This window comes from Lonchura striata, chromosome 1 (assembly GCF_050655825.1).
Source record: "Lonchura striata isolate lonStrDom1 chromosome 1, ASM5065582v1, whole genome shotgun sequence".
Lineage (NCBI taxonomy): Eukaryota > Metazoa > Chordata > Aves > Passeriformes > Estrildidae > Lonchura > Lonchura striata.
In genome coordinates, this window is record NC_140703.1 from 100,764,174 (window position 1) to 101,007,966 (window position 243,793).

At 39.9% G+C, this 243,793-nt stretch overlaps 7 protein-coding genes across 40 annotated transcripts; 4 read left to right on the forward strand and 3 right to left on the reverse strand.

Annotated features, from left to right (window-relative positions):
- The first annotated feature begins 30,849 nt into the window (after window positions 1-30,849).
- On the forward strand, window positions 30,850-69,201 carry EGFL6 (EGF like domain multiple 6). Of its 4 annotated transcripts, none has more exons than XM_085584729.1 (12): window positions 30,850-31,043; window positions 34,904-35,013; window positions 37,175-37,267; window positions 40,068-40,187; window positions 40,982-41,101; window positions 41,787-41,921; window positions 43,638-43,760; window positions 50,564-50,890; window positions 56,911-56,991; window positions 58,139-58,225; window positions 59,571-59,836; window positions 67,286-69,201. In XM_085584729.1, the coding sequence occupies exons 1-12, from the start codon at window positions 30,979-30,981 to the stop codon at window positions 67,385-67,387; spliced, it is 1,629 nt and encodes a 542-aa protein (XP_085440855.1). In that variant the 5' UTR covers window positions 30,850-30,978; the 3' UTR covers window positions 67,388-69,201. The 4 variants fall into 4 exon arrangements, with proteins under 4 accessions (XP_085440855.1, XP_085440860.1, XP_085440865.1 ...); XM_085584734.1 differs by lacking the exon at window positions 67,286-69,201 and adding an exon at window positions 61,018-67,278 and having other exon boundaries at window positions 30,853-31,043; XM_085584739.1 differs by lacking the exon at window positions 56,911-56,991 and having other exon boundaries at window positions 30,855-31,043.
- Window positions 69,202-71,029: 1,828 nt separating this feature from the next.
- TCEANC (transcription elongation factor A N-terminal and central domain containing) lies at window positions 71,030-84,371 on the forward strand. Of its 6 annotated transcripts, none has more exons than XM_021535556.3 (3): window positions 71,219-71,314; window positions 81,153-81,240; window positions 82,489-84,371. In XM_021535556.3, exon 3 carries the CDS (start codon window positions 82,497-82,499, stop codon window positions 83,577-83,579), a length of 1,083 nt encoding a protein of 360 aa, XP_021391231.2. In that variant the 5' UTR covers window positions 71,219-71,314; window positions 81,153-81,240; window positions 82,489-82,496; the 3' UTR covers window positions 83,580-84,371. The 6 variants fall into 6 exon arrangements, with proteins under 6 accessions (XP_085440887.1, XP_021391230.2, XP_021391231.2 ...); XM_085584749.1 differs by lacking the exon at window positions 71,219-71,314 and adding an exon at window positions 71,587-80,127; XM_085584761.1 differs by lacking the exons at window positions 71,219-71,314; window positions 81,153-81,240 and adding an exon at window positions 71,030-71,153.
- RAB9A (RAB9A, member RAS oncogene family) lies at window positions 71,246-99,652 on the forward strand. Of its 7 annotated transcripts, none has more exons than XM_021535561.4 (3): window positions 90,465-90,626; window positions 93,807-93,894; window positions 98,575-99,652. In XM_021535561.4, exon 3 carries the CDS (start codon window positions 98,609-98,611, stop codon window positions 99,212-99,214), a length of 606 nt encoding a protein of 201 aa, XP_021391236.1. In that variant the 5' UTR covers window positions 90,465-90,626; window positions 93,807-93,894; window positions 98,575-98,608; the 3' UTR covers window positions 99,215-99,652. The 7 variants fall into 7 exon arrangements, with proteins under 7 accessions (XP_077637734.1, XP_021391236.1, XP_021391241.1 ...); XM_021535564.3 differs by lacking the exon at window positions 90,465-90,626 and adding an exon at window positions 91,155-91,399; XM_085584715.1 differs by lacking the exon at window positions 90,465-90,626 and adding an exon at window positions 91,271-91,292.
- On the reverse strand, window positions 86,124-90,471 carry LOC146768794 (uncharacterized). Its single transcript, XM_085584849.1, has 2 exons — window positions 87,830-90,471; window positions 86,124-86,593 (listed from the first exon to the last, which is right to left on the reverse strand). The coding sequence occupies exon 1, from the start codon at window positions 90,467-90,469 to the stop codon at window positions 89,555-89,557; it is 915 nt and encodes a 304-aa protein (XP_085440975.1). The 5' UTR covers window positions 90,470-90,471; the 3' UTR covers window positions 86,124-86,593; window positions 87,830-89,554.
- Window positions 99,653-103,185: 3,533 nt separating the features above from the next.
- Window positions 103,186-108,992, reverse strand: TRAPPC2 (trafficking protein particle complex subunit 2). 2 transcript variants are annotated; one of them, XM_085584866.1, is made up of 5 exons: window positions 108,248-108,992; window positions 108,030-108,140; window positions 106,272-106,416; window positions 105,446-105,531; window positions 103,186-104,597 (listed from the first exon to the last, which is right to left on the reverse strand). In XM_085584866.1, the coding sequence occupies exons 2-5, from the start codon at window positions 108,120-108,122 to the stop codon at window positions 104,499-104,501; spliced, it is 423 nt and encodes a 140-aa protein (XP_085440992.1). In that variant the 5' UTR covers window positions 108,123-108,140; window positions 108,248-108,992; the 3' UTR covers window positions 103,186-104,498. The 2 variants fall into 2 exon arrangements, with proteins under 2 accessions (XP_085440992.1, XP_077637736.1); XM_077781610.2 differs by having other exon boundaries at window positions 105,446-105,527; window positions 106,268-106,416; window positions 108,248-108,385.
- Window positions 108,993-109,158: 166 nt separating this feature from the next.
- On the forward strand, window positions 109,159-138,878 carry OFD1 (OFD1 centriole and centriolar satellite protein). Of its 8 annotated transcripts, XR_014956613.1 has the most exons (24): window positions 109,159-109,287; window positions 109,402-109,503; window positions 111,343-111,543; window positions 112,312-112,380; window positions 112,466-112,493; window positions 113,264-113,371; window positions 114,128-114,264; window positions 116,269-116,442; window positions 118,374-118,480; window positions 119,409-119,528; window positions 121,869-121,942; window positions 122,603-122,694; window positions 122,840-123,029; window positions 123,687-123,817; window positions 124,184-124,295; window positions 125,737-126,369; window positions 128,603-128,735; window positions 130,551-130,656; window positions 131,387-131,487; window positions 134,877-134,996; window positions 136,109-136,260; window positions 136,842-137,009; window positions 137,653-137,723; window positions 138,674-138,878. XR_014956613.1 is itself a non-coding variant. In XM_085584631.1 (23 exons), the coding sequence occupies exons 2-23, from the start codon at window positions 109,408-109,410 to the stop codon at window positions 138,717-138,719; spliced, it is 3,063 nt and encodes a 1,020-aa protein (XP_085440757.1). In that variant the 5' UTR covers window positions 109,159-109,287; window positions 109,402-109,407; the 3' UTR covers window positions 138,720-138,878. The 8 variants fall into 8 exon arrangements, 7 of the variants coding, with proteins under 7 accessions (XP_085440757.1, XP_085440762.1, XP_077637729.1 ...); XM_085584631.1 differs by lacking the exon at window positions 130,551-130,656; XM_085584636.1 differs by lacking the exon at window positions 130,551-130,656 and having other exon boundaries at window positions 136,112-136,260.
- Window positions 138,879-139,302: 424 nt separating this feature from the next.
- On the reverse strand, window positions 139,303-242,781 carry GPM6B (glycoprotein M6B). Of its 12 annotated transcripts, XM_085584826.1 has the most exons (9): window positions 183,599-183,635; window positions 164,130-164,249; window positions 153,390-153,576; window positions 149,815-149,971; window positions 146,542-146,713; window positions 144,573-144,646; window positions 144,192-144,257; window positions 143,797-143,834; window positions 141,684-141,820 (listed from the first exon to the last, which is right to left on the reverse strand). In XM_085584826.1, the coding sequence occupies exons 1-8, from the start codon at window positions 183,618-183,620 to the stop codon at window positions 143,826-143,828; spliced, it is 807 nt and encodes a 268-aa protein (XP_085440952.1). In that variant the 5' UTR covers window positions 183,621-183,635; the 3' UTR covers window positions 141,684-141,820; window positions 143,797-143,825. The 12 variants fall into 12 exon arrangements, with proteins under 12 accessions (XP_085440914.1, XP_085440932.1, XP_021391234.1 ...); XM_085584788.1 differs by lacking the exon at window positions 143,797-143,834 and having other exon boundaries at window positions 139,303-141,820; XM_085584806.1 differs by lacking the exon at window positions 143,797-143,834 and having other exon boundaries at window positions 139,303-143,490.
- Window positions 242,782-243,793: the final 1,012 nt, after the last annotated feature.

Genomic DNA, 243,793 nt, shown 5'->3' on the forward strand with positions numbered 1-243,793 from the left:
TTCCTTACATTTACAGATTGTTCCTGTGCAGACCACCCCACGTATGGCTATGTCTTCAAATTTCATTAGTGTCAAGCAGAATGCAGTGAAGGAAAATTACATATTCAGCAGAAATCTGTATTATACAAGTACATACATGCTCTCTTCAAAAGTTGGCAGTAGCAGTAACCATTTCTAGTGGGACACATACCAAAAGGCAGTCTCAAACAAACAGCTACTTGACTTCCATAAACAGAAAACTGTTCAGTCCTTTCCTCCAATTGTTGGGATTTACTTTGAGGATTTCTATTGAAAACAGAAACTGTATTCTCAGGTTAAGAGTGCTCTGAAGCCATTCTTCAGAAAACACTTGGAGAATGAGCAGTTAATATACACTTATCTTAGAAAGCATCTGTAAAAACATCTATGAAGGATATAATGGGTCCCTAAACATTTTTAGGTATTAGACCATCTTCTCTGAGAAGCTACAGTGCACTGAAGTACCATGCAAACATGGAATTACTCCAGCCTCACAGTTTGCCTCTTTGCCAAGTGCCAGTAAGGTTCTGGAAAGACACCAGGGTTAGATTAGATATTGGAAAAATATTCTTTACTCTGCAGGTGATGAGGCACTGGGACAGGTCGCTCAGAGAAGCTGTGCATGCCCCATCCTTGGGAGAGTTCTGGGCCAGGTTGGATGGTGTCCTGAGCAAAGTGAAGTGTCCCTGCCCATGGCAGGGAGTGGAATGAGGTTCTTTAAGGTCCCTTCCAACCCAAATCATTCTATGATCCTATGACAGCTCTACTGCAGCACTTAGCTTGACAAGCAGCAGCATCCAAAATACTTCTTTCAGGATGACAAATTATCTATATTTCTTTTACCCCGGGGGTCTATAATACAATTTCCTTTTAGTCTCTCTATGCCGTACTTCTGTTTCAATCTTTTCCCTGTGCTCTCTTACCCTTTTCACAGCTGTGAAAGTTACCTGTGGTAGGCAACTAAATTTGCAGATTTTTGGCAACTGGGAACTTTAACACAGTGCACAGCATGGCAAAACAGGATATTTAAAATATGAGGTCAAAGTGCTACCTTTTCATAAGAACACCTGTTTCATAAGAACACCCACCCTTCAAAGGAAGTCGATGAAGGGAGCAGCTGCTGTGCGTGGGATTCCCAAGAAGCTCTGAGCAGCCGTGGGATGGCGATCTCCAGTCACACAGCCAGAGCACCAGACTGCTGAGAGACCTGCACAAAATAAATACACCCAGCCACTTACTCTCCATCCAAACCTATGGCAGGTAATGCCACTACAGGCTGTGAAGTCTGAGGTTTATCCACCATGCAACAAGGAGGATTTTTCAAAAACATTTTATTAGAGACTTCAGAAGTATTCAAAGAGAATTTAATGGACTTAAATAGTTTAAGGTACATCCAGTGGCATAATGAATAATGGCACTTTTAAAAACCAGTGATAAATTTTATATTCGGATTCTCTGTGCTATTTAAATTTGAATTTGTACACCTTTTTCTATTTCAGGTTTGTTTGGGTTTTTTTCTCGAGCATCAGATTAAATCAGAGTAGCTACTGTAGAACAGATATGGTCATAGCTATTTTATCAGGGAGAGAAGCTGAGTTGCAATATTAGAACTGACAGTAAAATAAAGGAAGAAAACATTTTTTAAAAGTCAAAATCTTGTCACACAACCATGGTGATAACTTTGTAGTCCCCAAATCTGATTTAGTTGAGTTTAATAAAGAAGAAGCTGAATTTTCTTCAGGCATGTCACAATCTGAGATCTCTGTGCATAAGCAGGAGATCAGGCAAATATAAGTCACATAAGCAAAACCACAAAAAAATAAAATCCAGGCAACACATCTTAAAAAAACATTTCAAGTTGCAACTCTATGTTCTGAAACCATTCTAAATTTTTTAAGTGCTTTCCATCTTCAGACCCATTTGAATTCTAATTCCCTTTGTGGAAGACCAGAAGACATCCAAAAAAGAAATTACAGCCTACAATTGTGTGGGGACAGGCCAGCTCTCATTAACTGAGTTTAGCATTATGGTATATTATACAAACTTCCAACTGATAGCTCATTCATGAAAGCCCAAAGAACAGCCAAAGGGGTCTCTCTGAGAGCTGTGGGGCACTGATTGTTGCTGGTGCTGCATTCGGCTTCTTAGAGGACCTGCGCCTTTGAGAAATGCTCCCACAATGTGTATGCAGCTAATTCCACCAGTGGACTGTTTTTCACCTGTAGCATACTACAGTTAGAGATGATGTTGAAAAAAAAACAGAAAGGCTGAATTTCCTAGTCATGACCTGGATGTTTAATTTTGTTAAACTCACAAATTCCTAGAGAAGTGTTATTTTTTGACTTATTTGCACAATAAAGTTAACATGCAGATAAAGAAGTGTGTGCATTTACAGCCTGTTATCCATTGGAGTCTTGGAGCAGGTCTCTGTATGTTCTAAGGTAAATTGCTTCATACAACGCTCTGTAGGTGTTCAAGCAGAGAAGAATCACAAGATGTCTAGGCAGTTTTTGAGTTCACAGCTTCATTTACTGTGCACTGTCTTCCCTACACAAACAAGCTCGGCTTGAGCAAGAGCAGAAGAGAGTCTAATTACCAAGTTACCAAAGAACAGGAAAACAATGGAAAGTAGCAAAAGAGTAAGTTGCAACTAAGTTGCAGGGGAGTAACATTCATCCTGTTGCCTTCCTAAAATGTATTTTGCATGTGGCAAGTGGCTGCTGCTGGGACTTTCTGACTTCAGTGCCATAAACAAATGCAAGAAGATTCCCTGATCTAATTAGTTGAAGCTCTCTGAAATGCAAATGATCCCTAACAAGCAAGTCAAAGGCTTCTCCCTTACCCTTGGAAAGGAATAGGAAGGGGTGAAAGAGAAAGTTACAACCAATGCAAGACAGAGAAAGTTGCCCTGGTTCTCAGCACTAAGCAGCATTGGCACCAGGCACAGAAATGCTCATGCTGTTATGTTCTATGGTATCTCCTGTGTTTGTTGGGAAAGGAAAATAGCTCTGGAAATATTCAGAAAGGTTCAATACAGTTTAGGCAAGTGAAATTATGGAAGAGGCTTTCCACGTGTGGTCTGTGAAATCAGGAAATGGGTCTGCTAACATATCTGAGAAGAGTAAACTTAATAATGTTAGGAGTCTGCAGCTTATCCTCAGGTCTGAACTTCCACTGGTCAAGCTGGTGACAGGCTGCAAAGCAGCACTCCATGGCTGGGGAGAGCTTCTTACAGGCCACCTGCACACTTCAGCAGCTGCCTAAGAGTAACCTGTGAAATACCATAAACAGGACCTGCATGGATATGGTCAGCAAGGAAAAGCAGCTCTGTGTTTGCTCTGTGGGTCAAGAACACAGGCAGCAGCCAGTGCTTTACAGATAACTTCTCTCTTGTCCATTTATACCTTAACTTGCTTTCAGCCTACATCTGCCCCTTGCAGCTTCCTCTGCCTATACAGTTGCACCATTACTATAAAAATGATAGTTTTAAAACTGCTGACTTTGCAGTCTATGCAAGATCCCTCTGACCAGGCAGTTCTGTGTCAATGGATAAATGGACTCACAGCACACATGCACCCTTCAAAAAAAGCTTCAAAAAGTTTCTGGGTGAGGAAAAAAAAGCAAACTAGGGAAACCTGAATATATGATACCTCTATTCATACATCAATTTCAATTTGCCATATCAGATTATGTTGCACCTGGATGTTTGATGTTGTCAAGAATGATTTAAATTAAAGTACAGTTTATCTGTTAACACAAACCCTCACATTCCCTCAGACTCTTCAGTTCAAAGATCATATCTTTGACTTTCATGAAGTGCCTGAAAAAAGAGCCTTAAAAAGCCACGAAAATGTGTTATCTTTGGAAAGAGTGATGTGATATATTAAGTGAAAATACATTGACTATATAAGGGAAAATTCTCTATATTTGAGGACAAGATAATAAAAGCAAATAAAACCAGGATAATTCCATTTCCCCCACAATTTCAACCCATACAATGAAGCTATATTTCATCTAAGCTGATGTCATGTTCAAACCATAGGCAAAAATTTTCAGTGTCAGAAAAGTGAAACTGCAATTTTTAGACATTAGATTAAAGAACAGATACTGTAGAAAAAAACTGACACTATAGTTGATTAATCTATGATTAATGTTTTTCTTGCTGTAAAAAAAAAAAAAATCTCTTCTTTAATCTGGTGATTCTAATTATTAAAAACTCTGCTTTAGTATGCTTAAGTCATGTTGCCTGTGGAGACTAGGAGAAAAATCACACTAAATATTAATTACTCTTTACAATTGTCATGTATCAGAGCTCTGAAAGCTTAATCCTCACATTAAAAAACCTAGTCTACCCCAAAATTCTCATCCTCAAGGCCAAAAATCAGAAATAATGCAAAAACTCCTGGAATATGACATGAACATTAGCATATTTAAAATATAAAAACTTTGTCAGTTGGCCATAGCAGATGCCATCAAAAGCAGAGCAGAACAAGCTGTGTGTAGAAGTGATAGAACAAACACTTCCCTATCTGGAAGCAGTTGTGATTTGTAGAAAATCCATAACAGTTGCTTTAGAACAGGTTAATCATACTGCTAGTCCAGATCCCATTCCTACTGTATCCCCATGCTGTTATTTTTCAGTGTTTAAAACAACAAATTCTCAGCAGTCCCTTCAGAACCCGTAATGCTGGACCTTCACAAGGAAACACAAGAAATGCTAGTAGTGCTTCTCAAAGAATTCCACCACAAGAGTCCCAGGCTCCTCTTGACACCCAAAACTGCTGCTGACATCCCAAAAGACAGCTTCTTACACAAACAAGGAAAAGACAGACATGAAGTAGGGTAGTATATCATTAAAAGCTTTTTTGGCTTTTCATGCTTAATAGGAAACTTAATTGTATAAATATGCTGAGCATTAAAAATTGAATTGTAGAATATTACATTATGGGAAAGATTTTAAGTTAGGGATATTTTCCTTAAGAATATGGCCACAATATCGTATTCCAAAATGTATTCAGGTAGTCTGTAGGGTGAAAGCACATAAAGTGAGAGGAATGTACTTTGCTACCCTAGTGATGAATTAAAAATGTCTCATGTGTACTTGAACAGACTCATGCAACTTCTGGTTAAATCAGGAGCAGAAAGGAAACAGAGACCACCCAACCATTCCTGAAAACTTCATTTTCTTGGTTTTTGGTCTTTTTCTCTTTTTTAATATGAGTGAAATGTACGTCTTTATGGAAAGAACATGAAAGCATCAAGTGTCATAAAGATTCATACTGATCAAGGACTCTGTCTTGTGGCCACCTCAAAGATGAGGGCTGAGGGCAGCAGCCAAGTCATATGAGAGGTCATCATGCACTCGCATTATATCCCCCAAAATCTTCACTAAAGCTGAATTCTTCTCTTCCCACAATTCAGGAAAGAGTGCAGCACTAGGCTTGCCATGTAAAAATTGAGGCTGAACTCAAGAAGATCTAGGATTTACCACCCATGATTCTTGGTATCATTTTTCCTGAGTCATTCATGAATTCTAGAATCTCAGGCAGTAGTCATCTTCTAGCCAGGAGTATAATAATCTGGGAGAAATATCAAAGGTGTTTTTCACTTCCTACAATTACCTTCCAAGCAAACGACTGCTTGCACTCGAAGCTTGCAGTAACACAAGAGCCCTGCTCACCCCTCCATTGAGGGATTGAAAACAGGGAAAGGCAAAGCACAAATCGTGTGTGCTGCTCCTGCCTCCGAGCAGGAACCCTGGCAGGCACAGCCTGACCACAGGACCCCTGGCAGGGGGAATGTGGTGGGTTCAGGAGTGGAGGAAAAAAATTGAGCTTCTCACAAAACACTCTGCTCTCAGCAAAAGGAGAATAGGGCAGAGCAGGCAATGAGGAAGATCAGAGACGGGGCCAGACCCAGTGTCTGACACTCAGAGCATCACCCTTCACAGGGAGGCAGCGGGATGCTGCCAGGGAGCTCGTGCAGGGGGAGGCTGAAGGGATGCTCAGAGTGAAGATATGCACAGAGCAGGCTCTTAGCAAGCCAAGAAGCAGGAATGCATTTTGCTTTCTGTCAGTATGAGAAGAGGGCTGTAGCTGAGGTTATGTTGCCATGGAAGTGCAGAAATAAAAAGACCAAAGCAGCTCTCCTATGATATTGGCTGTTCTTTAATTTGAGGTGTTGGCCGACAGACACTGCTCTGTTGTACTTCCACATCAGTGCAGCTGCTAGCACTGACTTAAGGACCTCCTGGGTCCTTCTCAGTCTAGTTGACACTACTTCTAAGTGTGGGAGATGTGTTTTCAGAGCTTATTTTTTAGCTACCATCTGGAAATTAATTCATTAACTTACTGTGCCTATTTAAACTAATTGTGGCAATTGAATGAACTTTGAGAACTCTTGAAAGTTCTCACTTTTGAAAAGCCACATACAAAGCTGCTCACTGGAAGAAAGTCACATTTTGGCAGAGTTATCAATGGGTTAATGGCTTTGTATCATCATAGAAAATTGGGCCGGAGACCTGAGATATAAAGGAAGTCTTTTAACAGCAAAGCAAAATGAAAGTTGGGAATTGCTTCAACCCACTAGTGTGAGCACTACAATTTCTTTTTTTACAGTGTAATCAAATATAACAAGTTCTAGACTTCTGTTCTTCACTCTGTTTTCTTTAGTCACTGTATTTTCAGTTACTTCAAGACCCAGTAGTTTATTTTCCTCTCAGATTAATTTATTTCAGCTTCTTAGTTAGACACAGGATATTTGTAAACATCACTTTTGTGGATTGCTGTGGATGAACTCGTTTAAAGATGGACAAACAAACCACCACTAGATGAATCCTCCAAACACATTTCCACTTGTGCTATTTCTTTCACTTTCATACATATCTATGGCCCATTACTACTCCTGACAAGGGAAATGCATCCACTACCACACCAAAAGGGTACAATATGCATATCTGTAGATTATTACTTTATTTTCTTATATAAAAAAGTTACTGGAGTAACTGGTTATAGTGGAGTTAACTGTATGTTGCTATATTCATAATTCTAATATGCATGATAAATAACTGCAGCTATCATGAGGTATGTATCTGGTTGACAAATAGCCATCTTTGAATGAAATAATGCACACATTTCCTAGATAAGGCTGAGCTAGAAATAAGCATTTTATTTTTGAGGACAGAGTGACCAGAATGAAGATACAAAACAGCTCAGCTTCATTAACTTGCCTTTCATAGACCTTTTAAATCATTATTATGCTTTAATCAGTGTCAGTTTTCAGCAAATCACCATTTCATTTAAAACAAAATGAGCTGTACAAATAAAAGAAAGAAAAATTGCTTTTCTAAAAGCTGAATTGCACATCCTTGCAGATGGCAACAAGTGCTAACACTCAGGAGCTTCTTCTCTCCTACCCATTCTTTTTGATTCTTGAACAATTTTCCTCTTAAAATTGCCTCTGACATAAGCTTAACTCACTGTAATAGTTGTTGTGGTTTATGCTTTGACAAGACGCAAGATTAAGATAAATAAGTTTTTTAGATCTTGTTTTCTAATTTCCAAATTACTGGTCTTAAGATAAATTCCAAAGTCTGAAAAGCAACCAAAAGATAAGAAGTTTTTTCAGGACCCTAAGGGAGTCTAATTAACTTATTTCAAGAAATGGGATAGAAGCTTCATACTGATTTTACTGTCAGATATTTGGCTAGAAATCAAGAGCTTCAAAAGACATTAATGGGCAAAAAGGTTACATCTGACAATATAGCAGACAGTCTCATGTAAACTTTGGGCTCCTTAATTTAAGAATTCCTGAGGACATACTGAGAGCAGACAAATTATGGGCTGCAAAAAGGAATCTGAAATGAGCCCCAAAGATTAATCATACCAAACACAGATTATCAGCAATTTCCTTTCCATGTAGTAAGAGCTACCAGAAGTCTGAAAAATGAGCACTAAGGCTCAGAAAATAGGTTGCAGGGTTTGCTCTGACCTGCTGTGGATGCAGTAAGATTCAAGCTGTCAGTATTTCAGCATTACGTGTAGGTACATGAAATCATTACTGCATAGAGGCATGCTGGCTCCTCATTGCCATTTATTACTTTTTCTGCCAAAGTCATGAAAAAGTACCTGATGAATGTGCAATATTCCAGATGATGTTACAACTGGCAGAGCAGGCCACATGCAAGACTTCATTTATTATTGCTAACCGACTGATGCTCTTTTCAGGGGTGAATTTTGGTTGGTTTTAATTTCTATGATATTCTACTTTTGATTAGCAGTGTTGCCAGTGTCATCTCCTACAGCAAAAGAATGGTCCATCATCTTCAGGAATTTAACATAGGTAAGCCAGAAAACTTAAACCATGTTCTTTCTTTTTCCCACAAAAATATATCAGAAGGAGAGAAGATTGTTAATGGAACAATATGCAATTCTCCTGAGACAAAAAGCTTTCTGAAGGAATGACATTATAAATAAAATCCATGGTACTATGCTAATTAGATATAGTAAAGTACAGACCCTTTCCAAACATATATCTACATTCTCTAAGGAGAGTAGGTTTGGAGGTAGAAATTCCAAACACAAGATATTTCAGAATTTTGATAGAGATACTGTAGGTTTCAGCAATACTCTACAAAGAAGCATGGAACAAGGATCACTGAATATTTCTGGTTTCAACAGATGTAACTCTAATTTTAACATATATAATTTCTAATAGTCCTTTTGTTTCTACTATAGTTGCTATGATTCCAAATCTCTCTGTGTAAAATTTTTAGCCCTTAGGGCAACCAAATGTAGAAATTATGTAAAAGAGGATCCCTTGAGACCTACAAAGTCACCATGACTGCAAAGCAAAATTCAGAATGATACTCAAGGAGAGAACTTAATGCAAATGACCATTGTAAATATCGGAATATTTCAGTAAGTTATTATCTCTACATATCAATGTAATGACTCTAAGAGAAGAATAGGAAAGAACACCCTCAGATAAAATCACTGTGAACATAGTTTCTATTTCAGGAAAATGAGATTAAAAAATACAAATAAGTATCCCTACTGTCTTATTTAAAGTATGAAAAAAAAAAAAAAAAAAAAAAGGATAAATACCCAATGATTCTTGCTTCATTTATTCCACAACATTTCTTCAAGGCTAAGATGGTATGCAAGGTAACTGCAAGGAAACTGGCTGACTGCTCAGAAAAAATAAATCCTCTAACATCATCTGAGTGTTGCAAATGTGTAATTCCTCTCAGTCTGATTCTTCAGCACACCTACAGCATTTTTGGCAGACTCTGGAACTACAGACCAGCTGAGGAAATAGCCTTGAGCAGTGCCAATCGTAACATTTTTTTAAATTGTGAAAAATTTAAAATATTATCCAGGTCTAGTACTGAGTGAAGCCATGCAAATCCACTGCATGACTTTCCTTCTCTTTCTTATCCTGTACACAGGACACAGGTTCCAGTGACACATCCAGAGTCACAGCACATCTTTCAGCACAGTAAGAACCAAAGTCGACTTCTTCTCACCTTCCTTAAACAATGGTCAGTTCCTTTTTCCAAGGCAACAAAAGTGCAGTTTCAAAAGCACTTAGCCTTGAGCATCCCTGGACACACGGCTCTGCACCTGGAGCTGGAAGGTATTTGCTGTTCCAAAATGCATTCTTTCCAGGCTTTAAATTTCAAAATTATGTGAACAGTGATAAAAGATAAGAATGCATCTGTGAGTAACTGACAACCACTAAGCTTACAGCTGCAAGAGATAAATGAACATACATACATGAACACAGAGTTGAAATATATGCCATATAGTCCCACATGTGAAATATTTCTCAGTCCATTCTCACCCCTTTCCAGGATCTAGACATGGTTAGGCAATAGTATAAAGGAGAGACATTCACAGATTGCTGTGGTGAAATTACATTACATTTTTCTAGCTAAATTATCAATGATCTTTCTAGACATGCACAATCCCAGGACAATTTTTGGATTTAGATTATCCACTTTATGCCAGAAATTCTTCTCTGGACTCCAGTGATAATATCATAGCATCTCATGGGTATCCTGAGATTGGTATCCTTGCCTCTGAGCATGGCTCTGAATGAGCAGACTGCCAAGGTATCTGGCAAGAATAACTAAGCAGGAGATGGTTTGAGTGTCACAGAGGTCACTATTTGAAAGTTCCCAAATTGCCACATTTGTGTCTTCCAGTCCCATGACCTCCCCTCTGCAGTGCTGAAAGCCAAAGAGGAGCAGTGTGGAGGTGGCTGGGAGGACATTCACATTCTTCACATGTGCAGTTCTCCACTCAGAGCATGCACAGCAAAGCTACAGTTTCCTTATAAACTTGAATCAAAATCAACAAAATTTACAAAGGACTCATTCCTCTGGCTTTAAGGATCTTTGGGCTAGGAACAATCCTTACAAAAGTATAAAATTCCTCTTTCCAGATCTGTTGACAGTCAGTTGGTCCAATAAACAAGAAACTCAAAGTATTCAGTTTTATGCATTTGCACGGTATTCAGTCTCCATCTTGATGGGCACCACCATAATAAGAAAGATTCTAATAAAATCTCATTCAGCCCAGTTATTTCACTATGTCTGCTTTCTTATACTTGCACAGTAAGAGGACACATGTTGCAAAGTGCAGTTATCTCCAATAGTTTGTCAAGAGCCTCTAGCTGTAAAAGAGGAAAGCTGTTGGGTCCTATCAGTTAATTTGAGTGACCTATCTGAAATCAGACTGCTGCACTCAGACTGGAAAACGGCATCAAAATGCATAATTCTTGATAATATCCATATACACACTGGGAAAGGCAAATGGGAAAAGGAAGGGTGAAAGTATTTAACTTCAGAAGAGATGTGCAGTGTTTACAGATATTTCACACCAGTGAGGAAGCCTCAAAGCTAAGACTTATTTTTCAGACCACTAATTCCAGACCACCATTTTTCAGACCACCAATATTACTAGTTGTTTTATAAGCTGGACAAAAATATTTTATCAGCACTTTTTTTGCTAAAAATGCTAAGCTGGATCAAAGACATATCTCAGAGACTGATATGGTTCATAAATGAAGCACACTCCCAAATTCAGTAAGGGAAATATATTCTCCATGCTGTATGGTCACTTTTTATGATTATAGCCAGACTATTTTTTCTGGAATGCATATCATCATATTTTCTTTGTTAAAAATGCTCAGCACTACTGACATCTTCTCAAAGCATTTGATATGAACCCTGATAACGTTTCTTTGGATGTAATTCTGCACACTCAGTAGAAGTCTATATTTTAAATGTTGTAGTTATAATTATTTTTCTCTGGTAAATTCAGCTGACAGTTTCCCACTGGCCAAGCTGCTTTCAGGCAAGGACAACTAGCCAAAAAAAGTATTCCATGTGAGGTAGGTAGAATGTACATGTACAGATGTTGCTGCCATATAATTTTGTAAAAGTATTTTTAAATAATTTCAAAAGTTCTGGTTTCCAAAGCTCAGGAAAAGTCAAGGTTTGTTGATTGTATCAAGCACCTTTTCCTGACCATATTCAGTTCAAATGTCCTTTGTCTTCTTTATCCTGGTCCTAGACAAAATGATTCTTGCAGTCTTTTGGGCTTTTTGTGCTCCTTCTTTTATTTTTGATTTTCCTACTCCCCTTCCACAAGCTTTTACTTGCAAGCTAACCTGGACTCAATCACTGTCCATTAGTGTGTTATATACACATGTCTGTTTTTGCTCTTAACAATCATATTATTTCAGATTTTTTATAAATTTTCCTGCATTTACATTAAGAGACAGGGTATGTTCACATCCAATCTTTAACAAAATATTACTGCTGAAATAATCAGCTGAAGGCATACAATTGCAGGTCATCCTAAGGTTCTGGGTACTACTTTGTTCCTAAAAAGTCTATTTGTTGTTAAAATTTCATGATACAGCAGGTAGTAAAGAATAATTGGCTCTGTACAGACAGGAGGGCTTTTTATCTGGAAAACACTTCACAAATGTCTTCAGATATTATGTTGCATGATCATATATTTTTGCTCATAAAGTTACAGTGTCAAAGTACTTTTCAGCAGCATATAAATTACATGTGAAAGCTTTGGTAGAAATATTAACATTCCTTAGCTAATCAGTGAGAAGTGAGGAAATGTTAAAGCCAAGACTTGTTCTTGCAGCCACCAAAGAGCATTGCACTGACAAGACAATAATTTCTCTAGTTATAATACCATATAACACTACAATTCAAATAATTTGCTGTACACTTCCACAGCCCAGCTTAGATCCAGCAGTTCCCTCTGAGTTTTCCATCACCATCTCCTTTCACTGCAAAGGCTGCTGCACCTATTTAATGGTTCCCTAATCAATGTTCAAGCAAATTTATCTCATTCATGTCCCCCTATCCTAAGATATCTCCTTTAGGTTCACAACAGTGTAAAAAAAATGGCCTCCACAGCAGTTCAGGTGGGTGATATGGAAACAAAATTAAATATCAGGTACATGAAAAATATAAAATTTTTGTATATTTTACTATAAAAAAATCAAAACACACCAAAAACCATTTACTCATAACTGAAAACAGTGACACTAATAAAGATATTTCTTTCAGCAAAAATAAGAATATACCACTTCTGACATGCTCCCTGAGGACTATTTTGAGTAGAGTCACTTCATTTGCCACTTGTTTTAAGATTGCATAAGTTAAAAGCTGTATTTTGAGCTACTGAAAATCCTAAATAACTCTATCACAATGTAGGTGAAAATGTCTGGTGCCTGGAAAACTGCTGCTCTTTGGGGAGATAGTTCTTCATCAGTGCAAGTTTGTTGTATTTTATCAGTTAAGGTATATTTGGAAATATGTTAGAAGCCTGCTTTCTTTGGTGGACTTTGGACAGACATTGCCCAAAGGGCCAGATGAGATACTTCATTTACTAATGATCTGGATTATGATGGTTTGATTCTACCAGCAAGTTAGAGGTAACTGGTATGTGCAAGGAGGTGATTTGAACCATTTCTGTAGAACAGTGAAGGAGAGTGGCAGCTGAGAGTGGCCTGCCCAAGCTGGGGTGTCTGAAAGCCTGTGCACAAGGAAGTCATCCTTCCTTCACCTTCCAACAAGGACCTAGTCACCTTCAGAGAACCACATGTCCCAGCCTGAGACTGGTCAGATAGCATTAGATAAGGTAAATCTCACTTTTTCCAGCAATTATATGTTTCCATATAACTTCATAACAATCAAACCACCACCCATCATGCAGAAGTAGGGGCTTATTTAACAGAACATGTGTGGGAGCTCAATAACTAATGCCAGATGATTATCTGATCATTCAGCTCTTACCTCAGTCAGCAACTTCCAAATACTTGGGAAATAAATCCTCAGGAGGCCCTTTCTGAAGGCTCTTTCTTGTTGCAGTACAAGCAAAGTCAAAGTTCTTCAGACTGTGCATCTCTACTTTCAGCCTTTATTGTACAATGGACTTATGCAGTGATTTGCTTCAGCTGTGCCTTTGCTGACTGAATAATCTTGTCTTTAAGTGCATTATTTAAGTGCTTGACTCTGCATAACTAATTTGCTTAATTTAACCTCAAAGCCAAAATGATGTGACTGAAAAGCTCAATATGTGTTCTTAATTTACATTTCAAGAGAAGAAAGTAATTCCTATACTGTTCCAGGGTTTTACATAAGTGGAATTTTTCAACAACAGAATTTCAACAGGCTTTTATCACCATGACCAAGGGTAGGCCCTACATTGCCCATGGTGACTAACAAGCTTCAGCTCTTTCCTTGTCAGTAGATTTTTTTATAATACCTCACAGGCTTATTATACTTACAAACAATTACCTATTCTCTTTACCCACAGTACTAAGGTCCAAGATATATTCTGACAAAGTATTGCAGGATTTGAGATCAAAAAAGTACTTCAGGGATGCAAATAGTCACTTCTACTTATTGTCAAGAAAAGGCTTGATGAATTTAGAGCTATGATTGTAGCAGAAGGCACCCTATAGCAATCACCTTGACTGTGATTCACTTACTCCAGCTTCTTTTCTTGCCACAGCTAAATGTTGTTAGGCAGCACAAATCTAACATAGTCACACCCACTACCCAAAGCATGTGGAACCACCACCAGATAAAACCAAGTATCAGGCAGCAACTTTCAGTCACCTCTTTTCAGAAAAACTTCTACATATTACAGAATGGTCTCCTCATACAATGGCTTTGCAATGGAAATGAGCTCCCTGCCTACAAGTTCTTTCAATCAGGGTGACTGGTGTACATGATATATCTAAACCAAGTATTTTCAAGGAGAGAAGAATGGTACGCTCCTTTTAACAGCCTTTTAAGCATGCAAGTCCTGCTATGATTTATGGGATACCAAAACAAGGCCTGGCAATATATAGAAGGCAAATATTCAGGAAACCTTCAAGAGCTAAAAGAAATACAGTTTTATGCTTCAGAATAATACAGCAGAATCTAACCACTATGGAGATGAAAAAGCAATAGAAACAAAAAAGAGAAAGTGTCTCAAATCCCTTTTTACTAAGTTGGAGAAAAAATTACTTCACAGATAAGAAAAAGAGTGAGAAGCATTTTTTGGTTTGTTTTATTTTTTTCCCCAAGAAATGTAGTCTCACAGCAGACACAGTATAGTTTATGTTTTTGTCTCAAGAGGCTGGCCATGCAGCCAGGTCTGAAAAACATGTGTGTAGGGCCAAGTTTCTCCTTGAGATGCACAAACTTAATTCCCATTGAGAAGACAAGCTGTAATACATCCAGAGGAGAATCTGATCCTTTTCTGTTCTCTGTTTTCTGGTTGCTATTAATGGGTGGACTAGAACCAGAACACCATTTACTACTTGTCAAAGTTCCCTACTTTCATACCAAACTTGTGTAAAACTAATACATTTCAATGATAATACTTCATTTCTCTTTAAAATATTGCTACAAATTAACTCCTAATTTGGTGATGCAAGTGCACAAAATATACAAATACACAACATCATAACATAATATCTCAAGAAATGAGCATTGCGCAAAAACATTAATGTATTTGAACTGGTTTCCATTAATTTTTATATCCCCAGCTCAGTAATGTTATGAACACATTCCTTCCTGTTCTGGTGCTTGAGAGAGGGTAAATGCTACCTTGAGACCTGTATTTTACTACAGAGACACAGAAACAGAGACATTTGTGATATTAAACATGTGCTGAAGTGCTCAGAATTACCATGAAACATGGCAATCCGTAGCTGAGGGAAGCAGCTCTGCAAAGGCTGCACTCACAAGAGCCTGTCAGAGCTCTGACTGTGCCAGGCTGAGTGTGCCCAACAGAGCAGGGAGAAGCCCAGATTAACACAGCCATATATCCAATTTTATGTGTTTCACAGCTGATGTAGCATCCTCCTCAGGAAGCTCAGTGTGTGCAAAGCAATTCTGTCTACAGCTAATGGGCCTTGGGTCAGACTGAGCCTGAAATGTGTCACTAAGCTGATAACACACAGCCACTGTGGCCAAATAGCCACCATTCACCTGGCAGAGCACAGGGCACGGGCTCCTTGTTCAGCTCCTTGTCTCCAGGACATTCCCACTGTGCCCTGGACACACTGTCACCATGTATCCTGAAGGAAAGGTAGGGTATGTGTTTGCTTTTACTGGGGAACAAGAAGACTGACAAGCTCATAGGCTTATAACAATCATACTCCAACACATCATTTTATTGGCACATTTTTAAAAGCAAAATAGATCTACTCTGCTGTCGTTGTTCAGAATGGAAAATTAATCTAAAACTCCATTATAATCTCAGTTTTTGATATTTTTTGCATGATTCACCATTTGCTAGCTATAGTATTTTCTTACTATAAAAATAATTTAGATGCTAAGAATTGTAATCTAAAAAAGACAAGTTGATTTCAATTTTTAAAAGGCAGAGATAACCTTTTTTTAGCACCGTGAGAGGAATAAAATAATGTCAATATCAGTGTGTACAGAATTTAGACATAGTGGAACAGCACTTAAGCAACCATACCATTATCAACTCTTGGACCAAAGTATGGACTTCTGTTACCACATAATATTGGTGATTTTCTCATGTAGTGTATCTGCCACCATATAAGAAACAAATGCAACAACCAGGTTCTAAACCCAAAAAATTTCAACGTTTCAGTCCAAGAGCTTGAGAAAAATTATGTACCTTCTGTTACTAGACTAGATATGGGCCTGAACATCCCTGTGCTCTCAATTCAGATCAGATTCAATGTCCATTTTCGTAAGCTGCCTGGTCACAATTTCAAATTTTTATTTCTGTTTATAATATGATAATAGTCTCATTTCTGCTGTGGGAGGCAATTCCAATATGAAGAAAAAGTTATTTTTAAAATCTGTCTACAAATCTGGAAGTTAGCCTGCTGAGTTTAAAATCTTTTTCCACCCTTTGTTTCCTTTTTCCAGCCCTTCAGGTCTTTCTAGAAATAATCCACTCAAAGATAAGCAATAGTGTAGGAGCACATTTACAAGCACACTTTCAAAATGTGCATATATTCAACATACATAATCCAAATTTAACAGAAATATTATCTCAATTTGACAATTGTAATATTATAACTTTGATCTTATAAAAAGCCTCCAAGTTTACAATGGCAACATTTACTATACAAACTCATTTTGCAAGGAATAGCTTTGTAGTTGTAATAATCCTCTTGACAGATTTAATGGTAAATTTCAAAGCTGAAGAAACAACACTGTTTATTCTTTTTACTGTTAATATGAGCAAAGGATTTTAAAAAGGAAAAAATATATTTAGATTAGGATATCGATTTCAAGAGTATTTTGTTACCTCTGGCACCTTTAGGAAAACCCTAAATATGCATTTTTGAGAGTGATGTAGAAGAAATCAGATAATAATAATAATAATTCCCCCTTTAACAATAAAGGAAAAATGTTTGTCCACCTTTTCTCAGTCACTGTTACTACTACTACTGTTACACTGTAGTTATGGCTAATTAAGTCTTTCCATTTTTCTATACCATGAGATTTTTTTGTCCAATTTTGGTACTATGGAAACAAAGAAAGTGTAAAAGAACACAGTTTTTATTATGCTTCTGGCAGTCTTCTTTGCATCATTTAGTAATGGAGAAGTAATTTGTTTGTTTATTTCAAAATAAACAAAACAAAACTTTACATATAAACATATTGGAGCAGAAACTCATTAATCTCCCTCTCAGACCTGACTCTCTGTATCAATACCTTACAGGAAAAAGACATTCAGATTCTTGTAAAACAACAGCACAATAGAGCGGCTCTGAGGTGAAAAATGAGCAGATGGAGATGGAAAATGCTCAATCCAAAGCTGCAGACAGAAAAATGCACATCAAATTACAGTCCAAAAGTTCTCCAAAAGTTAGAAACCTCCTATAAGCCTGAAGGAGTTCTGGTTAGGATTTGGGGCATTCTTAAGTCCTACAGCATCAATGCAAGGAGGTTGAAAAGAGAATATGACCTGCCTCCAGTGTTTACCTCATTTAGTGAACTAAATCCCAATTCCAAAATCCTGCCACCTTTTGGATTTCTGTATCCTTTAAGAGTATTTGACTGACAAAATTTGGACAGGACAAATTTTTTCTAGGTTTGAGCATCTTGGATTTCTTGTGCTCTAGAAATGAACCATGCCAAGGTGTTGTCATTTGCTAAAGACAAGTGACATGGCATCTTAAATGCAAGCTCATTTGTGTTTATGTGCATTGAGTTATCTCTTCACATCCATAGGTATATGTAAATATATGTAAAGGAATGGCTGGAGTGCGTGGAGGCTTGTCTTGGAACAGGTGACAGAACAGCAGAGACTTATCACACTGAAGCAACCTGATTGTTTCCTGTGAAAAGACAATTTACCTTGGTGGCCTTTGCCACACCCCCTGATCAACAAACCAGTGGCCAGTAAGACAGGCAGGAGCTTGGACAGGGTGGTGTCTCAAGGAGTTGTGATGAGCAGTGCACTGCCCCACTGGCAGGCAGCAACCAGTGGCATCCCTCCTGTCAGTCTGTCTGTCTGTCTATCTATCTATCTATCTATCTATCCCATTAATAGAAACACACAACTTATATCCAAGGTCTGAGAAAGGATGGCATGAGAAGAGGTAGGTTTCTTCCAGAATAAACTTTGGGGATTATTATTAATACTAGTAATAAAAATTTTCTCTGAAGATATGCAAAAGCAATATTCAGTTGTTCCCTAGGTTCCCATTTTAATTTTTCCTTCTTTCTCTGAAACAAATCTACTGTAATTGGAAGGAATCATTTATGATTTACACATCTTATCAGCAGGGTGTTGTGGGAGGACAGATTAGTGAGTTTTATTGCTGTGTTTCTTATGAAAGAATGAGACAAAAAAAATAATAACTCAGAGCTTTCACAGCAATGGAGAAGGAGATAATCTTCAGGGTGACCCTGTCTGGGGATTCTGAAATACGTAGCAGAGGAGAGCCCTTCTGAGTTGTGGAGTGCCAAACATAATGCAATTTCTTTATTACAAGTTATTTACATGCACTGGGATTTATGCCAGTTTTGTTTAAGGCATTTACTCACTCACTGTTCTGTGTGCTGTGCCATCTTTTGAGGGAAATAAATTCAAAAATATAAACAAATGTTTTATTGTCCAGAGGAGATTTTTCCCAAGTTACCAAAACTTATTTCCATTTCTTCTCAAGTCACTACTAGTAAAGCCACTGTTCCAGCAGGAAAAGAATGCAAGTTTTCAGAATCATAACAAAAAATCACCAAGTTAGGTTATGTTAAATCAGAGAAGGTGGGGGAAAAAACATTAACACTAAGATATGCAATGCAAGGCAATTTCTTCATCTTTCAGCAAGGAATGGAATTTATCATTGTGAGACTGTTAAATTGTTGTTGACACCAAACAGCAGAGAGACTGTTTGGTGTCATCATGACCATAAATATTGGGTTAAGTTGCCTACTGAAGGCAATGGATCACTTCTTGTTTATCTTTGATGTGTCTGTGACCACAACCTGTAAGCCAAAATCAATACCTTTTCCAGAAACAATTAGAAGGTAGTACAGGTTGTATCTGCTGGTTTATGCTGCCATCCCTGCCCCAAGTATCTAAACATCATTATCAGGCAGTACCAACCCAAGAGAGGAATCCAGCCTATGCATAAACTAGGTATCATCATTCCCAGCTTGTGGATGTTTTTGTTATCAATTATTTCATCTTGGCACTATGGTGCTGCCACCTGTCACATTCCAGACTAGCACAAGTAGCAAACTTGAGGAATGGTCATGGGGAGATTTCTCCTGCTGGTCTGTCTGAAAAACCCTTCAAATGCTGTAATGCCACAGTAAATGATAACTTCAGGTTGCCTTCATACCTCTAACAACTTGTTCCCATCTGGTTGCCCACGCCGTGTTTGTACTCAGAACAGTTGATGACTGCTGACAGTTGATGGCACACTCCCTAAATATCAAACTTCCAAACTGAGCATGTACTACAGGTCATCAGCAATTTAATTTTGTGTTTTGTTGAACATGAAGCTTGTTAGAAGAGACAAGGAGAATTTCATATTCTCAGTCCCTGCAGAAATCATTCTCAGCCAGAAGTACAGGTCAATTTAATCCTCAAAGGGAAAATAACAACAAATAAAAATATGTGAGAAAAGATGAAAAATTATTTCTCCTGATGAGACACTTCTTCAGTAAATTACTTGTTAAAAACATCCATCATAACATTCCTGTATGATCCTGAGTCATGAAATCCATGCTCAGCCACTTGGTTCCTGCCACAGACAGGGGCTTAAAGGCTGAAGTTTCTGAGAAATGCCCCAACACACAGGAAGTGACCTACTCACTTCTAAATCAAGAGCTCCATTCTAAGCAAACAAAACACATGGAGTTATGAAAGAGAAAAAAGAATGCATTGTGTGCACGACAAAAGAGCACAGATTTTGCTGCAAGATGGCTGGGATTTCTCTACTTTGTATTTCCTGCCATTTTTCCCCACATGGGGATGTTTTAGCAATTAGCAGCACATGTGTGAAATAAAGGTTCAATTAAATGGGGACAACCAGCACAATTATGCACATTAAAACACAGAAAGATACTGGCATTTATTCAGTATTATAATCTGCCTCCAGAAAGCAATGAACACTCTGTGACCCAAAGCCATGCAATTGTTTCTGAATAAGAGATTTTCTCCAGAGACCACTATTGTTCAAGGCAGGAGATGTAACTTTGCTCTCTTAAACAGATTGCTGTGGAGAGAAGACACTGCCCATTGGATTCCACTTCCAAGAGGTGCAAACAACAGTTGCCTCTCTGTATATTATTAACTGATCAGACTTATACCATAAACAGCATTAATTTCAAGAACAGGAAAGTACATATCCTATGTACATATCCTACATAAAGGTCAACGAGAAAGACAACCCTCTTCAAACACTGAAACAAAAGGTTTTTAACACTCTAAAGCTCTTACTTGCTCCTTCCTTTTTCTCAGGAAGATGCACTGGGCAGTCAGAAGTTCTGGGACACAACTCACCTTTTTACTTTTAATCCTCCTTTTCATAGCATTCTGCAGCTTGCACAGCCCACAGTGTCTACACAGCTTCCACTGTCACCAGGGCTCAGCATTACCCCACTAATGCAATGGATGTCTCCCACAGGCCAGACTCTCTTTTTTAACAAACTGCATATTATGTGATTTATATCTAAGCTTAATAAACATGTCTATTTTACTGTAATGGGGAAGATAACTTTCTGACAGACTCAGAATTATGAAGTCACACAAGGATTCGTTAGCCACAAATGCAATTTCAAATCATGACATATCAATTTCTGCTATTTCTAGTGAGAGGACACTTTTTTCATTGTGCTGATTGAAATTAATGATAAAGGTATTCAAATCCAAGTAATTGATCAAGGTAGATGATTGATTCAACTTTCTGGAAAGGAGCAGTCCACCTGTTTAATCTCATATCAGAGCACTTCTATCAAGATATAATTAATGGACAAACTCCTACATTTGGGATTTTTTCCCAGAAAATGGTGATTATTTAAATCAAGTAGTGGTTAAGATCCAGAAATGCTGGGAACCAGTCATAAAGTGCAAAACTACTTGGAAATGTATAAATATACTTCACAGACTCACAGAACCGTAGTGCAAAAGCAGAATGGAGATTGTAAGAAGTAGGGTGGAAGCTGAAGGCTAAATAAAATTTTCCAGTCCTCGATTTCATCTTGAAAGCTTTTGGAATCCCTGTACCTCCTCTGCAAAGGTTTCTCACCATCTGCCTGCAGGAAGTGGCATTTAGAAAAACACTTGTTACAATGAGACTGACCCTACACTACACTGCACGTGGATCTACAATGTTCATAGGCAGCTGTTTGCTAAGGAGTAACCCAGTGTCCATTTTCTCATGGTGGTCATTTACACTGCACAAACACAATTACAGAGCAGTGACAGAGTCTGTCATTCCACCCAGCCTAAACTGGACTTTGTTTAGCAAGGCAGGATTAGCCATCACTCATTCTTATCAAACATCTGAAGTTACTACACATGGTCAGAATGATGATACACAAAACACATGGTGCCCAGTAAAAGCACACCATGATATCAGCAACTGCTGATATGAGTCTGGTTTTGTTACCAGCACTGTGGAGCTCTGCAGATTACATCATGCAGATGGTTTCTACACCTGGCATCCATTCAACCTGCACATATACTTATCCACCTCCACCTGTCTGCTTAGCCAAACCAGTAATGGAAAAAAAAAAAAAAAAAGAAAAAGAAAAAAACGCCAGGCAGCATAATATAAATCCATCTGCGCTGAATACAGAAAGTTAATATTAAATGCTGTACAATGGAGAAGCACTTTATATTTCAAAATGGAAACATTCCCATTTAGAATAGCAGGGAATTTGGTCCACAGTTGAAAAAGGAAAACTGAACACTCTTACATGTTCAAGCACAGCAGATACCAGCAGGATACATTTCTAAACAAAACCAGCAGGTATGCAGCTGTCTGCTCAATCCTACCATCAATCAGTGTTGTCTTGCACTGTTATCCTACAATATCTATTTTCTTTAAATCTATGTTGTGGGGTCCTTACTTCCTCAAACACAGTGGCATCAAGATCTCAGAGTTTATTGACGATGAAGATTTTGACGGTGATATAAATGAAGATACATACAAAACATGTACTCAGTTGAAAAAATAAATTTCTTTTTCCAGAATAAGAATTCTGACATGGGCCAGTGATAAATATGTTCTAAAATATCATTATACTCCAGGGGTAATGATTTCATTACTTTTCTCTTCAAAAAAAGGATAATTCTCAAGCTGAAGAGAAAAAGTTTTCACAGTGTTGGCATTATGACACATAGCCTGGCACTATTTGAATGGGACAGAGACCGGGCCTCTCCTTAACAAATTTTATGCAGCTATACATAGGAGAAGGTGTGTGGGTTTGTTACATTCTGCTTTCCTATAAGCTTTAGAGTTATGCATCTTCCTGAGTTGTGTTGTTTGCCAAATTATGTTCTTATCATGAACCACACACAGCTTGTGTCTTTTCTTGCTAGGGGGAAAGCACCATTCCCATTGCCTAAGTCCTGCACAGCTGTAATTTTAGGATTTTCCTATAACTGTAGCCAGGATGGAAAGGCTTGTAACCAAGGTTTTGGGGTTGCTAAGAATTAATTATGAATGGAAATGTGTGCAAGAAAAAGAGACAGCACTAGAAGAAAACAGCATAAAGAGGGTTAAAAAAATAATGTAATGAACAAGGCAGTTCCCAGTCAATCACACTGAGGAATGTGTCAAACCCAGACAACACACACTGTGATAAGAACTCAGCAGAAATTACTCATTAATGTAAGACATTTTGAACATAGGAGTGGATGGCAACAAGGCTGCAGAACATCATACACACCATTCCCTCCTCTTATCACAACAGGAGGATAAACACTATTCCTAAATGGACATGAAATATTTCTTTAAAAAGTAATTAATCACTGCCAACCCCAATGAAGAGCCCCAGAGCTGTGACAAGGACTCAGTAGCCAGTTTCTCTGGTCCTTTGTGTCCCACATGGTGTCAGACCACTCAGGCACATCTGGTGCTTGTGGTAAGTGCAAGTAAGAATGAGTGTGAGTAAAATCAGCTTACTCGGAGCTTTTGCAAGTAACTTTGACCTTTCCCTTTAGACCTGATCTCTTTTACTATATCATTTACCAACAAATTTCTCTGTATAACATCTATACTAACACCATACAGCCACTTCCATAAGGATGACCTGTCTTATGAGGTGTTAAAAGAGTTCAAAAGACTTTTAACCAGATAATAAAATAATCTAGAAATTAATATTCATCAATATAGTACTATTCACTTCTTTTTCCATTCAGAATTTTTTCTTATAACACATATTCCACATTTCTGGGGCAATGGGGAAAAGCAGAGCATTTCCATTTTCCTGAACTGAGCCCACAGGTAACTGTAGATTAAATGATAGAACACCTACCAATCAGACTGAAACCAAATTGCTTTTGAGCTAGTCCTGGTCTGGACTAGTTGAGAACCATACTGTGCATTCATGGGAACAAACGTTTGTTAAGGGTGTCAACAAGGAAGTTCTGAAGTATTTTATATATTTTGAAACAACAGCTATTATTTTAAGAGCAATCATTTTCCAATTACTGTAAGCACACCAGCCCATGTGATTGAAGACTGGAGAGTGTAAGAATGGGATATTTCAGGAGGTCAGGCTTCCAGGCAAGAAACTGAGTATCGTGACAAAGCTGCCAAAAACCTTCTGGAGAGTTTATGGTGAGAAAATAACAAAGCTCTTCAAGAAAAAAACTGGGAGGTCTTCTTTCTCTGAATGTTGCCATGCAAAAGTTAAACATTAAAACTTCTTAATGAGCAACTGTTATTGTTTTCTGTTGGACACAGAGGATAACAGAAAGCAGATGTTTCTGCATAGCCATAGAAGGGAAGGGAAGGGAAGGGAAGGGAAGGGAAGGGAAGGGAAGGGAAGGGAAGGGAAGGGAAGGGAAGGGAAGGGAAGGGAAGGGAAGGGAAGGGAAGGGAAGGGAAGGGAAGGGAAGGGAAGGGAAGGGAAGGGAAGGGAAGGGAAGGGAAGGGAAGGGAAGGGAAGGGAAGGGAAGGGAAGGGAAGGGAAGGGAAGGGAAGGGAAGGGAAGGGAAGGGAAGGGAAGGGAAGGGAAAAGGCTGTTGGACATAAGCACTATGGCTTACAATATGTACACAGCTGGGAAGGGAGAAGAAAAGCAGCCAAATTATTTTCCAAGAGGGACTTAAGGCATACATTTAACTTTACACTGCATATTAGCAGCAGATAGATGTTAAACAGATGTTTATTTTTTAAAATACCTGTAATAATACATTCACATATAAGCTTATATATGGTCATGCAAAATTTAAAGGAGAGGAATACAAGCTGAAGGAAAATGTTCCAAGAAAGAGTGGTTCAAAACAAAGAGACAGATGCTTACTTAGAAAGGCAAATCACTGAATCATAGAATGGCTTGGGTTGGAAGGCACTTTAAAGATCATATAGTTCAAGGCCAGTTCTGCCCTAGGTAGGAACACTTCCCACTAGACCAGGTTGCTCAGAGCTCCATCCAACCTGGCCTTGAACAGTTCCAGGAATGGGACATCCATAACTTCTCTGGGCAACATTTTCCAGTGCCTCACCACCCTCACAGCAAAGAACTTTCTCTTAATATCCAAGTTAAATCTCACCTCTCTTACTTTTAACCTGTTCCCCCTTGTCCTTTCACTATCTATCTATGTAGAGCATTGATCTATTGCTCTCCCTCTTTTTTTAGGAACCCCCTTTGAGTATTGGAAAACTGCAATGAGGCTCCTTGGGAGCCTCCTCTCAAATGCAGAAATGAGATTTAAGTGCTACCTGGAACAGAGAACAAAAGTGCTGAGTAGTGAAAGATGTCTGCATCACCCAAGGAAAATAACAGTGCTCAACTCCAAAAGCCTGCAAAGATTTCTAGCCCTTGAAAAAAAAAATAGCCAATGAGTTTCAAGAGGACAGTTCTGATTATGCAAGAAACACAGCTCAAAAATCTACCTGGATCTCAGATTGGGACCAAAACCAATGCTAAGAGTTCTAAAAGCACTAAGACAAAAAAAATTTTAAATGTGTGCACTTGTAAATATGAAACTGTATCCACCAAATGTTTATGTGAACAGTCAGTACTGAAAAATAAACTATATTCTGCATTACTTCTATTTTTTTTGTCGAATCCTCTATGGATTCTCTTAAGATTTGCATGAGGGCAAGAGTATTCATAAATGTTATGAGACAAAGAGGTAAAGGACACTGACCAAATGAATTCAGGGAAGTTGATGAAATTCAGGCAGTTCAGCTGAAGAGTAAGAACATGTCCTCCAAAACTTTCATCTGCCATTTCAGTATCATATTTGACTGAACTCCAGACTCCTCAATGATTCCTGTATGGCTGCTGTGTAGTGGAAAGAGCAGATAATCACTACAATAAAAGCCATATCTAGATTATTTTGGCCAACAAGAGAAGCAACCAAAGAACAAAATAATTTCTTGTATGGTAAAAGGTACTATTTTGTGACAAAATGTGAAAACAAATGAAAATGTTTATCTAAAAGTTATCTAGATGTGAAAAATACTTTCTACACATGTATGAGGCAAGGTGGTTCTTTTAGGAGCAGAGATATGAGGGGAATATTTTCAAAAAAATTATACAGCCCATTTTTAAGTACTGAAGATTAAGGTCTAGGGAAAAGAGCATATAAAAATAAAAATAAGTGCAGACAGTCAGATAAAAACTTTGTTTGAGTCCCTTTGGAAAGACTTTTCTCCAAAGAGCCAGTATTTATTTGTTGTAATCCTGGTAGTGTCCACAATGCAGACACAGGTGGTGTTTCTACATCTGCATTCTAGTTCAAATCAGAATTGCACTTTGGAAGTAAATCTTGTGGCTGACTGTTCAACATTCTTAGGTTCATGGACCATATGAAATGGATTTTAGCTGAAACTTTAAGATGCTCTTCAAAAGCAGACCTGACACAACAGAACCAGTAATGAATATCCATGCCAGAAAACCAAATGACAACAAAGAAAACCTTGAGTAGACATTTCCATATATTCATATATATGAATATATTACTATATATGAATATATATATATATGAATATATTCATATATATTCATATATTCACCATATATTAATCTATGGTGCCTTCAGATTTTTCATAAGTTCCATATTGTCTTCCTTTCATTTAATGACCTTTGTCTTAGCTGCTAAAATAAGCTTCATCAGATTTTGCTGAGTTCTTCATGTTCTCCTGAAGCAGTCATTAAACAGGCACATATATCCTTCAGCTCAGTTGCTTCTGCCAAATAAATTCATCACTCCTCTTGGAATTCCAGGCTGTGGAGTATAAACCCAGCATGTGAAACCTCTTACTTATATGTTTAGAAAAGTGATCTCCAGCCTGATGGTATAATTTTTACAGGCTCTTGTTCATGCTGTGTTAGGCCACCCATCATCCTGAGTGTATGATTTTTAATTATTTAACATAGTACAATACAAAGCATTTCCTAAACACTGAGCTTTTATGCTTGCAATTACTTTTGAGCAGAAATAAGGATTCCCTCATAGAAACCATAACTTGGTTAGATATACACTGAACCCTTCTTAAGGATATCTGGGATCCAGGCTGATCCTGCCAATGGATTCCTACTCGCTGCTACACAAAGGACAGCAGGCATTGCCCCACGAACCACAGGGCTGAGTTTAACCATGGCAGAAATCTGAAATATGTTATCAAATACCAAAGGAATGTAAACAGACCACTTCTGAGAGTATTTTATAATGTCAGCTAAAAAGTAGGTTGAGGTTACAATTAAATTTTCCTAGTAGCAAAGGTTTGTTAATCCTGGTGCTCTGCTTTTAACAATCTAGTCTGTCAACTTTTCTTCACATGCATAGTCTAAATGAAGCAATATTACTAGGTCTCATAAATCTCTGGGTATTTGATAGTTTTTCTAAAGCTTCAGATCATAGTTAATAATTTCAAGAATTTCAACTTTGAACTGATTTTTTTTACTCAAGATATTCTGAAGCAATACTAAGCAAACCAAAATAAAAAAAAATAAGATCAATTGATTTTATAATCATTATTCTATTCAAGAATTCTAATTCAGAAATCCTATTAATGATTTCTTACTCTTTCAAAATAGTCTGTTAAAGCTGATAAAATTATTCAAGAAAAAATAAATGGTTTGCTTTTATTTCCCTATTTATTCTACTCCATGAAAAATCTATGAAATAACTTGATCTGAAACTATTTGGCAGTATATATGCAACTTCACTAAAAAAAAGTGATATAGAAATTATTGCCATTATAGCAATATTTCAGTCCTTAATGCTCTGAGTTATTTTTTACTCTATCTATGCTTAATGTAAATATTTTAGCTGAAGTATTTCTATTTCAACTTCATCAGTCCATTGTGGTTCCTAAATAGAGATTGAATAATTCACATTTACAGCATAAGAAAAGTTAGAATCTTACATCAACAGCTACTCCAAATATCAATACACAGAAAGAACCTGAACTCATGATAGCAGACATATAATCTGGGAATTCAGGATCAAATACCTTTGTGATGTGAAGCCAAGGAGACCCTCCTACTGATTCCATAAAGTCACACCAAGTGTATGCTTCCCCACTAGGCTGTGGTTTCTGCTTTGTTACTGAGCATGCCAGCACTGAGATGCTCAAGGGGAACAAACGAGGATAGAACCTGGATCCAAACAGAATTCTACTGCCATTTTCCATACAGTAACCTTGAAAGGCAGCAGCAAATTAGCAAAAGTTGAAAAGTAGCAACTGTGGACCCATAATAAGTTTATGATAGGTCCACACTCTACCTGGTTTAATCCCTAATTTTTTTGATTCTTTTGCCACCTGCCAACTGTTATATTTTGACAATTCAAATAAAAAGGACAAACTGTCAAAGATTAAAGCTTCAAAGCACTGAATTACAGGATAGTCACTTAACATTTAACATTTATTGATATGACAAAATAAAGGTATAGATTACATGAACTTCACTTTTTTTTTAAACAAAATATGGCTGAACAAACTATAAAATCACCAAAAACTACTAAGAGGCACCATGTTATTGGGCTACTATATGGAAAGTATTATATATAAGAGGGTCAGCAGTGACTGAATTATTTTTGTTATAGGCTAATGTAGTCAAGTAATGAAAGATTTGTGTGTTAGTATGTAGAGAAATTATATGAGGGGAAAAAAAAATGTCTAAATCTTTTTGGCAGGAGACCTGAAATTAAAGAATATCACATCAAAAGCCAGGAAGCTATACTTATAAAATTCATCCCCAAAAACCACACAGTGGTCTCCTATTACATTAATTCATAAAGCTGCTGGAAATGGCAATCCCTGATGCACACGTGGATTGTATAGACATCAATCATGATAGGCCAGGTGGGAAAAAAGGGCCCATATAGGGGGAATTATGTATTGGATATTTGGTGTTGGGTTCCTCACAGGGGACTTGCAGAACGTTTCAGAGTTCAAGGCGTAATTTGAAAATGTAACCCCTTTCTTTCCATGGGAAGGGACACAAAGTGTGGAAAAGAAGGACAAACCTAGTTCTCTTCCATAGCCTTGTAGACTTCTTCCATTCCATCTTCCATTCCACCCTTCCATCCCTTTGTGTATTGGAGCTACAGCCTCAGAGGAAAAAAACATATGAAATCATGGTGCAGCCAGAGTTTGCCAGGGCCTGTACTTTGTGTACTTTCAGCAAGCTCTAGAGACTGAATCTCCTCCTCTGCATGGAAGTTCCAGGTTCCACAAGTCTATGGAGCTGTTCCACAGTAACTTTCAGAGAAAAAGTGAGACAAATAGGAAAAACCTAAGCTCAGCATTCCAGGTATTCCCTGACAAGAGATAAATGGAGAGGGCAAATTGCTTCTTCATCTTTGCTTGCTGGTGATTCTCTTGTTGATTCAATCTGGTACATCAGGCAAAGGAGGAAATGAGGGGGGGATGAGCAAGACTCCCCCACCTCCACAAATTCAGAGCTTTTATTCACCCAAAATGGGAAATGACATCTTCAGTGGACAAAGCAGTCTTATCATGGGGCCTCATTTGTTCCAGAGATGACAAAATGGAATACAAAACAGCTAAGACCCAAAAGCTAGGGACAGCATTTAATGAAACAATAACAAGAAATATGTTCAATCTAGAAATAGGATTTATAATTGTAATCCCACTAATTTTACATTTTGCATTCTAGATTATCAAGAAAATATATGAACAAGAGCAGCCATGAGGTGTGCTTTGGGATCAGGATTGTATGAAGTACAAAAAGGTTTTTCTAAAAGCTGAGGGACATTCCTGTAAGACATGTTATATATGACCCTAGAAGCCACAGATCCCTCTTATATCACCTTGGTATGAAAGGGCTCCTGTGAAAGCTCAGAGCAAGGTTGGGAGGATAGGCCAGAACTGCCCATTAGCTTTCATCTGAGAGACAGCCATGACTACAGCCTCAATAAACATTTCCCTAATATATCACAGGGACCGGGACAGTCCCATTCCAGCAGTCAATGTGAAATACTACTTAGGGACCACCAGAGCAGACAGACCTATCCACAAGTCACTGTGTGAAAAAAAAAAAAAAAAAGAAATAATTATGGCTTATAACAGGCTACATGCATCGCAGTTCAGAAATTATTTCTCTACTGACCAAATAAACTTGTCTTGAACACCAATCAACATTTTAGTGGCAAGCTCAGACTCAACTGATGAACTCATATCTATTTGTTGGAATAAATATGCAGAATAAAACCATGAGTCTTTGAATTCAGTTTTAAGTAAATAATATGCTTTCTACATGGTGCTGATTTAACTAAAATCAAAAGACTAGTCCTTCCATGCAGGAAGACAAGTCTAACAAAAGAAGTTGGAGAGCCTCAAGGTACTGAGATACTGCTGCATTTCAGAAAGACAGCAGCACAGCTGCAAACCGACAATGGCTTTTGTGTCTATCATCCAGGACAAAAATAGTCTTTACCATTCTGTGCAACACATAAACAGTAGTGTGTAAGTTTGTTTCTTTTAAATATATTTAATTTTAATCAGATGTAATTTGAATCCTGGGACTAATTTTGCCATCTTTTGGTACTTCTGACTTCACACTGCTCCTCTCTACAAGGTGACTTAAATGTACTTTGGCGGAACATCTGTACTTTCAGAAGTCCGAAGAAATCAGCAATACATGTTAACAACTTGGCAGAAGTTTTTTCTAAAGAAGATTTTTCCTAATATCCAAGTTCTTAGCATCTTGGAAAGAGTTTGTTCAGGGATGGTCCTGCAAGGCAAAGCCTGGGAAGCTTTCGATGCAAATGCATTTTCCGGTGATGGAAACCCATGGCAGCGCTGCCACGGGGGCCAGCGGGTTCCTGCGCAGGCACAGCACCGGACACGCCGGTGTGGCACTGGTGAGTCTCAGGCTGGGCTGGGGCTCGTACCGGGGCTCGTACCGGGGCTCGTACCGCCCGCCGGAGTGGCACGGCTTTCCGCAGGGGAGCATCCCGTGGCTCCGTGGCCGGCTCCAGGGCACTCTGCCCTGCTCCGGCCGGGACCACCCGCCCCTCTCCGCTGCGGTCTCTGCCCGCCCCGGCTCCAGGCGGGTCCGCCCCGCCCCGCCCGGTTATACAGCCCCGACCCGCCGCCCGCCCGCGCTCCGGCGCTGCCGCCGCGCCGCCGAGGGACGGCCAGAGGAACAGCCCGGGGGACAGCCCGGGGGACAGCCCGAGGGACAGCCCGGGGGACAGCCCGGGGGACAACCCGAGGGACAGCCCGGGGGGCAGCCCGGGGGGCAGCCAGACAGCGCCGGGGTCGGCGATGGTGCCGGCGCCCGGGAGCGCCCTGCTGGCCGCGCTGCTCGCCGCCGGGCTGGCCGCGGGCAGGTGAGCGGGGCCGCGGGCGGGTCGGGCGGGAGGGACGGGCACGGCGGCTCCGGCTGCCCGGGCTGGGTACCGCCGCTCCCCGGCGGCCCCGCGGGTGCCGGGCGCTCCGGCCGGGCGCGGGTGTGCGCGGATCCCTCCCGCGCCCGTGTCCGCGGGGCTCGCCCCGCCGGCGGCCGGGCCGGGGCCGCGGTGCTGAACGGCGCCCGCCCGGTTCGTGCGCTCCAGCGGGCATGTGAGCCGCTCCCCGAGCTACTGCACCGGAGCCGGGACGCGCGCTCTGGGAAAAGCGGCGGCTTTAGTGGCGGGAGAGCAGCTGCACCATCTGTGGGAAGGTGTGAGCACCCACGGCTCTTGGTCTGCCAGCATAAACTGCCTTCACCAGCAGCCAGTCACCACAGATGTTGGGTTTATGGAGGCAGGTATGCTTTGGAAACAGAACGAGATTTTGAGAGAGAATCAAACCACTTACTCCAGACCAAGACATTCCAGTGTTCCCTCTCCCAATTCTCCAGAAGCAGAAGTGCTGCAGCAAGGGAATAGCTCGTAAAGGGAGAATTCGCAGCAACTGCATGTGAAGCTTTCAAGATGTTTTGTGGCTTATTTCTTTAATATTACATCTGTGACTGGAAACATTTCATCAACAAGTGGCAGTGTGCTGTTCCAGCACATGTGAGGCTGTTGAGTGGTCAGCTCCTCAGGAACTGGAAGTTCATTAACTCCTGACCTGCTCTTATGTCTTAGGGAAAGCACATTTGTTATTCTATACCACCTCACACCATTGACGAGGGCAAGGGAAAAGGACTGTGCTCCAGGAAGAAGGGGTTCTTTCCAGTCAAGAAAACGTGGTGGAGGGACCCTGTCTAGTCTATTATTGGGGTATTTTTGTGTGAAATGTTTCTTCTCTTCTACCTTCCATCATCCAGTAAATTGTTCTTGCCTCAGCCTGCAATCTTTGCCTATTGTGCCTCCAATTCTCAACTCCATCCTTCTGCAAGGGGAAGGGTGAGGGGAAATTGGGGAGCAAAAGAGGGTGTTGTGTGGCTGTGGAGAGTGTTGGTGGGGGGGACTGATTTGAGGAATACCATTCCTAAACCATAATAGCAATACAGGTTACAGCAGCAATGAAACTCAGTCCCACTTAGTTTAAAATGGTGCTAATTGGTCACAGCAATCTTGTGACAGCTAATGCAGCCAGCTCTTTATTTCAGTCACCTCAGCTCAGGTGGTCCTGGGTTGTTGTGCTCACTGTTCATCCTTACTGTTCTTTGTTAAATGTCACAAAGTCCTATCAGCAATACCACAGCCACATAAAGTTAATGACTTCTCTCCTCCCTGGGCACTCTAGACTGCTAAGTAGCCACTTGTTACCTTTAGCACCAGTGCTGCTTCTCAGAGCTCTTCAGACAGCACTCTTCCACTGACCTGCACTGTGATCTGACCTGCACACTGTGCTTCCTCTTGCCTTTCTTTTTTGGTCACATTTTTTGCTGCAGATTCTTCAAGGGCAGGAGTTTTTTGCACACTCAGCAGCCTGTGATAAGTCCAGCCATCTCACTCAGGTACTTTAGGTTGTTCCTCTGAAATCCTTCAGGAGTATGAAAAAAAGGAGGGGTCAGAAGTACCCTGTGCCTCCAGTCTGCATTACTTTTTCCCCAGTATCCAGGAAGGTTCATGCAACATTCTCCCAGAAAGGGTCTGCCTGCCTGAAAAAAATCTCCTCCCACAATTTTTAAAAAATGCTGAACTCCTGATAGAAATGGTTAAGCTGATGGGTATTGATTCTTCATGGCTGAGAGGAACTAGCCTGGCAAAACTGGTTTTCCTCACAGATTTTGGGATCTAGTTGATCTTTTTCTCTGGCAAAGGTAAGTTTTATCTTGATGCTTCTTGTGAAAGTCAGAACAAGTCTTTCGACCTTGTCCAGGGAAATATGTATAGAGTTCAGCTATGTTAATTTAATTTGCAGCTCTATGGAACATTCCCCAGTTTTAAGGAAAGTTTGTTCTGAAATCTTGAGAGATCTTGTATACTTTATAATGACTATTTTTAAAAAATAAATTATTAGATAAAATACTACTGAATCCATTTTTCCTGTAAAAACGAGCACCTTTTGGAAAGGAATGAGATCCTTCTTCCTCCAGACTTTAGGCATTTTAACCTTCCAGGGGAGTCATAGCACTATCCAGATACATTCAAAGGGATGTTCTGGGATGCAGGCAGAATGTACATTTACTATCCAGGTGAATTCAAGGCCACTTTCTAGTCTGCAAGCAGAACATATTTTCTTTAACTTGTATACTTGCAAGTGATGTGAGGCAGCAGCATGTGGATAACAAAATGGAAAAAGGCTATTTTATTGTCTCTAGGGTGCAGAGGCAGGGTGCTGATTTGTCACAGGCACAGGGGAGTTAGAGCTGTTCAACTCTTCCACCTGTCTGAGGATGTTCATGCACAAGAATGTGTACTCCTGTTAACTGCATCACTGCATTGATGGCAAAGGTTGGGTGGCTTCAGAATAATTTGTTCCAGTACTGAAGCTTATCTACTTGCCAGGTGACATGAAGACCATCTCTTTGTATAGAGTATCTCAGATACATGAGCTTATGCATTTCCTGTGAACTCCTTCTATTTCCAATGGTTCAGCTACTAAAGAAAACTCTGGAGTAACATCTTGTGTCTTTGAAGTGTATGCATATATTTGTTCTAGTTTGCCTCAGTGATATTTGCAGGAACTATTTTGATGTGAGTGTGACTGTTACAGATAAGCACAGGAGGATACATGAAAAGCACTCCTGTAATGTGATAAAGTATTAACTTTTTTGTGCATCAGATTAAAAATGAAAAAGTTCATGCCCAATGGCTTTTTCCACCTTTTTTTTTTTCCCTACCATGAGATTTCTGTTGCAGTGTATTGTCCCTCCTCAGGAGCCCAAATCACTTACTACAAAGCTCTCACCACACAGGAATTTTTCTGGGTCAAAACCAACCCTTTGGACTCTCTGAAGAAAATGCATTTTAAATTATTACTTGAATAAAGCAATGGGGACAGAGCATTTTGGATAAAGGAAAGAATTTCATAAAAGGGACAGGCATGTGGTACACAATTTAAATAACAGCAAGCAGAGGGAGAAGAGAATTAAAGTCACAGCACACATAGAAACACAGGGGTGGTCTAGAAGATTTACACAGTTGTGGATTTCCATCAGATTTATAATTTTGGCAACTAATATGGCAGGTCTTCCAACTCCTGCAGCTGTTGATCTGCACAATGACTTTGAACCCCCTGGGCTTATTGACAGGTGAAATTAATATTAATTTTGTATGATCAGGGAGTCTCATTCAACCAGAATGCTTGGGACTGTCTGCACTTATGCAATCACTTTGCATGTATGCAGTAGCTATGAGCCTGCAAGTTGTGAGCTTTTATGGGGCTGTCTGATGTCCTCAACATACTTTTCTGTAGAATCAGTCTTTCATCATCTGAGGCAACAGTGCTGTCAGTTATGGCACCATATCTAGTTGTTCATGTGACACAAACTGACACAGCCCTGTTGACTTCATTGATGTTAAGATGACCCATTCTAGCAAGAGAACTGGCTGTTTTTTCTTCCTTTCCGTGTTTCTCATTAGAAAGTGTTTACCTTGCACAGTTAATTTATTGCAGGTGAAACATTCCCATCTTCCCAGTTTCTCTGCTCAAATGGAAGTCTGCATTCCTGTCTAGGAGCACTGCTCTAGGTTTAGTGAAAAGGAAATGGCTGACAGTGGATAAAACATAAGAGAATTGTACAAGGGGGTATGCAGAGGAATGGACTAGAGCATTTTCCTGCTGGAGCTAGTGTTTGTCCTTCCTTACGCAGCTCGAGAGCTCGTGGGCAGCTGGGGGCTGTGAGCCAGCCTGGGGTGTGTCACTACGGCTCCAGGTTGGATTGCTGTCCTGGCTGGAGAAAGAACAAGGGCCACTGTGAAGGTAACATTAACTTTCTGCTTGTTTCCTCTCTGCTGCTGCATACTTGGTACTAATAAGGAGGTTTCTTACACATCTGCCAGAGGTTACAGAAGGGAAACTCCTGAGGAGTGAAATCTCCTAACTCTGTGATAAAGCAAATAAAACATGCTTGAGAGACTATACCCAAAGCTTGAGAGCTTTGGGTAAATAACACCAAACCATAACTTGCGCATTCAGAAATTCTTAGATCCAGAAGGCACCATCTGTTCTAATCTCCTGCACAGCCCTGGTCAGTGGCTACACTGTTACAGCTGTTGAGTACGTGCCATAAATGCAGTGTTTTCTAATGCTATATAAGGACCCCTAAAATGATTTAGTATCACTTGGTATCCTTTATCTTCAGATTACACAGCCTCTGAGAATCAGAAGGTTTTAACTTTCTAAAAATATATATAAAAGTCAAGCAGTAAGTGCCCCTGATTTGAGCTTGGGTATCCAGCCAGCATTCTGGGGTGTGGATCATTTGCTTAGTGAAGAAGCAATGACTCTTAGGACACAGCTAATTTGTGAAAGGTCTACATATCCCAAGGAGAATACACTGTGGAATCTTACTCTCTAATTGTACTTGGGCAAAATACAACAAAATCATAAAATATATGTTTTAGATCTTTTTCAGATGTTGCACTTGCTGTCACAGAGATTTTGGCCTTTTATATCTAGTGAATTTGTATAGAGGCTTAAGATTATTCATTGCTGAAAATCCATATACTAAAAGGGAAAGATGCTAAAATGCCTCTGCTCTGTATATATGATATGCCATAAAAAAAAAAAAGAAAAAAAAAAGAAAAAGGGATTATTGTAGTATTTCTTTCATTGCTTAATCACACGTCCGTTTTGATGCAAATTAATACCTGGAGAGATAACTGGCAAATGTAACTTTTGATCAGCCAGTGGAGTAGTTTGTCTTGTTTTAAAGCAATAGGTTTTCATAAAATTTGAAGACTGTTCTTGGGCAAATCACTTTAAGCCACCTATAATGTAAATCCAGTTGTGGTGTTTTTCTCTGCTTCATTGCTAACACTGCAAGTTGGTCTTTTGCAGTCTTGCATCCCCTCAGTTATAGGAGAGAAATGTGTCCATCCCATGGGAGAACATCCCAAGCAGGTATGCTTTGGATCCCAGGGGAACAAGCTAGTCTTGCAGTGTGCCACATTGCATTCAGGGCTGGAAGAAGTGTAGAAAAATGCCTCAATCTGCAGAGTTAGTACCTTCTGAACTTGAATTCATAAAAATTAATTTTAATATTAATTTTATTATATAGTAGCTAAACTTTCCTACAGTTTGCAGATCAGCTGAACTACACAAAGAATTGAGTTTCACATCCTGGTGCACACTCTTTCACTGTTTCCTAAGAGGTTGTCCTGATACAAATGCATGTTTGGTTTGCTCTTCCTGAATAACCTCTGTGCTGACAATTTGAGTAATTTCAGGAGCCTTAAGGCTTATAAAAGTCAAAATTTAATTTCTGATTGGTGATCCAGAGGACTTAGAGTTGCTTTTCAATGCACCCAGGTTAAATGTAGCCCTCTCAAATGACTGCAAACATGATGCAAATATGCGCGCTGGGATGTGTGCTAAGGACAGTTGCCTGATGACAGATGTGCTCTGGATGTTCCTCCATGGGATAGACACGTTCCTCAGCTGTAACTGAGGAGTCCAAGACTGTACACTGCTATAGGATTATGTATCTCCTGTGTCTCTAGGAGAGTGCTGCTGCCTCTTTCCTGCTCCAGATGCCAAGCATAGCAATTCAAGCTGCTGGCCAGCTGCTTCTCACATAGGCTTCCTAAAAAAAGGAAAAAGGCAGGAGTACAAAACTAAATATGGCTTGTAAGCACTGCAAGGGAAAAAAAAAAAAACAAAAAAAACAGAGAGAGAGAGACCTTTTGTCTTCACAAACCTGGAAAAAAAACCAAATTCTTGTAATTAATGTTAGTGCCACTATTCTCAAGCCCAAATAAAGTGTTAATCAGTAGTTATTGTGCTTAGACTAGAGGGAGAGGTGTGGAGGATGCTGAACTTGTGCAAAATCTTTTAGGCAACTAAGCAGGGCAAAAGTTCTCAAATAGAATATTTCTAACTGTTTCTTTTTCTCTCTCCTTTCTGTGCCTGACTCCACCAGCTACCTGTGGACATGGTTGCAAGTATGGCGAGTGCATGGGACCAAACAAATGCAAATGTTTCCCTGGATTTACAGGGAAAACCTGTAATCAAGGTTTGTGCATATGCTCCAGAAAGAAGACTGTTGGTTTTCTGTTTTCTTATCTTGTACTATGGTTTTTGGCATCTTCCAAAGCAGTAAACCAGGATGTTTTCTTGTTTATGTAGAAGAACTTAAGAATTTAAAACTTTTGCATCTCCAGCATCCCAGGCAAGCTCTAAGCCTCCTTCAGCAGACAAAAGTTTGAACCTATATTTTTTATCTCCTATGGGCTGATGACAAGGGCAAAGTCATGTTTATAGTCAGAGGATTAAGGCATGGAGAGATTATATAGGAAGGTATCAGAAGAGATGGAAGCCAATTCCAGAACCCATGTTATTTTCTTAACTAGCAGCCCATATTTATTTTTAAATTAATCTCGTAGTCAGAAAGACTAGGAGATGTGTAATTTATCAATCTGCCTGGGCTGTTTGTATATGCTGTTGGTATTTCTGAGAACCATCACTGGGAGTCCTTAGAATTACATTTTCAGAAACTTTAAATGCACCATTTCCCCCCCATAAGTTTAGAATTCAACATGGAAATATTTCAGTGAACACATTGGTAAGAACTCAGCTTTTTTTTTTTTTTTCCATTCCAAAATATGACATCCCTGTCTTGGATCAGATGAAAGGAGCAGGTCAATGTGCATGGAGAGGCAAATGAGTGAACTGTAGGTGCTATGATGGAAACATGACATAAAGGCCATACAAATGACTAGGTCTGTCCTTGCTACCTTCCTAAGCTCCTGCAGACTTTGCTTGAAAATATTGCATTGGCACAATAAATACACATATTTTATAGTCTAAACAGCCCATTTATTACACAGTATCTTTCAAACAATATGCCCTAAAGATGTGCTATTAAGTATTTTGGGAAAATCCATCTCTTGCTGTTTCTCACAGGCAAAGAAATTAACTCCTCGGTACCACTAGAGAGAAAAGGGAAACAGCAGCTGTGGTCATATGTAACAGATATATAAGCACCACTTACAGCTTTGGCCTCTAAACACAGAAGTTTAATCTCGAAAATTCTTTGGCAGCTTAAATGTTGCTAAAAGGCAACCCTCAGCTTTTAGGTGCTTTCCATACAGTAACTCTATGTGCATTTGACATGCTCTCCATAGGCAACCTGGTCAGTTCTGTGCACTTCAGCAAATTCCAAGACTGAGGCTTGCAGGAAGCACTGCACAGATCTACACATGCAAACTCCCTTTTAGCTCCTGGGCTTTTCTACCCTCTGAAGCAGGAGCAGGATTTTTTCAGTGGGGTGGTGGCTGGTACAGACCAGAAGTGTCCAAGAGCTGTTTGTTTTAACAGTATAGCTGTAGAGGTGGTCATGTTCCATCAGCCAGGAGTGCTAATACCCACTTTTAATTTACTGGCAGATGCAGCCTTGGTCTGTCCTTACAGCAAAAGGTCCTGCTGAGCAAGCTCAACATAAGCTAACTAAAATAACAGAGATAAGGGGACTGTATTAGTCTGCCACCAAGTCTGAGCTAAATTAGCCTTATCTCCATAGGTTCTTTTTTAGAGCTGTGTATGCTATTTGTGCATTGTGAGAGATAGGTACAGATAAGCACTTTTGAAAATGTATGGTCTAAATTGAATACCTTTTGTTCTCCAGTTTGCTCTGTAGTTTCTTTGTTAAGAGAGTCTTTATTGGAGTCTTTAGTGGAGTCACAGTAGCACAAAAATCCAGTGTGATTTGCAAGCAGACAGGCTGTCCTTTTTCAAACAGACCCTGTGAATATAATAGAATACAACCCTCTCTCTTCCCTCGACTTAGCTGTAACAAACACTTGTGCACCTCCACAAAATTTATGCTTTGAATGTTCTGGAGTTTTTGTTCCTGTGGTCTGCAGGGTGTGACACAAGAACAGATGCTTCTCCCTTTGGAAGTGGAGTTGTACAAGCTCAGAGCTTGCCTGGAGAGTTGCATCTCTACTGAAATCTTATTTTCAGTCATATGTGCTGTTAAACACATACTGAATGGGCTGCATATGCTGGTGCAATCTATAAATGAGTTCCATCTATTTACTAATCACTACAAGAGGTAGAAGTGTCAGGTCATGGAAGTAAAAAACACAGATGTTGTCCCTTTGTCATAGGCCAAATATCATTGTCAGCACTGCTCAACCTGTACCACACAAATGAACGTTCTAAAATTATTTTCACCCTGTGAAGGATAGATTTTAGGAATTTGAAATTTATTTTGTTTCCAAAAAGCCTTGAAATCCTGGATTTTGAGAAGGATTTAGGATGTTTCATTCTCAGGATCTGCAGAATTTTGAGATCTTTTTAAAGTCACATAATTATTATCATAAATTGTATTTCATTTCTGCTACTGATAACCTTGGCGCTAGTGCGTAGCTCAGAAAAAATAAAGTAAAAATCTTTGTTTCACTTTATCTCAAACTGCTTTCCTGTTTTTAGCCTCATGTTTTTTGCCTTTCTAATACAGAGGTCAACTGGAGGGCTAGAACCAGAAAAAGTCCATTAAAAAAACTCCCAGAAAAAGATTAGCTATGATTCCCTCCAGCCCTCCACTTCTTCCTAACAAGCTGCCAGATGTGGCCAGAGTTTGCATTAATTTTTCCAGTGTAGAGGTCTGTGTATGTTGGATTTACTAGCAGCCTTTCAGCCAGATGGTCTGCTAAACTCTCATCTTGCAAGGGGCTGGCTTATTTTCCATCCAGACAATTTCACTCTGGGGAACTCCACACATTAGGCAATATTATCCACCTATATATATATATATGCATGAATATATGTATAAAAGCCCAACACTCACTCAGTTCCGATGACTTCTGCAGATCTGAATGAATGTGGACTGAAGCCACGTCCTTGTGAGCACAGATGTATGAACACACATGGCAGCTACAAGTGCTATTGTCTCAATGGGTACATGCTCATGCCAGATGGCACATGTGCAAGTAAGTAACAGAGCTGATGGAACAGGATCATCTAATCACATCTAATCCCAGCAGATTTTCTTCTTGTGATGAACTGATTTAGCTTATTCAGGATGGGGTCTTTGCCCCTGCTCTCTGGTACCATCACAGCTGAAAGAGGCTTCCTATTTGGTAGTTCCTGGATAAAGTAAACTAGGCCATACTTATATTTCAGTCTTCAGAGGTGTTTTTGACCTGAAAGAAGTAAAATTCTTTGCTTCAGATGAAGAACAGCTAGTATGATCTCAATGTATAGTCCTGCCAGTTCATCTGTTGAATAAGGACAACTGAATGTATTCAAGCAAAGCACCAATATAATTACTTTTTCCTGCAATGAATTTCATGTCATTATTTCTTGCTTTACTTTTCTGTGCTCCTAACCAATTTTTTTTTTATCTGTGTTAATATGCTATCGACAGTTGATGAAAACTGCTCTTACAAACATTTGCTGTATGATCTAAGGCATATGAAAATAGGTATTTCTATCTATCTTCTTTGTCTTCAAGCCAGCATGAAATGGAAAGCCTTCTGCTTTTTTAGCCAACCTGCCTTATCAGACCTGGGGAAGCTTCTAATTTTTAGGTGACAGAGCTTTGCTTGTAGAAAATATCTCATGGACTCCTGAATTTTTATATGTTAATTCATAAGCAGCTTTATTTTAATGAATGGATTTTTGATATTCTGAATAGTTGCTGTTTTTATCCATATCTAACTTAAAATTGTGTGATTTCAACCTAGAATTTTGCTCTTCTTGTTATTCTAAATGCTATTTTCAGGTTCTAGGACATGTGCCATGGTGAATTGTCAATATGGATGTGAAGAAGTCAAGGGACAGGTGCAGTGTCTCTGTCCATCAGGTGGCCTTCAGCTGGGACCAAATGGAAGGACATGCATTGGTATGGTTAGAGAGCTCACTCTCAGCTTCTTTTCTGCAGGATCCCCATAAGAAGCCATATGATTCTGGGGAAAGGTTAGGAAGTAGTTAACCCTCCTCGCTCACTTAAATAATGCTTCTTGTTACTCACAGTGTGATAAAAAGTTTTTATACTTTTTTTAAAACTTATTTTTTCTTGAACTACTGGCCATATAATTATTTGGATAACTCTTATTCCCCAGTACATAACTCAATATTTTGACATCAACAGACAGAGTCATCAACAGATTCAGTTTCTCCCTATTGGTATGAGGCCATTAATTACTGTGCTTTGCCTGCAGGAAGCTGCCCTGCTGACATAATGTATTATAGGATTTGGGCATTTTGTTTGGATGGGGCTTTCTTTTGTTGTGATGACCCACAGTACAAACTTCTCAATTTTTCTCCAGAAGCCTCAACATTCCCTGTGAGTTTCCTGTGATGAAGAAAGCATTGGTACTGTGTTCTTCCATAAAGTTAGATCACATTTTACTGCTTCACTCATACAAACACATGTGAAAGCCATCACCAAATGTGAAATTATAAGATTTATTTATTAAGGTTTTTTTGTGATAGCCAAGAACAAATAATTCTTATGCAAATCCCAGTGAGTTTTTTCCTATTTTACCTTCTCATGGATCTGACCAGCATCCCTTCTCCTGCTGTAGACATCGATGAATGCTCCACTGGCAAAGCTGTCTGCCCGTACAACCGCCGATGCGTCAACACGTTTGGAAGCTTCTACTGCAAGTGCCAGCTGGGATATGAACTAAAATACACCAGTGGCCGCTACAACTGTGTGGGTAAGAGCTAGCCCATGGATGTTCCTTCTTCATTCTTCTTATTCCCCCAGAGTGCATCTTCCCTGTGCTTGTCCCCATCACGTTGTCCTGTCCTGGGGATGCTGCCTCAGAAATGGGTAAAAGGTGTCACACTAAGAATATTCTTGATGGACTTCAAATTCTTCTCTGTTGTTGTTTTTTTTTTCCCTGTAGCCTTATGAAAAAACAAATCACTGGCACTTGCAATTTAAATTGCCTCATTGTGATGAGTCAAGATGTGCAAGAGCTTGTTCTAAGTTGACTAAAAAATGCTAATTTTGGTAAAGGTTTAAAGTACCATTTTTTTGTTGTCTTGGTTTCAAACTGTGATGAATAATCAGTCCCACTATATTTTTTTCCTTTTTTCATGTCATTATTGATGAATGTGAAGTAAGTGCCTTCATGACTGTAAAAACAGTTATTTGGATAATTTGAACAGAACTTGAGGGGAAAAAAAAGAATGAAAATAGTAGGTTTCAATTATTTTTCAGGTTTCTGTTGCATGACCAAGTTTCTCCCTGACAAAAATAAATACAGGCAAAAAGTTATCCTGACATGCTCAGGTGTTAAAACAAATGTCAAAACACACTTAACTCCTGTTTCAATCCATTAGCTGAATGCTGGAAGAACAGCAAAATATAACTTACTGCAGCAGGTGCTGCAGGAGTATTGTTCAAGCTGTTGACTACACAACGATCCAAAAGTATTTGAACTACTGAACATGCATAAAAAAGACAATTAATGGGATTTGTTTATATTTAATTGCTATTGGAAGTGAGGAATGGGAGGAAGACCATAAGGCAGGTTTGGAGACTTAAGCTTACATTTCATGTCTGCAAACCCTGAAAGACTTCAAAAGGAAAAAATATTTTCTTTTCTCATACAATATGTGTGCACGAGAGAAAAATTGTACCAGTCTCAGTAGTGAGGATTTTATTTGCAAACTTAGCTCTCACTTTCAGACACACCAGACTTTGGAGTCAGTCTTCCTGCTACTTGTTTGTTTGCTGACTTACATTATGAGAGGACCTGTCAGCTGCTATAAATGATGCAATCTGGATAAAATGTGAGTGCTGCAAAGATTTGTGTACCAACATGACTCCCTCATGTGGGAAAAATCAGAAACATCTTTGTAATGGAACAAAATCAAATACTCTTGGTGCCTGTACATTTTCCTGTGAGTTGAATGTAGTATTTTCTGTTGAATTTTCCTTATTATATTTTTTTTTCATGCAGCATCATATATATGCTGGAATGTGAGAGATATCTTAAAGATCTTGACATCTTGGCATGCTCAGGGTTACTTTCCATTGCATTCTTTCTACAGCGAATGAAAGAATGAGAATGTTTTGGTGAGCTCTTTTTTAATTGTTGTCACCCATTCTCTCGGTGTTTTGTGCATTTTGTTAATAGAAGAGCATGTGCAACCTATAGTTTGAATCCTGTTCTCAGTCAGAAAATCACTGCATTCACCTTGTCTTTACTGGGATGGATGTTTTCCATGGATGCATATGACAGCATCTGTGCGTTTGGAGCTGACACCAAGCATTCTCTCCTAGTGTGAATCCTTCTGCCTCTGATGGTCACAGCACTGTCTTGGTCTGACATTAGTTCTGGAAAGAGATGGATGGCACAAACAGGCTGTCAGGAGCCTTGGCTTTTAACAGTTTTCACTGCAGCATTTATATCTTTCCCCAGATGTAAATGAATGCGTGACAAATAGACACAGGTGCAACCTCCATGCAGAGTGCCTCAACACACAAGGATCCTTCCAGTGCAAATGCAAACAGGGCTACCAAGGAAGTGGGTTTGATTGTGCTGGTGAGTACTACTGGATGTCAGGAATAGTGCTGTGTTGTTTTTCTCCAATGATTGATCATTACAAGGCATGTTCTGAGAAAAGTCATGCTGAACAGTGCTGCAATACCAACAAAGCAAGGCCTCTCCACAAAATAATATATTAACTGCATGACTCATAGCTTAGTCAATACAAGTATGCCTCGTTCAAATTAATTTTGCCTGTAAGTCTTCAAGTCTATAGGACAGAGAGCAGAGTAGAACAGAGAAATGAATTTGTCTTGAAGAAACAGAGAAAATATTTTTTAAAAATTCTACTATGATTTCTCAATGAATTCCCAAGGTTAGCTCTTTGGAGGGATATACAGTTCCTCCCAGAAGGCTAACTTAGCAAAAATGAGAAAAGGGAGATAAGCTGTGACTTCTCTGTTAAATTGTTTTTACTTTGTTTATTGAATATGGAAGGTGTCCTATAAAGATATCATTTCTCACTTTAACTGGATATGACCCTTCAAGAAGAAAGAAAGAAAAGCTGTCCTTTCTATATATTTAAAATGAACCTTTTAATTTATACCTTTATTAATCCTGGCAGATGTTTCTCCTGCAACATCATTAAAGATATTTTCCTTAATAAGACACTTGACTTCTGCTCAAACATTTTAAAAGTTTTTGCCTGTAGGAGATGAAGTTTACATAATACATAAATATTTTCAAGTAATGCTTGATCAGATATATCTCATGATTATAATTCATGGTTACAGATATTCTCTGAGTCCTCTATTGTTCATGTTCCTACTCCCACTAAGGTAGCAATTGAAACTTACAATACATACTGATAAATTAATATTTTCACAGAATATTTTGAATTGCATGGGATCCACTAATCCAGCTCCTGGCCCTGCACAGGAGAGCACCATTTTGTTAAGTGTCAACTTTCAGTAAAAAAATGTTGACTTTTAACAAGCAAAAATAAACACACAAAAACCTAGCTGTTACTGAACGGTTTGATATGGACATAGATTACCACAGCAGAACTTGTTTAGAACATTCTTCTACTCAAATTCAATGTTGAGCCAGGTTCCTTGCTAGACCACATCTCTTGTGATATGCCACTGCAGCTCACTGAAATGGAGGGATGCATTTGACTGGATATCAAAGCAAACTGACATGACACATCTTGGTATGTGATACAAAATGTACCATAGGTGAAATGTTAAACAAATACATCTCTGAGAAAAATAGTCTGGGGGTTTTTTGTTGTTATTTTGGTTTTTTGTTTTTGTTTGTTTGTTTGTGGTTTTTGTTTGTTTTGTTTTGTTTTTTGTTTTGTTTTGTTTTTATTTATTTGCCTTTTTAATGAGAATGTAAAAAATTCCAGGGATATTTTCTTTTTGACTAACTCAATGTATAAAACATTCTTTCATCAAGCAAAACAATTCAAAAAGAATGATTACTTACATATAAATAACAGAAATATTTTCACTTGTGGAGAGAAAATTTTTGATGTCTAACCCTGTTAAAAAAAATCAGTTCTGAAGTCAGATGATTCCTTTCTTCTCATAGGTGTTTCTCTTACATAGTTTGCCCTCTGCCTTACTTCCTCCTGTCATATTTCCAATTACCAAAATCCATTTGTTGTTTAGCAGAGGAAGGATCCATGCAATTTATAAACTTAACAGAACACACTAATTGGAAAAGAGATTTATTATAAGAGAGGATAGAAGAATAACATACAGTAATGAGAGCAATCAGAGCCACGGGCAGGTCAAAAATTGAGGGTCCAGCTAGAAAGTTGTAAATAACAATAGAGGAAGATTAAAATTCAATCAGTGGTAGGTGAACCCTGAAATGTAGAGATGCTGAATAGACACTGGTTTCTCTGGTGGTAATTCTCCCACATATAGCTTCTCTTTTAAAGGAAAGTAGAGGAAATTCTTTTAGCTCTGAATGCTTCAATAGCTGCCTTTTACTGTAATCCTCAAGAACATCAGACCAGAGTAACTCATGGGGGCAGGACATGTCTTGCTACTGGGAAAAATGTTTTTTTCAAACAGTGACACAAACAATTGGATGTACCAGCCAACAGTGAAACACTAAGTGTTCTTCATGTCATATGGCAATTGTGGAAAAGCTTTGCCTTTACTGCAGCCAAAAGAAAATCTGCTGTTGGGTTTAATGGGATGAGGACACCCTCTTGGGCATTTAGGAGCTTAAGGCTGTGGCTTCACACTTCTTTTGGTGACAATGGCTACAATTCCTAAGGCCCATTTCAGTTCCCAGCAGGGCTTCTGCTGCAGCTGAACAAAAGCCTTCTTGAATAAGTCTCCAGTACTCCACATAATTATTCCCACAGAGGTGGAATTCTGTTTTCACAGGGAAGCATTAGTTCTTAATAGCAATTGTCTCTAGTGCAAAAAAACACTTGGCTATTATGGAAGTAGTATTTGCTTTCTTAAAAAAATGAAAACTATTTTAGTATATAACTTAATTTTTGGATTATGAAAGGAAAGCAATCAAGCACAATGCTTATAATTAAATTCCTGTGGCTACATCTCATGCCATCAAATAACCTAATAAGTGACGTAATATATAATGCACCTTTGCAAAGAAGGTGGTAGAAATTCTTTCATTCAATTTCTATGTCAATACACGGACCTGGAGAAAGCTGCTGAAACACCAGGCTGCAAACACTGCTGCTGGTATGGATATGACCTGTGATTATTAAGGCTCCCTTTGGCCATTTAATACTCTTATATGTATGAAACATTGGAGACCATTTCTGAACTGTCTGTAGCACACATGTTTGAGAATCCATAGAGATGGTTCAATTTAAACAATCCCTAAAAGCATCCTAGTCATTTCCACATCTGGCCTCTATCTTGCTGCAATCTGTTGCTGTTCTCAGGTTCATGTGTTTCCTGATTTCCTATTGTGCATTGAAAACCCACATTTCCCTTGCCACGTGCTTTTATGTGTATCTCAGCTTTTATTTAAGAATAGAGTCTCACAAGGTTCCATAAGCAATTAAGATTCCTGGGAAAAAAAAAGAACCTATTTTTTATTCATTTATTTGGTCCTACAAAATAACAGGAAAAATGATCACAGTCGTTAAGGAGTGATCACTTTAGGATCACTCTAAGGAGCTCAACAATGACACTCTTGTTATTGCCCAGCTAGAGGCAGAGGTTACTCTTCTTCATTATGCTTTGCTGGGTATCTAAGTGTCAATAAAAATTCATGTTGGCTCTCTCTCTTCCTCTTGTATTATTCATTCATTTTTTGCTGATAGGGTAACAGTTAGATCCTATATATAATTTTGCTTTCTTATAAACTTGCCAATCCTGAGAAAGGTTGGTTCGACATAATAAAGTTTCAAAGCCTTAGAAACAATTGTGGTTATATTGCTGGTCATATTCTTAAAATTTAATTCACTATGGAGTCAAATACTGCTGTCACTCTTCAGTGAGTAACACTTGGGCTTTTGTCACCACACATTTCCTACTAGATGCCTTGCTGGCTGGTGTAGTCATGTATTAGGCACAGTCCAGAATAACAAACTTGCCCTGATTTCTCAAAGTATCTTTCCCTAAATAAGACAGAAAAAATTTTAGAAATCAATTGGGGTAACATCACATTTTGGTAGATGATGTTCCATGGTGCTTACAAGAAAATAATAGCCCAGAATCTCTCTTTTAGCCTATCTATCTGAAAGCTTTCTGACTCTCTTAAGAATATCTAAAAGAGGTTGATAATTTTTAGAATGATTTCTGGAAGCATGTTATGCTGATCTAATCTTTACTCACATCTACAGACTCCACCAACACGTGGTAGATTGTTGTCTCTCTCCCTCAACACTTCTTCAACTCTTACATAAAGAAGTTATAAAGGGAGCTACGAAAGGATTTGTAAGCCAACCTCCTAGGCTTGTCTCTCACCAGGATTTTAAATGCTCTGTGAGGTGTGGGGGTGGAAGCAGTGGGGTGCCTGCTGGAGTGCAGAGCAAGCTGTCTCCTACTGCATCCCCTGGATGGTAAGGTGAGCACCAGCTGCAGTCACAGGGTGTGTGGAAGGAGAACAGACCCTTGTCTGTCCCCCTCCTGTAACATCCCCTGGGTACTTCCCTTTACACAATGCAGCACAGAGTCAATGGGTTGGCATATACTCTTTATGTATTTTTTTCAACTCAACTTTGACAAGTTGGTCATTAGATATCCTACACCAATCCATTTCATTGTGTGTTTATAATTTTGTACAGCAACTGATGACAAATAAGTTTAGCCCTTAGCCACTGTTTGTCTTTGTTTCTCTATTTCTTGCCTTAATTCTCTCTTATTCAAAGAAAGAAAATACCTTTGAAAACTTTGAAAACTGAGATATTTTCATATTAGGGCAATAAACAGAAACTGCATGAGCAGGAGGCATTAATCTGCATGCTTCCTGATCAAAGGTACGTAAGGAAGAACTTGAGCTGAAGTGGAATGCTCTACATTTCTTTGCACTTTCCAAAATTCTCTGCAGTCACATGGATAGATAAGTGCACAAATGTGACCAACATGTCTGCATTTATCTACATATTTTGAGGCAAAGGGTCCTGAAAAATCACTGCCTCAGGTGTAGCACCCCAGAGTGCCAGAGAAGTTGAGCTGCTCCTTCAGGCAAGTCCACAGGCCATGGATTCAAAAGAACAGACTGAGTTTGAGGTGATGTATCCTTACATTGCATTAGTCCTCCTGAAATTCATGGCTAGATACAAAAAGCCTTAAATCTACACCTCTGGCTACTCTAAAGATGAATGCAAGAAAATTGGAAGAAAACTAGTGCTGTGTCCTGAAATATGCTTAGTGTCTAGGGTCTCTGTCTCCACAAACGTGGAGATTTTCATAGTGCAGCAGCAAATTGGAGTCTGCAAGCACATGGGAATTTATACCTTTTCATCCCCCTATTTTTGTCACTCCTGTCAGTAGGTTTTCCACTCTGCTAAATTTTGTACATACAAGAGATTGGTTTTCTGACACCACATAGGTTATTATGTTGAACTGTAAGAATTTTCCATTTCATGAGGAAAACTTCAAAGCAGAAACTAAAGCAGATATTCAAGTTTGATGAGCAGTCAGTCCTGTGGCCTTGAAAATCCCCATGTTAAAAGCCTCTCTGTTAAAAGCATGAAGTTTCTTGTTACTGATAGTCAAGGAGGAAATTTGTTTGGAATTAAGCTTTCCTGTTAATTTTTATTGCTGAATTCTGAGTTTAGATCTCAGGAACATTACATCCTTCATGACATCATCCTCTAGAGGATATTCAGTACAGTATTAGTAAATAGCTTATTTGCAAGTATTTGACAAGCAAGCTTATAAGTTTTATCAAAAAGAAGGAAGAACAAATCCTCAAGTCTGATTTTCAATTCATTGGCATCTGTTTACTTCAACAGCAATCTCAAAAACACCTAAATGCTACAGTGAACCCAAGAGTCTGATTCTGTTCCTGACATACTGAATAGCATGTAGCTGCACTTGCCATAAATAAAATGTGACAAATTCACAGTGATAGAACTGTATTTTCCAGAAGTGAATATAAATCCAGGGAATTTCCCTATTTTCCTACTAGATTGCAGTTCTTTTTTATTTACTGGTGTTTTTTCTTCTGCTGTGTCTCCATGAAAAGGGCACAGAGAAAACAGTACTACCCAAGATTCCAAGTCCAGTCCATCTGTCTCAAAGTACTACTATAAAATTTTCATAAATACAAAGTGAGGAGCAAAATATGAACATATTCTTGCCCTGATAGTATAATCATTAGACAACAGAAGCAGAGGGAAATAAAAATAGCTGTCTTCCATCATAATTTTTTACCCTAAAAGACTATAGGCACTGCAGCATCAATAATGATTGAGAATCAAAGATGGGAAGCAGTATATGAGGCTATTCTGATCTACTGATGAAAATAGTTTCTCTTTATGAAAGAGCTTTTTTATAGCACACTGAAACTGCTCAGTTTTCATTGTTTCCTCAGTGGTTCACATAAAAGACTCAAACTGTCAGTAGTTTATGACATGGTTGTGCACAACATTTGATAGTAGTATCCAAAAGGATAATTCCAGAAAAATTAAAATTACACCACTTTATCCAAAACTATAAGATACAGCATTTCATGTCCAAGAGGAATCATAAAACAGTAAATTCTCAGGAAATGTTACATTTATGTTCTAGTCCATCTTGGGATTTCAAGACGGTAACAATTTATCATTCTTAGATGCTTCTCTGAATTTAGTTTTTTACCCCTTACAATTAAATAAGAGCTAAAAGAAATACGATGGAGGAGCTTGATGTATGTCTTCTTAAAATATCCTCTCTTTCAGTAGCTTTCAGCCTGACATGATAGGAAAATTAGACCAGAGAAGTTCACAAAAGATAGCCAAGAGAAATGCTCATTATTATTAGGCTGCAGTTGTTGTGGAGGGAATCCCAGCTCCATGGACAATTTTAGTCCAAAAATTGAAGAAGGATTTTTGGGTTTTTTGCCTTAGCTCCAGTGTAAAAATAATTTAAGTAAGGGTCTCTGTGGCCTGTGTTACTCCTGTTACACAGGAGTCCAAAGAGATCATTACTGAGGGTTGCTTTGGTCTTTTCACTGTAACTCAGAGCTGTCTGTAGAACAGACATGTCCATGTGTGTTTGGTTCTGTGCAGAACTGAACTTATGTCTCGTAGTAAAGAGTTTAATTCTATGGGTCTCTGGACCTTGTAAAGGACACCATGGTCCCATTTAAAGGCATTGTCACTGCTGAATGTTTCCTCAGATTAGTATTTTCTATTTTTTTCTTGGTTCTAGCTATCCCTGAAAAGTCAGTGAAGGAAATTGCAAGAAGCCCTGGAACAGCTAAAGACACAATTAAGAAACTTCTTGCACAAAAAAGCAGTGTGAAAAATCATAAAAAAATCAAGAATGCAATCCAAGAAGCAGCTGTGACCCCACCTTCTAAGATGCACTTGCAGTTGCTGGACTATGAAGTTGGTATTGATCTTGGTGGGAGCTACAGTGAGGAAGAGAAAGAAACTGCAGCTGCTGCAGAAGAGGTGGGACAAAAGTCAGATGAAGAGGAGAAGGAAGATTTTGAAAACCAAATTGATGAGCGAAGCCTTAGAGGGGATGTCTTTTGTAAGTTTTTTGTTTTTTAAAATATCTGGCTTCAATGTAAATATGTGTAAACACTAGAAAATCACAACAAAACATTACAGACACTTTATTAGAATTTACTTGTAGAAAATGAATCATAGAATCATAGGTTGGTTAGGTTCTAGTTAATGCTTTTGAAAATATGTTTGAAGACTTTGAGAAACACAGCAAGAAATTGTACAGCATATTGGAACTAGATGGACTTTAAGGTCCATTCCAACCCAAGCAATTCTATCATTATAACTAGTTTTTAGTACAGTTGTCTCAGTCAAATATTCTTCAAGGTAGTAGCAAAAATAATTATGATGAAGAACATATGCTGACAATAGTTCATTCATTACATTTTATCTTTTCAAAGTATAGAAAACTAATAAAAACTATCCCACAGCAATTAAAATTATAATAATAAAAATGAAAAAAAAAATTAAAATTCAGTTTATTGCTATTTAACCTGGAAAGAGAGATAAATATATATTTTTTAAAGGAAGGATCATTTTAAAGTCCTCTGGAAAAAAATGGTCTGTAATTGTAATTCTGTAAGACAGCCAAGAAAAAATGTAATTATTCACTTAATACAGTGGAGAATACAAGCTTCTTTGCCAAAGGCATGCTCCTAAAATTGCCTTCTTTTTTTGTTTTCAGTAATTTGCCTGTTTAAGTTAAGAATATAGACCTATATTTCTTCCTCAAATTATGCTAGGGAGTTGATAGACAGAACAAAATCAGGACTTTGCTCACCAATCTCCTCCCTTCCTGTAAATATTAACAGGGAGTACTAATGGCATGTTTCAAGTTTGCTGACAATACCAAAATGGGGAGAATGACCCATTAATTGAAGGGCAGCACTGCTATTAAAGGGATCTGGCCAGGCTGTGGAGGTAGACTGACAGGAACAATATAAAGTTCAACAAAAGCAGATGGAAAGGGAGAGAAAAGCCTCATGCAACATTATGGATTTGGGATGACTTCTTAGGAAGATGCTTTGCAATAAAAGGCAAGTTTTGCCCTTCCCATTACAAGACAAATGAGGATGATGGATGGATGGATGGATGGATGGATGGATGGATGGATGGATGGATGGATGGATGGATGGATGGATGGATCTCAGACATTTCAACAGGTGTCTTTTTTGGCCTGCTTGGACAGGTCAGAAAGGATTGCCAGGAATACTGTCCCTAGGGTAGGGTCAGCCTGGGTTTTGGTCAGAAGGACAAAGGGCTCTGCTCCCTCTGCCTGGTGATCAAAGGAGAACTCGGTTTCCTGTACCAGTCTACGTGACCTGATGCCATTGCAAGGGGAGGATTATGCAACCTTCCAGTTGAGTACTCTGTGCTATACTTGTTGGAATGCACTAATTTTCCAGATTTCAATTTGAGTGAGAGTACACAGGGAAAATCCTTTGTCCATAGGAAAATCCAAATAATATATTGTTGTTGTGATGATTGCTGAGGTTCTTTTCCAAGGAGCTTCCCAACCAAACCAGGACATTTGAACACTATATACCCAGTCTAGGCAGAGAGGCAGAGTCTACTTGTTTCTATAAAAATTACCTCTACAACTGACAGCAGTAACAATGAATATTACTGCTTGAAAATATTAAATCATTGTGGTTCACCTGTATTTTTGCCTATACTGCCTTTGTTCCAGTCACATCTGGCTAGAATTTTCCCTTATTGATCTAAGAGATTAATATGCTGAATTTGTTAGAGAAATTTTATTTTGCTAGGGGATTCTGGCAGTAAGCTGGTGCTCTGCTTCATGCAGAGATTGCAGCATGCCCAAGATGTAATTTCATTAAGTTTGTGAACTCAGTATTATTTGTGGCTTTTTTGTTTGACACCAAGTGTGATTCAAGGAGTTAAAGCATTGTGCCATTTTCATTTCAGCATACATTGCTTAACTGTGTTTTTCTCCTTTTAAATTTCCATGTGCTGTACTTGATCCTTGTTATCATAAAAACTCAGTCATGATCCAGGCACTTAATTGCTTGAACATTTGGCTTTAAAAACACTTTTAATTTTAATGATATTGAGTGATCTTTCAGAGAATATCATTATCTCAAATTTACAGCTCATAAATTTGTACATTTTTTCCTTTCTTTGCTGATGTCTATTCAGCAGATTCCTTTACTACAACATTAAATTCCTTCATATAATCCCCTCAAATATTCACATAGCATCTGCCATTTGTATTATTAATATTGGTATTGTTTGTCTTCTGGGAAGAGCAGTTAATTAGGAAAAAATAGAAAAGTCTCTTTAAATTGATGTATTATTTTATCATAGTAGTTTTACTACGTAATAAATACATAGGGAGCCACCGAAAAATATTGTAGGAAATTATTAAAATAGGCCCAACTACCAAAATACTGGACCTTCATGAGAATTGCTATTTACTAATTTTTTTAAAAAGCCCCACACAATAGTTAAAGACAGCAAAGTGAAGCCCACAACATATAAGAAATGTCAAAACTAAGGTCATCAATGAAAACTTAAAGTTTTTGCTTATATTTTTGTATCTTATGATACAGTCTGAAATTACTTCAAATTACTATTTTGCATGGTATTCTTACCTTGTCCAATATGAAGGAAGGACCTGTCCTGTTGTGAAAGGTGCAGTTTAATAAATAGGAGTATTTATTTATTGATAGGCTAATTATTTATTGATATGACTATTCATCATTATTTATTTATTCATCATTATTAAATAGTTTAATAAAAATGAGAGTAAACCATAGCATTGGAAGCTCTTTATTACATGAGAAGTATCCTTTCTGTATATGGCAGAAGACATAGATGGGCCAAAGTACTTGGTTATATAAGCAAGGATTGCAGAGATGCTACACTCAAGCTCTACTGAAATAATTAAACATGACCTTAATTCTGACAATTTCTAATGTTTTATTGCTTTTTGGCATTGGTAATTCAGGATTATATTATCAACTGCAACTAAATTCTATATTCTGTACTTCACGGATTTATGAAATTCACATTGTGCTTAGAACTCCTGTAGTATCCTGTAGCCATGTTATTACACAGAGGCACTTCCTTCAGTAGCATCAAGAATGATAAAGAGGGATTAGTATTTGGCAATACTAAAAGTGGACCACTTCCCTTATGGTTTCACAGCTCTTGATGCTGAACAAGAGGATTTCCTCAGCTAATCACTCTTTTCTAGTAATTACACCACTCTGTGAGCTATTAATGCTCAGACCACAGTTCAGTTCATAGATACACGTCAGATTTCTGGCAAATGTAATTATTTCAGAACAGGACATGGCAGCAGAGAAATGGGATATTCCTGTGAGTCCAACCTAGTGGTACAGCATATATATAGGAAGCTCATCTTAAATTTACTACATCTTATATTCTGCTTGATATTTTTTTACAGTGCCCACTCTGTTTTCTTGGGTTTTGTTTTTTTTAATGGGTTTGATGACATCAGTTGTTAAGAACATGTGGCACCATGATATGAAGGGGTTTGTATGTAGAGATTACATATCAGCTGTTGCTGCACATAAGATGATGGGAAGGCGTCCACAGTACAGAAAGAAGGATGGACCCTGCTGTGCCTAGAGTGGGACATATTGTGTGCTTTTTTTGGTGAGAGCTGGTTCTTAGGTACCATGAGGGGAGACCTGCCTTTCTACAAGACCACTTGATAGCAGAAGAGCTAAAAAGATTAATTATGACTCCTGCCTATTACTTACGAGGGAGTAAACTTTGGATCCTGGCTGTGCATGAGAATGATCTGATTAAAATATAGGCACTTTTCAAGTGGTAAGTTTTCCTTGAAACCTTTCTGTAAGCTGGAGCTTGCAGTTTCTCATAATATGCAGCTGATATCTTTCAGTGAGTGAAAGACCTGATTGGAATGCCTGACTGAAAACAAAAATAGATTTGGAAACAAAACTGGACACTTTTTCTGTCCATAACAGTTCTTCGCTTGATAGCACATGGCCACACCTGCACGTATCTCTCTCAAGTGAATTCAAGTGTAATTCAATAACTTAACAAATAAATCATTCTGGCAGCTGTTGTCTTCTGTTAAATCACTCCACTCTTTCCCAAACTGATCATATTTTAATAGCTGTCTTCATTTTGGCAAAGGTTTTCACAGTCTGAGCCTCTTTCACCAAGTACAAGGCCAATTTTATGGCATGAGAGTAAACTTAACACCTAATCTGGATGTGCCCATTCCTAATTGTGTATATGTAAACAAAAATTAATTTGGAGAAAGATGTATATTAATCCTTGCCTCAAGTATGAATATTATCCAGGTGATCTAAGCAATGGACTGGGTTAAGGGGAAGCTATGACAACAAGAGACAACATGCTTCTGGCAATTCATCAGAAAGTTCATAAGATTGCATGAACTTTCTCCAATTCAGCACTTCTGGAAGTGCCTCTGGGCCTCTTTGTTAGTGTGTGTTTTCACTGGTTTACACAGAGCAATGTTTGAGAGTTTTGAAGGAGAAGAAGGGTTAAGAGGATGGCATAGCCTTTATGGTGCTAGGAGGCTCTGGATTGCAGTCGCTTCTGAGTGCGCGTGAGCACTTAAAACTGAGTATGTGTGAGCATGTTGGAGTATTTAAATGGAAAGTCCTAGCTCAGTCAAACTCATGGGAAAAAAAAACTCCCCTCTGAGCAAATGTGCATCCATGTGAAAATAATGACTTTTAAAATATTTGGCATTTGCATATGTGATGCAATGCTGAGTAGGGAAAAGTAATTTCCATAGCTTTTCTTAACACAGCTGCCCATGGGGTGGGGCAGAAAAGTGAACTTCAGTTTCAGGCTTTCCACCAATACATTCTCTAAAAATAATCCAAAGGCTTCTCCCTCACTCCTCTAAAATGGCACTTTTAAACTCCTCCTGTTTTCATAGATGGTCATGAATATATCACAGGTATCATCTGCTTATGTGTTTGCAAAAGATAGAACACCAGTGAAAGCTAATCTTTCCCTTATCTCATGTGTGATTAGTTACTTACACAGGGTATGCATAAAGAAGTTGAGACTTATGATTATTTTTTTAGTGAGTGCACTTATCTATTAATCACTTAAAATAATACAAAACAAACTTAATAATAGAATTTTAAAAGATTTCTATTAATTTAGAGATTACTTAGCATAAACAAGAATATGTAATCTTCTATCTCACCAGACTGCAGAGGATTTCCCTTGCTCTCTGAGGCTGAGAAATAATACTTCTTGAGTAACCACCTCTCTCAGGCCAATAGTTTAGACAATGCCCCTAACATTCATTGGTACTGCTTTATTGACTCTTCCAGTTTGACACAAGACACATCAACCAATTTTTACAAAATAATTTGCTCAGGGTGGTTACCAAAACATCAGTGTGTGCTTACCAGCTGTAGCAGGGAGGGTGAAGAAGAAGCTGGAACCTTTCTTCCCAGCCAACAGCAGAACTTGTGGAAGAACTGATCAGGTATGCAGGAGATGTGCACCCTAGCAGAGAGTGTAACTTCAGAAAAATAACTTTCTGGGGCTTCTGTTACAGAAGCACCAGCTACCACTGCCCTAAATACAGGTGTTTGGGCCTTTGATGCCCTAAAGTTTATGGCTCTTACAAAGTCCATTTTTTGACATTATCCATTTTTTGAGGCTGCTGCTGGCAAGCTGCTGCCGAGTCACTGTCTCTGCTGTCTGGTAGAGTTCAGTTCCATGTGATCATTATAGCAAGACAGCAGATCAGCCCACTGAAGAAAGATCAACATTTTATGACCTCTTGAATCTGTAATTCAATGGAGCTGTAGCTCCAGTGCTTATAGGTTAGAAGGCTCAGTGCTGTGGAGAACAATTTAAGCAAATTTTTATAATTCAGAATATCTAACCGCAGTTAGGAATATGGGTTTGGTGGTGGAGTGGAAAATACATATATTGACTTATTTAAATAAAATATGTCAACTGGTATAAAGGAATAAAGTTCCATTTTCTGTTTCTGTGATTACTCTGTACTTGACAAGTTGTTTTTGCTAGTTCCCAAGGTAAAAGAAGCAGCTGCCTTTGGCCCTCATCTGGCACAGAGGAAAATTCCAGTGTCGAGACAAGAGCAAGAAGGTGGCTTATTTTTATCATACAGTATTTATTTTCCTGTGTATTGTATCTTTTTGTGACAACCTGTGTTAGCTAAGTCAGAACTAGTTTAAAAGCCTTTAACATAAACCAAAGATTTTGTGAACACATTAGAGACAGTATCTGGCCAAACTCTGCTACCAGTTCCAACGTTTCCTTTTCCAAGCATGCTTTTTATAACTGTTTATAACCCATGCACAGAAAGTTTCCCCACAGTAGAATTTGACTTGCAATTGAATTTCACTTGAATAATTTCATAGCCATTAAAAAATAAAGTAGGTTCTTTTGTCTCTAAAATGAAAACATAGCATAGCACACAATAATCTTAAACAAATAAAATAGATGTGCTGGTTGACATTTTTTCCAATTTAGAAAGCAGTAGTCTTAGAAACAATGGATTTAGAAAATAAGGTCGTCTAAATGTCATGTACTGCGTGTCTCTGTCTCATGGTAAAATACATTAAAATAACATGAAGGATGCTTCTTTCTGAGGAATTTCAGATGGCTGATGTATTACTCTTAATCTGATCCGTCATGCTTGCATTGCACAGTGTCTCTTTGTGGGTATAATGCTTTTCATCTGCACAGTCATGAAGGCTGTGGTGTGCTCTGGCTGACATCCTTTTCAGGGTGCTCTGAAGGTCAACTGATCTGGGATAGTCCCAGCTCCATACAGTTGGGCTATCAGGTGCTGATGTAAGGGATTCTTCTCCTGGGAGGCCAGTTTCTCTCAATGGATATTGAATTGGAACTTGAGCTGATTGCAACTACAGCAGTGTAAAAAATGGAGAATGGAGGACTCAAAAGCTGGCAGATCTCAATTCCTGATGCTAGAGTTCAACACTAACAGCTCCACTTCTACTTTGGGATTTGCAGGCCATCAATATACAGAAGTCACAGCATATAAACTCATGTGCAGGTGTGAGTAAAAAGACACTGAGCTAAAGAAAGAATTACTACATAAATTCTAATATTTTGATTTTTTGCAGTTTCATCTAGGTCAACACTATCTGAATTCAGATTATAATTTCAGAATGATCTGTACATTAATAACTGTATTAATAAAGAGCAGAATGTTTTAACAGTACTTAGGATATAGTGCTCCTATTATCTCTGCCAATTTTTTTTTCAGTTGATTGCAGCTTCAGTCGAGGGGTTTGTGACTGGAAACAAGATGCTGATGATGACTTTGACTGGAATCCTGCTGATCGAGATAGAGGTATTTAGATAATGCCATCTAGATAGGCTTTGATTTGATGGCTTACTCCCTCCAAAAAAAAGGGGGGGAGGTGGGGAAACATAATCCAGGATTTTCTTTTCTATCAGTGGGTTATCTTTATAAAAGAAGAAAGGAGGCAGAGGATGCTAGAAGTGGATATTGTTTCTTAGAAATGTCCAATAGAAAATAGTAATCAGCAACATATTTCAACACAAATAAATCAAAATGTAAGGAAAATTATTCAAACATAATTGTTTAGAATTTTAAACTACAAGGCTATGGAAATCTTATCAACTACATGTTGTGTCCCTCCAAGATTGGTAGGACATTTAATCACACATCTGTCATTTAGGTGGATGTGGCAATGTAGATGCCACATGGCTTAAATATCACTGGGATAACTGCTCAGAAATCCCAAACTGTGCAAGACAAACTCAGAATAAGCCAAGGGTAAGGCTTCAACAACCCATACATGAAAAGGTACCAGTGGGAGCCTGCTGCAACCTGAAAAAGAGTTCCATGAGAACAATGTAGGACTGCTGAGTGGGGGCACATAAAAAGGTGTGCCTGGATGAGTTTCTTTGAAAGGATCTTTCTCTCCCTGTGACACAGAAATGTTGCAGAAGTTGCTGCAGTAATGACCAGTGGATCCTACAGATCCTGCAGGCTGGTTACACCAGATCCCACATATGCATCTTCTTATCTCAGTCTTTCCATGCTAGTCTTTCTTCACTAATCCTTCCTCTCCTGCTCCATGTAATTCCCTAAATCCCTTCTCTGTGCTATGACTTCCAGGAAAACCTTACCCTGGCCTTATCCTGTTTTCCTGAACTTACATCTGCTGATTATGACTTCATTTATGGCCCCAGATGTCTTGTTCCTTTATGACTTTGTGTATGTCTGTCACTCCATTGGTCTTCCAGAACTTGGGAAATAAGCTGTCAGTTCCTTTGTGAATTTGTCATCAATGCAGAGAACAGTGGAGAGAATATTATGCTAGCTCAAGTACTGAAATAATCTGACCACAGAGGCACAGCAGCATGTTTCAGACTTGCATTTGAAAAACAGATGGTTTTGCCTTCACAAGATAATACAAGGAGGAATGACTGTAATTGCGAATGAAATATGAACTCATCTCCTCTATAAACTGATCTGATTTACAACAGTACAAGTTTATTCCTTCCTAAGTACACTTCCTGCTGCTTTTCTCCAATGTGATTTTAAATTATTTAAGTAAACTAGCTTAAGCTTCCCCTTATTTTCTTAGCAAACGTGTTCATATTGCTAATAAATAACACAAGTGCATTAAAGATGATTTTAAAAATATATATTTTCTTTTTACAAGGTGATGGCTTCTACATGGCAGTTCCAGCTTTTGTGGGACACAAGAATGATATGGGGCGTTTAAAACTTCTCCTCACTGACCTCAAACCAAAGAGCAGCTACTGCTTGATTTTCAGTTATCGGCTTGCTGGTGAGAAAGTGGGAAAGCTTCGAGTGTTCCTGGCAAACAAAAAATCTACTCCTGTCTGGGAAGAGAACAAAGGAAAAGATGAAAAGTGGAGAACTGGAAAAATAGAGATATTTCAGGGGGCTGAAACAACCAACAGTGTGAGTATAACACAGTTTATTAGCCAACAACGATAACTAACATGCTGGTTTTATTTCCTAATTCTCAAGTGTTCCACCAACTGTTTATAGGCGTCAGCAATCAAAAAGCTTATCTGAAATAGGAAACAGGAGCCCACATTTTAGGGGGCGTAAAGCTTATCACCTGATTGTAATTTCAGAACTGAATCACTCCAATTGATTAGAATACTGATGCCAGTAATTCTGTCATTTTGTAAAAATACTGCATCACATCATAAATTAACACAAGTAATCAAAATCTGCCCTTAATATCTCATGCAACAGAAGCTTACATACATGCCTAGAAAAATTAAAATTTTTCACTCATTTAATGGAAGAGGTTGCTCTCAAACCACACTACATCAGACCATTCAAAGCAAAAGGAGACATCATCTATAATCAAGGTGGGGGCATCACCTTAGGAGCAGGATGTACCAACAGGGTACCCTGTGCACTGATGTATGCCTGAAAACTGCCTCAATCAGGACTTCAGACAGTTTCTCCTCGAAATTCTGGGGCCTGCTTTCTATTTGTGTGATGGAACATTTTCAGTGCTGTGTAAAGGTTTCTACAGTATAATTGAATACAGTGAATGTAAAGGAAATGCAAGCCCTTTTCAAGGTCCTTTGCACAGCTGGAATGATGTAGAAAAGCCTTTAAATAAATGAGAATCAGACTATAAAATAAAAAACCCAGACATCCTAGTCATAAAAATAATCCTCCTCTTTATACATAGTATACATACTATATTCAATACATATGAGAGTGTGTAAATATATATAGAAGAGGCAAACAAAATCTGAGGATTCAAATAGATCAAAAATGAGCAGTTCTAATGTCTTGAATAAATGAAATCCATGAGCATCACATGCTGTGATAAAACTACATTCTTATAAGAGTATTTCACTCAATTTGCATTTTTTTACAATGCAAGTAAAATAATCTTATTAAAGTAATCCATCTGGTATTGTAAATCTGTGCAGTGAATTTTAAACCTAGTTAAAATAATGCAGAAAGGCTTTAAAAGTGGCAAATATTCAAGTCATTAAGTCCTGTGTTGTAAAAAAATATTCTTCATTTATAGCATTATAACTAATTTGAAGTTGCTAAATGGTTGAATAAACTACATTTTCACCCTTAATACATATCTTTTCTTATGACAGATCACATTTGAATCAGAACGTGGGAAGGGTAAAACTGGAGAAATTGGAGTGGACAATGTTATGCTAATTTCTGGTCCATGCCCAGAAGACACCTGATAATGGACATTTAACTATACCAGATTTAATCCTATTTTTCACATTTTATTAGTAGTGTATTTTTTGTATTCTTTTTTAATTAAAAAACAAAACCAAAACAAACCTATAAAATTGTGCCTTGAATTTAATTCAACAATGCAAACAGAAAAACTGATGAGCAAGATGCAGATTACACTTTTTAATGAGTTCTTCTAATTTTAATACATGCATTGAGTGTAATACTACTGTATTTTATAATTCAAGGTCAGGGTTTCTGAAGTATTATTTGTCAAGGTTTTTTACAATTCTACATGCTTTTATTTCTTAAAAATCTTGAGACTATTCATTAGTCTTCTGTTTCATTTCTTCTGTTCTAAAAGAACATAAAGCAGTCTTTAAGAGCATGTTACTACTTCTGGTAGTAACATAACTAACTTCTTAGTGGGGTATGTTGTTCCAAAAATCAGTATGCATCACCCTGTGTGCAGTAAGGCAATCACACACAGAGCCAAGGTGTTTGTTTATTTAAATACTTGTGCAAAGATGGGTGGTAGGCAAGCCCATAAAGTCAGCACACCAAGCAAAAATTATGACCACTATTTATTTGTTGCTAATCTTGATATATTCCACTTATCCAGTATATATTTAGTGTTTAATACTCCACTATTGCTGAGTTGTGCTGAGTTGGCTTCTTATCTTGGGCAGCCTGATGGCCTTCAGTGTTTACTATTGTATTATTGCTGAGCTGTGCTGAGCTGGCTTTGTTAATTTCTTCTTATCTTGGACGTCCTGCCGTAGCACACCCTTCCTCCCAAATTTTGTTACCCCTCTGGGTCTATGATCTTTGAAGCATGTCGATCCCCAAACTTTAATAAATTAATTATATTGACAAAAAATTTACCTTAGCTATGAGGTAAATATTCAATCTATTGAACAAGTAGGAAGAAAGTGAACACTTTCATTTCCTTTTTGATGGAGCTAAGCAAGTTGATTGATGTCTTTGAGGAGTATTTTCATTACTAATAAAGTATGTAAAATATCTTGATTGTCATCAGTGTCTTTAAATCATACAAATCAATGTTAAGAAATGATCCCTTTATAGTTTTATAAGCATTTAATGTTCACCATTATGCTACTAACTGGCACGGAAATATAAGAGCAAAAAGAATGACCCATTATTAATGTTTAAGAAGCTTCACATTATGTACCGAACAAAAGGCTCCTGCTGGATTGCAGGCCTACTTTACCCCATTAGAGGTGAGAAAGAATGATTTTCATTGTCCAGGAGACAGTATGACCTAGTGGCCACAAAATAAGGCTCCTCTTACACAATTGACCCTTCAAACATCAGCAAAAAGGGTGGGGATTATCTGCCATCCCCAGGAGCAGGAAGGTGAGCAGTACTTTCCCCCACAGAGTAGGAGCTGCTACCCACGGCCATGCTTGCCCATGCTCACAAGTGCACGTCAGTGTACACATAAACATTTCGGGGACCAAAATCCAGGTTACATCTTTTCTGAAAGGAAGTCAAATGGCAATGCTGGGAAAGATAAGAACATTATTTTTGTCTTGTGATCTCTGTGGAATGTACCTAATGGTCTGGATTCTGAGAGAACAGAGAAGCCTATGGAAAAGCCCTGGTTCAGCCAACATTCAGTTAAATTCATGTGCAAATAATTTCCTCTTGGTTAGTTCTGTGTATCCCCTTCCAGGCTGGCTGCTCACTGTTTATTATTAGTAACCCTCTTATTTTAGCTTTTGTATGAAGAAGGGTACATCCAAAATGATTGAAATAGAATTTTGTACTCTAACACTGAAGAATTTTGAAGAATTCAGCCTATAAGAATGTAAGCTTTTTAACAAAAACACTACACCAGTTCAAACACCTTGAATTGCACCCATGAAGCAAGTCAGGAATGCTTGAGAGATGTCTTGTTGAAACACAGTATTTTTGCACTGTGCACGCAACTGAGGAGAGGGTAGGCAAAACTGAAATATTTGGAAAGTTTACAATGGCTATGAAACAAGGAAAAGCCTCTTTTTTGTTAGAACTGGTTTGTGTTACAAAACAGATGCTCTGGGAAGTGTAAATGGACTTCAGATTTGACATGGGAACCTGTTTCCTGGTGTCTTTGGAGTTGCTGTGGAAATTGCAGAAAAAGGACTTGGATAAAGCAAACCTTCTTTATTTTAAGGGCAAAGACTCTGGTACCTTCAAAATGAGGGCAAATTTCCTTCAGTATCAAAATTATGCTGGCTGTGATTTTATCAGGAGGCCTGAATAACCTGGTCACAGTGAGGCAGAAAAGTGAAACAAGTATTTTCTGGATTCACTCCTTTGTCTGACTGAAGTTGAACTATTCTTACTGAAGATAAAAAAAATTTAAGTTCAGTTTTACTGGAGTAAAATTCCATGTCTAGCTTCAAACAGCAATAACTTATACAGCACCTATGAATACTAAGAAGCTCAAGAATCATTACAGTCTTGAGTTCTAGAGTGTTTGAAGAGCAAATGATGTATATATGTGGACCAAACTGAGCCCACCTAAAAAAGTGTGTCTGGGCATTTCTTGCATGGGCAGTTACTGGGCATAGAAAGATAAATACTGCCTGTGGAAAGCATGATATCTAAAAGATATTTTCTCAATACACAAACAACAGAGAAAAAACAAAATTAATATGGAGCTAATATTTATTTATTGTTGGATGAATCATAGCCCACCAAGAATCATCACTGGGACCAATACTTTAGTGGAAGAATTCCATCCAAAAGTCAAGTAAAAAACATTTTGTATTTCATGGAACAAGTAAGAAAATTATTTGCACAGATCAGTAATAACTTACTGCAATAGCTGCCATAAGGTTTTTTGTAGTAGAGTAGAAGTAGTTTCCCATTTTGTTTGCAATGATTTATCATACACAAGATAACTTGCATCATAGCATAATTCTAGCATAATAAGATCTGAATAGAAAAACTGAAACCTTTTTTTGTTGTGAATAAATTTAAAGATAGCTTCTGCAGAAGCAACAAAATAAATCAATTCTGTACAGCCAGTCATAAAAAGCACATCAGTGCATTAGCAAATTAACTAGTACTGTTTGCAACATTCATTCTGAAGATGGAACTGCTAAGGGTAAAACCTACATGTTTCTCCTTCAGATGAAAAGAGTAAAAGGACGTATTATGCCTACAGTCATTAATGCCTCAAAATGTTCCTGACAGTTTTCCATTACTGTGAAATCCATTATCGGCTTGATTATTTTAGACAGCAAGGAAACTGCACTGGCAGTATTTGAGCAAGTTAAAGTCATGCTGTAACCAAGTGGCTTGAACTTTGGTAATATCATTTGTAACTCTTAAGTCTGATAACACACTTTAGAGACTACCCTGCCTGAAAGTTAATGAAAAAAAAGAGCTTCTAGCTAATTGCCCAAATCTACATTGCATCCTTCAAAAGCTACTTAACAGATGTGATCACTTAATCTTGAATGTTGTAACAAAAGGTTTGAATAATTTTTCTTCAGCTGCCAAAAGAACTAACCGAGGCATTTCATTTTGACCACGATGAATACATGGAAATGCTGAGGCATGTTCCCAAAAGATGGTTATCTTTTAACCTGCAGTTGAAAGGAACTTAAAACATTTTCCAGCTATTAGATGTTATTTTATATATTAAAAAATTATTCCCAAATGCAATTTTTTCAGGATCAAAAAGATCAAGATAATGAAGAGAGGTTTTCAATGACTGCTGCTCATATTTACTTCATAACTGGTATATTGTTAATGACAGATTCATACAACTGCATATACTGGAGGTATTGTAACTCATGACAATATACTAATGAAAAGGTAAATACCAATGAAGTGTGAGTAATTTACTTGGTCATATGTGCAACTGTTACATTAAAGTTCATCACAGCAAAAGATTTTTAATATAAAAGAATTTCTAATTTTAACAGTTACTAACCTCTTAAATACCTGAGTTTAAAGTTTGATTTCAACAAAATTAGACATACAATCTCTTGGACCCTCCCCAGTTTTTCAGGAAGGGTACATTATACAATTGTTGAGAGAACTGATTATTAATTTTTGATTTGGGAAATACTAAGCTGGGGAATATTTAACCTTCTGTGATTCAGTGATTTTTTTTTAAAAGCCTGATACTCTGAAAACCTCTCAATTTCTCAATATTTCTGTAATGCCTTATACCAATTTCTATTTCAGATACTCCTGAGCAGGAACTTTTCTTTCAACAGATTTGAGAAATCATTTTAAAAGTGATCCTTTTATGTCCTTAGCAAAAAGCTAACTTCAATAACACATTTAAAGTGTTTTATTAATTAATCTAAAATGAAAGGGAAATATTTCAAAGTTAACAGTATGTGAAATAATACAACATATGATTCAAAAATTAATGTATTTAATTCTAAAGGAAATAAGATCTGGGTTAAAGGAAAGAGCATGTTCCTAGACATCCTTAAAACAGCATTTAATTATTTTCTTTCATATGCTTTCCTTTACTTCCATGAAAAGACAGTGCTTCTCCAAGGCGTAGGATGGTTTGCAGGAGCACTAAATAGCTCCTCAAGTATGTTCTGTCAGAGCCCAAGCTGCAGCTCTCCCTCTAATGATTCCCATCAAGAGCTTGGGAGTCAAAATGCTCCAAGAATCACTCCCTGGAGGCAGTTCATGTGCAGAAGTGCCACTTTTTTGTTGTGTAGAAGAAGTGACATATTTATTTTTCTGCTGTTTGATCTTGATCTTCAGAAAGACAGTAGCAAAGTTAGCAGCTCATTCAGGCACTTGAAATCTTTGTCCAGAGCTGACCGCCCTGCTCCACTGCTTTCTGCTGCTGTACAGTGCTTACATTTGATGCCCAAAATCTGCTTGCTGAACTGGACACCTCTGGGGAACACTCAGTAAATCTGATTTAGGCAGATAAAGCAATCAACCAGAGTCTGGCTTTGATTTCAGGCTGATAGCAGTTTAATGTTATATCCCAAGGGTTTGATTCACTGCAGGTTATTACAGTTAGTAATCTCTGTGCTTTGGCTCACTGAAGTATTATATTTTCTTGCTATATTTGATATCTTAATTCATGGTATTTTTGTGTAGTGCACAAGGATTTGTCTTCTCACTTGAAAAATGACTCAATTTACAATTATACAATACCATAAAAAACAGAAGTCACAAACATGATAAAATGGTACAAAATAATGAGAAAAACTTTTAGAAATACATGCCACAAGGTAGTCAGAAAAAATGTTTAAAAATCACCCGCAAAAAAACTATCATCTCCACAAGCATTAATTTTATTCTAAATAAAGTAATGTTAACTGCCAATTTTAAAAGTGCTAGAACAGATACTATACTCAAGAAAGCCACATGTTCACTTACAGTGAGTTAATCATTAGCATCATCTTCCTGCCCAGGATGTAAATATATGGGAGTCCTAAATTTCTTTGTCTTCTTTGAAATTTCCAGGATTTTAAAATAGTACCCTTTGTAGGCTGGCTTAAGTATATGCACTATTGAAAATGCATGTGAAGGTGTAAATAGCAAGATAATAATGTTTGCCTTTATGGTTCAAGAGAGTTAAATTGAAAGGTGGCTGCAAAGAATCTTGTGATACTGAGTGACTGTGCAAGCAAAAGGAATATGAAAATTAACTGCAGGTCACCACAAGTAATGGAATAAGAAAAAATAATCAATTCTCTTTACATGGATATAGTCAGTGGCTCTAAATTAGCTAATACCTCTAAGAAAAAATGATCTGAGAATGGCTGCATTTTCTTTTGGAAACTCACTTGCACTGAAAAAGATCCAATATATTTTTCTCATATTTCCTGTACTGGCATTGCAGTCCACCAAGATGTGTAGTGGTGGAACACAGGATCACTTTGTAGTTGATCTACTTGCTGGTTCCTTCAGAAGTAACTATTTCAAGAGCACTGTGTGTATATAAACAACCCCAGGCCTGCCACAACAAATTCATATTTGACTCATTAACACCAGACTGGTTCACTGCCTGTGCATAGCAGAAAAGGGGACACAGAGAGAGCTGCTTATCTCAATTTCCCTCAAATGAAGTGTTCTTCAGTGCTTAACTAAGCAAATTACTCAGATGGCTTCATAACACTCCGCTGACTCTGGCAGAATTTCTTCATAATCTTCCTGGCAATTCAATTTCAGGTCTTCCAGGTGGTATATTCCCTCCCATGTACTGGAACTCATGCCAGGAGGAAGAGACAGGAAACACATGGGATATATCTCTCATCAACACTACCTGGTTAACTTTATGTGCATCATCCTCATAATCCTAAATTCAGCACACTCCAGTGTTACAGAAAATGCACAGGAATCTCAAGACGTGGAAATAAATAGCATGGGCTGCCATATCAGGAGAGCTGAGCAGCATTACTGCCAAGCTCATCCACTGCTCAGTGCTGGAGGCTTTATCTTGTCACACAGAAGCAGCATCAGTTCAACACCAGCCTAAGGAAATCCAGGGCCTCATCCACCTCCTTCTCAGAACTGGATCAGAGCCTGAAAATGTGAAAGTGACTCTTGAAAAGAACAGCCACCCAAGAAGTCACTCTTTGCATGTATCAACAAATTTCAAATGCTGCGATTGAAAGTGTTCTCACAAAATGAAATCTGTCATAAAATACGGCCCAATTCGTGGATTTTCAGAGTCTAGGAATATGACATTTATATAGGATTCCCTTCTGCATATCATTAAGGATAGAGGGAGATGACTGTTCAAAACACTTTGTGTGGAGTTGCGTTATTTGTATGTTTTATTATCCCTGTATTATGTATTGGTTTATTCCTTTGTGGGGCGGGAGCACGGCAACTTTGGCCTCGATTTAATTTCATTTAATTATAATGCTTTGCTTCATGGTTCATATTATGTTTTTTGGGTTTTTTTTTCCTCTCTTGCTAGTAGAAGGCAGGGAGCCTTTTTAAAAAGAGAATCACATTTCCACATTTTGTCTTTTTCCTGGGAACTCTAAAATCAATACAAATCCAGACTTATGGACAAGATAACCTTTAAACAAAAAAAAAATTAAACTGAAGAAAGCTTTTCAGGAAGAATTACAGTGGTGGAGTACAAAATTAATGTCATAAATCCTATTATGCCATTAAGATAGGACACAATTTTAAAAATAAAGTAAAAATATATTAAAAATTATGAATAAATTATATCCATGTACTTGGTTTTGTTGGTTTTTCTTTAAAAGTAACAATTTTAAAAAAATCAAACAAATTACAGAGGCGTATTTGAAGCATATACTATTCTCTACAGAAACCTTATGATGGACCAATATTTTTCCAAATAGTTCTCTGGATACTCAATATTTTACCAGCTGCCAGAATATCTCCATCTTTTGAATAGAAGCCTATGTTTCTAGAAATGCAGATGCTTATCACAGCCAATACTGAAGTTTCAAGGAAGTTATCACTGGTACACTGATATTATCCTGGAAAACCATACAGAGACAAAGACATACACATATATCATTACACATGTATACATATATGTATGAATTTACTGAGTGTATAATTTTAATATTTTTTTAATTTGCTTTACTTCAAAGGTATTATTGTATCTGTTCTATAAATGGGAAACTGGAATAATGATGAATAATTTTATTCATTGGATCAAAGACAATTTAATGGAGATGCCCAAACTGTCCTCTGAGTGAGGAACCAGTCTCCAGGAGAGGCACCCTCAATTTTGATCCCATCTCAAAGGAGGGCTAATCACAAGGAAAAAGCCATGTTCTCTTTTTGCTTTCCTGCCAAGGGAGCTCTGTGACTTTGTGGTAGGCACTTTCAGCTGAGGACATAAGGAATTCGGTATGTACTGTTCTCATAATCACACAGGTACAGAAAGACTAAAGAAAACTGGCATTTAAAGCCTTGGAGCCCCAAACTGAAATGAAACTGCAAACTCCTGGATGTTGCAAAGAGAGCTGCTGCTGAATTCCTGACATATGTAGGCTACAGAAATAATTCAAAATATGTAACACAGGCCCCTGCATGACATGCCACATTTGAACCTGGAAGGTTCTGATCCTGTTCTGCTAGTATGTTACTGTGTCATTTCTGGACAGTCATACTTCAAACTCTTGATCACTGGTTTCATAAAACTCTTTGGCATAGGTTTTGTTCCACTCTTTTTTTTTTTTTTTTTTTTTTTTTCCCGTGTGAGACACAAAGACGAGGCAAAAAGGAAGCCTGATTTCAACTGTGGCATTCAGCTACTCATTGCATCACATATTCAATCGCTGGTGAATTCATGAGTCTGGCACAAACACACTGTGAGTGACGAATTGAACAGCATTAGCAATCAGTGTATAATGCAACCATTTCAGCTCTTTCAAGGGAAGGTTTGAGATCACTCAGTGATGAGCACTGATAAACTGGTTCACTACAATAATTTATCTATTTTTTTTTACATCCTCTACAACAATGCAAGGCTTTTTTTCTCTGTGTGGTTAGTAATGGTGATGTTCATTATGTCAAAATAAGGAAAAAGAGGTCTGCATTACATGATATTCTTGCCAAAACATATTTGGTGCCTTCAGGTAGGTAAAATCAGATTACTGACAGCAGAGGGCAACACAGACCTCATTAGTGAATAAAACCAAAAACATGTATTAAAAAATCATACAAACATTTTACTGTATTGGAGTATAAACCCCAGCATCATTTATAGATTTACTGTAGAGCCAAAATTCTGGAAGTAGCAATCTCTTAAAAAATAATTTTGAACACCTATGTGAAATACATGAAATAGGAAGTACATGGGAAAGAGGAAAGCATTATAACAAAGGCAATGACAAATACCTTTGACTAAACTGCATTTACTTTTAGACGTTTACTGCATAATCAGACATGTCCAGCAGACTTCATCATATCAAAAAGCTGTAACCTTACGAGACTTTATATTTTTTTTTAACTCTGTGTATACCAATAGCTCCATTTAGCTGATTATACCAAAAGCAACACAGTACTATATTGAAAACAGGAAGTTTTACAACTTTTTTGTTGTTGTTCTCCGTTAGCCTTTATCTTGTGTGTCACACTGCCTTCCCTAGCCATGTTTGCCGGAGAAGGACCATATAATGACTGAAAGTTTCAAATCACATGAATGTCATTTATTTTTCATTCATTTTAGGGCTGAGAGAAGCATGGTGGGGCTCGCAGACCAATACCACAAGAAGGTCATGCCCTGCCACAGGGCAGCATCATGGTGTCCCTTTCGCCCCACAGCCAGATCCAAGTACCAGATCCAAGCCCAAAACAGCCGGCAGCCTCAGTGGAAAGAAACTGTGCCCGCACACCTGAGGCTGCTTGGGACAGCGAGTTATTTCCAGGGCTGCCGCCCGCTCGGGAGCGTTCTCACCCTGCGGCAGCCACGGGCACAGCACAGGAGCCCACAGGGAATACACCTGCCACGGTCATCCCACGGCAGATTCACGGGATCAGTTAGCTTGGAAAAGAGATCAGTGCTGATCAGCTTGCTCCGAGATCAGCGAGTCCAGCCCCTGACACAACACCGCCCTGTCAGCCAGACCACGGCACTGAGCACCACGTCCAGACGTCCTTAAACACCTCCAGGGACAGTGACTCTGCCACCTGCTTGGGCAGTCCATTACAGCATCTAATCATTCCTTCTGTGAAGGAATTCTTCCTAATGTCCAATCTAAACCTCTCCTGGCACAGCCTGACGCTATGTCCTCTCATCCTGCCACTAGCTGCGTGGGAGAAGAGGCCGACCCACAGCTGGCTACAGCCTTATGTCAGGTGGTTGTAGGCAGTGATAAGGTCACCCCTAAGCCTCCTTTTCTCTCGGCTAAACAACCTCCGCTCCCTCGGCCGCTTCTCCTAGGACATCTGCTCCCAGCCCTTCTCTGGACACGCTCCAGCACCTCAGTGTCCTCCCTGCAGAGAGGCGCCCACAAGTGGGCACAGTACTCGAGGCGGCCTTAGCGGTGCCGAGCACAGGGAAAGAATCGCTTCCCTAATCCTGCTGGCCACGCCATTCCTGGTACAACGAGACGTGGTTTCTGTTTCCTGAGACACGCGGAGCCGCCCCACGCCCGGTGTCCGCCCGCGCCCCGGCGGCGGCGGGAGCGGCGCGCAGCCGCGGGGAGATGGCGGCGGAGCGGGGAGCGGGCGGGCGGCGCCATGGCGGGCCGCGCGGCGGAGGTGAGGGCGCCGGGGCGCGGCGTGCGGGAGCGGCGCGGCGTGCTTCGCCGGGGGCAGCGGGAGTGCGGCTTCTCCGCCTCACTAGCGTCCGGGGAGCCGCCGCCCTTGCCTTGGCGCTGGCGGTGAGGTCGGGGGAAAGTCTCAGAGGCACAAGCCGCCGGCTGCTCCGCAGCCCTGGTTTGCCCTTCAGCGCCGTGCCAGCCCCGGCTGGCCCTGGGGACCGAGGGGAACGGGGAGCAGCGCCCAGAGAAGCGGGGCTTTGGTAGGTAGGGCTGAGCTTGCTTTTCCTCCTGGCCCGGCTGTGCGGGACAGTATTTCGCCCCTGAGCAGGACAGCAGTGGGTCAGAATTAAGCTAGACGGGTCCGGGGATGTGTAGTAGGAACGGATATGAGGAGCCAGAGGAGGTTTAAGTTGGAAATAATTAGAAAGAATTTGTTCACCACGGCGATTAGGTGCTGGAATGGGCTGCCCAGGGAGGTGGTGGAGTCACCGCTCCTGCAGGCGTTTGAGGACGTGGCACTCAGTGTCATGGTCTGGTTGACAGGTGATGTTCAATCACAGGTTGGACTCCATGATCTCAGATCTTTTCCAGCCTAATTAATTCTACGATCTTGTGAAATTTTAATTAAGAATCTGGAGAAAACCCCACAGAGTTAGCATGTCCCTGGCATTCTGGGTCACAGAGTGTGTGGGCACGCCGGTGTCGTGGGAATCGAGCACAGGCAGATTTGCAGGCTGATCTCCCCCAAGCTTCATGGCCTGGTGACCGAGATGAACACTCCAGTAGCGATTCTCAGCCGCTGGTGGCATGAGCCTGACCCCAGATCTCAGCCAGACAAGCTGTCACCTGTGGCTGGCTTCGACGCCAAGCGAATGTGAGCTGCTTCCAAATGCACACGACTGGGCTGCTGCTCCCAGCTGCCGTAACTTCTGTAATTCCACTCACAGAAGAGGCTGACCTCGGAAGCTACAGGATGGATATCTGTAATGGTGCTATTATGGGAATTCTTTATGTATTTTTTATATTGGTCTCCATGCAGCATTGATGTCTTGAAATAAGATATATGTTGGTATAAATATAGAAAGGAGCTAGAGTCCATGCTTTTAAATGTAGTATTGTTTTAATAGTTAAATAGATAAAAATCCATTTCATTTAAAGTGTATTTCAACCTTTGCTTAAACCAGTGCATCATGGGTCTTTGATCAAGGCTCTAAAGTATTAAGAAATTTTGTACTTTCACTTTTAAGTGTTCATATTTTAGCATAAGAAATGTCAGCAGACACTAATAATATTTTACAAGTACCATTTGTTTAAATCATACTCTTTATCCATTCAGAATGGATGGCCTTTTCAGGAGCATATGCACTCTCCTGCACACAAAGGATTTATTTTTAAAGGAAAAAAGTTTTATAATTTTTCAGTGGAAAACCTGTAAAACAACAACAGTGATACTTAATCTAAATATGGCCCTGGCAATGGAATGACAAATAGAAATTGTGTAGAGCCAAGACTTAACTAAAAAAAAGAATGTTAAAGCAATGAAAATACAGTGTTTATCTGACAAATGATGACAAGCTTGCAGAAGTTCATAAAGCATGTCTTTATTACTTACGTGTTCCATTTTTATATTAATTTGTCAGTACAGTTTTTCATAAAAAGACATCGGAAACTTAGCATTTACCTTTACTTGTAGTGGGCTAGAATTTAATTCCTTGGTAGCTGTGTATGATTAAGAATAATCTTTAAAGCTATTTTGTCAAGGAAATGTGTTCAAAAGAAAGCATTGCTTATTTCTCTCCAAAATGATTCATATTTTCATTCTGAAGTATTAAGTTAACAAATGTACTTTAGATGGATATGTCTTAAGTACATTTTTACTTACTGATTTAGGCTTCTGTTTTCAAGACAGTCTGTTTTGTTGGACTTCTATGCCAATGCAGAGCTCAGTGAAAGCAGGAAATGTGATCCACTCCAGGAAAGCTTTGTTTAGATTGAGGTTGTCCAGGTTTCAAATAGGTACATCTGCAAGAGGATATAAACAATATTTGTGCAGACTGAAAAACAGATGGAGACGTAAGAAAATTTGATGAGATCTTTCACTTAAAAGCCAGTGTTATACCTGCAGCTCACAACATGTTCTTCTTTTCTGTAGGTTTAAAAAGTTCTAATTCTTCTTGGATAAATGAAAAAAAAATTAAGATAAAATTACAAAATAGTGGAGGAAAGCTGTAAAACCAAGAATGAGCATGGATGGTAACATCTTTGTAGGTAAACAGGGAAAGAATTTTCAGTCTTTTGTCGTTTTGTAGTAGACAATTGTTTTATACATAATTTTGTAGTTATAATAGAACATGTAAAAGTCTGGTTTTTTTTCAAGTACTGGCTGCTGGAGACATGTTTTGCATAATACTGTAACCTTTCCTTTTTAAAAAAGGTGCAAATTCCCTATCATTCTGTCTGAGGTGGAAAGATGGGAAGACAGTTCCCATTTTTTTACTTCTAAGAGCATCATAGTGTATAAACCAATCTCAATGTACCAGGAATTTTGAATTACAATTTCCCAGTCTTTGGGGGACAATGTTATGAATGCTTCTTGTGCACAGAGATTGAGTAGAGGGAGCAGAGGGATGCAATCCCAGTGGTGTTGAAACACCAATAAGACATAAAATTAACTGAAACTGTTACCTGTATAAGGCAATACAGTTAAAGGATGTTGAAAAAAATGGTTTCTACTTGGAGATATCACAGCCTTCTTGAATTATTTTGACTGGTTTGCTGTCTGAAGTGATTGGAAATATGAATATGAACATTTGCATCCATCCAGATGAACAGTTAGGAGACTGAACTATATTGCATAAAAGTAGTTATTTAATAAATGATTACACAAACCCACTTAGAACATGTTTCTATTGCCAGGAATGTTTCTTGAGTGAGGGAGAATGTTTACAATATCCTCTTGCTGTGGGAAAATAGTGCTCATGTTGTCTGTCAGATGTAACAACAATTCTTTTTTGTTATAAAATCTGTTATTGTTGAGAAAAAAGAATGTTAGGAAATGAAGTGGTAATTTGACAAAGTCCAAAAACTTTCATACAGTGAAGTTTCAGTTCAGTACTGAGGCAGGTGATGTTAAAAGATTGATAATACCATTTTCTGCTTGGCTCAGCTTAAGTTTTGCTCTTCATGATAGAGACGTGTTGGGAAAATGCTAGATGTATTTCTAACAAGCTTGGATTTTTATGCAGATAATAAACTGTACTCTTTAGCTAGCAGGAGACTGTTAATATATAATCACAAAAGTTACTGTATGGTTTAAGCTGTGTGCAGCTGCACCAAAAGCCCAAATCTCATGATAAGCATTAAGTCATGTTTGAGTCATCTGCTGAAGTTCCATTCAACACACTTCTTTTCCTATGTATTGTCACTTGAGGCCAAAATGGGAGTTCATGTTTAAAAAATGTGCACTGTGTGTCAAAAGCCTGGCTTCTGACCTGCCTGAAGCCCCAGCTAGTACTTCATACTGACAAGTAGTGGAAAGTGGCTGAGAGAAAAGGGATTCCTCTGCTAGCTTTGACATGTCTTTGTCATGAAAATTTGAAAAACCAGAGAGCTTCATGGAACATTTCTGTGACCTTGGGCCCAAACTAGGAAGTGGATTTTAGAATAAAGTCAGTTAATATTGAAAAATAATCTGGTTGTGCCTTAGAGAAACCTCACAAGTTTATATGAAATGGTACAAATTTTAAAGCAAGTAGATACCTACTTTATTTATACATAATTGCTAATAAAACTGTTGATGATAAATCTCTCAGAACTATATATACATTTTATTATTTCCCCCCTGAATCATAATGTACTAGAATGTATTGTGAGTCTGTATATCTGTCCAGTTGTGGAAGACATTAGCTAGTATCTCCAGTTGGTGCTTGTAACCTTTAACTTATTAAAAGTAAATTTCGTCATTTTTTTAACTCCATTTCTTGACAAGGTCAACAATATCAGTAAAAATAAAAGATTTCCTATCAGTGGAATAATGCATTACTTGTAACATTTTCAGTATTTCAAGTAGTTAACTACTTCATTCAGTAGAAAAATTCACATGGTTAAGCAAGACAAGATATAGGAAAAGCTAAAGTATCTTCCAGTGTGAATCAGTTTGACTGTAAATGAAGTTATTTAAAGGAGCCATTAGCAAGGTAATGTCTCTGCTGGGATGTACAGCCTCTCTAATATCAGTGGAGCATCCTAGAACTTGAAACAGCTGTAGCTGTTTAATTTGTAAAGTATTTTCTCTTTTTTTTTTTTTAATTTTTTTATTTTTTTATTTTTTTGCCATGGAACAAGTCAGGGTTTAATTTATCTGGTGTAGCTGTAATATACTGAACCTTTTCATGAGCTCTGGCTTACATACTGGTGTCAAACTAAGCCAGTGGCTAAGCAGTCTGGTAAGGAAAACAGCTTTTCCTATCTCATTAAATCCAAGCATGATGGATCTTGTTAGAAAAATTTGCTGACAGCTCTGCATTGAGATTGATCCCTGAGGCTTGAAAATTTCATTATGTGTTCTATTGATTGTTTTTGCTGTTTTGTTTTTTTTTTTTAAGAATATAAGAATGCAATTTTAATTAAAAATGGAGGGATCTAGAAGAAGCAACTCCAAATATGGATAAAAATTGGCCTTGTAAAAGAGGATACTCTATGCATCTTCATATGAATGTGATACACTCTGCCATCTCACCTCTTCAAACTTGCTAATTTGGGAGGAAAGCTATGGGAGAATATTTAACTGGGAGAAGCACAGGTCAAAGCAGTGTAGCTCCAGATTATTTGAGTGCTGTAGTTCAGGCAGTCACTGATGTAAAGCATGCAGAACAAAGCTACTTCTCTATATTAGTACTGTGTACTCCAGTGCTTCTGGATCTGTGAGTGAGAGGTGACTCTTGGTCAGTGAGGTATCAGTGGTCATGGACAACTGGAAATTATACTGTTGTATTGCCTCAGTTCTCATTGTATTCATCTAGCTTTATTCATGTGGCTATTCTTTGAAGATGAACTTCTGCCTAGTTCTGAAATTTTTAGGTGTGAGAGGCAGCCATGTGGAGAGGCAGGAAGAGCTCTGATTTTTGCCAAGATGAAATAAAAGCTCCAGTAAATGGTTTCTTGATGACATCATTGATATCTGCTCTCCCACTGTCAATAGGATGAACAAATGTTTTTGGGGTTGGAGACTGGCTGTGAGAATTCTGATTTCTGCTTAGGCTCTTGAACTTAAAATAGCATTTGGTAATTTTTATTGTTAATATGGGATTTAGGTTGCCCAAAGTAAGCTGTGTTTCCAGGACTATGCTATGCACTATCTCTGCTATAGCATTAACATTTTTTAACACAACATTTGCAAAACATTGATTCCTCTGTGTCTTGTTTAACCCCAAGCCCCATGGAGCCTCTCACTCACAGCCCCAGGAGTGGGACTGGGGAGAGAAGTGGAAGTATAAAAACCAGAAAACTCATGGGTTGAGATAAACACAGGTTAATGGGGAGAGAAGTGGAAGGATTAAAACAAGAAAACTCATGGGTTGAGATAAACACAGGTTAATAGGAAAAGCTGCAGACATAAGCAAAGCAAAACCAGGAATTCATTCACTACTTCCCCTTCCCATGGGCAGCCAGGTGTTCAGACATCTCCAGGGGAGCCTACCATGTCACAGAGACTTGGGAAGACAAACTCCATCACTCCCAATGTCCCCCCCTCCACTTCCTTCTTCTTCCCCCCACTTTATACACTGAGCACAATGTCAGATAGTCTGAAACATCCTTTGGTCAGTTGGGGTCACCTGTCCTGGCTGTGTCTCTCCTCCCAGTCTCCCATGCACCCCCAACTTCCTTGCCGGCAGTAGGAAAGGCAAGGGCTCTGTGTAAGCCCTGCTCAGCACTAACTAAAACATCTCCATATTATCAGCCTGTGTTCAGCACAAATCCAGAACACAGCCCATACCAGCCACTGTGAAGGAAATTAACACTACCCCAAGTGAAACAAGGACACACTCTTAGGAGTACTCGACTTCTGATCCTTGTCTGGGCTGTGGTCTGGATTTTTTTTCCAATTACATAGAATTTCTTGGAGAAAAGTTCACCTACAATGGAGATTGGGATGAGGGAGAAAAGGACAGGTATTCACCCTTCGAAGACATTCATATACTCTTGCTTGGATGCATTCTGAGTTTGTCTTGGTTTTTCAGGGTTAAGACAAAATGGACTATGGCTTTGTACAAAGTGTAAAGCAAAGACAAAGCATTTATCCCAAATGCTTTTGGGGAGGGCAGTGTTTTTCCTGGGTACTGAATTTTCACTTAACAGCAAGTGTCTCAGGCTGGGGTTTTGTTTTGTTTTTTTGGGGGTTTTTTTGTTTGTTTGTTGGTTAGTTTTCTCTTCCTTAGTCATTTTACTGTTTAAAAATATTCTGATTCAACTTGGCATTATTACAGGATTGCCATATTTTAAACCTGAGGTAGCCTGATGTTTTTGGGGTTTTTTTTGTTTGTTTGTTTGTTTGGTTTTTTTGTTTTGTTTTGTTTCGGTTTTTTTGGAAGCAGACTGGCTTACAAGGATTTTATTGATTGTCATCATTTATTGTATACACAAATGATGTATTATACCGTGCAGTCAGAGTGAGAGCTTGTAATGATTTGGCAAGAAAGTGCCTCATCAGCACAGCATTACAGAGTCTCATTGTAAATACAAGCCTTGTAACCTTCAGTGTACTCTTGGAATTCAAACAGATGTTCTCATGCATATTTGGAAAGTCATGGTGGTTAGGTGAAGTCCCTGCTGACTGGAAAAAGGGAAACATCACTTCCATTTTTAAAAAGGAGATAAAGAAAGATCCAGGGAACTACAGACTGGTAAGGCTCGCCTCTATGCCTCCGAAGAACCTCCTAGATGTGCTATGGCACTTAAGAGACAGGAGGGTAATTCAAGGTAGCCAGCATGGCTTTACTAATGGCAAGTCATGCCTGACCAATCTGGTGGTGTTCTGTGATGGAGTAACAGCAGGGTTGACAATGGAAGACTGACCAATGTCAGTCTTCTGTAGGCTTCTGTAAGGCCATTATTATAGTCCCACATGACATTCTTATCTCCAGATTGAAGAGACATGGTTTGATGGATGGACTCATTCATATTCAGTGGATAAGGAGTTTGCTGGATGGATGCAGCCAGGTCAGTGGCTCTGTGTCCAGGTAGAAGCTGGTGGTGAGTGGTGACGCTCATGGGACTGGCACCCTTTAATATCTTCATCAGTGACATGGGCAGCAGGATCAGTGCACCCTCAGCAAGTTTGCAGATGACACCACAGCAGGACAGGATGCCATCCAGGGGGCCCTGGACAAACTTGAGGAGTGGGCCCACGAGCACCTCCTGAGGTTCAACAAATCCAAGTGCAAGGTGCTGCACCTGAGTCAGGTTGATCCCAGACATGAGCACAGAAGACGAGGGAGGAGAAGTCACTGAGGGCAGCCCTGCAGAGAAGGACCTGGGGGTTCCTGTGGATGAAAAGCTGGACATGAGCCCACAGTGTTCGCTTGCAGCCCAGGAGGCCCAAGGCACCCTGGGCTGCATCCAAAGCAGCCCAACCAGCAGGTCCAGGGAAGGGGATTCTCCCCCTCTACTTTGCCCTCATGAGACCCTACCAGGAGTCCTGCATCCTACTGTGGGGTCCTCAGCACCATAAAAACATGGATTTGTTAGAGCAGGTGCAAAGGAGGAGCACAAAGATGCTCAGAGAGCTGAAGCACCTCTCCCATGAAGACAGGCTGAGAGAGCTGGATTTGGTCAGCCTGGAGAAGAGGAGGCTTTAGAGAGGCCTTACTGTAGTCTTCCAGTACCTTAGGGTGCTTATAAAAAGGAGGGAGAGAGACTTCTTGCATGAGCAGATCATTCCAGACCAAATGTCAATTGAAAGAGGGAAGGTTTAGATTAGATGTTAGGAAGAAATTATTTACGCAGAGTGTGGTGAGGCACTAGAACAGGTTTCCCAGAGAAGTTGTGGCTGCCCCATCCTTGGGAGTATTCAAGGCCAGGTTAGATGGGTCTCTGAGCAAAGTCTGGTAAATGGTATCCCTGCCCATTGCAGAGGGGCTAGAACTAGGTGTTCTTTAAGGTCCCTTCCAGTCCAAAACATTCTGTGATTCTGTCATTGCTAAACTGAAATGCCCAGTGCAGTTGTGGGAGGGTTGAGGATATTTGTTTTCTACTGCACAAAATTGTGACACTATCATTTGTTTATTCTTTTTCTTACAGCTCCACCTTAACAAAGATGCATTATTCATTTTGTAACTTAAGAAAAAACCTAGTCTTTCTCTGATTTCTTGTCTCTTGGAATTAGGAACATAGCTGAACAATGCTGACTGAGTTCGATTCAGTTAATTTTATAAATATTTGCTCAGCAGCATTTGTCAAATTGCATTAAATCAGGTAGAAAAGCAGTCAAATTCCAAATTTAAAAAAAATCAAAGTGCAGTGCACAGACTGGATAAGGGTTATACTCTTTCCCTCCTGTCTATATCCCAGCATCTATGGACTCTGCAGGGTTTGTTTGCCAAAATGAGACGAATATGTACCTTAAAAATTTGAAGTCTCCTAAAGTTCATAGTGTAATTATTTTATATTTTTTCTTCACAGGCTGGAGTGTCTCGGCAACTTTTAAAAACATTCCATGGGTTTTCTATGCCACAGCTCCCTCAAGTGGTAGAATAATTTTCCATTTGGAATTGCAGCTTGATTTCTGTGACACACTTGCATTCTCTTCAAAAGGTTTTGGGGCTTCTCCGAACTTATTGCTCTATCTGATTTATAACAGAAACAGAATTCAGAGAACAGGAGTCTGAGCAGGGAAGAACTTAGGCTTGCTATACTTGGGTTCCCAGTGAACTTTGGCTAGAAAGTACACTGCAGTATTACCATGGCATCAGTAATTTCAAGTTTCTCCCTACAAGAATAAGAAAATCATGTTTTCTACAGTTGTCTGACATAATCATGTTGTGCCTTGATTAGGAAAGCAGAAAAGGTGCTTGGCATTCAGACTTAATATGAAATGCAAGGCAGGGTCCCCAGTATTAATGAGCTTTGCTTCATCCTTTGAAAGAAACCATGATAGTAAAATAAAATGTTGAATTACTTTGTATGTTCCTTATAAGTTTAGGAAGCTCTGTTTAATTTCTGCTTGTGTAAAACTGTGGGGTCTGTGTCAACCTTGGTGATAAATCTGGTCCCTACTTGATTTGTAGGGCAACAAACATACAAACAACTTTTTATTATTTTCATCACACTTCCTTTTAATTTCGAAACCGAGATTAAATTTATACTTGAGTAGCTAGTGTAATATTTCAGTAGTTAGTGTAATATTTCAGAAGTATAAGTTGCTTTTCACCTTGAAAGATTTTAAAATTTATTGCAAACTAGGTATACACAACAAAGCTAGGACCATTTCAAGACCATTTTCCCTGCAGAAACCTCTCTGATATCACTGATTATTACCTTTATTCAGTGGTTTTTTAATGTTGTTTCTTATGCTTCTCGCAATTACCAGTGAATATCAGACCCAAGATCTGAAGTAAATGTGGAGTATGCTGGAAGAAGCATAACTGATTCTAAGGCATAGGGCAATCATACTGGCTTAACATACAGCTGTCACCAACTCTGCCCTGGACTGCATGGAAAGCAGCAAATTGGCAGATAATAATTTTCTAAGGTCCACTTCTTGGTATTCTGGAGACAGGGAACTGTTCTTGCTTTGTGATGGCTCTCCTACATGACAGAGCTTTTCTTTCTGTTCACAGCTTCTGTGTTCCCGTGGAAGAACAGAGGAGTTCTCAGAGGATGCACTCACATTCTTTTTAGTATGAGGATGCAGAGGGCTCAACTTAAGTATGTGAAAACTTCATCCTGAGTTTGAAATTTCTTGAGTAATAAATTGGTTTCTGAAATCGCCATTATTGAGGTTTTGCAGGACTTCAAGATGTAAGACAAGAGTGTTTAAATACAGCTTAAGGGAATGCTGTGAACATTTACTGTAGAGGATGGGTTGGTTCTGTTTCTATAGAAAAAAGTGAAGTCTTATCCTCTCTATCCTTTTCTTTTGTGGAGCTCTGAGGTCCTACCTAAAATTTGAATTTGTTTCTGTCATGTAAAAGACAAGTTAGCTGGTGGTGGTCATAGAAACAACAGGGTGCAAATTACCCAGCTGTCTTGTCCCTTCTCTACCCCTGTTCCCAGGAGTTTTCATCATGGAAACAATGATGCTGCAAGAAACCACCTTATGACTTCTTCCCATATGGGTGTGTGTAGCCAGCCTTGTCTCTGTCAGGCAGAGGAGTTTTTGTGGAGTAGAATCAGGATGGATGCAATTTCAGACAAAACACTGATTTTGTGCATAAACTTAGAAGGCTAACTGCAGAAATTAAGAACACAACACAATACACCATTCATTTCTGCATTCTACATTTAATTCTCCTTTTCAGCAAGAATAATGTTAAGAATATATTTTTTTTTTGCATGCGAATTTGCAATAACAATGCACTGAATATTTTTTGATCAAAGGGCTTAATGAAAAGGAATCAAAAGGAAATACTATTGAAACCATGAGATTCTGTATTCTGAAGACCCCCTTTGATCTTCCTTTATGCATGAGAAAATATGAGAGCATGCTTTGATAATGCTACAGCTGCAAGAAAATATAGAGGAATCTGTCTTTAACCTTTGAGAATTTTCAAAATTTGTAGATGTCAGTGTTTTGAAACACTGCAGGTGTCATTGTTTTTGAGCTGCCCCGTCTTGATAATCCATCTGTAATATGATGCCAGAGCTAGCAAGGGGAAGGGCAGCAGTGGGACCTCAGGTAAAAGTCCTGACTCTGGCTCCTCTGATAGCTGTAAGGAGAACTTCTGAAAGAGATGTAGCATGATCTCTTGTATAGCAAGTGAAAAGCTGAGGGTCATGTAGGAACCAGAATGGTGTTTTGGGCTTCTGTATACCATTTCAAGAAAATGGTGGGAAACCCAGTGACATATACAAATAAAAGAGCATAAAAGGAAAAGAAGACCTTGTGTGAATGTACAGAAGATGAATTAATGTCATAACTGCAGGAAAGATTATGATCTTTTCTTTTGTTTCTAGGTTTAAAAATGTATGATCTGGAAAATATTGTACACAGAACCCATTGTATTGAAAAACTGCTGTCTGAGAACAATTTGCAAGATATTGAGGATCATCTTAAGGAACTTGAAGATGTTGATATGACTGTAGAATATCTTCAGGGGACAGAAGTTACCAAGGCTGTATATAGAGTACTCAAAAACTGCCCTTCAGGAGAGTTGAAAAAGAAAGCAAAGCAGTTATTGTCAAGGTGGAAAACACTTTACAAGAATAACTGTGCTCAGTCAATGCCAGTTAAAAAGTCAGTTTCTATGTATGTGAAAGAAGAAATTGAGCATCTCAGTGTAGTTCCTAGAGAGCAGTTGCTGTCTGAAGGACCATGTCAGCAGGAGGCATTAGACGGTACTAGTTCCAACAGTTTGAGCCCATCACAAACTGTTCAAAATGTGGTATGTAACAATGCAAAAGGCGGTATGAATCGGCTTTCTTCTTTTGAGGAACAACACACTGTTGATGAAGATTCTAAATCTGTTGTTGGCGAAGCAAGTCTGCAGCAGGATCTAATGAGAGCTCTGAGGTGTAAATCCGTGGATCTTCTTTACAAAGCTTTGATTGATTCTGCCAAAGATGAAGAAAAAGCTGTTAAATGGCTAGAGTTAGCTAAAGAAATTGAAGAACATATTTTTGCTCTTCATGCTAAAAATGATAAAAAGTATAAAAATTGCATCAGAAGTAAAATCTCTAACCTTAAGAACCCTAAAAGCTGCCACTTAAAGCATAATCTTTTTTCAGGAACTTTGAGCCCAAAGGCTTTTGCTGAGATGACAGTGATGGAAATGGCCAGCGATGAACTGAAACAGCTCAGGGCCCTGTACACAAAATCATCTGTTCAGGAACATCAGCTTCCACAGGTTATTAATGGCACACAGACAAACAAAATAAAGTGCAGACGCTGTGAAAAATTTGATTGCACTGTCACCATGATTGCCAGAGGAACTCTCTTTCTTCCAGCTTGGGTGCGAAACGCAAATCCAGATGAACAAATGTTGACGTACGTTATTTGTAATGAATGTGGAGAACAGTGGTATCACAGCAGATGGATTTGTTTGTAAAGCTATCCTTATATAATAAGGGACTTGGAAATATGTATGAGAACTTACCTCTGTTGAAACTCTGTAATTTTAAATTCTGTGCTGATATTATGTGGGTGCTGCCACTAAAAACTGCAAAATCAGTTTTTAAAAACTGCTAATGTATTTTAAAGACGGCTTGAATTAATCTTACATGGTTTTAAGTAATGTAAATACGTAAAAATATAAAGAGTAAAAGGAAAAAATGGTTACACCATCTAAGTGGAATGTTTGCTAGTAAATCCATTAAAATTATTCCAAGTGCTGAGTTTTTTCCTGAAAGGACTGGACACTTGGAAATTTTTTTTTAACTTCAGGAAGAGTTCTTTCACGGAATATAAGTTTCATTTACATAAAACAAACTGTTTCCAAAACTGCAGTTCATGTACTTATGTGCACTGCAGAATGTTCAGCATAGATTCACTCCTTAATTAAATCACTTTTTGCCAGCAAGTATTAGATTATTAAGTTGGTTTGAGAGGTGACTTCTAACAGGGAAAAAAGAAACTAAGAATAGAGCATTAAAGGGGGTAGAAAGCAGCTAGCAAAAGAAAGCAAGAATGAGATTCTGCTTTATGTTTCTAGCTATTAGAAGGGAAACAGGACTTGTGTCAGTCTATCAGTATGCTGGCCAGATTTGCAATTTAAGCTGGTGTGTCCTGCTACTTCAAATAAATTAATGCAGGATCAGACAACGGGTTGTTTCAGAAAATGATGTAAATATATTATTGGATGTATGCTTATTTAATAAATAAAATTAATAGGAGTTAATAACTTTCTTGAGTGGTGGATATCTTCTCTGGAACTGGGACATCTGTCCTGAACTGAGAAAATGAATGCTTCTATATAGTGCACATTACACACAAACAATGAATAGAAGGAAATACAATAGCAGAAGTTTTTATACATATTTTTGTTCTAGAGTCAACAGGATTCTCACTCATTGTTCACTAGAAGTATTTATTAAAAAAAAAAAATCTCACTAAAATAAGTGACCTGTATCTTTTACAAATGCACAACAGGCATTTAGCTCTTCAAGGTTAAAATATATCAGCAGAGCAGTGAAACCTGCTGAGTATTTGCTGGAGGAATTGAGGACAGTTCTGCACCCATCTGACTGTGGCACAGCTGAGGCTGGTCAGCTCCTCTGGGCTGAGCTGCATGACCTCTCAGAGGAAGGAGTTGGGGGCATGAGCTGAGAAAATAGGTATTGGTGAACTAAATACCAGCCAGGACTGAAAGACAGGTCTTTATCTGTATATAGGGAAATATATGTGTCACCTGATGTTGCAAAGAGACACTTAAACTATTCTACTGAAAAAACAGAAGAAAAAACATTCTGTTCTGTGAAAGGTTAACAATTACCTTTCAGCAGTATTACTTAGATTTTTAACATGTAAAAATGCATGTTTTAGGGGAATTGCACTGATGTAAAATACATATTAAAGCTTTTGGCTAGACCCCCAGTGTTCAGCTGTGTAACCAAGGAGTTACTATCTGGCCTTCCTTCCCAGCCCTTTGTTGTGTGCTGGAATTGATGCTTATGAGTAGTCCTATTAAGTGGCAGTCTTTTGTGTAAAGTACTATCATTACCTTTCAGTGAAACGACAGGAAGACAAACACTTCCCTGTTAGTGGATCACAGTGAGCACAGGATTGTGTGCAGTCATTTTGAAGGTCATGGTCCTGTTGAGGAGAACTTTATGCCAGCATTGTGCTGTTACAGAACACCATGTAGCAGAAGACTTTATTTTAGCTCTGAACAACTTATAAATAATTTCTGCTTGCAGTTGGTTTTGAAGCCATTCCAGTAATGTACAGTTCATCCAAGTTTTATCTTGGCAAAGGGAAATAAATATTACAAGGCTTGAAGAGTGTTTCTGACAGAATATATTTCAAGGGTAAAATTTGTATCTGTAACACTGAACACATTTGTGACATAATATGTAACATCTTTTTTTTTAACTGCCCATCACTAAATGTTTAACTGTGTAGGCTTAAAATATTTGGCTGGCTAAGATTATATGCTATATTATATGCTTTGTCTCAAAATGTGTTTAAAAAGCCAACTTGCAACTACGAAGTGTGTACCAACAGCAGGTGGGTGTAGCACAAGAAGTAGAGTCCAGAAACAAAAGCTTTGAAAAATGAGATTATTTTATATTGTTGAAGTAATTTTTTTTTTCCTAGCTCATTCTGGGTGAGAAAAAGATCTGTGAACTTTTTAAGCAGAGATCATGATGTTTAGCATGTCTGTGCTGCTACTCCTACAAGCAGTGTGTTGGTAGAGGTGATCTCCACAAACATAGGACAAATATATGCTGAACAAGGCTAAAGTCTTTATTTATCTCCATGGGTTTTTCCAGAAATTCTGTAAATACAACTCCTTGAGTCCTATGATTTAACAGCAGCAATAAGGTCTTAAACATAAATTGCTCTCAAAGGTCAAGCAGCCTGTAGCTGCAGAACTTGTGATACATATCTTAAGAAGATGAAAGCTGAAATAAAAATTAATTTCACACAATTTTCAAAGTAAAAAGAAAAAAAAAAGACACTATCTATCAGAAGTGCTCTATTAATTGTAGCCAATGCTGCTCTCTTAACACCAGTAACAAAACTCATTCTGGTTCCTGGAGATCCCCTGCTAGATCCACTTCCATCTGTTCTGTTGAGTGCCTTTTCTATCTCTGTCATATGCCTCTTACTGTGCACTTTTTAGGGAGGTACTCAGCTGCCATTTGTTGTTTATAACTCTTCAAAACCAAAAGGAAATTTGTGCTGTTATTTTTCATTTAAAAGTGTATTCCTTTCCGTCTGCTGTGCTATCTACATTTGCTACTAAAGCAAAGAACTGCAGCTCTTTAAACAAAAAACAGCTCTTTTTTTTGTGCCAAGAAGGAAAGTTAGCTGGAAACAGGCTGTGGTTAAGGAGCAAATATGTTGAATTACAGTCCTTCAGGGAATCTTCAGGGTGTAATGATCCAATTCACTGACTGCCTGGAAGATAAGGAAAGAAACAAGAGCACTTTGATAATTTCTTGGATTGCTTGGGAGCTGGCTAGCTGCATTCTGGTATTAAGAGAGCCATAAATGACTTCATATCCCCTTATTTTGAACTGTTGTAATTCAGCCAAGAGGTGACAAAGTCATGTTTTACTGAAGCCATGTCATCTCTTGCCAGGATGGGACATAGTCTCCTTGCCAGCTACAGATGGTAAAAAGTATTATTCACAAGCTCTTATTATAAGAGAGCTTTGCTAATACAGAACTTCCTCCTATTCACAAAAAAAAAAAAAAAAAAAAAAAAAGTTGCCCTTTATTTGCCATTGGATGTTTTTTGTGCTGTTCTCTCTGACATAGCATAACAACATGAATACACCTCTGTGAACAAAATCCTTTAAAGTGCAAAGTCAGCTTTCAGATGAAGGTGCATGCAAGGGAGCAGCAAGGGTGGGTTGCTGCACAGGGGAACGTGAGCCAGGGGAGGATGGTGGGTGACAAGGCATGCAGGCATGCAGGGACAGTGGCTTCAGTTTTAAGGGTCGCTGTCCAGCAGCACCCAAACAAGAACGAGGCAGGTCCGGTGACAATGATCTGCCAAAACTCCAGTGAGAACCAGGCAAGTCTGGGAATGTGCTGTCAGATGGAAATTGGTGCACAAGGTGGGACGCAGGAACAGGTCCACCAGGCTTGTACAGTGAACCAAAATGGGGCACTTGCTGGCAGTGGGATCCTGAAGCAGCTGCCCCCACCAGCACTGCCCCAGCCCTGCTCCCCCACACTGGGATGGTCAAACAGTGGCCTCAGACAGGGGCAGCCCCACAGCAGCCTCCATAGGGACCCTGCCTGTCTGCAGAATTTAAACAGGAGTGGTTTTGGTGCACTTGTTTCAAACTGTCCTAACTGGGCATGTTCTTCTGTCTGACCTCAGGACTGCCAGATGTGCTTCATGTGACCAGCCCTGTCAGAGGCATTATTTGTTCTACAATTTGTGTTGTTCTGTAGCAACTGTTGTATTTGTTACATACATGGTATGTAACTGAGTGGACACAAGGAAAAGGGCCTTCAGTTCCTGACCCTCAAGCACTCATGCAATGTGTATTAACCATGAGAGTAATGCTACGATGCTCCAGTGTTCCTATAAAATCATGAGCATAGTAGTCATGGTTACACCATGGTTCTTTTCTATTTTTTTATGTGTTCCCATGTAAAGGAAATAAAAATACATCTTACCTGAGAGGTTCAGGAATTTTGTTTCTAAATAGAACTTGAAAAAAATGAGGTATCTGGACAAGCTGAAGAATTGAGTTCCAATGGCTCCTCATCAAGATCAATGAGGGCAAGTACAAAATGCTGTACCAGGGTCAGGGCAACCCCTGATGTCGATACAGGCTGGGAGTTGAATGGATTGAGAACAGCCCTGAGGAGGACTTGGGGGTGCTGGTGGATGAAAGGCTGGACATGAGCTGGCAATGTGAACTTGCAGCCCAGAAAGAATCAAAAGCAGTGTGGGCAGCAGGTTGAGGGAGGTTGTTCTGCTCTTGTAGTTTGTGCTCATGAGATTCCACCTGCAGTTCTGCATCCAGCTCTGGGGTCTCCAGCACACGAAGGACGTGGACCTGTTGGAGTAGGTCCAGAGGAGGCCACAAGATGATTAGAGAGCTGGAGCATCTCTTCTGTGGGGAAAGGATGAGACAGCTATAGTGGTTCAACCTGGAGAAGACTGTGAAGACCTCATTGAAGCCTTCCACGACCTAAAAAGGGGCTTATATGAAAGATGGGGACAGGCTTCTTAGCAGGGCCTGTTCCAGTAGGATGAGAAAGGAGCATAGATCCAGACTGGACAGACTGACTATATTTGGGCTAGGGATTTGTTTTTTTACAACAGTTTTTTTGTAACAGGTTCCCCAGATTGATGGTGACAGGGCTTTGAGCAATCTGATGTAGTTGAAGATGTCGCTGGTTGTTGCAGGTGATTTGATTGGATGATGTTTAAAGGTCACTTCCAAGCCAAACTCTCCTGCAATTCTAAATTTCCTCACATGTATCCAATGTGTTTCAAAACAAAATCCAGTGTTGTTTCAAAACAAAAACATGGTAGCTTCTCCCCAAAAGGTATTAACTGCAAAACAGAGTAATTATTTCTTCCACTTCTAAGTGCAGCTTTTTCTTTATAAATCATAAAATAATGATTTACAACTGATTAGAACTTCTATACCTTAAAATTATAATAATTTAAAGTCCACTTTCCTACTCCTCCAGCACTTGCTTGTATTTTATTCTAGAATTGGATGAAAGCAGATTCCAGGAAAAAAGCACTTAAATTTTTTTGAAATCCAGCTTTGTTAGATAAAAATGGATCTGGTATCATCAGATTTGCCTCTAGCATGGCCTGACTTTAATCCTGTTCCTGTCAGTAGAAGACATCTTCTTTTGATGATACTGAGATCTTGTTTTCCATTCTTTGGGCCGCGTTGATGTCTGATCCAAAACAAGGCAACTCTGCAAGTGGCAATTCCAGTCTGGTTGCATCTGCCTTATGATCAGAAGCATGTGATGACTGCTTGAGCAAATGGGTGTACTTATGCCTATCATCACTTATTCCTCCTGATGGTGTGGGAACCTCTTTAGGTTTCTGGGTTTTTTTAATTTTGCCCTCGTGAGGAGTTTGTAAGAGCACAGAGAAGATTCTTATCACTGTCTCCTTTAACTTTCCCCCTCTGATCTTGTTTTAACAGTCAAGTTGGTGTTATTCTGAATTAGTGCAGGAAAATAAGTGCCTAGCTACTTTTTGAAAACAGCGTGCTTTGTATTTTGATGAATTCCTTCATTGACACATTAAATGTTTCTACTTGTAAAGTGAAGCTGCTTTACAATTGTGAGTTGGCATACCTGGGGCCCTTAGTGGAGCACGGTGAGACTACTGCCTTTAATAAATAACTCTGACCGGCAGATACTTTATAAAGGCATTTTCGGGCTTAATAATGCAGGGCATTCTAGAGCAGGGAGAAGTGTTATTTTTTCCGGCGGAACGCTCTCAGACGGCGCACGGCAGTGATCGATGTGAGACGGCCCTCGATGGGCCTTTCCGGCCCTGGTTAGGCTGTGGGCACAGTCTTTCCCGGTGTGTTCCCGGTGTGTTCCCGTTGCTGTCCCCCCGTTCCCGCTGCTGTTCCCGTTGCTGTCCCCCCGTTCCCGCTGCTGTTCCCGTTGCTGTCCCCCCGTTCCCGCTGCTGTTCCCGCTGCTGTTCCCGTTGCTGTCCCCCCGTTCCCGCTGCTGTTCCCGCTGCTGTTCCCGTTGCTGTTCCCCCGTTCCCGCTGCTGTTCCCGCTGCTGTTCCCGTTGCTGTTCCCCCATTCCCGCTGCTGTTCCCGTTGCTGTTCCCGTTGCTGTCCCCCCGTTCCCGCTGCTGTTCCCGCTGCTGTTCCCGCTGCTGTTCCCGTTGCTGTTCCCCCATTCCCGCTGCTGTTCCCGTTGCTGTTCCCGTTGCTGTCCCCCCGTTCCCGCTGCTGTTCCCGCTGCTGTTCCCGCTGCTGTCCCCCCGTTCCCGCTGCTGTTCCCGCTGCTGTTCCCGCTGCTGTCCCCCCGTTCCCGCTGCTGTTCCCGCTGCTGTTCCCGTTGCTGTCCCCCCGTTCCCGCTGCTGTTCCCGTTGCTGTTCCCGTTGCTGTCCCCCCGTTCCCGCTGCTGTTCCCGGTGTGTTCCCGCTGCTGTCCCCCCGTTCCCGCTGCTGTTCCCGCTGCTGTTCCCATTCCCGCCCCTCCCCGCCGCCCCGGGCCCAGCGGCTCCCCCCGTTCCCGTCGGGGCGTGGTCTCTGCCCGGTGGGCGGGGCCAGGCTCACGTGGTGCCGGCCCCGCCCCCGGCCTGTCCGCCATGTTCGTTCCTTCCGCGGCGCCCGGCGGCGGTGGCGCAGCCCGGGACCGGCAGCGGCGGCAGGAGCGGCCACAGCCCCATCCTGCGGGCTGGGATCGGCCTCGCCAGCGCGCCCGGGAGCGGCGGCAGTTCCCTTCCCGCGGTCTGGAGCCGAGCCAGGTTGCGTTATTTTCCTTTCCCTTGTTGGCGCGGTCCCCGCTCGCTCCCCGCCGCTGTCCGCGATCCCTGGCGCGCTCCCGGTGTTCCCGGGCGCAGCCTCCGGAAGCGGGAGCGCAGCCCCGGCCGGGCCCGCGGGGGAAGGGGAATGTGGCGTGATCCGCGATCCCGTGACTCCGGGGCAGGCGGGGGCTCCTTTGGGAAGCGGCTCCAGCTGGCGTGTGGCGGTCGCCGACCCCGGAGCGCTTCCTCACGTCTGAGAGACATCACTGGTGTGTCAGGGGGAAACTGGGCTTCGTACCTGTGTCCTCAGCACGTTTCGGACGGGGAGCAGAGGAAGTGTTAAAGCTCCTTTCATCTCCTTTTTCTCGTTGCTGTGTGCGTGGAACGGGCTGCCCAGGCTGGAGCGCACTCGCCTGCCCTGGAGGTGTTCAAGGAAAGACTGGACGTGGCGCTCGGTGCCGTGGGCTGGTTCACGGTGTTCGGCCACGGGCTGGGCTCGGTGATCTCGGAGCTCTTCTGCAGCCCAGTGGGTTCTGTGCTGGAGCGGGCCCGCCTGCCCAGCGCGCCCTGGGTTTCAGTTCTTCTTTTTGGCAGCAGACACTCGGCTCAGCCCCTCTGCAGGGCCGGGGCAGTTCCCCGTGGCGGCAGGTGGCTCTGCGGGCTCAGGTGTGGGCAGGGGCAGCGATGGGCCGGGACTGGGAATCCCTGACGCCTGGGTGCTTCATGGGCTGCTCTCGGCGTAAGGCCGTCTTGCATATAACTTCTTCAAAACAGTGGGTAACACGACAGTGCAAGAAAAATAGCTTTTAAAACCTGCCATTAGTGCCTTTATAGCAAGGTTACGTATAACTAGATACATGGAGAGCATCTAAGTTTTATTAACTTGGGTGGGACAGTTAAGTAGGGAACTTGGCAAAGTTTTGTTCAGGAATTGAAATGCTTGTCTGGAGATAGCTGTCATGCAGCCTCCCATCCTACGTGGTGTTTTCCTTCTTGTCCATAGTAATTTACAGCTACACTAAATAAGCATGTGGGTTTTATTTGTCTTTACTTTTAACGTGTTGTGCAACACTGAAGTTGTCAGTGCTAGCTTTTTTTAGAGCAAGGGTGGCTGTGTGTGACTGGGTTTTTTTTGGTTTTTTTTTTTCTTGTTTTTTTCGGAGTGTTTTTCCAAGACTTTTAGTAGCTTTGAAGGTAACAAGCTGTAATGGTAGACTGGAGGGAGAGCACACATACCCAAAATAAATCCAAAACATTTTTTTCTTAGTGCTTTTATTTTCAGAGAAACTTAACCAAAGTATGGTACAGCTCTGTGTTTCATACCAACATCAAATTTATAATGAACTGTTACTTTTCTCTGTCTTCATTCAGGTTATATAGAGCTGTCTTTGCTGTCTTAATTTTAGTAAAGCCTTTTCTATAAAGTTAAAAAGAGACAATATGTATTAAAAAGAACCAAAAAAACAACCTGCTCTAGCAGTCCTTGTTATACTTTTGAGTGCTCAAACACCATCAGTTTCCTTAAATTGAAAATATGTGTAAAAAAAGAATTGCAGAGGGTCAAATATGATATTTAGATTTCAGTTTCATGTTTTGTTTTATTTTGTGTCTATTTGGTAATAAATTATGGGAAACGGATCTTCCAGCTCCTTAGGTTTGGAATTTTACGTAAATGTTTGACAATGAATAAAAACTTACCAGCAAAAAGGCTTGTAAGACGTCCTTAAGGTTTGTTTGTTTTGTTGTTTTTTTTTTTAATAGTGTTCTTTCTCCTCTGTGCTTTGTTTTTGTTTTCATTCTGAGCAGAGCAGACAAGTGTGTTGGCCTGGTACAGTGTAACCCACTTAATGCCTTAGGGGATGGGCTCTCATCACAAGAGTTACACTGGGAAGAGTATGAATGTACAAGGTAGCCTTGAACCAAGAGAGGCTGCTATTACTAAGATTCCCTTAAGGAAAAGGGAAACTAATGCAAGGAAGAAGGATGAGCACATTTGGGCAGAAATAATTGCTGGATAAGTTATTGAAAGAGTGGAAGCAGTAATAAAGAAGTAGGTTGTAAGGAGAATGTCAAATAGCTCAGGCATTGTTAGCAGCATTGGACCAGGAACAGCAGCACCGAAGGGTGTTTTGGAGTTGGCTGAAAGTAATAGAATATTTGAGCTGGAAGATGTTTAACTGTGAACTGCTGAGAAATGTCAACTCTGATTAAATCGGAATAAATGAGTTTGTTCGTTCTACTTGGGGAATGAGGTTGGAGGTGAAGGTTAGGCTTATGCAAGATTAAACTGGGAAAGTTACAAATGTAGGCATTTCTCCTGACAAATTTTGCTAATTGACTTTGTGTCTAGCTAGAAGTTATAATAAACAAAGGGATTCTGGCAGTAGGTACTGAAATGATTTAATGATCCAAGGGGTATGTGAACTTCAGGGTTCCTTCCCTTGGCCACTGTTTTTTTCATAGTCCTGAGTCATGCCAGGCAACTGTTTGAACTAGAATCCTGAGCTTCAAAGGAGTCAAAAACAACCTTAAAAATAAACCCCCAAATAAAACTTTTTTGGTATCTAAATGAGTAGCAACAGCTGAATGACAGTTCATTTTGGGTTGGGTTAATATAAGAAATTACAAGTAAATTCTAGTTATATTCTGGTGTTAAATCAAGGTTGCTTTAAACTAGAGGCAATTTCAAATAGTCTGTGTTTTCTTTTGGATAGGTGTTTAATAATTTGCTGAACGGGTTATCTTCATAGTGCAATGGTGAAATCACAGATACAGGAAGGAAGACTAGGGAGGAGATCAGGACTTTGGTAGGTCGAGCTGTATGACTGAAGGGCTTTGAGGCAGCTGACAAGTGCCTGTCAGTAAAGGGGTGTTCCTGGTCCACAGCTTACGTCAGTGCCCCATGGAGGGGAGGGTCAGTTTGGAGGCTGACTAATGTCTCTGCTTTGGAACACGTTCAAGAGTACAAAGCCTGTAGCATCTTGGCTTCATATCTGGTTGTTCTCCTTTGAACTGAGAAAGAAGTCTTGCGAGTTTAAGCATGTTTGTGGACTCTTAGGCACTAAAAAAGCATTCTTGTACCACTTAATTGACCAGGGTATAAACCACTTTCAAATACAAGAACAAGGATTGACTAAGGGGAGAAAAGTGAAAAAATATGCTTCTGTCCTTTCTTTTCAGATTTTTGGAAACTTGCAGATCTGCTATAGGCAACAAGTTTAATCACTGTAGTGATTGAGGTCTGAGAAATGTAAATCCTCCACAAACAGTAAGTGTTGAAAACTATGTAGTTTTGTATTCTGCCCTTTCTGCTGCAACTCTTGTAGTTCTTGGGACTTCTTTTCAGACCTTTCCGAGAGAAGCAATTAATGCCATTCTTTGATGTAACTAACAAACTAGGTTTACTATGCTAGCCTGGCAGTTATTGTCAAATGCTTTGTTTGTGTGAAAAAAACCCCAACTACTAATGAGGGAGGGAGTTTACATTGCTGAAAGGCAAGTGGTCTTTTCAGTCAAAATACTTGCAGTGGTGTGCCTTTTAAAACTTCTAATTTGATACCAGTGGCTTAACAAAATATGGGAACTTAGTGAATAAAATTGTGAATAAGCTGAAATGGATGTGCTTATATGTGTAAATTTGAGGCCAGGAAGTTGTGAAACATGGTCAGTGTTATGCTTGTGGAATTGCTAATTCTGCTTGTCCATTACTTTAGTGTTTTTTCTTAAATCAAAGATGACCCCTTTTTGGCTGATGACCTATTAGGTTGTAAGTAAACATGATTACTTACATGATGGAAACAAACTTGAGTATGTTTTACATTTAACAGCTTCACTTAAAGAACAGTGTGCTACATAGCCTCAAGAAAGCCTTTAGCTTTAGTCTTGGTTTTGTGTAGCAGGTGGTTCACCAGTGACCACTGAATGACAGTGATAACTGAAACAAATTTTCTCGCCTGTTTCCAAGTTAGAAAGTAAATACAAGTGGAGAAGCAATTGTTTGGAAATTAGAAGCGTCCCTTACATCTGTTTCTTCAAAATTGCTAAGGCAGTTCAGTGGTGATACAATAGGTCCAGGTTTTGGTGCCCTATTAAAAACAGGGAGTGGAGGTGAGATTTCAGTTGCTATGTGTGCTTTTTTGTTTGGGTTTTTAATGGTGTGCTGCAGTGGATGGTATCAGCATGGGAAAAATCAAACTGTCAATAGGTCCAATTGCCTTGATTTGCTTAATAGTTTACATGGGGTTTGCAGCTTGCTGCCATTATAGACGCAGTGCAGTTACTGTGTTTAGCACTGTTTATCCATAGAACTTGAGTTAGCATTTGTCTTCAGCCTTTGGTACACTGGTGTGAGCGGGTCCTCCTTAATCTGTGAAATTATTTTAAACAGAAAAAAAGGACAAATTCCTAGACTCGAGTTGGCATGTCACTGCAATGGTTTTCTAGACCAAGAATCTTGCTTTTCTTTGAATGCTTCCTCAGTACATAAGCAAGAGAGGTATTTACACTCAAAATAAAGACAGGTATTAAGCTGATATATGGAAGTAAGACAATTTAGATGGATAGACTCCACAAGGCAGTGGTATTTCATTAAGCTTTGCAGGATTGGATTTTGTAATACGAATTGATTTTTCTGAGGTTGCTTAACTATTTGTCTTTCATTGTGACAGCAGATATTTGGACTGATAGTGGAAATGTTTGACTTGAAATTCATTTTACTGTTTAAAAGGCAATAACTAATTTACTTTTTTGGGTTATGGTCTATGATCACACCATATTAAACTAAATATTAAATTAAATTTAGTAGAAAATGTTCCCTGCTTTTAACAGGAATATTGAAGTCAGTGATTCAAGCACTGTAATCCTTTAAAGTTAGGGGAAGCAATTCAGAAATGGTTATCAAAATGAACCAGAGTGGGCTACTTCTTATTTATTTGCTTTGACTTTCTTTGAATATTGAAATGCTTGAAGAAAATGAGGAAAATTATTCTTGTTATAGGCTCTTTGTCTACTAGATTGAGACTGCTTTTACATTAACTAATTGTGTAGCTCACTAAGAAATAACTGGAGCAAACAGTTACATGTGATTCTATACTGTCCTGTAATTCCTGATGCTGGGTAAAACAGTCAGATGCACATTAGGAATTAAGCTTTTTTTTTGTTTGTTTTCAGATGATGAATCATGATTTAGACTGAAAAATTAAGTTAGTATATCTTCAGAAACATCATATTGTATGTTAATCATCCCTTCCAAAAACACTGTCAAAACACATACAGATAAATTGTGTAATAGGAGAAATTGCATTAATTCTGGTAGTGTCTTAAGTATTTTATCATTGTATTATTTCTTGGAGTGTTAAGCTTCATAACTTTAGTAAAAACAATTACAAAAATTTAGTTCTTTAAAAATCTTATTTAAAGATGCACAATCAGAAAATAAATGCAGCAGTCTGCTGTTCTGCAAAATGCAACTCTGATTCAGCACATTACTCTAAATCACATTATCAGTGTGGCTGCAGATGAGTCCCTTATATAGTAATAAAACTGTAAATGTATAAAGTTTTAGCTGCTTTCAAACAAAAGTACTTACTAATATTTTCAGACATCCTTCTTTGGTGCTTCAGATACGGCTTGTCAGCATCTATTTAAATGACTGAACATATATTCCATTATTTTGGATTGAAAACTTTATGGAAACTTAATTCTAGCCTAGCATGGCAGCTGTGGAAACTGAATGTCCTGAAAAGCAACATTGCCTGCAACATTACAGAAGACTCTTTCTGTAGCTCTTGTGTGAAAGGACCAGTTTGGTCCACTTCTAATAGTTTGTGGTTGGTCTGTAATTGTCTGCCCAGTAAAACTAATTTTATGGTCATCAGTATCTTAGACATCACTGGAATGGCCCACATAGTTGAAATTGTGCAAATTAACTTTGCAGGTACTAGATGCACAAAGTAGTAGATACTATTAACATTACATGTATTTTGTTTAAAATGTGGTAAATGTGGACAATTTCATGATAATAACTTCCGTTGATAAAAATGCAAATGCTAAAGAAACAAGTGCATAGTACCAGTCAGAACTACTTAAGCCAGTTATTTATCCACATTGTGTCTTTCATGGAACTTCCAATTTCTGCAAGACTGGAAAAATAAATTATAACTTGTTCCCTGCACTGGTAGGGAAGAACAGGAGAACATTGAGTACCCTGTGTTCCCACAAAAGCATTATTTATTAAGAAGCAGCTCCTGTCTATTGATGTAGAAACTGGAGACATAAATAAATACACTGGACCATTTTCAGAGTTATGCATAAATGGCAACTCTTACGCAAGTAGTCCAGTGACTCTAATGAGGCTTTTCACATGCACTAAAATATATGTGTTCATAACCTGAGCCAAAGCCATTGTCCTGTAGCTCTCTGAAGGGTAAATGAAATATCTTATTGTAGCTTCTAAGAAGTTTATTATCATACGAACCTGTATGGAATTAAGGTTTTATAAATATTGCTGTAAATTATGCAGTCTGAGTGAATTAAATTAATTGCTCTAAAAAAAATTTAATGGAAGCAGTCAATCTTTTGTATTTTGACTTTTTTTTTGTGTTGAGGCTTCAAACTACTTTTGTCTTACTGTAGATTGTGTCTAGCAAGTAAATATTCAAAGATGGAAAGTACTGATAAAAAAAATTCTTTACATTTCTTGCTACTATTGTAGACCTTGACTGTAAGGCAGCACAGAGTCATATGACTCTCACACCAGCTTGTATCAGGTACTAATTCTACAGCCACAATGTGGGTGATGTATATGCCAGTAATGCTAATTACAACTAGCAAGACCACATTCCTTCCTTCAAAGAAAGAGAGGGACTAGGCAACTTATGACCCATTTCCATTTTAAATAGATGCTATTTTCAGAGAAGCCTGTTAGGGCTGAAGCCCACACTATCAGGCAGGTTTAGGAATACAGTTCTCCTTATACAGAAACTTCAGTTTGGGCTTGATAACACGAAACTTTACTCCCAAGCAATTTAAAACACCATTTTACAGTATTAGATGACACTACATTTGTTCAGGCAAAGGTTGGGTACAAAGCAGTAATGAACAAACTACTTTAATGCTAAAGGATTTTTTTTTTTTTTAATTTATTTTTAAGTCTGACAGTTAAAAAGCCTTCTTTGGCGTCACTAATTTGCCATGCTGGCAGCCAGACTATTCACTAGCACTTCCAGAATCTTTGACACTTTTACTATGGGAAGTTGACACCTCCTAACTGAACTGTCATTGTAGGCTTGGGCTTAATATATGACATTTTGAGCATCATTGAAGTAGCAACAGCAAATTTTCTTTTGTGGTAGTTTTAATAGTATTCTGTTCATCAATGCTGTTTTGCAAGGAGTAAACCATAAACTATTGAATGATCATCTAAATAAAATTACAGCATTTGCATTTGTTCCATAGATAACTGTGTTCCTAGTCCTTTGAAAGGTTTAAAAATAACTTTGGTAATAAAATACAGCACTGAAGTGACTAGTTCAAGGCACATGCTCTATAAATTCTCTCGCTCTGCTTTTTCCATGAACCTTTTCCAGTGAACATAAATGAATTATAGCACTTGTTGAATGTGATGTGGTAGCCTAGCCCTTCAGTACAAAGAGGGGGTGGTTTGAACGATTTGGGGGGTTCAAATAGTTGTAAGTGACAGACTAATAATTTATGCAGCATACTGCTTAGATGCAGACTGCAGTCTGTGGAAGAGACACCTCTTAAATTTAATATTCTTGAGTGGGTACTCTTACTGGAGTCTATCTACAGTTCGCCTGTTTAGTGGAGTCCTGTTTTTGTACATGAAATTAGATGTTGGTGGAATTTAAAATACATTCTAGATATTTATGTGTGCAGAATTTGGTGCTCACAACTATTTCCTTTTTAATGATTTCCTTAATCTTTACAGGTCTAGGAAAACAGGAGGATCTGTTCCCGTAACAATGGCAGCAAAATCATCACTCCTTAAAGTAATACTGCTAGGTGATGGTGGAGTTGGGAAGAGTTCCCTCATGAACAGATATGTCACCAACAAGTTCGATGCACAGTTGTTTCATACAATAGGTGTGGAATTCTTAAATAAAGAGTTGGAAGTCGATGGACATTTTGTTACAATGCAGATATGGGACACAGCAGGTCAGGAACGGTTTAGGAGCTTGCGGACTCCTTTCTATAGAGGTTCTGACTGTTGCCTGCTAACCTTCAGCGTGGATGACTCTCAAAGCTTCCAAAACTTAAGCAACTGGAAGAAAGAATTCATTTATTATGCAGATGTCAAGGAGCCTGAAAGTTTTCCATTTGTGATACTGGGTAACAAAGTTGATATCGATGAAAGGCAAGTATCTACAGAAGAAGCCCAAGACTGGTGCAGGAATAATGGCAACCATCCCTATTTTGAAACCAGTGCAAAAGATGCCACTAATGTTGCAGCAGCCTTTGAAGAAGCTGTTAGAAGAGTTCTAGCCTCTGAAGATAGATCAGATCACTTTATTCAAACAGATACAGTAAACCTTCATCGGAAACCGAAGCCCAGCTCATCTTGTTGTTGACTTAAATTTATTTTTGCCAAATTACTGTTGACTAGCTTGTTCTGTAAAAGAATGGAGAAGGTGTAGTAGATAGAATAACAATGGGTTTCACTCTAATATTAAAATCGTAATATTCTGCTGCTTTTATGGGGGAGAAAAAGAAAAATCTCCATTCATGAGTGACCCGTTATTGAATTAGTGATGCTTTCTGTTCAGGAAGACATCAAGGAAGAAAATAATATAAGGATGTAATTTGCCAACTTTATTCAAATGATAAATACTTTGAATATAATTAAAACTTGAAAGTTCTAGAAGCACTACTTTGGAGAAGCTGTTCTGGAATTCAGGCACAAAGATACTTTTATATGTGTATATTTTTATGAAATTGGCATTCCACTTTTGTTTCCTTAGATGTCAGTTTCTTAACAATGCTAGATATTAAACTTCAGTCTCACTACATTCCTTTTGCTGTGAGTGGTACTTCATCTCTAATGTGGTTATTATAAGTTAATATAAATTATGTCCAGGTCTTCTACAATTGCCTAATGTTGCTGTAAATTGTGTAGGTTTGTAAGTAGGAAGCAAATTTCCTACGTATTTAATGTCCATTTTTTCCCAAATACTATTCTAATGCTGCACTAATTTTTCCAGTGGTTTAATGCAAAATACTGATAATTTTCAAAATTAATGTGTATCCTCACCTTAAGTCCATGCTAGCATGTTTCTGATCAATAAGGTGAGAAATCTGAGTAACTGAAGTATAACCATTTTTTGAAAAATAAATGCTTTTTTCAGTCAGCTTTAATAGCACTTGAAAGGATCCTCATTGTGACAGTTTTTTAGGAAAACTCCTTGTGTACAGCCTTAGAAGCTCCAAACTTCTTGTTCCTGTTAACCTGAGCTATGATTGTGTTTACCAGTAATATCTCCACTGTGATATTAAGGATTGGCAATACGTAGAGAACTCAGGAAGCTCTTGACTTACAGTAGATTTGACAGCTTTCAGCCCTAATACAGGTATATAAAAATAGTGTTTGAGCTGAATTTGATAATTATTAAAATTGCTATTTTAGGATATGGACTTGTACCTTTAAGAGATAATGTCTTTTATATTACGGAATTAATTTCATAATTATGAACCAGAGCAAATTCTGTATTTGTTGGACAGTTTTTTTGCAGTCAGGCAGACAAAACTGCAGGTGTTTTTGAGGCTTTCAGGTGCAGTTTAAGTGGTAGAATACTTGTATGAGAAATTCTTCAATATTGGCTCTCAAAAGTAACCACTGTCCTTGCAGTAGCAAAATTGCAGTGCACTAGCAATTGCTTCCATCTGTAATTGACTGCTAACAGGCACACATGTATGTGTGGTCTGAGAGAGGAAGTCTGATACTGCAGGACAGGCCATGTTATTCATTAAACAACTGCTTTCTGTAGAGAAACTTTTTTGTTTCAATGGAAAAGCCTTTCTTGAGAGTACATTACCAGCAAGCACTTTATCTTAAAAGTATCTAACCAATCTGTACCTACCAGCTGTAATTATTTGGAAGTAAAGCTTGCAAAACCAAACCCTTCTTGTTCCTCTTAGTACACTTTTCTGAATGTATTTTATACTTGCTTGAACTTGTCCAGGACAACTTTAGTCTGCAGATCTGCTACTCCTGCTTAAAACTACCATCTTTTTATCTTCTCTGCATTCCTAAGTCTGATTCATTCTTGCAGCCCTGCATCTTCACCAACAGAACTGTGTTTTAAACTTAGTCCCTGAGCAGTTAAACATAGGTTGAACTGCTACTTATGTTTAATTTCTAGTCAATGAATAAAAATATCTGTGAAGAAAATCTTAGCTAAATTCCTCCTAATCTTAGGATGAGAGAGCAAAAAGCTTTATAAATGAAGATTGCTTGTGTTAGGGGCTACTAAGCTAGTGACATGAAATTTTTGTAAAACTACTACCTTGCTACTTAAAGCTTCCTTTAACATTCATTTTAGCAGAGATTAAGGTTGAAACAAAACAGGAGCTGAAGATACTGTGACTAGAGTACTATGGATACCATTCAAGTAAGATTGTTAAAAAGGAAAAATGAAGGATGAGAATCACTGTGGTCTTTCTTCTGTGTAGGCATCTGTGTTTTCCTATCTGTCCCCTTTCCATTTAACATAACAAGTAGGTTTAATAAAATTAAAACATAATGCCATAGAAGTGTATTACTCATGCCCTGGGAGCTGCTGTACCATAACTGTACACAAATCACAAAAGTGGCCAGTAAAGATAAACATGCTGTAGTAAATAAGACAGTATAGGAATTAGGTTTAGGTCAGGAATTGGTCTCGGAGAGAAACTACGGAGTGCCTACAGAACCAAATATCTTTTGACAAGCAGTTATAGGTGACAGGTATAAAATAACGCTTAATAACAAACATTAACATCCATACTTTGTAAAAGCTAGGTATCATTCCATAGGGATGTAAGGTAGGCATTTGTGGCCTATGTTTCAATTCACTGATTTGTTTCAAGAGCCAAATATTTCAGAGTCCTGTTAGCAGTAGATTGTAGTGCATACTGTGTAACATATATGCAAAGTTCCAGTGTCCTTTAAATGAGAAAAAAAACTTACTGTTGTGGCAGGTTGGTGGGACTGGTGAAAGCTGTGCTTGTTAGAGAGCAAAATGGGAAGGGGTGGAAGAAGCTACCTAGGACAGCTGACAGCTCATGTCACAACAAACTGTATCTGCTTACATAAGCTGCTTTAACAGCTGCTCCATACCTCAAATGGATCTTACTTTAACTCACCTGACAGGTTACCTAAACAGTAATAGAACCTGGTAGAAAGTGGAGTCCGAGTTGCATTTCCAGCCCAGATTTATTAAGGTCGATTCATGTTAGCTTGGTGCTAATGTTCTCATCTCCTTATGCTTGATTTTTGAATGACTTAGGGTAATTCTAGTCCCCTTAACTCATTAACTTTTTATTGCCTTTATTGCATAATGCAGATTATCTCTGTTTTCTTGTACTGCAACAGACTTTATTTTGAATTCTTAAGTCTCTAGATGGTAGGAACATAATCCTTGCAAAGGAGGTGTCTCTTCACTGAGAAACTGTTCACTGAAGCATACTGGAACTGCAGCCTTCAGGCCTAAAGCAGATTTGTGACTTTAGATGACCACAAGATGATTTTCACCCTTCACTTCAGCTGATGGTCTTTCAGCTGACCATGAAGAGTTACAAACTAAAGTATAACCAAGTGCTTGTCCATGTACAGAGAACTTGGAGCTACCTTGCCAAGGCCTTCAGAGTTCTGTCACAAGACAATGCTCCTGAACCACAAATTAGGACAAAGGTGATGAGTCAGGACATAATTCTTCCATTTCTGTGGCCAGTAACGGTCTGTTTTCATAAAGCCTAGGTGGACCTGAGTCTGCATTTCCCATCTACAATTCCTAAATGCAGAGGAAAAAGGGAAAGGTGTAGGGGAGGTGTAAGAACAGGCACCACTTGACTAATTGCCTTCAGAAATCAGTCAAGAAAGAAAATGCTTTCATTTTATTTAAAATCCTACTGCAGTAGCAAATGGAGTTATAAAAAATGTAGCTTCTAAAAGTGGTAGAAACTGTTAACACTAATCCTTCCTATTTGCCAAGCCTTTACTTCCTGCTAAGTATATGATTATTTAATTGAAGTATTTCCTCGGTGAATCTTAACCATTAGGATTTTTCTAGCTGTCATGCTACAGGGGAGAAGGTAGAAAACTGCAGCTCAGTGGCTCCTTATCACATGATCAATAATGCTTTACCTCAAGTGTGTTTGTTTTTTCTGTGTATACAGAAAAAAAAAAAAAGTTGATTTATATAAAATTACATGACATTACTAAAGTGTTGTACTGTGCAGTTTGTATGCAAAAATATTGCAAATACAGGCCTCCCCACCAGGTACTGTTACTGTGGTTATCTGGTTTTCTTCTAAATCACTTGCAAGTATATTCAACAGGCATCCATACTACAACATTTCATGTTTTATTTAAGGTAAATATTGCAACCTCTTTATCATGTCCTTTTTTCTCATGGAATATTTTACAGTGACAACTTAGCAGTAAGTGCAGAAATAATGACTGACTTACAGCACATACACACGTGGTCCCCTTAATTATACAGACTATGCAAAATACTTCTTAGAACAGCATGCCACTTCCTTTGGAAATTACTTTTCAGACAGTGAAAAAAAAAAAGTACAACAGAGCTTATACAGATTTGCTGCATAAAGACACAGAATACTTAAGATTTTAAACCCAGACAAAGCATTAGGTACATATATGCCAAATGATCTGTTTAAAAATTACTGGTTTGGAATGATGTTAAGTTTTGCAAAATGGCTCCTATAAGCTTTTACAATGGACTAGGAGCCAGGCCAAATAATGCCTTTCTGAAACCTCAACAAATACACTTTCATGGTTCAAAGATCCTCCTCTAAATTTATTTACAAAAAGAAAGTTTCAGCAGTTGCAGAAATATTGGGAAAAAACCCATGGGTTTAAACATGTAAATTTAGTTTGGGCTTTTTTTCATGTGTGAATTTGAATTAATGTCAAGGCAAATCTGGCTGTTCTGGTCTACTTCATTCATTGATGCAACACTGCAGCTAAATGTGTATTGCACTAAATGCATAGAAAATTTGAAATTACACACTTATAAACCTTAGGGGTTTTCCTCAGATTTTCTTGAAGTATGAAGACAGCTTTTCTGATCTATCAATTTTTTATTGAGTAATTTATATACATACAATTACATATGAATAAATAGAGGCTTGATTTACTACCAGAGAGTGTAATATTAGTCTGGTTAGTCTGCAGAGTGAGTTCTCTACTGAAGGAATACAACTAGGAAAGTTTGTCATAAAATTAAGCACTTAGGCCAAACAGTCAAGAATTCCCTTTTGTTCATACTAAAGCAGATGATTGGTAACATCTTTTGCATTTAGATCCAATTTCCTCCCAACCTATGTCAGAGGCTTACACTTTGCACATGCATTAATACATAATGTCCCAGTTTCTTCATTTGTACCTTTGCAGCTTCTGATAGTTTAAAACTTCATTTACATATAATATAAAAGGAAGCTTCTTGAGATATACCTTTTTAACCAGAGAAGCTTGGCTGTTCTTATCTATATCAGCAAAAGAAAAAGCTGCTTCAGCATCCAATTAGTCAGTCTTCAGAAGATGAATATAAAACATGTAGGGGACTAACCAGATGACATACAGTTCAAACAATCAGGAAAGCAGGGAAAAAGCACTCACTCAGGAGATTTATTTATTCAGCTTAAAAGGTGTTTCTTCCCAAGGAACTGGACTTTCCTTTCAAAGGCAGTGGATCGAATAGGAGTATTGAGTTCATAAAATGGATTCATTGCAAACTGGGGAAAGAACAAATATGTATCAATAAGCACAAGGCCCAGCCCTGGCAAATGTCACTTCGAATGACATCTACTACTAGCTTTCAGCCTATTTAGTGCCACTAAGAGCACAGACCCCCTGAACAGTCCTTGCTTTCCAGGCCGTTGCATTCTCTCCATACATGTGCAGAGCCATCCCATAGCACCAGCTCCCCAGAACAAACCCATCACACTGGTGGAAATTAGAATCATTTGAGTGCCGGTCGGAGGCTGAGAATGGTGATTGTTTGCCATGGCCCTGTTTAGTGGAAATACCACCAGGATTTGAGAACAAGGCCTATGTGTTCCAAGAGCGAAGCTACCTGGCTCTGTAGAACAGTCCTTTCATTATCATCATTAATGGTACCACTCTACCACAAAATGCATCACAAGAAGTTGGTCACAAGTTTTCTGTTGCCCAGAGAAGCTGTTGATGCCTCACCTCTAGAGTTGTTCAAGGCCAGATTGGGTGGGGCTTTGACCAATCTGGTCTAGTGGAAGGTGTCCCTGCCTATGGCAGGGAAATTGTAACTAGATGGTTTTTAAGGTCCTTTCCTACCCAAACCATTCTAATCTAGTCTACAAAAAACTCACTGGACTAAAGTGAAGAAGTCTAAAAGAGCACAGTTTATAACAATTTCAAAAAGTCTATTCTGTTTAATGGAAAATACAGCCTTTGTGTCACACATTACCAGCTCTGGCTGATGTGGACGGCACAGGTGCTTATACAGGCACCCAAGAGAAAAAATGCTACTACAGCTGTGCCTGAGCACAAACAGCAGAACATGCTTAAAACTAGTGCAGAAAGACCATTAAAAATGATTTCTTACCTTTATATACAACTCATACACATCAGTAAAGAAGTTCTTAATTCCATCTTCTTGCCTTACATCATGAAGCATTATAAATCTCATATGTACAGTAATTAAGGAGAATAAATTTTTTACAAAGAAGAGACATTATCCTGAGATAAGCATTTACACCTAATTCAACATATAACTAAAATGTTTAGCTGTACACGAAACAGCAGTGACTCATAGGAGGAAGCATTTAAAAAAGTAATTGAGGCAATGAAATTTGGAAAGCATTACATTTATATTTTAACATCCCCCTGTTTGAAAATAATCACCTCTGTATCAAAGGTTTCTTTTTTAAAACAATGTAATTCTGAATGTGGATTATGCCCCCTGCACTTCAACCATGTACCCCTAAAGTTAAAACGTCATTCAATGTTACTTGCTATGTGTAACAAATGTTTCTCAACAAACAGTTCTAGGATTACCTGTACATAGTATCAAGCCTCACTGCACTTTCACCATTGGAGTGACTGACACCAGGCATGTTCACTGCAACTTCTCTCCAACAAGGTCAAACGGGTGGGAACAGAGAATCATAAAAGCTTTCTCAGAGCCTCCCATAGCTCTTTACTTCATGTACCACATCTCATTATGCTATTTTGGCTCCTACAAAGGTAAAAATCCATCTTTCCAACTGTTCCCAACTGCTGTGCCTCCCAATATAGTTTCTCCTGAAGGTGATGACTCTAACAATAATAGCAAATAGCCAGAGAAATCTGTTCCAAACTCACTTTATCTAACTTACCTCTTTCTGGGAAAAGGCTTTTCTTATATAAGGAAAGAGAATTAGAAAGGATATGTCCAGCTGTGACAAAAGCAGAAACAAACCATTCATTAAACTTGTCCACAGTCTTCAAATACATGTTGTTAGAAAGCCACATGTTCTCATCCACGAGGTCAAGAGCAGCATGGGCAATGAACTGGTTGAGATGGCGATGATCATCCTAACGCATTTCCAGAGGACAGCAGATTAGTAATTCAGTGAAAGGAATAAAATATAAACAATCATTTGCTTCAGTTACATAATGTTACATATACCCCGCTTTTCTGTCACATGTGCCATCCTGTAATTAAATGAAACCAGCATTTGTTTGCATGATATTTGGTTTCAAGGGAGAAAAGAGATCATAATAAAAAGATCATCACAAAACCAACCCTGAGAGCAACTAAATCAGTAAAGCCTGTATTACACCTCAGGAATGAATTCAAGCATAAATTCTTTTGTTTACTGATGGGCAGATTCCCACTGCTAACTTATTCCACAATAGAGGCCCTCATATGTGTTTTTCTGTTCTTTCCAGCCATCTGTTTTTGTGATATTTACATAGCATACATAAAATGTAGCATTTTCTGGACTGTAACATTCCAGTCAAATTTGGCAGAAATTGACCCGTAGGTTACAAGGTGTAAAAGCTGGGGAACAGATGCGGAAAGCAGAAGTACAGACGGCAGGTATGCTGATAAAATCACCTAAAGATTCTGCTATTCTCATGTTGTTTACCTAGAAACAGATTTTTTTGGGGTCTTCTTTCTCCTAAAACCTAGTGCAGAAAAGCATTCTGCAACTAGTATTAAATATATGCCTGTAGATGTAAACTGCATTTCCTCCTATAACAAACACAAGATCACAGTGTTTGGCCTGTGTACTTTGTAGGCAACCAGAGAACATCTGCCAAGAAGAGATACAGGACAAAACCACACTGGAAGCTTTCATTAGACTGGAAGAAAAAGCAGTTTTGTACTGTTTCTCATAGTAATGGGTTGCTGTTACTGCCACTCTCACCTCTCAGGTTTTCCCTGCAATAAACTCTTACAGATCCTCAAACAAAGTCTAGCCTGAGTAGCCTAATTTATGATCATTTATGGGCCATTAGTTCAAAATACAGATGATGCCATGCAGTTCCAATCAGCGACAGCATATACTTCCATTTTTGGATACACTCGCAGATACATGCCCTTTTATTCTGAAGCCTATTTTTTCCTTTCATGTAATGCCACTTACAGATGATTCGTTCTTTTCCCACTAGAAACAATAATTATTGAGTAGTATTGCATTTATCACATTTTCAAAGTCTTTATTTATCAATATAAATTTGTAGCTTTCCTTACTTAAAAGCAAGTATGACTAATGAAGGTGATTTAAAAATTAGGTATTTTATAGCATAAAGGACTGAATAGAGCTTTCAATTTTATGCTTCTTACTTTACCTTATTACTGTATATAATTGTCTTAAAAGTGGAATCATACAATGAACAGCTATGATAAAACCTCTGTACACTAAGAGAAATTATGAAAGCAAAACTAAGATATATATTCTATAAAATACAGCAGGGAATATATAAGAAAGGTATGTTTTCTGAAGAACTAGTATAATCTGGCAAAGATTTTTTAAGAGATTTGGGAAATCCAGAGTTCTACTCCCTATGATAAAACTTCTGTTCCATAAACCCCAGAAAACAGTAGATACTTCTTTTAACAACAATGCTGGTCATGCTTCTAATACACTGTAAAATTATAAAAGAATCACAGGAGTGTCACAGGGGGCAAAAAAACACACCTTTGACTCTACTTTTCCAGGAGGCAGAAATTCCATTTCAAATATGGGATTATCATGATGACCAACTATCACGAAGTAGAAACTTCCAGACATTCTTCAAAACAATGCTCCCTACAAGAAAACAGAAAAATCCTGATGAGTCTATAAAGACACTCTTAATCCATGTAGAAGAGTTCCTAAAAATCAGCCAACATGCTGATTTGCCCATTCATATTTACCAGAGGCTGGAGAGAGATAAACATTTAGATATGCACATCAAAAGGATGGTTTTGAGCTCTTCTTGGTGCAGCCACCCACCAGGATGAGAAACAACGGGCAGAAACTGATGCCCGGGATGTCCCACCTGGACACGAGGAAGAACTTATTTGCTGTGCATGTGACTGAGCACTGGAACAGCCTGCCCAGAGAGGCTGGAGTTATTCCAGAACCGTCTGAACACAATCCTGTGTCCTGTGCTCCCTGCTTGAACAGGCTGGCCCAGATGCCTGTGTTCCCTCCCAGCCTTGACAGATCCTGGGAAAGCCGGAGAGTATCCTTGGAAAGCGGACCTGGAAGTGAACCTAAGCACCTAAAACCAACTCCTGCCCCGCTCAGCGATGATTTATCCCCCGGGAGCCCCAGTCACCCGGCGATCCCGGGCCACAGGGCGCAGCAGAGGAGGAACCTCCTCGCCCGTCTCTCCCGGGCCCTGCTCACAGGCAGCAGAAGGGGAAGGGCGGCAGGCGGCGGGCGCCTCCTCCTTGGCACACGGCGGCCGTGGGACTGCCCCACGGCTCCATCCCCGGCCACTCCAGAGCTGCCCAGAAAGGCCGACCCGTCCCACCGCCCCCGGCCTCCCGGGAGAAGGGGCTCCGCGGGGCAGGGGGAGAGGGAGGCGGGGAGGGAGAAGGGTCCCGCAGGGTCCCGCAGGGTCCCGCAGGGTCCCGCCGGTCCCGCCGCCTACCCTGCGCCGCGCCGCGCCCCGGCCCGTCCGCCGCCCGCCCGCGGCCGCCGGAAGCGCCGCGCTGCGCCCGCCCCATCCGGCGCCGCCGTGAGGCTCCGCGGCCGCGGCGGCCCTGCCCGCTCCCTGCCCGCCCCGCTCCCGGCCCCGCTCCGGGCCCTGCCCGCTCCCTGCCCGCCCCGCTCCCGGCCCCGCTCCGGGCCCTGCGCGCTCCCGGCCCGGCCCCGCTCCGGGCCCGGCCCCGCTCCCGGCCCCGCTCCCGGCCCCGCTCCCGGCCCGGCCCCGCTCCCGGCCCCGCTCCGGGCCCGGCGCTCTCCCGTGGGTACCGGGAGGCTGCCCCGGGAAGCCCGAGGCGGCGAGAGCTCTCGGCGTCCCGCTGGCTGCGGGTCGAGCTGCGAGTCAGTAACGCCCCGCTTTGTTCCGGTGTTGTAGGTCAGGATGGCATCGGTTGAGAGGGAAACACTGTCCCAGGAGGAGCTGCGGAAAAGGCTGTATCAGACCTTTAAGAGCCGAGGCGTACTGGACACACTTAAGGTGTGCTTTGTTCTCAGCAGGTGCTGCCTATGACCCTCTGTGCTGCTTTAACATAGAGAGCCCGAAAAGCCATGCCGAGTGCAAGCGTCTCACTCTCTCCACGAAGTTATTATTTTTGCCACAACTTAGCTGTTGTCTTAGCGGGGGGGGGGGGGGGGGGGGTCGTGTTGTGTTGTGTTTGGGGATTTTTCCCCCCATTTACGAGGTTCTGTCTAAACAGAATGGCTATTCATTATGCCTTGGCCTCGGTCTTTTTCAGGAAGGTTACAAGCCTGCTTTAGGTCTTTGAAAATACCCATGCTTGAAAAAAGACGTCAAGCAGGGGAGAGAACCACAAATTAGAATATAAAATAGGAAAGTATCTCTCAGGTTACAGGGTGCGTTTATTACCTATAATATGTTCATATAACATAACATGTTTATGTTATATAAATAATACTTCTAAAATACTACAACCCTGTTTTAAAACTATTTGAGCTATTTTGTCCCAGTCTTCTCATTCAGGAGAATGTATAGGAAAAAAGATCAATATTTCAAAAATATAATTGATAATTCTATAGGTTAGAATTTCCTGTTTTGGACAATTTGTTTTTGGATTACTGATTTCCATACCAAGCTTGCAATGCTAGAACCATTTCTCATTTGACTTCACTAATATTCTAGCAGATTACTTCCTGTTTAAGTCCATTTTTCTGCTTTGTTTAACTTGTCTAGACAGTTATTTCTGCCTTCCTTTTTTGTACTAGGGATAGGAATTCAGCCCTGTGCTTTCCACCTTTACTTTGCCACAAGATGTATAAGAGGTCACTGTTCTTGGTTGTTTTTGAGGCAACATGACGTGTTAAAGTTGGTTAAAACTGGACAAGTTCAGAAATTAATTGGGAAAATGGGCTTTTTCTGTTGTGTTTGAGAGTTGAACTCAATGATCCTTTCCAACTCAAAATATTCTGTAGTTCTGTAATTTTGTTGTCAGCCTAATTTCTCTTGAAAACCATGCTAAAATATCAGGCTAGTCTGATGATCTGGCTTTGTTAAGCTTTGGCAATTATTTTGTCACATTTTTGGTAGCACACCATCTTTTTATTCAGTTGTGTCACTGTTGCATACCTGCTGTTGAAAGCTTAAAACACTGCTTGTGCCATGATTTTTCCTATAAACAATTCATATTAACAATTTGAATAACTGTATAATGAAAAGAATTCTGTCTTCCTTTTATAGAAGGGAGGTCTGATTTTAGGTTACTTTCCCCCCCCATTGTAACTCACAGAATGCAAATAAATAATTTTAAAATGTCATTTAATTATTATTGGTGCCTGTAGGTCTCTTTGGTTAGTACTCTTTTGCTTCCCTACAAAATAATTGATATTTATGACATTAATTTTTTTGTTTATTTTGCCGCTTACTTTTGTGATGGCATGAGCAGCTTTTTGATATGCGACTCAAAAGAGGACCAGTGAGGGTTCCAAGAACACCTGAGACCTACATCAGGAGGGCTTTATTTAAGCCAAAGGGAGGGTAAACAGGAAAGCAGTGATGTGAAAATGATGGTACAAGAGTGGTGTTTATGTGAGCTCTTGACTGGGAACTTCTTTTTAGTCCTTGGTACATTTGATACATTTTGAGGGAAAGTCAGAGGTCATTGTATCTACCATTAGAGGGTTTTGAAGAAGGGCAGGATGTTCATAGTGCCCTTCCAGATTTTGCCAGAATTAGTCTGTCCTGTTCTGTTTGTAGGTTGTACAAGTAAAATGAGGCTCCCTGTGGATTTTGAAAACTTAAAACTCTCATTGAATCACATGTAAACTGATAATACAATGAGGTTTTCTTTATTTGTGTCAGACACAGCTCCGAAACCAGCTAATCCATGAGCTAATGCACCCAATTTTGAGTGGAGAGCTTCAGCCACAGATGGTTCCAAGTGAAGACAGTTCACTTTTGATCACTGCTTCTAACAGTTTGGTGGCAGATCATCTAGAGAGATGTGGCTATGAGTATTCACTTTCTGTGTTCTTTCCAGAAAGTGGATTAGAAAAGAAGAAGGTAAGTTCAATATTTTGCCTATTCCACGATGTCTAGGAGCTTTGGTCTCCGGAGGTTGTCATATTCTAACAATTGAAAAGATCATTTTTTGTGATAGGAAATACAAACATAAGTACAGCTTCTGATCATCTCCACAAAACATTCTGTCATTCAGGGTCATTTTCATGAATACCTGAAACTGGCAATAAGCTAGTGATGCTGTTCTGGAGAGGTGCAGCCACAGTCTGTCTGTGTGGCAGAGCACTTGGGAACTGAACCTGATAAAAGTTTGTTTGGCCATTAAATTCCCTGAAAATGTGGTTCCTGGTCAGTTCAAGCTGTTCTCTAACTACAAAGTGTGGCTGAAAAGGGTGGTCCTTGCCTTCCCTTTGCTTCTCTGTAAGTGTGATAGGGTGAAGTTGTTTTTAACTTAAAATTAATTTTTTGACCTGGTCAGTAGTTAATAATCATTTGGATTAGTGAGCTCATCTGATTTGGATGGTAAATCAAGAAAACTGAGAAGGAAAGTAGCAAGCACATATTGATGGTAGGCAAAGAACAAAACTCTTCACAGCTTCAGCTAATGATGAAGCTGCATGCTGGCTGCTGTATGTCTGAAGTAGTGAAGATAAATAAATGTAGAACAGCAGGCCTCTGAAACTTATTTTACAGGGAATAAATAGATCTTTCGCAAATGGAAAACATTTATAACTGTGAAATACTTCCATTTGCATATTTGAAATGATTTTGAATTTGTTAAGGTTTTCTAATGGATCTTTCTCCCCACAGCTGTGGACTGTGCAAGATCTTCTTCAATTAATGAGGATAAATCCAGAATCCAGTCTTTACAAATCATTGGTAAAGTTATTTTGATTTTGAAAATAAGCTTGAATTACAGTGGTGATGAAAATAGACTGGCTAAAACTTCTTTTCTTTCTTACAGACTTCAGGAACTCAGAAGGCAAATAAAGGTACAAAATTTTTGCATGCAATGCAGACAGGGATTTTTATGTTAGCTTCATTTTTATTAAGATGTGAGCAACAAAAAAGCAGATTTCTTAAATGTGTGTGGGTATGGAGTAATTTGGATATATTTGGATTTTGAAACTTGCAGTACATCAGGATGATTAATGTTATATTCAGGATTATCCAGCTCATATTTGTGGATTAACTGTTGACATTTACTTATAAAATAAATGACTTGTACATTAGAAATATGAGAAAAATCTGTAATCAGGTATTACATATAATGCTTTTTGGAGGCTTTTCATACTAACTTTGGAAAACTCAAGTTTTGGGTTGTCTTTATAACACTGAATTAGCTTTCAAAATATAGTTCAAAAACTAGTTACAGATTTAATTGATTTTCCATTGTATTATATAAGAACTAATTCTTATATCTGCAAAACAAAACCTAGCTATACTGTATAACATAAAGGAGCCTGATCTTCAAAACCCCCTGTTGCTTAAAGGCCTCATAATTAAGTATTAATAATCTATGCTCTCAACTGACCTTGGGAGTCAAGAGACATGGATGAGAGGAAAAGTTGCAAAAGGACAGGTTTTGCTGACTGAGATGGACTGGATTATGCTTATAATAAAACCATAATTGTTCACTAGTATTGATTTTTAGTGAAATACTTATTCTTTTCTTGTACATTGAAAGTTGCTTTGTCAATTACAGGCTAAAATTCCATTGAGGTATGAAATCAGAACTAATTAATCTATTGGGGCTTGCTAGGTTTCCTTATGCAAATTTTAATTGGACTTACCGAACATCATCTAAACAGGGAAACTCACAACACAGAAACTCAGACCACCTCAGTGCCTCCTTATAGAGAGTCTCTTGGTAAGTGCAGCCTGTGCAAGCAAGTCTTCCCAGATATTTTCATACTGGTATATGGTATGGCTTTATATATATTGCATGAATGGTGTTATTTTGTTACTTACTCAAATGCAACCTAAAGTTGCAATGAGTAAAGGTCATGTCTGTCACTAGAACATGGAATTTCTAAATTTTCTTATAATAAGACACAATCAGGATAGGATTTATTTTTAAATCACTTGTGTGTTTCCTTAGGCATTTAGCTAAGACCTATGACAAATGGAATTTAAATGTTATGTGTTGGAATGTGTTCTGGAGAACAGAATTGTAAATGCGTTCCCTCTTTCTGTGAGCAAGTTAGGCATAGACTGGGACTTCTTGAATGTATAATATGCATGCTATTTTTAATGTATTAATAAAAAAAATCTAAAGGTTGTACAATTAATAGATTAATAAAAAAAAGCTACAAGTTGCATACAAAAGGACATTCTTGTCCACCTGTGGTAAAGAGGAGGAATGACTATGTAATACTACAAATAGTGCCTAAACAGCCAAGTGCCACCTCCTATGTTTATGTTGTGTTTATATATATATATATATGCATATGCCTGTAAATGGCATTTCTGTGCTGCCTCTACTTTTGTGCCACACACATCTTTCTAGGATAGTGCTGCTTGAATAAGCTGAGGAATCTCCTGCAGAGTGAGGTTCCTGCAGTCTTTGGTAAGGTAACTGCAGTGAATGTTTTTAAATTATGATGGATGTGTTGCTTTTTTATAGCTGAGAAGCTTCAGCTGATTGATGAACAGTTTGCGGACTCCTATCCTCTGCATCAGAAATATGAATCTTTAGAAGTAAAACTTAATGAATATAGAAAAGAAATAGAGAAGCAGCTTCACGAAGAAATGCATCAAAAGGTATAACTGGTTTATGAATTTGAGGGAGACATTAATTTTGACTTTACACATTGTAAACTTTTCATACTTAAGGCAAAATGAAAAAAATCTAGTAGTTACAACAAGCAGAGAAGTCTAAATTAATCCACTATCTGTTGTTAATTTGATGATATAGCATGTATATTTGTCATCCCCCATTTTTGTTAATGTGCACAGAATGTTAAGCTTTTTATTGTGATGTTGATTTGTAACATTTGCTTACTCTGGTTGTCTTAATTTCGTACATTTTATCTGCTATTTGATTATTTTGTTTTATGGAGAAATGTTTATACCACAATTTTAATTTTCCTTCCCAGTTAAGATTTTGATGCTTGAATTTCAGTATGGTGCATAGCAACTGAGAGGTGTGAATTATTGTTATGTAGCTTGACAGATAATTAATTTTTAATACTGATGAGAATTTGCATTCTATTTCAAAACATTGCCCAGAAACACTAAAGTCATAAGACAGTATTATGAATAATTTCTAACCTTTTTTCTTCCTGTAATTGAAGACAGCTCTTCTAGAGAATTTTCCTTCATTTTGGAAATAAGATTAAAATTTTGTCACATAATCCTTTGATAATCCTTCTGTCTAAAAAATGGAGCAGAGGGAATTTTCTGCATTTTTTTTTTAAATACATATTTTTTCTTTTCCATAAATTTTGGTCAAGATCATCAGTTTATTTAGGTAGAAAAAAGTAAGTCAGCTGTATTTCATTTCAATATATTTTTCATTAATTTCTGTCAAGATCAACCATTCCTTGGGATATAAAAATAATAATCTAATAATCAGAATTCTTCCACACACTTTTAAAGGCACTCAGTGTAGTCATCTTGTACTTAGCCAGACAAGTAGAAAGATGGAGAGTTAAACCTCTCTTTTACCTTCATTCTGTCTTTATTCCCCAACTGGCTCTTTTTTAATGTGTAAAGCATGTCAATTTGTGTGTTATTAAGTTTTTACCAGTTTAAGCAAACCAGTTGTAAAACAGGAGATGGGAAGCTTGTCTAAATTCACTTAGCTTTACATTAATATCTTAGCAACATTATGTAAATTATTGTAAGACATTTCTAATGAAATTTGTATATATACAAGTGATGCCGTATTGTCTCACTATTTCTTTTCCACAAAATTTGTGCCCACAGACCTGAGTTGCTTGATCAGACATTCCTACTGTGCCTTTTCCACTCTTCAATCTTTTCTCACAATTTTTCTGTCATTCTCTTTTGATTCTTTTGTTCAGTTTTTCCTCACATTTTTTATCTTGTGTGCTTGCTTTCAATTTTCTTCCAAATTTTTATTGCAATTCTTCACAATCCCATTTGTTTTCATATATATTGTCCTTCACACACTTTATGGAGTCATGTTCCGAAATGATTCTTCTGTGCTGTTGCAAGATTTGTACTTTCCTGTTTATGTGCATTTCCTTTTTTTTTTTGTGCTTAGAAGTTAGTGAATTGGGACTTCTTTGTAAACCTCTTCAGATGAAGTTACGTGTTTTGCATTTTTTTACATTTCTGGCATTTCTTCTGTGTTCAGGTGAATTACTGTGGTTTCTAAGCAATTCAGGGTGGGTCTGTTTCTGACATTTCTTGAATCACTAGTCAAAACTGGTTGTTTGGGAAAGGGACAAAAATAAAGACTGTTGGAAGAGGAGTAAAAGACTGTGGCCATTCCTTAACTCCAAGGAGAGTATGACTCCTGCAGTGCATTTTTCTTCATAGGCTTCTGTTCTGCTCTTGTCTAAAGCTGACAGTTTTGTGTAAGATCTGCTTTGGGCTACCAGATAAACACATGAAAACTTTGTGAGATGTGCAGATAGTATGTGTTGGTAAGATACTTCTATCACAGTAATTATTTGTTATCAATTTATCATTTCCTAGCATGGATTTCAAAGTGAAATTTTGAATTGTCTTAGGAGGAATTGTCTTTTTTGATTTGAAGATGGCCCTATTTATCTCTGTTCCTCCTTTATGTAAAAGCTTGAACATTTTAAAGAAGTTGAAATAGCAAAGATTAAAATGGAGGAGAAAGCACAGACCCAAAAAGAAATCTCTGAGCTGCGCCATGAGTTAGAGAAGACACATCAAGCAAAGTCGGAAGCCTTGATCTCTCGTGAGAAGAATGCTATTGAGAGGCTTCAAAGGCAACAAGAGGTAAAGTTCCAAATATTTTTTTCTTAATCTATTGCAAAATGATTCAGTGAGTTGGTTAGACTGTTCTTTTATCTTTGGGAGATTTACCTTCAGATCTTGGCTGGTTAGGGAAGACTTAGAATTCACATTTCTTCTTATAAATAGGGGAATGCACTTAGCAGCTGCAAGAATGAATATAGTTAAACATCTAAGTAGACATGACTAGAAAAGGAACAGTTCTGCAAGCTGGGATGGAAATGTAATAAATACTTTTAAATCTGTTTTAATAATTTTGCTGAATTCAGATCACTGGGGTTTTTTTCACAGAAAGTTGAACATAGCTTTTAGTTACATTCTTAAGTTCTTTTAGCTGCTCAGAAGACTCTAACCTAAATTGAATAAATAGCTCATATGGTACAGATATGCTGTTTCTGTTTGTTTTTATATATTGAATGTTATGAATAACCACCATCTTTCCTGTAAGCTAGCATCTCATTTCATTTTTTTGAACACTTTTGTGTTGATGAGTTACTCCTCTAGGCTTTTTTTTGCCCGGGTAATAACTGTTACTACAGTACACAATAATTCCTGTGCAGTTCTCAGCTGCTTATCCCGATCTCAAGCTGTTACTTCTCAGCTTCTGAAAGAGTAGTTTGTTTGCTCTTCCCTTGCCTGGTTACCTTGCCACCTCCCTGCTATCTGCAGTAGACCTTCATATCCAAATAATAGGCATTCACAAATGCTAACTGTATTTTTGCTTTGGTGTGGTGGCATTATGGTTTGTTTGGTTTGGTTTTTTTCCCTGAGAACATGTGGTATTGGTTAACAAAGCAGTTGTGTAGGTCTCTATATAACTATAATATTAAACATTTTATCACCATGCCATGAATTTATTTCATGGTTATGTACTTTGAAGCTGACAAGAAAACATCTATGTTATGCTATCAGTCTTCTTCTGTGGGCATGAAATAAATTCAGTAATTTACCCTACCAATTCAGTAATTCACCCTACCAATGACTAGATCAACAATCAAGTATTGTGTATAAATATTTGATTTCTGTTGTCAGCTTCTGCACTCACTGAGAACTTTGTTTCATTTACCTGGGGATTCTTTAAACAGAGTTCAGGTATATTTACATGAAAGATGTCTGGTCACTTAACCCTTCGCTATGATGGCTTTATGTCTAGGAAATGTAGCTTGAGAAACTGGTCTATTTTGTGTACCAGGAACAGCAGCTAAATCTGTCAGCACTGTCAAATGCATGTGGCTTTCAAAGTTAATACAGGGGTCCATATGGCAAAACCATAATTTTCTTCTTAGAGTTTGTTTTTTTGTTTTTTGAGGGTTTTTTTTGGGTTTTTTTTTGAGAGAGAAATAATGCCTTTTGTGCTTAAGGGCAAAAAAAAGCCATTTTTATTAAGCGGAAGATATGTGGATTTTGGTGTTAATATGTTCAGCACTTGGACAGTCCCGGTTACACTTTTTTATGAGTTCTGTAAATTAAACTGCAAAATCTGAAAGGCTGTTGCTTTACTCAGTTTTAGTTTTAAGTCATGTTTTATCAGTGGGTTTTGGTATTTGTTTTTTCAACTACATTTTTGTGAAGAACATACAAAACTTGTTTATTTTAAAAAAGTCAAGTGTTTGAGCATGTTTATTCTGCAATTTAAAAAAAAAAATTTCCTTCGACTTCAGTTTTAATCAGTGCAATTTTTCAAAGGAAGGATGTTTATGGGTAGGCGGAAGTGACTCCATCTAAAACATTTTTACTCTGACTGAAAGTAGAAAGGGAATTAAAAAAACATACTCAAAATTGATTCCAGATGTTATTTCATATAATGACTACATAAATAGTATTTATGGGAGAAGATCCTTCAAAGTTTGAGTGTGTTAAACAGTAAATGGAATTTTACAGTGAAGTAAAACTAAGGATAATGTTTTGTGATTCAGATAGAAGCAAAGGAAGTGTATGCTCAGAGACAAAGTCTGTTGAAAGATATTGAAGCCGTAAGGACCAGAGAGGCAGAACTGAAGCAAAGGATGGAGGCATTTGAAATGTAAGTTGCTGAAGGATATGTACAATGCTAAATGATGCTTCTGCAAAACTTGCCTTAAGATGTTTCTGCTTCTGTGATGTTGAAATAGATAATATATCCCAGAATTTTACATTTTGAACAGTATTGTATACTGTCTCTATTAGCAGGGATACCCCATACAAAAAGATGATTCTGTTTTTTTTGTATTCCACCTCATCCAACCAAAACAGTTCAACATTGCTTTGCAGGCAAGGAAACAGATGTTTATTATTTTTAATTTAAGCATGTTTAAATTAAATTTAAGTGCTTAAATTAAAAGTGCTTAAATTAAAAAAACCCAACCTCCAGACAGCACAGTATGTAACCCTAACACAGATGAGATATGCGCATTAATATTTTGCCTACTAGCCCTATATTTTGGGGTTGAATTTTTTTTTTATTATTATTTGTCCTTAATAAGATCCATTTTCTTTAGTTAAATAAAAAAAGTAAGTAATCCATCTTTGGCTAAACTTTCAATACTACTTAATGTTGTTACATTGCCATCTGTTTTTTGTAGTGAAATGAGTATCCTGCTAACAAAAACTTCAGGATTTTTATCAACCCAGTAGAGGGTGCTGATAGAATAGCATGCTCAGCTATTCTAGCTATTCAGCTCTTTCTTCTGAAGTGTGTTTAGTGTGGGAAACAGAGCCAGGGTTAACCTGGGATAGCTGCATAATTGATTGGTACTGAATTTTAAATAGAGCAATTTAGTTTGTGTCACATCACCATGTTCTTAATGAACTACAATGACAGAGTCTGATTATGATTTCAAATTGCAACAGTATTCAAAACAAGCACCTTGCCCTTTGATGTCTATAAATGTTACTGTGAAAAAGAAACAGAATCCCAGTCTGAAACTTTGACTTTATAACTGGTCATTGTCTTGTATTTCTGGATGTTTCAGCACCCAGAAAGTTCAGGAGGAGAAAAATAAAGCTATAGAAGATGCACTTCGACGTCGTGAGGTTGCTGTGAAGAACATAGAGGAGACATATGACCAAAAGCTGAAGACAGAACTCTTAAAGTAATTTTTTTTCTCTTTTTGGACACATAATATTTCCTATGAAAACAGAATAATAAATTCTATAGGATTTATTTTGAAAAGCGTAGCAAAGCAAAGACTTGAAAATGTGCGTTTACATTTTTTGTTTTAGTGAGGTTGAAACTTTTGCATTACTGCTAGCTATTTGCTGGTACTATATAAAATAATTCTATTATTGTAGAAAATAATTTTATTTTGATTATAGGTTATATTATTGTTGTAGTTTAAATTCTGTGTCAGTATCTGGAAAAGACATCTGACATTAGCTTGTATATTTAGACAAGAGGATCTGAAGCAGTATTAATTACTTCCTTTGACCACAGTTAAAAGAACTGAGCATTTTATGAATGCAGAATAGGCATGAAGGGGAAATCAGCATTAAAGAGATGTTCCCTTGGAAAAGGAGTGAGAGACATACTAGTCCATTATACAGATGAACTGGCTCTTACTTTCACCCCTTCCCAGTTTTGAAGAGAGATTCTGTGATATGGATCTCCCTCTTATTGGTTACCTTCTGTTTGAAACTGGTTTTAAGGAATTGGCAGTCCTCTGTGATTTCTTTTGGAGTGTTGCTGTGGGTATATCCTAACTTTGCTATTGTACTTCCTTGTAGTACCTTGGTCACTCGAAGGGCTCCTCGATACTTCAGTGCAGACAAGAGCTCTTGGCATGTCATGAACCTGTCTCAGTTAGGCAGCTGAAGCAAGTGACTGATAAATCATTACTTTTTATTGCAAGCCAGTGAGCAGTATTATCTGTGGTTTTAGGTCTTTAAATTAAAGAGCAAAAATGTTGATAGTAGGTTCTGGTAAAAATAATCCCTCAGCATTTGATGATTTTGTTAGAGAACAGTGAAATGCAATTAATTGACTCACAGCTAGCTACAAATAATGGTTGCAACATCCTTTCAGTACAGGAGGAGAAGCAAAGTATTTTAAGGATAAACTGCTGCTTTGCTTATTTTATCAACATACAAAATATTTTAAGGCATGTTGCAGGTGCTCAGGAAGACAAAATTCATGTCCTTTTGTCCCAAATCATTAATGAAAAGTATTAAAGAACTACTGTTTCTTATGCAAAAGTAGTGATGCTTGCTAGCAAATCAGTCATTTTATTTTTGCAATAAACATTAAATGCCATTTTTGGGAGAAGGATCTGAGTGGTCTGGACCATTTGCAGAAGTATAGGAGCATGGAATTTGGCTATATCTGAAACCATGTATAATTACGTCCCAGTCATGTAGAATGCTGAGCTTTCTTAGCTCCTGTAAATTCCAGTTCAGTGGAATGGCACTGTTGGATAACTACTGGGCTGTGAATATGTGCTGGACAGTGCTCAGTGTCTGGCTGGTGACTGGTGGTGTGCAGAGAATCTCTGTGACCAGTTCTGGGGCTGTTATTGTCCAACACATTCATCTGGATATGGGCACAGGGCATCCTCAGCTTTGAACATGAGGCTTAATTAAGAGGAATAATTTCCACAGTGAATGACAGAGTTTCAGTTCAGGCAGATTTTGACAAGGTTGGGAATTGTGCCAGTGCAAATCTTAGGAATTTTAACAAGGAAAATGGCAAAGCTCAGTTTGGGGCAGAAAACCCCTATCAGGTTGTATAAATGAGAAAAAGGAGTTGACTGAGAGGCTGCCTTTCTGAAGAGGAGGTGGATGAGTTACAGTGAATGCCAGGTTGATTATAAGCCAGCAGCATGCTCTGACAAATAAGGCAAAACAGTATGATGGGTAAGATTAGAAGCAGCATGGCCAGCAGACTGAGGGAACTTACTGTCCCTTGGAAGGTACTGGGGAAAGCTATGCTGGGAATGCCATGCTCAGGTTTGGGCTCCCCAGTTCAAAGAAGTCATGAAGAAACTGGAAAGGGCTTGGTCAAGTCTGCCAGGATAGTCCATTTGAGTTGGACTCTCAAATGTGACCTTTGAGTTCATATGGAAGGGGCTGGAAGTTGTGGCTTGGGAGATTTAGCTCGGACATAAGGAGCAAATCTACTGTGAGAGTAGTGCAGCATTGGTACAGGTCATCCAGGGAGATGATGAATATATGTCCCTTGAGGTTTTCAAGACTTGGCTAGGAAGAGCCACATCTGCCCTGCTGTACAGGTGGCAATAGTCTGGCTTTTTGAGGAGGTGGTTGAATGAGATGATTCACAGAGCCCTTTCCAATCATTTTGATGGCTCTATGATAGTTAACTTTGTTAATAAATGATTGTGGGATTATAGTTTAGTTTGGCAAAGAATGGAATTAGCACAAATGTCTGTGCATGTATGCACACACATCCTTTGGGAGTACATAATCCTTTTTGTTTCTAGATATCAGCTCGAATTAAAAGAAGAATACATAGCCAGAACCAATAAAGTTACTGAAGATGAGAAAAAAAATAAAGGTAAACATCTGTCTGAGATTGATAAAGTACCTGTTTATGTCTAGAGCTTATGCTGTCATATGCCAAACCACTACTGTTCCTGAATAGTCCTGGTCTTCAGTGCTATAAGGGACAGAAGAGCCATCAGGACAGGTAACATTCAGCAGCAGTGACAGTTCAGCAACTTGTTCCTGTTCAGAATGCAGTGGGAATCATAAACTGTTGCTTTGCACAGAGGCTGCAAAGCATTCCTGGTTTTTCAGTGTCCCATTTCCTTTGGAAGTCCTACTGGTTCATTCAGGCTTTAACTGAACTCTGGTACTGTAACCTGGCACAGTTCCCAGTTTCTACATTTATTGTGCACAAAATGTTTAATTGGAGCTCATGGAAGAGAGCAGAACAGATAACATGGTTAGACTTTAAAGTTAGGGATGTTTAAGAAATGATACATCACAGGCATAGGAATTTGATTTACTTAATTCTATATGTGTATATGCATATGTATACATTTGTATATACAGCATGATTTAGTTAATTTTTAAGGTGTGTGTATGACATTGTCATGTTTATGTCTTAAATTGAATTTTGGGCTTAGCAGCTTAAAACTGTTTTCTGCTGATACAGTTTTTTTACTGTAATACTCTACTGATTTTAATTCAGCATTTGTAATCCTCCCTGCAGAGAAAGCTATGTTTTTGCAAGAAGAAGCCATTGCTGTTAATTCAAAAAAGGAGGAACTCAAGCAAGCTGTATCTCGCACCAAAGAGCTTGAGGTAATTGTAAATATGAATTTAAAGAAGCCTGTATTCTAATTGGTGCAGTTCAGGTATATTATAAATAAAAAAGAAAATGTGAAATAAAAATAATTGTTGAGTAGTACAGCAGTTCATAAGCTTCTAAACTGTTCTTTGTCTGCAGCTGGACTTGGAGTCAGTGAAGGCCCAGGTTCTGTTGGTAAATAAACAGAATCAGTTGTTGACAGAAAAGCTGAAAGAGGTATCAGACTATCCTTTGCTAAAGGAGGAGAAATTGGAGCTCCAAGTGCAGAATAAACTTCTTAGGCAACAGTTGGATGAGACTCGGAGTGAGAACCAGCATCTTCGAGACAGTCAGTGTGAATGATTTAATTATTTTATTGTTTATGTTTCTCTACAAGTATTTGTTTAGAAGTAAATTTTCATTAAAATGCTTTCTTTATATTATGTTTGCTAGTAGTTTGCATGAAGCGCAAGCTAATGTTTGCATATAATTGAGCAGTCCTTGGCATAAGTTTATTTTCTTTTATATGTCTATATGGGAGAAATCCTGAATTAAATGGTAGCTGTAATTTGGAAGGATATCCCTTTCACCCTCTGAAAAAAGCAGTGCAATATTTCTAACCATTGCTTTAGTATGGTTAATAATGTTAAAAGAACTTGGCATTATTATTGAAGCGCTTGCCTGACTACAGTAATAAATACAAAGTATTTCTAATGTGCATTTCAGATTACAGGAACATAGAGATGTGTTGCAGTTATGAAAGATAAGGATATGTATTTTTCTTCTAGTGTAGGATAGTCTGGGTCTAGGTCTTAAAGGACTACACCAACAAAGATTTTGGTCCTTTGTAAAAGGAAGAAGAAAAAGATCTCCAAGTACTTATTTAGAGAAAGCCTTGTTATGTTCCTAAAATCAAATCAGCTTTACATGTTCACAGACTATTGTGTAGAAAAGTGCACACTTGTTATTCTTCATCTGAGTGTCTGGTGTTTCCCTTTTGGGGCAGAGCTGTCCCAGCCCTCAGCGGAGTACCTGGCCTGCCAAGTGGAGCTGAGGAGAGTGGAGCATTCTAAGAAGTTGATGCGGGATGAATTTGAAAGTCATAAGCAAATGTTGGAAAAACAGCTACAAAGTGAGGTAAATTATTATTTTGAAATTATTTGAATTTTTTCTTCTTCCTGTCATCTCTTTCACAATTTCCCATCTGTCCATGTATGCCATTTGGCATGCAGTTACAAGGATTGTTTGTACTGTACTTATTTTTATGTGTACAACTCCAAAGAAAACAAAACATCACCACATCAAAAAACTACCAAAACCAGTCCAACATTACCAAGTCTTACTAAGTCATCAAACTGTCAGTGCTGACTTTCAGTAGGATACTAGGTATATATAGTCTGACTGGAACTGAACAACATTTCAAAACCAAGTATTCAGCCAGTTGAGATTATTCTTCTTGTTTGAATTTATGCTGGTTTTTGTTTTTCTCTTGATTTCCTATAGATTGAGCGTTGTGCCCAGTTAAAGGCCCAACTGTTAGACTCTGAAGCTACTGTCAGGAAGTTAAATGTGCAGGTTGAAGAACTGAAACTGCAAGTGAAGCAAACACAGGCAGGTTTGTATCTTACACGAGAGCAGTTCTTTATGAAGGACAAGTGTAAGAAGTTCCAGAAGCTTAAAAAAACTGCAGTTGTGTAGAACTAACACATCACCAGGGAGTAGATTTTAAACTTTAAAATCAAAATCTGTTTAAAACCCAGTTTAAAAAGGAGACTCCTTACAACCTTCTCTCAGAAAACAAACCTATAGGAGGAAGGAAAATACTCCTCCCTGAGCATTTGCATATATTTATTGTCTGTTTTTCCTCAACATAAGGATATTAATATTTGCTGGTAACATAAACAACATTTTCCAGCAGGCAACTTGTGTTTTATTGTGTTTTGATTCTTGAATGTTCATAATAAAAATAATCAATTTGAAATTTTATTTTGTACCTCAGAATTTAAGTCTAACTCTTAAACAGATTTAGTCAAGTCTAATAACTTTTGCCTAACTTATGCTTAACTTATCTCATATGGGCATTAGAAACAGGGGCACTTACATAAAGAAATTCAGTCTGCTGAAGAAATGTTCTTTTAAAGATGTCTGTCTGTCAGTTTGTTAATATCAAGTATTATTAATAAAAGGGTTAGTATGTGTATTTAATGTAAAAATATAGAATTCAGTTCTGCAATGGTTATACATTACATGTGTACACATACAATGTGTTGTCTCATAGTTCAGTATATGCAATATTTTACATTTTATACTATTCACTAGGCTTGCACATATATTTATGGTACACGTATTGGTACCATTTGGAATTGGAAATTTGTTATATGAAACTAGCAAATATATATTTTAATTAAATGACTGAAAATACTGTAGAAACTTTTGTTTTACATCAGAGTTAATGGAGTCATTGAAGAATATTTGTGTAGAATAAAAACAAGGTTGTAAATTTGCTGAAAGATACAGCATCATATTGGTCTTTTGGGCTTGTTGAAGCATACAAGTCCATGGAAGCAGACTGCCCCAAACCATTCAATTTAACTGACAATTTTAGAGTAGTTTTAATGAAAAACAAATCAAAACATTTTCTATGTGCTGTGTTGTTTTCCTTCAAAATTATTTTTTTATTTAAATAAAGGGAAACTGTTAAGACTTGTGGCATGCCCTGTGTTTCTTAGAGTTTACCAGCATTATTAGATATAACACGTCCAAAGTGGTAATGTTTTCATGTTTATTTATTTACTTAAACATAAGTATGTACTCTAAAATATTGTTTTTTAAATTAACAGTGGTTTTACATGAAAGAATTATATATTTTAAAAATAGAAGTGCTAATTTGTAGCTTTGAAGCTGCATTAAAAATGCATTTAAATCAATTTCAATTAAATTATTAAATTCTCACAATGTAAGCCAATTCCGTGGTAGAATGATTTTGATCAAATTGGAATTTAAATGCCATGTTTTACTATTTTTGCTTTGCTGTGGGTTTCCCTCTCTCTCTTTAGTGTCACTCACTTCCTCTTGCTACCGTTTAGCTCTGGAGAATGAGGTGTATCGGAACCCAAAGCCGTCGCTCGTCGACCGCTCCGTCCTCGACTTCCTTGGGGACAGGCTGGTGCCCCCCGACGTTTACGTGGAGGGCGCGCTCCCGAGGAAGCCGCTCCTGCCCGAGGTGGGGCCGGCCAGCGCCGTGCCAGGGCCCGGCTGGCAGCTGCGGCCGCGCAGCGCTTCCCCGGACTCTGACCTGGAGTGCATCGCGCAGGCCCGGGCCAGGGTGAAGGAGCTGGAAAAGGAGGCCGAGTACTTGGAAGAAGCCTACAGGAGTTACCAACACAGAGTCATGCTGAATGCAGCTGCAAGCAGAACACCAAGGAAGATGCAGCCTCCTGTAATTCTGCAGTGTCCTCTTAGTAGACACCCTTTGACTACCCAGCAGGAACTGCTAGAGGATAATCCCAGCTGCCCACATTCCCCTCTGAGCAGTCCAAGAGGTGAGGAACGCATCAAAAGAACTGAGCAGGTTGATATCATTAAAACTTCCTTCACGCCACCACACAGAGGAGCATCTTCCAGGCGCCTTTCTTCTACTCCCATTTCCAAACCGAAGAAAGACCTCGGTAACAAGAAAATTCCAGATGGTAAGTCACAGTTGTTAATGAGGTGTGGTCATGGGTTTTACTTACTCTTCCTCTTGAGCTCTGTGAACAAAGATGTAGCAGTGTAGTACTTGATTCGTATTTGCTAAGGTGCATGAGAAATCAGGAGATGTGGTTTTGCAGGAGACAGAATATACCAGCTGCTTGGAGTATTGCTTCTTCCTGGAAACAAGTACTGGAGAAGTATGTTGAGGGAAGTTAAACATGCTATAGGGAGCTTCAAGAGAAGACTACACAATATAAATCCCTACAGCTGTAACTTTATGATATACAGAATTTAATTCAAAACTTGTTATTAAGTATAACTACTTTGAACATTATTTGTAATTTCTTAACTCTCCTATATTTCTAGCCTGTCATTTAACTGTTGTAGTTAAAGTGTGTGGCAGAAGATGTCTTTGGCTTGTCTTAAATCAAGCTTTTCAGTCTGAAAGGGTCAGATTTCCTTTTGTTTGTTCTTTTTGCTATGACATCTTTATAAAATACTCCTCAGCAATTGTAAGGAGGAGGGACCTAGTTTGAAAAAACATAATTTGCTTTAATATCACAGTTTCTAATAATTGCTTAGTCTTTTTTTTTTTTAAGGACACTACTCAGAAAAGCAAGCAAAATAGAAACAAAATGTAAAAAAATAATTTCTTGTTTCAAATCTGCAGTACATCTGCTTCTTGAGTGACGCAATTTTTTTCACCCTGGCTCGAAGTGGATTTAATAGGATTAAAAAAAAGAGACAGTAACAAAAAAAAAAGATAATGATCAGCTGCTCCATGAGGGAAGGTTAAATACAAGGATAGCTTAGTTTGGAAGAAAGATGGCTGTGGGAAATCTGGAAAACAATGAGCCATGTGAAGAAGGTGAAACGGGATCAACTGATTACTGTTTCACAGACCCCAGAATCCCATGACATTGAAAGGAAATAAAATTAAACGCTTTTTTCATACCCTGAGTAAGTTGTGTAATTCATTGCTTCCGTGATAATAAGTATAGATGCAGGAATACAACTTCTCTGTCAGGACAATCCAAAAAAGTATTGATTTGAGGAAAGTTGGGATGGGTTTTGCCAGAAGATACAAGTATTCTCCATTTTCAGTTTTAGTTTAGTTTCGATTGGTAATGGGCACTGTTAGAAACAGGTTATAGACACTGATTGATTGTGGCTATCCCTGTGGTTCTGCATATAGAGCATCATACTGTTACTAAAAACATTTTTGAAACTTGAACTTCCAAAGCAATCTTTCATGTTGTAAGTTCTCTCTGTCAGCTTCTATGTAAAATACCCACAGACTGTTTGTTTAGCACTGCACATGGACAAAAATCTTTCGTAATACTAGGGTTTTGTTGAAAAATTAGGAAATGTTAAAACTATAGTTGTGTGCATAACTTGAATAATCCTTGCTGTCTTTGTACTTTTCAGAAGCTAGTTACAGGATGGCAGTTCTCTTTTTTTTCAGTTGGATCTGTTCTTTGCTTAATGCACAAAACTGACTGGTTCTTGAGAGGGGTAAGAATTTAATAATAAAGGAGTGCATTACCTGACTCAGGAGTTACAGAAATGGAGTGGTGTGGAGTGTAGGAAAATTGCTGCAGCTGAGTGATAGGATATAAGGTTAGCTTCAATGCTAACTGTGCTGTTAGTGGGATTTGTCAGCTCCCACTTAGATTGCTTCTCCACTGAGATGTCACTTCCCTCTCATGAGTCTTCTGAGGAGTGCTTTTATACTGGTGTAAATATATTATTCTTCTCTGCTAGAGATGGCGGAAGCATCAGGTGTAGTTTTGCTAGAAAACTCGTAAGTCATTCTGGAAGCTTCTGTGGAGCTTTTTGGTGCTGTTGGAAATACCAGCAACTGAACAACTCAGGGTAAATTTAAAGAGGTAGAAGATATCATGCATGTGAGTCTGAGATTTGGTTTTTTTCCTTTGAGTGAGGCTAAGTGCAGCTCAGTTGTCAGCACCTGTCTCTGGAGAACAAAAGGAAGAAGTATGTCCTCCTCTAAACTACTTAGAGTTGGCAGATCCAACTGCTGTTTTACTGCATAATGCGCAAGTGGAAGGATTATGCAGTTTTTGATTTTCCTTTAAATTATGCATTTGGCTGTTTTCCTTCCTAAGTCCATGCACATATAACCAATAATGCATGTGTTGTACAACCAGCCTTGTCTGACAAATAGTAGGACAAATAGCTAACACAAATTGTTGGATTTTTATTCTGCAGACATCAAGAGCTCATCCCTTACCTCTTCACAGCAGAGTGTTGACCAGGTTCTTTCTCCTATTTCAAAGCCATGTTTGCTTTCATCTTCTGAGTCTGTTCCTTCCTCACCATCCAGTCATGGCCAGAAAACCAGGTAACATTGTTTACAGTGAAACATTTTTAACCTGCTTTTTAAAGAAATATTTATCTAATTGCTCACAGTGATAGCTGCTTTTACCAGTCAAGCAAGCCATTGATTTTATAAGTGAAAACTTTTCTAAAGATGAATAAGAATTTCCATTTTAAATATCATGCCCCAAGTGGAACCTAGTTATAAAAAAACTTTGGTTTGCTCTGAGCAAAGCCATGTCTCTTTATTTTGTCTCTATTTTTCACATCTGTGACCTGACTGATGAGCTTTTGCTAATTGAAGCATTTGAATTTCTGCTTCCTGTTTGAGAATTTAAATCAAGGCAATCGTACATTCTCACTTCATTCATTAACAAGCTGTAATGCTACATTTATTACTTCCTTTCTCTCTCTGAAGAACTTGTTCATGTGCCTGTTCAAAGTAAGATTTTCCAGTCTCCTTTGCATGTGGGAATGGGATGGGTAGCACATCTCTTTTCTTGTTGTTTTTTTTAAAGATCTTTTTAAGGTAAATTAATAATGTGACAAAATTAGGCTGCATTAAAATGGCTTCTCTTTCATCTCTGTATCTCCTATTTCCATGTCTGGAGTTCTTCTGTTCTTAATGTCCAGTGTTGCCTCCACTCTCCAAAACTAAGAATCCTGAATGTGTCTTCAGAAGCAGCTCTAGGATTTAACTTTTAATATTTTTTTCCTCAGAAGACACAGATGAATTGTCCTTAACTTGCTAGCCATCATTCCTGATTTGATGGCTGAAGAAAGGCAGCTTGTGCTGAGGCAGCTCTAGCAGGCATTTGTAGGCCTTTCTTATTTTGTTGTTATCAAGGCCTCAACATACATTTAATGCAGAGAGGGTCTCTTATCTGGTTAGAATTTTGGTAGAGCCTTTATGTTTTTGTCTTCAAAATGAGCTGTTGGGATATTTAGGGACTGTGAGGTCAGTTTCCTTTAAGTATTCCCTTGAGGCTGTGTCTCCTCTCCTTACCCATTCCCATTTTCTGTGGTATGTCTCAGAATTCTTGTACTTCTCTGACAGACCTTAAAAAGTGGAGGTTGAATGTTAACCTGCATGTTAAGGTGATAGGGGAAAATGCTCTAATCCTTTGAGGGACTGGACTTCTTTGAAGGATTTTGTAGACTCCATCCTGCTTGAAGAGTGAACAGTATGAAAAAGTTATGTTGCAGAGGACAGACCTGGGTCTGGGAAGGCAGCTCTAGTTTGTTGTTGCTTTCTTGGGTCTCTTATGACAAAGGAAGGATATGAGGTCCCAAAATTGTCTTGAACTTGCTGCTTTCCCAAGACTTTCACAAAGGAAACACATTCTTTTGTTGCGTATTTTCTAATTTCATGTGCTTTGGACTGTTTTTTGTTACATGAAATATTTGAGAAATGCATGTGTGGGCTTTTCCAGTTATTTACTCGTATTATTAGGCAAATGCTACATTGCTGATGTGTATTGTGGGATTAGTTTATGACCTGTAGATTTTAAGTGGCAATGGGAACTTCTTTGAAAAGGCAAGAAAAGCGAATATGATGCTGTAACATCCATGACTAGAGTGATGAGGCAGATTATTACCTAACTTCTTGTTTGTTTGTTTAGGCCAAAAGAAACCAGTTGAGGGTTTTACTGAGGCAGTGGGTTCTCTCTCTAGCAGTGTTGAAGGACACAGTATTGAAGGAAGCAACATGTGTGTCCTTGACCTTTGCACACTTAAGAATTATTTAGCACTTAACCATTTCTGTGAAGGAAAGACTTAAAGCATGAAATGGATTTCCAAAACTTGAAATTTCATTTACACTGTCCTATTTAATTTACAGGGTATTTTTCCCCACTGACATCACTGAACTATCCTTCTGGTAATGCAGATTTATTTGTCTGTGCCCAGATTCACTTTTTGCTTATGAACAAATCTCATTGTTGAGGGTATGTTTTGTATTGTTTGTATTGTTTGTTCTCCACTTTTGCCCCATGGAAGACCTCTATTCCTTAGAAACTGTAGGCACAAACAGGCTGTGATGAAGAGCACCAGCTGGTGTGAAATAAGCTCCTTTATGAATTGCTGATGCTGAATTTCATTAGTGACCTGCATTCCTTTTGCTGTTCTGGTTCTGGTCAGAGTTTAGTAGCTGGGTCACGTGGGAAACATTGTTCTTTCACATCTTTCTGATGAGATAAATGGGGATTTAGAATGAGGGCACTAACCCCATTTTGATAGAACCCAGATTTTCACCCCTGCATCTCTTGTTGTGCCAGACATATAATCCTAATACATTTCAAACACATCTGTTAAGATGACATCAAAATGGGAATTAAACTGTAACACAAAGCTTAAAAAGGCAAATTGCTTAATTTCAGTTGACAGTTATAATTAATTGTATTTCTTGTTTTTTATGTTTTTAATTCCTCCTTTTATTTTGTTTTCATGTAATAAAACTGGTGTAGACCTTGAGGAAAGGCTGAAGGGGAATGGAGTAGACTTTTGGTAAAAGAGAACTGGATTTAAATACCTTAAATTTGAGTCAGAAAGTTTCATGGATTTTAGGTTTGGTTTAGTCTCTTGATTAGCATGTGAGTGATTTTCATATGGCTATTTGCTTACAAGTTCACCATTTATATTTATTAACTTATTTATATTCTTCCTTATTTTTTTCAGACTTCAGAGTCAACAAACAGATAAACAAGATTTCAGTGATATCCACAAACCAGAGAATCTGAGGTATGAGGATCTTGAAGAACACATTAATACTCTTGAAGGTAAGTTTTAGTACATTTCAGACAGTTTGTTTAACACCTTAGGGCTTAACAGTTATGGGACAACTGCCTTCATGATTTTAAGACTGTAGTTAGAGAGAAAAATTTCTGACTGATTTTGGAATTAGAGAAAACAAATGTCTTTGATTATGAGGTATTAATTTTCTTCATTCTTGCATCTTTAGGTAAGTGTATATAGTAATAAGCAGACATTAAATTGAGTTGGTTCTAATATTTGTAACATATATTTGTTCAAAAATCTTGCATAGCCTTGCTCTGATTAATGCTGTAGGTCTGACAGTTGCTTTGGAGTGTTTTTAAATGGTGTAGAATTTTTTTTTTAACAGAAAAGTGTATCAGTATGTGAACTAAATTGAGGCTTTATTGTATTTGCTGCATAAATCAGAACCAGATTATAAGTCTAAAAATTGGTTTCTGCAGCTATTGCATGCACTCTTAATTTTTCCTTCAGTAACTGAGGCTTAAATAGTAGTATGAATTAGAAGTTGCTTTAGGTTGCATGTAAATGTGGGAATAAAGAACTCTTGCAGTTATGCTGTCATCAGTCAGCATCTCTGAGTAGTTTTGGAGAATGTGGTTCAGTTACTGAAACCTAAATTTTATCCTAACTTTTTTTCCCTCTGAGGTCAGTATTTCATTTATTTGCATTTCTTCTCTCTGTTGATTGCAGGCTATAAAATGTTTCCTTCTCTCTGTATGCTGCAGGGTCAGTTTTCACAAAATTCTGGTGTAACTAAGGTAGTGTAGAAGGAAGAGGGTAATCAAACTTGATGTCCCTTAATGGCCATTTGTGTATTGAGTGAGAAATAGAAGTACAGTTACTGGCCTTATTTAGTTTTGAGTGACATCCTAATGTTGAACCTTAGCAGCCTTATCTCCCATGAAACTGTGAGTTTAAAGTAAATGAAGCTGTCAATGAGGAAGATGTGAACAGCCAACTAACTTTTCCTATTTCCAGATTTCACAAGGTCTGTCAAGTCCTGAGGCTCAGTGGACGTGTGGCATTGTGTGGTGTAACTAAACTCATAGGTGATGAAGAGATTGTGGCTGTTGTCTGGGAGAGTTTGGGTATTTTCCTTGGAATCAGTGATTCTATCTGGTGTGAGTGTTTTCTTGGGTCCCAGATTGGTTTATTCTTTTGGTTGTGGTTAGGTCATGTGGAAGATGGAGTAGAGCCATTGCTCACTCTCCTGACCCTGTGAGAATATGGCTTTCAGTATTCTAAAAGCAAGCAATCAAAAAAGATGTTTGTTTAAATAGCAGATGTGCTGATAGTGTTTTGTGATAACTAGCAGAAGATAATGCCTCATCTGTGTCTTCCTCTGTGAAGCTTTACTCATTACTCAGCTGGTTCTATTTATCTCATTTATTTCTTTTATAAGCTTTAAATGAATTATTTGAATGTGAACCAAGCCTATAGCCACTAATGGTTTCTACTCATTTTACATTTAAATTTGACTTATATTTATTTATTTTATTTTGTATGGGAGACCTTTGGGAATACATTACATATTTCACTTCTATTTTATTACATGTGACAGCAGACTGACATTGTCTTGGCAATTAGGGCTGAGTAGATGCTGTGGCCAAGTAAGGTACTGATGAATCATTTGGAGGTGTGTGGTGGTCAGTAATTGGAAGAGTTCACATATGCTGACCATTTCTCAATCAACAGTACTTCAGCTGGATGAGCCTGCAGCAAAAGAAAATCTCAGTATGTAGGGGGAAATCAGATTGGCTGAAAAGGGGAGGAGGTGGCTCAGGAGAAATTGCAGGGAGAGGTGGGTAAGAAAGTAAAATCTAAGAAGTAAATACAGAAAAAGATACAGAAAAAGTGAAGGATGAAGTTGATAACAGTAAAAAATACAATTACTTAAAGGAGATGCCAGAAAATATGGAAGTCTTTTAGTCCTACTGTGAGTGAGTTCCAGAAAGAAAAGATCAGCAGATTATCTTGGCAGCAAGTACTTTTGGGTGATGTTCTCATCTTAAGGGAGTAATGCATCTCTTGCTGTCCTCTCTTAAAAAGGGAGTGAAAGTCTACAGAATTACCTTTTTTCTCCTTTGCAAAGTAGTTAATTTCAGATGTTTGTTTATTGTTAATGGTGGTGGTTTGGGTTTCTTTTTTTGTTTATGTTGTTAGCAGTCATTTTGAAGTTAGAAGTAATATTTAACTGTGACAAATTTATGAAAGGAATTTTTTTATTTAAATACACATGATGCTTATTGGTGCCTCATATGGAAATAATGTTGTTGTTGACAGTTTTATAATTAAGACAGAGCAACAAAACAGAATAGATTTTCTTTTGAGTGTCACAGCCCATTATTTTTGTCTTACGAAACACCCCATATATAGAATTTATTTTCCTAGGTGAAGCTGGTAGGAATTCCTCTTGCTTTGGTAGGAAACTGAAATAATTCTCCTAACTTGGAATGACAGCTTGACAGAAATTTTTCTGTCATCTACAGTTCCTTTAAAAGTTTTAATTTAAAGAAATTCAAACTATTCAGAGAGAGGCTAATCAGTTTGGTTGACCTCTTTTTCATGTAAAATATTTCAGTTTTATTATTATGTAAAAAAGAAAAAAGCTTGAGACATTGCTAGTATATGAAGGATGAAAATTGATGTTTTCTAAAGCTTTACCCAAAACCTAGAGATACATGGAGTATCTGTGCTATGTAACACAAAAGGCTTGAGAAAATAGTCCTGTGTATTTCAGGTTGGCTATCTAGAGGTAATGGCCACATATTGTTTTATCTCTTTTTTTCTGTCTCTCATCAAATGAGATACTTGCAAATATGCAGACTGCTATTAAGTAATTTAAAAGCAGTTCAATATCACAGCAATCAAAGAAGCACAGTAATTGTGTTTTTGTGAATTCAGAGCCAACCTTACACAGGGAAAAGATAGTATAATGTAGAATACCTGAGTTAGCAGCAATCCATCCTGTGCACTGAAGTAGGCAAGGACCCCAGTGAAAGTGTGTGACCAAATAGTTAAAGATTATTTTTATACGCATAAAAATGATGAGCTGAACTTGGATGTACAATTTTTCTGTTACTTGTATCTTGATTATGTAAAGAAATGAAAACATCTTGGGTTTCTGTTGTTTATTTCTACAGTTTTGGCTTTATAAATACATGTGTTCCAATAGCTAATTTCAAAACTAACAATTCTGTAATTAAGGAAGCAAGTACAGCTTATGATAATTCTTAATTCTCAGAGAGATGATCAAGTTGAAGGGAAAATACTCAATTAGTACTGGTATTTTTGTGTTCTAATTTAGCCATTCCCACAGTCTCTGTCCATTGCTGTGCTCCACTTTTGCAATTACAAAATAATGAAGCCATTGTTCAAATTTCTTGTCCAGATCAGGGGGACATACCAGAGGAGTGTGAAAGTGATGTCTTGCATCCATCTGGGGACATTGTCGATGAAAACTGTGTCACAGCCCCTGTGCCAGCAACAGCCACTTCACTGCAGGACTTAAGTGAGTTCTCAGCTCAGACACAAAACAAAGTACCCTTTCTAAATGTCAAATGTGTAACACAGAAAGCCAAATATTTAAGAGTCTATAGGTATGAAGGCTGGTGTAGTTGAAAAATTTTCCAGAAAGTGCCATTTCTGTAATAAAGAAAAAGGAGTGTTTTCCTTTGCTTTTCTGTATGAGGATGACTTTTTTAATCCTGGTTTTAGTTGAATTTGCTTTTAATTTAAACATTCTTGTAACATATCCTACCCCTCCATCCAGCCTCTTGTGAGATGATTATTTTTTCTTTAGGATAATTATTAAATATAATTTCTGCTCTTTATAGGAATGAGACATTAAATATTTGAAGTATTTTATGTACTGCTTGTCTGGATTTTTAAAAATTTATTCTTGACTCTGTTGTTGTACTGTATTATTAAAACCTTAATTAAACATTAACATAACATTAACAATGAAAAGCATTAAAACAATACAGTTTTAATTCTTTGGCTAGATGAGAATAATATCTCATAGTCAGCATATGTTGCTATTCTAATTGTTCTAGATGGAAACATTATGATTCTTTTTATTTAGAGAAGGGCTTTCTAGCTTCTCATGATTCCCACTCCTTAGTTTGCCCATCTCATTGCTGTCTAATGCTGTTCTTTGTACACAGCTTTTTAAATACATTGGTCATATCACCAGTGTGTCCTGCAATAATTTTCCAAGGGGTTTTAAATACTTTGCTTTATAAATATAAAGAATTGTATCCAACCACATTGCAGAGGGGGAAATAATACAGTAACATGGACTTTGGGATAATAAAGGTTTGTTTTATAAGCATGTCCATGAAAGGAATGAGAAGTGCATAGATCTGTCAAATCTCTGGCCTATACTTTGGCTCTACTCCTTAACTCCTGGTGAGTCATTTATCAGACAAAAAAACGTTGAGAGGTGGGAAAACCCATTATCCCATACCCAAGAGTAAGTTTGGTGTATGTACAAACAATATATCCAGTTGGTTTTCATTTGCTGTTAACGTTTTACAGGAACCTGGTACTGATTTGTATGCTCTTGTAGCGATTACTGAACTACATAAATCTAATTACAGATGTTGAAATAATTTTTCACAGCAGTGCTGGATCAAAGGCAGATTGAAGAACAGAACAGAGAAGTTGAGAAAAACTTAGAAGAAGAAAGGAAAACAGGAGAAGAAAGGAAAGAGAAAGAACAAGAAGCTTTGGAAAGTGAGCAAAAAGAAGTGGAAAAGCTTAATGAAGAGGAGGTAATTTAATCTCAGACACCAATGCAGCTTTGTAGTGGCTTGCGTTTTAGGATTGTTTTATGTGTAACTTGGTTAAAAGTAGATTTTTATTCTGTGAAGTGAAAGTAGCAGAGGCCAAGTTATTTTATGTACTTGTGTGATTAACCAGAGTCTCACTAGGGTGTCTCCTTATGCCAAGTGACTTTTTCACTGGAAACAGATGCCTTGCCTTCCCTGCCTCATGTAACTGGAAGCTACAATTTCATGGCCACTGTCACCATGCTGTTGGAACAAGTTGAACATTTGCTGTCTCTGTGGTGTGGCCACTGCAGGTGGGGACACCACCAGAGTATGTTCATGTTCATCTGTCAGGGTTTCCAGGGTATTCAGGGAAGCAGAGGGTATAAGGAGACCTTGAGTTTGTTTAAATCCCTTTGAGCTTAGTGTTTAGTGTTCTGGATTTTTAGGTCCTGTTTAATGCTGTTTAGACTGGTGTGTTTTACTGAGTTTAACGTGAAATTCTGCATGTATTGCAGGTAGTAAGGTATAAATGTATTTTTTGAATCCGTATTTATTTTTATTTTTATTTTTGTGTCTTAAAGTATATCCAAGACTTGAAAACAGATGAAGAAATAGAAGATAAAGAGGGAGTAAAATCTGAGCATAGTAACGCTGCTGCTGAAAATAATGTAAAGGATCCTCCTTCCAACCCATTAGAAAAATATATGAGAATAATTCAGCAGAGGAGAGAGCAGGAACTGGCAAACAAGGTGATTATTCTCAAAACACAGTCCCAGAAATATTGTCGATCAAATTTGTGTCTTACTAGGCATGCTTAGAATGAAAACAATATTCACATTTAATTTTCTCTTCATTTATAAACTTTATGTAACAACCTGCAGAGCAGAGTGTTTGGATTTATGTTGGAGAAGTGTGATGATCCAAAAGAAAAAAACAGAGAAAACTTTGTTCTGTAAGGATTGCTTGTATCCTCTGGGAGGGGGGTTTGTTAGTTTGTTTTTTAAAGTACTAGGACAGTATTTAAAAGTCCTCAATTTTTAGCATAAACTGCGGTTAAATATTTTGAACCTACACATGTCAGGTTGTGTTCCTCTAACAGAACAGAATTTATTCTGGCAAAATGGAAAACTGGACTTTTAAAGAAGAGGTATGGGTGGACATTACTTCAGTGAAGGAATGTAGGATGCTTTTGTTCAGACATGATCCCAAGCTAAATTTCTGAAGTGTTACCATCCTAGATCCAGTGTAGCATTTGTAGATATAGGGTTGGTCCTTCTGAAGACTTTTATTTTCAGTTATGAGCCTTAAAAATCCAGATACTATTATTAGGTCACTTTGATATTAGAACTGGTTAGAGAAAGAGAGAAAGTGTATTTTCCTCTTGGTTACCAGGATTCAAAAAAAGAAGAAATAAGAGAAGAATCACCTTCAGAAGGACTTTTATCTACTGAAAATGATGACAGGTAAGGCTCATGTATTAATCACTTCTAGTACTCCATATTAACAAATAATAATAGTAATTACTCTAATATATAGTTGTAATAGATTTAGTATGAATGTTAAGAGACATCTGCCTCCTTAGAAACCAAAATAAATTATTAATCAAAAGCAATTATTGTACATGCAAGTTAAGCACTGTATGTACCTCACATCTAAAAGCTGCACTTTATGATCTGTATCAGTAGTTGTGGAACTCACAACTTTTTATCTGCAACTGAGCAGCATCCAACTTACTTCAGAGAGCTGGAGTTTGAGGGATTGTTCTTGGGTGATGACACCCTGGGTGAATGTTTGTCTGTGCTGCACCTCACCCATAGTCTGTTCCTAGCTTTGATTTTTCAATAGCATTGTGTACTTTTAAGATACTTTATTCAGAGATTTTGTCTGCCTGCACTGAGTTACAACAACCTAGGCATTTCCTCTGGCTCTCTCTAGGCATTGATAAATACAGATGTCTATTTAAGTTGCTTACAAGAGAAAAACTAAACAATCCTCCTCCAAATCTTTCAGTTTATTCCAAGATGTAGAATTTAAAATAAGCAAAAAATGCGGAGCAGTTAGGAAAAAAATCCCATAAAGGCTCACTAGAACCATAGTAATGATTCACTGTTATCTGTGGTGTTAAACAGACCCTACCCTGCTGCTCCTAAATTGGCACCAGTTCTATTGTTTTAACTTGGTGAGCACTTTAGAAGATAGTTCTGCTTTCTGAGTTATAGGTGATGGCTTTCAGTTAATGAAGGTCCAAATCCTCCTCCTTTAGGGTTAGATTTATTGCCAGTTCACTGAAACAGGAAGAGAATTGCAGCAAAGGCAGTCGCTTAACTTCTGTTTTAAAATGAGTATTAAGATTTAAGATAAACTACATTGGACTCATACCACTTTGTTTTCCTCCCTCCTATAATCAATATAGTGTTGCAGACATTTCTCATGAAGACATGGATGAAAGCTTCTGGTGAATAATAGCTACTGATTTTTAAATTGTTATTATTATAAATATTGTTTTTATTATGAGAGATATTTTTAAAGTATTTTTGTGCCTTTAATAAATGTTAGGCACCAACACTGCAGGCTGTGTAATTATAAATTAATAAAGCAGATTTTGATTTGTTTCATCACTTCAGTCATTCATTTCAGACAGGGAGTCCTGATGTGTTACTAATTCAGAAGGAAGCCCTTGGGTGGGGTGAGAGAAAGAACAAAGCAGGGAACAGAAACTGATTAGTAGTTTTTGGTAGATTTGTGTTGGCACTTAATTCCTCTAAACTTTGTCAACTTTGCCAACCCCCACCCCCCAACCCCTTCTCCAAATGGTTCAAAGTGTGGATGAAAGGAACAAAAAATTCCCTCATCATCACCTGCTTTTAAAGGTGTCCTGTGGAGGCACTTGGCTCACACAGCGTCAGTGCACTGAGTGTGACAGACCCAAAATAAGGTGTCCCTTCTGCTGCACAGCAGGGGCAGGAGCCACTTTCAAAAGCAGCCCCTCTCATTTATCACGTTGCTATTAACCAGCCCAAAATGGAGAGATTAAAATAAAAATGCTATTTAACTCAACTTTATTTAAGCTTTGTATTTTGTAGGTAGATTATAGGCAAGATCATTAAACTTTATTTACAGTATAAAATACAGTAGTTTTTATCAATGAAGTAATTTTTGGGTGGCAGCATATATTACAACTTGCACTGCATTTGAGGCTGCTCATCTTGACCTAACTACAAGAACATGAAGCCAAGTTTGACAGAATTTAGGGGCAAAAAACCAAAGTTCTGTCTTAAATTTGCTGGACGTTTAAACACTATGTACCAAAACTGTGACAGATAGAAACTTTGCTTTTTGAAATGGAGCTAAAATGTGATGTGGTGGTTACTCTGATTTTGCATGCTGCTTAATTTGCTGTTGCAGCCACTCTGGCCTTTACAGAATTTCTGAGTGACTGCTCCAGTTGGATGTTGGGAAGGAAGTGCTTGTTGCATTATGCTGGCCAGGAACAACTACCACTACTGCATGCTGCACACAACTGCTGCTGCAGCTGCACCTGCAGAGCAGCCCTGCCCCATGCAGGAGGGCAGGGAACTCTGGAACAGAACATGTTTCACCTCAGATAGAGACATAAAGCCTAGAGATGCACTGCCATGGAGTAGCTGTAGGTCTGGGTTCAAATAAGCATACACAAGTGTTGTCTATTATCTACAAATATTTATTTTAACACTTGGATGTAACTACAGGAAGCCCTTGGCACTGATAGAAAATATTGATTCACTGTTAGGTTACAAAAATTTATACATAGCAAAATTTAATGCTCTTTACATAAAAATATTAGACTACTTAAACAAAACTTCAAAAACTCCCAGTAATAGCTACACTGAATTAGAAAAGAATTAGGCTTTAAGACACTGCCTCCATTATTACCCTTATGCAAACACTGGGCTAGAACATCACCTGCATTGCTGTAGAAATGTCTCCTTCATGCAACAGGTAAGAACATACACTAGGCTATTTTGTCATATTTGCTCTACATCAATCAACTTTGCCCCTTTTTTGAAACTGTCAAATTAGACTTCAATAGTTAACAAAAGAAATTATATTTGAATTTAATACCCCCCAAAATTTTCTCTTAATACTGATTTGAAGGAATCTGTGCTTCCTTTGATGTATATTCAGCAAACAGTCATAACTACCAAACCACATATCAGCTTAGCAGGGGTATGACTTGAATATTTAATCTTTTCAAATGAATGATGTATTTTTACTTTCCCCCCCCCAACATTTATATATATATATATATATATATCATATAGAACAAACACCAAATATACCATCACTAATACTCAAGATATCACTGAATGCTTCTGAAAAAAAACATTAATTAGAAGGCAGACTTCTATGGGAAATGACTTTAAAATGGCACCAGTTTGTTTGTTGGTTTTTTTCTGAACACCACGTTTTCTTAGTGTGCTAATTAATTTGTAAAAAGGAAAACACATAAGCACTGACTATAAACTTGCTAAGCACCAAGATTGAGAAAGGTGGACATCCTGTATTATTTTTATGGCTGCAAATTTTATTGTTTGTGTAAAACTCTGCAAACTTTCTCATCCGCTCATTTGGAATTGTCAGATCAGTGTCATTTTAATAAGGTAACACTTTTACTTACTTAAAATGTAGGATAATGGTCTCCTGCCACTGTATAAATGCTACAACATTTATAGAAAATAAATATTAAGGCAAAGCTGACATTTATTTTCAAAGAAGGGGATCATTATCCAGATCCAGGGATCTACATTCCATTAAATAGTTAATAAAAAGATTAGAACTTGGGAGATCTGCTCAACCCTCAGGTGAGCACAGGGATGGAACAGCTTCATTGTGGCAGTGTGTGGCACAGGAGTGGAGCTGCTCTGGTGTGGGGTGTTCCCAAACTGCCCCCCTGCAACCTGGGAGGTGCTGCAGCTGTGCCATCACACACACACACACGAGCTCCTCTCAGAAATCCCAGCTGGGCACGGGTTCCTTTGGGAGCTGCTCAATCACACACCATGCACATGCCTGAGGTCTGCACAGATCTACTGCCTGCTCAGCTGGGGCACCTGCCACGTTTTGTGCAGGGCATCATGCTCAAGAGCAAGTCAAATATTAAATACCAAGTCTCAAAGATGAATAATTTGGTCACTTTTTGTAAAGTGTTGCCTTTTAAAATGCCTGGAATAAACCCTCCATTCTCTTTTAGAAAGGATGGAAGATTACCAATGGGATGATTTCCCTAAAAAAGTTTTCCAGGAGCTGGAATGTGAAGCTTTTACACTTCTCTCTAATTTTGTTTGCTAGACACACATCTGTACTGCAGAGCAGCTATTTGCTGATTTGTCAGAGCTACAGAACTCTTCTGCTGAATTATTGTGGCAAACATTTATGTGTAAGAATTGAGTTGCTCTTTTGACCGAGACTGGATATCCTGAAGCTCCTGCTCTTCTTTTGCTTTGATATCTTGGTAGGCCTGCATTTTGCTTGCATCCTTTAAGTAGGCCCAGTTAGAAGACAGTATCATGAGGAAGTGGATCTGGAAGAGAAGGGTGAGCATGATGGCCAGTGAGCATGTCAAGAGGCAAAGCAAGCTGCTAGTCAGATTAATAGACGCTCTTTAAAATAACGACCAAAAAAAATAGTTATTCTACGTTAATAAGCATTCTGTTATTAAAACAAGCACAGAGGCTATTTTTCAAAGATCTCTAGAATTTGGCATGCTAATAATTCAGTTGGTTATTCACAATTTAGAGAAAGTTAGTACAACAATATTAAAATGAGCTACAGAGTTGTACAGGTCAATTAAAATGCAGAATGGGGGGAAGCAGGAAAACAGTTTTGTACGTGGCAATATACGGAATCTGTAAACTACGAGGTGCTCAGAAGAACTGCTCTCTAAGGTCGTGGTGTTTATGCATATCCAAGCCCAGAGCCCGGCAGGTCTTTTCCCCCAACAAGCAGATGAGAATTCCACCCTCCCCCTGGAAGAAAACCTGAAACTGTGAACCGTTTTATTCACGTGAACAAGGCTACATTAACACATCAAAAACTTAAACATCAACACATGAGTCCAAAACTAAGCAAAAGCATGCAATGTCTGGGTTAAGAAGTCTTAATCCTGTAATTTTATAGCTACATTTTAAACTTCCATTGTCCAACCTCAGGTGAAGAGTTGTATATAGCAAATGGTTCTCTTTTTAAAATTATTATGTGTTTGTGTTTTTAGTTTGTGCATACATCTCTTGCCAACTTCTTTTGCCCATACTTCATGCAAAAACATCTACATCTGAAAACATTGATTCGCTTCTCCTTCTTTTTACCCCACAACACTGTGAAAAGGTCCCTGTGATCTATGCATGGTTTTGCTTCCTGTGCAGTCATACTTACATTTTTGAGATCTGGCTACTGAGAAATCAGTTACTAAAGTGCAGCCGTACAAGAGCAGAAGCTATTTATATGCTGTTTCTTACTAGTTCAGGGTCCAAAAGAAAGAATGTGATTGTTTTACGCAGAGCTAAGATAAGGATTTATTTTCTTAGAGAAAGAATATCATTTGGCATGCACTTAAGAGTAAGATAAAATAATTGATTTAATCATCCATGGAATCACTTGGAAATACAAGCAAATTAATTCATAATACCTGGGATTCTGACCTCTGCCAACATAGCCTGGCACTATTTTATTATTATTTTCTTTCACACCAACTTTATTATTCCTTTTCTTTCACACCATATATATTTTGCATCATGCTTAGGGGCATTTGTATTTGGTGTTCATGGTGAAGAATAAATTAATGCATCTGACCCTGAACTGTTCCAGTATTTGTTTGAGATGACTGTTAGAAATCAAGTGGAGACCTAAAGTGAAAACATCCCCTTTTCAGAAGGATGTTTTATAAACACCCCTACAGTAACTGAATCCTCTCAACATGAAAAAATAGCCAGATCTCATCCACATCATAGTTCATATACAAGAAGTAATTTCATTAATGTGATAAGCTAAACGATGCTTACTGAAGCTATTTACAATTACTGTAACAAAATTCAAAAAGCTAGACTTTTAGTCTAGGGTGTCAGTGGTATTTGCAAAGCTACGCAATGCAGCTTTTTACTGGGCTTATACAATTTAGAATTTAGTGCAGCAATCTTCCCGACTCTTAAACTTCAAAACAGCATAGTTATATGTAGTAGCCATCATGTAGATCAGCTGGTGGAAGAGAACAAAATACAGGAGAGTAAGATACAACAAGGTGACGGCTCAAGCCCACTTGGGCAACTCTCGATACTTTTACAACAGATGTTACTCTGAGCTCCTTCCAGGGTGAAGATGCAAATAAATAACCTGCCATTTCTCTGGGGAGGATAACCCAGTACAAGGCTTAAGGCCATTTTTCAGCCAGTTGTGAGCATTACAGCAGGGCTTGGCTGGCACAAGGTTAGAAGCTGGCCACTAAAGGAAGTGTTAGACATAGGAACAAGTAATCTTGTTAACGTCCCTCTTCCCCGCCGCTACCTGGAACGGGCACTGCAGGGTTGGACCAGTCAATCTGCCTGGCTCCAGGCAAAGGAAACCAAGAGGTTATAAGCAGCTGATCAAATAAACTACAAAAATGAAAATAAATAGTGGAAATAAAAGCAGAAATAGTGGATAGAAGTAGGAATTTGAAAGAACATGCAAATAATTTTTTCCTAAATATGGGGGAGGTGGGTTAAGATGACTTCCTAAAGCAAAAGTTGGGGACCTGCTGACTTTTGGTGACCAAACCATAGCAGCAAATAATGGTGATTACAGCTCACCCCCCTTCATGTCTAGTATCACTACCTTTAATATATAAAAAATTTAATCTAAAGCATCTTATGCCTAAAATTAACATTTTTAATTATAAAACAACAAAAAATACTACCCACCAATGCTATGACAGTGGCACCAGCTCCAGCACAAGCCACAATGAACAGGTGATAAGACATGTAGAACTAGAGAAAAAAAACCACGTTAAAAACATTGAAGTAATTAATTAGGAATAGTATTAAATTAATTTCAAGTGTTTTAGAGAATAAGGACAATAAAACCATTTTTGTAGCATGGTAGCAAAGCTTTAGAAAATAAAAATGTGAAAATAATTTTCTTTTTTCTTTTTGGATGACGCAACAATTACTTCATTGTTACAGTTAAAGCAATTTCTTTATACTACTAGAATGAGTTCTCTCCAAAAACTTTCATCTAGTATTTATTACATGGTGCCCAAGTGACTTGTAGGCAAAAGCTGCACAAAGATTACATTTCTGTACCTCATTCGTGTTGCAGATGTTCTCTAAAATTGGGCCACAGGCTTTGCCAGGTACAGCATTCCAAGGGATAATACCTGAAATACCACAGAAAAGAAACCACTAATTTTAGCAATCAACACATGCTTTCTATTCCTCTCATCTTTTTCACCCACTTGCCAGTTGTGTTCTCATTCTGGGTGTCTGTGCATTGACCAGTCCAGCTTTGGAGCTGGCAGCAGGAATTCAAACAACTCCCTCAGGTTATGCTTTCTCCTCACCCTGAGGGCTGCTGCTAAGGCATGTTCTCAGATGTGTTTTTCCCATCTGGCAGCCAAACAGTTGGCTGGGTTTTTGCACTTTGGGTCCAGTTGCACACTCTGCCTACTCCCCCATTCAGCACAGAAGAGAGAATCTGCATCTCAGAGGTACTTGGCACCTTTCAGGGTAGCACTTACTAGATGAGGTTCTACTTGAACAAGAAACTACTGTGAAAGGGTGTGAATACAGAGCTAGAGGGAAGAATTACAGGATTTTTTTCTGGTTTAGTTCCAATAGGTAAAATGCATCAAGTGAACACTGCTACAACAAAGTTCAGTGTACTGCATCTCATATACTCCCAATGACTTTTCTTACATGATTGCAAGTCTGAAAAGTCAACAGAATCTAGCAAATTTAAAATAACATAAGCTTTTAGGCCAGTAACAAATGTAAAGCTTAATCAAAATCTATTTGAATTAAGAGAAACCAAATTTGTTTTCCCATACAACTTTGCATTGCAAGCCAACTGGTTGGAATTAGCAACTCTATATGCAGCAGGTCATTGAAATGATCTCAGGATGGCATGGCTTTCAAAAAGATTTCATAGAATTTTCTTCCAAGTCAGCTTCTTCTCTGCAACTGCAATGTACAATTCCAGCCTTTTAGCTACTGCTTCCACCCAAAAATGTGAGGAAAGTTCAGTGACATGTGTTGTCTGTTAGGGAGCTGCTCTCTTCCATCACGCACTGAAACCCAAATGGTTTTACTGAGCAGGGGAACAATAGAGCCCTATACAGCACTAATACAGCTGCAAAACAACCAGGAGAAGCAGGAAGGTGGAGGAGCACATCTCCCTTCATTCCTAAGCTTTTTTGTAGAAGAAAATGTCTTCCCAGGCTCTTGCTGTGAGCTGCTAAAATAGAATGTATATGTTTAACTGATTTGAAGACTTGCTTTTAAAATTAGTGTATCTTTTCTTGTACTGCACTTACCTGGACAGGAGAGCAAAGCCATGCTTTCTTACTTTTTCAACTTTGAATCCATTTTCTCAGCTTTGAATGACTTAGTCCAAAGAAAGAAATATTCCTAGAAAATGCTAGCTAGAATGAAGCCAAAAGTAATGGTGACAAAAGATCTTCTGCACAAGGGAAGCTGAAAATATTAACTTCAGGAAAAACTCACCTTAAGAAATGAAAAGCCTGACATTATTTTAAGTTATTGTCCCAGCTCCCTCAGATTTCTGTGTGTCATCAGAAAGCAGTATTAATTCATTATTAGTTATGGCAGACTTTTAATTGCAGGTTTTTGGTTTTTTAACTGAAAGTAATTGTCAGAGCGACATTCAGACATTTACTTCATCTTTAAATGTAAAACAGCTTTCTGAAAGAGCAGAATACATGCGTATGGGTTCAAAACCCACAATCTGGTTATCTACTTCTCAGCACTGTTTCCAAACAGTTTATTTTGAGGAGGATCTATTTTCAAACCTAATATTACAGTATTGGAAACCACTACAAAATCATTTCAGATAAGTGACTTGTCAGTTCAGTTAAATTGATTGCATCTGGAAAGAGATCAGTGTAATGTGAATTAATTAGAAAAGTAATAGCACACTCAGAGATAGAAGATGCTTTTGCATTTGAGTCATCTGATAAGGCTGAGACAAAACTACCGACAGACAGACAGACCGAGGAGGATGGATAAAGCATTTAATCAGGATTAAAACAAGTACCATATTGCCTGATGTCCACGCAGATCTGGTCCCCTGGAACTGTCACATTGGTCTGAAAAGATTTGATGACTTCACAAGTTGACCAGATGTTATAGAACATAAAGACAGGCACAGCAGAGAAGCCGAAGACCCCGAGCCAGGCCACTCCAAGCACATAGGTGAGGAAAACAAACTGGGCAGAGAAAACACAAACACTTTGTGTTTATTCCTTGAAAACACTACTTAAATTTTCTTAAAAGTGCTTCAAAATAACCTTAAGCATACTTTCAGAATTCAAGTAAGAGAGCATCTGATTTTCAAGCACAAAAAAATCAGTATTCTCATTGCTTACAAATACTTTGGTAGTTAAGTGCTACAGAGAAAGTAATTCAGACATTTCCTTTTTCATCAACCTGCTTGAGTAAACAGATTGCCCTCATGAAAGAGCAGCCCGTTGATTTCTCAAGATTCTCAGCTAAGCAGGGATGTAAGGTAAAACAAATTCCAACAAAAATCAACTTAAGGTTTTTTTTTTTTTAATTAACTATAACATACTAGAATTTCTATACAACTATGCAGTGAATCAATGCTCACAGAGCTCCCCCACCCTCCCTGATGTATTGAAATAAATTTGGAATTCAACACTTGAAAATACCTATTTTTGCAAACATACCATGACTGTTAACAGCAGATCAGAAGGATTCAATTGGTCTAATACACACTGCCAAGCAGAAAATTAATTACTTCACCTTAGAAAATCATGGATTTATCCACTAAAATTTGCTGGTTTGGGTTTGCTCTTTAAAAAAATCACTATATCACATGCATTTTCTTTGGTTAAATTAAAAGACGTGGCACTGATTGCTTTGAAAATTTCCAGCTTCCTCCTCCCACTAAGCCCCTTCCTTTTTCTCTCCTCTTCAAAGTGTTATGGTGAAACAGTAACTCTGGCATCAGCTCCTAGCTCCCTCCTCCTGGTGAGACCAGGATTTGGGCTCCCCTTGGAAAGTGGGGGAATGCTGTTACATCTCCTGGGCTCTCTTTTCACCGTTAACTGTGGCTGTTCTCTCTGTAGGACTGGAAAGGTTTCACTTTCAGTAAAGCACTGGTGCCCTACTATCTTAAAATTTGTGTGCCAGAGGACAGCAGCAAGGATGGGAAAGGCTCTTCGGGAGGAGGATTCTCAGCCTGACCCAGAACAAAGGGCCTGAGCTAATGCTGCAGTTGTGGAAGTTTGCATCCCCACAGGTTTTTTCCAGAACAACCCTGCAAGTATTTGAGCAACAGCTGAACAACTGGCTAGGTTTCAGTCAAGGGAGGTGGTGTGTGGGGAGGTGGAAGTTCTTGCAAAACTATGGCCCATAAAACCCCAGATAGACTTTAATTTATAGACAACTCCACTGGAATACCCTATTTTATATTAGATAGAGCCATACACCAGACCTGTGTGTTTTGTGTGCGTATTGAAAATCCTCTCTTTGGATTTTGGGAAGGACCAAGTGGTCCAGGTTAAAGGATTTCTGTAGCTACACTACCAATAAAACACGAGTTTGCATATGTGTATGTGGAAGTGTGCATGAGAGGAAGTGCACGAAGCCTTTAAATCCTAAAATAGTCAGAAAAAAATACATTCACTCTCACAGTTAATGTGATACCTGTGGGAAATGGCTGTTCTGCATTACCAGAGCCAACACAAATAATTTAGGGAAGATGGAAGTCTGTTTTCTGTAACAACTTCTTGTAAGATGGGACTGCCTTTCAGGACTTTGCTCAGTAATGTAATGAAAGAAGTAGTACAGGAGCTCTTGATCTAAGTGGCAAAAGGTCACTGTATGTCCAGAAGCCTGTTGCCTGTACCCAGCTGCAGTCACTAGTTTGTTAAACATTTTATCTCCTCACAAACCTTGTTCTAGCCCTAAGGTTTTACACAGCAGCATGCAGGCACTTCTCCTGTCACCACCAAACATGAATGCAGCTTACCAGAGCTCCAAGCCATTCCTCAGCTGGTAAATTCTCTCCTTCATTGTGTGGACAAACATGAAAAACATTTTTCTGCCCTATTTCCATGTGTCACACTGGTATTTGTATAAGCAGTTGACAATCATGTGCCTGCAACTACTCAACTGCACAAACAATTGTCTGTACTGATGAGATGCATGGATGTGTATGTTTCTACTTTGTTTTGGATCTTTTGAAAATACTGCTTTAGATCTAAACTTGCTCCTTGGTGAAGGAGCAAATTTATGCTTGATAGAAAAAAACTGAGCAAATAGGTCTTAACTGGAAAATTATTAAATGCCTTATTTTTATTAGCTCTTGAAAAATTCAGTAAGTACCCAACAGTACAGTGGAAAATTGCTAACTCTCATGAAAATAAACATGCATCTCTTTTGTATTTAACCAGCTGAAAGTACATATTTTTTAAGTTCAGGATATAGACTGTATATTAAAATGCAACAATCACATCAAAAGCCTCTTCTCTTTTCACCCACACTTTCCCGTGGGCGATCTGTCATACTGCTTAGCTTCCTCCATAACTACGAGCTTTGAATTCAGATTTTCAGTAATAGCTTTGAAATCTTCTCTCAGAAACATAGTTATGGCTGTTCTTGCAGAGTGTGCCCTTGGGGACAATGTGGGTGAGAATCTGAAGTTTTATTTTTAGTTAAACTTTGCTTACAATTTTGTTCTAATACAGAAGTATGCTGAAGAGAATATGGCTGGTAACTTTAGGGCTTTGCGAAAAAGCCGCACTATTCTGTCTGTCTGCCTTTTGCCATCTGCAAATCAATACTTGATTCAAGTGCAAAAATGTTGTGAAGCTTCATTCATTCATTACTGTTTGTTGAAGGATCCAGACACTCAAGCACAATTGACTATGGAAGTCAGAGCCATTACAATTTGATATTTAAATAGCTCTGCAAACCACAGCCATTTTACAGTCTGCCTTTAAGCATCACTCAAGTGTTCCATGTTTAAAATCACGAATTTCATTTTAGTTCACATTAAGTGTTTTAAAATTAGCAGTCTCCTCAATTTAGTTTAGACCAGTGGGTTCAGCTTTATGACAGAGGAAGCCATGGCAGCCCCCACCCAGCCCATCTGCAGCATCTTGATTTAACCAAACACCCTTGGAAGTTCAGAGAAGAACCAAGACATGGATTGACCCTGATCACACATAAGGAGTTAAAAAAAGAAGGCAGCAACATTCGGTTATTCAAAACCCAGGAACAAACCGAGCCAGACAACTTTTAGCCAGCAAAGAGGGATGTTCCCATTTCTGATCCCACTCACCATTCCACTGATGCAGCGGCCACAGGCTGTTGTTTTGAACTCTCCATGCAGCTCCTTCACAGCACTTGTTGTATAAAACCCTTCTGCCAAAAGGATTATGCCATACAAGAAGAAAAATGATGCAATGCCATAAATTACATACTGCATTAGCTGTATTCTAAAATGGAAAAGAAAGAAATTATATAATTAGATTTCAGTCCTATAAAAACAAAGTCAATCCTCTCAAATTATAATAAATGAGAGACAACTCCTAGAAACAAAGTTCAACTCTCCCTAGCATTTTAAGCAAGCAGACTGCAGGAAAACAGTGTTACAACTGTGCCCCTTCCCAGGTAAGCAATCCTGATGTGCATTAGTCCTGCACCCACCTGAGCATCCCCTGTTGGTGCTGCAGTCCTTACACTGACTTGTGTTAGTCACCATGTTAAAGCTGCAATTTCACACCTCCACTATGGAGGTTTTCCTTTTTCCTCTTCCTGCTCCTGACGCCTAACTTGGGAATGGCTGACAGGGACAATGCAGGGCTTTGAAGTGGCACAGCCTGGAGCTGCACCCCTGACTAAACTACCAGGCTCTGTGGTCATTCCTGTGGCTTAGGGAAAGGAAGCAGTCCTTGAAATTCACAATTTCCACTGATTAAATCCAATTAACTTAAGTTTGCAAAAATTTCTGAATTCAGCAATATTAGTCTGATACAAAACTCAGCAAACATGCTGTGACTTCTCCTAAGGTTAGCTCTAGAGCCTGGAAGTGTAGTTCCAAGTGAGCTGGTAGTTTCAGTGCTTTAAGTCACAGCAGTGTTGAGTGCTTCAAAATGTTTGGGGTTTTTTTTAATGGAAGAGCTATTTAGGAAATGCTTCCGTTTTAGGTACTCTGGAACCACTCAGAGGAAGATCATCTCAGGGCACATGGTATAAGCACTTCCCTCAGATGTTATTTGAGAAAGTTCTTGATTTCTTAAAAATCTACCATCTGCAATGACACTCTAACAGTATTTTTCCTTTAGCTAGAATAGATAGATGAAAAGAATAATTTCTAAACATTATCAATCAGATTCTGTATCCAAAGCTAATTGTTTTGGAGGACCAGAATTCCAGATCTTCCATACAACACTTCTGGTCTTCAAAAGTCATATTTTGTTACTAGCACAATTTCCCTGGAACTTCTTAAAAGGAATTTGATTGTTGGGATGGTTATTTTCAATGAAGTTATTCACAGAACCAAGAGGTTAATTTCATACATCCACACTACCAGTTTTCTGAGGATAAATATGCTTTGCTCAAGATATTTTTTTTTCTGATTCTTGCCACTCTCCACCAAGCAGCTGCTGGCATAGATCTCCAAAGAGCATCTGAATGTTTTAGTTTAAAGAAAATTGACGACTACCATTTATATAGTTAAATGTTACCCTTGTATCAAAATAGGATATTGCTCATTTAAAATTTTATGTGGGAAGTGTTATCTTTGTTTTCCAAACTGATTAAAAGTAACTGGATAAATCTGTTGCATCTATGCTGTAAAGAACAACAACAACAAAAAAGAAACCAAAAAAAAAAAAAAACAAAACCACCAAAAAACTCAGGATTTGAGAGAGTATAGAAAAAATAACTTCACCATCATTAATAGCCCAGGAGAGACCAAATGCATGGTACCAGAAATTAGTAATAGGAAAACTGGTTAAAAAACTGTATTCCAAAGGGTGTGTTACTAAGATATTTTCCTTTTTCATGTTGCTGTAGCCTCAAGTTTGCCCCTTTCTAACACGCCTTCTCCCTTCTCACCCCCTTGGCTCCACAGCAGCAAGCCTTGAGCTGCTTTGGTAGGAATTATGCATTTCCCCAGCTGCTGGTGCTGACATGACAAGAAACATTGTCAACAACTCTCCAAAACATAAAACTTGCTGCCTCTGACTGCTGCTTTTGCAATTTCTTCTATTTTGCTCAAACGGAGACTGATGCAAGCACAGAGTGTTTTGTTACCCAGTTGCTGAAGAACAGCTGCTTACATTTTCTCACTGAATTTTGTGTCTAACTGCAGGGCCCTGGTGGCTCATGCCCTGGAGCTGGGGACACACTACCAGCCACAGCCAGGGACTGAGTGTGGGCAGTGCTGGAAGGGGGGAGCAGCCCCAGAGCAGGTGAGGGTACAGAGGGTCCTGTGGACAGGGGAAGCCCTGAAATGGTGCTGTGGGACTGGCACCAGTGCTCAGAGGGCATGCAGCAAACTGGCAGGTCTATGCCTGCAAGCATATACAGGGAGTCAGTGACAACAGATATTAAAAAGAAAGTAAGAATTAAGTGTGCTGCACAGGGCCCTGACACCAGAGTCTTCAAGTATCACCTGTCTGGCTTGCTGCCCTTGCACTCCTGTATGTGCCATGCCCACCGTGCCCACCACAGGGGCCCCTCATCACAGGCACACATGGCCAGGCTGGCTGCTGGACATGGGACCCGAGGCACCACTCCAGGCCTTCCTCTGACCTCACAGAGAAGCACTGGGAACATAAAAGACCCAAATATTTTGCCTGTGGTTAGTTATATCCAAAGGCTACATTTGCAGATCTTTCCATTTTTTTCTCTTTTTTTCTCAAATACCAGTCCAGATGCTTCTGAAGAGGGATGGTCAGAACCAAGCTTCTTTGTTACTCTTGTCATACCTTCCAACTGTATGTCATCAACAAAAACTAAATCTTCTCTTAAAATAAAATTGTTACCCCTTGTTCTGTTACAACAGGCCCTGCTACAAGTCACTCTTCAGCTCTCTTGTAGGTCCCTTTAGGTGTTGGAAGGCTGCTCTAAAGTCTCCCCAGAGCTTTCCCTTCTCCAGGCTAAACAGCTCCAACTCTCAGCCTGTATTCACAGAAGAGGTGCTCCAGCCCTCTGATCATTTTGGTGGCCTCCTTTGGAGTCACTCCAACAGGTTCATGGCCTTCCTGTGTGAGCACACCCAGAGCTGGATGCAGCACTCCAGGAAGGGTCTCACCAGAGTAGGAGGGCAGAAACACCTCCCTCACCCTGCTGGTCACGCTGCTTTGGATGCAGCCCAGGATATAACTGGCTTCCTGGGCTGGGAATACACATTTCCAGCTCATGTTCAGTTCTTCATCCAACAGCACCCCCAAGTCCTTCTTGGCAGGGCTGCTCTCAATCCCTTCATCTGTCACCATGTATTGGTACATTGCCCTGACCCATGTGCAGCACCTTGCACTTGCTGCTGGTGAACACTGTGAGGTTCACACAGTCCCACTCCTCAAGGCTTTCTGGGTGGCATCCTTCCTTTCAGGTAAGCAAACTGCACCACTCAGCTTGGGTGTCATCTGCAAAGCAGCTGGAGGTGTGCTCAATTCCACTGTCTGTGACCCTGATGAAGATATTAAAGAGTGCTGGTCCCAGTATAAGCAGGCATACCAGGATACACACTTTGGCTTTTTGTACGTGAACACCAGTAAATGACCGAGCGCTGTTACTAAAACAAGCAACCTAATACTCAGGGATGGGGACTGAGGATTGAGTCCATCTCTACTCATTTAGCATGAGGGTGTTATGATGAATTATGGGAACGGGAGGCATACTTACACTTCACTCAGCAAAGCATGGTCACTGGCAGTCGTGGAGAAGTGCTGCTCGAGGATAGACACGGTTCCCGTGAGTGCCACGTGGCCACAGCCACAAAACAACGCTACCCCCGAGAAGCAGAGAATGGTTGCCACGAGTGAAGCATATGGCACTCCTCCTAGGCACTTAATGCAACATTCAAAGCAACCTAAGCAGAAGAGAGAAAGCAAAAGAAATGTCATGAGCAAAAAGCAGATTATGAGGAAAAGAATATTTGTCCTCCACTTGGTAAAAGCCAGAGGGAATAAAAGGCCCAGGCATTGACATGCTAAGCAAAAAAATCTATAGGCGGTACAAGACAGCATCACTCTCTAAAGCAGTGACCTACAGATCTGTTGGTATGGATTCAAAGCCCAGAAAGTGGGCTGAGTGCTCCTGTCTTTACAGGATCAAGAGGAGATCGATGAGACAGCCTATGAAATGGAAAAAGCAAAAAAATCACTGTCTAAAGTGATCCGTTGCAATTCAGCTGCTCATCCAGAGCTCAGCATGTTTCAGCTTTACTAATGGCAGGAGCACCTATGATGGCAACACTCTGGGAGCCAGAGAAGCAACTACTCAAGACAATGAAACCTTTTGAAAAAGTAGGAGATACTTTGCACTTGCACTGGAAGATGAATACGTTTAAGTCCACAAAACTTAACTACCCCACACTCCCAGTACTCCTAAGTTATATTTTTATATAAATCCACATAAGGTTATAGGGGTACAAATACTTTTACAACAGAAAAATTGAATGGGGTCCAAAGAGTAACAGTTTTTGTCAAGGGTTGCTGTATGAAGCTATATTACACAGACAGCTTCTTACAGGATACACTGGATTTACAGTGATCCCTGAATACAGTTTGCAGTATCACGATCAACTGAAACGCATTAACTGGTCTGAGTTAACAAAACACCCCCCCAGAGCTGCCATTTGTATGAGCACTGTAATAAGGAGGTTGCAGCTGAATTGCCAGGTTCGTTCCAACTGCGTGGCCTGAAAACCCATCTGCTTACAAAGCTGGGAAATGTAAATCGGAAACAAACACAGCTTTTAACTGCGCTATAATGGTAATGGCAATCCATACCAATTCATTTCTCCAGGGCGATGGCATTAAGCTGTCTCCATTAATGTGCATTTCATACAACTGTGCAGAACACAAGCCATTAAGCCAACGCTTAATGGAGCGGCCAGCGTCGCAGGACAGCCACCGCTGCTATGGCAAGGAGCTACATGGACAAAGCTTTTGAAGGCAAGGAGACAGCTGGCAAATGAGGACATCACATCTTCCCACCCGAAAAATTCCTCACAAAGATCAGCAAATCTCTAGCCACCACATGAAGCAAGTTTATTTTTATCTCCCTTCCTTTCCCACTAATGAATGAGTTGCAGAGCAGGCACTTCTGTGATGCACTGAGGAATAATATGCATCCAATAATTGAAAGATTACCCATTTCATAAGTAAGAAACTCTTCTTTTAGAGAGTCACTAGCAAATGCCATAGTCAGGCTTAAGCAGCTAACACCATCAAAATTACTTACTTCACTAACTGCAAGACAAGATTTGATTGTATAGAAACAAGCCTGGGAAGGTTTTATAGTCTAGTCCACAGCTGGAGTCCACTCAGTAGGAACTATCTTCATGACAAAAATACTGCCAAATGAACAAACACTGCAGCTCGGCAGTGATGGGCCAAACAAAATCCAAATGCATGCTATCAGAGGAAATCATCTCTGGGTTTCATTTTATCACAGAGGTCCAGAGCTGAGTTCAGACAACAAACCTTGCAGAACAATGCTCTGCTTTGGGGAATCTGCCTGAGATCAGCTCACATGCAAGAGCAGCCACTTGTGCCTGGCTCTCCTCTGTAGCATCCGCTCCCAGGTCAGGTTCAAACCTCCCAGAGTTAATCCAAGAAATGAATACACCTGGTGCAGGATTAGCCATGAAAGATTACCCAGAAGTAACCATGTTCTGAACCAGCAGACAACACACTTGTGGTCACAGCCCAGCACAAAACAAACCACCTTTTGAGCCACACTCCTAAAGCAGGAGACCCAATGCCTGATCACTGCTTAGTGTGGAGAGGCTGATCATTAAATTGTGCTGATCCCACAGATTGCTTTGCAGAAGGATCCTATCAAAGACAGGAAATAAAAACAGCTGGAAGCAAGGCCAAGAGATTGAGAAGATCCAAATGAAAAGCTGTTGGTTTCAGAAAATGGGAGCAGCCTGACAAAGCTAAAAGCTGGTGTAGACCCAGGACTGATGTTTAATACCCCATACTGCCAAGCCAGCTTTCCAGGCCACTGGCAGGACATTTGCCCTGAGGAGTTTGTTGGATCCCTTGCCCAAACACATGACAGTATCTGCCACTAATCCACAGACCCTTGAACACAAAGCAACAGTGGCAGACCCCCTCTCACCTCTCAGCAACTGGCAGCTGCACAGATTGTCACAGTGGCCATACTCTTTGTCTTCCTCTGCAGTCCAAGTAAAAAGGCATCACAGAATTTGGGTGGCCTCCATTTTCTCAGTGCAGAACAAAGCCAAGGGACACCCTCAGAGGTGTCTAAAGCAACCACATTATTTCGAGCAGAGGAAACTGCCCAAATGTGGAACTGCAGGAGCTACTCACCTTGACCCCAAGACTAAAGCAGGAATCAGAGAGACTTTGGTACACCTGGAAACAGCACACAGCCGGCTTGCAAGCACATGAAGCATTCCAAACCAGCATGTTTCCAAGAGACAGCATCCATCCATACATAGTCATTCTGCACCCAAATTGACACCAGAGCTGCACAGCCTCCTGCCAGAGGGTAACTAACTGCAGGATGCAACCTCATCTCAGTGCTGGGACTGCCAGATCTCCCCCCCCCCCCCCCCATATCCCACTGTGAACACTATGAGCAGATTAAAGCCATGCCTAGCCTGAGCAAAACAGCTGATTTTAAAATTTTAACACAAGCCTAAAACAGTACTTTCAAAACCAGCTACGATTTGAAGCTCATCAAGAACTGAGATATGCTTACCAAGCTTCCCAAAGAAGCACTGAAGCAAAACAGAGGACTTCTGAAAACAATTAGAAAGCTTTCCAGGAAACCTTTATGTTTTCTCTCTGCAATTCTAAGTCAGCAACTATCTTCACACAGTACAACTGAAACCCCAGGAAGATGTTTGCCTAGCTCATGGTCACAAAATAACTCGCTAACACTGTGATGACAACTGCAGGCTGAAGGCCTGTGAACTCAAGCTGACAAAAATAAGTAGAATTAAAATAAGTTCAGCTCCAATTTTCTGCTAGTTTTTATTTTCCATATGGCCAAAACACTGAACCGTTCAGCTGTATATCCACTTCCAACGAAACAGTGTAAAACCATTTAAATATGAAACTGTACAGCACAAACACACATCACTGCATCTTCCCTTTCAATGGCCATTTTGTGCAAGGCATCGCTAGAACCTTTTGTGCAACTCAGCAGAATAAAAACATTTTTTGTCCTCAGGCTGGTGAGCAGCAGTTGCCATGGAGGCAGGTTAATAACAGCCCAATGATTTGCCCAGAGCTGCCTGTGATCTTGGCTACAGATTTAACACACTCTCAGAAGGAGGCCAGCTAAAACAAAGACTGAGATTATTCTCTAGGGAATGAATGCTATTAAACACACACACACACACAAATATTCTTGCTAAAGGACAAAAATAAAGAGAAGAGAAAGAAACAGGAACTGGCTATTCTTTTAATCTCCTGGCAGCTATCAGTCACAGGAAATTGGTAAAGGATGAACCTACATATGTACATAAATTGGCAATTGGTTGCTTAATGTATGATGAACAATTATACAATCTGCTCAGCAGTGTACAGCCTACTGCATTTATGCAGGGGCTTAGCCATTCAATTTCCAATGCCAAATGGTGATTGTGTGGCTAAACCTCCTTTGGTAATTTAAGTACAGCTTTAAGATTTAAAGTCAGAATGGCAAGGTAATAGAGAATTAATGGAAAATTGTCTTAAAATAAAGAGAAAAAAGAGGCAGTTCTCACCTGCTAAGTTCTAAGGTCTTAAATAAAATAAAAAGAAAAAAGAAAAAGAGACAGTTCTCAACTACCTCATCCTACTAAGGTCAGATCTGTGTTTTGGAAATTACAAAAAACAATGCAATAGGATCAGAACACACCTTAAGTGTTCCTAGGGCTTGCTCTAGGAAGACCATACATCAATTCTTGAAGCCCAGACTTGAAAAGCTGAGACAGGCTGATGTTCGCAAAGCCATCCCTCAAAGCAAAGCATGGAAAACATGCTGTAAAGAAGGAATATTCACACCTCTTGGACAGAAAATCAGGCTATTGTCTAATGTTCCAAACACCTCCTAGGCTGAACTAGTGCCTCAATGCATCTCAGGTTCTAACCACTGGCCCATAGTCAAGGTCACTATGGAACAAAAAAATCACAGAATCAAGAAAACCTGAAAGGAGCTTTGAAAAGTTTTCCATTTCAGGGAGCTAAACCTCCAGCTAAACCCGCTGTCTGTCTTTGAGTTAGTTTCCACTTTCTTTTCCTTAGAAGTTTGGTTTCTTCCCCTCCCAGGAAAGATAAAGCAATGGGCATCATTTTCTTCTTGTCACTGACTTCCTGTAATTGTGTAAAATATTTTAGGAAATGCTGGCCTGTCAGACTCCAGCCCAGTTAATACACAGCAGAAATTGCACACCATGTTCCAGCAAGGAACCACAATCTCTGCTGGCTTCAGCACCACAGCTCAGGGAGCACGTGGGGAGGAACTGTTTCAACAAAAGGAAGTTGCAAAAAATCCAAGGGAAAAAAAGCACTAGATAACACCTAAAATGAAAGCACTAGATAACATCTTAAATGCAGCCATTGAAGCTAAATCAGGCTCATTGCTACACATCCACAGTGTTGGTTGCATCACTCCCAATTCACAATTAAATGTAAGAGGACAACTCAGCACTTAACATTTACCTCCTGCTTTCCCCAGTGCTGAAGACTACCCAATACCAAGCATGAATAATACCCATGGAGGCCTAAACCACCATGGATTTCTGTCAGAAAATGAACTTTATGTCAATGAAAGGAACTGCCAATTTTACTGTCTGCCACCCACTGTATGTTTGAAAATTTCCATTCTGAATGGTTTATGCATGCTAGGATGTACATTTTCTTACCTGCTGCATGATTGGCAGCCACAGGAGAAGCTGTGAGGGATGTGGGAATAGGCTAATACCTCAAAAGCAAAACTGGAATTTACCTCTTTCTTCTCTGCATGAGAAGAAGTACCTGGCAGTAAGGTAACTCCTCACATCTATCACCCACATCTGCAGCCAAGGGTCAGTGGCAACAACACAATAAGATAAAATATTTAACCTTACGAGCGTAAGTTTAAAGCCTATGACGAATTTCTTTCTACACTTTAGTAAGGGGCTAAAATAAAAAGGGTTTACATTAAATCACATGGAAGTCTTTGTTCAAGCTCTATCCTTACTCATTCTTGTTCATCTTAAATTTTGCTGATTTACAAAACATGTCACAAAACAAAACCTACTGTTACTACTTAGAATAAATGTTCACTCACCACTGGATTAACATTAAATAAGTGATGAACTCAAATAGAGAAAATCCTTCCTTCTCCCACAGACTGCTTAAGGCTCTTCCACAGAAACTTCCTTTCAGTATTTCCTAATTTTGCCTTTTAGTCCTACACAAATAAAAAGTTGTGAAATTAACTTATACTGAAAATTAACTCATAAGAGCCAGTAAACTTAATGTAAATGCATTTTAGTCTAGCCAGATTGATAATCTCCCCAGTGTATTTGCATTCCCCTCTTCCAGCAGAGTCCCTGTGATGGAGGGGACATGACCTTTGGAGAACACTGCCATTAGGGCTGCCACAAAGGATCAGACCTGAAATGCAGCAACACCACCTCTGTTATCCTTCCAAGTGGCCAGCACAAGATATTTATTTCAATTAAAAACCTGTGAGATTTAGGGTAGCCTGATCTATTCAGTAAACCTCACCCCATCCTCTAGTATTTACGAGCTACCTGAAGAATAAGAAGCTCCTTTCTGAAGGTATTCAGCTCTAATTGTAACTTCTCCAGTTATTCTTGATACAGATACAAGATACTTGGTTTCAGCACTGTCATACAGCTACTTCCCCACTTCTGAGAAGGTATTTATTCTCTGTTATCAGTTAGATGCTTCCATAGTTTTTTGCAGAAGAGAACTAAAAGTCCTCACAACCTCCTGTGCTGGAAACCAACACAGAGAATGCAGAACAAGCATCTCACAGCCTGGAGGAACCATTAGCAGACCCTTCTTCAAATCCACAAAGCACTGAGTATCACTGTAGTACTATGTGAGTAATAGTGGCTCCTGAATTTGTCTGCAAAAATACAGTAAGCACAGGTTTAAAATCAAGCACTTTTTTCTCTTCTACCATGAGTAACAAAAAAACCCACAAACAAACTAACAAAAAAGCTCAAACAAACCAAACAGCCTTTCAGAGGATATCAATATTCATCCATAGCAAATGCTACTTTTTTTCCTCTCACTAAGGAAAAATTATGTTCAAATTGGAGAAAAGGCTGTTTCACCAAGCAAGATTTGTTTCTTCTGGATGGTGTTAAATGATGCAGAGAAGACTCTAAGAACAGATAGCAGCAATCATAACTCTCTTTTTTTTTCTCCAAGTCTCTTCTTCCCAAATCCACAGCTCTTACAGCAAAAAATTGCACTCCTGTTGCAGGAACCAAACCTGTTTCATGCAAAAATAGGTGATCTGAATGCATTTTTTACATGCCTTCTCTAGTTTACCTTCTTCAAATTTAGTGAAATACACACACTCCTCACATATATTGTTCCAACCTCTGCAAGGCTCATTAAGCTTACAGGTGTTCTGAAGTCATCTTTTTCAGACAGTAAAATCTGTGGAATAGGAATCACTATATCCATACTTATTGCAAGTGCCCATCCCAGGTGTTTGCTGTATGAGAGAAAGGAGTCAGACCTGCACAGGAAGAACACTGCTGTCCCATGAGATGGTGGGATGAGAGAATTGCTCTTGTCCAGCTTTATTGCTTTTGGACAAAGGTCAGGCAGAACTTCATTTTCCTTCATGTATTCTCTGTTTCACTTTTGGCCTACGAAACAGTGGAATCCATAGCAGAAGAAAAATACCTAATTTATACTCTGGAAAAGGCCTTACTTCAAACAGGTTTCAGTGGGAATTAGCGAGGGCTATTTCTTAGCTATAAGCTACTTCTGCAGGAAAAAGTTAAGCTGGTGATTTAAAAAAGAGACTTCTGACATAAGGGACAGATCAGGCATTATTGATAAAAGCTTTGGTGTTATTTCTCCTAGAGAGTTGCTCTGGTATTTGCTATCCAAAATAACCCTTGGGATTCAGTGCAGCCTGAGCATGTGGAAATGCTCATTGGCATACAGAGCTCAAAGTTCAAACACATTGCACCAGCAAGGGCAGCTTCTGGTCCAAACTGGGGCTGTAACTCTCAGCTGAAACATCAACAACTCACTGCTCAACAGGCTTGAAGACCCTCCTTCCTTCCTGCCCTTGCCCTGGCCTCCCTCCCCTCACTTCTCATATTTTTTCCTCCTTGAAGAAACGCTTGGGAAATTCAACATGCTGGAACTGCTGCTTCAATAGGTTCCAGCCCAGGCAATAATTTTGGACAAACTCAAGGTAAGACAGGTAAAAGAGATGAAACAATGGGCTAACTGCCAAAGATATCCAAATGCCTGAAGGTCTAGACAAGATCAGTGTGGTACTACAAAGGCATCCAAGCATTTCGGTTTCATGGGCGACTTCCATAGCTCTGTGAAAATCTGTAAGGACATTTGAGTTTCCTTGATCCAACCATCCTCCAGACCCACCTGTATCTTGGCTGATATGATTTTGAAAGCTGACTTTTAAGTTAATCAAAGGTGAATATCTTACCTGGAAGAATGGAGATGAAACTCTTAGCTCCACCTTTTTGCCAGCTGTAACTCACCTCACCCTCCATCAGCCTTCAGCACTCAGTAGGAGAGCAAGACTTTAGCCACACTGGATTTCAGGCACCACTATTGATCGCTTCCCCTGCTGGCTCCTCCCTAAGCCATAAAGAAGCAAACAAGACACACAACCTCTCTCTCCTTACAGCTGAAAACAGGGCCAAACCCTGTGTGTTTGTGTATGTGTGTGTGTATGTACTGCAGCCTGACAGATCTCAGATTCAGAAGGTAAATTCTCAATTTAAGAGATAACTGAAGATGCAAAGATCTTCCTAGACATTTACCCAACTATGGATCAAGAGGAATAATGAGAAAACTGAACTGCAACTGTAGAAGTCCTTTGCCCTGCAACAGATTTCATGCAATTATTTCCCAGCTGAATCCCTACCACATCATTTCCAAAACTTGAGCTTGTTTCAGCAAAGGAGCAGTAAGGCTGTTTCAGTGAGATACTCCACCTTCACATGCCCTTATGTGCTCACAAAGCAGCTGAAAAAAACAAAAAACAACAACAACAAAAAAAACCACCAAAAAATATTCCCATAAAGCAAACAACACCCACCCAACCTGGAATAATGCCTACAGCTAAGCTCATGTTAAACAACTATTGCAAAGTTTCTCTTTCTAGAGAAAAAGATGATACTTTGCTTTCTGGGGAAAAAAAAAAAATTGTTTTAGCATTTTGAAAGGCTCATTAAGCTTGCAGGTGTTCTGGGGATGTCTTGGCTCCAGCACTGCAGTGAATCTCCCACACTTGACTCTTCCCTAGTTGCTCAAGAGCTGGATTGAAGCTTAAATTAGGGAAGTGAGATCATGTTGTACATGGAGACCCTGGGAGAAGAGGTGGATGCCATGAGGACTGCCACAGAGGTGCCCTCATAGTGACACCCACTGGGACACTGACAGAGGAGACAAAGGCACCCAAGAAATCCTGTGGTTTGCCAAAGGAGCAGAGAGGTTATCTCAGCACAGCACCCAGTGCCACCCAGCAGTGGGGAGCTGCAGGCCAGTGGTGAAGGAAGGCATCTTATAGCAGGGATTTGTGTAGGGACTGAAGTGACATCTTCCCTGAAAGCAAAGGGACAAGAGAAAAGACCAGCATTTTCACAGTGGCTAATCCATCATTAGCAGGTTGGTTTTACTCAAGACCTGTTCAAAGAGGTTTCATTTTTGCCTCAAAGACTTTTAATTTTTTTAAGTGCAGCCATTTAAAATATCTTCCCTTGAGCTGGCATTTCTGGGCTTTGGTGGGGGGTGTTAATGCCATCAACAAGAACCCTTTCATCCTCAACTCCCTCATGACAGGCATATTTACCTACATGCTAGTTCAGAAAAATTCTCAAGGGAGACTGAAAAGGGTTCAGTTGCCTAAACAAGGGTTTCTAGCACCATTTTAGGTGCCAGACTCCCAGCTGCTGTAACAGAAGGCTGTGCATCTCTGTGTCCTGGCTCATCTTTGCCAGCACATATGGACATGTCTCATCACTGGGGACAGCTGAAGGGGCCCAAGACCCTGATAACCAGAGTCTAGTCTGCTCCTTCCATGTCCTTCACAGCCCAGGGAGGCAGCATTCATAATCTACTCCCTAAAGCATTTCTTTTGTGTGCAAAATATCCCATGTGTAATAAACGTGAAGTTTGGAAATGTCTTCTAGCAGCCTCAAACCAGGTAACTTGTCATAAAATATGGTCAAATTAATATTGATACTGAAGACAGAGATCCTAATCTGTGACCTAAGTATTTTTTGGGGAGAAAAAGCCATTTGAAATACGTAAACATCTGAATCCTAAAGCACAAGAGTAGGAAAATATAATGGAAAGGGGAATGATGAGGCAGCAAGCTTTGGTGAATACTTCCCTGTGTTGCTATTAAAGTCTCTGATGCGGAGGCAGGCCTCTCCAGCAAACAAGCTGTCAAGCAGGCTTCAGTCACTCAACTCCATAAAGAGAAGAGAATTCTGGATAGAGCTAGCTGCAAAGGCTGTCTCTGAGCATACACGTCCCTTGGTGTGCTATTCATCAGTCAGACTGGAATTTTCTAATGTGATCAGTCATAGGCTTAATTTCAGGTGCCTTTCCAAGATGTTTCAAAACTCAATTCCTCCACACACCCTCAAAATAAAGCTTCATGAAAAGTAAATAGGATCTTCTTGAGGTCTCAAGCCAGACATCGAAAGGACAGGCATGTAGAGTCCAAACCATTTTTAGAGACCAAACCATTTTTACAGCCTCACTTGAAATCCTCCTCTAGATTCTCACTCTTCTAGCAAGGGAAAAATGCAAACCAAACCACAGAATATTGTCTAGGAAGTGTATTGTAGGATACCAGTGAGTCAGATGTGCTGTCACTGCTTTAGTGTCACTTCTGCATTTGTGGCTGATTAAGTTTGATAGATTCATCCACATAAACCCCAAACAATTTCATCTCATCCGTAAACAATTTTGAAGCATTTGGGAACACAGTTAAAAGGAAGCTGTCCCTCACACCACGCATTGTTGTCTTTCAAGCATTAACAAGGAAATTCAAATTTATGTCAAGTACTCATACAAAAGAAGTAGACTCCTTAAATAAAACAAGAAAAACAGATGATCAATTATCTTAAATTGCTAGGACTACTACAAAGCATTAAGTTTATGCTACTACCATTTCTGAACTCTTCATTTCCCTTTCACCCAGCCCTTTATTTACCTTGAATCCCCAAAGGACTAATATTGCCTCTCAATGCTGGCACATGATGGTACCGGTGTGGCCTTGAACTCCTGTACATCCAGTGGTACCTGCCAATTTCCATTTCTGGTCTGGTGATCACTGCCAATTTTAGGTGGTAAAAAGTCAGTGTCACCAGCAAGTTTTAGTTCAGTACTTTCAGTCATTTTAAAAACATGAGCCGAAAAAAACACACTGTAGTTTCAGAACTGAAACAACATAACCTTACAGACTAAGGGAAGAGATTAGGAGGGATGATCAAGAAGGAAATGCTCACACAGGTGTTAAGAAAGGTTGAATAGCAGAAACTCTACCTAGGATTTGAGTTAAGACACATAAGGAAGGGCTCTCTATTCCTTACCCCCACCCACTCTCATGTCTCCCTCTCTTTGTCCATGACAAAAAAGCTCTGCTCCAGCAGAAAAGGAAGGTAAAGTCATGGGAAATCACATTACCTGTTTTTTAAAAAGACTCTAATGCTGTCAAAGAAAAAGGTTATTGCTTCATGTCAAGGTAGGGCAAACAAAAAGGTTTGCTCTGATACTTTCTTACATTAAAAAAATAAAAGTTTGTGGACTTTATTTTACCTAGGCTCTGCTCACATCCAAAAATGCAGACCAAGTATGTTAAAACTATTTGTTCCAAGTTCGTGTCCAAGAAGAGCAGTTCTGCTTCTCCTTATCTTTTCAGAGGAAGCCCAGCAACAATACCCCACATGCAGTAACTCACCTCACCCACTCACACACTCATGGCACACTCACTGGCTCAGGGTTTCTGTGGCCCTGAAGAGGTGGGAAACAGCATCAAACCACTTTTGATCCTACATGTCCCCAGTGGTACCACTATGACCTTGTCAAAGCTGTCAGGGTGAGACTGACAGACCTTTATTCAAAATGCACCAAGTCCCCCTCTGCAGTGGCTAAATGAGAAAGCAACCATCATTTCTGGCTGAAGTAAGTCCAATTCAGCAGTGTTTGGGCATGTGGAGAAAGTGAAGGTTGTGAAGATGAAAACCCCATCAACTGGAGACTAGATTAATCTCAGGGGGCAGGAGAAGTAGAAATGCCATATATTTCTAGCCTAAAAGGGGCTCAGAAGGTCCTGGACCCAGCCCCTCTCATATGGTTTTGCTGCTTGTGCAATGAGGAGTTTGGCACAGCCACATTTGCATACGTCAAGAAGAGAAAAAAATCTTGGCCTTGAATCCAAATGCTGCATCTAGAGATTTAAACCAAGAACTTGTTAGTCTTCTTTATCAGCAAACAAACTCCAATACTAAGAGTCTTTTGGGTTTTGTACATAAATTTAGCATCAATGGCTCTCTAAAGGACAATTTGTGGCTTGGTAATTTTCCCCCTCTCTGCATCTCACACACAAACCAGCAAGCAGGTATCAGTAAATCTTCCACAGAAGACATTATTCTGTATTGAATGGCTCATGCTTTCTCTTAGGAAAGACAAGTTCCACATCTTATGAGCATAACAAAATTCAAAATGTGTTGAAATGACTGTTCCAAAATGACTGCACACTCTCAGGATGATATCATCTCCTTCTGCTCCGAGAGGAACAATCCTGCTTGGGAGATCACAAGGAAAGCCATAAATTGAATTGGATACAAAATGAAAGCCAAAATTCTTCGCCAATACAGCATACCTTCCCTTCTCTGCCTCCCCAGTGTCTGCCCCCTGCCTTTTTGAGGCTACTTACTGGACACTGGTAACAGATTCAGTTTATAAAAATTAAAATTAAAAACAACCAGCTGTAAAGACTTTTTAAAAGAAAAGAATTATTCATTTGTACTACAGCAGCATCTAAGCCAAACCTTCAACATCAAGAACATTTTATCCTATTAGCTTGAACCCACAACTTGAGATTTCTCCTGCAGTGGCCACAAAAAGCACTTGTTCAGAGCAGCAGAGCAGGCAGCTCCTTTTCTCCCTTAGCCTGGGGGGATGCTGGTGAAGTCACCTGTCTGCTGCAGTACAAACATCAAACCCTTGAAACACAGAGACATCATATAAACTTTGTAGCATCATTTCTGTAAGGGAAAATATTCTATGGAGCTGGGTTCTTTAATTAGCAAATTCTGGTTTTGCAGTAACAAGGCTCCTTTCATTAGCAAGCAGTTCAAACTGCAGAAGGAATCTCAGTTTTTCCACTGCTCTGCAAAGAGCCACTCAGCAATGGCTGTTTGGTAGCCCTTGGCACGGCCTCTGAAGCTGAAGAGCATCTCCGGGTGACTTTGCTGGGACCCACCCAGGCCCACTCATGTAAAACCAACACCAGGTTAAAAGCTCCCCAGGTTTCAGTGGTGAAACTACTGCTGCACACAGTCCATATCCATTGGAATTTAACTCTGTACCCTGAACAGCTGGGAAAGGAAACAGACTTAAGGGTGTCTTTATCTTTTGCTTTTTGAATAACCAACTGCACTAATTGCATCCCCTGGTCTAGGTTACAATACCCTCCACCCACAGCCAAGCTCGAGGCCTCCTGTCAGAAGCAGGCTGTCCTCAATCCTGCACAGACACAGCAGCTACAGAACTGACAATGCTTTCATGTCACACCACACAGGCAACTGTGGTGTTCAATATTCATTGGAATGAATCATCTTGCACACCTGTAATCAAACTCACACTGCTCAACATCTTCATGCTTGCTGCCTTTATCATATGGTTTTAGAGGAAACACAGTTTTGATATTAATCTGTCTCAGCTGATGAAGCAGTCCATGGGGGCAAAGAGAGGGTGTTGTTTAGTCATTGATGGTTTGGTGATGAATACTGGACAAGGAGCAAGGCTGGACAGAAAATGGGAAGGGTCAGAGTATCTGAAGGAGACCTTCCCCCTATCTTTGTCCCCTTTGCTCCTGCTGCAAAAGCCATTGTGTGCATACAGTGCCATCTGGGTTTCCCCCACCCCCGTTACTATATCCCATGGCACATATGTCTAGGTTTTCTGCTTTCACGAGGTTGTCCAGACCAGTATGAATGTATTCTCTGAGTATTTTTCAACCCCCTCCTATTTAGAAACCAAATCCTATTCATTAAAACCTAAATCACTAAGCCTGCCAAATTATTATCCCCAGAATATCGTGTGTCCCAGATTCTCCCAGGGCTGGACCTCTCTTCCTACAGTCGTATTCTTCAGGGACTTAGAGCAGTTATTGCTGTCAGTGGATCTGAAACACCAATCAACTGCTTAAAATGGGGGGAAATATGCAGCATACTAAAAATCTTTGAATGGCTTGACAGCTCTCATACCACTGCGACAACATAGCATTAGGTGGGTACTTTTGAAATGTTGGCTGATGATCATAATACATATTCTAAAAATACTTTTTTTTCAGTTTGTTGTAATGAAAAATACATCTGTGATGCATCAAAATGTCATCAGCTCACTGTGTAAAAATAACTTTACTAAAAGTGAAATAAACTGCACAACAATCACACTAGCACATTTTTCTTTGTGAAATCTTTTCTCCCTTCTCACGTTGCATTTTACGCCTTCATTTAAACACAATTGTACAACTGTGTGCAACAGTATAAGACAAGCAAAGTATTTTCTTTCTATTTTTGACTAGTATGTACTTGTCTATTTAGAGCCTAAAAGCTGAAACATGGCTTCATATACCATAAAAATAATAAAGCTCACAGCTACTACTGAGCACAAGGTCTTCTTTTATCAAGAGAACATAAGAAGGGAAGAGCCATTTAAAAGGGACCTTTGCTACAGCTGCTCAAAGTGGTCTTCATTATTTCTCAGCAGAGCATAGGCAATTTGAACATCATATGTATTCATATAAGGAATGCAAACCCTAGTATCATGTCTTTATTCCATCCTGTGTGTAATTGTTGAATTCACCATGGTCATCCACAGTTGGGGTTTATTTTCTTTTTTTAATTGAGTTTTGTTTTTTTTTTAAATTTTGCAACTTGGTAATATTTCTCACAGTTAAATGAAAAGGGAAACTTCTTGTCTCTGTTAATATGTATCAGGATCTATATCCTTCACTGCAGATGCAAAATGGCATTTCGTTTTTCTTATTTATTCCACCTCAGTAAATCTGCCTGCCCAGTCCTCACGTTTTGATTTAATTTAATGCCTGCAAGATAAACCCTGTCATTTGTAATAATTTGTAAACCTTCATCTTTAAAATGCATCCAATCTGTCCTGCAGTCCTGCAAAGTATCTGTTAAACATTCTGCTTCAGCTTTCATGGTGTTTTCCTCTGATAAGGGCTGCTGATACACAGCATAAAGCTGACTTATTTCTTATCTCCATCAACATGAGGGTTGTTCCAATTCCAATTAAAAAAACTGGGACAGCAGCCACTCATCTGGGTGCAGAGAAACAAATGTCAGATAAACACTTGAATCCATCAGCCGGGTAGTATCACTGCCTGAATCAGGCAGGAGATTCATGAAAATTATTAAAAGATAGCACGGGAATTCTATACAGATTAGGAAATTTAAAAGTCTAAATAATTTTCAGTAATTTTCATTTATAAATCTGTAATTATTCCTAAAGCACATTAGCTTGTGCAAATTGTCTCAGCTACACTGCAGTCCAAAATAGCTGGCTGTGCAGAGATGGGAAACACAGACCAATACCTGTGTGGCACCAGTGCTCAAACTTAAAATAGACCTCGCTGTTCATGCCACGTGCTCCAGCAGCATGGCTCACCAGGGTTCTCCCAAGTACTAGGAGACCTGTACACACACAGCATGTAGTCCTAGCCCAACTTCCTCCAAGTATTTATTCCACAAAAATGCAGCACATCATCAAGAAGGTTCTTGCATTGAAAGCATACCCCAGAAATATGCACCTTAAAATTCTGGCTAAGGGAAAATACCTCTTAGCTTAAAAACATGATTTTCTATTAGTTAAATGCAGATACCTTCCCAGAACTTGGCAGTAAAAACCATTCTGAGTGTGAACTTGAGTACCCAAAGCAGAATGCTCATGATCTTCCCTTGCTCAGTCTTAGCAACAGCAGCATCTCCCAAACCCCTTCAGATGGTTTATCTCCTTAGGCTTTGTAATTAATTTCTAGAAGGAGGAGTTAAAAGACCCTGTGATAGGACTTCAATTGCCTCAAGCTGTGGCAGTTGCCTTGAAATCACTCAATCTAGAGCATCTCATAAAGGATGGCCATTACCAAGTCCAGGCAGGATCCTAGAGGAAGAAGAAAACATTGCAAGGCTGGTAAGCATGTGAGGCATAACAAGTAAGAGATGTGGTCCCGAGAGTAAATGAAGGAGTCTTCTTCTGTTCTGTACCCCAAAATAAAGCAGCAGCATTTTCCTACAATTTTCTTTGCACAGAGAAAACCCATTTTCCTCCACAGGAGCTGCTGAAAGAGCCCTGTTGAAAAATTCTCACATTTGAGAGGTACATGATGCCTGCTGAGCCCATCTGAAAACCCAACTGGACTCGACAGATTTAGCACTTTGGAAAATCTGCCCCTCAAAACCAAATATGTCTCCTCCATGACCACTTCACAACGGTAACTTTGCAGGGGGGTATGGTCTATTTGTTTTGCTATAGAAATTAGGAGTAGGACTATTTCAGCTTTCTGCATTTTAATTTGCTGTGAAGCATATTGAAAATTTAAGTGAAGAGAAATACAGAGTATAATGTGAGAGACCATGTGTTACTTTCAGGAATTGGAGAATGGGCAAGAACAAAACCTACAAGTGTTACATACATATACTTATGTAACAGATCCAAAGTATAAAATTATCATAGAAAAAAATAAGAAATTGTGGTAACATTGGGATAGGAGGCTCCCTGCTTGCATTTGATGAAAGCAACAGATCAACCTCCTTGACTTGGAAGCAGACTTACTGTTCTACATGCTGTTCTTTCATCCTTGCCAAAACAAAAGTGAAGCCATAAACTCATCATAAACACACTCAGCAACACATTTTGTTTTGCGCAGCTGCTAATGCATACGGATAACTTTCTTTAGTGCTCATTGTAACATGAATTCCATTGGCTTAAAAGAAGCTCGTCAATCAGAAGAAAGAATTGCCGTAATTTTTGGAGAATGACCTATCAATCCAAGGTGGTTTTATAGTCAATCTTTTAAAGACATTTTGTACATTAATTACTCAAAATCTGCAGTGAGGTGGGTTATTGTCCACACACACTAATGGCTTTCAGAGTTTAATCTCTCATCAGTGGACCTCCTTTTGTGAAATCCCTAAGGGATTATGTAGTACTATGTCTAATCACTTGACAAATTTCATTTACTTGAAACTGAAGCTTGTTTCATATGAAGTCTGTAGCAGAAGTCAGATTCAAAGTAGGAAAACAAAATCTGTTACTGGACACTACCGGGATTTATCATGTTTATGTCTGAACTGCTTAACAATCGATGAAAGAATTCTGCTTGGGGAAATGCATTAGTTGTTTATCAGCTGCTTAAGCCTATGAGATACTCAGATGAGATACTCAATTGCTTATAAACGATACATAACAGGTTAAAAAAATGTACTATGACTCAAGTAAAAAGACAGTAGAAATGTAAATAATTGCTGCTGTACCATTCACTAAAAAAAAACCCCAACAAACTGCTGTGATCTGTAGTCTGCTACACTGAAGAGGAACGGTTATTTGACACAAATTATACAACACAGAAAGAAAATATCCCTTGCGAGTTGAATTTATGCTCTGAAGTTCAGCACTCCAGACCAAACAGAATCAACCTGCAAAGCTGGGATGGATGGAGCACCTCTCTTTCATTGCTTCCATCTCCCTACAACAGAACCATTACCATGGAATTGTTCTCTCCATTAAGCAGCAATTCTCAGTGATTAACACATCGTGAAATCTAATGTTGCAAAACTCACTGCATTGTTCCCCCTCATCATAGTGCAGGCAGATAGCTACAAAAGTAAAATTTGCCAGATGACACCATAGAAAAGGAATTTGAAAAATAAGAGTAGCGTTTGGCATCGAGCTCACTACACGAAGGTTGTGTGACATTATGATCTATTATATGTTGTTATAACCGAGGTCTCCCACACTGCATCGCAAAGCCTTGCTACATGGCTAGTCTCGATGAAAACACCAGATTACGGCTCCGAAAACAACATGCAAACACACAGGCACACGCTACCTCTGTAAACCAAATTAACCGAAATCTGTCAGAGACGCGGCAATAACGGGACTTCTTTTGCAAGCATCATTTCGGGTAGGGTTAGGACAGATTCAGAGCAAATACAGACACAGACAGAAAGGTTGATGCTCTATTAATTTGTTGTCAAGCCATGCAGGAAAGGACGTCTGAAAGCCCGAAGACGCAGTAACGATTGTTTAAGAGCTATTTGAAAAAGTGACAAAACTGGCCTAAACCTCTTTAAGCCCCCTGAATGAAAAGATTTAAACAGGCTATTGTTAGACCCCTGGGTACCTTTTTTCTCTTGGCTTTGTTCTGCATTTTCCTCCGCTGCAGTTTCCATGGCTGGCTTCATACCATCCACCAAAAATGCCGCCCCCCCTCCCCCCCCAGCAAGCACTTTTTCTCTTCGCCTCCTTTCTCACTCCCTTCCGTCTCCTATTTACAGCGGCGGTGATTGAGCGGCTCTGTTCTCCCCTACAGTAGATTACAGTCCTTTCCAAAATGCCAGAGAAGTCTTGTCAGCTTCAATTTCGCTCCGCTGACTGGTCCAGGAGGAGCGGTGCCAGCTCGCTCAGCTATACGTCACCAGGGTCCCCAGCTATAAAATAGCCACCCTGTGCCTCCGCTTGCCACACCGTGGGGACCAGCATCGCGCCCCTTCCTCCTGCCCTCCGCTCTTCCCCTCTTTCCCCGTCTCCCAACAAATGTTAATCAATTCTCCGGGCAGTGAATGGATCGGTGACATCGGGAGGGGACATGCGAGTGAGAAAGAAAGGAGCCCCCGGCCGCCGTCTCTAAGGGGAGTGCACGCCGGCACACAATCACAAGGCTCCTTTCCCATGGGACCTCGTTATTATGCTTTGCATTTTGATTTATTCCACATGCCCTCTGCTCTTTCAAGGGGTGGGGGGTGATGGGTCTGTTCTCTCTGTTTGCTTTCTTTGCTGAGAGTTCCGCTCACCCACGGTAAAAGACTGTGTGAGAGAAGCATAAAAGCAAAAGCGGGCATATATATGTATGTACATGGAAAATTTTAATTCTTTCTTTGACTTGCGAGCACAATGGGAAAAAAAAAAAAAGAAAAAATATCCAAGCAAAGAGACAGGAAGCCCATTCAAGTAATCTAAAATGCACGTGCAACATTCTAAAGGATAAAATGTTTAAGAAAACACAACTTGGACTTTAAAAGGAGGTCTGCCACTAGAGACCAAAAGCCATGCTTGGGAGTGAGTACAGAGTTGCTGTTCAGCACGTTTGATCACTCCTTTAAATCCACACAGACTGCAGCATGATCAAATAAGCTGCACTTGGGAGCAACAAACTCAAGACATGCCAGTGTTGCATACACCAGGACTTTAGGTGTCCCCAGCCCACTCTTGTGCTGGGGAGCCACAGAGCACAGGGGTATTGTTCCCCTCCCAAAACCCAGCACAGCTGACACATTTAATGCTGTACTGAGGCTAATTAACCTTGCCTGTCACTTTGCTTGTCTCAATGCCTTACAGTGCAACACGCTGCACAAGGCACAACTGCCCAAAGGCACCTCCTTGTGCATGTAGGATGGTGGAGCAAGCATGGAGTGATGGCTTTTGTGGTCCAGCCTCTGCAGCCAGTTCTGCAGCCTGCAAAGATGCCCAGCAGATGCAGAAAATGCTGGGGATGTTAAAACCTACACCCTGCATATTCCCTATAACAGATTCAAACAGGAGAGTGGGAAGAGGCAAGCAGTCCAAAGATTTGTAGCTGCAATTCAGTCTCTTCTGATTGAATTTACTACAACCCACAATTTTGCTGCGCATTTGTATTTCTAGATGTCAAGTGAAAAGCACAAAAGCCCTCAGACCCAACCATTAGAGAAAGTTTACATCTCTTTCAAGAAATTAGTGCACAAACCCCTTCTCTCACCACAGCCAACACAGCTGTTACTTAGCTTTGGGCATTACTGCTCAGACTTCAGGCTTCAGCACAGCTGCCAGGAGGTCTTGGTCATATCCTAAGTTTTCATATCAAAACATCAAAACTTGATGTCAAGCATTTACTTAAAATGTTTCTTTGGAGCCCAGGAAAAGTCTGCAGTTGAAGCTCCCACTTCAGCAGACCTCGATGTAAGCAGGATGATGCCAATTTGTAGATGGCATGAAGTATCCTGAGGGGCCAATGTGGGGCAAGGGGTTGGGTTTCTCAAGGAAATCAAATCAGTAGGCACAGCAGAGACTTCAACCCAGGTGGCAAGGCATATTTCCCCAATCTTCCTTTCCAGTGCTAAGACAGCAATCCACACACAGATTGAAATCCCTCCCCAGCAAGACCGTGCACTGCAAACACACTCCCTGAAACAGCTGAAAGGTGAAAGCATGGGTGATGTGTTTGCTATATTATTTTAACCAGTACTAAAAGTTGTTGGTATAATGATTATACAAAGACAAGGTTCTACAAAGAGTGGGGCTTCTTCCCTGTTTAACATTAGTAAGACTGAAAATCCATACCAAATATACCCTCCTTGCTGAAACACAAATTTTAGTAATTGGTCAAAGCACTTGATTGCTTCTGACATAAAATTCTCTTCTTGGAATGCCTCATTGTGCAGTTGGTACTTCTGTCACAGTCTAGATCTCTCTTAGTGATCTTTGCTTTTAGACTGGAAGGTCTAAAACTTTAAAAGGCTGAAACCTCCCTTCACAGACTATCCTAAGTTACAAAAGGTCTGTTCATAACCTAATTCAAGTGGTGTGGTATCAATGCACTTATCAGTATAAATACACAGAAAATACAAACATAATCTGGAATTTCCTTTATTTAAACAGAAAATACATTAGGCATAACCTCTGGTTACAGACTGTCCCTGGAGGAAACCCATGACTGTAGCCCTCCCCTCTTTACCAGTGAGACCTACTCCTTTCAAACAGCTGCACGCTTAGCTACTGGTGAACAGAATTTTAGGCAGGCTCAGGACTTCAGAGTTTCTGATGCTTCAGAAACCCAAAACTAACAGGCTGGGAGACTATTTCCTCAACTGTTTCCCCAGAATAACCCCTTCCCCAAACAGGCAATGACAAATCAGTGCACAATACCAGAATCAACTTCACAAGAACTTGAACAGAACACTTCAAAAATCATCAAGCCCAACTATTAAAAAGCATTAATTCTACCAACTAAATCATCCTCTAAAAGCTTCAAGTGATATATGAGTGTAAAATTCTCTCCCCTACCTTGTTACTATTTTCTGGATTGCTGCAATGTATGATAGGTTTTAAGCACTTTTCATCCTAAGTAATTTCTTGATTTTCAAACTTTTACACCATCATTGATAAATACAGCAAATAAAACAAACTGTACTATTTCCTCCAGTGCTAATATGGGTGCTGATCTTGTGCTTCAAGTATTAATCTCAGCTAGCAAATTGTCTCATTCAATGTTCCCTCCCTTAAACAGATACATCCTTGTGATGAGACTGGGAGACATAAAGTTTATGCCTATGACAACACAGCACAAGATTAAGCCACAAAGGGAAAATTAAAAAAAAAAATCTTTTAAGACTGATATTCAGTAAAAACCTGCTGGTACACACCAAGCTGATTTAGATAACCAGCAACCAGGGCAGGCAGCTACTTACATTTGAGAAGTTCAGCCCAGAATTTTGTTTTTGCAGAGCAAGATAAAAGTGAAAATGAGGAGAGGGGCTGAGCAGCAAGGGTTTCTGCTGCTAAAGCATAGCTCTGAGCCTACTGCCAAACCTCAGGATGAATAGCAGTGGAGGAAAGTATGTGAAGGCACTGCAGACCAAGTCACATTTACTGCAAAACAATTAAAAAAAAAAAAAGCTTAAATCTATTTTATCTAGATATAAAAAAACCCCAAACCACACATTTAATAATTTTGCTCAGTCAATTAAAATAGCACAATTGCAGAAGTTAAAAAATACATTAGAATCCCTATTCTGTTCATGTGCCAGTTCCTTTTGAACATCTATCTTTAATATCACTGAATCTAGTTTACATTCCTGCAGGCTGAGAACCTCTACCATAAGCTACAGCAAATTCTTCACAAGCTTTCAGGAGATGAATACACACTTGCCATTTCTACAAAGGCTTCACAGAGCTGTAATAAAGACTGTTCTCACATAGCTGAAGAGCAATTTGAGATTATCTATGAGATCCAAGACTCAGAAGTTAAAATACAGAGACTGTCCCTCAAACAAGATTGACACATAGTCCAAACAACTAATTTTAAAGACAACTTGTAGAATACTTTACTTTTTTTAATATTTAAGAGAAAGAACAGATACACGTGAAGCCACTTGGTGCAATGTAAGCAAATTACATTACAATCGTGTTCAACTTTAAACCAGTCACCAAAGACTTGCTTATAAAATCCAATCCAAATACTTATGCAAAAGCAGGCAAACTTTCCATGTGGATAAAATCAAAGCATGACAAGTTTTCAGTTGTGCAGCAGTCATATATCTTGCAAGTACTTCACAAAAAAATATAAATTGGGGTTCATTCTTTCAGATATACTAGGTTACTAGGAAAATGGAATCCAAATTAACAAATAACAGTGGAAAATCCTTGCACTTATGCCACAGTATAAAACACAGACATGAGTCTGCACTGCACTTAGGGGTCTCAGTCTCAAATTTCTGTAAGAAAGAGAAAAAATAAAAGCTTAAGCATGGATAGTGGTTATCTTTGCAGCCAAAGAAAATCACTAAGTTAACCAATGGAGCTAAGTCCAGGAGGGTAAGCAAACCTTAACAGTGTGAAGATGCCAGTGCTGTGACTCCCTTAAAAGCCTCGTGAAGATGTCAATGACTGCAGCCAAGCTAAACGCCTGGTGAGACGCAGCAGGCAAAGGAGACGTCACTCAGTTGTTGGGGTACATACACCTCTCTGTCCAGCCTGCCTGTCTCCAGCTGGAGCACTACAGTTACAGCCACGGCTGAGAATCAAAGGTAATAAACAGCCCAGACCCAGAACATATACCAATAGCTAACCTTTGACTGGTTACACAAAAGAAAAAACCAAATCCCTTAGAAAGTGAGCAGATGGTTCTGTATGGGTTTTCCCATAGCTAGGTCTCATCAAGTTCTAGTCTTAAAGATGGCTGCAGAGATATGAAGTCTACCAAAGGAAACAACCTGAAGAACTATAATGAAAGTCAAAATGAAATAAAAAGTTGATGTCTTATTAAGCAGGTGGGAACTCCATTTCCGCTTATGAAAGGCAGTCAACAGCACAGAAGGAAATAAATAATTTTTAAAAGCAAAGGATTTTATTTATCTAATCTAATCTAAGGGCCCTAGTAACATTTTTCTGGCTATTATAAACTTGTCTTTAAAAAAGAAAAAATCTGGGGAAAATAATTCAAAACTCTTGACAGATAAAATGCAGGACTCTCAACCATTCCAAAGACTTCCAAGAAAAGGCAATAAAAACGAAAACAAAATAGGATACATTTGAAACTAAGCTGGAATCAACATCACCTCTTGCATCCCTCTCCTGTGAGGCTACCTGGAGTAGCACCATGCTTTTGGCAAGCCAGAAAGAAATATGGTGACAAACTAGAGCCCATTTAGACTACAGTAGAAAGAGCATGGAAATACAGAAAATTAAAGCAAAGACCTCCTAGCAACTCCCCTGGAAGGAACTTTCATTAGGCAAGTGTTCAAGTCTACAGTGGCTGTCCTCAGCTTCTACTCCAGCTCCACAATTTTATGGCATAGTTTTCTACAAGTGTACTGCATGGCAGGTTTCAAATGCTTTAACTTTACAATGAAGCAGCAAAACAAAGCTTTGAGTTACCCAATCTCCATACATTTTTCTCTTCATCAGTGGCAAGATCCTCACATATATGACTAGTACATGAAGCCTTCAACAGTACTTCAAATGCTCCTCCAGAATTTTAAGGGCTACGTTTTTGACTCTGGCACACATAACCACCTTTTTTTTTGCTCCCTCTGTCCATCACAACTGAAGGGAGATTCTCATCTATCCTGCCTCTGCCTTGTAGTGCAGCAGGAAAAAAATATGCTCAAGTCTTTTGTCTTTGTTGCCTTAATTCTGCACTTTGAAGACAATCCAACATACTTAGCTTTTGTTGTGAATCCTCTTCTCCAATACTGTTGTCAAAGCTTACTGCCATCTCAGAAAACTAGCTGGAGCTTCTGAATACTTGGACATACTGAAATAGCATCCTAGATATTTATGTCACACTTGCCAGCACTCAAGTAGAAGTGTCTCTTGTACTTGTAGAAGAGCTATTTCTGCCAGCAATTTAGAAGGCAGCAAAGGTATCATTAGAATATACTCCTATTAATACAGCTGTTCCATCTCAAAACATAAGAGCTTGACACAGGACTGGTATTGGGAGGCTACCTGTTGATATTTTTTTTTCCTCTGTCTATAAATAAATGTCACTGAGTTCAGTCTTGACACAAACTTAGCCTCTTTTGCTTCACAAAGTCAGATTTAATCAGACAATTCTCTGTTAACTTTACATCCAGTTCTGACTTTCAAAATTGCCCTCCCACTCTTCGCATAGACTTCAGCATCCCACCTACAATCTCTCATCTATTCAGCGCTCGTTTTGTTCTTCAGTCTTGGCTTCAGTCCAGTCTTCTCACAAAGCAGGGAAAAAAGCAGGGAAATAAAAAGAAGTGCAAAAGCCTACAGCTCCCCAAAAAGAAACCAGGGGCACTCATTATAGAAGGGTACCTCACACTGTACTGGGGGTACAAGGGGAGGGACAAGGATGAAGAATCCTCCTAGAATGTCACAAAGGATTCCATGCAAAAACCACAGATGTAGATATGTGTATGTATGTACACATGCAGAAAATATGTACGTGTGCATATTCATATTTATATGAAGAAAATGCATACAATTATATATGTATTTTTATTGAACAGTAAACCACATGAGCATCATTGGAACCGCAATGAGGAATGCATACTAATTTACAGAGTCATGCAATAGGTATTCAGTTTGATAGTGAATGCACAGCCATCCCAGCGTACAGACTGCTACAGACTCCTGCAGCTCAAGGGCCAGCAACCAAGTTACCCAAGATCAGACTGGAGTTTGCAGCACAGCTAAGCCACACCTTGGGAGCACTGTTACCTGTTTATCTCAGTATCCCAGGTTGGAAAACCAGCACCACCAGCCCCAGACTCTGCCATACATTGCTCCTAGACCCACTCATGCAGTGTTGGGCAGTTGCGCATCAACTTCTTGGAAAGTCCACCAAACTCAAAAGTCAGAATGTTGAGATGATAAAAAAAAAGCATCACAATAATGATTGGTATGAGGTATTGAAATTCACTGTTTGAGGTTACAGCACCTTGTAAGTCACGACAACTGTAGCTGTTTCCCCAGGACAGAAAATTCTCATTCCAGTGTAATTAAACTATCCTTTGGAAAGATCCTGGACCAGTTCTGTCATGCAGTGCTGGACTGCCTGTTGAATTGCAAATGTAGTCTCTGTTCATATATAAGACACTAGTCATGAAATCCTCAGTTAAGACACTAATAAAACGGTCCCCAATTAATCACTGTATTCTTTGCAACAGCAGATATCCTCATTAGGAAAGCAGCAGGACACTAACAAGTCCCACGTTGAGAGTGTCCAATTAACTCATCGACTAAGTATGTGCCAAGCAACTTCTCCAGTCTAGTTTTCCAGTCCCCTCTTCCCAGCTGCAGTGATTGAGATCTCAGTCATGTCGAAAGTAGTGGTCCTTTTGCGCTTTGCAAAGCCTTTGAGAGCGCCGCTGTGAACAACAAACAAGGGCCGCTCAAGTGTTCTACAGGTCTTTCACTTGTGCCCACAAAAAGCTAAGTGTGCACTCAAGGAGTTCAGCAAAATTAAGGAAAAAACCCCACCCCTCTACCTTTGTAAACAAGGAATGACTTAACCTGCTAACAACGAGTGTGGTTGGAGCTCTGTCTGGATCATGTCATGCCTCAATTTTTGCTGAACCTCAGCAGTGGGTGATCCTGCATACAAAGTGAGCTCCGAGACAAAAGTGCTATATATACGGTGAGTTAAGGACAAAGTAGCAGCTTTCAGCCTGGATTCCCAGGTAGGCTGTCAAGTAAAATCCCTTGCCAAGGCAGGATTATTCCCTAGAGTATATATTTCCAAGACTTTGTCTTGCCTGATTTTCTAAGTGTCTGAACCTTGGAGCCTTTCAATGTTTGGCGAGAAGAGCCATTCTGTGACCCGGCAGGTTGTGAGGCTTGGCACAAAGGAGGGCTTGCACAATGGCCAGGGCCCCGCTGCAGTCAGTGCAGAAGGAGCAGCTTCTCCAGAAGGAGCAGGGTCCCAGCCTCTGAAATGGCCTCCAGTCCTGCTGCCTGAAAACAACCCAGACTCTTTTGAGTGATGCCTAGTTACATCTCCATCTCTGTTTCTTTTCAAACGTGACATTCTCTTGTTTTAAACAGCTGAAAGGCATAATTTCTGTACTTTGTCATGACTCAGAGTGAAATTCATTTAGCATCTACTTTTCTTCATCTGTTCCTTGTATCATTTTCATCCCATTTTACTTCTACTCTCTGGTTTTCAGCACGTTTGTAACAATTTCTCTTGCACTTGGAGCTTCCCAGGTGTAAACACAGCATTCTCATTATGTGCTTCCTTTGGAGACCCTCACATTAGTTATTGAAAATGCCCCAGGCATTTTTGATTTCCGTAGTACTACAGACACATCTTCCCTATACCTCACTACTACAGATTCCTGAAGTACAATTACCTGCTCCACCTTTCTGCACCATTTGGAGAGGAAAAGAAAGAAGCTAAGGAACCACGGAAAGGGAGAAGGGATGTATATATTGAAAAAAACCCGTAAAATTAAAACAAGAAAAAAGCACATGGCAGAAACAACACCCAAGGCTCTGGCTAATGTTTTTGCTTTGGTCTGTAAGAAGAACTCTATGTAGAAAAAAACTACTATGCCAAGTGTAGGTGGATGTGACCAAAGGCATGTTGCTCAACATGGAACATTGCAGCTCACAGACGTGTCCACAGGTTGCAGAAAAAGACCACAGTATCTCATGCTCAGCCAAAATCACCCAGCCCAAATCACTTGTTCACAAGTTTATTCGTACAGGCAAGAAACTAAAGACCAGCCACAGCTTTAAAAGTATTTATCAGCACTTACTTCCAGCCATGGTCGTCAGAAACTAATTGTGTGTTCACGTGTAGTACATACTTCTATTGCAGACAGAACATCACCAGATTGCAAACACAATCAAAAGCCCATTTTCTTAGTTTAATTTGCCATTAGTACACTGCAGGTTTATAGAGCCAACCAAACTATAACTAATTTTTCACTGCCATTTCAAACTGTTTCCAAGCAAATATCATAGCAACATTATCAGATCGTCAATTTCACTAAAGCCCGAATTCTCTACAATAAAACAACACACGAGTTTAAAGGAAGAGAGAAAATACATTCCTGAGTGAATGGAGCATCTCTCTAGTTCTCCCAACAGGGTCCTGGGATAAACCCCATAATTTAAAGACCTTTTCAGAACTTTAAGAGATAAGGGGGAAAAACTCCGAACTCTAGGCTTTTTCAGTATTTAAAGACTAGTGTTTAGAGATTTTTAATACATACCAAGCACTGATGAATGCATTTATTTCAACCTCAAATATAATCATATAGATATGGTAACAGACTAAGTAGCATTTCACAGACTCCCTTCTGCTGCATAACTGGAAAGCAAAAAGTCTTGCCAGCTGCAGCATCCCCCATTTCGAGCTCAGCACCACCGCCCGCCGGGCCGGCTCTGCGGCACCCACGGGAACCCGGCCGGGCCCCACGGGTGAGGAGCCGCGCTCCCACAGCACGGCCCCCGGCCCCGCTTTTATCACCCTTCATATCTCAGCGATGACAGGCCTGAAAGGGCTTCTGATGGGAAATGTGCTCTGAATTAGCATATTTCCCCTGCATACAATGGAGGCATTAAGCTGCTGCGTTTTGCAAGTCCAAACAAAAGCAGCCCAGGCTGTTTTTAGCAGCACTGTTTGAAGTTTTATTCCTCCTCTCCTTCCCGAGTTGCAAGCGTATTTAACAAATTTTCAGTCTTTCGACTGATAAAGTCTTATTATTTGATTGGTTTCAGACTTTATTTAAAAGACAATCTTTTGACACTGCAAAGAGCAGCATGGTGTCCGTGCACTGCTTCCACTGAACTGCAGCCCAGGCTGGCCTGGCTGCCCCCAACACTTCACAAACCCTGTCATCGAGGATTTCAGAATTCGAACACATTCATGGCAATCCAGTAGAAAGGGTCCTGTATTCAAAGCTTAATTTTACCTCTGTATCCGGAGCACTTTGTTGAAAATACCCGTTTTGAAAATGAGAAACTAAAGCACTGTGCTGTAGGAAGGAGCAAAAAAAAAGCCTTCTGTCCATCCTGGAATTACCCTTTAGTTTAACGGGAGAGATACTTAGAAGTATGACCTTTATGAAATGGCTTCAACCTAGAAAGTGAATTTCTATTTACCCAGGAAAAGAAGGCAAGAGGAAGGAGATGGAAATTAGTTCAACACCGAAGATGAGGAAAAAGCGCTCCTGCATCAAACCATCTTTGGGCAATAGCTGCCAGAAGAATAAATCTACCTCAGCTCAGTCTGTTTGTCTGTAATTGCTCATTAACACAGTTGGACCATTAGGAAGCCAGTTTGTGGTTTTCTCAGCAAAGAGGCATGTCTGCCTTCCTTCTACATTAAACAGAATTTCCTCTGTGAGGAAGACATAAGATTACAAAGTCAAAATGCTTCTTAGAGGAAGGGTTTGGTGGTTTGGGTTTGGTTTTTCTTCTTCTTCTTCTTCTTCTTCGTTCTCCCTCTCCCAAAATTTCCACAGTATTTATGTAATCTTCTATATGTGGCACAGCTAAGAAGAAAAATCACACTCCTTAACAACATGAGATTGCAGCAGAAAAGCAGAATGCCAATGAGATCCTAGGCAGGCAGCTTGCAAGTGAGGTGGATATAAAAGCTCCTCAGAAAAAAGCCTGGGTTGCAGCCTGCAGAAGGAGTCTTGTAGGAGAAATGTCTGCTTTGTTCAGACTCTTCTGCTCTGTTTCAGGAAACTTTCCTGAGGATGAGGAACCATCCCTCTTCCTTGATTTCTTTTGCAGCAAAGCTCAAGATTCCCAACAGCGTCTGCTGTGCACAAGCGCTTTGCTCTCAACCATCCCCTGCCCCGTGCCAAGCAGCCCACGCAGCACCGTGCTGCCTCCCGCAGAGTGCAGCCCGTGCAGATCTGCATGACCTGGCAGGAGAGGCATTTCACTCACTGGTCCCCACTGCAATGCCAGAGCTGCCGGCACTAGCACAGCACGGTGTCCATATGGCAACTGCGCAGCAGCGACAGGTCTGACCGCAGACATCCTCCTCCCTCCGGCAGGGACCCTCCCTTCTCACAAGGTCCTCTGCAACACTGAGCATCTACGGCCCAAGGGTCTGACCCTAGTGATAACCCTTTTCTCTGATGCACCAGCTCTGCCACCTTGACTCCCAGTAAAGCTTTTTCATAGTCTCCAGTAGCCACAGGTTCACTTTTAATGTGTTTGTTCAGGGGCACTAAGGAATCTGGCTGGAGAGGACTACACATTATTTGCAGGATTTCTCTACCACCACAGCCTTTGAAGGCTGGACATGCATTTTCCCATGCTCTGAGGCATTTCACAGCTTGGTACCAAAACAGTAGACAAGGCTGCCATGTTACCATAGGAAGGTCTAAAGTCAAAGCAAAAGAAGAAGGGACTTAAGAAATCCTTCAGAGGCCTTCATTAGGTCATAAAAAGATGTGTGAGAGTAACAAAATAGTCTAGGCAGGAGAAAAGAGGAATTAAAGACCAAAATGGAGACTGGTTTTTGTAGGGAGCGCTGGGTGCTCATTCACGCTGGAGTGAGAATTTCACTTTGTAAGCACTCCTTCTGAGATGAGTCCTTTGGAATCAAATGCCACAACAGCTTGACAGAAAATGAAATAAAACAGATCTCAGCTCCATTCACATAAGCTTTTTGTTATCTCAACCCATGAGACTTGTGCTACATTTTCTCTGCATTACCCCGCTGAGGAGGGCAGTGGTTTTGGTGGGCACCTAATGTCCAGCCAGGGTCAACCCACCACAGGTGGTAAGAGATATCCCCAGTAAACTCAGCAATGAGATTTTAGGATTTTCAGGAGTGAAGGTCTATCAAAAGAAACTTCAGGTAAAACAGTGTCATAACTTTGAATTTAAACCAAGGAAAGCAAAAGATGAGAAAAAAAAGCCCTTCACGTATTTAGAAATACTATGTCTCACCTGCAGAACTTCTCTTCAGCATCTTGGGGTGTGAAGAAGAACGGAAGTGAACGAACTCAGACCAGGGTAAAGCAGTGCCTTTCATATTGCTGACACCCTATGGACCTGATCACAGCACTCCCCAATCCAGGAAATATTCTCAAATTTCATTTGTTCTTCAGAATCACTGGATTCAGACCAAGGATGAATACAGAGCACATGCTGCCATCCGCTGTGGTGTTCTGGCACAGGGCAGCACCCTGCCAACAAAGGCACCACTCTTCCTTTCAAAGCGCCCCAGAAAGAGCACTCTGTGCTCTCATGTGATGAGGCAGGCTTTTACAACTTGGATCACTACAGGGTATTGAACTCTGACAGTGTGCTTACTGAGGGTTTGCTTGCTTTATCTCAGACCCCAACAGGTATGTGTGATACCTAAGCTAAAATAACCAGCCTTATCACATCCATTTTGGCATCATGAGTCACTATCTTGCTGAAACAAAACTATCTTCTCACCTCCACATCGAGTAAGTGCTATTAACTTTTCCAATATCCCACCTACTGCTGTTTTCTGTTGTGCAAGTGCACAGCATAGAAACATCTCAGAATATGCTTCACGCTTCAGCATTCAGTGACAGGAGGAAGACACAGAATGCAGGATATACTATGCCTGCTTCTGTAGGCAGAAATAGTTTCTGGCCTTCTATATTAATCTCATAAAAAAAACCAAACCCCAAAACTACTGGCACTCACACAAGAGATTGATGTGCTATGAAGCAGGACAAGCCCCACACATTTCCTTTCCTGTCCTTTTAACTCAGTCTAACAAAACCAATTTCAAGGATCATTGCTATTTTTGCTACTTTCTAAACACTGCCCTGACTTGGGGAATCTTGCCGCAAGTATCAAGGAAGAGGTGATTTTCAGTTCTTTCAGGAAATGGTAGAAATTTGCTAGTCTGAATTTTCTGCTCCAAATGCAAGAGTCTCAGAACTTGTTCAGACACACAAATGTTAAAGAAAAAAGTACTATGGCTTTCAAGTTTGCCCTTGGAGAGAGGAACAGGATCATAAAACAGAAAATACTTTTCAGCTCAAGGTTGGAAAGCTGAGAATGCCAAATACTGAAGAGCTGGATCACCAGCTGCATCACAACCAAGATCAGGAGACTGATGTAAGCAGGCATAAAGCAGAGTGAGAGGAGAAGTAAATGCTTCCCCACATCATCCTATACATCCTACTGCATACTAGTTGGAGTGCACTGGCTGGACAGAACCCATGATTTCACAGCATTGCAATTTCCACAGGGATCCTGCATGGTCCCAGACATGCTGCACAAGCTGATCCCAAACCAGGGAGAAATAGCCTGTGTTCTGCTACAGAGAGGCTTCCTCACAGAGTTCTACTGCTGAAACCAAGAACCCCAGAAACACTCAAGTGCTTGAATACTTATAAACCCTTTTCTCCCCAAAAAATACATCCTCCTTTCCTTCTGCCTATGCTCTATCTGCAATGTAACATTACTACAGATGTTGACAGAATTCTATCTCTCTACTAAATAGATCAAAGAGGAAAAAAAAAAGTGTGTATAAATATATAAATATGTGTGTGTGTGTATGTATATATATATATATATATATATGTAAAATAATCCTAACTAAGCTAAGACATAGCAACTAAGTATGTGGGATACCCTACAGAAGTGAAATGTAATTTTTCCACAGTTTGAATCAACTGGTAGTGTTATGTTGATCCTTTCTCATAAACATTGTTTAACATTTTTCCTTAAGGACACAAAAGATATACTACCAATACACTGTGGTGTGATAGATATACAAAAGATATACTACCAATGCACTTTACTTCCCAGCCCTGCAAGTTATGGATATGCTCTGTAAATAAGCCCTGTGCAGTCCCACAGAAAAAGAGACTGCACCCCTAAGGCTGAGCAGATACTCAGAACTGCAATGGAGAAGCAAGACAAAAAAGCAGCAATTTGCATCTTAAAATATTTGTAATTTCTATTTCACAAATCAACATTTTATTTTAAAAAATACTGCTTCTCAATGCTGGTGTAAGCCCTAAATTTAGAGACATGGGGAAAGAATTTCTATTCCTCTACAGCAAGAATTACAGAAGGTGTTTCTGCCTCCATTTCTCCTCTGGACCACATTTCAGATTGAATTTAACCACTTTGCTATACCAAATAGTTGATGTACATGTAAGTGAATGAGATTAAAAAGGAAAGTATGTTTTTGCTTGGAAACATGCCATTACAACACAGTGTTGAAAAAGTAAGTACATAAACTGAATAGACGATGCTTTTGTGTTTGCTCTGGTACTTCACAAACATAGGAGGTATATTATCCTTTTTGAGGCATACACTAAGCCATAAAAATTGCTTTCACAAACAGTAAAATCACTTTATTGATCTTCTTCAGTATAGGCCTAGATTTCCAGATGGACTCTTAGCTACTCTTAGATACTACAGATATCTTTAAACTTAACAAATTATTTGAACAGAAGATGTTAACAAATAAAATAGGTTACCATTCATGTGAGCTACATCTTTAAAGAGCAGGAAAACTACTTTCAAGTTATGCTTAGAGGAACATTTCAGTAATTCTTCTCTGAATTTTTAGCTTCGCTATTTCTTTCACATTATTTTTGAAACTTTATAAAAGTTTTCTAAACTCTGCATGCTAATCAGATTCTTATCCAATTCACCAGATGTGGGCAGTCAGCAGTACTCTTCACAAGACTGGTGGTTCAAAAAAAAAAAATCTAAGTTGCTACAATTCCTCCTTGCAAGGGAGCACTCTCCAACATTTTGCTCTTAACAATATATCAACCAGGGCCAGAAGTGAGTAGCACAGGTTACATTTCTACCTCACACTGAGTTTCTCCTCTCAACAGTTTTTGTATGATTTTCGGTTTATTTTTGTTTGTGCAACATCAAAAGCGTGAACTATTTTCAGCTACAACAGCAGCATTTTAATTCTTACCAATTTATTTGACAATGCTTATTTTTAGAGAGGATTTTATAGAGTGAGAGGCAAATGGAAATACAGTTTAAAATGTGATTTGGTTAAGACTCACACTGCACTTAGGAAATATCCATACAGCAGGGACAACTAGCAACTATGGCATTACATTTAAACACTGGCACCCAATACTTATTCATTAGCATCCTTCTGGAATTCTGCTCCTTTTAAGAAGCTTCATTCTTTTGCTTTTAAAATAGCTATAATTTCCTTATACATGATATGCCTCTAATGTCCTCTGACAAGCTCTACCAACACAGTCAGATTTTTCCTACTTGCACTTTCACTTCGTTTGAATGTATGCATTGTCAGCCTCCTCTGCCTCCACCTCTCCTTTCCTACATTATGTGCAGCACTCATTTGTTTCAGATTATAAAAAGCACTAAGATTCTGAAGCCACTAAAAAGAAGTTGCCAGCATATGGGATCAGTGGGAAATTTGATCCAGTAGGTGAAATAAGACTTAACTTTAGAACTGATAAATAGAAGTTTCAGACATTATTACTACAGAATCAGTTGCATTTTTCATTTTACAGTTATGCAGAAGAACTGTGGCCATTGCCCTTGCATAAAACTGCAAGAAACCTGGTTGTGGGGAGTTTTTTTGTGTTTTTGTTGTTTTGGTTTTTTGTTGGTTTTTTTTTTTTTTAGCATTGAGACAGATGGCCCTGGCTTCAAATATAGAAGACCTTCCTACACAAAACAGAGGTGCTGGCACATGATACGTGGGTAAAGGATATTCTGGATACTTGCCTGGGAATGTGTGTACCCAAGAGGTGGAATAGTAGAATAAGAGAGAAAGAAAAGAGATAAAAAAGAAAAAAGAAAGCTAAGAAGGAAGAGGGAAGAAGGAAGCACCAAAGCATTTGGTTTAGAAGGCATGGTGAAACACGTCAGTGACAGAAGAAAATGCAAAAAGCATCATCACTTTCTGAGCAGATGGAGAGTGCATATGTACCTTTACATGGGGGTTCAGATTACTGCATTGATCACTATTCCTGAATACTAAGAGGGGCCTGAGATTAAAAGCAAGAAATTACTTTAGTCCAGATGCAGGAGTTGGCAGAGCCCTTCAGACTCCATCCACCTCCTGCATGAGTGGAAAGCAACACTTCAAGTCCTGCAACAGGCAAGGTCATGCCAGACCCTCAATGGGTTTCACCCCACAACTGGACCACTTCAGGATCCCATCCAAGCAGCAACTCCCAGCAGTCCTCTTCTTGCTCACAGTCTTCCACCCCTGTCGCCTGTCACAGCCCTGAGCTCAAGGTCTTTGTCTCCCTCCTGAATAACTCCTCCTGCTTTCAGCCTGGGCTTAATCCTCCAGGAAACCTCATTCTCCAGAGAAGAAGAGTGCTTCTGTACGTAATCTCCAGACAGCAGCTGTGACCTCGGCACCCAGAAAGGCGATCATTGTGCAGAACTGTGGTAGCAGGGGTGAACTTCCCCTCTCCCCCTCGCCACTCATTTAAGAGCTGCTGGAATCGCGCTGTCACTTTATATGCACACACTGCCAGCAGTGATTTTCTCTGGCAGCTGTGGGTACTTGTCCCTTCACCCTCATTGCAGGCTACTCTCAGATTCTGCACAACCATCTATTTTATTATTTTTTATTTTGCTTTTTAAGGGATTGAACTTCCCACCTGCCAACAGAAGGGGCACTTGTTTTTTGCATTCGGTCCTCGAGGCTATGTCAGTATTACTGAAAAGTGACTTTGTCCATTTTTAATATCCAAAAATACAGAACAGCTGTGATTTCTTGAAGTCCTTTTGTATAAGAGTGGCTCCAAGACAATACTAATTTCAAGGCTGCCAAAGATCAGACCTGAACGGCCTGAAAAATTGCCTTTCTTTTTTTCTACTAGTTCTCAAGATACACTATACTACCAGCATGTCAGTAATGCAACAGGTGGTATTTTAAGACAGAAAATTTTGAACAATGTAATTCTTCATGGCAGGCTTATCAGCCTTTTAGTACACTCAGCTTTTATTATTCTGACTTAAGGCAAACTTACGTAACAGCACAGTGTGTACTAATTTACGGGATAACAACATGGATGTTGAGTTTGGAACACTGCACTTTTGTTTCAGACTGTGGATATTTCCCATACTCCTAAGAAAGGCATATGCAGTGCAAACACTTTTAAAAGCATGCAAGTGGAATTCAATATATTGAAAGAAGCTAAAGTACTCTGGAGTGATTAACAAACATGCTTCAGCAGAATGGCACAAAAGGATAATTAAGAACTAAACCCACAGAGATACTGAGACAAATAAAATCTCTCCAATTTCTTCTGCAATTGATCAGAAAAGCCCACTTGCCCACTGATGGTGTACAGACAAGTGTAAAAGTGGTTCCAGATCACTGCCAAGTAACTACAAATCTTCCCATCTTCTAATGCAAATCCTCACTTTTGGAGGATTTAAGGGCTCCTGTAGGGAGATAGTGAGGATATATGTGGCCACAAAGCTGAACAATATCCCTTCTCTGACTCTGCCTAATGTTTATTCTTCACAGGCAGAAGAGCACTGGAAGCCATCTACCCAGAATGATGGTCTCTGGCAGAGTAAGAGTCAGAAGAAAGGAAAAGAAAAGACAGAGCTTCTGAAATGGCAAAAACACCAGGGGAAAAATGATGCGACTTCTTAGTTTTTCAAAATTAGCCTGTTTGACTTATACTTCATCCCACAGGACAAATACAAAAATCCTCAAGGACAAAGAAATGTCCTTCTCCTCTGGCTCAGCAGAATTTTTCCAGACTCTGCCTATGCAATCCAAGCCATCATGTTCCCACTGAGGCAACACAACTCTGGTGAAAGGTAAATGGTCATCATTCATCTTAGCAAAATGGATCACAGCAGAATTTTTTCTTTCCTCTGGCCCTTCCCAAAGTCTCCTATTCACTTCTTGAAACATTACTGATATCAATGTCCTCCACCAGAAAAGAAAAACAACTAAAAATCACTCTCAGTGCCTTCTCAAAGGCTAAGAGAGATTTCCAGGATGGGTTTTATACTGAACTACTATTTGGACACCTTTAAAACACACTTTCCCTTTCCTCATTGGCTAGAAATATACTTAACAGAAGTACATGCACACACATTCCTGCCAGCTATGGCACACATCTTCAGGACTAGTGAACCTGATAATGAAAGACACTTTGCTTCAATGGGCTGGAGAAAAGCTCTCAGCTGTAAGTCCACATCGGTGAGCCATTCCCACTCATGCCTGCTTCTCTTCTCTTTAAAAACAAACAGTTGTACACCACCTGCCACATCAGTGCCCATTTCCCTGAGTATCTGAATATTTCTATCACAACCCTTGCAGAGATGAGGTACCTTCAGCCAATCAGCATGCTGAGGACCCCATCCCATAGTGACAAAAGACTGCAGGCAGCAACATGCCATGATAATTCACATATTATCACGTACAATCCGTGAGTATCAGTGCTACTTCAGGCAGTTGGCATCAGCAGTGCCTTCCTCATCAAGTGCCTCGCAGTGAGTAAGCAGCTCTGGGGCAAATCTGTAATCTCTGCAGATGCTGTTTGCCTGTCTTCATCATGTCTACACAAATGAACATATGGCCTTCTAGCACAAGGCCAGCTTACACAGTCATTAATTAGATATAATTTCAGCCTGTTCGATGTATCTGATACAAAAATCTGTCCTCTGGCAGGAATGCCCTTGTGGTATAGAAACTTTGTCTTTTTCTGAATTGACTCATCTGATGAGGGAAAGCAACAATTTTGCCTGTGACTAGGGAAATATCTGTTTATTACAAGTGCAGGTACAGCAGTGTAAACACACCTGAACTTGCCAGGAGATTTCTTCTCGCTCTCCCTAGTTCTCATTACAAATAGAAAATGGGCACTCCCCTCACTCCCTCCAGTATGTGATACCCAAGACATTCTCCAAAAGCACCATCACAGCTCAGCAAGGCATTACAATGCCAGTAATTCAGTCCTGCTGCCAGGCCTACAGAACTAGTCACAAAACTCCTGGAAAAGTACATAGAAGCAATCATTATATGGAGATACACCTCATGGCTCTTTGTCCATAAGTAGGCTTTGTGGATTGTTGAACTTCACTCATTTTTAAGTGAATAATCAAGAAAAAGGATTAATTAAGACTGAAGATTCAGAAAAGTTGGTATGAAAAAATACATTTTTGGTAAAAGGTGGTAAATTTCTGTTCAGATCTTGCCACATAGCTTCATTTTCTCACAAGGCAGCACAAAACATCAGGCACGCATGCAGCCCCAGATGGGGGGCTGCTACTAAGAAGTAACCAGAGTACATGATTGCCCAAAGGAGAACTTTGAGCTGTGCTCTCTTCCTTCATCATGCACAGCATTATGCAGGAGTTTGCAATGCAGCACTGTTCGCAGAAAAGCATAACAAATTAAAGAAGTTTCTAACAACTTCCTAATAACATATGAGGTGCCAACTGCCAGTTTTTGAGGAGAGAGACCTGACCTACAGGCACAGAGGACCTTCTGTGTGAAATGAGAGGAATCTTCAGGAAAGCAAAGCAGGTACTCCATAGAAAGAAGTGAGGATTTAACAAAAACAACAGAAAAAAGATTTGAGGGATAGCATCTGATTGAATGATTTGTCTTTGATGGTACTGAACTACTAATGAATTACTATAAAAGAATTTTTAGATTTCTCTTAGTAGTTCTTGATTATACACCAGTTACAGAACAAAGTACCCTACAATAGTGGCCCTTCAAAATATGGCAATGGCTAGAGGTGCTTTCCTGTGAAAACAATCAGTAAGATCTTTCCTTTGGACTCTAGCTGGTTCACTGGTTTTCCCTTGGACCCTATAATGTTTGCACATGCTCATTTTTGGCTGAGCAAATAAATGTACTTAAAAGTCCATTGATCCCCACTTTCATGTGAACCTTGGTGGCTTTCCTGAATTTTTTTCCTAGAAATCTAAGTCTCTCACAGAACTGAACAATCAAAAATTATATATAAATGTGATTATTATGATATAAAATTAATCATAACTTCTTTGCTGTGTTTCATGGCAATTGATTATGTTTTAAGACTGACTTCCAGCAGATTCTCAGTACTAGCAGGAAAGTTATATTTTAAACACCTATGCTATATGAACAATGCTGTGCTTATGTAGTATATTCATCCTTCCTCAGTTCCAGATTACCAATTGATTAGAATTAACTTAGCAGTCACTATTTTAATGTAAATCTTCACTCTCAGCTTGTGAAGTTGGGAATGGCTGACAGTTATCTCTGGTGACAAGCACTGGTATCTTCCTCATGCCTCTCTCAACATGAGGCACTTTCAGGCAGGAGCAAGACAGAGCTCAAGGGTGTCTGTACAATCTAGGGTTCCTTATTGTTATCCATTTCAAGTCCATAGCCTGCATCAGTGTTTCTATAAACTGAGGAACTCCAGGTTTGCTTAACGTCTTTGCCATCTCTATTCCCTTCTCATAAGAAAGTGGAGAAGAGTGACAACAGCAAGCTGGTAACAAAGAATTACTGAATATAGTTGATATTGTCATGGAAGACTCTAGAGGAAGATTTGGCATCTGGAGACCTCAGCCTGTCCTAATAGGCAGAAGACAAACCACTGCAGCAGCCCAACACCTGGTAGTGATAGAGTGCTATAACAAGAGAGGCAGGGGACAAGACTGACTTGCATCAGAAGATGGCTTTCTTACTGGAATTTAACTGGAGGTCGTATGTGCACATAAAAACCCATCAAGCTAGACTGAGTCTGGTACTCCTTACAAAACCCACACGACACATGCTTAAATGATACTGCAGTCACGAAGAAAAGGTTTGGAGTACAAGAGGTTTCAGTTTTCCTCTCAACATTTCCATGGCCTACATTTTGCAGCTCAAACCATGTGCATCATGAGGGGAGTAAAACCTCCAGGAGGCTGGGTTTGAGAAAAGTGGACAGCTAAATCAGCAGGAAGTTAGGATCCATTTCAGTGTAAAGCACAAGAGTCACATCTGACACTTGTGAAAGGGCAGTAGCCCCAAACTGGCACAGTCTAAGCAAAGAGAAGAAAGGCTTGCTGGACAAAAGGAACATAAAAGCAGACAAATCTCCCATCTCTAACCTTGGTGAGTCCAGTAGAAGCTACTCTAAAACAGGGATGTATAACAGCTTCAAACAAGTCAGAACTGTCAGCAGAAAGTACTAAATGATTTAGTGATCTGCTTCTAAAAGTTATCTGAAAAGTGAAACTTAACTGCATGTAAAAGCCTCCAAGACCTGGTCTTACTCTCTCCACAGGGCACTGATCTGGATTTTTCTCCTGTATTTTCTTTTGTTTCCTCTGGTGCCCAAACAAATGCTCTGCTAGAAGAGATTATAATGTGCATCATCCCTTCCTGTGGTGAAAAGACTATGAAGCAAGCCCACAATTCCTTCCACTGCCAAAATCACTTAGACATTCTGGCAACGCAGGACACATTCTTTATGTTATCTGGCAGCTAGTGTCTGACAGCTGTTCAGCAGCCTATCTGAAAAAAACCTGATGGCCTCACTCCAGCTCCTGATAGACTTATTCCAGATCACAAAGCTTCCAGATTATTATAGCCCACAAGAATTTTTCTGGTGAGTCCTCCATCATCTCACTGTCTTCTACCTTTCCTACAAGGCTATGACATTTCTTCTGGAGAAAGACACCTAATCTGTTATCTTGAAAGAACTGGCCAGATATGAGGGACCTACTAAATTTATGGCTTAGTTCTTTCATAGATGAATCATCAGCATAATAAAGAGTATTACTTATTAGTAGCATGCATTTTGTGTTCCAGCTTCCAGTCATTGGAACTTGTTATGCCACTACTTTATAATCCAGACTCTGTCCGCTGGTAGAAATATTCCCCCACACAGAAACTCACCTGCTCTTGGATGACTGCAAAACCTCACTCCCTCACAGCTTTTCTACAATTACTGTTCTCCTTGCAACTCATGTGCATCAAACCCTTTCACACAGTACTGGATCTTCATCACTCCTGTAACTGGGGATCAGCTGCATCCCTTCCTCGAGTGCTCTACACCAAGAGGTTGTGTTCCATTATACATCACACTGTGGGTCTCAAACAGCAATTTATTCCTGTCATGGACTGTGACCTGCCCTTGGGTTCTAGATTCAATCCCTTTTTCAACTATAACAATACTCTTATCTCCATCATCTACAGCTTGTTAAATTAATTAAAAACCAGATTCTCTTTCTCTTCTGTCCATGGACTGCTTCCTCTGCTTCAACATCTACTTGAAGCCCATTGTATTTTTGTGAAGACATTTTACATCATGTGTAATTTATTCACAATAGCATTTCTTTACTGTTTAAATAGTGTGACCAAAATTTTCTTATGTATTTTTTTCCCTTATTGGTTAATAAGAATATAACAATCACCCTTAATTAGACTGGTTGGACTATGCAGCTTGGGTACTTCACAAACAACTAATATTAAAGGAATTACTTTACCACTTCTAAGGTGGTTGGAAAGACAAAAAAATCAAAGGAATTACTTTTGAGTTACAGCTAACAGCCACAAAGACTTTCGTCTCAGGTCTGCAGTGTGTCAGTTTTAAATAGCTTCTGCAACTTTATACAGCATAGAAGGTACATCTCAATACTATTTGTCTGAGTTTTCAGAAAAAAAAATATTCTTCAGATCTATCTGAAAATGAAACAGTTTGTCTTTCATGAACACTATGTAGTGCTCCCTGAGGTTTGCATTCCTCCTTATAACCAACCACCTTAGAAAATAAGCATTAAGGACACAATACGAAGAATGCGACCAGAAATTAAATTGTCTTACCTATCTCTTTCCACCTTGGATCACATACCTGATTGATATAGAATTTCTATGATGTTTATAAATCAAAATTGCTATGGACTTGCAACAGGACAGCACTGATGAATCCATGTTAAAAATGAAGATAACCTGAATTAATTAATCAATCCTGAACAGCAAGGAAGGAAACATAGAACAGAGAATACAACATTTTCTGGAAACCATAATGGTCTTTCTGCTGAAATATTTAAACATAGTTATGTGCCAAAGAATTTCCCCTTTTTGATCATCTTGATCATTTCCAACAACCACAGAGTAATAAAAAAGATTACAGATTATGAAAACTGAATATCCTTGATACTTTGAATGTTTAGTGTAAGTCACATGAAACTGTAACATTTAAACTTGTTTTGAAGCACATACTTACTTGGAAAAAGTCCTGGAGTTTTGCTGGGAGAAGACATCTTAAAAGGTATTTGTTTTTCCCAGCATACAGGGCCTAGTGGTATTGAGACAGCATTCTCCTACATTGGTCCTGGCAAAGGGTCTGTATTAGGGAAAGTAAAGCTATACAGCACTTTAAAGTTACCATTTCCATTCATCAACACATTTTTATGTGCATAATGAAAATTGAAGCTGCATACTTGCTCAGAGGCAGTTACAAGGTGACAGTGCTCACAAAGTGGCCGAGGAGTACTGGCACACCCACCCCATGGATCCATGGCTGCGGGATAATATCCTGAACTCGACTCCTGACTCAAGCTGCTCACCAGCTATCTGCTGTGGAGACTTCTCACTTCTACCAAGACTCCCCCTCTCCATTTCTCTGCACTTCTCAGCAATCATGCAGAAAATACAACTGTACAATAGAACAGCAAATTCATCCAACACCATAGATATTGCACATACAAAAAAATTTAATACCACAGAATAATTTAGGTTGTAGGGATTCCTGGTAGTTTCCAGTTCACTGCCCAGGCCAAAGCAGGGTCAGTTACAGCAGACTGCTCATGGCTTTGTCCAGTTCTGCATTGAGTAGCTCTAAGGATGTTCTCAGCCTCCCAGGACAATGCCTTCCAGTGCTTAACCACTCTCACAGGAAAAAGAAAATATTTCCTTGGATCTCACTGGCAATTCTTGTGTTCTAGCTTGAGGACAAGTTTTTTCATCCTGATATTATATACCTCCAAGAGGAACCTGGTGTCTTCTTCAAACGCTTCCAATTAGAGCATGAAAGATTATCCACAAAAAAACAAACAAACAAAAAAACAAAACAACAACAACAACAAAAAAACCACAAATAAACACACAAAAAACCCAACAACAAACTTGTTTTCTTTCCCCTATTTAAACCATTTCAGCCAAATCTGAAACCAATACACTCTTTGAAGCATTTTGCAATCAATTGTTTTTTTATGGAGGACTGGAAAACATTTTGGGAGAAAAAAACTTTAAGAAGATGTACAGAAAAAGCCTGTTGAAGATCTTATTCTGTATATTCACCAATTAAAAAAAAACAAAACCCTGACTACTACATATTAAAAAAAATGAAAGGAAAAATTTCCTTTGTTAGTACCAAAATCTTCAAGTCTTAAAAAAAAAAAAATATCCTGTAGTTCTAAAAGCTGCTGCAATAATCAACACAGTGTTTTTTCTCCCAGGAAGAAGAAAGTTAGTTTCCCATCAGGCGATCACAACTGAAACAATTCATCCGCATTGTGATTAAATGAAACTTTCAAAATGTACTCAAAAGCTACATTCATTGCTGTAAGGAAGAATGACCTGCCTCATAATGAACTCTGAGACTAGCAGCCAGCTTACAGAGGTTTTATAATGGCCAGTTTTGGCTTCAGAGTAACTCGTAGCTTCATTTTGCAAGTTGCATAGCAGATTTGGGGCCTGCTGAGGCACTGAAGAACCAGACTCAGAAGTCTGCACTGAGGCTGAATATGTTATTTTTATATTAAATATACTATAAACCTGAAGTTTAGCTTTCATTTTAATTTTGCATTTTGAGAAGCATTAGAACTGGATTACTTAAAACAATTTCAAATGCTATGTTTTAAATAAGTCAGACGATGTTTTAAATTAATGAGAAGAAAGCTCTTGATGTACTAAAGAACATGGGATGGATCATGGGATGGGCAACACTCCTGAATGCAGCTTGCCTCCTAAGATTCTAATCCATGTTAAGAGCCAAAAGACATCCTGTCTGCACCAGGAAAACATAATACATGAAGGAAAGCTGAGAAAAAGCTAGGGTGAACTACAGGATCAGAGGGCTGGACAGATCAGCTGCAGAATGGATCTGCCATGAGACGTGCACTCCACAACTGCACATCACACAATTAAATGTTAAGAATAACCCTTCCTGTAGATAGATGTACAACTGGCAAAGATGAGATAGTAGTTTGCTAGTGAAAGATGTCTCTGAACCATACTTTTGGGGTCAACACCAAACTAATGCTCCTATTCCAGAGACCTCATTTTATCTTAATCATCAAGAAGGCATTCCATTAGTCAAAAGATCTTTGACTCTTTTTGTCAAGAGACAAAAAGAGTTTTGTTTGCATTCTAACACTCAACGCTTAGTTTTGCAAGACTCCTGACTAGAACAATCTAATCAACCAAAGAATGAGTCAAGTGGGAGTGGAGATGGCTGAAGTATTCATGGTGACCTGTGCAGTTTCCATACATTTTTCTCCAGCACACACACATTATTCTCAGAGGTGCAGTAGAAGAACAGGAGGACATGCACAAATTAGATCCTCTCTAGCTTGTGTTGTTATTAACCACAAGCCAAGTCAGAAGGAAAGAGATGCAAGGACAGCTGCATGAATTAGTTTCATCTGAAATGAAGGGTGAAACACCACAATTTCACTGCAGTCCCTATGAAACCAAATCTGCTTTGATGAGTCTGACTTGATGCCTCTCATTCTTGCCTGCACTTTCTCTTCAGTCATATCCAGCAACAGGGATTGCCACAGCCCTTCAGGCATGACAGTCTCCCCTCCACTGGCTTATATCTGCATCTGTGTTACTACTGTTCGTAGCACAGTAAAGGAGATAAGCAAAACATTTGCCATTTTCTTTCCTCTGTAATTTAAATCTACTTTCTGGCTGCAGAAGCAAGTGCACGTTAAACACATAAGCATCATAAAAGCTTTAAGACTTAGGCATGATGAACTCGAGGGAAGAATGTGGTTCTGCACTAGCATGAAGTACAGTATGCAATTACGACTACAAATATTTCATGTAGAAGATTTATTGGCAAACCTCCACAGAGCCTGTAATCCCTAGCACAATTTCCTGTGCTCTTATTAGAGGAAGATAACCTTTTGGCAATTGTTTGTATAAGATGACAGTAATTGCTTATGATAAAGACCTTAATTAGTGGAAGATAAAGCATTACATTAAAGGAAGTGACAACAAAATAGATTCTGTATCATTCTCATTTTTTTAAATAATTGATAAAACAAAAAAAGTCTTATAATTGAAAAGAGCACAAGAAAATATTTAAAAAAAACAGAGGATGGGAATTGCAAAAACATTTTCCAGACAGCTGCAGATAGCTGGACAGCACATTTGACTTTCCCTTGGGTTGTTTGTGGGTTTCTTATTGGAAATGGACGCAACTGTGATATACACGGACTTCTAATGAAATGTTGCAATGGAGTCCTTTGTTACCGTGTGACTGGGAGCTGCATGACCACGTGCTTTGCTTCACTCAGAAAAGAAGCCTGAGGAATTTTAATCAAACACAATCACAACACAAAATACAGCATGACCAAAAGTAATCCATGACATCTTGTCTTAGACGAACGCCTTCCTAAAAATTTAGCAGTTTCTAGCCTTGGTCAAAAGAAACCCGAAGTCCTAAAACATGTGATAAACTGGGAGGCAGAGAAATATGCGGATTGTGAAGCATGATGGCAAGGATAGGCAACAACAACTCCATGCCTGTAGGTGCCCTGAGTTGCCACAGCAACAGAGCTAAGCTGGAGGAGGCAGGAAGCAGCAAGGAGATATCTAGGACTGCATCGCAGCCCCCACTCCTGCAGCTCATACACACCACTAAGTGTTGACAGCTCCAAGACATCTAAATTGCAGAGGGAAGACCACCAGGAAATATGCAGACAGACCCCAAAAATATCCACCCAATACTTAATGGACTTTGCACTGGCTTGAGTTCTGCAAGTGCTCCTGGATTGATTTCTAGACACTTCTACCCATCAAAAGTAAAACACAGGCTTTAGAAACAGGGACTGAACAGCACACCCCAGCCAGCAGTTAAGTGCTGATCCTAGCTCTGCCTCAGGTTGAGCTTCTCCTACCAAACCATACCAGTTTGCACACAGGTACTGTCACGAGCACACTTACCCTGGAAGAGATGAAGCTGCACCAGAGCAGCTCCTAAACTCTCCCTCAACACAAAGACCAAGACAGATGCTTCAAACAAGCATCTACCAGGCAGCCAGAGACAGAACACAAAGTCACAGCTTGCCACGTTCTAGCCTTCCCCTTAATTACATGTCAACAGCACACACTAACCAAACACTTGCAACACTTAGAGCTCACTTCCTTTTCAGCTACTCGCAACTGCTGCTCCAGGGTAGAAAAACAGAGCAAAGCCAATCCGTGCTGGGAAGAAGAAGACCTAGGTTTAAACAAAAACATGCAACCACATTGTTCATTTGGCTGTGGGAAAAAATTTAAGAAGAAAAACTCTTTTCAAAGGAAGAAGGAAAGTGAGGAACAGCAAAAGGCTAACTCATCCAGAACAGGAGATGACGTGTAAGAGCTCCCCACAGCTGATGACTACCTGCACAGCTGGAAAAGAGAGTGCAACTGGGAAACATGGGAAAGCAACAATCTTCAGGGAAGTGAAGTTTTACCGATGCAGCTGAGCTCTGTTTTTCATTATTTAGATCCTGAATTGGCAAGGTGCAAAAGCACAAGAATAGGACTTGGACACTTAGGTCAAACATGTGCATACACTTCAGCAGTGTAGTTCATGCAGCAGTTTCTGCAACACTTAATCACAAATAGAAACACCACCACACTCACTGCAACCCCAGAAAAATCCACCTGGGTATGCCTAGGGGTAGAAGATGCAGACAAAGGTTCCTTCCTGGGTCCACTAAGAAGAGGCTCACCTGGCTGCCCTGAAGCACCCATCACCCCATCTGTAAGCAGGAGGGTGCTGCTCCCCCAGCTCTGCCACCACAGCCCCCGCGGGCGCCAGGAGCTCAGATGAGCAGCGGAGCAGAGCATAACAAACATCCTGGTGCGGGGACGTGGCTGTGTGCAGGGTCCACATCTGCCTCTGCCCAAAGGGAATAAGCATTTCATGGAAGCATTGTATCCAGATGTAAAACTAGTTTCTAAAGCCAAAGAGAACCCGGAAATGTATCTCTCAGCTTGGCCTGGCCTCAGAGCCTAATGCGAGACACTCATGGCAAAGCTGGGCTTGTGCCAGCAGCAGTTTGAACATGGAGCTTTCTTCCTCCTTTTCAGAGCAACAAGCTTGAGGTTTACATTCATGATCCTAAGCATGCACAGACACAAAAAAGGAACAAGGAAACCAACCTAGTTAAAGAAGGTGGTAGAAAGAACTGGAATCCCATCCCTTCTTCTGGGAGTCAAGTCTCTGAGAAAACAAACTGGCAATCTAAGGCAACACACAAGCCTTGAGACAACACTTGTATTGAGCACAAACACAGAAATAATGCTGTCAAAGGTCCAAACCGAAGCCCCGCTGAAGCCCAAGTGATTCCTGTAATGCTACTAAAAGCTCATTTTGCAAACCTGTGAAAAATTTCAAACTCTAGCAAGATTTTGATCTACAACAAACAAAATAAATCCTGCTCATCTCTGTGTGTCAGTAAGTGCAGCCAGTCATATAAAGCACAATATTGTGTGTATGGACAGATAATTTTTATTCAGCTGCTTTCCTCCAACTAAATACATTTTTTGTTCATTGGAAACCATCCAGAAAACAAGTCATAGATGAGCACTGTTATTAGAAATCACAAGAACAAGTCACTTCTGAAATACAGGATAAATATTTCAAAGCTGATCATAGCACACCTGTGTGTACATGTACAATATATAGAAAAATCATTTGTTCAGGGACTAACCAGAAGTGGTAATACCTATGCACCACTGAGCTGTACTGAGTACTTTCCAATCCCCCAGTTTTCCTTTCCTCCAGCCAAGAATCTGTTCAGAGCAATTCACTGACAGGGTTACCAGTTGAAAAAGCTCTCTCCTCTTTGCAGTGCATCCTTAAGCACTACCCTTGTATCACACTCTCTAAATGGTTTTGCCAGCTCAGAGACAAACCAAGCAGCAAAGGACAGCGACGTCTTCAGTCTGCATATGACATCAGCTGGGTAACATATGGCTCCAGTGTGCAAAGCCAGTAGTGCAGAAATTATTTGCACCATCTCCTGTGCACCTGAAGAATTTGCAAGTTGGGCTCCTGTGAATGCACCCCCACTGGGAGGAACTTTGAAACAAAGCTACAGGAGGTTTCAGGGATGGTTTTACAAGCCCTGCTTGCCTGATTGGAAACACAAGGATATTTTTCTTAGCAACTGACATCTCCAGAGACTCGCTGCTTTCTGAAGTACAAAGCATGTGTGCAGGGAAATTCGAGGTGTTTCATATGACCTTCACATCTTTCATAATCATTCCAGGGAAAAAAAATGCATCAGCCTGTGGCACATCTTTTTCTGATTAAGATGGGATGTCTGTTTTGTTTTCTTTTAACAACTGAAAATCACCATCTTTCCAAGCAATTGGAAAAAATGCATTTTTTCAGTGTCCTTGTCTCTTGTGTCTTTAGTCTCTACAGTGGTAAAGCAATGGCAGGTAAGTTATGGAAGTATTAAATCCATTGCTATCCCCAACCCAAAACAGTTGACTGAGCTCAGCTCTCTTCCTCAGAAACTTTAAACCAGCAGTTTAAATTAACATGAATCATCATAATTTATACTGAGCTATTTGTCACAAGCGCTACCACACTTATTTTTTAAACATTGCCCCATAAACTGCAAGTGGTTGAATGAAGTATTTTACATGTACAACTCCCAGTCTTTGATTAACACTTAATGGCCATACTCCTCCACTGTTCATATAATGTGTGTGAGGGAATGCCTGTCATAACATGGTCCACACTTCAGGCAAAGCATAAATAAAATAGCTGTAAATTTAAATTATGATCTAACTGTGCCATTTAAGATGGGTTGTTTATGAGTTTTCACTGAAGAAATAGGCCACGGTTTTAAATACTGAAAAAAAAAAGAGAGATCTGCTTAAGAAACATATTTGCCTTACTTTAAGGTCAGCATTTAAATAGCTGCATCTGGTGAACATTTTATTTTCATGGTCCAGCATACAAAACACAAAAGACAGATCCAGCTGCTATTTTAATTCATTTCAGGGCTTTAAAATACAGCCCTATTTTGACACAAAGATAGTCGTGTTTGTTAAGAAAATCATTAGCAAGGCTAAGGGAGTATTTTTATGTCTCTAAAGCAATAGTTGAAACTCCTTAGAACAGGGAAGACATGTAATACACTGAGCTGTTTATCTTTATATAATATTATTACAGTACCCTATAATATTACATAAAACTATTATATTAATCTATAATATTCTTCAGTAGGTACCATAAACTTAACCACCGTTCACCCTTAGTTTAATCCTGTAGAGGACAAATTTCTTGAATTCCTTGATACCTGAGTCAGACTATTTACTTTTGTCACCATGATCTATTGCCTTCATCACTACATTATTCCACTCTTCTGGAGATGACAGCGAGTACAGCTGTAGTCTTGCAAGTCCTTTGACTTGCTCCAACAGAGGCTGGGACTCCCACAGACAGTGGGTGACTGATACCTCCACCTCAGCTACTCTCAGCATCACTTCAGGAGACCAAACCACCCAGGAAGCAGAAATTATGGAGTGGTGGGAATGTGCACTAGCAGGGACTGAGGAGTTAGGCTGCTAGGAGACCACTGAGTGTTACTCACACCTGCTCTTGTCCCTGCTGCCCCTTGCCAGGCCCCCCAAGCCAGCTGATGCTGCACTAACTGCACAGGGCTGGCAGCAGCACAGGGTCCTGGCTGGAGAGCTGCACCTGCTCAGAGGCAAGCAGGGCTGTGAGAGGCCTTTGCACACAAATGAGAGCTGCATGCACACACCTGGGGACTGAAACACCTTGGCATCCCTGTGCTGGACATCTGCTTGTTAAAATCATAAGGAAGACATGTCACTGTTCAGCCATTTGTTCCTCAAGTTAGAAGAGGAGGAGGTGAGCTATCTTCACTTTCCTTACATTAACTTAGCACTTTTATAATGCAGCAAGTCAATACAGGACACAGAACATTACCATGTGCAAATGTGGCTCACACTGTTGAGTAATACCGCTATTTTAAACCCTCTGCTGCTAAGCAACACTGACAGTATGGTTAGAACATTTTGGATATACCGAATGCTTCAATTCTTCCCCCCCACACACGTGTAAAAAAGCTGCTCCTGCACAGCACATATTCAGAGATGGGGGCTTCGGTTTTTGTCAGGTTAATTCTCCTCGGCATTGAAAGGACCCTGGTCATATTTGTGCAGAAGCAGCCCCTTAAGAGATAAACAAATGTGGCCTCTTGGTTTGTATTTAAGCACCCCAAAGGCACCATTCCTGGAAAGCTTAGCCATCAGCTTCTTGTACTGGATACTTGCAGCTAACAAGGAAATGGAAAAAAATTACCAGTTCCCTTAATTCAAGAAAAATGCCAAAAGCTGGAATGCTCTCCAAAAAGCATACTTACCTGAATTGTCTGAAACTGGGCAGGTTATGTCCCTTTCTGTAAGATCTAAAAGGGTATTAGCAACCCAGAGCAGTTGCTAACAGCTAACATAAAAATTTCCAGTGGTTGCAGAGCAACAAGGACAGACTAGAGCACGGGGAAAGCATAACATTTAATGTCTTAAGAGGAAGATTTTGGTGAAAGACTTCTGTGAAACTGCATTTACTACACTGAGGAACACTTATTTAAAACCCTTCTATTTACTTACACTTCAGTAAGAGAAGGGGTGAAACTGAGCTTTGAAGTCTCTCACCCAAGGGCTGCCAGCATTTAGCCCCTTTAAACTGATCTCTCTTTGTGGAGGAATTTTGCATTTTTCTGTACCAAACAAGCACTGCAAAATGGCACATTAATTGGGTTTCCTCTTGGATGGATTGTTTCACAAGGCTTGACTGTGTTTTTTCAGGCAGAAGTGTACCTCTGAGATGTGACTGGTTGAGAAATGCTGCCCAATTCTGATAGAATATACTTCAAATTTTTCATAAGCTTACTCCTCTCATTGTTATTCTAATTTATTCCAGAGTACTTCATTTTGCCACAAACATTAGTGAGGTTAGAGATGTTCGTGTCTCTTCAGCTATTAATTCTATGGCATTTTTCACTTCATTGTATATTTACCCGTCTATTAACCTACATGGATGATTTCATAGCTAATCATTTCTACTAACACCCTTTTAGACACTTGTGACTTCAACCCTGAAGATGTAGGTGGCTGGAAAGACTTGCTTGTCTTCCTCCTCCCTCCTGTGATCTAAAATTAAAATGATGTGACCAGGACAACATATCTCATATCCTATACTTCTTTGACAGACAGCACAGGTCTAGACCCAATTTCCACACAAAAAAGTGAATCACTGAAGAATGGCAAGGCAAAGTGTCTCTCAAGTAAGCACATTACAGCCTCCTGGGGAGAGAGCAAGTGAAGACAGATGTAGAATACACATTTGGGTATCAAATAGGTACCATTTAATAAAATGCTTTGGAAAAAAATAAATTGCTTGTCTTCCAGTTGATTGTTTTTTACTGGAACAGACCCTAAGTCAGATGAGAACTGCAGTAGCGCATGATTATGCAGCAGCTGAAAGAGGTGGTCTTACTTACAGAAAAAGCACTTAGAATAGAGTCTCTAGAGCCTCTTTGGACCATTCTCTCCTTACTCCCAAATAAGATCCAGCACTTTCTGCAATCAACAGGAGCTGGCAATGCTAATCCCATCATGTATGTCTCCTTTGATCTGCAAGACAACTGTCTCAGTGATCAAACGCAGTAGAAGAAAACATTGTTCAAGCACAGCAGCCTTCAACCTGCAGTATTTAAAAGCCCTCTGCAGCCATCGAAAGGCAACTCTTATTTCTCATTTCATCATGACAAAGTGCAAAACAAGAGACTACAGCATGACTAATGAATTCCTCAATTCCCATCTGCCAACACAAGTCAGTCAGTGTTTCACCCGCTCGCCTCCAACCCTTCGCGCTCTGGAGCGTATGTTGAGCCCTGCACCTGATCCGCCTCAAAACAGGATGGCAGCACATGCCACACAGCCAGATCTTCCTGGCAGGGCAAGGAAGATTTCCCTTGCTTACACTGGTAGGCAAAAGGGTACTTCTGATAGCTTTCTCTTCTCCTGTTCCATTGTCAAGTTCATTGGCTGTAAATCACAAAGACTGCAAAGAGTTAATCTTCATTTCTATGTCCAGTATCAAGGTTTACCTTCAGGATGGTATCAGACAGGCAGAATAATTAGCTAGTATGTAATTTAACGATTTGCTTGCAATTTTTCTGTTTTCATTAGAAATCTCTTTTTTTATATTAAAACTGTCAATGTCAAAAAAATATAAAAAAAAAGGGCAGCTTTTTTCTGAAGCATTTCCTACCAAATTTAAGGATGAAAAATAGATCATATAATTTAGATATGCTTAAAACAAAGTACCCTCAAAGGCTGAAACTATTGAAAGGGGAAGACAGAGTGGGAGTGATGCAGTTCATTCTCCTCTGCCTATTTCAGTTGTCACTCAAGGACCTGATTTGTGAACCCAGTAAGTCAAAATGATCCTCTGTTCCCTCTGCCTTTTCCTCAGTTTGTTAGCAATGGGTTCCACCAAATCTGAAATCAAATACTACTACAGTTTTGCTGACAGGTAGAACCCAGAACACAGCTATTCAATAAAGAGAAGGATGAAAATCAACTGAAGGTACCAAGACGGGCAATCCACAGCCATTTTGATGCAAGTTTGCTCCAGCTGGTGAAATGCAAAAATGCAACTGATCTGCCCACCCTGCAGATCTGCTCTGTGAGGGCATTCTTGTTCTGCTGAGAAGCAGCCATATGCTGTCAGCTGTCATGATCAGCAATGATATTACTGCATTAGCACCTACAATGCTCAATTAGGGTGAAGGCTCCTGCTGCGCCAGGCGAAGAAAGCAGACTGCTGTCATTGTAGACTGAATCCTCTGCCACACAGATAAGTGGAGCTGAACACAAAAAAACCCAAACCAAACAGATGGGAGGGAATATCCCTTGACCAAAAAGACAAAGCAACAGTGAAACTAGGGCACATTTTATTAAAAATATGAGACTTTAGAAGTTTTGAGATCATGGCCTGATAGGGAAAGGGATATTTAGCTAAATATCACTTTTCCAGACAGGGAGCTCTTTCTGCATACACATTATGAAGAACCAGAAAGACTGTGCAAAAAAAATGCACAATGAAAGTCAACAGAATTGTCTGAGTAGCAATCCAGCTCATATAAGAATACCTTGTTTCACAGAATATTCTGAGTTTGAAGGGACCCATATGGATCATCGCAGTCCAGCTCTTACCCTGCGCAAGAGAGCCCCAAGAATCACACCATGAGATGGTGATTTGATGCCTGAGAGCATTGTCCAAGTGATTTGTGTGCTCTGTCAGGCTTGATGCTGTGACCACTTCCTGGGGGAGCCATCCCAGTGCTCAGCCACTCTCTAAATGAAAATCATTTTTCTAATATCAAACCTAAACCTCCCCTGACACAGCTTCTTGTCATTCCCTTGGTTCCTGTCACTGGTCACCAGAGACAAGAGCTTGGTGCCCTCTGCTTCTCCTTGTGAGGAAGATGTAGACTTCCCTGAATCTCCACTTCTCTAGGCTGATCAGACCAAGTGACCTTAGCCATCCCTAATATAGCTTTTCCTCCAGACCCTTTTGCATTGTTCACATACATAAAAAAGGATAAACAATTTAATAGACTTTAGTGCTTTAGTTAGTAGTTACAATACAGCAGCAACTTAGCTAAGAGCAGGCAAAAGTTGGCATTGTGCCACCATAAATCCCACTAGCGCATGCACAGGATACCACAATTAGGAAAGGGATTATTTTTTCCATTCATAACTTCCTGTTCACAATGATGCAAAGAACAATGATGCTGGTGAGAAAATGGTGCTAATAATGCCAGGGATGTGGATTTGCTACTTGTTGGGCTATTCACTTAAGAGCTGGACTCAATGATCCTTGGGGGTCTCTTCCAACTCAGAATATTCTGTGATTCTGTGAAATAAGTAGTGGTTGCCCAATGCTGGCATAGAAAAAGTCAATGGGAACACACTAATCATACTGTCATAAAGGTACAAAGGACAAGCAAAAGTCAATGGCAGTCATTCATTTTCTAAAATGACGTGTTGCTGCAAGACTTTTGGGCAGTGCTTCCCTTAACAGAATGCAGCAAATATGATTGAATACCCATCCCCCGCCTCTTTCATTTGATTTTCCAAACAGAACAAACACCAAATGTTAGGCAGCATCTCCCATCATCCAAAAACTCTTCCAAAAGCACCTGGTTATAGAGAATGCCTGGACTCTCATTTTTTGATGCATCATAACCAAATAATAGAAAAAGTAAATGTTCTTCCTATGAAACTGGAAACAATTTGTTTCCATAGCAGCAAAGACAGTGATGAGCAACTCGGGCAAACAGCTTGAGAATTATTAGGAGCACAATGTGGATCAGATGATTTACATACAACATAAATAGTGCAGAAGGTGACAAGAACAAGCAATAGCCTTTGAAGTATGAGAATTATACAGCCAATCATGAAATCTAGACTTGTCTCTTTCCCTTTCTCCCTGTACAGTCAGGGAGAAAACTGCCAGCACAGATGGATAAACAGCACTGGAGGAGGAGAGAGGATGGCACCTCTGAGTCATAACGCTGTAATCCCAAAGCACCCTTGCAACAGCCAACATCTGCATGAGAACAGCAGCAATTTTAACAATTTTCAAAGTCAGGCATGACCCTTGTTCAATCTACGCTCTGTGACACTGTCAACACTTACCTAAAACAGTATGACAGACATTGTACTGATCTGCTTGTGGAAAATGCACATCAAAAACAACATTCATTCAAAGCTCCTTTTCACCAGTGAAACAAGTGCTATCCATCCTCAGTTTTGAGGGGACTGACACTTAAGTTCAACACGACACAAACCCTTGAGGTGAATGCAAGTCAGGCTCCCAGTCATTTGTCCTTAGCACAGAATTTACACCCTCCCTCCCCCAGTTTGCTCATAAATACCTGAAATTATCAGAAGATTCCATTTTAAAATTGCTATGTCTTGGCTCTTTAAAACATTGAACTAGAATTTCGGTTCTAAAATTAACTGAACCAAACACATTGACTGTAAACCAGCTGCAACAGTTTCTGAAACAGGACAGTTGCTAAAAAACTCAGAATCCCACAAAAAGTTACATATCAGCTAGTCATCTAACGTGATAGATTAAACTACCTACCTGTAAAGTTTTTCTACATTAATTCACTTCATTTTGTTTATCATTAATGCTGAAAATTGCTAACAGGTGCATTTTGAGAGCAATATTGCTAAAACCATTATGACACTGCAACCTTGAAGGCACCTTGAAGACTGAGTAGCATTGCAGCTATGCCAGGGCCAATCCACTTAAGAAAATGAAGATGAAACTCCTCACTTGACATTTCTGAGAACAAGGTGACAAAGTTTTAACAAATCCGTCATTGAAGGTATTCCGTGTAAGACAACTCAAAGTTTTCATGGACATTATATCCAGTTTACAGTACAGATTGTATCCACACAGCCTAATGCAAACACCTAACTGAAAAAATGAGGTGGAGCAACTTTAAGGACAAAATTATTTTATTTTATGTAGAGTAACAAAATATTCTGCTGTCCCCTTCAGGTTTCTCAACCCCATAGTACAAAGCAAGAAACCTCCCCTTTAACTAATTAGCATTGGGCCTGAAACAAGCTTTGAAATAAGCTAGACTGGTATCTTCCACTTCGGGCAATTGTCTTTTGCAGCTATCAACTAATCTTGAAATAACAGCATGGGAAAATAAGCACTATGAGAGTCCAGCCATCCCTTAGGAAATAAACATGGCCATATGTATATACAGAAAAAATATCTATAGCATGATGTTTGTGGGAACACAGGAAGAGGAATTTAATTTTGCTTAAAAACATAAGTAATGATGCCCAGCTGTGTCAGAGCAATAACCTGGTATTCTGACTCAGTGTCAAAAGCAGATGTTAGAAAGTGAATCTGGCCATTTTTTGCATGTCTTTCCCTAATACTCCCTGAGGGTTTGGAATTGCTGTATTAAAGTTGTTAGTGGGTACTTGGAACATATTTCACTGAAATTTTCCCTGAAATCCTGAATCCTTTCCTACCTGTGAATTACAGCCTTCCACAATTAACCCTCACCATGACAGCTTTTACAGACCTTGAACAGCTGCACACAAGTTTCAGTGACACAAAAAAGCCCCAAAACAAGACACAGGCAAGTATCTGCAATTCATTCATATCTATAATGGATTCTTCTTTTGTTATCTCTGTCTTTCAAAGGGAAAGAGTCCTTTAAGTTAATTCAACTCCTGTTTGCTCATTTGGAAGCGCTTGAGGTTGAATTCTATTAAAAATTACTGAAGCCAAGCCAATGTGCACTGGGGATCTTGGCAGAAGAATGCAGGCACATCTCTTTTCCTTTCTAAATGGCATGAAGGCCCTTTCCAGGAAGGAATATTTTTACATTTCATTGCTCTATTTCAACCCTCCATTTTTGTATTTGTTCCTCCTGAGCTCACACTGTTAGGCCACCTTTCACTGCTTCCACAGTCTCATGGCATTGCAAAGGACCAAGAAGCTGCCACCAGGGTTTCACACAGCCAAGCTCAGCCACCTGAATTTGCTGTAGCTCTGAAGCAGCTGCCACCACGAGCCAATTATTCCTCTATAGGACATATTAATGTTGATTTCCATGCAAAGATTCCATACATTGAAATTCCCATCCTCAAATTCCATGGAGAATGCCCACACAGCATGCAAGCTGTTTAAAAGCTTATCCCTGTGCCAGTTTGGTTTGCTGTCTAGTCAGGAAATGCTTCTGCATCCCCCTGCTCAAAGAACATCAATGTTATTCAAGTGCAGCAAGAGCAGCCATTATTCCAGCTGAAAGGAAAAAAACGTCACCCTTTGAGGATACAAACTGCAGGAAAGCTTTGGGGCAAGAAGAAAGACTCAGGGAAATAAACTCCCAAGTGTCTTAGGGGCATGGTTACTCTTTGATGCACAGAGAAAGATCTTGCTAAGGACTGGATCCTGTTTAAAGGGCTGCATAAGTAAGCTGAAACCTTTTCCAAGCTCAATATGGAAGCACTGCAGTGTTATTACAGTGCCAGCAGACCATGGTGAGCAAGCAGCATGTGACACTGACTTCACAGAAACCTCTTCTGGTAGCAAATATTAGCTGAGTCTTGACATACCTGGTAAGCCCAAGGAGGCAGGGTTTTACACATTTAAATCTCAAACACTTAAACACAAACTGATAAAGCACTGCCTGCTACATCAAGGGTATTCTCATACCCACTGGCAATGCCCTCCTTCAAAGCATGCCTAAATAGACTCAGGCTAAAAGCTAAGGACAGAAGCAGCCAGAAGGAGTTTAAGGATCACTTGAACTTGTAGGGGACAGCTCCCTGGTTGCTCTTAGGCCAACAGTGCCCTCGTGGTCGAAATGGGTTGGATTAAATTGAAGCACATCAGTCAAGGAGCCAGTCCCTTCGGGTGCTCTTGACAGCCAGCGCTGCAGCATGGCAGAGCTCCCTCCTGCCACCCCACTCGGTTACAGAGAGTCTCCTCAGCTACAAGGCTAAAGTTAGCTGCTAACATGGAAACCTGTTCTCACTACCCACATCTCCAGATGTCAGATTAATTCAAATACATTTAACCATATTCAAAATCTATGTGTTGCCAGGAAAACAAGTGCACTAATTTGTGCCTGTGATAAATTCAACCGACAAATCCAGAAGCAACACAAAAGTGATAAACAGGTTAGATAGTGGAAATAATCATGCATTTAGCCTTGGCTGTAATTTGTCAATACAAGGCTTTTAGCAAGCAAAAAGCATTTGCATGGAGACCTAGAAAATGAAGCACTGCCAAAGAGATCAGCTGCTAGAAGCAACACTGCCATCTCATGATTTTATTTCAAGTTTCATGATATTCAGTGCTTTTAACAGGGCTTCAGCTTTTCAGCCGTTAAACATGAGCTATAAGTTGCTTAAAACAAAATACAAACCCAAATTTTCTAGCCTGGATTTTATTTCTGATAAAAAGCCTAAATATGGAACCTTCAACTATTGATCAAGAGGCAAAATTGATAAACTCAAAGCACAACATTCAAAACCAAACCATGTGCTTTTGGGTCACGATTTTGCAACAGCCTCACTTTCTGCACCAGACTGCCATCCTCATGAGCTAGATAAGCATAGCAGCTCAGTTCACAGACAGAAGCCCTGACACTCTGCTCCAACAGCTCAAGAGTCAACTTTTGGGTGTCCAAGGGGAACAAACAACCAAACAAAGAAAAGAGCCTACACCTTCCCTGGACTACAATTCACTAGGAGGGACCAGAACATCCCAGAGCTTGGAAATTTTTCTAGTTCCTAGAAAAAACTAAACATACCTGATGGACAAACCACCCATAGATCCCTTCTCCCTCCTGACAATTTACTGGCGAAAGGTTACAAACAGGTCCTAGTGTGATGTTCACAAGCATGTGAAGAGTCATTTAAACCTGAAGCAAAAAGGCCTTTTGCTGCTCACAGCAATGCCTTGCTCTTCAGCTGAGAAGGATGGAGACACAACCTAGACAACTCCTCTCAGTGATGTTTTCTTGCCCCAGCTCCAAGTTCTCCCGCCATGCTTCCCTTGGCATGCAAACCCACTGACATGCTTTCTCTGGCCTAGCAGGAGCAGGGAAGAGCCCTGTACTCACATCAATTCAAAGCATCCGCTAACTGACACATGCTCAAGGCCTCTTTGGATTTTATTAATTTTATTTCATCCATGACAGCTGGAAGACTTCTAAGTAGCTTTAATGACCTGTGGGATTGAATTATTCTGGAGGGGCAGGAGCAGGTTAGGCTGAGTGCAGATACTCGTGATCCAAGGCAAGTAAGGCTCACTGAGGAGCACACAGGGCAGAGCACCCCGACTCCCCCAGCTGCCTGACCCCAGCTGGCTTGCAAGAGCCAGCACCAAAGCTGGCAGAAGCTACTTTGAGGTTCAAATCAAGTTTCTCCCAGGCCACATCTGCTCTTGGAGGCAACAAACCTGTAATGGTCAGCAGAAGAACACTCAGCTTTGAGAGCTGCACTCTTGTTGGCAGGTCTTGATTCAAAGGGGTCCAACAGCAGATGCACTAGAAGAGCTTGTCTCATCTTCCCTCTCCTTCACTGAGCAAGGAGAGATTTTCTGAACTATCATATTTTCAAAGGAGCAAACTAGAAGAGCTGGGCTTGTGACTTTTTTCCCTTGCAGAGGAGCACCAGTAGAGGCCACCACAAACCCAACTGAGCAGGCTTTCAGCCACAGAGGCAGGTGTGTGGGTTCACCCACACCAAAGGGAAAAGGGACTGGAGAGAAGATCAGGGTTTCAGTTGTCTTGACCAGTGTTTGAACAAGGGATCAAAGCAAGCTTCATTATTGGCAGCCTTCAGAATCTCTTAATGTATTATTCAGTTTTGTTTTAACTTCTCTCTTCAGCCTGAAGTTCATTATTATACTCAGAAGAGCATGAGTGAAAAACCAGTAAATAATATGACAGTATTTCCTGGTCGTCATGAAAAGTGCTGTGGCATTCAGCAAACAGAAATCCCACAGAATCTTCACTAAGAGCCTGGGGTTAAGCTGTCATCTCTACATTCTCTTGCAGTTCACAATAAAACCTCATCTACTGATGTCAAATCCCATTTCTGATAGGTGAAACTCACAGAGGCCAGCTGTTTTTCCTCTGTTTTCTCCACAGTTAAATCATCACATCAAACTCCTCAAAGGCCCCATCCTTATACCCTCTGCCTCCTTAGAACACTACTGGCTGATGAAAGTATGCAGAAAACATGCAAGAGGCCACATCTGTACCCCCAAACAAAATTTCTTTCAAATTAAGAGTTATAATTGTCACTGGACTAACAAATGAAGCTCAAGACAAGACTTATTTCAGAGTTTATACACATCAACATAAACTCCACTCTGATTGGAAAGAAGCTTTCATTAAAAAGCCATTTTTATTTCCTGAGCAGCAAGATTTTCAGGCAACAACATCTAGAACTTCTGTAGGCAGTCTGCACTGTCCATCTCATTAATATACTTCCTAAAGAAACCATAAAACCATAAATACTCAAGCCAGGCTTTCTGGAACTGTTTTGGATCTTGGAAGGGGATGCTTACCTCTCTTTGCTGTCTGCACTCCTTAAAAATGACAAGATCAGCTTCCAGCAAGGCCAGATTAAAATCCCCACTCTGGTTCCAGCGGAAGCATTTCATTGCAGGTGTTGTGGAGACTAACCCAGGCAGGAAGAGCTGCTCAGGTCTGGGCTGGGTGCACAGCCACAAACCCCAGCTACTGCAAAGGAAGCCCACCTTCTCAATTCACCTACAGGCAGTGCTTGGACTAGACAGGCAAGAATAAACAAGCAACTGTAAGAAATTACTGCTCCCAGCTGTTCCTGAGTCATTTTTTTCTCTCAAGTTATGTGTTATTGAGCATTATGGGTCAGTAATTGACCATCATAGAAAAGGCCACGTAAATCAACGTAAGAGTGGTCAACAGGAAGAAAGCGTACACATGCTTTTCCCCAACTGCTTATGCTACATATTGGTTACTGAACACACCTGTGAGCTCACAGATATCTTCACTTTTTAGATGCTGATAGACTTCCCTCTGTCACTAGATTGAAAGTCTATAAAGAAAATAAAGAAGCATGACAAAAGGTTTTGATGTTTGAAAGGTTTCTGCAAAGAGGATCAGAGCGTAACATCCTCCCTATTCACCCAGAACAGTCAGTACAGTTGGCTTAAAGTGATGATGAAAAGAAATTTAGACTGGTTATTAGGAAAGTGTGAGGAGGTGGTGACTGAGGGAAAAGGAATAAAAGAAAAAACAAAGACAAATGCCCAGCTCAGGTGTAAGGACTGGAACAGGTCACCTAGAGCTGCCCCCAGTGTCAGACCCTGGAGGTTTTCCAGAAGGAGCAACACAAATGTGTGCTGGAATTGCACGGAGACTGCAAGGAGCTGGGGGAGAATGAAGGGGATGATAGATACCAGTGTGTTCTCTCATGGTGACATGATTACCAGATTTAATTCACCTTGTTTTGTTTCACAAGTGCTTTTACCAACAGCCATGTATCTATTAGAGAGCTGACAGGAGATTAGCACTTAAAGGAAATGCATTCACAAAGGTGAATGGCAATTTAAGGCATTTTCAAAGGTCTGAAGAGAGATGGAGAAGCTCTTAGCCTCAACAATTCACCCCTGCCCCATCTCATGACTTGAACTAACACCGTGAAGCAAAGACCCATTCAAAGACATTTTACGGGGTTTTAGGAACAGCAACATTGCAATTTCCTTTTTGATCCAAAGAGTCGGTGGGAATAAAGGTTTTCTCCACCAATTTGAGCTACCCAGATACATTTTACTGGATGGTACGTGACAGAAAAGTGTAATTCCTTTGGCATTTTGTTGTTCAGCTGTAAAGAACTGTATTTTGAAAGCACAAAAATTATTTCTCATCAGTTCAGTAAAATAAGGTCGATCATGCTAGGGTTTTTATTGACTCAAGAATAGTACTACTAAGCTCTTTTTTTCCTGTTTTATGCTCATATATGATAATTCTTTAAAATGAAATTTTGTAGATGTTACTTTTCTTTGTCTAACTGTGAAGTAAAAGGAATGATACCGTAATGCTCTGGATAATGCATAACAGCTTTTGTCCATGGATTTTTTGGCATCTCTGTCCTTAAAGTTGTCACACAAAGCAATAAAAAAATATAAAAAAGGACCAGGAATTTCTGAAAATCTTTTATAGTTCAATAGTGACCAGATCTTTCCAGTATCTCCTAAGACTTATGCAATTCTTTCCACACATTGGTATTGGCTGCACTCCATAAATGTAACTATTCAACATACATATTTTCTCTGTTTGGTCATCAGTTTCTTAAAAACTATTTTTCCATTCAGGAAAAGTCCAGTTCTGAACCTATAATACAACAACCTTAACCACATAACAGTGGCAAATTTCAATTAGAGTTGTGTAAAACCTAACAGATCTATTTTAGACACACCTTAAAAAGAAGTGAAAACACAGTCTAGATGGTTCAAAACACTCAGTAGTATCCTTCAAGTGTCAGAAAACACTTCAATGACTGTCTATGAAAACACTTCAGAAATACACACATCTTTTAATCCCGTAACAAGGAATAATAATTTCAAATATTTTGTGTGTCTATGGAATCAGTCACACCACACAATTCATACATGGAGGGAGATGAAGAGTTGGGCAATTCTATGGTGACACAGAGGATTGAGGTACACTGTGGCTCTCTGGTTTCTCACTCTGTTAGGGAACTAATGTGCCTAATGAGAGACTGCTGGCACTGACAATTTTGATGTAGGTCCTTTATGTGATTGAGCAGGGAGAACAAGCTCCCACCTACCAATCATCACTGTAGTATGCATCCTGTTTATTTTTGTTTTCTTTTTCTGTTTAATTGAAACATAATAGCCACTGATTATTCCAAGTGGCAGAGAATGTAAAAAAACCTTAGCTTAAACACAATCGTTTTTCAAACAAATAGTTTTTCAATATCTAATATTGACTATACTTATATACTTATTCTGGCTTCCTAAAATAGTGACCTGATCCTTGAGCAGAGGTGGTCACAGGTAACACAATTACTTTGACTAGCTAATGCACAGAGAAATTATTACATTTTCATCAACCCTTTAAAATAAATGTTTGTTATTTCAAGATTAAAATGGAAAATCATCTTGTGTTGACTGATGCCATTTCCATCATCCGTCTATGGTTGCCTAGTTTCAGCATTATGCAGTGATCATGTGAATGAATACTCATAAAATGGCCTGACTCATTACATAATGCTTCAACAACAAGCACTTGGACTAAATCTTACATTAATGAAGTATTTGAAGGTGTTGGCCATCACCAAAATTAGTAACAGGTTCTAAGTCTGTATGATAAGTGGGGATGAGACACCAAATCTGTATTAAATGGGAGCTGAAACTTGACCTCATTGCAGTCTCCACCTCACAGCAGAACACTGCAAAAGTTATATATGACAAGTTATATATGACTACAAGGTCACATAAAGCTATTAGGAGTTATAGGAACATATGCCCACTGATATTTAACATCTATTTAGTATCTATTTAAAATCTGACTTGCATCTTTTTCATGTAGAGTGTGGTGACAAATCACAGAATTAAGTTTCCCTGTGGAGTTTGGCAGCAGTCTGAAAGGCCAGCTGTCTGAAAAGACCTTCTCAAGTACTTGATAATAAACCTACAAAGTCTTTTTCATGCCAGGCATTTCTCTCCCACAGTCCATATTTCCCTCGAGGGGATGCAGGAGAACTGGGAGAAGTAACAACCCACAAAGGTGTGTTATGAACTGTGCAAATTAAGCCAGAGTCATTTAGAAGGGGCCTTGGGACATGAATAAATCCAATCTCTTGCTTACAAAAGGGACAGTTCTGAAGTTAGACTAGGTTGCCAGGCCTTGACCAGCTGAGTTTTGAAAATATCCAAGATCAAAGTTTCCATAACCTGAGTGACTTCCAGCACTTAACCCTCTCACTACAGTTTTTCTTCTTGTGTCCAATAAAAAAGAGAAAATGCAAGAGGCAAAGACACTACCAGTGACAAGGTGAAAAGCTGAGCAGAGATAAAGATGCAATTGTGGCCAAAACATACCCTCCAATTCTCCTCCTTCATGTATTACTTAGAAAGAAATACCATTATCTAAGCCTACAAGGGAAAATAAATACTTTCATTTTATTATTTTAAATCTTTAAAATAGAACTCTGCTGAATCTGAGCATCACTGAGATCTACATCACATCAGTAATTATCTTTACACACACTCCCCTCTGAAAAATGGCCTTACTAATTGAAACACATCCAAGTGAAACTCTATGAGGAAAAAAAAAAAAATCGAATTTTGCTTTTCCTAAATCAATTTCTGGCTCTCCCAGACACTGAAAGTCCCTTTTCCTAGCTTTATTTTAAGAGTATTGAAACAGATCACAAAATATTCCTCAAGTGCAGGACAGAGAAATTGCTGGTACTCATGAGCCAAAGTTCAATTTTTTTGAACTTTGCAGATGCAAAGACTAACACACAAGTTGCAGGATGTCAGACTTTGGGCAAGTGGCAGAAGAAGGGGAAGAAACATATCAGGATACATAAATCTTTTTCACAAAGTAGTCACAAAGAAAGCATTTATCTGAAACTAAGTAATTTAGTGCTGCGCCTGTCTGCTTTACAGCTGCAAATTGAACTCTAGCACAGAAAAGAATGTACTAAACCTGTTCCAAAATAACCAGATGTGCACACTCAAACACCATTCACACCACTCTGGTGAACAGCTGGAGTCAAGTTTTGACAGGAGCAACGCTGCAGTTTAGTAGTGACAGGCAATATCATGTGAATTATAACTAAGTGATATGCTTCAGCTAAAACCAAAAAGGGACAACTGCAGTGATCCTTTCAATAGCCAGGGAACACTAATGCTAAATTCAACAGGCAAAATCAGCACTGACCTCTTACAACAACACGGAGACTGAACAGCTGGGGAGCAAAAAACCCTAACAATTACTATTTAGATGAAGAGGTAAGTGCACTTCTGACACATCTCCCAGTCATCCCCTTGCCACTCCTCTTGTCCCACATTGTGGTGTAGCCTCGGAGCACACAAACTGAATTCCTTTCAGTGCAACTAAACCCAGACATGTGCTCCAGGAGCACACAAAGCACCCCAACCAGAGCTAATTTGACATGACCCTCCACCCTCCAGTAAATTGTTCAGCAGGGACACTGGGACCTTATGAACAGTGCTTTCACTGCACAGAACCAACCCTAATGAGCCACAGTTCTGAAGACACAGCCACCTCTGGCTGCACCTGCTGGTGTGTGTGCACAGCCCTGCCCCATGCAGACGAGCCACAGCTCCCACCAGGCCCAGCAAGAGATGGTGGTTTCCACTGCTGGCATGCAACAAGCCATGGTATGTCTCCATTTTAACTAAAACTATCATAGAATCATAGAATGGTTTGGGTTGGAAGAGACCTTTAAGATAAATTAGTTCCAACCCCACTACTGTGGTCAGGGACACCTTCCACGAGACAAGGCTGCTCAGAGCTCCAGTCTGGCCTTCACACTTCCAGAGATGGGACATCCAAAACTTCTCTGGGCAATCTGTTCCAGTGCCTCACCACCCACATGGTAAAAACTTCTTTCTAATATCTAACCTAAACCTACTCTCAGTTTGAAGTCATTCCCCCTTGTCCTGTCACAACATGCTCTTTTAAAAAGTCTCTCTCCATCTTTCTTGTAGGCTCACTTCAGGTACTAGAAGGTCACAAGTAGGTCACCCCAAAGCCTACTTGGTACCAGGTACCAATTCTGTCAGCCTTTCTTCACAGCAGAGGTACTCCACCCCTTTGATCAACTTGGTGGCCTTTCTACCTGAATAAACTCTCTAGAATCTCAGAAGCTGTGCCACAGCCTATTCAACACCACCATTTGAGAATCACTTGATTATTTTACTTGTTCATCAAGTCTGCTCTGCCAAACTAAAACATAGTTTGAAGGGTGAACTACAGAAACTAATTAAAGGCAAAAAAAGCATCAGATCTAAAGGCCAGAGTGAAATGAGTCACAATAACTTGACTCCCTTATGACATAACTTTTACCTCCTGATTTTTTCACATGCACCATTTCCTTGGCACGGATACTATTCTGAACCCTGATCAGCTATTCAAAAACAGCTGGGGAGCTATGGTGGGTGGAAAGGGATGTGCCATAAAAGCAAATCAAAAACTAAATAAAACACTTAAGCTTTCCTCATAAGCAAAACTACCTATGAAGCTTTGAAAACCTATGCTGAGGTTTACGCAGATTTATCAGCTACATGATTATTGTGTGCAGCATATACACAAGTAGCTTATGCTTTTGGTTAGGTTTCAGAGAAAAACAAATCAGATTAGCAGCAGTCACTAGCTAAGCACCCAGAATTAGAGACTTCTGAAATGACTTTTTGTTTTTAAACTCTCATTTTCCTCCTCATTTTATTTATTTGCTAGCCCAGTTGCTTAGAGAAAGTAATTCAGATTTGGGAAATAAAAAACCCCAATCGTAGCCACCATCTTAACTCACGGGTCAGAAGTGCTTTCCCAGAGCTGGCCCTGCACACCCCTGCCAAAGCAGCACACTGCCAGGCTGCAGCAGACAGCCCAAGTACAAGTGCTCTGACCTCACAACCCTGCAGGATTCCTCAGGATTCTGCTGAAGGCAGCCAGGTGAGCCCATGGCTGCCCCGGCACCTACAGCCCACCCTCACTGCAGAGAGAGGGACGGGTGGACAGGTATGGGCTCCCCAGACCTCCCAGCTCCTCAGATGGGCTCCCCACTCTCCAGCTTCCCTCAGAAGTGCACCTTCTCACAAAGGTGCACTTTTTTTGTGCCAAAACAACTGTGAATCGCTGGCAGCATGTGGCAGATCATGTGCAGGTTTAAAATACAGCATGCACATGGTCAAGAGTGATCAGATGCAACTATTTCTGCTTACTAGCTCCACATATGCTGGCAGATTTGGTATACAGTTGTTTTAAACTGATAAATAACTGAAGGTGTTGGGAGTGCATTAAAATTATGGGCTCTTCATTCAAACCAAGTACGACTTTAAATTGATTTATTATTTATCCTCCATCTTTTAATAAATTAAAAAACTTAAGACTATGCATCTTCTGAAAATAGATCTGCATATTGTATGCATGACAAAACCACGTGCAAAGTTACCATAAAAGCTATCTATAGCTTAGTCAACATGTTTTAAGTAGAAACTGGAGATTCAACAGAAAAGTAAACTCGCAAAGCAATAGCAGCAGACTTGCAGGGAGAACAGTCACTGATGAGGTCTCAGTACCCATGCACTTTCAGAAGAGAGGAGGTGACTTCAAACCAACTCTAACCTGATCCCATGAACCGAGCAACCCTCAATGGTGGGAACTTCCCAAGTGCCCTCCTGGAGGGCAAATTTCAGGCCATTTTCATCCAAAAGGAAACCAGGTCATGGACTCCAGGACTGCTTTGAGATTTGAACCAAAGCACAGTGCACAAGGATAAATTAGATTTTCTCCAGAGCCTCATTCCTGGGTCAAAAATAAAATGGAAATGCAGAAAACACACACCATCTGTTATGGTCATTAACTTGACTATAGATTTCCCTTTACTCTCTACACCAAAAATATTTGAGCTTATACATTCCTCTGGTACAGTTTTCACTGTCAAATAATTTTGCCTGCAGTTCAAAAGAATTACAAGAATTCTGTTCAGCTTCACAGCTCTCAGTTTTCAGCTTTGTCTGGTGACTCCAGCTCCCATGAGTTTAGCCCAGCTGGGGAGCACAGAGCACCACCTCCTCATTATCCTCCTCTCTCATTAAAGGGTTGGCTTATTTGCACAATTGTTCACGATTCCTTCCTCTTTGGGGTGCAGTACTGGATGCAGCTACTGCAAGGCAGTTGATTTTAGGAACATATCCTCATTTAAATCTGAAATTTTCTCTGCAGGTAGGCTGAAATGACACACTGCATTAAATATACCAGACAAACATCTTTTCAGGTGGGTAAAAATAGTACCTTAATGGTGATTTGCAGTCAATTACACTGCTTGACCAAAGTAGAACAGGGTACCAGAAGGGGCTCTTCACCTACCATTCTGTCAATAAGCTTACCAACAGTAGGATAGTAGTTTTCTTTATGGGTAACTGTCTTTCAAGGCCATCAGATAAATACTTTCACAGATCTCTTTTAAGAAGAATAATCCTTTGAGCTTGACACTTCCATTTATTTATCCTTCAGAAAATTAAGAAGAAAAGCAGCACAAACAATAACATTTAATAAAATGCTGTTTTGAAATGTATCTCAAAGTCTGCCAAACCCTGACTTCGCTGCTATGCTCAATAAAAACCTATACTCCTCACCATGACACACGTTTGACTGCATACTCAAAAAAAGAATCCCAGAATCACAGGATCAATTAGGTTGAAAAAGACCTCTGAGATCACAGAGTTCAGCCTATGAACATCACCTCACCTTGCAAACCTGACAATGGCACTGAGTGCTACGTCCAGTCTTTCCTGAAATACCTCCAGGGATGGTGACTCCACCACTCCCTGGGAAATCCATTCCAACACCTAACAAATCTTTCCATGCAGAAATTCCTCCTGATGTCCAACTTGAGCCTCCACAGGCACAGCCTGAGGCTATGCCCTCTCATCCTGTCACTGGTTACCTGGGAGAAGAGGCCAGCCCTCACCTGGCTACAGCCTCCTGTCAGGTGTTGTAGAGAGCAGTAAGGTCTCCCTTGAGCCTCCTTTTCCCCAGGCTGAACACCCCAGCCCCCTCAGTCACTCCTCATATGACTCGCTCTCTAGAGCCTTTATCAGCTTCAGTGCCCTTCCCTGAAAGAACATGTGAGTGTCAAATTTTCACATGCTTATTCTTGGGTACAAAGTCCTGGTAAATGAGCACTCAGACATCCTGATGAAAACTGAGCTGCATTCTGTACAAAAAGTTGTGCTGCATCTACACTGTTCCTAACGTTAAAAAAAAAATAAAATTAAATTACACATAGGTAATCAGATACTCAGGAGTATGACTAACTTAAAATGTCCAGCTCTCTAGCACTTTTGACAAATTTGACAGCTGTTCTGGCATACATTTTTTTCTGCCCTTTTCATCCCTTCTTTCTTCCCCATTTTCACTCTAACAGATGCTTTTATTCTGTTTGGGGTGGTTTTTTTTTTTTTTTTTGTTTCCCCTCCTCTCTTCAGTGGCAGCACTGGGGGGAGGGAGGAAGCGTAGGGTGCTAATGCACAAAGCAATGCTTGTTAAAAACTGGACATATCCAGGCAATTCGCCAACTTTAATTCCAAAGACCCTGCTTGTGATTCGACGCTAAAGCGGAATATAGCATTGTTCTATCTGTCTGTAGGACACCGCGTCTTCTGTGGAAGAGGAGTTCAAAACAAAAGGACAAAAAACAGCTTGACACTCCCCCCAGCCTCCAAACACACACTTCATTCCAGAAAATACCATATTCGTTGGCCTTCAGAGTTGTTAGAAATAAATCAAGCAGGAAAAAAAGGGATTATCTCACAAACATGATGGAAAAGCATTCTTCAGGTTCACAGTGGACATGGTAAAAGCCAAAAAGAGTAAAATTCTGCTGCTTTTATTAGACCTGCTACATTCAACCTTTGGATTTGGACCTTTCTGCAGTGAAAACTGTTGATGAAGAAGAGATAGCAGAATCTGGCTTGAAAATACCATGATGACCTGCATCCTTGAGAAATGTAAAGCATTGATATAGCTTTCCAAATTATTTTAAACCAGACTGTGAATTCCATATTAAATTCATGAGGAATTCTTCCATAAGGCTAGAGAAGAGGCTGCTTAGGTGAGAAACTCCTCATACATGTAAATCAGTGGCTGTAAAGCCAAAATTGAGATTAGTTTATGAAATGAGGGAGGGAGAAAGACAAAGAGAAATTAGCTACAGTTAAAATTGTAATGACTAATAGCCACACATACTTTCCTTCTCACAGTTTGCCATGTAGCCCAATTTGTCCCAACAGGTGTTAAACCATAACACAATTTAACAGTAGAAAGAAGTACTAAATTGTGAAATGGGCACAACATGAGTTTAAATTCCAGATGATTTATGCCACATTGCATTACTAGCATTACGTATCCAAAATAAAATGCATATACTGACATCTATGGCAGTAATAATATATTGAACTACACACAGAAGTTGTGTGAAGAGATAAATCAAGATTTAACTGACAGGGTTCCAAGCACAAATTTTAACCCACTTCCCGTTTAGACAATTTTTTTTCCTTTATTAACTTCATGTGCAAGAAGTGCTTCTTTTCCCACGACTTTCCACTTTTCCATGTGCAGCCTTTCCCATCTCTAAGTGTAATCCCCCTGCTCACCACCCGCTCCCTCTCCTCTTTAACCCAGGTCACACAGCCACCAGTGGAGCAGGGACCAGGGCCCCACAGCAGATGTACCTCTTCCCTGCTCCAGCTGCAGGCTCTCTCCCTTCCTTGGGATGGCCACTGACAGACTACACTAACTTTACTTGCTGAACACAAGGAAAAGTTCAATCTTTAAAGATCGGTAAACAAAGAGGAAGGGACTGCATGTCTCAAGACCAGCAAGGAGTACAAGAGCTTCTCCATTCAAGAGTAGCCAAGCATACGAACTCCAGGAAATGCAGCTACTCTTTTCAAAACCCTAAACCCTGTCTGCCACCTCTTCTCAGTCACGTAACAGAGGCTGAGGTCCCTCTGTTCTCTGGATGACCATGGAACTCAGCCTTCCCACATGAACACAGAAACTAGTAAAAGGCTGGTTGGCAGCTGGGACATGCTTCATATTTATGAAACTCCAGAGGTGGAAGAACCCCAAGAGAGCTTCAAGTCAAAATTCTGAAGTGGCAGTAGACTTCTCTATGTTTTTTTCTTGCTTAGTTTTTGGGGGTTGTTTTATCATTTTGTTTGTCTGTCTCCTCTAAAATGCTAAAAAACTGTAAGTCATTCATATTTAGACAAGCACACATAGAAAGAGAGGACAGTGCCATGAGAACGCTGGAAACAAACTAAACTGCATGAAAAATCTGCCATTGGTTTCTTAAAGGCAAGAAGTGCCTCTTTCTCAGCTACAGCCCATTTTGCCTTCCAGTCTTCCACTTCATGGTTGCAACAGAAGAAACCAAACAGATGTGATTTATGAGTCTTTTCAGACATCATTCTTTTGGAGAGTGCAAACACATACACTAGCTAATAATGCTAAGAACAAGCATGAATCAAATCTGCAACTCTCAGTCACGTGTTTCCATAGAGAAACTTCTCCAATATCACTCTCCATTTAGCCACTGAAGCATTTTGAAGACAATAATTGCCCATAAAGCATCTTGAATACGTAAACGAATGAGAAGTGGCCTAAAAGAATTCAACTCACTTGCTCAAAGCCATAAACCCAAGAAACAGGTACAGCTATGATTTCAAATTCATGTAAATAACTTGAGTCTGGCAGCTAGAGCTTACTGCCTTAATGAACAGCTTAGCATTTTGCTAAGTTAATGTGCTTGTTCTTATAAAGAAAAGCTCTTGGGAAGATTCTCAAGAACATTTTAATCAGACAGCACTTTCTGTAGTCAAAACCATAATGCTCTCTCAATAATGTTAATGTGTAAAACTGACATTAAAAAGCAAGAGTGACTGAAAGGGCTTCACAATAACCCTACAAATTATTCAACTGCCACATAAGATTTTGTGTTCCTCAGTGTTCAATACATGTAAGATACTAATCCCTCTCACTGCCCTTTAGGACACCCAACTCTTGACAATTTCAGCTATGAGGAAAACTTGCATGTTGTCTTCTGAATCCAGTAATGTTATACACTCCTATTTAGTGTCCCATTTAATGAAGGTTAAACATCACGACAAATGAGCCACCTTGCAGCTCATGTGTTACAAATTCTAACCAACCTGGCTGTTAAGAAATCAAGGTTTTTGGAAAGCCAAGTGTTAAGAGATCTGTTGCACATGAAGTGTCCATTTAGAGAGGTCAGAAGTTCTGCATCCACAAGCACTTTCTTAAATACCCCATATTTTGTAACAAGGCACTTATTTCCCAACCTGTCACACAAAATAACTTAGTCATTCTTCAGTAAGTCTACTGGACTCTAACTTGTGTAACTTTGATAAGATGGTGCATGCTGAAATATTATTTGCTGTTGCCACAGCACAGGTAGCTCAAAGATTAGACAGCACCATCACACATTGCTGGGCCAATGCAGAGGAAAAACCCATCAGATTGAGCCATCATTGATACACAAACCCATTAAACAGTCCCTGCTTTAAATAGTTAACACTCTAGGCTTCTGTTCTACAGGGGCACACTCACATGTTTGTTGTATGTATTTAGGTGTGCAAGGTATGACAGGTAAATGATGCAGCAGACACTGAGAATGCCACAATTATAAAAGCACATGATGACATCTCTCAGCTATTTTTCTTTTATAACCATATAGATGGCAGGTATGCAACAGAAGAATGTATTTCTGACCATTCAGACACTCAGAGAAAAGATACCATTAATAAAACTGAAGGAAGTTGCTTACTGTTGTCTTCTCAAAGGATACATTTCTGGCAGTACAAAGGTATCACAATTTTTTTTAAAGAAACTGAACAGTCACTACAAAGCAACACTGCTGCATTTATAGTACCACTTTATTTTAAAAAGGCACAGTTTCTGCCACCTAGCTGCTACATGTAGGTTTAAGTATGGCTGCATCTAAAGGAGTTGCAGCATTTCAGAGATGAAAGTTTATTCACAATATAATGCAGTTTTGAAATAATGCTGTAATGTCAATTACAGCATTAATTGATACTATTAAATGCACATACAAGGGGAGTTATCTATAGAAGAATTATTATTATTACCCAGAAAGGCTGCAGTGGAATTACTAGCATTTGTTACTGAAAAATTAACTCACATCTGAGGGATGTTTTTACAAAAGACTGAAAAATGCAACTCAGAAAAGTCTGCTCTCCTGCAGTCCTTGTAATTCGTAATCAATACAGCACTTCCCAACACATATAGGACTGTTAGAAGCCCTGGTTTTTATTAATGTATTTTGCAACTATGAAACAGCATAACACTTGAAATTATACTACAATTTTCACCATAGATCAAGTTTTTTTCTTGTTACAATTGGTTGCTAGATAGAAACCAGTGGTAACAACAGAGTTGGGAAAACAAAGTGTTGTGTGGTTCTGAAACAAAAAAAAGAATTCCAAGTCAAAGTTTGTATGTATATTGCCCCATTATTAGCCTGAAACATCTGCTAGGGGCCAGTAATCATTTCACAAATAATTTCTCTGCATAAGCTTAATAATTTGTATCCAAATTGCACTGTAATTCATTTCCATGTTAGTGATCTTCAATCACATTTCCAAGATTGCGCTCATAGCATAAATCATGTTTCATAGATTTCATTATAATCAGAAGTTGTTTCCTGGATTATCACATACCAATGCATACTTCTGTAATTACTTACCCAAAAAATGAAGCTAAGGAAGTCTTTCATTTGGTCTTTAATGCAATGTTTCAGCCAAATAAAAATTATTCCAAATCATGCTTTATACACTCTTCCAAACCATTTTTTTCCTGCTTCTAAGCCTAACACAAAATATTACTTTTCCTGTCCATTAAAGCAAGCAAGCATTTGCAATAGCAATAAATCACTACTGCAAAGTCCCAAATCAGCTAAATTCTGCCTGCTGTGCACAGGACTTTTCTGACATGCCTTTTAACACAAGCATGCACACAGAGACCCTGAGCAAGCAGACTCCTTGTATGTTCTGCTGCCAAGTACACCAAGTATTGCCTCTCAAGCTCTCAAGGCTGCTTGTTGATGCATCTGAGGAGACCTGTCTATCAGTGCATTGCTGAGCTGGGACAAATTTTCATACTAATCAGGATGTGACACTAACAGATTGTACCCTGAAACACAGCTCTCCTCTGAGAGTCAGTCATTTAAATAAATGTGCATTTGGTTTTGTGTTCTAGCATATTTGAGTTTTTGGTTTTTTGGGTTTTATACATTTATTTATATGCATTTGATACTTCCACTTGCACCCTCTGCACCTCTCTGCAGCTTGCCATATAATGGGAAAGGAGAGGCCAACACTGACCATTATGAGAAGACAACTAGTCCAGGCTTTCCAGGGAGGAGATATCCACTTCAATCTTTATTACCTTTAAAACTGCTTGTTTGGGCCTTTCAGAGGAAAGTCATCCACTGCCACAATATTTTGTAGAAAACCACCCCTTAAAAAAAATCACTGCTTTTATTTTTAAGCTCTTCACTCAAAACAAGGCAAAAGCAGGTTAAGTCTCCTGTTCTTTGCAAAAGTAAAGTGACAGCAGCCTACAGCTTCATCATGAAGGAAAGCACAGGGCAGGCTGTGATCTCTCGTGACTGGTGATAGGACCCGAGGGAACATCATGAAGTTGTGTCAGGGAAAGTTTAGACATGATATTAGGAAAAGGTTTTTCACCCAGAGGGTGGTTGGGCACTGGAACAGGCTCTCCAGGGAAGTGGTCACAGCCCCAGCCTGAGGGAGTTAAGAAGTGATTGGACAACACTATAATCATGCACACGGTGTGACTCTTGGGGCTCTCCTGTGTAGGGCCAAGAGCTGGACTTCAGTCATATTTGTGAGTCTCTTCAAAGTAGATCCTCATATTTCTTTTCATGGAAGACTGAATTACTTCAGAAATTTATAAAGAAAATTACCTGTTTTTGCTCTTATGTTCCTTTGCAGCAGTCACCAATAAGTATCCAGTAAATTGTGATTCTTAGCTTAAAATATAGCACAGACTCAGCCTGCTTTGAGTGATGAATTTAATAAATTCCCATTAACTGGAAGAAATTCAGTTGAACTTAAAAACTTCCAATCAAAGATGCCTGCACTATATGTTCACTGAGGCTTTTTTACTGCAATGAACTTTTAAAAGTTAAATTGGCCTCCATGGAGCCTTTTGTCAAAAAAGGTCTGTACCAAACCAAATCAGGCTAACCCAATTAACACATAGTCTGTGGTGGAGAATACATAAACCCTCTAGACAAGAGAGGCCAAAGCCTCTGTCATTCCTACCATCACATTAATTACATTTACTGGAGACTGAACAGGTGGCAGCAGAGATATTTGACAAAACAATTCCTTAGTGTGAAGCAGCCTAACACCTAAGGAAGCTGAATAGGGCAAAAAGAAATCTATGCAATTTTTTCACAACACTGCAAATTAATGTCACTCCCAATATTCATGACACAGTTTTATTGGAATTTTGCAATTATTGTAAAAATGCAGCACAAAATCTGAAAGGAAATTCTTCTTTTCCTTCTAAACTGGGGTTTGAGTACTGCACACAGATTTTCATCAACAGCTGCTAGTCCCAGACTGCCAAAGCCACAGTGGTGAAAAGATGCTTTAACAGTAGCTATAGGCAGCTCCTCCTCTCTCACTGGGGTACCTCCCTAACTGGTTTAGTAAAGGACAGATGTTGTGCATGACCCAATTGAACACCCTTTTTTTTTTGTTATGGCTTTGGGGAAGGAAGAGAATGTTGCACACAAAATTCAGTGTTGATTAAATAGCACTAACATTTGGCTGAGCAAACCCCAATTTAGCCCCCTGGGCCTGTCTGACCCACTAACCACTGCTTCCTAACTGCTCTGTTATGGCAAAGTTTGCCTGAAAAATGCAGAGCTTGCAAAGCAAAAGAATATGACCCTTACATCAGTCTTGAAACACTTCCTTAATGGAATATTATGAAAATCCCCATTCTCATACTCTCAAATTTATTGACATTAAACTACACATTTGTAACAAAGATGTAACAACTGATGGAGCCTCTTTAATGACCAAAGAGGGAATGCACTAAAGTATCAGAGAGACATATGACATCACTCAAATGAAGAAAATAAATAGCAAGATCTTGTCTGACTAGGTGGAAGAGATGGGGGAAGAAACTCATTTAACGTATTTTCAGAATAAAGATGTACCGTCCCTGTGGTATACCACAGTACTTCTCCTCCAGACAGCAAACAGGTACCACCTACCACAAGAAGAGATTGCTGTTTTGTTTCCACAATTTCATTTTAGATATGCTTCCTTAGAACATAGATCTTTCACAGGCTGTGGAGGCTCAGTGTTTGCCTGAACTCTGTGCTTTCCTATAGATCTGCAACAGTAAATCCCTGTACGAAAGAGAAGAGCATAAAAAGCAGGAGCAGGTATAGTGGAACACATTGAGCCTTTTTTCCCCAATGCAACAGCAAAGGTACTAGAGTTTTGTAAGAAGAAACATGCTAGCTACACTGGAACTGCCTCTTCAATACCATCAGCAAGTTTATCAAGATCTGGTGCCCAGCTCAAGTCCCAGTTCTAAAGCATACATGAAAGCCTTCACCTTCTATTATGGAAAAAAAAAATTCTATTCATCACCATGGCAGAAGGAAAATTTGAAGTAAGTACCAGCCACTAAATGCTCAGAAAACAAACAGCAAACAAAAGCCTCCAAAATAATAGCAAGTCTTGTGATTTTTTTTTTCAGCATTCAAGGACTACAACAGACAATGGCTTGATAGGATCAGGAATCAAGAGCAAAGATTTTGCAGTGTTAAAGAACTAGGCATCTGCAGCTTTCTGAAGGACACTGATCCTTGCACAGAAAGCAAGGAGACATCAAAGAGATGCTCTCTGGGGAACCTGAGACACCTTACAGCTATAGGGGGTTAACAGTATCTTGCAAAAATGTGATTCTTCAAAAAGGGAGAAAGGACTGGCAATGTTGGGGTATTATCAGTGGTTAATAATTTTGTAGGAGCACAGGAAACTATGTTTAGTGACCTCTAATTTCTCATGTTTTCTAAAGATAAATTAGTACTTCAAAGGAAGAATCAGGGAAAGCCACAGCCAAAAACACAGCCTCTCTGTACCACTCACACATTTGCTTTCCTTTCCAATTGTTCCCAAGCTGAAGGAATGTCCAATACAAGCCTTCAAACTAAGGATCAATCTGTAGAGACAATTCTTTCAGAGGGAAAAAAAAAGGCAGCATAACACAATGTGCATATTAAACATTTTTCCCCCAAAAAATATTTCAGCTTTTGAGAGAAAGACCTTTCTAATTCAAATATCCTGTTTGTTTGGATCAGAAAATAATCCTACTGGTTTTTGTTTTTCTGCCAACATCAACTTTTTAAACACTATAAAAACAAAGAAACGGTGAAAAAAGAAGAATATTCACTCCATCACCAGAGATCAGTCATGGAGGACCTTACCACATGACTGTATGGCACAGAAGAACAAGGAAGGAGCATCAGGGCATCCAGGCACTACACCAGGGAAGAATTTGGGAAGACACTTCAGCAGCTCCCAATGGGTCCTGTCTGAAAAATGCTTTGGAAAATGAGCAGCACAGCTATCATATGTGAGACCTTGAAACTGTCACTCTGTAGTTGTGACCTGATGGAAAGACAACCCAATGCAAAATGGTCATTTTTCAAAAAGGCTTTGCTGCATTTTTTAATGAAAACTCCTGTTCGTCTATTACCCAGCCAACAGAGGGCTTGAAGACACATCAAAACCTTGTCATCTACATATAAAGAAAAAACAGGCACATCATCTAGCTCATGGGAATGAAAACCACAAGCCAGGGACTTTGAGCCTTCAAGCTGATGAAGCTTCCATGGTTTGAGATTAAAACTCTGTTGCATTCTTGCTTTTCTTGAATTTCCCACACAGAGATATAAACGGCAATGCCCTTAAAGCTCAGAGGACTTGGATTTAATGCTGTAAACTCCAATTATGTTAACTATTTTAAACACCCATGAGAAGAACAGCATTCTGGTAAGTTATGCACACAAAGTTATATTGTCACTCCCTATTTTCTACTCCCTTAGTGCTTTCTGGAGATGGGACAGCATGAGACAGCCACCAAGCTCGGTGCCCTGACAGAGTCCCACCAAGGCTTGTGCTTAGTGTTAGCCAAGCCTTGGTCTCCTCTACAGAGATGAGGGGTCTCATATAAACAGATACTTACCCCAGTTACTGAGCTGATAGAATGGCAGGAAGCTAACAATGTGCAAGCAAAGGGAAAGATTTAGCAAAGCCAAATACTTCTAGAGTTAATAATCATGCCCTAATTCAAACCAGGCTTCTCTAAAGCAGGTCAGGTTAATTTTAATTACTATGCAGGTTTTTTTTTCTTGGCATGAGCCAAAGACGTTCACATCAGAACCAGAGGAACCACTTGGGAAGCAGGAAGCTGCTGCACTTATCCTGTGAGTACCATGACCCGAACCAATTAGTATGCAGTGCTGCACATTTCCTTAAATCATCTCCAGTGCATACATTCCTGGTCTCACATCCAGGGTCACCATAGCTGTGAGGGAAACAAAAGACGGTGGTGATGCTTGCTGGCAGTGCTGCCCTGCCTCTTCCACGTGTCTGCAGGGGAACACAGCTGCTGGGGCTAACATTTGGGAAGGTACTTCTTGAGCAAACTCCTACCATGCAAGTGCAGGTAAGCCCACACACAGCTGCATGAAAATAGACTGAAGAGTTGGTGCTCCCAAGCAAAACTGGAAATGAAAGTCTGCATGTGTGATTGAGTTAATGACCAATTTAAGATTACGTGAACAGAGGTTAAGTTTAGGTTACAACGTAACCCTGAGAGGACAGAAGCTACACAGTTAGGCAGAACACTACCAGATTTTCACACTCTGCAACTTGTGCCATAGCATATACAAAGGCATTGTCACTACCCTCTGATTCAAAGCCATCTACTCCACAGGACTTGACATAACCAAAGGATATGTCAGCATCCTCCACAAACTCAAGGAGGACCCTCTTATGCAATGTTACTGTTACATCTGAAGAGCTTATTTTCATTTGTACTTCATTAATAAAACAAACAAATAAAAGAACAAACAACAAAAAGACACACGGAGAAAAAAGAAAGCTTGTCTTCTTTCACATTAAGCCCAGAAAGGCCATATGAGGACCATCCTCAAAAGCCACTGCAGAAAGCATCAGATGTCCAAGCCACAGTCTACACTGTCCTGCAGCCACAAAATCTCCTGATCATTCTAGTCTCCCACAGAAGGGATGCTGATAGTGAGTACACAACTAAGAAGTGCTGGAATCCTGATCTCCTCTCAAGCTTCATGTTTTGTATGATTAACTTCAGTGCTTAAGAGAAACACAGCTGCCTTGGCAGGTCACGTTCAAGGAAGAAAGGCAGTTTCTGAGTAAGTGCAAAAGCTCCTTAAAGTCATGATGACCTAGGGGAAGGATTTTAAATTAATTGCCAGTATCCCCTAGCAGGAAGCACTGGTACGGTACATCCCAAGTGCTGTGGAAGGCCTGAGATGCAGGCTGTCACCAGGGTGCCCTTCCCAGCTGTCCCCTTCAGGACAAAGCAGGGAACACAAGAGCTGCCAAGCCTGATGGCTTTAAGTGTCACAGTTCCATCTGTGTCTGCCACAGAAGAGCACAGGTCACTGCTACAAGTCCACTCATGATGTGTAAGTCACCTGAGTGCCCAAAATGTCTATACTGAATGTCTCTGGGACCAGAGGCAACAGCTCAGGATAAATTAAATTTTGGGATACTACTGTGATGTCAGTGATTTAGCCTGACACAAGAAAATAAGTGTTAAAATGGCAAATAAAGGCAAGTTTAACAAGGCCAAATGTAAGGTCCTGCTCCTGAGTCAGGGCAATCTCAACCATGCATACAGGCCCAGTGATGAGTGGACTGAAAGCAGCTCTGCCAAGAGTGACCTGAGCTGTTGGTGGATGAAAAACTGACTTTGAACCAGCAGTGTGCACTTGCAGCCCAGAAAGCCAACTCTACTCTGGGCTGAATCAAAAGCAGTGTGGCCAGCAGGTTGAGGGAGGTGATTCTGCCCCTCTATTCTGCCAGTGCAATACCCCAGCTGGAGCACTGCATCCAGCTCTGGGGTGCAGCAGCCTCAACGCAGAATGGGCATCAACCTTTTGGAGCGGGTCCAGATGGGGTTACAAAGATGATCGGAGGGCTGGAGCATCCTATGAAAACAGACTGAAAGATGGGGTGGTTCAGCTTGGAGAAGAGAAGGCCTGGGGCAGCTTGGAGAAGAGAAGGTCTGGGGAGATGTTGTAGCACCTTCTAGTACCTGAAAGGAGCCTACAGAAAAGATACGGAGGGGCCCTTTACCAAGGAGTGCAGTGATAGGACAAGAGGTAATGCTTTAAACTGAAAAGAGGGCAGATTTAGATTAGATACTAGGATGAAATTCTTTACTGTGTGGGCAGTGAGACACTGTAACCAGTTTTCCCAAGGAAGTTGTGGACGCTCCATCCCTGGAAGTGCTCAATGGAGCTCTGGTTTAGTGGAAGATGTCCCTGCCCATGGCAGGGGAATTAGAACTGGATAATCATTAAGGCACCTTTCAATCCAAACCATCCTACAATTCCATGATTTTTCTCCCATGTTTAGACTTGGATAGGAAGAATAAATCTCTCTCCATAGAGATCTAAGAACCACATGCAAATGCAAAGCTCAAGTGTTGGAGCAATGAAGCATATGTAACAAAAAGCTTGACATATTTTCTGAGTAAGGCAATAGAAAACACTTTATTTACAAGGTACAGGAGCCAACATAAGGGATGTTTCACACATGCAGAAGAAGACAGACTACTGACCATGTGGGAAGTGGGCAAAGCAGTCACGCTCACGAACACATATGGAAGGAAAAAGGCATGCTTCCCTCCTACTAATCTTACCAGTCTCTTCCCTAAAAAACAAGAGTTTTAAGGATTGAGTATTATTAAAAGGATTACAGTAAACAAGAACTTAAGCATGATGGCATTTTCCAAATTATAAACCTGCCTTATATGATGGGAAAGAGGAAGGAGTGCTTTGGGAACTCACATTTTGGCCAGAGAACTGCTCTTCCCCTTTTGTGTTGTCTTATTAAGTCCACTGTCCTGGTTTAGGAAGGGCACTTCCCAGTATAGCACTCCCACTTAAAAGAAAACAAGCCACTCCCCTTCTCCCCCACTCTGGTGGGAAACAAAAAGCAGAGATTATGGGTTGAGATACGAACAAGTTACTAGAAACAGCAATGAAATAAGAAAATTAACAGTACCAGTAACAACACTAATAAAAAAAGGGTATAAAGAGAGGGTGATTTACAGGCAAAAACCTGCTCACCAGCAGGCACAACAAAAACAGTGGCAGACACCCTCCACATGCCACATTTCCACACCCCACAAGCCACGGACACGTTCCTCCCAGAAGCAGGAGTCCCTTACTTCCATCCCTGGCAGTGATGTGGGTGGTATAGAATAGCAACCCAGATGTACACACAGGACTCCAGGCTCTGCCCCCTCAAGGCTACTGCAAATAAAACACCTCTGTCCTGGCCAAAACCAGGACATCCTTGTCAGCCTCTTCTCAGTAGTCCTGCACAGAGGGCCTAGCAGGCCAGGGGAACAACTAATGAACAAAGATGCTACACTTGCAAGTAACTGGTAGGGTTTCCTTGGGTTTTTTTTTTTTCAAGAGAAACTCAGGGATTGTTTCCATTCTCATCCCTCAATTAAACCCTAATAACGCTGTAGTAAATAAGGAACATTTCTAATTTTCTAACCACTTTGAATATAATTCTAAGAGAGTAGGTAATCTTCAGAAAGTAGACAGCTATCCTACAGCCGTCATACTGATCAATTTTGCAGGTATCTCTACACCAAAAAATACCAATGCTATCTAAGATCAACTAATCAAACATGAAACAAAGCAGTTTTATCAACTAAATGTGTTTTTGTAAGGGGGACAAGTAACTAGTGCTGACTGTAACTACCCTGGCATTTTCCTGAACCTTTTTTTTTTTGCACGTTCTTATAGGAACGGAAGACTCGGTGGGCAGTAATTAACACAGTTATATGTCAGGCTTTAACAGCAGCTGGGACATTTCCATTAGCCTTGGCAACAACACTTTATATTCCACATGTACCATGCCTTTTTGTTACTGTGGAAATAGAAATCTAAGACTCCAACCTCCCTTCAGTAAAGCAGTTAATTTTGCTTTAAGAAAGTGTCTCTTGACTTTCTGTTTATTTTAAAGCTGTTTCTTTTAAAGTCTTTCCTGTTTTCTGTCTCTAAGAGAGGTACATCACTTACTCGGAAGCACAAGTCACAGTCACAGCTGTGCTCATCTGCCATGTGTGAATAGCACATGTGCAAAACCAGCAAGAGCTTCTGGATGTCACTTCATGGAGAAAGTCTTAAGGAGAGGTTCAAATGCCAACAGGAATAAGGGGGCAGGGAACTATCTACCCACACACATCCCCTGCCCACAAAACCTAAAACAGCCTAGAGAGAGAGGATAAGGTTTGACCATGATATCCAGCACTTCCTCTCTGTGAGGAGAATGGAAAGAGCCTAAACCATTCTGGACAAGCTGGATGGTTATGGGAAAACATTCAGCAGATTTTATGATGACAGCCATAGGAAACATCAAAAAAAAAGCCACAAATAAAGTTTTACAAGAAAATAAAATAATTTTAATGAAATCTGCAGACTGTTTAAGGATTAAACCAATTGAGTCTTAACTCGCACTGCTACCTCATTTGTGTTTTATTTCAGTCCCACCCACTCCTTGAATACGTACCTTCAGTCTGTCACAGCTACTTTAAATCAGCATTTTCAAGAGTTTTTTTATTCCTTCCTTATTCTTTTTTTTTTTTTTGCTTTCCTGAGGTTTCCACTGAGGAATAAGAGGAATTTAGTATGTGGTGGATTACAACAATTTCTCAAGCATGGTTTTGCAAGCATATCAGTGGCAGATAACATGAAAAATGTCAAAGAATTTCAGGAGAAGGTTAAAGATTAAGTATCTATTGTATGCTTCTCATAAAGTCTGAGGAGAAAAACAGGTATTTTCAAACTGTTTAAAAATAATTTAAAGGCAGAAACAAAAAATTGGAGGCTAAACCCAGCAGAAACTACTTAACTGGGTATTTTTTATTCCACATCTTTATTTTTTTAAGTCTCCAGAAATAATCTGAATTGGGGGATTTTCATCAGACAACTACCAAGCATGAGAAATCACCATTTCAATTTCAGCACACTATGGAGTAAATGTCTATGAAGTGAAGATATACATTGCATAAGGGAAATAATTACTAACACAGGCTACATCAGTCACACATAGCAAAACCCCCTCTGCACTGCATTCCTCGCATTTGCTTATGCAAAACTTTGGCTCAATGTAACAGTTCTCAGCTTTAGTACCTAATAACTTCACTGGCTGGAGAGCAGGCAGTAACAGACAATTATATGGACTGGATTCTGTTACATTCTCTTGACATGGCATGACAAATATCTCAGAGATTTCCAGGCTTTTGTACTTGTGCCCATCACAGAACATGAGCAGATGTTGCATTAAGTGTTCCTGTTTTTACACCTTGCAAGTCGTGGGTTCTTGACAGATGTGCTGGAGCAGATCCCTGTGCTTGCACCAAAAGAACTCCAAAATACTCCCACTAGACATCTCTATTTCCTCACGACTTTTTTTTTTTTTTTTAATGCATGCCTAAACAGCTCAAGAAAAGCATTTAATTTCCCACAAGGGAAGTTTCATGTGGCAAACTTATTTTCAGCTGTGTGCTTAACAAATACAAAAACTCATTTTACGATTTTGTTTGGGAAAGTGCATGACATTTATGTCAACACAGTTTTGGTAACAAAAGCGTAAGTTTAGACACAAGTAGCGATTCCTTAAAACCTTCCAAAAGTTGTTCCTTCAAAAAAATGAAACAAAGAAAAAGGAAAGTACAAATATAAGATACAGAAAGCACAGAGAACAAGAAAATTAAAACTGCTTTAGTAAAGAGTTTACAAAAAAGTATTGAAGATCGAGCTAGTGTTCTGCACTAGTTCAGACTTGCACAGTGTTTGTTGGCATGGGGTGTGCCAAGGATTCCACTGCAGAAAATCCTTACAGAAATTTCCCGAACCTTGAATTTAAGAAATTTAAAAAAAAAGTCTTAAGTTGATGAAAGCACTATCTTATGCCATGAAACATTTGTGCCCAATCAGAAAACACATATAAACCCACAAAATTAAAAAATAATAAAAAAGCATGTGAAACCTCTCTGGAAGCAAGAACTAAGACACAAGAGCAGCCACACGGCCAAGTGGGCTCCCAGAGGGTGTCAAAGGGTGTCAGCAGGTGACTGCAGGCAAACAGTGCTCACCTGCAGCCAGAAGCTAAGTGATACACACTCAGCATCACGACTGAGAAGCCTCAATGAATTTGTTAGCATGTAAGCTGGCAAAAACACAGACTAAAGGGTAAAGCCAGGTACTGGAGAGCCCCAGTCAGCCGTCAGCATGAGGGAGTCAGACCCCTCCCCAGTTAGCCACCAGGGACAGGCTCCACTGTCCCAGCTAAACAAAACAACCAACAAGCCCAAGTGTATGTTTCCAGTATTGAGAAAACCAGTGCACTACTCAAAACATAAACCTCCTCTGGCTGAACTGCCATCATTTATTCAGGGTTTGGATCCCCTGACCAGCTGCATTGTTAACACAAGTTGTCCTTTCTCTCTGTTTATCCACAAACCGGCACCTGGAAGGTAAGCCAGCTGCTTCCTTACTCCTGCAAAACTTTTGCCCTGTTTGCCTTCAGTGCAATCCAGCTCTGATTTATGTATGGTTTACACCAGGGCAATTCTTGTATTTCCACTGCCATTGAAGGAGTGTATTCAAAGACAAGAGCTTTAGGCTGCAATACACAGCAATTGCTCTATGCACTCAACAGACATTAAAAACCCCAAACAAAATTATGAAGGCTGTATCTTACATTGGATACTTCAAATCAGTTCAAGAAGTCCGGTCTTGCTCATGACCCAAATCCCAGCTAGCTTTGAAGCACAGTCCTTTTCAACCTCCTCCCTCAGGAGAAAAAGAAATTAAAAGAAAAAATCTCAAATATTAAAGTACAAACACATCTGAAAGTCCTTTTCTGTATGTATAAATCTATGCTAAAATTTCTAAGTGTGACATGCACGCAACTATCAAAGCGTTAAACAAATATGCCCAAAAGTGATGCAGAGAAAGGCACCGAGGTTTGTACCTATCAATAGCTCTATGGCTGGCACAGCCTTCTGTTAATGAAACATAAGCTCCATTCACATTTTGAAATTTGCTGCTAGTCAAACAGCTCCAAAACTAGGGAGAACAAAAGATGTTGAATTCTCATAGTTCTTTGTGTTGCTTGTAAATGTTTCCCAAGCCACAGCTCTCCATGCAAGCTTTTGAGTCTAAAACCCAAGAGACAAATAATTATGGAGAGGAAGATTGCCAAAGCACCAAGACAGAGCAGCAATAGAAAGCAACAAACAGCTAAGAATTAAGTGGCACACAAGATGCTACCTATTTGTTACACTGAATGGTGACTTCTACACTGATGCCCACTGTGTTTACAGGGTACAGGGAAGGGGTGACAGGATTTTTACTGGGTGACAGGATTTTGATTGGCACAGCTACTCCTGCACCAAGGTTATCTCAAGTTCACACCTGCCTGCAGAATAAAGGCTGGGATAGAATCAGGACACGTGGATTCCTCTCTGGGTCCTGTCAAGCCAAGTCTGCTTCCTTTGGGCCACAGGCTACATTGCACATGACCTGGAAGAAGAGAACTTACAAGATGGATGTGATGGGCTCTCTTTTGCCCTTTGACCACTGTGAGAACTTACCCAGTAATCCTCCCCACAGAGGACTCTGCAGCTCTACAGAGAGAAGCTTGAAGGCTCAGCTGGGACCCATCACTTTAATACAAACATCTCTGATGTTCCACATGGAAACTAAACTATCTTTCCTTACATTTGCTCACACCAGTGCAAACCCAGAGGCACTTGTACACAAATGGATTTTAACGAACCAGCCAGATGAACAGAAAGAATCTTGATTTCTATCAAACCAATGCAGCCACAAGCATGCATAAGCAAACCCTGGAAAATGACCTCCCAGATGTCTCACCACACACCTCATCAGATTGGAACATCAGAGAGATGCCATGTGCTCCATCATCTTCCAAAACATTAACACTGTGAGGCCACGAAGAGATTGAATTGTTCACAGGTGGGCTGGAGGAAGGCAGCTCCATGGCTCTGCACGGGTGCCCAGCAGGAGCGGTGTGAGGAGCTGTGCTCAGGAGCAAGGTGCTGTGCTGCCTGGCAGGTGCAGGGCAGGCACTCACGGGGACCAGCTGTGGCCATGTCTGAGGAAAGGCAAAGGGCACACACAGCTGGGGTGCCCCTGGGGGAGGTCAGACAGAAGAGAAATCCATCAGTGGGAAGAGCAGCCATTGTGAGGAGTGAGGTAACGCAGCAACACACAGCAGCTCCCTCAGCAAATGCTCTGCTTCAGTGGAATTTCAGCAGCTACAATGTTCTCCCACTTCTGAAAAGACAGCAACACATTTCTAACCAAAAACTATCAGTGGAAATACAATAAGAGGAGTTATTTTGCATCTGCCTTCAACAACTGTGTACCTCAGACCTCGCTACTGAAAATGTGCACCACTCAGATAACGTGATACTGCTGTATGAGGAAAAAAATGTGATATCAGGAAGTGGTCTTCACTGGGTTTGCTTTCAAGGTTTTTTTCACCTTATCCTGAAATGGACACTGAACTTATTTTTTTAGAATAAAGACTTTAGATATTACTGAATATTGTTTAGAGAAGTTGTGGATGCCAAATCCCTGGATACTCCTTCCCTGGAAGTGTTCAAGATCAGGCTAGGCAGGGCTTTGAGCAAGTGAAAAGATGTCTCTGCACATAGCAGAGCATTGGATTAATTGATCTTTAAAGGTCAAACCAAAATATTCTATGATTCTAAGACACCTGGTAACTTCAACTGGCTTTAAAAATTCTATAAACACTCTGAAAAAGACAGGCAATCAGGCACTGACAATTCAGACCTCCCAGGGATGCAATTTATTATCCAGTATGTTCTTCTGAAATGTAACAATTCAAGATCTATCAGATATAGAATTAATACACAGGACGGAAGAAATCCTGTATTACAGAACCATACACCTAAAAAGAGGATGAGGAAGAACCTGTAAATATAGTGAAAACACAGATTGTTTAAGATCATTCTCCGTTTGCAGACAGTGTTCTGCTCAATATCTCTTTTCAAAAAACCAACCAACCCAAATACAATATATGTACCCACATAGCTCCAATCACTTTTTTTTTTTTTTCTTTTAGGTAAAAAGCAACAGTTTGGAGAGTACAAAGAAGAAAAAGTATAAAACTACAAAAACACACAGTTCCCAAGAAATTATGTTGCATCATGCTTTTCAAACTTTTAGGAACCAAAACGTTTTGCTTTTTTTGTTCATTTTGTAAAATAATAGCCCCCTCCCCACCTTCTAAGTGAAAGACTATGTCTTAGAGAGTGTGTGCCACAGGTGTGAGATCCCATGGGTGGGGCTTCTCACAGGAGATACACAAAGCAATGGTCAGTACTGAGCACCCTCCATCCAGCCAGTGCAAACCCTATCCAACTCTGAGAATAGGGTGCCCAAATTTCAGAAGTGCTGAGGGAGCCAAAAGCCCAAAGAACAGCAATGGCTTTAGAGGGCTCTCAGCCTCCGAAAAGGAAAACAAAACCCAGCCTGGGTAAGCCAGTCCTACACAAAAGTTTTGTATGAGCAAGGACAGCTCAAACTGCCTTAATGAGAGGCTGTCCAACACATCCCTGCCATGAGATCAGGAATGTGTTGGACACTGGGGCTCCACACAAGGCCTGGTGAGACAATCACATCAGCCTCAGTCTACCTAATGCCAAGGCAACAGTTATGCAATGACAAAAACAAAACGTTGTATTCATGGGGGACTGGATCACCAGCTGACAAAGGCTTCTTTTTGTGACTTCTTTTTGAAGTACTTCATATGAAATTTCTGCTCCAAGTCCCCTCTCCTGACTGACCCAAACTGCCATTAATTCAGGCACAGCTTGGTCATCCAACAGTGCTTCTAAGCAATGAACTCGGCAGACCTTGGAATTTTGTGTTGTCATTATCATCATTATGAGCAAAATGTTCAAGAAAAGTTTCCTTGGCTTTACTCCCCTTTCCCCAACTGCTACATTCAGGACAACACCTTCTATATGGACATAAATTATATACTTCACACACTGTTGCAGACCCACAATGTGTAAGACTTTTTTAGGATTTTAGGACTGAAATAAAGATGGGCTTCTCCTTAAGGTGAACCACTCACGAAGATTTAAAACAGTGTTTTGATTTCAAACTGCTAGCAGCTTAATTCACTGAAGAAAAACCAATTTCATACACTTACAGCAAAGACATTTAAGAAAAATTTTACATGGAAATCAATACTCTTCCCTTAATAAGACAGTAAAAACATTCCTTTGTTTCTATCCCTCTTCACTCCCTATTCCAAGTTTTACGGGACATCAACCCATGCCAGTAAAAGTGTAAGTTAAGAGGAAGATGGTAAGATACAGAAAAGAGGAGGGGCTGCCCACTTTGCAGTTTCATTTAATATCAAAAGTTCACACAGGAAAAGAATAATCTAAAAAATAAATATCAGAACATGGACACAAAAAATAAGCTTTTTAATGCTGCTAATACAGCTGGTTGGTTTGTTTCAATCATCAGAGCTGCTAAGGATACAGGAATTAGTACTTTACCATGCACTGAAAGGGGTGTAGAAAACTTCTAAAAAGCTTAGTAAAAAGACATTAATATTAGAGGAGTCTGATCTTCACTAAGCTAGGGAACAAAGCAGTTAATAAGCATTTAGAAATTAGGGAATTAGGTGATGCGAATTAATTTAACAAAGTAGCAACCATAGGAATTCTGTCAGCTTCCTTTAGCTTTGGCTGAGTAATTAATTTTTTTACTTCTTAATTAAAACCAGAGACAGTGCCAGTATCAGTGTGTGCATATTAACACTTAGGCACGCACTGATAGCTCTGCTTTAGCAGTTGCAACCTCTAAGCAATAGTATGCCAGTGGCAAACCAGACCAAAGATACAGCTGTATTTCCCTTTCTTTTTTCCAACCTCCTAACTATCATTACTGCTTAATTAACTTGGATGTATTGTTGGTTGAAAGAGATTTCGCGGGAAGCAGCCCATATACTAAAAGTCCCATGCTGAAAGGATGGGAATACTGAAGATGAGTGCTGACTGCCCACGGACCCATGTGCACTACGGATCTTTCCCTCCCTAGGGCCCCATTTCTGCTCCTGTTAATACACTCACGCAAGCGCTACCCTCCTCATAAGTTTGGGAACAGAAGTCGCCACTTTCCACCCACACCCAACTCCCTCCACCGCTGCCGAGGGAACAGCGCAGCACGTTATCCCGACGGCCCGCAGGATTCCCGAACGCTCACACCAAAATGCATCCCGGCCGGCAGACGGAGCACCCAGCACTGCCCACTCCTCTCTCCTCAGCACCTCCCTCTCCTGCCTGTGTCCCGAGGCTAATCCCCCTCTCCCGACCAAACTTCACACCCCAAAAAGCTGACCGCACCTCTGGGGACGCGGGTGTGGCGGAGAGGGGCTGCGCGCCCCCCGCTCCGCCGTAAGCCCGGGCAGCCGGGCGAGACCGAGCCGGAGCGCAGCGCCGGGCGGCGGCACCGGGACCGCGGAGCGCCCCGGGCACGCTCCGGCCCCACGGCCAGCCCTGCCCCCCGAGCGCGCCTCTTCCTCGGCTTCTGCGGGATGGACCACGGGATGGAGAAGCTCCGGGCCGGCTCCAAAGCTACAGATTCTGCATTATTATCACCATCATCCACACCAATGATTTGTTTCCAGAGGAAGGGAGCGCTTTGCGGCTGGCGAGCGAGGTCCCGCTGTCCCGCCGGACAGGACCCCGCGCCCGTGCCCGCTCCCGCTCCCTGCGCGGAGTTTCTGCGGCAGCGGCGCCGAGCGAGGCGGGCGGAGGGGCGGCCGCTCCCCCTGCCCGCGCCGCCGGGGCGCTCCACAGGCGGCTGCGCTGCCCGCCGGGGCTGCCCCGCGCCCACCCTCGCCGCGGCTGCCCCGGGGCGCGGGCTCTGCTCGCTTACCCATGGCTGGCTGGCGCGGTCCGGGCTGTGCGGGGGGCGCAGGGCAGGGGCTCGCTGTGCCGTGCCGGGCTGTGCCGGGTGAGCGGGCTGGCGGAGGGCAGCGGCCGCAGCTCTCGCACTGGCGGGCTCGGCTGGGCTCGCCGGCGGCGGGAGCGAGGGGCGGGCGGGGCGGAGGGGCGGAGGGGCGGAGGGGCGGAGGGGCGGGCCCGGCCGCGCGGGGCAGCGGGCACGGCGGGCACAGCGCCCTCCCGCGGCCGCTGCGCCGCGCGGGGTTCGCGCTCGGGTCCGCCCGGCGTGACTCGGACCGGCCTCGGCGCTGCGGCCGGGAGCCTGACCCGCGGCCGGACCCTGACCCGCGGCCGGGATCCCTGACCCGCGGCCGGGAGCCTGACCCGCGGCCGGACCCTGACCCGCGGCCGGGAGCCTGACCCGCGGCCGGGACCCTGACCCGCGGCCGGGATCCCTGACCCGCGGCCGGGAGCCTGACCCGCGGCCGGACCCTGACCCGCGGCCGGGACCCTGACCCGCGGCCGGGACCCTGACCCGCGGCCGGGATCCCTGACCCGCGGCCGGGAGCCTGACCCGCGGCCGGACCCTGACCCGCGGCCGGACCCTGACCCGCGGCCGGGATCCCTGACCCGCGGCCGGGAGCCTGACCCGCGGCCGGGAGCCTGACCCGCGGCCGGGATCCCTGACCCGCGGCCGGACCCTGACCCGCGGCCGGGATCCCTGACCCGCGGCCGGGATCCCTGACCCGCGGCCGGGAGCCTGACCCGCGGCCGGGAGCCTGACCCGCCCGCCCGCAAAACCTCGGGAACCTGAGCCGCCGGCACCCTTGACCTTCAGAGGCACCTGCCCCTTCACGTTTCCCTGTGCCCACGGCAAGGGAGCTGTGCGCTCAAGCGCAGCATCGTTTCATTCACTGGTGCCTGGAGCCGTGCTCAGCAATGTGGTTCCCGCCTCCTCGGCCCTTGGGAAGCGCTCTCGGCGCTCTCCAGCGTCACGCAGCACTGCGGGAGCCGCCACGAGCGGCGTTCAGCCACACAGCCGTGAGCCACCGTGCTCGCAGGGACTCCGTCATTCTTTAAGCACTGCCAGGAATTGGCGTCTTGGCTTTGGGAAAACTCGGTGGACGGGACCCTGGAAGTAACAGAGCAGGGAGTTCGGGG

Coding starts and splice junctions, on each gene's coding strand:
- EGFL6 (XM_085584729.1), top strand. CDS start 30,979: ATGGTGCCGGCGCCCGGGAGCGCCCTGCTGGCCGCGCTGCTCGCCGCC. Junction 41,102..41,786: donor AAATGGAAGGACATGCATTG/GTATGGTTAGAG, acceptor CTCCTGCTGTAG/ACATCGATGAATGCTCCACT. Junction 59,837..67,285: donor GGGCTGAAACAACCAACAGT/GTGAGTATAACA, acceptor ATTCAATTTCAG/GTCTTCCAGGTGGTATATTC.
- TCEANC (XM_021535555.3), top strand. CDS start 71,260: ATGGCGGCGGAGCGGGGAGCGGGCGGGCGGCGCCATGGCGGGCCGCGC. Junction 71,315..82,488: donor TGGCGGGCCGCGCGGCGGAG/GTGAGGGCGCCG, acceptor TTTTGTTTCTAG/GTTTAAAAATGTATGATCTG.
- LOC146768794 (XM_085584849.1), bottom strand. CDS start 90,469: ATGGCGGACAGGCCGGGGGCGGGGCCGGCACCACGTGAGCCTGGCCCC.
- RAB9A (XM_021535567.3), top strand. CDS start 91,311: ATGGGCCGGGACTGGGAATCCCTGACGCCTGGGTGCTTCATGGGCTGC. Junction 91,400..98,574: donor CATATAACTTCTTCAAAACA/GTGGGTAACACG, acceptor TAATCTTTACAG/GTCTAGGAAAACAGGAGGAT.
- TRAPPC2 (XM_085584866.1), bottom strand. CDS start 108,122: ATGTCTGGAAGTTTCTACTTCGTGATAGTTGGTCATCATGATAATCCC. Junction 106,417..108,029: donor CTGGAAAAGTAGAGTCAAAG/GTGTGTTTTTTT, acceptor GAAATGCGTTAG/GATGATCATCGCCATCTCAA. Junction 104,598..105,445: donor TGTATGAGTTGTATATAAAG/GTAAGAAATCAT, acceptor TTCTTTCCCCAG/TTTGCAATGAATCCATTTTA.
- OFD1 (XM_085584631.1), top strand. CDS start 109,408: ATGGCATCGGTTGAGAGGGAAACACTGTCCCAGGAGGAGCTGCGGAAA. Junction 119,529..121,868: donor CTGAAGACAGAACTCTTAAA/GTAATTTTTTTT, acceptor TTTTGTTTCTAG/ATATCAGCTCGAATTAAAAG. Junction 124,296..125,736: donor AGTGAAGCAAACACAGGCAG/GTTTGTATCTTA, acceptor CTCTCTCTTTAG/TGTCACTCACTTCCTCTTGC.
- GPM6B (XM_021535559.4), bottom strand. CDS start 171,627: ATGAAGCCAGCCATGGAAACTGCAGCGGAGGAAAATGCAGAACAAAGC. Junction 164,250..171,566: donor ACAAAGCCAAGAGAAAAAAG/GTACCCAGGGGT, acceptor TAAAATTGGCAG/TGATCACCAGACCAGAAATG. Junction 144,258..144,572: donor ACATCTGCAACACGAATGAG/GTACAGAAATGT, acceptor TTTTTTCTCTAG/TTCTACATGTCTTATCACCT.